The sequence below is a fragment of the Notolabrus celidotus genome, chromosome 13, assembly GCF_009762535.1.
Source record: "Notolabrus celidotus isolate fNotCel1 chromosome 13, fNotCel1.pri, whole genome shotgun sequence".
NCBI classification, from domain to species: domain Eukaryota; kingdom Metazoa; phylum Chordata; class Actinopteri; order Labriformes; family Labridae; genus Notolabrus; species Notolabrus celidotus.
This window is the reverse complement of record NC_048284.1, coordinates 11463817-11719126: the sequence shown is the minus strand read 5'-3', so window position 1 is coordinate 11719126 and position 255310 is coordinate 11463817. Positions and strand designations below refer to the sequence as shown.

The 255310-nt window shown below is 39.7% G+C and overlaps 6 protein-coding genes across 7 annotated transcripts; 3 read left to right on the top strand and 3 right to left on the bottom strand.

Annotated features, from left to right (window-relative positions):
* Window positions 1–5079: 5079 nt before the first annotated feature.
* On the bottom strand, window positions 5080–49808 carry afg1lb (AFG1 like ATPase b). Its single transcript, XM_034699315.1, is given in 14 exon segments — window positions 5080–6142; window positions 6144–6248; window positions 8872–8979; window positions 9751–9891; window positions 11138–11238; window positions 12785–12855; window positions 13645–13727; window positions 29045–29103; window positions 34545–34644; window positions 41775–41902; window positions 42148–42249; window positions 44487–44565; window positions 49148–49452; window positions 49680–49808. Coding segments are annotated over 14 exon segments (1602 nt in total). The 5' UTR covers window positions 49795–49808; the 3' UTR covers window positions 5080–6037.
* Window positions 49809–51479: 1671 nt separating this feature from the next.
* Window positions 51480–73351, top strand: snx3 (sorting nexin 3). The gene is made up of 4 exons (XM_034700055.1): window positions 51480–51694; window positions 68724–68819; window positions 69138–69262; window positions 72482–73351. The coding sequence occupies exons 1-4, from the start codon at window positions 51533–51535 to the stop codon at window positions 72585–72587; spliced, it is 489 nt and encodes a 162-aa protein (XP_034555946.1). The 5' UTR covers window positions 51480–51532; the 3' UTR covers window positions 72588–73351.
* Window positions 73352–74302: 951 nt separating this feature from the next.
* On the bottom strand, window positions 74303–81611 carry nr2e1 (nuclear receptor subfamily 2, group E, member 1). The gene is made up of 9 exons (XM_034700214.1): window positions 81377–81611; window positions 78597–78742; window positions 77762–77849; window positions 77145–77380; window positions 76517–76663; window positions 76103–76199; window positions 75816–75965; window positions 75593–75698; window positions 74303–75325 (listed from the first exon to the last, which is right to left on the bottom strand). The coding sequence occupies exons 1-9, from the start codon at window positions 81435–81437 to the stop codon at window positions 75163–75165; spliced, it is 1194 nt and encodes a 397-aa protein (XP_034556105.1). The 5' UTR covers window positions 81438–81611; the 3' UTR covers window positions 74303–75162.
* Window positions 81612–107530: 25919 nt separating this feature from the next.
* On the top strand, window positions 107531–115034 carry ostm1 (osteoclastogenesis associated transmembrane protein 1). The gene is made up of 6 exons (XM_034699815.1): window positions 107531–108016; window positions 108489–108603; window positions 109477–109574; window positions 109662–109772; window positions 111738–111903; window positions 113929–115034. Exons 1-6 carry the CDS (start codon window positions 107624–107626, stop codon window positions 113979–113981), a joined length of 936 nt encoding a protein of 311 aa, XP_034555706.1. The 5' UTR covers window positions 107531–107623; the 3' UTR covers window positions 113982–115034.
* A 9536-nt stretch (window positions 115035–124570) lies between these two features.
* On the top strand, window positions 124571–132379 carry LOC117824088 (dynein regulatory complex protein 1-like). Its single transcript, XM_034699477.1, has 12 exons — window positions 124571–124810; window positions 126334–126420; window positions 126529–126651; window positions 126815–126933; window positions 127071–127205; window positions 127690–128113; window positions 130364–130453; window positions 130541–130624; window positions 130704–130849; window positions 131001–131150; window positions 131319–131424; window positions 132276–132379. Exons 1-11 carry the CDS (start codon window positions 124688–124690, stop codon window positions 131416–131418), a joined length of 1581 nt encoding a protein of 526 aa, XP_034555368.1. The 5' UTR covers window positions 124571–124687; the 3' UTR covers window positions 131419–131424; window positions 132276–132379.
* A 3650-nt stretch (window positions 132380–136029) lies between these two features.
* On the bottom strand, window positions 136030–254873 carry otofa (otoferlin a). Of its 2 annotated transcripts, XM_034699474.1 has the most exons (48): window positions 254530–254847; window positions 242375–242433; window positions 219178–219266; window positions 204729–204828; window positions 200886–201085; window positions 184049–184078; window positions 181458–181531; window positions 179963–180089; window positions 179704–179758; window positions 177636–177767; window positions 173731–173793; window positions 173487–173571; window positions 173240–173399; window positions 172694–172880; window positions 170789–170975; window positions 169007–169230; window positions 166619–166727; window positions 166318–166501; window positions 165596–165716; window positions 165070–165170; window positions 164626–164716; window positions 162708–162824; window positions 162409–162561; window positions 161792–161984; window positions 159815–159939; window positions 159578–159712; window positions 158696–158857; window positions 158147–158218; window positions 157754–157873; window positions 154653–154814; window positions 154355–154517; window positions 152930–153096; window positions 152714–152743; window positions 152460–152597; window positions 152269–152344; window positions 149661–149806; window positions 149444–149578; window positions 149225–149362; window positions 148973–149100; window positions 147574–147744; window positions 147177–147337; window positions 146025–146167; window positions 144717–144805; window positions 144349–144447; window positions 140669–140910; window positions 140386–140564; window positions 138774–138874; window positions 136030–136215 (listed from the first exon to the last, which is right to left on the bottom strand). In XM_034699474.1, exons 1-48 carry the CDS (start codon window positions 254609–254611, stop codon window positions 136035–136037), a joined length of 6186 nt encoding a protein of 2061 aa, XP_034555365.1. In that variant the 5' UTR covers window positions 254612–254847; the 3' UTR covers window positions 136030–136034. The 2 variants fall into 2 exon arrangements, with proteins under 2 accessions (XP_034555365.1, XP_034555366.1); XM_034699475.1 differs by lacking the exon at window positions 184049–184078 and having other exon boundaries at window positions 254530–254873.
* Between the last annotated feature and the right edge of the window lie 437 nt (window positions 254874–255310).

Here is a 255310-nt window from a genome sequence, read left to right as displayed (position 1 = left end):
TTTCTGACCAATAGCCTAATATTTTGAATAGCCTATATTTTTAAAGGTATCACAGAAAACAGAGGGAATCAGCAAATTAGCACCATTAAAGAAGAAACATCAAATGTTGAGACTTTTCCTATTGAATGGCTTGAATTTGTATTTTATCGTGTCATATTTAATTACTTAGTTTGGGAGTTAGTGTCAGTTGTTTTCTTCAGATCTTAACTTCTTCTGTGATTAGCTTTTCACTGCTTATAAAAAAAGACTGCAATAAATATTGATCTCTTTATGACCCCAAAAAGCAAAAAAAAAACATTAACAAGAAGAATGGCTACTTCTATATTGTTATCTTTTGTCTGAAACCACTGGCAGGCCAAGTGATTAACTTCACACTGCTCAAACGGCCTTTTTACACATTCTGAATGGGTGATGTATTTGACTGTTAAACGAGAGCACAATGGGATTTTTTTTGTCAAGAAAAACTGATTACACATGTTTCCGGCAAATCGGCAAGGACTGCTTTGTCCACAGGGGGCGCCAAAATCAAAACAAACTGAAAGAGACACTCAGGAGCGTTGAAAGAGAATCATAACTTGTATCATCAGAGTTGCAAAAGCACAAAATAAAACTAGAGATGCTTATACTTTACCTCATTAGTGAGCAGGGGCAGCATGGCATGGTCTGGCTTACAACAGTGAAAGGATTTGTGGTTTGTTTATATAAATTCATCCATTGAAATAGAAAAATCTGTTTTGTTATAAATAGATCATGAACCTAAGAAAACAAACATTATAGTGGGAAAATTGAGCAATAACCACCCAGGGCTTCTTTAGAAATTAGCCTGCATGAAATACAAATAGGTTGAAGTTTTAAAATGAAATTTAGTATTTATTCTTAGCTCATAGAATTTTTTTGTGTGCATATAACAGAAGAAGCTTTTCCTCAAAGATTGAATTGACGCCTTATATAATAACCTACGTTGTAACATCATCAAATTGTATCTGATATTTATTAATTTTGATGTCTCATATTGTAAAGTAATTTAAACTTTTTAAATGTAATTTTTTTTTGACGCATGTATCTAGCATGGGGTGTTATGTGCAAAAAAGCAAAGGCAATTGGCATTGTTGTGTTACCTGTGTGAATTTCTTCAATCTAAAAGTATTTGAAATACATTAGGACGTTGGAATTTACTCAAAACATTCATATTTTATTCCCATTACTCTCCTGTTGCTCGGTGTTCATGTCTGGTTGTGCCTTTAATTAGACAATCAGGTTGTCAATCACCTATCTCACAGCGCTCAGGCCACGCCTCCTTGTCCTCGGAAGCCCGCTTTACCTCCTTCAGGATGACATCATCCCGTTTATTATTGCCAAGGCGATGAGGGGGGAGAAATCCTAGATGGTCCTCCATCCTGTAAGTGATGCTCTGGACCTCCCCCCCCCCCTACACCACCGCCATCACCACCATCACCACCTCCTCCTTCTCCACCTTGACTGGATCAAAGCAGCCTCCTTCACCATCTTCTTTGTTCCGAGGAGAGCTGCCTGCAAGGTGCGCGTCCAGCTGCACATGCTCGCGCTTTCTGTGCAGGAATGCGCGCTCATGGATGACCAAAACAAGATTTCACTTCAACGTTGAAACATGGAAATATAAATTTGAAGTCTTATTTGAAATCACACTAGTAATTCGTTACTCACATATATCATATATTATTTCTTGAAAACCATTTCTTGTATTGTGTTTGATGCTAATGACAGCTCCATGGTAACAGTAGATCTATCTGTCTCATGTATTTTAAAGGGGGGGTGTACATCACAGCATTGAAAGTAAGCAGGCTGACACTAATGCTCTATAAAAAGGTTGGACACCATTGTTTATCCATGCTCATTGACACACATTTAACCAGGCAGAGTGGTGCAGCACACACATGCTCGTTTCCAGCAGCAGTCTGGAGGGTGTACTGTTCAGGATCAGATAGTTGGCCTATACGTACACACATCGTGCTATGCTTTTTGTTCCCTGCACATCAAAGAGAAAAACTGATGCAGCAGTTCAGCTCCTGCAGAGAACTATGGAGTCAACTGCAGGCTGGATGTACAGAGGGAGGTCAGGGCGTCTGAGTGTTTCGGTGGGTGCAGAAACAAAACATGCAAACATCTGAATGTGAGTTTCTTTGTACTGTCACCATTCGAACCATGAGAATATTAGGATTGAGTAATTTTGTTTGATTTTTAACTGAACTATAAAAATTTTGCTCATAATTCATTGAACTTCACAGATGTCAACCCACTTCCCGCAAGAGCTCAGGTTTTTCAATACTAACCCATTTAGCTAGTTTATCTAGGTACAGATAGGCACATGAACATTTTGTTTGATCTAATTGTTTCTATACACAGTGTACGAGCAGGTTCTTTATCACATTTTTATCTATGCGATATGGTACAAAAAGGTGTCAGACAGTCCTTCAGTATCTGTTCTGCAATAGTTCTGGCATTTGGCCAATTTGTTCTGCACCACGATAAGCCAGCTTGACCTGAGTTGCCCCATGTGGGCCTTACCAGGGTTGAAGAAATTCACATTTATGCACAGTAATCACACACATGCATGTACAATATCGTTTGTATCCTTTTGATTTAATTTGATTTGCATAGGACATCTTTAAACTATGGAGCATATAAAAAGATGGACAGCACAATAGCTCCCAAAAAGGGAGGCCATTTAGAGCTCCCTTAAAGCCTAACCCTCTATGTTAACAGATGGGGCATCAGTCAAGACTACACGTCAAAAAATAAAAGTTCTCAAACAATGTTTCTGTCTTTACAGTGAGCTCTTATCAAGCAGGTTTATGTCTGAGATGAGTTCAGTTTTAAAAGGTTATCTAAGGCAAAAAAAGGGGATGATATTATTGACTGATATGTTGACAAATGCAACTTCTGCAACGTTTGTTACCAGATTAGCAGAATACATTAGGAACAAGGAAATAAAACATAACGAACACAAACACAGGAGTCATCGAACTTTCTATAATTGTGAGTATTTACTTCTGATTGACTTCAGAATCTGTTCTGGATCATTGCTGTTTTATTACTTCGTTAAGTGTGTGCTTTGGTTGGCCAAAGGAGCAGATGTGAATTCCACAGCTCCATCAGCCAGATCGCTTCTGTACACAGCTCCAAAATGATGTCACCTGTGCAGTATGTCAGGGCCTGTACCAGAGTTATTTTGGCTTCACTTTAGTACAATGGAAGGAGGCGCAGACACAACGCTCATCTCTATATCTAACCTCTTGTGGAAAGAAAGCCTGTTATAAGTCTCTGAGCTTCTTTCAAGTATTCAACCTAACAGCAACGATTCCTGTGCCGTCTTAAAACCTCAATCTATTTGTTTCCTCAAGTTACCCTGAGAGGCTTACAACCTAAAAAAATCTACACTTTTCAGTTCATCAAGAAATTCCCTAAATTAAAGTAAAGCCCATAATATGAAGAAAATATATTTTGTATCCATTTTGTTTTGTTTTCTGATCGCAAAAAAGACAAAGTATGATCCGTTCCCACTTCCCTACATCAGCAGGGGATATCAAGACTGGTCCAGAGTGGACGGAGACAAGGACCACCCCTCTAAGCCAGCGTGAATCATCCAATTAAGACAATCCCAAACCATCTTTGTTTATGCCTGTTGTTTTCTCCAACAACGTAAAGCTCTGATTGGATTAGGGGCCTCGGCGTAGGGTATGATTGATTTATCTTTAATTGAGAGTTATAGTAGGATTGACTTTACGCCTTTCTGAAGAGTGAGCATTTTACCAACACGTCATGCACACGGTCTGCGAACACACCCACAAACCTGCACACCAACAGACTAGCCGCTGAGTCACATCTTTGGGCTTGAATCTAATGAGATTACTAATTTAATCTGGTGTTTTTGCAGCAGTGCCAAGATACTTCCCGGACACTTGAACCATCACAGTCTCCCATATAAGGCTGGTGGGTTTGATTCTGCAGGTTTTGCTCTCTGTAAATGTCAGGGTAGGACGGTCCAGGTTGAAGTGGTGCACCAGGATGACCTCATCCTTACATGGACGCAATAACAAGCTTTGGTTTGATTGTTTGCCGTCTGCTGCCCCCTACTGGCACAATGGAAGAAGATCCCAAACACCACAGACAGTAAATATGTATATCTGTCCTTTACAGTTTTTCTCAGTCGCTTTGGTACATTTCTCAGATCAGAATTGATTTTCTCAAAACTACTTGTTCAATCTTCACATCATTGCGTCACTTGTGCACATCAAACAAGCCGTTTCTAATTTCTTTGAACAAATTTCAAATGATTATGTACCATTCTCTGCTGTTTCCTATATTATCAATTGCTTATGTCATGTTGATCAAAATGTATTGTAATGGGTCTCTGTTGAATAGTCTCACTCTCCATTTAGGCATTAGTTCATCGCATAAGTCTTCACATGCAAAATGATTGAACATGTTGTCAGAATATGTCAGTCATATTTCTGTACATTTCCATCAGACTTTTTTTCAAAATCTGTCCTGAATTGGTAAATTGCTCCCAGGTGAATCTTGACTTTCTCTAACAAAGGCACGACAGACAGGAACGTCAGGAGGTGTAGGAAGACTGCACTGCACTGTAATTCCTACAGCAATGCATGTACAGTTTCCCCTATGTTCACATTTCTACTTTTGTCATTTTATTTTTTTGTTTTTTCTTTGTGCTATGCAGTGCTGTCTTTTTCTTTCTGTATTGCAATGACATGGTCTGTCAACAAATTAAAGTACAAACAGTAAAAGCATAAATGTGAATCTTGTCCATTGTCTTATCCGTACAAAATGACACAAGGACTTGTCATTCTGATGGCACTGACATGTTCATTGACACAGATATTTACTTTTGAGAGATGTACTAAGGATTTTGAGCAAGATACTGGCTTTTGCAGGTAATCCATGGTGTTTTGCTATTTGTACGAATTGTTTTAAGAAATGCACTTACTGTTTTGCAAATGTCGAGGATGATTTGAGAAATGTACCAAAGCGACTGAGAAAAACTGTAATTGTAGGCATGAATAGACAAAAAAGAGGAGATTGTTCATAGTTTGGCTTACAAAATGAAATAATGCTTTAAATTTATTACACAGTTTTAGTATGAAGTTTCAGGTGTGACTTTTTCTTGGGCAATTTGGAGCTTATGAAAACACAATATTTCTATTATAATGGTCCATTTATTTAGTATTGTTTGGCCTTAATTAAATACAATTCTCCATATAAGAGGCTGTACTTACCTCTCTTCCTACAAAATGAAGTAATTCATTTCTAATGTTAATTAATTATCAGTACAACCACATGACATTACTTTGAATAGTCTGGATTCAAGACCCCCTTGTAATAAAGTTTGCATACAACAGTTGATTATGAAAAGCAAATCTGAGAGGAGCAATTTTCTGATTTTGACATAAGGACAATGTTAAAAACACAAACAATCCTGTTTCAGTCCTGGACTACATAACGACTTATTTCCAAGGTCTTACAGTTACAAAAAACAGGCCTTCCCATTTCCCATAACTTCACTAATTGAATACATGGATTAACAGCACTCAAATAATTCTAAACCTGAATTAGGTTTCATACCATGATAGTGTAATCAAAAACCACACAGAGATGGATGTTATTTCATAAAGACAGGGAGAGTCACGTTCACCCACTAGAGGGCGGTATCCGATCACTCTAAGGGAAGCTGCCCTCTATCTCTCCCTGAAGTAGGCACCTGTTTGTCTTGTGTTTCACTCTCGCTGAAGAGCTTTCCATGTTCTTCAAACTAAAGGGTCCACAAGGGGGAGAGAGCACACCTCATAGAGAAAGACTAAAGAGGAAAACTCTTTAACACATATATGCATTAGATGGAAGGAAGTTAGATACTAACCCAAAGCAGGTATTGTGTTTGATAGGCTTACATTTCTGTAGGTATCAAGTGTCTCTTAGATGTAATGGAGGAAACTGCTGCGGGTCTTTTCTGATTCTGTTCAATCTCAAACTCTGTTTTGCAGCGTCAGTCGTTAGTGAGGTACTGTGTTGTATGGAGGTGTATGTTTATGTCAGTCAGCAGAAGATGTTGAGTGTTCTTGTGTTTCTTGTTACGTCTGCCGTCTCCCTCCCATCCAGTACGGCTCTGTCTGCATCTCGGTCAGTCTGGAGACGGTCCTCTGGAAGGCAAAGATCTCCTCCTCAGATGTGAACAGAGTCAGATGCTCCGCTGCATCCTGAAGGAAGAAGGAGCCGACGACGTTAGCGTATCAGATGAAAACACAAAGCATCAGATACATTTGTTTTTACAGAGTGTGTTCTACTCTCAAAGTTTCAAACAAGGTGTTTTATTATTATTCAAATAATTTTTTAACTACTTTTCAAAATTAGAGTTGAAAGATTCTGAACCCAGGTAATCGATATTTTACAGGTTTTATTGAATGTTCATATCCCTCAACATCCGGATGTATGCATACTCGGAAATATGATGGACACTATACAGCCAAGAGCAATCCAACGCATTGTTGTTTTAGCTTTTTTGTCTGTGAAAAGGACAATACTTATGAACTGGAAAATGCACAAACGAGATTGCTACAACATACAGAACTGGTTTGCAGTCTTTTTGGACTTGCTATCGATGGAGAGTGCAGCTTCAACTCTCACTGAGCATACCAAACCAGAAGCCCCATGGACCATAATCAGAGAAAAGCTTGGATAATAGATCTCTGAATATGTAGGCATGGCATGTAAGATAATTGTTATCAAAATTCTAATCAAAAACTGTACTTTTCAAAAATGGCAACAATGTACAGAAACAATGTATAAACTCATAACCCATTCCCTCACCCACTTATACTATAACCTTTATTTAACCAGGAAATGCTCATTGAGATTAAAAATCTCTTTTCCAAGAGAGTCCTGGCCAAGATAGGCAGCAGCACAGTTACAGAGTTACAATATTACAATAGATATGAACAAAAATATCAGACGCATACAACAGCTACACAACAGGTACCTCCAGAAAAACAGCATGTCACATTTAAACAAAACATCTGCAGATACATGCTTCATCCTCCAAGTCATTTAAGCGCCGCTTAAAAGCATTCAAAGATATCATATCAGACAGTTTTAGATCCTTTTGTAAGGCATTCCAGGTCGAGGGAGCAGCAAACCTGAAGGCCTTTTTCCCAAGTTCAGTCCTGACCCTCTGAACAGATAGTATTAAAATATCCTGAGATCGAAGATTATGACTTCCTGAGTTCTTTTGTGCAATATATGCAAGGAGGTAAGAGGGAAGTTGTCCTAGGATGCATTTATAACTAAGAAGATGCAAATGTTTTTTGCCTGCGTGACGACAGGAAGGACCGTCCTATTCTCCAGTACAGCACACAGTGATGAGTCATCGTTTTAAAATTGGTAATAAACCTCAAATCTCCATGATATACAGTGTCAAGCATGTGCAAGCTTTGAGCAGAGTCCAGTCCAGTCACAAGCTGGACTTTCTTTCTACTTTAATTTAAGGTACATAGTAAATAATAAATGTACTTCTATTGCTCTTTTCTAGTCTTTCTGATCTTTCTTAACACTTTAACACCACTTGTCACATTCACCTATCACACCAGACCCATACAGTGATGGCCGGGGCTGACACCGCTGACCGTCTACCTTTTGGACACTTTGGCATGTGACTGCAGGAGCTGGGATCAAACCGCCAATCTTACGATTGGGAGATGACCCACTCTTCCACTGAGCCACAGCCACTCAATTTCAACCTACAATCCTGGAGTGAGAACCAGGTGGTGCCGGAAGTAAGATTATAACACTATAACACTGGACCCCCAACACCCCCTCCACTCATTCGTCACACTACTCCCATATGGGCGCAGATACAGATCCCCATACTATAGGCGAGCCCGGTTTGGCAGAAGCTTTGTCCTGTCGGCCATAGCACTGCTAAATAAAATGCCAATGTTACGTGTCCTGTGTGTTCATATGTGTACGGTGTGTTTATATGTGTCCGGTGTGCATATATGTGTCCTGTGTGTTCAGATGTGTCAGGTGTGTATATATCTGGGATGAAGTCCACCATTGTCCTGAGGCTGGGTGGATGTTTATTGTTTATTTGTGTTTTATACATGTATTCTTGTACAGACGGTGACACAACAAATCTCCTTATTAAGGACAAATAAAGATCCATCTATCTATCTATCTATCTATCTATCTATCTATCTATCTATCTATCTATCTATCTATCTATCTATCTATCTATCTATCTATCTATCTATCTATCTATCTATCTATCTATCTATCTACATACCTACCTATCTATCTATCTATCTATCTATCTATCTATCTATCTATCTATCTATCTATCTATCTATCTATCTATCTATCTATCTATCTATCCAAATATACTATATGTATATATATATTGTAATCTGTGATAGAAAACATCTTTTCCAGGTTTTCAGCAATAACAAATCATTTAGCTGTTTGTCATCAAGACAAAATATGCCACATACATATTGAAATACAGTATAATGTAAGACTTTATATTTAAGACATTAAGTTTATGTTAAAGCTTGTTTTATTCTCTGACTGGTGACCTGAAAGCTACTAATGCTACAAGTGAATAACTCTTAACTTCTTTAAACACTGTACACCTCTGCAGGCTCAATCCACTGATCAAGACTGAAGCTTCAAAGAGCCTGGGGTGATCTGAATCGAGGACTCACTGGTTTGATTTCTAAAACGTGCAGTTTTTCAGGAACACACACAGACACCATGCAGGATGGATATAAAATGATGATCGTTTGCTGTTTTCATTTGTAATATTCTGTTGAATCAGGTGAGTTTTACCCCGCTGAGGCCCAGGTCATCCAGCAGCTGTCGGTCTCTCTCGTCTTCCCCTCCGCTGTAAACAAACAGCCGCTCTACAGGAGCTGCTGCCAGCAGCACCACCCTCACCTGGAACAGATAGACGATGACACAAAGGAATGTCTGCTTTATTTATAGAGATCACTTTACATATTATAAGAAATGAAGTGCCTGTTTAGTGGGATCAATATTAGACCAGAGTGGTTTAACATGAATCAACTGCTCCTGAAATGATGACTGGAGCGTTAAGGGAATATTGATGTTGATAAAGAATCAGATTTTCTCTTTGACAGAATCAAGGATGGAAAGTTTTGGTTTATTCTGAGACTCCGCTGAGGTTGACCGTACTGAATGCAATGAAAATGTACTTCAGAAATATTACTCTGTGTGGTTTCAAAAGGTAGATTAACCAGCAGTAACTCCTACGATACATCAGCTAGCAAGCATTTTGTCCTTTATAATAAAATCTATAGCAAACAGCTAACAGGAAGTGACTGTATGGAAAGACAGGAAGTGATGTGCAATAAAGGCACCCAGTCTGAAGCAACATTTGAGCTCAGTTTTTAAAACTTTAATGACAAGAATATCCCATGAAACTTATTAAGAATCATGGAAATTTGGGTCATATCTTGAATTTGGACTTAAAATTACCCATCATCCCTTTAGTTAAAGCTGGGGTTGGTAGTCTAGGAAAACTAGCACGAATTTGAATGTAGCATTTCCTCAGGACTCCGTCTTATTGTATTAATACAATTTATATTTGTATTAATGCAGAAAAGGGGGTTGCTCAACTCTCCTGCATGCATGATGGGATGTTTATTTTTCCATCTATTGTCCACTTTGTCCAAAAGATGAGAGTACCTTGTTGTCGTAGAAGTTGTCTATGAGGGTGGTGAAGCGCCTGGCCTGGTCCTTCAGCTTCAGAGTCATCAGAGGAACATGACGGATGAACACGGTGTCAAAGAGCCGAGCCATTTCCAGGTAGTCACTGGCACCTAAAGCCTGGAGAACAAACCAGGAGTCAACTTCAGCTTCAGGATCTACATCTCTGAACACATGAACACTATGGATGCTGCAGGCGGTATGTTTGTCTCAGCCTGTCGCTTTAGTCCCTGTCCTTGGTTCTTTCCCATTCAGGATGATTGCTCTCAAAATTGAAGTGGACGTGCCGACATATGTCAGCTGGGAGGGAAAGCCTTGAAGCTGGGGCGCCTGCAAAAGCTCACCGCTGTCCATCAGGTTACAGAGTTTACAGCACGCCTTAGAATACTATACCACACTGCTTTATCTGAGGCACAACGGGCTCAACTATTCACAAAATCATCAATAGACTTGCTTTTTGACATTGAGCAGAAAATGGGAGCGAGACGGAGGGAAGGTGATTCAGTTTGAGAGCAAAGGCCGGGACAATAAGTACACAGAGGAGGGTAGCGACTGAACACAGAGGCAATAAAGAGGCAGGAGGAGTGCTTTGAATTTGAGCAGTTTTGATTAGTGGTGAGTGGATTTTGTGTGTGAGAGCGTACTGTATGCGTTTTTGTATTTGTGTGTACTTGTGAGTCAGAAACAGACTGGGGGCGTTCACGTGTTCATGCAGTCTAAGATAAATTCTGTGTTACTGGGATATCTGTGCTTTGAGTCCAATAAGAAGAAAACTGTCTCCTCCACTCCACCCCGTAAATATATTAAATAAAGGCAAGATGCTACCAAAACACATTATATATAGGTTATACAGTTAGCTCCTTTTCTTACTCGTACTCTGTATTTGAATGAAACAGCTAAGTAAGATTCAGTTTTCAGCTGTATTATTCATTCCAACTGAAGATACCATTAGCGGTGGTGAGCGGTAGAGTTTGTCGTCTCTCAATCGGAAGGTTGAGGGTTGATAGTTCGACTCCAGGTCACACTGTCCATGTGCCGAAGCCTCCTTGGGCAAGACATGAACCCCAAACTGCCCCCGTGGCTGTGTCAGCGGTGTGTGAATAGGATTAGTTAACACTGACGTCTCTTTATGTTACAGCTTCTGCCATCACTGTGTGAATGTGGTGTAAATGGGGGAATGTGACGTGATGTAAAAGGCACTTTGAGTTGTCAGAAGACTGGAGAGGCGCTTTATAAATACAGTCTATTCTAAATGCTTTGAAGAAAAAACTCTTTTTGAAGGTTTTAAGTTTTGACATTAAATTAAAGAAACATGTCAAGACAAAACTATTAGAAGAGGAAAACAAAGCGGGATAAGGAAACTTACTCTGTCACACAGCTCATGAAAAGTACAGTCAGCGATGGATCCACAGGTCTTTTCCAGAGTCACCTCTCTGCCCAGCACCGTGAGCACCTTTGGGCCCGGCACTATGGAAACACACCCCCCACAGTATATCATGTAATACAGTTTTAACATCACTTACTGTTGAATCGTTATTTTGAACACAAATGAAGAACTGAGAGTTTTTATTAGATAACAGAATCAAATTATCCTCCTTCAAAGGTGCAGTGTGTAGAATTTAGCAACATTTAGCCAAACAGACCTCATAGAAATGGAATATGATTTCCACAAGTATGTTTGAATTAGTGTACAATCATCTGAATATAAAGATCATTTTGTTTTAGTTCACTTAGAATGAGCCTTTTTGATTTACATAAGGAGCGGGTCCTCTTCCACGGATGCCACCATCTTGCACAGGTATGTTTCATTCATTTACCTGCAAAAGCCCCTGTTGTGACTCTTCATCAACATATATGAAATAGAAGTCTTTTGAACTTCACTAAAAAACTCAATGATACCTATAAAATTTGAATTAAATAAGGACAATTTGGTGACACTTAGACCAAAATAAATCTCATCTTACACTAACAACACAGTTAGCAACATGATTTCAAAGATTTAAATTACACGCTAACACAAATATCAGCTAGCTAAAAACAATGTTGGCAAGGACTAAAGTTAGTTAGTTAAATTCTACTTCTGTGCTGAACAACTATTATTGAAATACAGCCCTCTGTATTTGTTTCAACGTAAACAACACATTCGATAAACCGTTAGCCTCTGAAGGACCGCTAACGTAAGCATTTAACCACTTCCTGAATAACATTACAGTTTACAGAGTTATACTTTATGATTTCAAAGGTTTAATTTCCTCACTGATGGTTATAATAGTATAATAGTAATATCAGGGATTGTATTATGTGGTACTTTTTTTCTATAGCTAAGGAGTTAGCTAGGAGTTGTTTGAATGCTCGTTGAGTAATCAAATGTTGGTTTAACTTCAGATGTGATTAATTACTGAACTTGTTGGTTCTTTTTAGTGATCAATGTAGAAGTGATGAAATAATAATAATCTGTCAGTTTCTCTGAGTTACCTCCACTTGAAGCGTGGAACTCAGTATCAATCCCTAAATTTGACCTCTCTCAGTCCACTTGCCACTTTTAAAAACGCATTACACCCCATAACTCAACATCACTGCACTTGCTTTTAAGTTGTTTTTAAGTTTTTCACTCCTGTCATATTTTTGTGTTGTACTCTTCTGTTTCCAGGTTTCGCAGTATGTCCTCTCTGTTTTTTGTTTTGTTTTTATTTATTGTCATGCCACCTGTGTTGCCTTTTTACCCAGGTCATTATTGTAAATGAGAATTGGTTCTCAATTGACCTACCTGGTTAAATAAAGGTTAAATAAATAAATAAAGTAGTTTGACATTATAACAGACTTTAAGCGAACGTTAGGTCAAAGGAAACTCACCACTGTGCAAATGTAGTTAAAGTCTTCTCGCTTGTTGAGAGACTACTTATTTTTAAAAAGATTAATTTACTGAAAGAAACAAGGAGCTAGTTTTTCTTACTTTGATAGATAAAGATAGTCGAGAGTCTATGAAGTAGATATTTTTCTTTAACTTCCTTACCAATTTTTTGTTTTAAGGCGAGCTCCTCAAACAGCGCATCCAAGAGGGCCTCAGCACCAGGTTCCCCTGTGCTGAATAGGATACAAACACACACACCACAAACACACACAGGCAACCACACAGAAAGACAGAATAGGATATGAAATTAATAATGTTGAAGTGGTCACATCAAACGGTGGCAGTGAGGAGTGCTCGGGAGGGGGGATACTTAGCTTTTCACTTCATCAGTAAAAAAACAGGATGCCGGGCTCTAAACATGAGCATTAGCCTGTGAATACACGTAGAATGACATTGTGAAGTGTGTGTTTGTGTCTGTATGTGTGCTTGTGTTTTAACTCCGGGTAAAAGGCTGCAGTGTGTCTATTTACATACAGAGAAAAGACGAAAGCACTTGAAAGCTCCAATCCAGTGATGAGCAACAGCAGTGTCATTCATACCTTGTTTGTCTGCATGTGTGTGTTCATAACGGAGTATAAGTAATAAGCAAAATAGGAAACTAGCTTTTCAAGCTCTGCCATTTTCTCATATTCTATTGATTCCTCTTTCACGCTTTTCATGCATCTCTCAAGGTAATGTAGGTCTTTATAAATCTCCAAGTCTGCCTCTTTCCATTTATCAATCTGTTTGCCTTCTCTGTCCGTCCTTCACGATGTGCACAAACATTTCCTGCTTGTGTGTGTGCTGGATGCAGGTAAGTTTGAATTACTCCCTATCAGAGCTCTGCAAAGTCTCTATGACGAGTTGGGCTCACATGTGTCTATCTGTGTGTGTGTGTGTGTGTGTGTGTGTGTGTGTGTGTGTGTGTGTGTAGGTGTGTGTGTGTGTGTGTGTGTGTGTGTGTGTGTGTGTGTGTGTCTTACAGGTAGAAGAGTTTCCCTGCCTCAGCCTTATCCAGCCTCCTGTAGTCGATCCCAGAGTCCAGGCGGATGGTGTGACAGTACTCCTGAATAAAGAAAACCACAAATCATTGAATTTTCATTGAGTCTTCAGAAGGAAAGTGTCACACTCATTACTACAGAGGGGACTGAAGAAAATGCATCTTTAAAAACACAAAATATTTAAGTAATCTCATCCTAAATCTAAAGCGGCTTACTTGACTTTACCTAAAGATCCTGTAAGAAACTCTCTGATTGTGTCGACTTTTTGCGCCCCCTTTGGAAAAAGCAGTACCTTTTATTTCTTCTTATCATCTCCAGTACAAGTGAAGTTTGTGCTGTCTAACAAAAAAAACTCTTCTTCTTTCAACAGTTCAATATTGCACTCATCCTGAATATTTACTGGAGAGAGTCAAAAGAGGTTTTCCATCGACATGCTGTCAAACGTCTCATTCGACACCCACCCCCTCACAGTGTTTGCAGGTATTAAAAATCAGGTTGAATATAATGTAAACCTTTTGGCTCGTGGACTTATTTGCTTTTGTAGATCACAAGGTAGCCTCTTGTTAACTTCTCTCTGTTTCATTACCAGTTAAAAACTCACAGGAGCTTTAAGCACCATTAAATATTGCATTGATTTACTCTGTCAGTGTGTATTTACAGCAACAGGATGTTGAACGTGGAATTTTTGCACATAAGCAACAACCTGTAGGCAGTGGTGGACAAAGTACACAGCTTCATTACTTAAGTCAAAGTATAGATCTTCCAGGTCAAATATTACTCCAATACAAGTGAAAGTTGCTCTGTCAGATTATTACTTGAATTAAAGAACTGAAGTACTTGCTTTTAAAAATACTTAAGCATTCAAAGTACTTCTTAAAATATCTCAAAATGTTGTATTTTCACAAAGCATGAGTGCAGTCAAGAATACATAGGAGTACATTCTGTTACATTGTGTTTATTTTGAAACCATTACTTGAAATCTCTAAAAACTATCTGACTAAAACTGAATGTTCATCTGGAATGAAACAAACGTTACATAGCTCAACACGCTTTCTCAGGTTGGACAGTGAATGTTTGTATGTTTGGGCAGAATGGGATACAGGGAGAACATTTCAAACTATATGTATCATTCTTCATTTCAAAAACCTCTAACACGGGCTGAAGATATGGCCATGGGTGCTCAGGTGGAGAATTATAGCCATCATTGCCACCTCTAAATGAACTGCCTGATCTGATTGAAATTTGCTCTGTGTTTGCTCCACGTTCAACCGTGGAGACGCACAATATACAGGTACGACTAAACCACTGAGACAAACAGAACTACACAAACACATTTTACTGCCTTAGGGATCAGATTTCAGAAAAGAGTAGGAAATTCATGAGCTGACTTCAAAGCAAAAGTAGTGAGTAACTAGAGCACTGATATAAATGTAGTGGAGTAAAAAGTACAATAATTGTCTTCTGAATGTAGTGGAGTTAAAGAAATGAGTTCCCCCAAAAAATAATACTCAAGTAAAAACAGCAAAAACTGTACTTAAGTACTGTACTCAAGTAAATGTACTCTGCTACTGTCTACCATTGACTGTATGTTAATATTAATGAAGGAAGGTGTCACCAGGTAAATAAATATACCATCCTTTCATTATGGAGAAAATACCTGTTTGATTGGACTAGTTTATGTTGGACAAATATGTAGTTCATGTTATTTCAGACCAGTGTGGCATTATATTTGATATCAGATTTCCAAAACATTACCCCAAACTGCTGTGCTTGGAATCATTTTTCATTAGCATCAGAGCTGAGACTATAGGAAACGTCTCTGCAGCTTCTATAAGACTGCATTTCCAATTAAAATTATGAAACTGTAAAATTTCTGGCTATAGTCTGTCTGATTTTACTAATACTGTTAGATTTCAACAAAATTGTCTCTGTTGCCGAGAAGTTATCTTTGTCATGTCTATATTGTCAAAAAAATAAAAAAGACAATGAACTGTCTTAGCTTCCATCACAGTTCAAATAATAAAATGAGCAAATGACAAACAGGTGAATCAAATCAACGTGCAGAACAGAGGAGCAGACAGGTCTTTCTCTCTTCTGACAGCGCTGTGATTTTGTGTCACTTCTTCATGCTTTATTGAGCTGATCCATTGTTCCTGCAGTTATCAAGTGTGTTACAGCAGGGGTGAACTTGTGACGCAAAGTTCAAACTTTTCCTCACGGTGTAAAACGTCAACAGGATTCATGTCAGGGAGTGCAGCGCAAACTATAATCATCATCTCCACCATTCTATCAAAGAAAAGAAAGGAATTGCATATCATCCCATCGGAGCCATCGCCTGGCTGACTGAGTATTCGACGACAGCTCCGGAGAAAATTATGAAATCAGTGAATTTCTGCCACTGGCCCTCTTAAGCTGCAGGATAATTAGTAATCATCACAAAGCAAGGGGACGGAAATACTCTATTCTTCTCCGCTGTCAACTTTTTATCTCCGTGTCCGCTCACACAAACGGGGTTCCCACTCTGAGCCAATTGGCTGAATCAGGCTTAATAACAACCTGACAAACTCGCCCTCCCCCACGCACAAAAGGGAGGTGTCATTTCATCAACCTACTATGACCCCTCCAACGGGTAAATAGTCCCTCCAAAACTGGGAAAAAACACTTGTCACTACGGCGGCCACCTCATTAGAATCTCAGTTTGTCTTTCTCCCTCTCTTTATGTACTGTCTCTACCTGTGTTAAAAAAAAAAACAGGCTGCAGAGTTTCCTGAAGGAGGAGTGAGGTACAAATAAGAGAGAGAAAGAGAGAAGGAGGAATGGAAACACAATCAGAGATGATGATTCCATTGGTTATTTATAATCAGATGAGGCTGAGGCCTTGCGGGTCATTACTTGATTATCTATCTTGAGAGGATTGTCAAGTTCTCACTCCTCCAAGATTTTATCCGCCTACACATTGTGGTCCTCTCTCTCACATCCCCCACCCTTCCTCCCATCCCGCTCTTCTCACAGACTTTAATATCTCTCTACTTTCTAACTTACAGTCTTGTCTGCGTTTTTAGCTTCTTCTACATACCCCACTGAACACGCACATAAATATTACAACATATACATACTCTTAAGATCTATCACTTTCAGGTGTACTGCCGAAACAAGAGGATATTTGTTGGGTTCATTTTGCAGATACATGTGTTGCCACGATATATTTGAGGATTTTTCCTTTAATGTATGTTACATAATGTTTTATTATGTGTTCAGTTGTTGACATCTTCGAGTTTGTAGCATTTCTTTTTTTTTTTGTAATTGACATTTTTTGGCTTTTTCATCTTTATTGACAGGACAGCTGAAGAGAGACAGGAAATGTGGGGAGTAGAGGAGGGGGAAGACATACAGGAAATGTTCGACCGGCTGGGAATGGAACTGGCGACCCCTGCGACGAGGACTGTAGCCTTGATATACGTGGGGTGCTTTGACCGCTAGGCCACCAGTGCCCCTTGTAGCATTTCTTTCAAGGATTCAAAAACATCAGCTCAGGATATGAAATGTTTTGCATACAGACTTTTTAAGCTATTCAATAGATCAAATGAGCATGGGATGATGTATAGTGAGCAGGTTATACAAATTGAAAATCTTTACATCGTGAGCAAAACACCTGCATTAGCAGGGGAGGGCCACATCTGTAACAGTCATTATTTCCAAACTTTCATAATCAGGCTGAGACAGAGACTAATGTTTTTGCCACGGTGTCAACAGGCAGAGGTGAAACGTGGGGGACTCCTTCCCACAGACTGATTTGATATATCATATTCAGGAGTTAACAGTTAACCAGTTACACTTACAGTACAGTTACGCCACACAGTCATGTGACACCTAGCCAATCAGGTAGTATTGTGGGTGGGTCATTAGGTGAAACAGTGAAAACAGACCCAGAGGGAAAGACAGTGAAGCAAAAGTAGCACACTTTTTGAACAAAAAGATTTTATCACGCATCAATAAAGTAAAACACTGACATAGACAATCAGCCAAATGATTATAATCAGCTGAGGCCAATTATCTGTCAAGCCTTACTTTTACAGTTTTTCTCAGTCGCTTTTGTACATTTCTCGAATCATCCTCGACATTTGCAAAACAGTAAGTGCATTTCTCCAAACAATTCGTACAAATAGCAAATGAAAATGTCAATGCAAATGTTCATGAAAGTGAAGGCAATGTTTGGCTGTTAATTATAACAAGACTTACACATGTAAAGGGCAAGATCAGCACAGGGGGCGCCAAAATGAACACAAACATAAAGTTCCTCACAGGCGCTTTAAAAACATCTGTTTACTGAATTATTTTGTTATATATTTCTTTGTCCTTTTTTGCCTTTATTGTATAGGACAGCTGAAGAGAGACAGGAAATGTGGGGAGTAGAGAGCGTGGGGAGACATGCAGGAAATGGTCGACTGGCCAGTAATTGAACCGGCGACCCTTGCGACGAGGACTGTAGCCTCTGTATGTGGGGCGCTTAGACCGCTAGGCCACCAAGCCCCATGTTAACTGAATTTATGTGATATTAAACCACTTGCTGGACTTTATCAAGCAAAATCAAGGTCACTTTGGGCATTTGTCATTTTTAAGTCTTAACTCTTGACCAGTAGATCAACAGACAATTTAGATTGATGAGTAAAATACTCACAGGTTGTAGCCCTGTTTCATGATCCTAATGAGCCTCAATGTTTGCTGTTTTTGTGTTGTAAGATCTTGTACCATGTGCAACGGACTCAAAAAGTAACCTGGACAAAGCTCTCTACAAATTAAGAGTTTCATGTCTTCCCCAGATGCATTCAGGAACTCAGAGACCCATGAGGGGAGGAGGGAGGAGGCCGAGGAGAGCAATGACAGACATGAGAATCAGAGTCTCTTTAGAAGAAAGTCATCGTAACACATGTAGCTCCAATCATTTCATTGTCCAAGCTGTCCACTGCTCCCTCAGGACCGCCGTTTAGCATAAAAACAGAGTGGCTTTTTTTCTCCATCCGATGCCTGCCTCTGCTCCCCTCTGAGCAGGCTATATCTCTCTCTATCCTTTACTCCTCAAAAAGTTGCTTTTGAGTTTTTCAAAGAGCGCGGTGCCATTGAGCTGCAACAAAAGCCAAGGATAGCTGACTATTGGGCCCTGATGAGGTCCAGTCCCTCATTACCCGGCAGCAGAAAACATTTGATGCTTTTTTTTTTTTTGTCTGGGCCCAGAGAATTGACCAGGCCTCAAAGAAACGCAGGGTGGGAAGGCTGAAAAAGAGACGAAGGGGGGAGAGAAAGAGAGGGGGAGGACGGGGGAAAGGTTGTCGTTCATTCAAGCATGTGTGTCTTACAGCCTTGTGTGGAGGGAGAGAAGAAAAGAGGGGAGGGGGGGACGGAGGGGGTCGAGAGAGAGAGAGAGGGAGAGAGAGAGAGAGATGGGGGGGGGAAAGGGAGAAAGCTTAAAACACTGCCTTTATGCTGGCAAGTTCTGGACGACTCTTCTGACATCAAAGTGTTTTCACTAACTGGGGAGCTGCTGTGTGTGTGAGAGTGTGTGTGGGGGGTTGTATCTGGTGATTTTATTCATTCTTGGGCAGTCAGGGGGGGGGTACATGACAATGTGAACACCCTAATTACACCTAATGATCTATTCCCTTAAAGTGTGACCGCCTTGGGCCAGCCGTGGTTTGTTCCGTGAGGTCGTTCTCACAACCTCCCCCTGCCTCGGCTGCTCCTCTTGGGGAAACATCTTTTGAGTCGGAGGCCCCACCTTTCCTGATCCAGGACCCCACTGGACCCACCACCCTCAACCCCTTCTTGAGCTCCGTTGAGGACCCAAAACTTGAACCCCTCCATGACTCAGTGGAGTCTGTGCTACCTTCACCTGGCCAACAGATGATAGTGATGAAGAAATGCTCACCACCTCAGTCAAAGCTCTACAAGACTAGAAGAAAGCATATCTAAAAACACTCCCAATTCACAGACAGCTGAGGCAGAGGGCTATCCACCAATGAGTCTGGTCCTGCTAAGGATTCCTGCCTGAAAGCTGTTCCTGACACTATTGCTAAGTGCCTACTCAGTGGTTGATGGACTTAGATCTCTGTAAAGAACATGAATAAAAAGTATGGTCTAGACCAAGCGGCAACCTCCGATCTAAAAATATGAGTCCAATGCGGAAGTGCTAAAAACTGCAGTTCATGAGGATCCGCTTGAGGCTGGCTCCAGAAGTACCAGAAGTCACATACACATGAATGGGAAAAAGACGATCTTTACAGCAGAAATAAACATGTTTACATCCTGGTACAAAAGACAAGTGCAGTGGCTCATTTCTCGATCGGCACACACTGCATGGGGGGTGAATTTTTTTCCAACGCTGACATTTCAAAGATATTGAGATTAAGAGTCTTCCAATGAGAGGCACAGCTGACTTGATTGACATGCGGGAACGCTGTAGCTGCTGGCTAGGAGGCTCAAAGCCCGCCTCTTTACGTCACAATCGCTCGACAGCAGCAATATGGCTGCCGCCGACCATTGGCCTCAAAACAGCGCTTCAGAAACAGATGGATGACGTCACTGATACTGCGTCCATATTTTATACAGTCTATGGCCTAGACTTAATCTTGATGTAAAATGCTGTGAAATAACTACTGTTCTGATCTGGCATCAAATAAATCAAGTAATGTGTGATAGACTAATTTGTTGACATGAAAAATCAACACTTAAGATATCTCACCGAGCTGTTATTGTATAAACTCTGAGAATCAGAAAATAGTTGAGCTTTGCACTCCTCGGTCGAGGCAGATGTCTGTCTAACATGAGTCTGGTCCTGCTCAAGGTTCCTGCCTGTTAAAGGAAGTTTGTCCTTGCCACTGTAACTTGCTAAATGCTGCAAAGTGCTCTGCTCATGGTGGATTAAGATGAGATCAGACAGAGTCCTGTCTGTATGATGGGACTGGATCTTATCCTGTCTTGATGTTTGGTCTTTGTTAATAATATAACATAGATTACGGTCCAGACCTGCTCTGTTTGTAAAAGTTTCTTGAGATAACGTTTGTTATGATTTGGCGCTACATAATTAATGATTGATTGTTTGACACCTAGCATTGTCTGACTCAGTAGGGACAGTTTAAAAAGTCAAATGATTATAATCAATGAATGAAAAGGAGATTATTTTCTACATTTTTGTCAAACATTACTTTCCATGTCAAATCCTGGCACCTACATTACTCATACACCTATTCTACTGTTTTCGGCCGTAATTCCTTTAGTTTCGCTGCAGCTAACAACTAGAATAACTTACAAAACGCCCTCAAACTCTCAACTTTGACTCCACTCACAACCTTCAAGCTTAAACTTCAACAGATTGTAGTTGACTGTTACTCCTGCTGATCACTTCGGACTTTACTTACACGCATACTTATATACACACATACTTTTTTACACCTTGCGCACATTGCTTGTTACTTTTTCATTTTTGTTCTATTTTATGTTTATATGTCTATGTGTGTGTATGTGTTCCTGTTGGCGCCTCTTGGTCAGGTCATGTTTGTAAATGAGAACTGGTTCTCAAACATTTTTACCTGGTAAAATAAAAGGTCTAATAAAATTACCCAAAATGCAACTTGAATATTTACAGTTCAGTTTAAGTTTTAGGACTGTGAGATGAATAGCAGGTAGCCCCAAGCTGAGAGGAGTAGCAGCCTACAGTGAGCTTATTTCTTATTTCTTTGTAGCACCACAACTCTTTATAACTTCAAACTCAATTGTTCCTAGCACTTTTTATATTGCCAGTTCAAGACCCGTTATTTACGCCCCTGTTACATCTCCTTCAATAAAAACATCACAGTTGCGTAATAGTAGGACCAGGCTGTCCCTCTGCGATGCTGGCATCAGAGGTAGTATCAGAGGCGTTGCAGAAGCGAGACGGGATCAGGCATGGTGGCAGGATCAATATACAAGTATGAAGGCGTACTGCAATAGGAGTTTTGTTGCAGCACTGTTGAGGACTTGAAATATGTAAAGGGCTTCTGACTAGGTTTACATCACTTGAGGCATTTACCAGGCTCTGAGTGTCTGAAGTCTTTTAGCTGGTCTTTTTGGAGTGCCTAAATTAACTTAAATGTGTAAAATCTGTAGGTTTTGAGATGTTCATGAACCCTAATCCAAACAATAAACACAACCAGTAGTCAAGGTATTAGTCTCAATCAAGTCTTCCTATGAGTATTGATACCTGTATCATCAGGATCAATACAAAATGAAAGAAACATCCTTCATAACACCGTGTTCAGGGAGCATCTCAGTCTCTCTGCCACCAATACAAAAACAAATCTTCTCTTTTTTTCAGAGGGTTTCATACTGTGACCCCTCTGTTTTCCATCACTTCAACTCATGTTTCAGCATACTTTCAAATAAGTCATATACAGAGAATAGAAATATCAAATGCTTTATTATAATTTTTTTTATGTTTTATATTTTATTTAAATAAAAACACAAAAAAAACAAAGGAGACTTTAAAGTTCATTTGCTGTTTTTGAAAATAAAAGGTTGATTATCCTGACACTGGCACAAGCTTGGTATCAGACCTAACATAAGTTTAAATACATATCAGCTTTGACAGACTCCAGATTTACAGCATGAGTCTATTTTTTTATTTCCTTTGAGTGTTTATTTCAGGAACATTGCATTAGTGTCATCTTTCCACAGTTAGAGTAATTCATTGTCGTGTTTGTCTTGATGCATTTAGTAAAAGACATAAAGTTGTCTCATGTATTGTGCACGCCACACTTACATCAACACTGTAACACATTTCTTGGTCGGCTGAGTGATTAGCCCCTCATATCTTCATTCAGAAGACTATGAGAATTTATTCTAATTCCTAAGATCTAAAAAGCAGCTGTCTTTTCAGCTTTGTATGTTGTAAATGTGAAAACGGGCAAAGCATCAAGAGGCGAGGCCGAGAGCACAGCGAGCAGACAATGAGGTTTAAATGTGCGTGTTAGGGGAGTGGATTAAACGTTGCCTCTGGTTTGCAGGTGGTCTGCTTTACAAGTGAATACATACGGTGCAGTAAAAGGCACCTGTGCGCATGCATGCATGTTTGATCAAACGGTCTGACACGTGCACAGGCTCATAATAATAATGATAATAATTAATAGACTGGAAAACATCAGTTAGGCGGCGAGGAAAATACAAGCCAAGGTGAAAGGATCATTTAAAATCAGGTGATAAATAGAAAGGCAGAATTCTAAAGGAGAAAATCGATTTGTACTTAATTAGTTGTTCTGTTCTGTAGAAGTGAGACACTGATATGAAAGAGAGAAAAAAATATTCTGTTCTTCAATGCTCAAGAAGAACAATGACAATCATCAAACATCAACATCTATTTGATTTGAACTGGAAGGCTGTCCTTCTCACCAAGGCCTCCACTCTCAATTTTCTGTCTTTATCATCCCGTCTTTATTTATTTATTTCTATTTCTCTCATCACCAACTGCACAACGGACGGCAAATTATTAACAATGACACACACAAAAGATGAGGAGGAGAGCTGATCAAAAGAAGGGTTAACAGCTTGAAACCCACAGATACTCAAAGTTGCCTCAGGGTTGTTGTCATGTTTTTCCCCCTTCGGCAGCATTGTGCGCAACTGCAATCGAACAAGCGCAAGGAAAATAAAGTCACTATTCTGCTACCAAAATACAGAGACCTGACCTTGGGTGAGTAAAGCCAGCGAGCAGAACAGGATGGTAATAGAATAAAGAGTGCGGATGGAGAGGGAGAGAGAGGATGGGCGATGAAAAGTGGAGTGGAGAGGGAGGACGGTTTGTGAGGGAGAAAGAGAATCTTAGTTACAATACTGGCAGTGTCCATTAAAAAAAAGCCCTTAAACCCTGTATTTTACAGAACTCTGAGCTTTGCCATGGCTACAAAGAAAAAGGAACCTGGACAAATGAATAGAGTCCCTGATGGAGTCCACAGAGACGCTAAAGAGGACAAGAAATTACAAATGACTGTGTGAATGAAAACAGAAAACAAACTAAATATTCAAAAGCAGTCAGGGACTTTTAGGTCCTTTGAAGTTTTCCTGAAAAGAGCGTCTGCTTCAAATTAAAGGCAATTTTTTACCAAGTTCATCTGGATGCCCAAACAGTGCTAATATACATGTAGTGGATTATAGAATGTTGGAGTTAGCAGACTGTGCATTAGTGTTGTAGTATTCGAGACCGGTCTTGGTCTCGATACCGCTTATTTCAGGTCTCAGTCTCATCTCGGAATCGAAAGCATTTTCACTCGGCCTTGTCTCGGTCTCGGACTGGGCAGACTCCGTATTTTATATCAAGACCGGTCGAGACCACCACTGATGCACTCTGTGTCCCTGTCATTACTGTGATAAGAGAAAAACGAAACTTAAGGAGTCAAAAGAACTGTTACTGTCAATAGTAAATAGTTCAAAGCAAACTTAAATAAAATAAACAGAAGTCTTTTATTTTGTTTACTCTCATGACAATTTTTCATTGATATATATTCTTGGTCTTCTCTCAGTCTTGCCCTGCCTTGGTCTTGGTCTTGACTCAGTCTTGATCCCTAAATGTCTTGGTCTTGTCTTGTTCTCGGTGCACTCTGGTCTCGGACATGTCTTGGTCTCGGTTAATGTGGTCTTGACTTCAACACTACTTGTGCATTACTCCCTTTAACTGTATATAAGTATGGACGACATGCATCCAACTCCTCTCATAGTAAAAAAGTGAAACCAAAATACCATTGTGACGAGGGCTGACATATTGTGTTTGTGATGTATTTTGGAGCAAAGGCATGTGCAGAATTGATCTGTGTGGTGGAGCTGGAGCTTTGACATCATGCTACTTCCAAAAAAACTTTTAACTCAAACTGATAAAACAACAATAATCCTACAAGTCAGTTCAGCATTGAATCAATCTTGTCGCAGTTTGAAACAGACACGCTAAAGACAGTTCAATGACTCATGTGTTTATGTTTTCCTTCTCTATTCTGCCAGTCTGGTAAAGAACTCAACAGGAGCCACTATTTGTCAACAGAGCTGTCAATCATTGTTCTAACACCAACTAGCTGGGGCGCTGGTGGCCTAGCGGTCTAAGCGCCCCACATACAGAGGCTACAGTCCTCATTGCAGGGGTCGCCAGTTCGATTCCCGGCCGGTCAACCATTTCCTGCATGTATTCCCCCACTCTCTACTCCCCACATGTCCTGTCTTTCTTCAGCTGTCAGATAGGACAAGGGATAGGACAAGTCAGATAGGACAAAGGAACAAAAATGACACTTCCACTAACCCAATTGATCAACTTTAACTATATTATATTAAGTAGGAGGTATTTTACTACACCAAATGAAAAAAAGTAAGTACTCCCCCCTTGAAGGCTCTGATTGCTAGAGAGGGTGTGGAGAAACAAAAGCAAACCATACACATTTTTTTCACAGTTTTAGTGTCATACTGGAAAGAGGTGGAGAACGCATTTAGTGATATTTTATAATTAAAAGGGATATCTAAGTTTTGGAAAATTTCTTAGGCATCAACGTATAAGAAGCAATAAGTAAACCTGAAAGGCATCTTTTTAATTTATTACGTGTGACTGCTTTGAACAAGGATATGGAGACAACAAAGTCCACCTAAAAATTATTTACGGCTAAAAACAACTGAACGTGCATTAGAAGATGAAAGCATAATTCATACTATTAGAGATGTGGAAAAAATCCATAAAATGTACCCAAAAATCAGATGTGGCAGAATTTACAATTTCATAAACTTACAACAAGAATAGAAAAGCACTTGATCATGGAAGTGTATGTGAGATCTTGTGTCCGTGTGGTCTTATGAAATCATCTGAAGTGTGTGTTCAGAGGATGCATCTTTAAAAATCTGTTGCAATTGCCCTTTTGTGTGTGGTCTCCAGGGTTCTAAAGTCAATTAAGACCTTAAAACCATCGAGTGAGTGACCAGAAGAAAGTCAGCCATAACTGCTGGCCTATTTTAAACTTCATCTAGCCCAGATAGAAATTAAAAAAGGTTGAAAGTCTGAAAAAAAAGTCTTCAGATAAAGAGAAGAGATGACTTTAGGGGGATGGGATGCTGAGGAAAAAGGAGTCCTGACTAATCAGAAGTCAATAGTTAAATAAAGACGTCAACCCAGGCGGACAGAGGAGGATTAACCTCTTACGCTCGGCTCAGGTGATAGGGAGGAGAGGTCAGGGGCTATTTCTTACTTTTTAACGCCCTTATTCACACCATCCCTCTCTATGGAAACACACTCAGGCACGCACATGCAGGAGCAAGCTCCATCAGGGAGCGAGAACCCTGCACCGCTGCTCCCTGCCAGCATTAATTCAATCTATTAAGGGTCAGCTAGTTAGCGGCGTGACCCCGCTAAAACACGCTTTAACTTTACAGAGAAGGCTGCTATAGAGAGAGAGACAGAGCCATGCACCCCCAAAAACCCCCAACCCCGAAAACCAGATGGCCCCACAAAGGGGAACATGGGTCCCTGAAAGAGAGGAGGTAGTGCGGGGCAGAGAGGGACAACAGGCATTCAGGACCCTGATGAGGGTGGATTAGGGAAGGCAATGGTGCCGTGTGAAGAGTGGTGGAGAGCAGGGTGACTCCAAGGCCTCCCTGGTGTACTACGTTTACCTCTGTGTGTGTTTGCCTAAACATAAATAAATATATATTTATATCCGTGTGTGTGCGTGTGTGCGTGTGTGCGTGTGCGTGGAGCTGAAGATAAAGTGAAGCTGTGTTGACTCGGAGGCTTCAACTGGGATGGTCTTTCAATCATTTGTTGAAGTAACTTGTGAAGATATCCTCCTTTGTTTTTCTGATTTTGTATGCAACGGTACTTTAGTACAGTTTGTGATGTCACATGTTTCAGGTACATGTAATGGGATCACAAGAATGAACAGCAACAAACTCGTCATTATGTCTTAGAGCCTGACCAGCTTTAACTATATACAGTGCATAGCGAAAGTCTACACACCTCTGTTAAAATGCCAGGTTTTGTGATGTAAAAAAATGAGACCAAGATAAATCATTTCAGAACTTTTTCCACCTTTAATGTGACCTATAACGTGAACAATTCAATTGAAAAAAATTGAAATATTTTAGGTGGCAGAAAAAAAAATAAGAAATTAAAATAATGTGGTTGCATAAGTGTACACAGCCTTTAATAATAATTGTTTGAAGCACCTTTTGATTTTATTACAACACTCCATTTTTTTGTAGGACCCTATTAGCATGGCACATCTTGACGTGGCAATATTAACCCATCAGATAGTAAGAGCATCTCCTGTGCACAGCCCTCTTCAGATCACCTCACAGATATTAAACTGGATTCAGGTCTGAACTCTCCAAAACTTTACTTCTTCATGTGAAGCCATGCTTTTGTTGATTTTGATGTATGCTTTGGTTCGGTGAAATTCCTCTTCATCTTTCTGACAGAGGCCTGCAGGTTTTGTGTTAAACTGACTGCTATTTGTAACTGTTCATGCTTTCCTCCACCTTGACTAAGGCCCTGGTTCCAGATGAAGAAAAACAGCCCCAAAGCATGATGCTGCCCCCACCATGCTTCTCTGTGGGTATGGTGTTCTTTATATGGTGTGCAGAGTTGTTTTTATGCCAAACACACCTTTTGGAATTATGGCCAAAAAGTTTAACCTTGATTTCATCAGACCATAAAACATTTGCCACATGCTTTTGGGAGACTTCATGTATGTTTTTGAAAAAAATTGCCAGACTTGGATGTTTTTTTTCATAAGAAAAGGTTTCCGTCTTGCCACCCTATGACCACTTTTTCTATTCAACAATAAAACATTGAGGTTTATGATAAATATTTTCCTTCATCTAGCCTCAAACTTTAGGACTGATTTGAGTGGTAATTAGGTTTAAGTACTTGACTCGGTATGGGAGCATTGAGTTAGGTCAGGTTAGATATAACATAGAAATTTGTGCATTCTCAGTTATTCTAGTCTTTAGTGAAATTTCTTGTTAAAGCATCTTCTATCATTCCACTCATGATGCTTTGCTAGAAAATATTTGGACATCATTCTTGGAAGTTTTTCTGACTCAGAAAGTAAAGCTTTGGTTCACAGTGACCAACAATACCTGGTCTGAATTTATAGTTAGAAAGGATCATCATGTAACTATATACTGACATAACATGCAGTGTTTCGCCCTTTGGTTACTTTATTGTATTACTCAGCTGCGTTAAATACTTGGTTCTGATTGGTCATAGGCCCTCAACAAGCCAACTTGCCATACACATTGAATCAAATCTTCAGTAAGGAGACACATTTCACCTGTCGGGATTCTAATCCACACAGCCACCTGCCCACCAATTATCCCTCACTTATTACCTGGCTTTCCTCTGGTTATGAAAGATGCTTGATCCTTATCGGTCAAAACCCCTTTCCCTGACATGAGCAACAACAGAGGCAAACTGATCACACGTAATGTCAAATCAATCCGCGGAAAGGAGGTCCGGCAAATTTTTTATTCTGTTTGTTATCACCACAGATAGACCATAAGGTGAGGTAAAACTTTAGTTTCAGGGTTACTGAACTTTTTGCTTGATTATGTGTCACAATAATAATAATTGCTAGGACTTATGTGCCTTTTTGAATAGTCAATAACGCCTCATGTCTAGATAATGTTTATGTGTGACGTGTGGACAGAACATGAGGCTCTATTTGTGTTATTAAACCTGTTCCTCTTGGTTTTTGTTCACACTCACAGACTGTCATGTGAATAATTAAGAGAAACAATGAAGCTGGATTTGCTCGCCTTTACTATTTAGACAAAATACCAATAAAAGATGCAAGAATGCTGCCCTCTGTTGCAAAATGCATGACAACAAATAATGATGCAATTATTTATGATCATGATCACTCCAAACACATCAATGATGATCTGAGATGCAGGAAGGATAATGGTTCTACTGCTTAAATTGCAAAGTAGATTTTTTGTTGGAAATGCTAACCACCACATCGCTCCTCTCCTCTCCACCTTACCCCCCCCCCATTTACTTTTGAAATGCAAGCAGTCCGGGTCAGTCCCTCGGCTCATCTGCCCATCTCTCTCTCACATTACCTGTGCTCACTGATGCTCTTTCCATTTCACTCCATCTTTCTCTCGCTCTCTCTGTGTGTGAGTCTTTCTGCTATGATCAAAGCCAGCTTTGTGACACTGTGCAAGGCATCCAGGAAGCACAGAACATCAAACCGCTAAAGAGCAACTCGCAAAACAGACACACAGACAGGCAGAGGCGCACATGCAAATGTGTGTATGCGTGTTTATGTCTGTGATAAACAAATGAATAAATTAACAAGACAAGAGAGAGGGATGACTTTGTCTCTACCTTCAGCACGTCGATGAAAGGTAGAAAGGTGTCCCTCTGAAGTCCGTTTTTGTACAGATCTGAAAGAAGAGGGGAGGGCCTGTATTAGAGGTGCTGTTTAGCTCCTAATAATGTCATTCCCCCGCCGCAGATTGGCAGATAAAGTGGCTATTGATGAACTGAAGGATGGGTGGGGAGGCACGACAAAAGGACTGGGACCAGGGGATAAAAATGGATTTCTCTACCGGCAGCGGCAGCAACATAAAATTCATTACATTCCCAAACAATGGTGGCGAGAGAAAGGACTGTCGCCTTTTCAGCACGGACAATGTCCACAGCAGCTCGCTGAATAGAGGTTTCAATTAGCTCGGCTGGAACAAATTACATCTGAAGTAGCATCCATGATAGACAGATAAAACAGATAGGGACGACACACAAACAAAGACACACACACACACACACACACACACACACACATACACACACACAGGCTTAAGCTCTCTCCAGCTGCAAATGCAAACAAGTGGTTGTTGTTGATGTTTGGGCTCAAGCTAACGACAGCAGCACCTGACACACAAATAACACCCGCTTTATAACTCCTATACTGTGATGGACTGTACTGTGTATGCAACAGGACTGGAGCTGAGGTTAAAGGATAATTCAATATTTTGGGACTTTGTTTGAGTGAGTTTGTTTGAAGAGACTGTGTTTACTTTCTCTGTGTCACATAAAGTATGAAACAAAGGAGGTTAGCTTAGCTGAGCTTAGCACCCCGACTTGAAACTTAGCTAGCCGGGATTGGTCTAAAATGGAGCTGTCAAATGATTAATTTCTTTCATCATGTACAATCGCAGAGTTTCCATAGTTAATCGCGATTCAATCACATTTTCAATAGCATGTTTAAAATGTTAGTATTTTTCATTTCAAAACTGTTAAGTTGACAAAGTAAAGGAATTACTACCATTGCCATTTTGAAAAATGCATTTAATGAAATGTGCTTTATGATCTTTACTTTTAAAGTTATTATCCACATAAATGATGCACTACTACACTGCTATGTTAGAAGTGCATGTACAAAATGTATTTATTTATTTATTTTATTTAAAGGGACAGTGCATATTAATGAACATTTCAGCGTTGCAATAATGTAAATATGCCAGAGTTAGCCATAAGGCTAATTTTCATTCGTAGTCCCCGGCAGGTCAAAACAAAGTTCATGAAAACAGTACATCATGACAGCATGACAAAGAAAGCAACAACACATCACAAGAGCATAATAAGTTATACAAAAGAGCAAGTTAGTGCATTACAGTCCCATAGAGCATAGTCACGCAAAATGTCCGGAACTGAACCAGGTAAAATATGGACCAACATATCAGAATATTACACAAGTAGAAATGCATACCTTAAACCCGTAAAATAACACACACGCACACACACTCAGATGCACACACATGCACGTACACATACTGTACACACAAGCACACACCAGCACACATGCACACAGTGGAAGATAGACAGGGAGAGACAGCAATGGATACAGATTAGTTATTACAGTACTGTTGTGTCTTGAGCCATCGTTTCAGATGGGTTGTGAATGTGGGGTAAGTGGGGCATTCCCTTATTGCAACGGGTATTTTGTTCCAGACCTCCCCTCCCTTAACAGAAAGCATGGATTGACCAAATGTAGTACGTCTATATGGTATCACACAGTCTCCTCAAAAATATTTATTCCCAGATTTTGTTGATTAATCTCTGACGTCTGGTGATCTACGGTCACCGTGACACCATTTAAACTCTGGGGTTCAGTTTGGTTGCCTTCTCTTTCTCTGCAGGTCCTCTTTATGTGAAACTATTGTTCCCCGCTGTTGTAAGGTATGACTCGTCTACTCTTTAGATTCCAACCTGAGGATGTTCCTTAGATCGGAGATCTTAACCCCAACCCTGTGGCGATTCAATACTCCTCCCTCTGTCCTCTTACCTTTTCTCACACTGTATTGGGTTCTAATGCTAGCTTTCTGTAAAACTACATTGGGTTTGTTTTCCACATATGTTTTGAAAGAAAACGAAAAAAACATATGTGGAAAACAAACCCAAATGAAATTGTTATTAAATAAGTGGCAAAGGTATTTTTTTTTTTAGGTATATTTCCTCACTTTGAGCCAAGCTAGCAATTTTCCTCTTTCTGGTTTTAAAGTGGGTTAAGCTAACCAAGTGTAAATGTTAGCTTCCCATTTCCTCTTGTACAGATTAATAATGCTAGTTTCCTTTCTAACTGTAAACATAAAAGCAAAGGAGCATATTTAATTTGCTAAAATGTAACTCTTAAAGACAACAAGGGCCGTCATGTATTATTAATGTTTGTGCTAATCAGAACAAATTGCTAGCTGTTTCTTCAGTCTGTTTCCTACAGTATTGTTTATTCATAGACGTATGTTACTGATGCCACTGTCGAGGCAAGTAGAGCTGTTCATTTAGTAAATATTAGCTTCCGGCTCGTATCTATTAACATAAAGTGCAGAGGTTCCACTCTTAGCTGCCATTTATCCTCCTTCATTTCACTCTGTCGCTCTGAGTTTAAAAACAACAAAATACAGCATTAACCATTCTAACAATAAAAACCTCTCCTTAAACACATCTAGGGCTTTTTAATACCAGCATCTCCACATCAATAAGGATAGAAAATGTATGCCTTTCATGTCCAGTTGTCTCTTATGGCGTTCAGTGTTCCATTAACCGTGTAATTAATACCAAGTAGGCACTCTCTCAAGTTTGCATGGTTTGTAGCTTTGTTCTTAATAGCAGGTAAATATCAGAGGCATACGCTTTTGAGAGCCACCTTTCTGCCATCCACTTTACCCACTCCAGACTTTGAGACATCAACATCTCCCCCAAGTCTGAACAAAGGCGTTAGAAATCACATCATGCATTTATCTCCACCCCGATCACTGTCTTACTCGTCTGTCTCCAACCACACTTGGCTGTCAGTAAATGCATCATCAAAGTAACGGGTTGAATCCTGGCAGTAAGAGCTGGTTAATTGCTATTAAGATATTGTTTTGTAAAGCTCAATTGATTCTGGTTGGAGCGAAGCACTTTTGTATTAAAGTATTGAATAATGCAGATTTATGTAGAGAAACTGGTGGTTGAGGATGAGGGGAAGCAATCACCAGTTTTAGGAATATAAGATGTTATTTCAGATGTAGACTGATGTGTTCTGTTTGATGAATAGTTAGTTGGACTTTCAGGGATAAGACCTTGCTTGATAAAATTCTACTGTTAGCCTTTTAACTTCTAAGTCCTTTAGAGCGCAGCTTTCTAGAAAAGCTAGAATTCCTTACATTCTTAAAGGCTCATAATAAGAGGTAAGCGAGGGCAGCTCTTTGCAGTTAGTGGTTACTTGCTTTGCAAACCTCATCATCAACATACCGTACTGAATTCTCTGAACAATCATAGATGTGTTATGCTTTACACATCTTACAAGGATTTATAGAGACATGATTTAAGGCTAGATGAAAAAAAGGATGTGGAAAAGGTTACATTTGATTTCCAAGATTACATTCATGAACCATTTAAAGATTATTTTGACGTTACAAGATTCTATGCTTTTAGCAAGTCATCTATAATTTTGACTCCAGTGCAGGAGGTACATCTTTTTTAGTTTCTAGCTTTTTGGTCTCAGCTTTCAATTTGAGTTTTAGCTTTCAAGCACAGATCATTCTGAAGTAACAATAAAGATCTGTTACATTTTCTTTAAAACTGTTTATGGTACACTTACAATGCCTTAAGTAAATAGGACAGGACAACAGACAGAGCAGGACACTTGGAGGACATATTGGCTGTTTTCGAAACGGCCTGCTACATACTATGTGCTAATGTAGTAGGCAGTCGGTACTGCCTGCTACAAACTGCGTTTAAATTTAGCATGTAGTATGACTGTTCTGTTCGATCTGTATTGCAGTACGCTGGGCCAGATGTCACTGAATTTCCGGTTTCGTAAAGCCGAAGTGAACAACAGCCAATGACTGTGAAAGACTGATATCAAACCCTGGGAACCTGCCATAGGACTGCTGCCTCTATACATGGCAAATCGTTAACATAAATAAGCTCCCTTCAGTCAGGTTTTCAAAAGACACTTGGCAGTTTGTTTCATATTCAGGAAAGGTAAATCTAACTGTAATTAATCAGACATATTCCAGGTATGGACATTCCTAGCAAATAGGGAAGGGGATTGCAGGGCAACTCAAGATACCAAATGACTTGATATGATATAAGACGAGACGAGGCGATACCGTAGGATACGATAGGACACAGAAAATGGGATAAGATAAGATGCCTGCGATGCAATTGGATGCGATAAATTAAAATATGATATAAAACAATATGATACGGTAGGACACTATACTACAAGATACGATGCAATACAGACAATAGAATACACTATGTTACAGACAACAGGATGCGATGTGATGTGATGCGACAGGATCATAGACTCTATAAATAATGGACGTAGTATCTGTGACGTCACCCATTTTTCCTGAGCCCTGTTTTGATGCCAATTGTTGGCGGCAGCTATATTGGAAATGCGGAACTCAACCAGGCATAGTGTGACGTAAAGAGGCGGAGTTTGAGCCTCCTGGCCAACAGCTATGTGCTCCCATCCGGGAGGCAGGTCAGTCATGTCCTTATTTTGCAAAAACTCGTAATCTTAATATCTTCTGAACCGTCGTGTTAGAAAAAAATTCACCTCCATACAGTGTGTGCCGATAGAGAAATCAGCTTCATAGAGCCAAGCCATTTTTTGAACCAGGCTGTAAACATGCTTATTAATGCTGTAAAGATCGTCTTTTTTGAATTGGTGTCTATGTGGTTTCCGGTGTTTCTGCAGCCAGCCTCAAGTGGATTCTCGATTAATTGCAGTTTATAACACTTCCGCATGGGCTTCATAGTTTGGGACTGGAGGTTGCTGCTTGGACAGGATGCAATACAATAAAATATGGCATGATACAGACGATAAGATACATGGCCTACCATAATAATATTATGATGATACAGGGATTCCTTGATAAATTGCAGGACAACCATACAATGATGCATTTATGTCAAACAGGAAAAAATGTTTCTTTTAGGGGTCTTTGTGGATTTGGGTTATAATCTTTTGTGTATTTTCATTTTCCCTGATATTCAATGAAGCACTGACCAAGGAATGTTTTGTATTAAGGCAGATGGAAATGTTGAGCCTGTATGGTTGGATGCGTACTTGAGGGTGCTCTTTTACTTTCACTTACTTATACTAATGGAGAACTTGACGTGTTGCGCAAGATCAGAGCCTGTACTATAGATGGAGACTGAAATAGGCTTGTTTATGTTTACTGACCAAGTGCACAGTGTACATTCTGGACAGAAGTGATTACTTTTCACTAAACCCTTCCACCAGTTTACTGAACTGTGTAAGAACAATATCATAACAAAGTGTAAAATATAATCTATAACTTATTTGTGCAAACACTGGTTTTCGTACCATTGGGGGGTCGGTTGGAGGTGGCCACCACTACTACTCCAGTCTTGAACAGAGTTTCAAACAGCTGCTTCAGGATCATGGCATCAGCGATGTCGGTAACCTAACAAAACAGAACCACAGAAGAGGAAGAGATATATATTCATGACATGTACTATATAATTTGCCTTTTCTCACCCCCCAAATGCACATTCATATGTGAATGTGTGTGTGTGCATATGTGTGTGAGTGTGTGTGAGTGTGCGAGGTCAAACCATGCCATCAACACTCCATGTTGATTAGTGTCATTCAGGTGTGCTCATTCACTCCTTTGTATCTGGTCATGGCCATTCACACTCCATCCACACACGCACGCTGACACACTTACTAACACACACTTACAAACACACACCTAAAGCACTTGAACTGACTGCAAATGGTCACGAAGCAGCTTTCTGCTGAGGACATGCATCAGTTGCAAGGCAGCAGCACAGAGCTAATCAGCAGAGCCGACGTGAGGATGACAAAACAAGAGGAAGAAAAGAATATTAAAAACAGAGCAATGTGGCTCCAGGCTGGGGTCACTGCAGCCGCACAAAAGCGTCAATAGGTATGCAAACGTGTGTGGTTCCGACTAGATACAAGGCTACCAGGTTACAATGCATAAATCTAATTCAACTGCCTGCTGCCTTTTTTATCTACATCATATTCAGAGTGCTATAAACAAAGGTCGATGACAACACCTGAGCTAGGACGACAAATGAAGAGCTCTGACCTTTCTTTTGGTAATTCAGTGCTCTCGCTTTTGTTCTTGCTCTCTCATCTCTCCCTCTTTCACCTCTGTGTGTACTTTTGACGGGAGGAATCATGTAACCCTGTGATGCATGATAACAAATTAAAACCGCATGTTTCTAATGTATGTGAGGGCTGATTTAACACAGAGCCTGACTGGTAAGAGATGATAAATAAAGAAACTGAATCAATCTGCTAATGTTGACGAAACTAAATCACTGAGGTCGACTTCAGCGCATACTTTTGATTCCCAAATCAAGACTGTTGTAAGAACTGCTTTACATCATCAACGTGGACTTGAACACAGTTTCTTATATGCAAATAATCAAACTTTTGGCATTCCCCACACTTCAAGCCCAGAGACTCATTATTTGTAACTGGAAATCAGACAAACCCCCATCATTTATTAGCTGGATCAAAGAAATGTTGTATTTAGTTCCTCTTGAAAAACACAGATACAACAGAACCAAGTCCCGTTAGAAATTCATCACCATCTGGGCCCCATTTATAGATTTTACCCTCACTGTTCCCTTTTCACATTTACCATAATGTTGAGTCTCGTGAAGCTTTTTGCTCTTTACTGTGTGGGAATAAGAATTGAAAGCTCTCCATGTCATTACATTCCTATTTTTATTATTATTATTTTTTTTTTTGTTTTTTTACTATTATTACTATTATAAAACACACACACACACACACACACACATATATATATATATATATATATATATGTGTGTGTGTGTATTTTTTTTTTTTTATTACTTTTTTTTTTTACCTTTATTTGTCATTTTCCTGTCTATTTTACAACCTTTCTGGTGTCAGGTGGTCTGGGGGATGTTGGGGGTGTACATGTTTGTGTTTGTGTGTGTACATATCTGTTCAAAATTAAGAAAAAATTATAAATAAAGTTATAAAAAACAAAAAATAATGATCAAACTTTAAATATGAGATTAACTCTTTTAATTCAGCATTTAAACTCAGTTATAAAATGATAATTTGACCGCTCCACTTATCTTAGTTTCATTATCTGATGCAATATTGCATAACAGGAATGTATCCAAAATGTATCTTTGTTCACTTTAACACAGAGTTGGTATCTTCATAATTCCACCAGATATAAATAAAACAGGATGCCATATTTACCTCGATGCTGTACATCAGGAATTGTAGATGTGTTTTGACCAAATATATTTGTTTTCGAATCCAAAAATGTGCACACCGGCAACATAAGTTTATCATAGTGTATATTAATCTGTGTGTCTTCTTTAACGGTTAGTTTCTTTTTGTCTATTTTAAAGTGTTGTATCATGGGACTCATTTCAAGACTACAAACTAGCCTTGGTTAGCAGTCCTGCTGCATCAGCTGCTCTTTAATTGGTTGTAACGATGCCTACTTATCATTATATACGTATCATCCGTCTCAGATAAACTGATAAATAAATAATAAACTGTAACAGACTCCTCAGATGTGACAACCACAGCAACTAGAGAAATGTGATCTTAAAGAACAGGCGTGTCATACTTGTATTGAAGGTTTAAGAAGTAGGCAGTCTTCGTCCCGCCCGCTCCTCTTACCTACTCTCTGTAGATAACAGACCCTTCTGATGGCCGTACCCACAGCATATGCCCCCTTTCATACTCTGGAGTGTCTTCTGCTTTTGCATATTAGCCCCACTGCCCTTGCCAATACTTGATTAACATTTGTGTTAAAGCCTTGATTTGCTAAGGAGAGGTGGCTAAGGGCATCAAATTAGTGTGTGTCTGTGTGTGTGTGATATTGTGTGTGTGTGTGTGTGTGTGTAATGAGAATCAACAGAAAGCCAAGGCTCTGTGTCTCTCTGAAGGGGCCCCCATTTCCTCCGACGGCAGGATTTATTATTTTCATTTCAAAAGAATCATTTAAAAATGACCTTTTATACAACCTGGATTTGTTTATTCATGTGCCCTCAACATGGGCATAGTATGAGGGGCAATATTGATTGCTGAATGTGACGGGGGGGAGAGGAGAAAGAATGGGTACCCACAGAATGAGAAAGGCGGAGGGGGGACTGATGTAGCACTTGTGGAACATAAAAATAATGGTGCAATCTCCGTCCGCCAATGCAGATATTTAAATGAGCATCCAATTACTCAAGCGCCTGTCAGTTTGCTGCGAGGCCCACGGGTGCCAAATTAAACCCCTTTTGATGTTACACCTCTTTATATACACAACCTATGAGCAATTTCACAGAGGCCGCACATTCACCGAGGCCCTGAGACAATGATGCTCGAGCATTTTCTTCTCACTCTTCTTCGTCTCCTTCCCTTCCTGCTCTCTTCCTCATCTTTTCCATCTCGGACCTCTCAATGGCGAGGATTCATTAGGAGGGCTGTAAAAGGAAGGAGGGGGGGCTACAAATTACTGATAATGGCACGGCGCTAATGAAGAGAATGGAGAAATGTCATTAGCATTTAAGAGGATAAGATCCATCTGACCCGCCGCCGCAAGTCGCTTTCTAGCTCCACTCACTTAAGGAAGCAGGAGAGTGCGACTGATACCCAGAGCCTCATTTGCATGGCTGAGTGGAGGAGGATGCTGATTGGTATATACCCCCACCCCCCACCACCCCCTTACACACACATGCACCCCCCAACTCTCCTCTCCCAACCTTCACAACCTCTTGTTTATGCATCACAAACAACTCGCACATGTCTGCTTGTTTCCCCGGCCATTCACCGGTAGCAACAGTCGCAGGCGAAAACAGCAAAGCCGGCGACGGCAGACAAAACAAATCAATGAGAATGCAGAAACAGTGCCGCAGTTTCCACTGTGAAAGACGCAGCAGATGAAAAGAGGCAGCTCTTGATCCTCGCAGATGTATGAGAGTGATTAGAGGGAGCAAGAGCACCTTCTGTGACCTTTGACCTACTGGCATTAACAGTAATGATATCAGTAAGAGGAGCATCATTGTGCAGATAACAGATGTGTTTGGCCGTTGATACAGAAGCACATGTCTGTTTTTGATGTACTGAATGGCTAACTACCTTACAGATAACACACAGAGCTGCTGAAGTGGATCTCTCCTTTGACACCAGAAGGTAAAATAATGAGACGCTCTGCGGCACTAATGACTAAGGGTGCAGTTTAAATCCAGAGGCAAAATCAATGCATGACCTGGGAATGTGTGTGCACATAAACGAGCAACAGAAGCAGATCACTGCCTGAACTCTGGTTTCAAGGTACTGACAATAATAACTTACAACAAGTGAGAAAACAGGTGTTAAACTATGATACAGGACTCGTATATCACTACTTTACTATAAAGTGTAAGGGAGAGACTTCAAATACTACTGGAAGTTATTTTAAAAAATCTGCTGAGGTCACAAACGGCCACTAGGTGTCCCCAGTCCTGTTTTTGTGAGATTTAAATATCAGAATCATCCAGTTGTTCAGACAAGAAAGGCCCTGAGCTTGATGGAACATTAATAGTGAGCACAAAATGAACACTCAACACTGAGCTCAGAAAAGATAGAGAGGGGAAAAAAAGAACAACCATAGAGCAGTTACAGCTGAAGAAGAAAATAAGGACATAATGTCACTATGTTTTCTTTCCTCCTCTGAGTTTCTGAACACATCAAACTCTCAGGACCTGTGGCTTTGCACTAACTTTAACTTTAACTTCTAACCTTTATACTAATGCCCTTTACTTTGATGTTTGAATAAGACATCAGCAAAACAGATAAGGACATAACATAATGTAAATATTTACATTACCGTATTGACCCTAATAGAGGAGATGTTTTTTTTTCTCGATATATACATGTGACAAAAGTGGGATCATCTTATATTCTGGGTTTAATGATTGTAAATGTCAATATTCTTAAAAACAGCACCATTTATCTTCTAAAGTGAGTGTACTCTTCATGACTGAAGCCAGCCGTCACTCACTGCTACAGATGGAGACACGATGATCAAAGTTGCAAAAAAGTAGGACAAGTGGACAAGTGAACAAGTTATGATGCCTTTTCTTTTTAAAGAAAACAGTCAATAATGCAGCTGAGACTTTAAACAGCTTTAAACAGCCAAGAAAAACAGAGTCACAGGGTGTCATGTCCTAAGATGACGAGATTGAAAAAACTGTCTTATAATTTGTATGCAAGTTTTTTTATTGAATGAGACAGATCAAAGGATGTCCATTAGCAGACCTGTCATCCATCAAACACACTGCTGGTTATTTTAATTTTTTGCCATTGAAAAAATACTGATCTCATAAGTGCTTCATTTACATGTGATCATATTTTACACCGTCTTTGTTTGTCTTCCTGTATTCAGGTCAATAAGGTAATGAACGTAAATATATTCAGCACTACTAAAAAAGAAGCATGATCAAATACTGTCAAACTTCTTCCATCAGTGGACGGACTATTGTGTCAGTATGTTATTATTTCTAGATATTTTTGACACATGGATTTCATTAACCATGAACATGCAAAGTACCCTTGTTACTTGGAAAAATGTACCCTTTGCAAAATTGTTCCGATCTTTAAAAATGCTTTCAAGATAGAAAGTGGTTTTATTCATGTTACACACACAAAGACCTGTTCACTTGAAATCCTCTGCATATTTGAGGGACTTTATGGGTATTCATTTCATCTGTATGCTTAAGAATTGACATGATGGGATTGGTATCTTTAATTTTCTCTCACAAGTTCTGGGGGCTGAGATTAAACCTGATCCCATATTGATCATCTTTGGGGTGTCGGAGGGGCTCTGGAATCTCAAAGTCTCCAAACAATGTCTTTTATCTTATGGGCTGCTTACTGCTAAGAAACTGATCTTCCTATTTTGGAAGAAGAAAGAAGCACCTACTCTCAAATTATGGTTAACAGAGATGACAGAAACACTTCATTTAGAGAGAATTAGATTTGTTCTTAAAAACAGACTTGAGAAATTTAAAACATTTGGCACCCACTGATCTCCTTTATGCAGAGATCAACTTTGGTACATTGTCAGGTAGCACTTCTTGGGAGGGTTGAGGGAGGGGTGAGGATGGGATAAGTTATTGGTCTATTGTTAACTTAACTCTCTGATGAAGTTTTGTCTGATGATAAGGAATGAATAATCTGAATCAGTGATAATGTAGTTTGTGATATCAGGCCTTTGAATTGTACTGTTATAAGAAAATTGAATGTCTATTGTGGATGCTTTGTGGAGATCTTGTTTTCCTTAATAAAGTTACAATGTTACAATGTCATTTAGCAGACGCTTTTATCCAAAGCGACGTACATATGAGAGCAAGAACAACACAAGCAAAGATCTAGACAAGAGGAAACAAGATCAGTAAGAGTAACAAAGTGCTTCAAGTCCATTTGGATGCAGGTACTGCCAAGCGGTGTAAAGGCAATGCACAAAAGTAAATAAGGATTTTTTTTTTTTGTAAAATAAGGAACATCTACAATGAAGCAACCAAACAATTTGAATTTGTTTCAATAAACATATTGGAACAGAATTGACATGATGTTCTTATATCAATGTGGTCTTGCACAGTGGTTCTGAAGGTCGGGGTCAGGACAATGAGGGGGGTGGCTACGAGATACCTTCAAATTATCTTTTTTCCTCTATTATTCAAAGTTGTATATTTTATCTTTTATAGTAAAAACATAAACAAAAAATGTTGTCAAATTTGAAAGGAATAAGTGCAAATAAAAAAATAATTTGTCTGCTTGTCTTTGTTGCCACCTGACCCCTGAAGTAATTATGATAGACAAACGACAGCATTGGTAGCAGCAGCAGGAAACATAGGTAGTCTAATTTTCTGCAGATCAGCTAAGTCCCTAGTTCCAGGGTAGAGTTCCTCCTGTCAAAATGCCCCTTAAATGAAATATCTTAAAGTTGTTGTGAAACTCAGAAGCTCACACTCACCCGTGTGTCTGCTTATCAAATACTCCAACCACTGCTACAGCCTCAACATGAAGATTACTTTTCATCTGCTTGTAGCCCTTTTGTAAATTATTATAAAATCAACGTTTGGCTGTTGTATTCTTTGGGGCGATTGGTGCTCGTCTGTGATTGTGATCATTGTGTCACCACCTTTAGGGACAGTGAGTCTCCTTCATTGTTATTTTGGGAGTAATGGGCTGAAAAGTTTTGAGAGCCCTGGTCTCTCAGTATATTTATCACTATCACCGGTAACTGAACACAACAGTCAGCCTGGTCTACCGCTGGTTCAGGCATATTTATGCAGCTGATCTGAGGATGGAATATTCAAGCACAGTATTTATAAGTCTTATTGTTTGGTTAACTACTTGTAGCTAATGTTCAAGGAGGCTCTATGCACAGAAAAAAACCACACACACACACACACACACACACACACACACACACACACACACACACACACACACACACACACACACACACACACACACACACACACACACACACACACACACACACACACAGTTTGTAATGCACTCCCTCACCTGAAACTCGTCAAAACACAGGAGGCAGGTTTCACTGCTGATCTCCATGGCAACCGGCGATATGGGGTCATAGGTGAACATTTTCCCTAGCCTTCGTTTTGGCAGGCTTTGTTTCCTCCGATGGATCCCTTTAAGCGGCACACAAACGTCACACACATCTTAAAGCACACCTGCATCACAAACCCAAACCCCACCACAATACTGAATAAAGCTGTAATTTCTCCTGTTTGCATAATGGTAGACAATTAGCCAGAGGGCTACAGGAACAACACAGAGATAAATATAGGATCTCAGAAACAAGAGGAGTCAGAAAACTTCCGGAGAAGTCATACAAGCCAAGTCTGATGTAGTGAAGTAGGAGGAGGATACATACTTTTGTGGATGTCCAACATGAAGCCATTGAAGTGGACTCTCTTTTTACGAGGGTTTTCCACAAGGGAGTAAAACATGTCCATGAGCATGGTCTTCCCTGTGCCTGACGGAAGAACAGTGACAGGAAAACGATCATTTTAACTTTTGTCCTCATCTTAGACATCAAGTGGAGCAGCAGTTTTCAAAGCTTAGAATACTAAAAGGAAAACTTTAAATCTGAAAACCAACAATCACACAACTCTGATCAACAGGTGAAACATTACGGGCCTAAGTATTTTTCAGCATGTTTTTATTTAACAAACATCAAATCAAATCAACTTTATTTATCAACTTTATCTATATAGCACTTTACATACAACACAGTTGATCCAAAGTGCTTTAAAACAGAAAATGAGGAAAACAAAGAGAAAATGAAAAATAAAAAACATACAAACAGAGGGAGAGAGAGGGAAATAAGAGTGGTAAGAGAGCAATATAATTAAAAATGAAATTAACAGTAATAATAACAACAGTAATGACAAGAAATACAATTAGCAGTGCAGTGAGTGTAATATCATTTGCACTGCTATCTATTTTCATTGTCCGTTTTTAAACTGTCACTGCACTACCTGCACTGTGTACATAGGATGTTTTTACAGAACTGTATTTTATTATATTTTATTGTATTTTATATTTAAATTTTAGATATTTAAAAGCTGGAAGAGAGAAACAGCATCTTGTTTTTCCTGTATGTCTCGTATATACAGTGAAAATTGACAATAAAAACCTTTGAATCTTGAATCTTGTGAGTATCTGAGCCAGTGTGGTTAGGGGCAGTTAAAAGCTAATGAATAAAAGTGCGTTTTGAGACAACTTTTAAAAGTCTCGACAGAGGGGTAGAGATGGATGGTGGGGGGAAGAGAATTCCACAGTTTTTGGGCACAGATGGAGAAGGCCCTGTCCCCATATTTATTTGTCCTTGCTGTTCGGACAGACAGGAAGTTTTGGTGTGATGGTCTGAGTGCTCTGACAGAGTGATACGGAGACAGGAGTTCTGGGATCTAAGAGGAGGCCAAACCATGAAGTGCTTTATATACGAACAGAAGGATTTTAAAATGAATTCTGTAAATGACTGGAAGCCAGTGTAGGGAGGCAAGAATAGGGTTATGTGATCTCTCTTTTTTGACCTTGTCAGGATCCTGGCTGCTGCATTCTGAACTATTTGAAGGCGGGATAATGAGGATTGAGTGATGCCAAAGTACAAGGAGTTACAGTAATCGATGCGTGATGATATAAAGGCGTGGATGACTTTTTCCAGGTCTGAGGTGCTTAATATTGATTTGAGTTTGAGGTGGGGCGGAGCTGCATGAAACATATGTTTACTACCTGATTTATCTGTTTGTCAAATTTTAGTCCTGAATCGAGTATGACTCCAAGGTTTTTTGCGTGAGGTTTTATGGAGGGGGCCAGTGAGTCAAGATGGGGAGAAATGCTATTGATCAGATTTAGTGGTCCTAATAAAATTATTTCTGTTTAATTGTCATTGAGTTGTAAGAAATTAGCAGCCATCCATGTTTTAACTTTTAGAGGACAGTTTTTGAGGTTGGTTAGTTTGTTGAGGTTGTTGGGTTCTAGGGGGAGGTAGAGTTGTGTATCATCTGAATAACAATGAAAAGAAATGTTGTGTTTTTGAATAATGTGGCCTAGTGTAGCAAGTATGTTGAGAAGAGGACATGAAAATAAAACACGTAAAATGTGCTCAAGGCAGTAAGACGTTCATCCATATAACCAAATATTTTTCAAATAACAAGAAAAGAAACAAAAGTGGATTAAAAAAAATAGGAGATAGACTTTTGGTTTGTGCTGAATTTGGCGCCCCCTGGGGACAAGCAGTGCTCCTGTCTTCTTTTTGTTAAGTCTGTCCTCTACTTATTAAAGTGGTGTTATTTTATGACAAAAAAAATCGACCTGCTGTCTTTTAATAGCCACATACATCTCTCATGGATATCTATTCAAAGGAAAATGTAGAAAAACAGTTTGTTGTTAATCAATTCACTTGACACCCACCCTGCAACAGTTCCAGACATTAAAAACAACTCCACAGAAGTAGCCTCTCTTTATGCGAATGTTCTTCTTTGCTTTTGTAGGTCAAATTGAGGCTTCAGTATTAATTCCAGTCTGTTTCATAATCAGCTGAGAACTCCTCACAGGAGCTCTAAATGATTTCTCATTGCAGTAACTTGAAGGCCCACTCTGGGGCCACAACCCACACTTTTGGAAACACTGGTGTAGAGATTTGGAGACACAGAAAATCCTCAGTGACATATTTTTTCTATGATAATTTGTTTCTTTTTGTCTTACCAACATCTCCATGGATATAGAAGCCTTTGGGTGGAGGAGGAGGAGGAGGAGGAGGTGGAGGAGGTGGAGAAAGTTCCTCCTTTGTTGGGAAAGAGCAGAAATAAGGAAATGACTGTGTGCGTGTTTACTTCATGTCAAGTCTTTTCAAAGCTGCTTGTTATTGCAAACAATACTGCACAACAGTTACCCATGAACCAATAGTGTTCCTTAAATGTAATGCATAGATTAATTCCTTATTACAATAACAAAACGGTATAACTGGTGACCTATATAAACTCTGTTATATTCATTACCATATAAGACTGAATCATGGTTTGATAAACACAGTATGCTGAGGCATTAAGCCACCACTACAGTGTGAGGTTTCACATTCTCCAGACTGGCCCGCTGCAGGGGAGGAAGACAAAGGGGATCTAATCAACAAGACAAGCCGGGGTTCCCACGAAAGAAAAGCATCATCAGAGGAACAATGGGGGGATTTGTCAGACAAAACGGAGAGGACTGGATGAGGCTCCATACGAGATGGAGTGGACTTGTCTGTGCAGCCTGTTTAGCGCTGCTAATTGTGATACGGTACTGTTTCATTGAGGTGCTGCTGGAAGTCATTGTGCTGCCTGCCTCCTATCATCAAAAGGTCCTTGCTTCAAAAAAAGAACGTCTTCTGTGTGACCGGGCTGAGAAATATTGAGTAATGCCAAATATCTCTAAAGAGGGCCCACACCATGAAAACCCACATGTTGTCAGATTAATCTCAGTATGCAGATGATAACTTTACATATCTTTGTAAACAGGACTTTTGATTGGGGTTTCTATGTCGGGTTTAAGAGCGCTGTGGTTGAAGATGGTCCATCTGTGTAACCAGGGCAACGCCAAATGGCTTTGGAATGAACTCAGCACTAAACAGAAAATTTAATTTAGCAACTATTTAACGGAGACCGTACTCTGTGTCCCCTGCACTTGGTGTCCACCACAGAAGGAGCACTTGACTCTGCTAAATGCACACAATGGCCAATTGAAAACTAAATGAAAAAACAAACTTGTTACCCATCCTCTCTCCCTCTCTCTCTGCCCCCCTCTTCATCCCTCCATCCCCGCCCATCCTGTCCTCCTGAGCTGGAGTGAAACACTGGAAGAGCAACAAGCCTTTCCTGTCTGCTCTGGCAAAACAGTGTGTGACTTCTCCCTGACTTCCCAGGCTGCCCTCTGGCATGGCGGGGTAATTGTCAGTGGTGGCTGGAAGCCATTCTGCCACGGCAGAGTGGAGAAGCACAAGGCCGTCCCTCAGCCGCTCTGTCTCGCTGGGCTCCATGGCCTCGTCTCCCCCCCTCAGTTGGAGGATGTAGACTGGCACATGAGTGGAAAGTTCACATGCAGGACAGGGTCACTTTGGCTTTGGAACGACTGCTTTTGAACATGTTTATCTACAGCTAAAGGTGTCGTGTCTCGCACCAGCAGGGTTAATGGCATGATTGTGGCATCCTAAGTAAGGTTAAACTGGTCCCACTGTCCTAATCCAGACCCATAATGTACAGGAGGGCACCGATCAGGTCTGACTTGAAGAGTTTGGCTCCAGCCAAACAATGGCCCATTGTTAGCCGACCATCCGCAAAACCACGCCACATTGGGTCAATATTAAGTCAAGTGTACTCTCCTCACAGACTTGGTCAGTTAGCGAGGACAATGGCGGCACTTTCACAGAGAGAACAGACACCGAAAGGACAGTGGTATGACCTGATTCAAACCAGAATAATTGCATAAGTACTCCAGTCAGTGTGTATGTATGTGTGTGTGTGTGTGTGTGTGTGTGTGTGTGTGTGTGTGTGTGTGTGTGTGTGTGTGTGTGTGTGTGTGTGTGTGTGTGTGTGTGTGTGTGTGTGTGTGTGTGTGTGAGAGAGAGAGAGACAGCGCAAGAAATAAGGTGCAAAAAGGAGCAAGGAGGGGGGTTGGTGGTGTTGATAGCCTAACACCAAAGTGTTTGTCAGAGTCCCAAATCAAAAGCAAAAAGGACAAGAATGGGGCAGACAATGGGGATCCCCTCATTACTGCATGGGGACGGTGAGAGAGTGAGAGGGGTGCCGGGACGAGCCCAGCGGGAGGTCTGCCCTGCTGCCTTCCAAAATCTCTGCCTAACTCTGTGTGTCTGTGCCAGCCAACCAGCAAAAAAAAAAAAAAAAAAATCCCACCACCAAATAGTAGACAGTCAGCTCCCCTGACCTAAAAACAACAACAGCCCCCTACATTACGCCGGTCCAAAACTCACATGCACAATACGCTTCCCAGACCCCTACCCTCCCTTTGACCTGAGCCTCATGGCCACCATGGGTGCTACAACTGGAGTACAGTGCGGTGGACTCTGAAGTCCCTCCATATGTTGGACGTCAATGGAGGTCTGTGACAGAATGAGGGTCCAGATGCCGCGCTGTGAAAGGCTGTAAACAAAGCTATGCTGCCATGTCAGTGGTAAACAACCAGGCAGTTTTTTCTATATCATACATTCACAATTTCTACTTCTCAATGTTTTTTGTTTTTTTTGAGTGTCATTGCTCTCTGAAATGTGTGAACATTTCTAGACTCTGATGCTTCAAGTGTCTAAATTCCCTTCTGACTATTCCTGTTTTGTCTCCCACAAGATGTCAGCTTGACTAAGCCAACAGTGAATGGACTTTGCTCAGTTGCAACATAAATGTACTTATTTGCTGCTAAAATGTCATTTTAAGGACATAAACCTACTGATTGTTCGTGTCAATAAACGCATTGCCATTTAAACAGAGTAAACTCCACCCGCTGATAAAGAATCAGAGTACCGCTGGAACCTGGAACATGAAAGCTGAGTTTGAACACTTGATCAGAGCTACATTTTTTATCGCAAGAGCCTTGTTGTTCTTTTTGAGTAGTCTGCAAAGTGAATATGTAGCTATTGTGTGCAGGGAAAGTGGTAGGACCTTATCTATTTAAATTTATTTGAAGTGCCAAACCTCTTCATGCAAGAAAAACTCACCATCTAGCTGTAAAAGCCGGGTGCAAGATGATTAGAAAATTATTAACATCCTGTCCTTTTGGCATATTCAGAGCTAAACATCAAGAATTTAGTTGAGTTATGCCTCTGTGTGTAGAACTCCGTCATGGTCTCTTCTAAATGTTTGCAGCATGTTGACCGTTACAAATAATCAACAAGGAATCATGTAAATATAAAAGGTTTTCACAACAATGCTGCAAGACTTAATTTAGCTCAAATACTTTAGAACGGGGTTTCCAAACTTTTCAGCCCATGACCCCCAAAATATAGGTGCCAAAGACTTGCAACCCCACTGTCCCTCAAAGTGATTTAATGTGGCTTCATTTAGCTGGTCTGCAGAAAATTAGCCTACCTATATGAACATGTGGCTGTGTTTCCTGTGACGTTATGAATTGACCTACTGCTACTGAAGCTTTTGATAATTAACTGTTCACTCACCCTAAACTTAGGAGTCATCTGGCAAAAAGAAAGGCAGAAAACTCATTACATTTTCTATTTTCAAGGATTAATTGGAAATTCAGCACCTATTTTTGTTGATATTTTTTAAATATAATGGGTAAAATGTACTATATTTTGATAACTTTAAAAAAGAAACATTCTAGAAGACATCTCACGACCCCCATTTGTGTCTCACGACCCCCAAGGGGGTCCAGACCCACACTTTGGGAACCCCTGCTTTAGAATATTCACTTTACATAATTAATAATCATGCATGTGTCTCGTGAAGAAACTAAACAGACTGGGGAAGAAGGCCAGCTCTGTCCTGGGATGCCCTTCTTGACCCTGTGGAGGTGGTGGCTGACAGGAGACTGATAGGACAACTCTGAAGGACAACATGTCACACACCCTGCAGGAGACCCTATCAACACTGGGTAGCTTGTTTAGTTTCAGGCTTCTTCACCCACTGTGTCTCATGGAGAGATAGTAGACGTGCAATATCTACCCTGTCTATCTATTTATTAATGTGCAATTACATTAAACTCACTCCTAAACATGTACAACACGCTTTTTACCCAGCTTCTTATTGGTGTATGTTGTTTTTAACCTGTTACTAGTCTGTGCACATTTCTTATAAATACATATGTCTTATAATATATATAAATAATATAAATTGGATTGTATATACCTATTATTAATCCAATTTATATTATTTTATTCATGTTTATTGCTTCTTTCTATTAATATTTTGACTTTTTCATACTGTATATTAGAGCATTCTGTGACAACTGAATTTCCCCCCTGGATAAATGAAGTTTTTCTCATTCTGATTATTGTATGTCTGTTTTTGTAAATATTTTGTAAATTTACTTATTTAGTTCTACTTTTCTTAGCAATTTACTTTTTTAGATTGTCAATAATTTCTTAATAATTACTATTTTATATGCTCTTGTTACTTCATACTGTTTTGCACTATCCACTTTGCTGCTGTATCACAGAAAATGTTCCCGTTGTGGGGCGAAAAACAGATTATCTTGTCTTATCTTATCTTATGACAGTATTGAACAAAGCCATGTTTATTGTATTTTGTTGTACAGAAATTCTTCTCCATGACAGCATGGGCTAAATTATTAAGTGTTTTCAGGATTTGATCAACATTTGCATTGTGTTACTACAATAAATCATGTCAGTACAGTCACTTCTTTACCTTTTTGCAAGCCTCTCCACCTTTGCTTCCCTTCTGGAGTTGATTGCTTTCCTCTTTAGGCTTAAAACTCTGTGGAGCTGGGTTCAAGTAGATGGAGTTGCTGTAATTCTTCAGGGTGTGCTGAAGCTGAGCCAGCTGCTTAATCACATCTCTCTGCAGAACATCTTTCCTCAGAGAGTCACACTGAACAAGGTAATCGTAGTGTTTCAAAGTGTCACTGATGGCACATGCATCTGCAGCTGGAGAGTCAGAGGAGGAGGAGGAGGAGGATGAAGATGAACTGCAGGTTCTCCAACTGGTGTAACCTTGAAGCAATGCAGCAGAGAAGTCTGTGTTAACTGCTACGCAACACTTACAAATACACCCTGATGATAGTATTATTGAAAAGACAAGGTGCTGAAGAACAGCGTGAACTTGGGGGTCTGTAAAGATAAGTTACCAAACATGTTTCACCTCAGAGGGCAGCTCTACAACACTCTACATCTTACAGAAACTGCAAACAATTGACCACAAAATGCAAGAAAACACTCGCCTTGTCTCCTACAGCTGGCTGACAGTCGGAAGATTTTCTTCGAGATCAGAAGAGAGTCATTTAGGAAAAACTTAATTGAGCATCTGATAGCTGCAGGAGCCGTGTGCGCCGCCATGATGTTTCAAAATACGAAACTTTATTGAAATTCAAACTAAAACAGTTACACCCTACGCCGCATTATACGTATACAAGCGTCGAAGGGGTTAGTCTGGGACAAGTCTTGAGCAAATGTATTCATGTATGAAAAAGCGTCCTTGTATTATTACAGTATATCTGTACGGAAGAGGATTAGGGCAAAACATTTTTTTAAATGTTTATTATTCTGAGAAAAAAGTCAAGTCCGAATTCTGAGATTAAAGCAAGAATTCTGAGATTAAAGTTAGAATTCTGAGATTACAGTCAAAATTCTGAGATTAAAGTCAAAATTCTGAGATTAAAGTCAAAATTCTGAGATTAAAGTTAGAATTCTGAGATTAAAGTCAATATTATGAGAAAAAAGTAAAGATTCTGAGATTAAAGTCAAAATTCTGAGAAAAAGTCAGAATTCCGAGAAAAAAGTCAGAAATCTGAAATTAAAGTCCGAATTCCGAGATTAAAGTCAGAATTCTGACTTTTCTCTCAGAATAATAATAGAGCAGTACTTTTTTAAATATTTTTATAGTGGCCCTAATCATCTTCCGTATATGTTGGATACAATGGCAAATATTTAAAAGTAATATGGAATATTTGGCTCATGGGTTAATATGCTCCTGTTTAAGATTAGATTATATCAAGTTTAGTTATTTTGGTTTACTTATTGTTCATCGTGTCATGCACCGAAAAGGTGCCCAGCCCATATGGATTTACAAGACACTACAAAAAAACAGAAGACAATTGAAGCAACAACAAATGAAGAAAAAGAAAACGAAGAGAGCAGCTACAATACTGCTCAGGTCCAGCAATGACCTAAAGTAATTAAAGAGCACAGTGGTACACTTTAGACATTTGACAGTGACAACAGCTATATCATACATAGAGTGTGCTCCTACGCTGCTGAACAGCATTTCACACCAACTGAGCAAACTGAAACACTTTGTGTGTAAACAGGAATTGAAGTCTATCTTCTTCAGTTATGCAAAACAAATCAGGACAGTTTTCTGATATTTTGTTGAAAAGGAGGCACCTGAGACCATGATGTGATGGACAGTAGAATAAAAAGTGCATTTCATTTTCCACTTCAAAGTTTCAATTACAATAAGGTCAGTGTCAGTTATGGAAACCTTTTTTAAAAGGTATCTTCGGGTGGTCATTTCATTATCTGCACTTTCAGGACATTTTTAACCGGATCACCTGTGGTAGGTCTTGTTTTTAAGGATATCCTTTATCATTTTGATTTAAAATTACTTCGGCCTATATCACGGTTAATCCTGATTAGAATGCTGTGAATGCCAGTCAAACACCTGATCATGGTATTACACCCGGTGGCCGCTTGTAAACAAACGCAGCAGCAGGTGGCCGAGCAGCGTCAGCTGAACCTCAGCTGATCGGAAGTGTCGCGCGCTGACCCCTCAAGCTGGCGACCGTGACAGAAAGACCGTTAACGGAAATGGTTTACATCTGCCTTCAAAATAAAAGTTTCGCAAAGTTTTTTTTGGGCGTGTAATAATTATTTACAGAAAAAAGTGAGAAAAAAGGTACAGAAAAATGATTTAAACAGTAACTCCATCTGGAATAAGTCTTAGTAAGCGTACTTGTCTTGTACCGTGGGTATAACTTGGACCGACGGATTTATTTTGAAGGTTTGTAAAGGAACCTTACTGATTGTATCTCTGTATCTTAACACTATCACAGCTGCTAGAAGGACAGGGGGAGCAATGGCTGATACCATAGCTGACACAAGAAGGCTCTTCAGTAAGCCCCAGAATTTAAATGATGCTTATGGACCCCCGAGTAATTTTCTAGAGATTGATGTGAGCAACCCCGAGACCATTGGGGTCGGCAGGGGAAGATACACGACGTATGAAGTCAGACTGAAGGTGAGCTTGCAGTAACAGATGCTAATGACGTTAGCTTTCATTCTAAGAAACGGGTTTTAGAGCCGTCCTAGTAAAGTAATCACTCCTTGTCATCTCACTTGCAGCATTTAAAAACAAGTGTAATCAATGAACGAGTCGACGTGTACATGTGTTAATGTCTGTGAAACAGGACGAAGGCTTTATGGTCTGAACGCTAGCTAGCAGGCTATTAACGCTCGTCTAAACATGCTAACTCTGGTTAGCTAGCTTACAGTGAACTCACGAGTTCACACAAGTTCCAGATGTTGTGTCGATTCGAAACATTTTTCCTCTTTATTAGCTAATAATTCACGCACAGATTTTTACATAAGTATGAACAGCCTCAGTGGTTCTTCTAGTCCCCGTTTGCTTTAATGGTAACAGTCAACTGTTAGCTTTTAATTTGTTTACATCCGTTTCTCTGTTTTCTGTGTTTGATTTGAAGAACTGATTTACTATTTCTCTGTCATATGTCAACCACAAAGTCCGCATTATAAAACATCTGTGATAATCAAATACTCATTGCATATCTTCTCTATAAATTTCAGCCTTTGGACACTTTAAAGTTTGACTCCAGCCACACCCCGTTTCCTGACCACAGAGATTAGATACTAGCACTGGTCACTCAAGGTGAACACCCTAACGTAAACATATTAGAATATATCTTTATTCTGATTGTACATTGTATAACGAAATCGAGGCGGAACCCCTTTCAGTGCAAAAGATGCATAAAAGAACAGTAGTAAAATAAAAATAAAAAATCATAAAAACAGAGGACAAACATAAATAAATTAAAATAAATAAAATGACGAGACACATCCAGCATTCAACAGGCAGGCATTCAGTGAACAGGAAGATTAAACAGTCATATTTTATATTGCATTACTTAGTATTTAGTGCACTTATTGCTCTGGGATAAAAACTGATTTTCCACCTGTTTGACCTTTTCTTTAATGTCATGTATCTCCTACTTGAGGGTAGAAGTTCAAATAGGTTGTGACCAAGGTGTGTTTGGTCCCTGAGGATGTTTCTTGAGGCACCGTGCGCAAAGGAAAGTGGGCATTTATGACCAGATGCTCACCTCACAGCTTACATATACAGTTGTGCTCATAAGTTTACATACCCTGGTAAAATTTAGGATTTCTTGGGTAGTTTCTGTTGTCACTTTGATATGAAAAGAGTAAACAGTAAACACAGTTGTTTGACTATAAATGGCTTCACCCAACCACTAACCATGAGTGAAATAAAACTTTTTCTCTAATCATTCATATTCTCTGAAAAATGGCCAAAAAAAATCACAAATTCTGCCAGGGTATGTAAACTTAGGAGAACAACTCATCAAACTCATTGAGACAGATGTCTAAGTTTTAGACTGATGTGGTCATAACATACTCTGCCTTGACATATCACTAACCAGCAGTCATTCAGAGTGGTAACTCCAGTCTTCAGTATGAGGAGAAGTTAACTCAGCTTCTTTGGAGCTGAAGACAGGATGCAGCGAGCTCCCTGATCCACTCCAGAACCCCTCCCACCCCTGACCTATTTCCTTCCTCCTGCTCCACTGAGGAACTTGTAGAGGAAAACAAATGCTTTTCTTTGTAGTAACTTTTCTAACATCTGTTTTACATCAGTTGACTTATGATCTGATCTCATCAAAGGACTCATAAGATTGCTATTTAGATGTTTGTGAAATCTAACATTTGCCTGTTTGCCAACACTGTCCAGAAACTTGGCATATTGAGCAATCTTTGTAGAAAGTGACGGTTAGGCAGTCCTGAGTATTGCAAAATACACATCCTGTGCTGTGTGCAGTTTTCTCTGTCACAGGCGCACGTAACTAGAAAGTAATGCTGAACTAGTGTAAAATCATTCAGAGTGACATCAGTAGTAAGACTTTACTTTTATGTCGAACATACAGCAGATGATAATCTCACAAACTTCTTGAAAGAAAGAAAGATCCAAACATGTTGTGGAGCTTTCCATCATATCAGGCAGATGAGTTTCTCCTCTGTGGTCATGAAACTGTCATGCCTCATTTTCACTGCATGGATGGTCTCAACTTGATTCAACATCATTTAAAACATGATTATTGAATATTTAAGGAGTATTCATTGTGCAAATAATCATTGATTTTGATGATGATCATCTCTCTGGTCTCTTCATTTATACTTTCTTTAAATCTGAAAATAGATATTTACTTTTAAACAGTATAACAGTCACTACCCACGCGCCCTCACACATCTTTCACTACATCTTTCTTTTACATAATGCCTCTGCTCTACTTCTCTTCTGCTGCCATCTAACTGTCAGTTCCCATCAGATCTCTGTCCAGCTTCCCAGTATGATGTATATGTACTTCATATGTGTGTTTATAGTTTTTAACAAACTATTCTAATGTATCTTTTTTTTTTTTTTTCTTATATATTTGTTGGACTTATTGCCTTTATTAGATAGGACAGCTGAGGAGAGACAGGAAACGTGGGGAGTAGAGAGAGGGGGAAAACATGCAAGAAATGGTTGCGTCCGGGAGTCGAATCGGCAACCTCTGCGACGAGGACTATAGCCGCTGTATGTGGTGTGCTTAGACCGCTAGCCCACCAGCGCCCCTTATTGTTGTATTTTAAACTAAAAAGTTCCACAATTTTTCAGGTCTGGCTTGAACTTTGGCTACACAGGCCTGTGCGATATATCGTTTGGCCATTACAACTATGATGTGCACATGCATGATCACATGCATCCAGGCGGTAAAAAGTTTGTTTAAGATAAAAACACAACTTGTAGGCCTGTGGGTGAAACTTGTAACAATAACATATCTATTAGGGATGCACTGAAATGAAAATTCTTGGCAGAAACCGAAAACCGAAAATGAGGAACACAAGGCCGAAAACCGAAAACCAAAACACCCAAAGAAATGATTATGCCAACTATTAGTAGGGAGACCGGAGACAGTTGTAACATTTCACTCCTTGTATTTGAGATTAAGCCATGCAACTTCTGTTTGTGTTGCACGGGCATTTTCTTGGCCATTTATTAGCAGACACTTGAAGCTAGTTTGTGTAGCAGTTTGAACACGCTGGGTTAAAAGAGCTCAAAGTTATAGACAGAAATGTCAAAAATGTTACAACTGTCCCCGGTCTCCCCTACCATTGCATTTATGGTTCTGACTGTGTACTAACCTCACTAAAATCAAGGATCTCATTGATCATAGCAGACAACGAGGGGGCATGCCCCTCATCTGGTTCAGAGAGACGAGTCCTTTTTTCTGCGCTCTGTTCTCCTTCTCCTTCGCTGTGCGCTTCTCTGTCTCCAAGCGGGTTCTCCACATCCATCTCGGCCCGGATCATTTCTCGTGCGCGCTGCTTTATTCCCACATCCAAGTAATGATCTTTATAACGTGGATCAAGTATTGTCGTGATGAAGTGCAGAGGATCAGAATAGATCTCAGTGAAATGTGTGCTGACAGACTCTAAGAGTGTACTTTTCATTGTTTTCACTCCATGGTCCGACTCAACCTCTTTGCTTAGAAGACGCTTTAGTGCTGCAATTAAAGGAAGAACGGAAGCAGACATGTTGGCCCTTATCCAGACAAGCGCGCACTGGCTGCGTTTTTCGCTTGTGCCATCACAAAATTTTGTTTCGGCCGTGTTATTTTGGCGATAAAAGTCTTTCAGCCGAAAACCAAAAACGTACTTTTGGGCCATATTTTCGGTTGTTGAATTTTCAGTGAAACCCTAGTATCTATGCAAAAACTTGTAGTGGGTGGGACATGTGGCAATGACGTAATTGTTGGCAGAATGTGTAACAATTGGTAGGTGTAAGTGTACTGTCTGGTAGCCTGCAGACAGAGCCTCTGTCAGAGGGCGGGACTTAATGTAGTAAACTTAGTATACTTAAAGATCTAAATAATGAAAACCACACTGCATTTATCTGGTGTTGATTAGTTTATTTATTTTAAAGTATGTCACAGAAAGGAAAAGTATTTCTTGTTTCCAGTATTGTGCCTCTCTATTCCAGAGCTTAGGAACTATATGAGATAAGAGCCTCTATAAAAACAGATGACACAGACATTAAAGAAAGTCATTTTTCCTTCAACTCGAACAATCTCTGGATTTCAATATAATCATTTCAAAGACGTTTGCATCTCTTTGTCATTTGCATCTTAATCCCTTGTATTCTTATTTAATGTGCAGGTTGTCTTGGGAGTCTGAAATTACAAGGTCGTCTCTAGAATGATCTAATTGCCTCATCTCTTGTCTTTGGATTGTCACTTCAGTTGACTGACACCCCTGTAGTTAGTGGCTCAGAGCATTGGGATTGCTGAGCAGCCTTAAAGTATTTATAGTTTCCCTTTACCTTAAAGAAATGAACGAGGAAAGAAAAGCCGTCTCCAGGCGTTACTGCTGAATTTAAGGCTACTGTACTTGATTAGCGTGTAATAATTAGCATATGCGTGTAATCAGCATTATTGTGCACCTCATAGCCCCGTGTGACCCTGCTTTGCATAAGACCACTGAATAAGTGGCGCATCCCTCACTTCTCAACAAACGTGGTGTCAACTTTGCTTTGCTTCTCCTTTCTTCAGTTTTCTTTAGAGGCATTTTGCTCCGTCTCCAGCATGCTAAGAGCGTTAGCTACAATGCCCCGGCCAGGAATGCATAACCTATGCTTTTGCTCTTTTTCTTTCCGTCTTACTTTTAATATTTAGAGCTACTTTAATTTGATCTAATTATGCTGTATACAGTTTGTGTTTATAGCTCACTCCCGTGCTTCTGTTCTCATCGCTGTCCCGCCGCTTCCCCGTCTGAAATGGAGAGAGCCCTTGTGGCCACACTGAGAGAGTCTGCCTAATCCCTTCATTGAGAGACGAGAAGAATGAAACAGGCCAGGGTGTGGGGGGAAGCTGGAGCGCTTATTCCCTATCCTTTCCCCCCCACCCATGGGAGGGCAGAAAGCCACCCTCTCACCAGGCTTCACCCCCTGCTTATCCCATTTCACTCCCAGCTGTGTGCAGTCAGTCTCCTAGTTCACAGTGGGGTTAATGAAATACCTGCAATAACTACTCATAGTTCACTGTTAGGGTTGCAAAATTCTGGGAATTTTCAAAGTTGGAAACTTTCCATGGGAAGTAACGGGAAGTAATGGGATTTTATGGGAATTTATGGGAATAAACCAGGAATTTACTGAATTGAAAGTTGACTCTTAAAAGGGAACTTAAATATAGATGGGGAAAATTATTTTAGCATAATCCTGACTGAAACAACCAGATTTCATGCAAGTACAGTTGAATATGCTATTCCTCAATCATATGCACATCGCACCCTGCCTACTGCAGGGCTATTGAGATCATGCCCCCTACATGCACTTTTTATTTGCATGTTGAATATGACTTTTTTTGGAGGGAGAGGGGCTCTTTTCATTGATTTCATTCAATTGGTTGTTCAATAAAATATGTAACACTTTATAAAGTTCTACTTAAAAATAAATCTGTTTTAATTGTATTATTTTGGATGGGTGTCTGCTTATAACAAAACAAATATTTATGCTTGGATATGATACCTTTCTATTAAATTCCCTGTTAATTCCCATAATTTCCAATTTGGAATATTTCCAAAATTCCCCAGCTTACCTTCCCATGGAAATTTACCGGAAACTTTCCACCCTTTTGCAACCCTATTCACTGTGTAGCGGAAACACCACAGAAATGGCATGACGTTTTAAAACTAGCTTTCCTCAGTTCAAATGACTCGTGATGTGACTAATTGAAAAGCGTCTGAATGTTCATTAACTTAGTGGCCCAACAGTTAGCACAAAGATCCGTTTGTCATGTGAAGAAGGTTGTGGTCACTGGGAGGTAGGTTACGCAGTCACTTGTTGACAACCGGACCCGCATTTTGTGTTTAAAATCAATGGGATCAATCCGCTTCTTTCAGTCAGGTCTTAACAGGAGGAGGAAGCGACGTTCAAACTTTGAAAGGAGGCGGATATCTCACTTCGCCTGAGCAGACTCGTAATGTCCAGGGTCGTGATGAAACAATGCATTTTTGTTCACATGTAAACCCCTCTCGTTTTTTAGGTGTAGGTTCTGAAATGACTTATAGCAATAGTAATTTTATTTATAAAGCACATTTCATTACATGTAAGCTCGATGTGCTTTACATGGAGAATTAAAAAAAAAAAGAAACATTTTTCCAAATGGAATAAATAAAAACAGAAAAACAATAGATACACCCAACATACATCAGACACAACAATCAAAGAAACAGCAAGTGTTGCTGCACATGCATCCAGTCACAACACTCATTATATCATTCATACGCTTGAGAAAATAAATATGTTTTCAGTATTTTTTTAAAGGTGGAGACAGTTGTTATGGACCTGAGGTCAGCAGGCCGTTTGTTCCAAAAAGATGGACCACAGTAACTAAAGGCCCCTTCACCGGACTTTGATTTGACTCTGGGTACATTTAAAAGACTTCCACCTGCTGACCTAAGGATCCTGGTTTGGGTTATAGACCAAGGAAGTTAAATGTTTCCCTTTTTCGCCCCTGAACATGTTTTTTTCATGTTCCTAATGGACAGAGAGTCCTGTCATATCACCTCATTGTGTTTTTTCTTGGGTTGTTGCTGGTTTAAGAGGACCCCTCTCCAGCATCAGAGCATATTTGTTTGGACCCTCAGCAAACAGAGGGTTGGAGTTGTGGTGTGTGAGTGTGTTCATGTCAGAGAAAAAAAAAGGGGGGGGATATTATCAAAATGTCTTGTCTTTAGTTGGTTCCCATCTCATCCAGAGAGCACATTGAGGAGAGCGAACTTTGGGATCTCACTTTGTTTATGGATAGGAGTACATAAAAGGCCTCTTATAGCTCTGTCGCTCACTCTCACTCAGTCTTCTACCCCTCCTCTTCTCTACTCCCATAGCTTCTCCCTCTCTTTCTTTCTCTTTTTCCATTTGGGCATCGGGGCGGGGGCCTTTGGTCATTAATAAAATGGGGAGAGATGGGGAGTAGGGTTGTGTGTTAGTGTGTGTGTGTTTGAGGGGGGGGCGCTTGTCAGGCACAGTCAAGTGTAATCCAAAGTCTACAGCATCCTCTTCGACAACTATTTTAATGGAAATAGGGAACATATTGTATCAAGGCTACCATATCCTACTTGAAATGACAGTATCAAAAGTGGGAGTTGATACTATGGCAACAAAGCAGCTTTTTGCCAGCTAGGCGAGTCGGAGAGAGGGTAGGCTGTCAGGCCGCAGGGGCCGGCGAGCGAGAGGACCAGTGTGAGAGTACATGGAGAAGCGAGAGCAAAAGACCTATAGCCTCAGCGCTTTTGTTCCCAGTCTTTTTCTCCCCCTGCCCTGGAATATGATGCAATGAGATGGTATTATGTTGCTATTTTTTATGCTATTATTCTGAAAGGAGAGAGGCTGGGAGGGGGGGAGAAGGGGGCATGGGGGAGGTTTAGGATGCGCACTCTCAAACTTGACTTAATCCATCCTGCTAAAAGCTAATGCATGGTGGCCTTGAACTATTCTCTCAGCAGACGAGTGATCTTTGTCCACTCTCTCTCTTTTTTTCTCTTTCCGGCTGTTTTTAAGGGTTCTGCCTCTTTTCAACCCGTTTTCAATGAGCCTAAGGTATTGTGTCCCACACATTATGAGTCACATGCTCTTCCTATGGAGCACGGATTGCACCTTGCGCACTCATAATGGAAAGTGAAGCCAAGAGGTCTACTTTGAAGGAGGTGCATGTAGCTTTATGCTCCTTCTTTTACAAAATACTGCATTTTCTCATGTGGGGGAAAAAATACAGGTCTAATAGAATTCCCTGTGTGTGTGTTTCATTTAGCTTCCTCAAGGTTAATTATTCGCCTTTTTACTTTCTTTTACCTGTCCGTCTTTTCATCCCCCTTCTCTTCTCTGTCCAGAAAAAAATGGAGGCAAAGCGTGCCTTTTTTAAGAGCCTTAATGAAATGCTAAGAAGTTTCGGGTTGTGGGCCGGTCCCATGTTCCAATCAGCACAGAGGCCAGTAAGTTGAGACACCCGGCGCCCTAACCTCTAACCAGCCGTGAAAAGAGAACAGAGGCCAGAGAAACCTGATCTTTGACTTGTAGGACTCTCACGCACCGCCTCTTTTTCTGTGTGTGTGCATTGGATAGAGACACACAGAGAAGTTGTGAGTGAGACCTCTCATTTTTCAGTTCTGTCGTTTTCGTGCCTCCCCTTGTCCCGTCAGGCCGATCTCTTAATCACAGGGTTTGAGAGGACGAGAGGATTGAAAGGCCAGGTGACTTTCTTTCTTTGCACTCTCTCTGCTTACTTCATTGTGTAGACAATTCAACTGTGTGTGTGTGTGTGTGTGTGTGTACAAACAGGCTTGAATGCTTCAGGCTATTATATTTACATTGTTAACTGTGTGACTGGTCAAAGCTTTCTACTTAACACCTGTGCGAGGCTACTTCAGTGTACGTCAGTGTGTGCTTACACGTGGTTAAGTGTTTTCTGTGCGCACATGATGGGATTAGAGTCACGGCGGTGGCAGATTACCTGTAACTGTGATCTGTTGTGGAGGGGATTAACTTTGCGGAGCTCCATGCTGTGAGGTAACATGACGCAGCAGGGACAGACTGCGGCGAGGAGAAAGTGGAGTTAATGCCCAAGCACTGGGGTGATAAAGCTAAGATTATCCTGGGAAAGAGGGGGAGTGAGGGGTTTATTGACAACTTCACCTGGAGGGAATTTAAAACTAGGAGGACAGAGAAGTTTTTGAGGTCCTGTGTTTAACTGAAGAACAGGAGGGAGGAGGGAAGAGGAAGGGACGGTGAGTTCATGGACACCCGTTTGATTATAGCTACAGAAATAAATACTCCAACTACTGTTTGAGTGACTCATTTCCTAGTCATTTATACGGAAACTTAAATTGAATTACCAACTTGTCTAAAAGTAACAAAACACTTAACCCTCCTATTGTCCTTGGGGTCAATTAGACGCCATTCAATGTTTAACGTCTCTAAATTAATGACGAACATATTTTGGCTTCATATTTCCGCTCTCTCTTCATTTAGAAGTTTTTTAACTTTGTGCTTAATTTGAGAAACATTTCTGTAACACTCTGTGAAAGCCTGTTTCCATGCTATCTCGTCACTCAGATCTAAACCATCTCACAAAGCCATCACTCCCAACTTCACAGTGAGGTCATAAACCTTAGCAAAAAAACATGCTGTATATGTTATAATAACCTCAGACTTCTCTACGCTGTGGCTGGATGAAAAGTTAATTATTGGAGTTCCCTCATGCTGCTGCTTGCTAATACTAGCATCACACCACAGGTTTCATCAGGCGGTCTTATGAGGAGAAATTGGTCTTGCAGCAGATGTAAATAATCTCTTTACAAAGCGATCAGACTGGCAGACGCTCAAAGAGTTTTAATATTAAGTCCACATGACTTGATTTGTGAGGTGGAGACTAGATCGTTGTTGATTTCTCCCAAGAGCTAACTGGCACTACCTGACCAGCCACCTAAGTTTATATTACTTTCATTAAAAGCGAATGGTGGATGTCTGAGTCACAATATGATATGAAACAATACGCAATACTTGTCTCAGTGTAACGATAAAACCACAATACAGCGATAAAGGGGTAACCAATATAATTATCTCATGTTAGAGATGAATACATCATGACCATCTTATTAATTGAAGAATAAAATATGCCCTTAAAAAAGCCAAGTGTAGAATAATGTATTTTATTTTCACTGCAGTTTAGTTTGACTGAGAGGGAACAACATTTATGGTTTTAGTCTGTTCAGTGAATTTACTAAATTATAGAAAAAACTGTCAAATTTGTCTCAAAACTACACATTTGCCTTGAAAAGGCACATTTAGAATACATTCACAGGTGAGTGAAGCAGGTGAGTGTTCTCTGCAGACTCAAGTGCATCCTCTATCTTTGCTCTCGTCTCAACATGAAGAGCTGCAACAACTTTGCCTCCCTGTCTTTTTGGGGGGTTTAAAAGCTGCTTATGCATCTCTTAGCTTCTTTTCACCGCTATCTGACATCCTGCTTTCCTCTTCTGTTAATATGCAGCTGTCAGTTTCTTCGGTAGGTAAAGTGCCAACTGAGGGGAGTTGAAAAGTGGCGTCACAGTGAGTCAAATTGGCAGGAAAATCTATTAAGAGCGCCTTGTTTTTTGCATTTAAAACATTGAAGTTTAGCCAGGGACATTGACAATAGGATCACACAGATCAAGACGATGAATCACAACTTTTAAACCAGGCCGTTTGACATTTTTACCCATCTACTGTGCTGTAGACCGCTGCTCTGTAATCCTAAGAGCGGATCGGAGAATCTTTACACCCCTACTAATCGTGTCACTGCTGTGGATCAATCAATCACTCACTCAATCAATCTTGATTTGTATAGCGCCAAATCACAACAAACGTTATCTCAAGACACTTTTACAAACATAGGAGGTCTAGACCATACTCTATGTCAAATTATGAAGAGAGACCCAACTTCAAGACAGGGTAAGACTCAGTCTGACCCCACCTTAATCCATCATGAGCATTGCACATCGCAATATTTAGTTAGTTACAGTGGCGAGGAACAACTTCTTTTTAACAGGCAGAACCTCAGGAAGAACCAGACTCATGTTAGACAGCCACCTGCCTGGATCAGACTTTGAATGTGAGCAGAGATCACATACAGGGAAGTTAGGGATACGTAAGCAAGAGTTAGCAAGAGCTGTACATTTCAGATTTTTTCATTCATTGCCTTATCTTTTAGGTTGTCGCTGGTAGACTCTCAACTGGCACTACAATACTCTCCCTTTGGTGCTACAGTTAGCTGCAGCCACTGCTGCTTTGTATTCCTTTAATGGTCCCTCAGAGTGACTTTTCAGATTACTAAGATTCATTGTGTTAAAATTTGAGGACTTTGGGGCGCTGTTGGCCTAGTGGTCTAAGTGCGCTCTCCATGTGTGGAGGCTGGGGCCCTCCTCACAGAGGTTCTAGGCTCGATTCCAGCCTCGACCATTCGCTGCATGTCCTCCCCATAGACTGTATAAAATATGGATGTAGTATCCGTGACGTCACCCATCTGTTCCTGAGCGCTGTTTTGAAGCCAATCAATGGCGGTAGCCATATTGGAAATGTGGAACTCAACCAGGCATAGTGTGACGTAAAGGGGCGGAGTTTGAGCCTCTTAGCCAACAGCTATGTGTTCAGGTCAGGTTATGTCCTTATTTGGGCAAAAACTCGTAATCTTAATATCTTCTGAACCGTTGCGTTAGAAAAAAAGTCACCCCCTGTACAGTGTGTGCCGATAGAGAAATTAGCTACGTGGACCCAAGCCGTTTTTTGAACCAGGCTTTAAACATGTTTATTAATGCTGCAAAGATCGTATTTTTTGAATTGGTGTCTATGTGGTTTCCAGTGTTTCTGCAGCCAGCCTCAAGAGGATTCTCGATGAATTGCAGTTTATAACACTTCCCCATGGGCTTCATAGTTTGAGACCGGAGGTTGCCGCTTGGTCCATTTCCACTTTCTGCTCTCCACATTTCCTGTCTCTCTTTAGCTGTCCTGTCCATTATAGGCCAAAAAGCCCAAAAATATAACTTAAAAGAAAAACTTGAGGACTTTTCCCTCCTCTCATAATACTTGTGACATAAATTTGTAAATTACGTTTGTACGCTTCTTCTTCCGTGTGTAACAGTGGACCACATACCGCCACCTGCTGTGTTGGAATGTGTAGGCTTGTTCAAAGGTAAATGAAAGTAGCTTAACTAGTTAATAAATACTAATACTAGTAAATAATAGTTAAAAAGTATCATTGTCATATGTATCGTGCATTGATCATCTCCTCAGTGGTGGTATCTTGGCAAAAATGACCAAAACATTGTTTTGTAGACAAACTCAGTCTTATTTTTGACTTAGTAATTGAACTAAAAGCAAAATGAGTGTTGATCACTCATTTAGCACCGAATGGAACACACTGTTGAATATTCATGTTCCTCCCCCTTATAGCACAAGATCTATGAGCGAGCAGGCAGAAATAGGTCATGTGTTTGAATTCTTTCAGATTTATTCCACAGTCAAATGTAAAATCATATGTAAGCATGTCAGCTTTTAGTTATTATAAATCATATTTCAATCATCAAACAAGTTTGCTTTTTCCCACCAAGTCTGGGCAGGATTCATAATTTTGAGAAGAGAGGAGAGGGCAGAGCGGAGAGGGGAGAAAACGAATGCCTGCATTTTTCCCATTGAAACCCCACAAGAGGAGTCTCAAGGGCAGAAAATCTGACTTATTATCGCAGAGCAAGGGGAAATAAAGAGGAAAAAGACTGAAAGGGAGAGACCATGAGAGCAAAAAGGCCACTCCTGCTCTCCCTCCTCCTCAATTAGTCCTGCACGGAGCAGATGAAGCTCCCAACCTCTCCAGTTTCTCTGCTCTTCCTTTATGACCACGTCCACCCCCTCCCTCCTCCACCTCTTTTGTTCAGCCATTTACTCAGCCTTCTAGTTAACTCTGCATCCCCTCCGCCGCGCTCAGTCACAGACTGCTCATCGATCAGTCTGCCGCTCTCACTGTATTCACGCTGCGCCCGCTTGCTCAATTGCTTTGCTCTTGTGATTCCTCCTTCCATGAATTCTGACCTTCTGCGAATGTGGCCTGCCAATGAAATGCTCATTCGCTCCCTCCTTGTTTGTACATTGTCATCAGATGGCCATGTGCTGTCAGGACTGGTGAAGAGGTTTGGCATTGTGCTGTAATGTGCTGTTTGCTCAATGTTCTCCGTCAATGTCGAAACATCTCCTTTTTTTTAAAAAAATATGAAATTCACTTTCAAGTGCTTGTCAACAGCGGCTTAGAATAACGCACACATCCATGCATCGGTATAGGCTGCAGGAAACACAAAAAATGGCAAAACATTTGAGTGAGACAGACCTTGGTGAGAAAAACACAGATGAACTTTTTTTATTTTTTTTGCCTGAAGGCCAGTTTCCACGTTTCTATTCAGTTTGGTTCAAACTGAAGGAGTCTTTGTTTATTTTTTTCTGTCTCTTCCTTTTTCCCTTAAAAAAGTCAGAGTAGATAACACAAGGCTAAACTCAAAACCAATGCAATTAAACCTTTCGCTCTGCCTTTTTCTGCAGTTGGCACAGTTCTCTTTGCTGCCTTATAGTTATACCTCTTTTTTCAAATCTGTGCCATCCCCGCTGGAAGTAAACCCCTGATAGACCTGAAGTTGTGAGTAAGAGATCCATATAAGGGAACCTCACAAAGGGGATCGTGATCTTTGTCCTCAAGCTGTTAAATGTGACATTTGAAAATTGCTAAAACTAGACCTAAGTCATGTATGTCATTAAAGATGGTACAAACATTATGCTAATTATTTTTTCAAAATTAAAAATATTTGTTGTTTTTTATGTATGACAATATTAAAAGGCAGAGGCTTTGGGTTGCAAAATTCCGGGAATTTTCAAAGTTGGAAACTTTCCATGGGAATTAACAGGAGTTTATGGGAATAAACCATAGACTGTATAAAATATGGACGTAGTATCTGTGACGTCACCCATCTGTGCCTGAGCCCTGTTTTGAAGCCAATCGACGGCGGCAGCCATATTGGAAATGCCAAACTCAACCAGGCATGTGTGACGTAAAGGGGCGGAGTTTGAGCCTCCTAGCCAACAGCTATGTGTTCAGGTCAGGTCATGGTTTCCGGTGTTTCAGCAGCCAGCCTCAAGCGGATTCTCGATGAATTGCTGTTTATAACACTTCTGCATGGGCTTCATAGCTTGAGACCGGAGGTTGCCGCTTGGAATAAATGGGAATAAACCAGGAATTTACTAAATTGAAGGTTGGCTCTTAATAGGGAACTTGAATATAGTCGGGGAAAATATATTTTAGCATAATCCTGACTGAAACAATCAGATTTCATGCAAGTACAGTTGAATATCTATGCTATTCTTCAATCACATTCACATAGCACACAGTTTACTGCAGGACTATTGAGACTACGCCCCCTACATGCACTGTGCAATACTCCATCACATGCACAGATGATTTCTATTTTGGATGGATGTCTGCTCATGACAAAACAATTATTTATGCCAGGATATGATACCATTCCATTAAATTACCCTCAATTCCCAGTTAATACCCATAAATTCCCATGGAAAGTTTCCAATTTAGAATATTTCCAAAATCCCCCAGCTTAACTTCCCAAGGAAATTTACCAGAAACTTTCTGGAAATTTACCGGAAATGTTCCACCTCTTTGCACTTCTGAAAAGCAAAACCGATCCACACTCTTATTTTAAACCAGTAGCTGCTGCGAGTGAATGAAAAATGAACGAGAAAGAGAGAGCAGCGCTGGTCAATCGACAGAGATAAATAAAGAGAGAGAGAGAGAGCGTGGGTTAAGAAAACAAAGCCACAAAACTGATAACTCATAAACATGTCTATGTCTCCGCACAAAGGCGCAGGAAGTTGCCATAATTAGTTTGTATGCTGCTGAGGTTGCACTATTTCCTGCCTGCTGTGTGTCTTTCTGCTCCCTCCATCATAGCCACACCACCGCTTAATGTTAGGAAATACACACCTTACATTGATGTCTGTTGCAGAGAGACAGTTATGTCACCTGCATGTTTTCTATTGGTCCCCACCTGTAGACACTTGATGGGGAGCTTCACAACACAATGACTGACATCCACGAAATGACCACATTAGTGAGAAAATATGAGAAGATACCACCACACATCTTTGGATTATGAATGACAGTTCAGAGTAAATACTTTATTGGAGTCATGCCTTTATGTTTTAGCAATATTTATTTTGCCTTCCATTCTTTTAACAGTGTGTCAGTGTTAGTCTGTGTTAAGTGACTTTTTCTCTATAAGCGTGATGTGAAGGTTGGGAATAAAAAAAGAACTAAATTAACCATTTTGAGAGCCAAGGAGTTCAATTTTTGCATCAGTATTTTTTGATTACTAGTCTTGAATCAAAGCTCAAAATTCTGGTATGGTGTTGACCATAGCCTGTATATAAAATGTACAGCATCGCTCCGCCTTTTCCCATTGTACGGTTTTGAAGCCAAAATATCCCGTTGCAGAACGCAGACATCTTGTAAATTTTCTGCAGCCAAAGTCTGCGCAGTAGAGAATTTGTGTTTCCATGGTAACAAGCTCCGCCCTACAGCGCAGCTCCCCGAGGTCCTACAGAGTTTCTCTCTACGGCAGCTGTCAATCAAAGCAAGCTCTGTTGTAAAACCCAGTTTTTTATCCTCCAATAACTAACGAAAAAGCATGTTTTCAGAAAAAAGAGGCATTGAACACAAAACAGTCAAATAATAAATACATATCACCACAGCATACGGATGTGAGAAACATTCGTACAACGTGTATCTCTTTTTTAAAATTTGACCGCAGCCCCATTCAAATGAATGGGGGAGATTGAGTTTTTTTACCTATACTGCAGCCAGCCACTAGGGGGAGCAGTTTTTGTGGCAGCCTCACTTCGACCCGAGCAAGATGACGTCAATTTTATATACAGTCTATGGTTTTGACTGTATGAAAGAGTTAAATGACGTGACGTGATTACACATAAGGTGAAAAATGTTTTCAAACTACCTCAACTAACACCAGAATTTCTAACCGAGTCACCGGAAAGGTTTTCAATGGCACTGGTGGTTGTTTACCATTTGAGACAACAACTCCCATGATGCCAGGCTACACCATGAAATCTCAGGCTGTTTTCGAAACTGCCTACTATACTAGCAGTACATACTGATTTGGCCAAAATCTGCAGTATGCCAAAACTACCTGGATGTCTACTGATTCGGGAAAAATTCTCATTATGCATCGGACAAGTCTCCCTCGCGTACTGTTTCCCACAATGCACAGCGCTGACGCTTCGCTTCGCTTCTTTTTTCCGTATATGACGGGGACACTCAGTTTGTAGGTGCTGTGAAAATTATTAAATTCCATATTCCACTTCTTAATTTTCTAAATTATAAGTGGATACTAAAGAAGCAGTTTTGCTGTCAGCTTGGTTGTTGTATTCCTCCGCTTACCAAAACCGGAAATCCAGCTACGCCTGACCCGGCATACTGCAGAACAGAGCCAAAAGAACAGTCATACTACATACTACCTTCAAATGCAGAAGGTAGTATGCAGTTCATACTGCATACTCAAGGCTTAAAATTTACTCTTTACCTCATCTGCCATTGGCTAGTGACCTCAAAAAATTTACTGGCCAAATAAAAAAATTATGCCTTATTTGATTTAAAATAATTACCATACGTTTTTATTATGAAAAATCCAACTTAAGCATCACTTAAAGATTACGTACAGATAAAATTTTATTATTGCTATTTTATTAGGTTATACTTCATTTCAAGGTGACTGCTGCATCATCATATATTAGAAATATTCAAACGTGCAACCTTTTACATTGACTGCGTGAGCACACCGTTCCCGATGTACCAAATCATAACACAAGTACAGCGCACCGCAAGGGTCAAAATAGTCTGACGGTCAGCAGAAATGGGCAAAAGTATGAAAACAAAACCTCACATGCAACACAAAATTTTCCATCAGACACTGGCGGGTGTGTGTTTTGGTTAACACTTTTACACCCCAAACTAATTTTTTACCCACCATTGGCGCTTGGCGGGTGTTAATTTTACACCCTGTGCGTACTACAGTCATAGGTAGTATGTAGCAGGTGGTTTCAAAAACACCCAGTGTCTAACTGCATACATCATGCTTTTTTTTTACATTTCTAAATGCACCTGAATGATTAAAAAATGTTGTCAGCTAATCCTACTCTACAGAAGATGCATAACATGTGACTGAGATTCAACACAAGATATTTGTCAGTTTACTAAAATAAAAAGAATCTCATGAAAAATGACTCTTAGTCTTCCTTGAGTTTGAACTGTTCAGGTAAAATGCTCAATAAATCAACATTTAAAAGTAACATCTGTAACTTACTCCCAGTTTGTGTATTTCCACAGACCAACCTCCCCATCTTCAAGCTGAAGGAGTCCAGCGTACGGAGGCGGTACAGCGACTTTGAGTGGCTCAGAGCAGAGCTGGAGAGGGAGAGCAAGGTGAGCCACTGAGGTGAACTCCACACAAAAGGCTCAGGAGTGCTTTGCTTATCAAATCAGTGCACATTAAACACATCAGTAATTAGTTGTACGGGGGGGGCTGTTCAAAGATCTCTCTGCACTTTGTTGGAAGATGAGTTCTTTATCCTGCTTTTGATAAGAAACCTCGAGTTCTCCGTTTGCTAACCTTAAAAAACAACATTTTGTCGGATCATACTGAACATAATCATTAAAAATCTAACTTTTGTGAACTAACTTTCTATAAATGTTATCTTTGTGACAAGCACAAAAATCCTTATTAATACTATTTTCTCTCAGGTGGTTGTTCCACCTCTCCCAGGAAAAGCACTTATCCGGCAGCTTCCATTTCGAGGGGATGATGGGATATTTGACGACTCATTCATCGAGGAGCGGAGGCAGGGTCTGGAGCAGTTTCTCAATAAGTAAGCCCTCCACATCTCTTCTTCTTCTGCTCCTTCTCTATGAGGTTAAAACAATTTATTCTTCACAGTTTCTTCTTTGTACTCGCAGCTGTTTGCAGCCTCTGCCTTTGTGAGGTTTTCTATAAACTCAGGAACAATGCAACACTCTCTGCAACAAGTAGATTCAACTTTTTCACTTCTCTCGGTATTGTTAACAAACTGAACCCACTGTTCTTTTTCTTACTCTTCTTCTCAATTCTCTTTTGTAATTACCACGCAGAGGACAAGAGCATCCAAAGAGGACTCAAGTGCGCACCCCCACAACTTAATTTTTCCCACATTTGTTTTATTGTTGACGTGTAATTTATGATAATTGCGGCTCAAATTACAGCGCGTGGTTCCCCACGATGCTGTGTGCACCTCTGCTTATTTTTGATCCAGCGTGTCCCCGTTTTCAGCTGCCGAACAATAAAAGTTACAGTGTGATTGTAATTATTTGCTTTGATTGCGGACTCGGCCATTATCTTTGTTTCATGTGCAAATGCGTCAATGTTTCCTGTTGGAATATTAAGTGCACAAAGACAGCTGAGAAAATTAAAATCCATAAATGTTTTTTTTTTTTTAGAAGATGAGAATGTGTTCATAATTAAGATCCCCCTCCTTGTTTCCTGAGAATGAAATGCTGCAGTTGATCATGTCATTGTTTAGACTTGAGGCTGGCAGCATTGTTTCCTCTGTGATTGAGAGCATTGTCAAGAGGAACTGTCTCTGAACGATAAACATGATTGTTGCTGTGAAAAAGAAGTGTGAAGGAGCAGTTGGATTACCATCACTTTTTAGGTCATAAACTTACATCCCCTCTTCAAAAAGCATGTCCTTGAGATGTTCAACATGCTTCTGCTGCACCTCATCCTCAATGTGAATTAACCAAAACCTATTAAGTGCGGTCACCTGGGGGTCCCTGCTTCTGCCACCCACCTGTGCACTTTAATTTGTCCTGAATATTTCTTGTTACAGGTTAAGATGTCATGCACTGTCATCATGTTGATCCGGTCTAAAAGATGAACCTTTGAAGAATTAGATGTTTAAGGGTCTCAGGTGCACTGCCCTTTTCTCATTAAGCCTGTTTGCGTCATCTGAACAGAGAGTCAGGGAAGTCTGATGTCAAAAGGACTCGAACTTAAAAAACGCAGTCACATGCATGCAGTATTTTTGAGATGTTGTGCAAACACAGAGCTGAAATATAGTTATTTTTCAGGAACATACAAAGATATAAAGAAACCCATCCAGAAGCCCCCAAAATCCTGACTTAAAAGATCTCTGGTCCATGTGATTGAACTTTCCTACCCACTCTCTGTTAACTGTACATGGAGTTGCACTGTCAGAAAGTTAAAACTCCTGTGAGGATTTTTTGGCTGGTTATGAAACACACTGAATTGAATACTGATGCCTCTTTATGACTTACAAAAGCAAACACATCATCAGCATAAAGACTGACTATTCTTATAAAGTGATTCTTATAAAGTTGATGACTGAAGCCATTGACAGGAGGTAGGTGTCATCAGAGCCGGCCCTAACCGACTTGGTGGCCTAGGCAAGATTTTAACTGGTGCCCCTTGTATTGTAACCAACTCCAACAATCACATCACATATGCACTGAAAGACAACTGACATCCAGCTTTATGTTTTACAGGTTTCCTTTGTTTTAAAATAAAAACGACCTTTTAAAGGAACATTAACAAAATGGTAATAACACTGATATTTAGCAGGAAAATAATAATACAATTTCAAAATGCAAAATGTAACGGTAGTAGAATTTATTCAGTCTTTAAATAACACAATAATTTTCACAGTGCAGACACTTTCAACAAAGCAACAGTCATGTATTGAGTGATGACTGAAAAGGCAGTCCTATAAGAATTCAAAAACTGCTTTGAATACGATTATTTTTAAAGACAAAAGTGAATCACAAGGTTTTAAATGTTTACTGGCATCGTTCCGCAATTTAATCCAAAATTAAATTATATAAAACAATATTGTTTTTCCTATAATCTTCAATGTTTTTTCCCTCACTCATTTAGCGGCACCCCTATGGATGTCCAGCGCCCCTAGCATTTGCCTATACCTGCCTATGCCACGGGCCGGCCCTGGGTATCAGATAAAGTGACAGCACACTGCATAGAAAGCCTTTTATTCTCAAATTTTTCAGAGATTCTATATGCGTGATACTTTTAGCTTTTAAAGAAAGCATAATGACGTATTTTTTTCACACATGTAAAGAACAAAATCAGCACAGAGCTGAGGTAACTCTTTGTCCACAGGGAGCGCCAAAATCAACACAGCCCAAAAGTTCCTCACAGGAGCTTTAAACAGTACAGACCACATCTTACCGGTCATTGAAGCCCTTAAAAGAAGCTTTTTGCATAGATAATGAAAGTGAGGAGGCACACACATGGACCCCAACATTTCATGGTCCTGGCTTTAAAGCTACCAGGATACCCTTTATTTTGAGGGCACGCTGATTTTCCCGTAATGCTGGAGTGGAGGAAATAGATTGAGGATGATGTTGAACAGCACCAGGAAATCCTCAAATAATAAAGATAAGTATCATACATGTATGAATTAAAAGTCACAGGTTGATGATTCTCTGGAATGCACCACCACCATGTCACCTCTTATTGTTGAACACCTCAGTAAGTCTATTTGTAGTTTGGTTACTTCAAAAATAAAAGTGCTGACTAAACAATGTGTTGAAGTGTTATGTTTATATGAAACAGTGGACAAGAAGACATCTTCTGTTTTAGGGGTTCCTATGTTTTGTTTTTGCTTCATAAAACAGGATGGCACTGGGTGTGATTGAGCTACTGGACCAAATCAACGTTTGTGTTTAAAGTGTAATGTAGGATTAAAGATGTGGAAGAGAAGATGGGTCAAGTGTAGCTTCAGACCTTCAATAACTAGATATTTTGCTGTTTCAATGGATGATGTCCTTTTTGTTAATATTTCCACATGATTTCTATAACTGTTCGTTTTTTTAATCTCCAGCATTTTATATGTCTGACAGAGGTGCAAACAGTTGAATTAACACACTTTTCCCCCCGGATTACTAACCTTAAAATGAGACAAAGATTCCTCCCAGTTTTGTTCGATCTGTCAACTTTCTATACCTCTGTTTCTTCCATGTCATCGTACCTTCAAACTGTGACTCCAGTCTCATATTTTCCCTCTTGTGTGTTTCAGAGTGGCGGGTCATCCTCTAGCTCAGAACGAACGCTGCCTGCACATGTTTCTACAGGACGAGTCTGTGGACAAGAGCTACACCCCGTCCAAAATCAGACAAGCCTGAAAAAATACAAATCAAAAAAGATGGCTTCGCTTGGCCTGGCCTGGCTCAGCCTCAACAATCCAAAGCTCTCTTCACTGCTCCAGGTTTCTCTCAGACAAAAAAACAACAAAAAAAACATTTTAATGACATCTTCCCCCCTCCCTGCACCCCACCAAAATAATATCGTTCACTGCCTCTTTTAGTTGAATTAGTGATCCTGATCAGTGTTTGTTTTCACTTTCTAATTGGAGTCAAGAATGTTCGACACATAGGTGTGGTTGAAAGTAATTTATAGTAATTTCTCTATGTCTGGAAATGCCACTAACATGGATATATTATGTATTTATCATTTAGCTATATGTCTTGAATATATTCGTTTATATAGTAACATTGAACAAGTGTTCTATGTACGCAAGCTCTTGTAAAGACACCAAGCATTTCCCCTTGTTTATATATATACAGTATATAAATATATATGTCCTGATACTGGCATGTTGCTCACCATAACTAGCAACTTTTCACACACACACGCACACACGCACATGCACATGTATTTGATGGGCCTCAACTTTCAAATCACACTTAAAAAAAGGAAGCATGTGTGTGTGTATATCAGCCAGCACCTGCCCAGTTACCACGATGATTTTCTAGTAAGAAAGGCCGAATTCACACAGAGGGAACTGCAGTATTTCTACTGGCTATATGCATTTTGAGATTTGTATACTGCTGTGCCATTTTTGTTTATTTTGAAGATTTTCCAATAAAATAGGTGAAATGTCTCCACACATGCTTACATCTGTTGATTTGGACTGCTGACCTGATTCACACTCTGGTTCACACCTTGGATTGTCTCTTCGAGGAGCTTGGTAAACATTACAGTATGCTTGAAATCCATTGATACATGATCTATCATCGTCGTATTTAAAAAAAGAAGTGTAGGCCTAATCAGAGAGCTTATTAAAAGTGTCCTGAGTTTTTTATTGACATACAGTTACCACTTAAATGATGCTTGAGTAAGGGTACAAAACACACATAACTGTTGTATGACTGCATCAATCAATGCATGATGTCTCATGATGATCAAAGTCCATTTGGCTCGTAAACAAGTAACGGATCATAAATAAATGATTGTTAAATCACAGTCAGGTCATATATTGATATATGTAACAACCCCAGAGTAGCTTAAATACATAGAAATCATCAGGACTGTACCTGTGCAGTGCCCAATCATACTCACATTGTAGAGAATATACACAAACCAGTATCACAAAATGTCTTGACCCTGATCTGGGCACTGTGAGGTTAAACACTTTGTGCAGTCACATTATTTTTAATATCCCTACTGCTGTTGTGTACGCTTATTTTGTCCACTAAAGGTGCTTTATAAGCTCCAAAGCTTGCACATTTGACCAAATAAGGACTGCTGGGTCAGTCATTCATATTTGAATCTCTGCATCTGTGTAACCAATGTAAATCAAAATAACTTCTTGTCCATGTGGCAGTGATGTCTATTGCAGCCCAGCTTACAGAGATCCAAAACATTTGCAGTAACTTTTTATAATCTGCAGTTACTGGATAATGTGGTGGAAAGTTGAGATGAAATACTGATCCACAAATCTCAAACTCATATTCCCTTAATGCTTTGAAATATTAATGATTGCTTACCATGACTCAAGCACGTGTTTTATACCTTTGTTTTGAAAATCATGTCGGCAATGATGTGAAGTATAAACAAGTTTCCAAACAGTAGCTAGTTAATTTATATCCACATGATATGAAAACAGTTTCATTCAGTGTCTTTTATTCTCTTGGTTACAACTCTAAATAGTTATAACTCCAAATATTTACAACAGAATAAAAACATTACAAGCCACAAAAGAACATTTCCAAGTGCTGAATATCAATTTATATCCAGTGTTAGTGTCTAACTTCACAAAGTTGACCTACACGTTTCCAATGCTGCGCCTCAAACAAGACACACCAACACAAACAGGACAGTGACCACTTAAATACACACACTGTCTTCAGATGAACGTAGTTTTACAGTCAGGAGTTATTTGCAGCATCATTTTAAGTCTTTTCGTCTTTTTCCTCGATGCCATGTGCGTTTGGTTTCAGCACCGGATCGAGAGGACAGCGATTCACGTCCCCATTACGCATGCGTCATCTTTATTTGGTTTTCTCCACTGGGATTGAACACAGCTGTAAGAGACTGGATTGGTCGTCAAGCTCATTGGTGTCAGAGGCTCGGAAACTTCTGAATATATAACATTTCTTTTTCGAGACATACCTGAAACGTGCTCTCTAGAGTCTTCAGGCGATATTTAAACACTGCAGGCTGTCTGTGCCCACAGCAAAGATGGCAGTTTTTCAGCTTCAGTCATTCTATAATGAAAGTTACACGCTAATCCTCAACACTACTGACTGTTAACAGGCTACTCAGTGAAATCTGGCGATGAGGCAGTCTTTGTTTCATCGGAGCTTATAGGTCTAAATCGGCTGTCTTAAAACACCTGCTATGATTGACAGTCTGTGGACTTCTTCTTGGCTCTGTGGGCCCTTTGATCAAGTCTTTTCCACACATCTGGGTGCGATCTCATATATCGCTGGACTTGTACATGTCGGAGAGGAGCCTTGTGATTGGCACGTTCCCGATGGTCTTCTTGAAAAACACCTCCTCTATGGTGGACGGGCCGACTGAGCGGAGCGCCGGTAGGAGCAGGAGCAGCTTCCCGAAGCGGCAAGGCTGAGTGGGATACCTGTAAGACAACACAGAGGGTCACAAACAGCCCTCACTTCAGCTTTCATGTGCTGACTGTCTGGCATTTTTCCTGTAGCCAATTAACACACACCTGTGTCAAATAGCTGCTAATTAACGACGAGGTGCAACTGTTGCACGTGCGCACAGTTAGGCCACAGGAGTACAGAGGCTTATTACCTCATTAACTTAACAAAGAATCCGACTTAAGGGGAGGTTGAAGCATACACGCGCTCCTGACTGGCAGACTGGTGGCGTTTGGATTTACCTGGTGTGTATGTAGCTGTTGAGAGTGAGCTGTGCCTCGTCTTGTAGTGCAGCAATGGCGCTGGCGTTTCTGAAACTTCTTATCTCAGTGCTGCCGTGTGTGGGAACTGTAAGAGAGGGGCAGGGATTAAAATATACATTTGTTATCAGTAGGAATAAACCAGTTAAATACTGTAAACCCTTTTCGGATTGATGATGCTGTCGTAGATACAAAGAGCACTGACCTGCTTTAAATGTCACAATGCATTTCAAACAAGCGAACTCTGTGGCATCAAGGCGCATCTGTCTGAACCTGGTGACCACCTCTTGAAGTGCTTGAATCTCCGACATGATCTTATTCATCCGCTGAGACTCCGTGTTTTCAGTGTTCATTCCTGTGCATACATGTGGAGAAAACGTCATTATGTAGGATAACAATACATCCACATCGACTAACTGTATTACCACATTTACGTCTGCGGCTCGTGAGGCCTCTGAGAGGCCCATAAGCCCTCTCGTGCCTCATACATACCAGAAACAGCGAGAAGAGTGGTAGAGTCCACAGGAATGGCCCACTGCGCAATGCCCAGAACAAATAACTCTCTCCACGCGTCCTCCAGTAGAATCAGCTGGAAGAGAGTGTTTTTCAGAGTTAGACTGTGCATGTGATAAATCAATAACTGTATTTATAAGATTTTAACTGCCTTTATTTGACACAAATGAAAAGAAACTCGTGCGTAAAGCTGGATGATGAATTTATCCATAATGCGCACAGATAAACATCTTGCCAAGGAATGTGAGCTCCACCCTCTAACGCCAAATCTCTTAAATAAAATGTTTAAAACCATCAATTATGAACCAAATCAACTCATTTCAGTTTCCCTGACGTTTAGGAGTATATTTAGACCACTAAATTCCTCCCTCATCCCCTCAGTCCAAAGTGTACCTGGTCGGATAAAGGCAAGGTGGAGAATGCGGGAACACTCTTGGCCCACTTGATGCTCATGAAAAGAAGGCGCGCCGCAGACTCGCACACAGACTCTGTGGCCACCTCGTAGAGGTACATCGGGGTGCCGCTGACTTCATGTGGATACTGGAAGAGTTGAGATAGATCACATCAACAACATGAATCCGTTTTCTTTCTTTAAAGTGTAATGAAACACGGTGCAGAGAACCGTGGATAAAAAAGGTCAAATTCCAAGCTCCAGCACCTGGTTTTATAATTATTAGTGTTGCTTGTGGAGGATTTACAGTGGGAAATCTAATAGGCGGATTTGTAGCTGCTAAATCAGGACAAGAATTTCAACTTCTCACCCTTGCGAAAAAAAGCTGTAATCCTTTAATAACATTAGGGAAGGCAAAAATACAAATTTCCAAAGAATACCCTTAATACAAAATGAAATATATTCAGATAATTCCATATTCAAGAATGACATCAAATGATAGATATGGTTATTAAAAACTCTTAAAAAGTGCATTGTACAACTCCTTCTATTTATCAAAAACTTAATACCATTAGGATCAATTCGGGGATCTAAGAGATCACTTATGGAGAAAAACATGCCGCAACATACCTTCGGCGTGGGCTGTGCCAGACCCACGATGGCCTGTCTCTCCGGCGTGGTGGCCACTCCGCTCATCTCCAGGTTGTGAGGCTCTAGTTGCGTGACCGTGGTGAAGAAGGGAGGGCCGGGCAAAGAGGATCCCGGGAAATGGGTCGACGATCCGTTCACCTCTTTGTGGCCCCGGAAATATAGGGCGACCTGTTTGCGAATGGTGGACGTCCGGGGGCCCCTTTCGTGTTGGACGGCTGTGAAACAGGAGAGAAGTGGACACAGAGTGAAGAAATGTAAAAAAAATAACTTATTTAATTTGTTTAATGCATTTTATCTTAATAGACCATTGTTACTTTTATATTTAAATGATACATTGCCAAAATGTGAGGGACTCAAAGTGTAAATTTTGTTTGCTGAAAAGATCAAATAATTAGAGCTGCAACAATTAATGCCCCAACAAATTACAAATTATACATAATATGCAGCAAAAAGCATGAAAATATCAACCTGTGGCTTATTTAGAGTTTCATTAACACCGTTAACACACTTTCCCACCCGAGTCCCTCACCTCCAACCCAAACGCCAGCACATAGCGTGTGTATGGCTGAAGTGATAATTCAATTAAACCCATTTACCGTCTTTATTCATGTTCACTTCCAGACACTTCTTCAAACGGCACGCTCTGCACTGGTTTCTGTGAGTTTTGTCCACGGGACAGCCACCCTGCACACACACGCAAACATACACACACAAGTAGAGTGAGTTTCAGCCTGAATTTCTCCCAGCTTTGACAATAAAATGCCTCCTGTCATTATCTTCCTGGGAGGCCAATCTCCAGGTGAAAGCTCGCGCTATTATCGCGCAGTTATCGACCCGCTCCCCTGTCGCTCCCCTGCGGCCTCATCCCGGAGGATAAGCACTCCATCCCGCCCTCTGCTGCCTAAATCCTCGCCTCAGAGTCATCACTTAGATTGGATTACACCTGCTATATTACAGCAGCGCGGTGTTTAGACCATTGCTTAATGGTAGAGGCATGACACAATTAGGCTCATCAAGGGAGACTTAACATAACACCAGGAGGGAAGCGTCTGCAGACCCTGCGCGTAAAATGCGCATTCTGTGCGTAAAGCTGAAACTGTTTTTAAATAAGGATCAGGGACGCTGTATCACATAAACCAGGCTTCTGTTCACACTTAGTATACTGATCTTTGAACATGCACAATATGCCTTACAGTGGATTCTGATATGGAGTAAGATGACAGAAAACAGCGTAGATCATTGTTGATTGAGAAGACTTTTCTTTAATGTCTTTTTTATACCAACTTAGTTGGTTGTCAACAAAATGAAAACAAATGCTATATCAGAAAATGTACTAACTTTTATAGATTGCACCTGTTGCACAGTGTGTTCAGCCCTTTTGGAAAAAAATGATACAATTAAGAGCTATAAGACTTGAGGAGGAGGCCTCACCTGAGAGCCAGATTTGCAGACATAGGTTCTGTTCCTGCGGATGCTCCTCTTGAAGAATCCCGAGCAGCCGTCACAAGCGTAAACACCGTAGTGTTTCCCTGAGCTGCGGTCTCCGCACACTTTGCAGGGGATGTCGAGAATACGACCTGAGGAAATGACCACATTTTATTAGGGTGACGATTGTGGATATAATAATAATAATAATAATAATAATAATAATAATAATAATAATAATAATAATAATAAAAATATTATCTTGAATATTGGAGATCTAAATAAATGACACAAACAATTCTCAAAGTTGACACGAAACCGAAGAAAACCACGAATTTGAATCTTATTTTAGTTTAACATTTTATTTTTTTTCAATTCAGTTAAATTCAAATTAGTACTCTACAGTGAAGGCCAACAAATTGACTCGTTTAAGGCGTTTTACACCAACAAATCTACCAAAAAAGAAAAAGAAATCACACTTTTTTTGATATCAGACAAGCCACAGAACACACACTCTCACACACATACTGGACATCGCCCCATGCCTCGTCCCACCATGGGAATTTGCGGCGCACATTTCCAGAATAAAGTCCGGTGGGAAGCGTCATATCTGAGCTCTCTAAGACAATAGGCCGAGGGCACACAATGGAGACATTAGGGGAAAGTGTTAACTTAATGATTTTCCCCCATTGAACCTCGTCTGACTGCCTGGATCTCGACAAGCTGCCAACTCCCCTTCATAATGGGACTCGACAGCTGCTTTATCCCGCAGGTCTATAGGCCCCGGGATTAGGGAGTGACACTGCACCATGAGAATAATGCGCACCAACTCGTTTCACCAACTCAAATGAAGTGTATGTAAATCGACCCGGTGGAGATGAAAAAATTTGATTTTTTTTTCCTCTGAAGATTCTGTATTGAAATGTATAGAAGTATATTTGTATGCACATAAGGGAGTGCTCTCTATTCTGGAGGGAAACGCCGTCTATGTAATTACTCTGACGTTTTGCCACCTGCTCATTGATTCACCAGTGACCCGGCAAAAAGGGTAGCATGGGAATAACCAGCGAGCAGCAAAAACAATGACTCCAGGAGAGAGTTATGGAGCTTCAATTGGCAGATTATTAAGAATCAGAAGGCCGTGTGTGGACTATTTAACTGATGGTCACAGCCGTGTAATTGACATGAGATGGAGTGTACTCACTTCCTCTGCAGGATTTGTATCTGCTGAGAGTTTAAGCAACAGTTGGCCTTCAGAAGGGAGACTAGTTATCTCACGCGTAAATTCAAAAAAATCGATCAGCTGTGTGATAACATTTTTCTCCTATTTTTTGTCTTCGCCCTGAAGACTCGAAGATTCATATTTATTTATTTACTTATTTAAGCATCTTGTTAATTAACAGATACGAGTTAAAGCAAAGCTGGGAGGTCAAGTTCATTTGCGCACCATCAAAATAAAAGTTTCAAGCTTATTTTAAGAAATTACAACAAAATGCGCAAAATTTCAACAAGTTACACCCAGAATAAAAATATTATATTTTAGATATTTTCAAGTGTCAATTAAATAAAATGACCATTTTGTTGTGAAAGGGGGGAAACGTATTTAACTTCCCTCTGTGGGGGTCCAATTCGTCGCCATTGTGTGCAGTAATTGCTTGAAAATATATGGCATCTTCCATTAACGTAATCACCATCAGGACCAAAAGCTGCTAAAATAAGTGAAATGAAGTTTTACCAAGAGCAGGAAATGTTTCTGCTGACCACCCATAATGTGGTGACTGACAGTAGCTCTGATGTGAGGTGTTTTATTTAGAATTAAATTAATTGGTCATCAGCAGCAATCTGAAAACATTCGAGCACATGAGAGTAAAACATGAAAGCAGCAGAGGAACATGAATAATACCTGTTTGGAAGTGGTGAACTGCACTAACAGAGACACAAAGGCAATGCAAATTTAACAGAAAATTTCCCATCCTTTAAAACAGAACAACACCCCACATAAGGCCTGTAATATAATCTGCTTTAATTTAATTAATTACGAGGCCTGATTGCAAAGGTCAGGAAAAAAAGACACTTATTCCAATTTAATACAAAACCTTAAACCACATTATCAGCCTCTACTACAGAAAATCAATCCAATTATTCTGAGAGGAATCACTGAATTTATATATATATATATATATATATATATATATATATATATATATATATATATATATATATATATATATATATATATTTGTATGTCACATTTTAACAGCTGTGCAAACGCGCACATGCAGGCACTTACTAACGCGCATTTTGATACTGTGCGTAAAAAGCAAACTATAAGGACAGAGCAGAATCTGTTATTCACGCTTTAAAATCACTTTTTCAATCCCTGCACATCTCACCGTTTCATTTACTCTCGTGAATATTAAATCAGAGGCAACAAGTGGCATCGATTGAGAGGCAAGAGCACGGACACAGCGTTTTTTAATTGTATAACAACTAAGCAAATACATGAAATCCTAAGAAAAGTCAAGCCGATCAGTTATCGGCTCAATTTTACGCACTCCGGCGACAGCTATTCCCCACAGGCCACCGCTCATATTTTCATCACACCACGAGGAACGAACGAGCAAAGTTATAATGGTAAAGCTGTGTTGACATGAACAATATCGAGTCTTGCATATAGATGTGGTGAAGCTGTTCGTTTTGCACAACTTATGCCACAGAAAGGCCCGTTACTACTTCTCCAACACCGAGCTGCAGTGCGCGTGAGGACAGAGAGAAGCCACACTTACTTGATTTGACGTTCAGAATATCCAGACAGCCACTTGTTGAGCCGGCGGGTTTGCTCATCATGGAAACTCGACTTTATGATTAAGTTCAGGAAGAAAAAAAGTCCCTCTCTCACTGCTTCTTCTTTCGCTCACAAAAACATCAGTTTGCGAAAAATTAGCACTTTCCTCCACGTCTTTTCGAGCAGAAAAATATCGGCGAAACAAAGTCCTGAAGTGCCAAACTTGACAGATCTCCGGTCCACGAGCTCAGATTAAGACGCACAGTTGTACATTATACCAGACAGCCCTCACCTCCGACGTGTGGGTCCCTTTGCGAGGTTGGAGAACCAGTCTGTCGCCCCGGGGCAGCGACCTCTTAGCGGCCACAGCAGCCGTCCAGCTCGCGGCGCAGCAACCGGCACATAAAGTTGGATTTGGTGAAACGTTGCTTGAAGCGCTGAGAGAAAAATGAACTTTCGTGTGTTCTGACAGGTGAAAGCGCGTGAGAAGCAGGACACGATGTGACTTTGTGCTGCGAGTTGTTCAAATAAGCCTCGGTAATATTTATGAGAAGTGTCAGGGGGAGGCTGGAGGGTGGAGATCTCCACTTCCTTCATCCACTTGGCTTTCTACTCCAAACTCCAGCCTGACGTCACCGGCGTGTGAGTGAGAGAGAGAGGGTGTGTGTATGTGACTGATCGTGTGAATGTGTGTGTGTGTGTGTGTAATGTGAAGTGCCTTGCTCATGGATCAAGAGGCATTGGGGGGGGGGAAATGTTGCACGCGAATTTTTCTGCAACATGTCTTCGAGATTGAGCTCTTTAGGTTGAACTTTCCAAAGAAAGATTTCTGGATTCATATGAGGGACTTCATCGAAGAACACAAATATAAAATTCTTGTTGATAATCTAAACACACTGAAATTGTCTCCACGATCTCCTTAGTGCTGTATTTAAGATAATGATGTGTAGAACTCGCTGTTGTGTTCCATATCAACATAACAAAGAACGCTCAGGTGTTCAATACACAAAAACAACAAATGCAGCATAAACGCTCCCACGAGAAGTGTTATTGCATAAACGTGGAACTACTGCACTAGAACAACCGTATAATAGCTGTTCCTGCAAAAAAAGCACATGAGTATAATTGATATAATTGATATTTTTGATATCCACTGTTTTAAAACAGGAAATGCAAGAGCACATAATTAAAATGCGCGCATTTTTTGGCTCATTTAACACTTGTTAGCTGATAAAGTAAAGGAATTCTGAGAGACACTGATCATTGTGTCTTAACCTGTTGCAGATGTTACAAGGCTGTTGTGTGTGCCTTTTTAAAGTGTGGGTTATTTGAATATAATGTAGAGTTGTCTGTATGATAATGAACAGTACTTCCAAATATGCTTTAAGGCAATACAAGGCACATGCTTTATGAAAAGTTATTCTAAGAGGTCATGTGAACTAAACATTTTTCATCATCTCAGTGTTTTTTTTTATATTCAATAGATCATACAAACAATAAGACTATACCAGTCATTCAGATTTGCAATATTTTATTATTTTATTACCATTTTCGGTCGTGTTTTTAAGATTTTTGCTGAAGTTATTGATCGACTTTTGTGAGACTTTTTTTTTTTTTTGCTAACTCTATATTATTCCCCGTTTCATCTGTAGACTGAGACTGTTGTTCACCATACTCTCCATCGTGTTTTATTTTCTCACCCACCTGTGCACGAAACATATACTTTTTGATGCAGTTACATCCATAAAGTTCATTTTAATAAAAGATATCAGTAATACCAGCTCGACACTTTTTACTCTTTTACGCACCGATGACGTCAAATTAATCACTTGATTTATTCCTTCTCTTTAAACAGTTTCGAAGTTGCTCTCACGTTGCACACCTTCCATGTTTCAGAATTCGCGCCCTGGGGTGCATGCGCTCTGCAGTGCCCGGCTATCCAGAGGCTCGCGGGGCCCCCGCACACTGACACCCTGACCTTGACAGCTTGTTGCGCTTTCTCCTTGTAACTCCAGAAATCCATATTCTGTTTTTTTCCTTTAATTGTGTTCATTCCCACGGTACACTGCGAGCCATATGGACCCACAAAGTGTCGATTTAAGGACAGGGTGGAGGCGGGGGGCGGAGTTAATTGCAATCAGCCATTGTTGTGTCTTTCAACCTGCCCTTTAGCTGAACAGCCTAGACTAAAGACTAACAAGCCTGAGGAAAAAATCTCTATAATATTCCTTTGATTTTCCTGCAGAGACACAGAGAAAAGTCCACTTTGTGGTTTTTTATCGCATAGAAATGCCCTTCAAAATAAAAGCACTAATACACCATTATAACGCGCTCCATTCTTCCGACTTTTGATTACTTTATCTTTAACGACATCTTATGGGGATGGAATTAGAAGTAGACCTTTGTAGTACAGAATTTCATCAGATCAATTACATTTTTAGTTATTTCTAAGCGCGCGTAATGTGTGTGCATGTGCGTGTGTGTGGGTGGCTGCTGGGGTGGCTGAGTTGTGAATGTGTGACATAATCTCCTTAACTCGTCCTAATCCTCGTCATTCACTGATAGCCTTTACACAAATATAACCAACATCATGGTTGCCCGGGTTGCCTTCTTTCACTTTTTTGTATTAGTGACTCTCTTCTCCTCCAACAGTCAATGAAATGGCGCGAACAAAGGGACCACTGGATTGTGTATCTGTTTTTTAGGGAGCTCAGCATCAGTATGCGGATACTTGACATACTATAGGAGAAACTTAAACATCGAGAGAAGAGGGGGAGTCGAAAGAAGTCACTGGAAAACAATGTGGGGGAAGTCTTGGAAGTTTTGCACATTTTTTATTCGAGAAAAACATCAGGTGTAAATATGATGATCCTCTGTGTTTATCTTTGTAACACCTGTTGATTTTTTTCAGCTCAAACTAACTCAAAAACCATGTGACAATAACTGCATTTCTCATTCTAATTCATGTATATCTCTTTTCTTCACCACGTTTGCACCATCTCTTTACGCACTGCTATCACTGTGCAGGCCCCCAAATCGTCCAGGCGGAAACCAATTGGCTTTAGGGAGAAGTCACAAAGCTCCAGAGAGCAAATAATGAGGAGGATTCAAGCCGAGTAAAGAGCCAGGCAGCCGTGCATCCTTTAAAAAGTGACTGTGAGGGGAGAAGATCTCAGCCTGCTGCTGCATGGCGCTCAGATCAGGAGATGATTGTTGGTGTAACGGTGAAGAAGCTCTCTGCCAGCTCTTTTTAATGACACATAGGCTAACCGTGGTGAGCTGTGATTGGTCACGTGGTAGTCTGAAGGCTTCATTAAGCGACAAAAAGAGCAGATGAATGCTCTTCTCTATCATATTAATACGTTATTATATCTGTAATATGATACAAATAAAAGAGAAATATTCAGCCTCACTTCAGCACCACGGACAGCTCTACTGAACACATGCAGGTTACCTGTTGGCGTGCTTGTTCATCATTCAAACGGGCCTTGTTTCATTGTCTGTTTGTAATCACATTTTAATGAATGATAAACTTAAGTAGTGTTAAAGTGTCATTTCAGAGCAAGTGTTGGTCTTGACGGAGTTAACTTGTTGTGGGAAAAACATCAAATAGTCCAAAATATAAGACAAACCCTCCAAATTTGGACACTTTGCCTGAAAGGTAAATGTTTACATACTCGAATGTGGAACTTTCCTCTTTCGACTTCCATATAATTATACGTATTTAATATGGAACACATCTATTTATAATTTGTGCATGTATAATAGAAAGAAGTTGTGAAGTGATGTTTGTTGTAAATAGCTCCCCAACGTTTAAACGAGCAGCCCCAGCTGAAACGATCAGTTTACAATCAATTAGTCGATCATTAGGCTACCTATTAGTCGATCAATTAGTAGATTAATGACTGATCAAGGCAGTCAATTGGTCAATAGATTATTCAAAGATTTAGTAGCCTTTATCAAAAAGTAGATCAAGACTATTGTTTAGTTGGGTAATAAGGGATTCAATTAGCTAATCCTGCACGCCTTTAACTAGTCAATCAAGTAGATAAAATAGGCTACCAATTAGTCGATCAAATAGCAGATCAAGGCTGTTAATCTGTCGATCAGTACACGTTTTAATTAGTCACTCTATCAGTAGACCATGGCTATCAGTATTCGATCAATCAAGCTATCCCTTATTTGATCAAGGCTTTGTATTAGTTAACCAGTCTAAAAGCTGTTCTGAACAAGGGCAGCATTCTCTCCAGCTTTCAAGGAACAACCGGGGATCATTCAGGCCATCGATTAGTCAACAAGTCAGTTTGGAAAATTGTCACATAAATTATCTAAGTGTAATTAGAAAATAATCTGACTCTTAATAGACCAGGAGGAATTATGAAATGTATCCATAATGAAGAAAATGAGTCTTAGGATGAAGCTGAAAATAAACTCCACCTTGATTAAGTTACAAACAAAATCAAGCTTACAATAACTAATGACATTTATCTAATGATAAACTATCAAACTAGCACTTTGACTTTTAATAAAGCACATATCTGAATGATGCATAAGGTGCATTTTAAAGCAGTACTTTAACTTGAAATAAAAATGTATTTATTGTATTATTTTATTTATTTATTTTTACATTTAAGTGCTTTTACTTGGTGGAGCTGCTCCGCTTCTGGAGGCCAGTTGATGTTTCACTCAGGCAATGTTGCGATATTTTACTCAAAACCCAAAATGCAGATACAGTGAACCCTCCTGATTATAATGTGAGATCCACACCCCTCAGGTCTACCACACACTCCCTCCGTCTCCCCTTCACCTCTACATTTCCACACACGCCTCCGCCTCACCATGGAGAGAGCAAACCCGGAGGCAGAACCCCAAAACCAGAAACCCACAGGTCGGTGCGGTGCAGTTGGACGCTCTGACAAATCTATTTGGGGCAAATTGTCAGTGAGAAACTTCCGCTCGAACTGCCTTGGACAAAACTGGCTGTTGGGGAGAGGCAAATCCCGCTGCATGAGGGGTGGAGGGGGGGCAATGGGGGGGCCGAATGTGTTGATGTGCGGCCGGTGGCTGGGGAGGGACAATGGCCGGATTAGTCAGTCCTCTGGCTGACTGATTTGAGATGGCTCCTCTCAGCCTCTCACCGTGGGGAGTCCCATTGTCCCGCTTCTGATTCCCACTTCTCACAAACTCCAAACAAAAGTCAATCTCTTTCTCAAGGGAGGGGGGAGAGGGACATATCGAGCCGTGTTTCAGCTGGGGAAAGTGACTCAAAAAACTTATTTTCCAGAGATGGCTGACTCTCTAACTCCCCTTCTTTACTCTTTCTTCTCCACCTCCTTCATCCTCCGCATTTGGGCTCTTTATGGGGCTGCTGGATGCTTGGATGTTGAATGATCCCGGGTTTTCAGTCTCGAGTGGGGCTGGGGGGCACCTGTTGGAGGCTTATAGAGGCCGGGGGGGTCATTAATATTAAAATATACAGAGATGCCATCACGGGCCGGTCTGAAATCGGTCTGATGTCGCCCCTGGGTTCCCTCTCTGGATGGACCTCCGCTTTTCAGTCACTCGTGAAGAGCCTTCTTTTCTTTTTTTCTGTCTTCTCTCTTTCTTTTTTCGCTCCCTGAAAAGACTCGTTAACAAATTATGACAGCTGAGCAGAGGGGCTTATAGTCTGTTCACACCGCAAAGACAAACACGTGGGAGCCAAGGAGCGCGCGCGATGTGATCAGTGAATCTACAGTTCGCTTGTGTGTGTGCGTGCGTGGACACGCGTGTGTGTGAGAGAGAGAGTGTGTGTGTGAGAGAGATTTACCACAGTTGAGGAGACTGCTCTGAGTCATGCAGAGGTGACTGTAGACAGAATTGCTGGTGATATTTTGCACTGTGTCTCATCGTTAGGTCTTAAATCATAAATATGAAGTTGACAAAATTACTTTCAGGGTTAAACCTAACTGAGCATGAGGGGAGTTCAGTTACAAACTCTACTGAAGCTGTTTCACTGCTGTTTTTCTTTTTCTTTTTTTGGTTTAGTGTCATTTGCATGAGGTTGGATTCACAGTTGTTTGCTATACTATTCTGTCAGATGTCTTTTTCCTCAGTGGAATGAATGAGAAGGTCTAAAATACAGCTCTTATTGAATATTTAGCACTGAATATTGAATGCTGTTGAATATTGAACAATATTGTTGACTTGAATTATTTGTTGTGATTAGCTGTGGCTATATTATCTTTATAAAAAAAAACAAAAAAACAAAACCCAAAAAACTGGCACTTCTTCTGGCACTAGATGGCAGAACCTGTGGCCAGTGGCGTGTCCAGAGGGGTGGCCAAGGGTGGCACCCCTTGAAATCCAATTGGCCACCCCAGGGGCCACCCCAAAATCCTAGACTATGATTGGCTGGTTGCCTTGTCAGAGGTGGGGTTTCTGTTCAAATCTATAATTTGGGATGAGTTAAAAGGCTGACAGTAGATTTCTTTATTAGTGCCCTCAAATGTGACTTTAAAAAAACATCTTTTGTGAGTCCTTAAAGAATTAAGCTTAGAAGATTTATGCCACTTTGTCGTGTTCTTTTTTTTTAAGTCAAAAGGAATATAACAACTGTTTAATACTTGAAATGAAAATAGGTTGTGAAGCAAGAAAGTTGAATTGTATTTATTTGTAAATGTACTGGCTACCCCAGTGTATGTGAGAGCCTCAGTTGGGCCACCCTGGTCAAAAAGTTCTAGACACGCCCCTGCCTGTGGCCAATCAACTTGAAGCACTTTGTCGCACTTACTACGTTTTTTCCCTCCAGTCTAAATTATTGCTTGTGTTGTACGTCGCTTTGGACAAAAGCATCTGCTAAATGATATTGTAGAATTGTAGATATTTTCTTGATTAACCGGTTAGTTGTTTTGTGTATAAAATGTGTACCTTCTTTTATATACTTTCAGTGTTTTTTTTACAAAGATCCTACATTGATCCATCTTGAGTGAAGCACTTTAAAACATTCAGCAGGTAACAGCGGCAAGGAAAAAGTTCCTTTAACAGGCAGAAACCACGAGCAGGACCAGACTCATGTCAAACAGAACTGTGGCTGTGAAGGTTTGGAAAGGGGGATAGAAAGAGATATGCAGGGAGAAAGAGATAGAGGCAAACAGACAGAGGAGAATCAACATCAGCTCGTACCGACTTACGGTCACAGTGCCAACAATGAAGGTAAAAGTATGCTGATGTTTGTAAAGCGAAGGGCTTAAATTTGTAAGAACAATATGATCACATTTATTTGATAGCTTTAGTAAAACACACAGGTAAAGATAGTTTGTGTCTCGTGCACTGAAAAACTAATTTACCTCAACCCATGAAGTCCACTTGAATTCACTCTCATGGCAGTTCATTAAACAGTCACTAAATGTTAATCTGTTTGATTCACACATGGCCATGAATTCCTATTTTGTGTACAAATGTAAAATTTAATCAGTTCTATTTGTGACTGTAGCACAGACACCTTCAAATACTCAGTTAAAGTATTACAAAAGGCAGCAAAGTCAGTGTGTTAAGGTGATTTGGGTGTTCATTAGAAATACTGAAAAAAGGTCAAAGTTGAATTTCATATGTGATTTCACTTACCTTTAAAGCTCCCTTGAAGTACCCGATTTGAATAGAAATTATGATTTTTATTCAACTTAACTTATCACACAAAATGGTTAAACTCAAGCAACACAATTAACATGAAACGTTTAATGAACAAAATTTAGTTTGTTTAGGGCGAGACATCAAAGCAACAGTCGAGGTTAGGAAAAGATTGTTCTTTCTGCTACATTAACAAGTCAACAATTAATTTTGTTCCATCTTCATATATGCACTAAACTCCTGAAAATGACCCACCAATTTTCAGGCTGAGCTGCACGTGAGATCCCAAACAGCTACATTATTCCTGCCAGCTTACCAGTAAAATTTGTGAAAGAAGTTGGAGTGAGTGGATGTGAGAAGGCAGCAGGAAAAAGACAGGAAATTTAACTTTGAGTGGAGTGATCTTAGCTCATGAAATGACGCTGCTTTGTACTGTTTACAGTATGTTCTTCTCTACTGAGTCATGATACTTTGAATACATCCATTCACATATATCATTGATATGAAGGACAAAACTGTCATCACAGCATTTGACTCTTAGATATGATGTAAACATTGGTGACATCCGGAGGGTCTTTTTTATATCTTGTAATGCTTTAAATAGAGGCTGACCTGATTGACAGGCAGGCACACTGTAGCTGTTAACAAGGAGGCTAAAGGCCCGCCTCAACTCTATCTCTTTGCCTCAGGTTAGGTCGACTGAAGCTAGGTTGAGTCAGCATTCCAACATGGTGTCTGCCGTCGATAGGCTTCAAAAACCAACGGGCGACCTCATTGAAGCTACCTTTGTGTTCCATACCAGGGGTTCCCAAACTTTTCAGCCTGCGACCCCCAAAAATGGTGCCAAAGACTCGCGACCCCCACTGTCCCTCAAAGTAGTTTAATGTGGCTTCATTTAGCTGGTCTGCGGAAAATCAGCCTACCTATATGAGCATGTGGCTGTGTTTCCTGTGCTGTTATGAATGAACCTACTGCTACTGATGCTTTTGATAATTAACTGCTCACTAACCCTAAACTTAAGAGTCATCTGGCAAAAATAAAGGCAGAAAACTCATTACATTTTCTATTTTCAAGGTTGTATGTCAAATTTGGCTACTATTTTTGTAGATCATTTTTACTATAGTGGGTAAAATGTACTATTTTTAGATAATTAAAAAAAAAAAAAACATTCTGGAAGACATCTCACGACCCACCCTTTGTGTCTCGCGACCCCCCAGGGTGTCCCGACCCACACTTTGGGAACCCCTGTTCTATACAGTATATGGTCATGTCCTGCTCTTGAGACCCCTTTACTCTTGCCTTTCCCTCAAGGACAACACAGTCTTCTATGGGAAACAGTAAAAGCTTGGAGGGATGGCCTTAAGGCTGCTGGGTTGTGAATCGCGCCATGATCACTTGATGCTATCATGTTGACTGGCATGAAAAACTGAAAGTTTGTGTCCACATTCACACATAGCTTAAATTTCTAAGACACTTTTAGGGTCTGACTTGAGACAACAATGTCTGGTAGTTTAAAATTTTGCAGCACACGTTTAAGTTGAACGCTGGATCAAACTTTCAACCCTTCATTAGTCTGAAATAAAATACATCGCATAGACCAAGCGGCAACCTCCGGTCTCAAACTATGAAGCCCATGCGGAAGTGTTATAAACTGCAGTTCATCGAGACTGGCTGCAGAAACACCAGAAACCACATAGACCCCAATTCAAAAAGGACGCTCTTTGCAGCATTAATAAACATGTTTACAGCCTGGTTCAAAAAACGGCTTGGCTCTACGTAGCTCATTTCTCTATCAGCACACACTGTACGGGGGGTGAATTTTTTTCTAACGGGACGGTTCAGAAGATATTAAGATTACAAGTTTTTGCCCAAATGAGGACGTGACTGACTTGACTCCCGGCCGGGAACACATAGCTGTTGGCTAGGAGGCTCAAACTCCACCCCTTTACGTCACACTCTGCCTGGTTGAGTTCCTTACTTCCAATATGGCTGCTGCCGTTGATTGGCTTCAAAACAGCGCTCAGGAACAGATGGGTGACATCGCGGATACTACGTCCATTATTTATACAGTCTATGAGACAGACACTATAAGTAAGACTCAAATATGTGTGTATATCTACTGTCCATGCGTCAACAAACTCACACACATAGCTTCTTGCAGCAGTGTGAACAGTGTTTGTAGTCTTGGACACGTTAACTACTGACTCCCTCCTACCACAGCAGTGTTCACCTGCAATTACTCTGAGGGTCACTGTGACAGTCACTGTGCTGTTTATCTGCTCTGTTCTGCAGTCAGTCGTGCTCTCCTGATGTTCTCCTGCTGGCTGCACAGGTCAGGTTCAGGGGTCACGCTCCGGGGGTCACACTTTCCACTCGTCATTAACCCCTTGGGGACCCTGTAGCAGAGGAGCTGTCATCAGGAGCCTCACACTCACCTCACAGGTCTTAATACACACCCAGACGGCAGGCACACAGAGACCAGTGCTTCATTCAGAGAATTAGACCTTCTCTGCATTCAGATGGCGTGTAATGTGTGTGATGAGGCTCTGAGGAGAGCAGATCTGGGTCAGAGTATGAGTGTGTCAGGTGACATGGTGAGAATATTGATGAGCATGGTGTGTGTGTGTGTGTGACTTATATGCTGTGAGTGTATAGGAAAGGGGGCATGTGAGGGCGGTTAAATAAAACTTTGAACTCATCTTATTTCTATGGAATGGTGTCCGTGTGTTGCTGAGGCGGATTAGTGTGTAAAGTTTTTCTATGATTCAGTTTGATAGTGGAAGAAGCTCCGTCTGATCTCTGACAGGCAGGTGTGTATCCAGAGGAACAGCTGTTTCTTGTCCCAAATATTTTGAAACATGTATCACACACTATGGCACACTAAAAGTTGAAAAGACTATAGGCGTGTTTGGCTCTCATGATCGAATCATTCTGTATTTTTTGGGTGGTTTAGTAAAACTATTAAGACTGTGCTACCGATAGCCTATATAAAATATGGACGTAGTATCCGTGACGTCACCTATCTGTTCCTAGGCGCTGCTTTTTTATTTATTTATTTATTTTCAAATATTTTATTTGTAACTTTTTTAATATAACAACAAGACAAAACAAATACAATCAAACAGGGGCTCAGGCATGTGAATTGAAATAAAATACAATTGATAATATGAAAAATAAAATGAATAAAATAAACAGATAAACAAATTAATAGAAAACACGTGAAGAAAATGTTGGTTGAAAATTGATTTTAAATGAGAAAATAAACAAAGAGAAGTAATAAAATGAATAGAAATACATATGTATATATGTATATATATATACATATATACATATATACATACAAACACACATACACACATAAATAATGTAGAGAGAAAGCAGAGGAAAAAAAAAAAAAAAGACCAGACAAAGCTGCCAATCAAATTGTGTACTCTGGAGTGCTATGTGTCAAGTCTGCATATATAAAGAAATACTCAACTTCCATCACACGTCAGCCTCATCCAAGAAAGCAAGGATCGGCCTCAAGCTAGCTGAGAATGTCTTCACAGAGTTAGATTGCAGGAACCTGAGTCTCTCCATGACTGACATCATGTTAGAGATCCATTCCTGAAAAGAAGGAGGGGACAGGGACTTCCATTGCTTCAAAATAATTCTCTTGGCAACTATCATCCCCAATGTTAATGATTGTCGCACGTCCTGAGCGCTGTTTTGAAGCCAATCGACCGCGGCAGCCATATTGGAAATGCGGAACTCAACCAGGCAGAGTGTGACGTAAAGAGGCGGAGTTTGGGCCTCTTAGCCAACAGCTATGTGTTCTCGGACGGGAGTCAAGTCAGTCATGTCCTTATGTAGGCAAAAACTTTATAACTAATATGGGTAATCTTAATATCTTCTGAACCGTCGCGTTAGAAAAAAATTCACTCCCCTGTGCAGTGTGTACCGATAGAGAAATAAGCGACGTGGAGCCAAGCCTTTTTTGAACCAGGCTGTAAACAAGTTTATTTCTGCTGCAAAGATCGTCTTTTTTTAATTGGTGTGTATGTGGTTTCCGGTGTTTCTGCAGCCAGCCTCAAGCGGATTCTCGATGAACTGCAGTTTATAACACTTCCGCGTGGGCTTCATAGTTTGAGACCAGAGGTTCCCGCTTGGTGCTACCACACAAATAAAAGCTGCTCATGATAAATTCTACCACTATAGTGCATGTTTGCTCCATTTGGGTGCAATTCACATCATAAAATCAGCATGGCAGCAACATATTGTGTGTTATTTGAAGGCCTTTCATATGTTCTTGTGTTTTTGTAGAACTAAAAAAAGCTAAAGATGAGGAGTGATGAAAGCAGCCGGGAGACATGGGGTCCTTTAGAAACACCCAAACAATGTGGAGGCCAAAGAGGCACTTAGTTTTTCTCATATTCCAGACATTTTCTCCATCATCCACCACCTCCACCTCCACCACCCTGCAGCTCGGTAGCTTTTCCCATCCTCAAATTCCCTCAAAGTTTCAGATGCTCACAACTCCCACAATGCCCAGATGCTGTCCTTTGGCCCTTTACCCCCCTCAACCCCGAGCTATCATTCATAACCTTTCTGTGGAGTGAAAGAGGTGGGATAAGGGAGAGAAAGAGGAGGAGGGTGGGTTGGGGGGAGCGGAGAGCAACATGGCAGCTTATTTAGAAGACTTCCTTTATTGGAACATGTGCAAGCAGTTCACTCACAAAGGACTTAAATAGGATATTTTCTGTTCCCTATAGTTGCTTTCCCCTTTTAAGTGCCGAGGCAAAAAAAGTAAGTTTACAACTCCCTCCTCAATGGGGGCTCTTCACTCGCAGGTTGCGGGGACCTGAGTGACCTGGGAAAGTTAATTAGGAGGCGAACAAAGAGCGAGCCGGAGCAGAATGCCCAGCCTCTCCTCCAGCCAAAGATGTCATCCATTAATTAGGAAAATCTTTAAGGTGGCCTTATTGAATTTACAGAAAGCCCTGTGGTTGGCGGGCAACAGTTTTTTGATCAGGCCCTGACTCAAACAATGCCTTTCTGGGGGTTAAAGAAGAAGAAGAAGAAGAAGGGAGGAGATTGGTAGTAGAAGAAGAAGAGAGGGAACGAGGGGAGGGAGTAGGGGGGAGAAAAAGAAACGTATGGGGTTTGTGGCGCAGTACAGTTTAATGGTGGGGTGGTGGTGGTGGTGGGGGGGTGGTGATTGTGACAGCTCAGATTCACATGGGTATGGGGGGCATAGTTTGGGGATGATGTCATGCAAAGGCAACCTGGGGGCTTGGGAAGTAAGAAGGAGGGAGGGTGGGAGGAGGAGGAGGAGAGAGGAGGGGGTGCTGAGTTTGAGCCACAGGGGCCACTCAAAGTTAACATCGCTGCCTGCATCTGGGCCAAATCCTTTTCTCCTGGCTCAGGAGAGGCTTTCCTGAACACCGAGCCCTCCTCCTCCTATTCCACTCCTCTTGCTCCCGCTCCCTCGTTCAGATCAGGCTTTGCTTTAAAGCTAACTCTGAGCTAACTTACAAACTAACTGCCTTTTCTCTCCAGACTTATTCATCCCAGGTTTACTATGAATAGAAGAGCTAGATATCACAGAGCTGGATGTGTCTGATAAGCTCTTGTAAACTCTGTTTCTGTTTGTATCCATCCTTTTTTATCGACAGTATCGTACGTATATCAGGAAAACAAAGTGACTTCCATCCAGGCTTTCAAGGACACGTTTAAATCTCACCCTCAGATCAGTCTGACTTCTTCTACTAAGGGTTTTGTGTCTCAATAAATTCATCATTAACATAATAATTATCATGGAGCAAAACACAGCTTGCAAATTACTGTGTGCCTCCTGTGTGACTCTACACCTAAAGGTGCCACAATTGTGTGCCACTTTTACACTTTACTATTTGCCTAAAAGCCTTACAGATACAATTCTCTCATTGGGGCCTCAGTTTGGTCTTGTGGTTAAGTAGTGTGCTCTTTACACAGAAACTATAGTCCTCGGGTCTAGGTTCAATTCTAACCTGCTCACTCCCTACTCTATCTCCTGGTTCCCTGCTGTAACCACTGTCCTATCCATTCAGAATAAAAGATTATTATTAATTATCATTATTAATTATTAATTATTAATTTATTATTATTATTATTATTATTATTATTATTATTATTATTATTATTATTATTATTATTAATATTATTATTATTGTTGTTGTTATTATTAACAGTATTATTAATACTAATTAAAAACAAACTAGTATCCAAATAATATAAAATTATTATTGTTATTAATTACTACTGCTACTACTACTACTACTAATAATAATACTATAATAATAACATATTACATTATTTCTTCTTCTTCTTCTTCTTCTTCTTCTTCTTCTTCTTCTTCTTCTTCTTCTTCTTCTTCTTCTTCTTCTTCTTCTTCTTCTTCTTCTTCTTCTTCTTCTTCTTCTTCTTCTTCTTCTTATTGTTATTCTTCTTCTCATTATTATTATTGTTATTGTTATTGTTATTGTTATTGTTATTGTTATTATTATTATTATTATTACACATACACATATTTATATGCAGGTATACACATATACATACATATGTGCATATGCATTCATTAATTCATTAATTCAAGCAAAGTAGTTAATTTGAAGTAAGCCTACAATCTTGGGAGTGGGAAGGGTTACACTAACACGCCATTTAAAAGGTTGTATCAGATGGACAGTTGTAAGAAGTTATGTTTCCAGTCAATGAATGGTTAAAGATGTCTTTTTTCATTGAGAACACACATGATATTCTCCAACAACATATATTTTGACATCTCTGAAATCTGTTTTGATAAAGAGAGAATCTGATTTCCAGGTCAATGTCCACATATAATGCTGTATAAAGGACTCACTGGCAGGTATTGGGTTTGGGATCTAGAGGGTCAACCGTTTAAGTTCCAGCACAGAGGTACCAGTTTACTTCCTGCTCAAACTACTTGCTCAAAGGCACTGCCGAGGTACACTTCAGCAAGGCACAAACTTCATAACTAGTCAGAGTGCTCGTCTATGTGCAGCTCCCTCTCTCTGACAATCCTCCATCAGTGCATGTTCCATGGTCCTGTGTGTGAACATGTAGTGTATCTCTGCCTGTATGATTGATTCAAAGTGAACATACTGAATTTCCCTGCGGGGAATCAGAAAGCATGTAATATGAATAAATAAAAAATATGTTCTTGTTAGCACAGTTTGGATCATTACAGATATGCTATGTGATACACAGAAACAATCAGTGCTTTAATGTTAACTCTATGAAAAATAAACTGTTTTAAGAAAATTGTTTAAAAACATTCTTTCCAATCTAAACCTAAGGACGTATGTGCAGATCAAACAGAATTTCATCCCTGAATTGTTTGAAGCCAAAGATCCTTGCTTCCACAGTTAAGATCTGGTATTCTTCCTCTGACCATTGAGGTCAGTTGATTCAAAAACATTCCAGAGGAAAACAGTTGTCAGTTCTCTGATTTTAATGAATTCCCATTTCCTTTTGATGTGTACAAACTATACCTTTCAGATTCATTGTTTTATGCAGCTGCTCATCAAAAGTCTGAAATAATTTGTTGGCCAGATGAGCAAAAACTGGAATGGCTGTTTTAGTTTGATGTGTTTAAGTGTCATTATTTTTTCTCTAAGGAACACTCTGACCCAGACTGTAAAAACTCATGGTGTCATGCGAGCCCATGCAGGCTGGGTGTATAAATACATGTATGACACAATAATGAAATAAAACTTTAAAACTACACAGTTGCATGTATAAGGCTTTACAAGAATTAATGTGCAATAAAATATCAGCAAAGAAACAATAAAAGTGGATTAAAAGAAGAACACAATGAGCTCATTGTCAAGAGTCTTGTTGACAGCATAAGTTACTGCAGAGGTGCTTATACGCACAACTCAACTAAAACCTGACAGGATACACAGAAATCTTTAGAATAACTTTTAATGATAGAAATGAAAATAATTTATTATGAGCCTTGTTCTACAGACTAAATGTGTCGAATGGTATTTATGTTGTTTGGGATTTTGCAGGAAAGTAAAAAAAGTGTTTTCTTTCTGTGAAATCTAAATGAGTAGTTTTTAAAAAAGTGAAGGCATGTTTCTAATTTCACTCTGAAAGTCACCTTTAATGTAATTAACTAGAAAACTACCTGTTACTGAGGCCCAGTCATTACACTTTCCCCTATGTGACCTTTTCATCCCCAGCAACACTGCTGTAAATTTAAGAAATATTTGAATTTTAGGAAATAAATACAAGAAAATAAAACTTATACGTCATGCCATTAAACGTGAGGCTGGTATATCGATTCCCTTCAATGCAGAAAAACATATCCGTCTTTGTTTGCACAGGTGGCTGTTTCTTCATCATCACCACCAACTGTGTCTCTCATTAACCCACTTTTATTCAGCCCCCCAGCACCAGTGAGAAGCAGAGAAAAACACCAGTTAGATGCTGACAGTCACATGCATGCTCATGTTATATGCTGGCATGCCGTCCTGGACATGCGTCTCCTGGGACGTGAACCCCTCACCCCACCCCCTCCTGGGGGACTAATTTGAGGGGCGGGACCATGTGTTTTGTTGCTTGTCAGAAACAATCAATCCCAGCCCATTACATTTACAGCAGAACGGCCTCTCATTGCTGTACCACGTTTAACTCTGAGGGGGGAGGAGAGGAATACTCATTAGGGACAAAAAAGTTGTTAAAAATCTGAGAGAGAGATCAGAATGACTGTCAAAAGCAAACGTGGCAGATTCTTTCCTCTGGACTACAGAAATCAGCCTGAAACTAAAGTGTCTTTGGTGTTTCCCCCCCTGGATGTGAATTTAAAGTGAAAAACAACTTTATTTAGAGCGCCCTGTGCCGCCCCCCGCCCTCTCTTGTCCTGTGTCCCGGCCCACCCGTCCTCTCCCTGTTCTGTTTGGGCACTGGAGGTTGTCAGTCGGGGTTTATGTCCAGTTCAGTGGAGCTGAAAGAAGTCAGTTTCATGTCTTGTTATGGAACAAGACGTCTGTGCCTCTCAGGAGTGATGAGAAGTGGTCTGGGGGAGCCGGGTGTGCGGGGTGAGCAGGGAGCGGGACCGTCCCCTGGAGGCGACCAGCAGTGAGGAAGTCAAAGCGGCTTTTGTGTGGCTGCTGTCGGCTGCGTGTTTGGTAATTATCCCCCCTGCTCTCTATATGAGCGCAGAACGGGCTTTCCAGGAGAGATCCCAGCCCGAACAGACCCATGGAAGAGTGCACAACACACCGTCAACAAAGATTAACTTCTCACAGCGCCGCAGAGATCCCTGATTGAAGGAGACACAGCAAATACAGCAGAGCCTCTGGTGTGTAACGCGTCAGTGATGAGCAGGTCTGCAGTCAGACTGTTTCAACTGTTGCAGCGATGAGACAGTGACACCTGTGGAGATGCAAAACCTACAAAACAAACACAGTGAATCTCCTTATCTTCATCTTTGTATTCCCATTCAAGGGAGAAAATATTCCGTTTTAGTATAAAAAAGCCATCACCAACAGACAAACACAATTCTTCTTGGGTTAAAGCTCCTCTGAGGATTTTCTAAATCATTGTTAATCAGTCTGAAATCAACATTGATCCCACTTTATGATCTACATAAACAAACAGGACAATCACAAAGACAAATGATTGTTTCTATATAGCTACTTAAAGGCAGAAACATCTGCGGTGGGTCGGTCAGATAAGACGTTTAACAATAATAATGATAATAATAATATAATGAAGTTTATTTATAAAGCGCTTATCAAAACAGACATTACAAAGTGCTTTACATCATAAAAACCCACAATAAAGAGAACAAAGCATGGGGGTGGGGGGGCTGGCAAGATAATTTAAGAGGAACAGCTGAAAGAAGAGTAAAAGAGAAACTTCTAAAAGCAATTAAAACAATAAAACAATTAAAATCAGTAAAACAAATAAAACAATGAGTGAATAAAAGTAGTTTAAAAATAAATGTAACATTGTGGATAAAACAATATTACAGTAAGGCCTTTCGATAAAAATATATTTTTAGCTGTGATTTAAAAGAAGATACTGATGCAACAAGACACTGAAGAAACACACTTTCTCCACAGCAAGTATTCTGAATGAGTGGAACTTCAGATTTTTTTTAAACTATGATTTTTTTCTTTTTAAAAACAGAATTGACCTGTGTGTAGGACAAATTCAGCAAAGTAAGATAATGCACTGCTTGTCCACAGGGGGTGTCAAAATCTACACAAATAGTGGAGATAAAATATGACCTATACATGTGCAAAGGTGTGAATCACCTTCTCTGTAGAAATTGTACTATTGTGTGACATATTCTCATATTTGATTTTACCAGATGAATCAGTGTGTGTGTTTACAACTGTTCTTAAAGCTGTCTACTTGTGATCTGATTTCGAAGGGCCATTTAAAAACAAGGTGTTAACAGACACCATAGAATAAGTTTTACTTCACTGCAGCTCATGGAGGTAACACTGTTTTAACATCTCTTTCAACTTTATCTTGATTTTGAATTTTTAACTTCTGGAGAGTTTTTGCTTCAAAAGCTTCAACACAAACCATCTAAAATCATGTGATAGGTTTAGAGAGGAAATGTCACCTATGTAGGGCTCATAAGTAGCCTACTCACAGACATTCACAAAATCCATATTCACTTATGTATCTCTGAACAAGAGGTGACAATTAACTTCATCTGTCAAGTTAAAGCAAAAGGAGCAAAAAGAAAATTATTTCTCCATGAGATGTAAAATGATTATTTTTTGTATCTAGAACAATGTAAATACTCCAGAACAAAAACACAACTCTTGTTCTTTCCTTTATATGGAACTTGTATTGTACTTTTTACTTGAAATCCCTGTTCCGTTTCAAATCTGAGCAGGGTGACTGCACTCGATGTTTAATGTCTAAATACACAAAGCATTTAAGGCAAAATGCATTCCCTGTTTCCACTTTCCTGCCTATTTATTCTGCACCTTACCTGAATAAAGGCAGGCCTTTATCTTTACTTCTTATATTTTTTGATAACTGTGTTGCTCTATCATCCTTGTTTTAACTGTATATCTATCTCCTTATGGACACTGATTTTTTTCGACACTAAAGCTAAAAATCGAAATGTACCTGCATATACTCACAATAAAAGTGTATTCTGATGTCATCTTAACCATTATCCTCCTCATTTATCATCATCAGCTGCTGCATTTTTATCTTTTTCCTGATTTTTTTTGAAAATCTTTCTTGGCCACGTCCTTAGCATCCCCACTGTCATCACCATACATATCATTGTCATCAGCTTCTTCATCACAAGCATCTCTGCACTTGACATGTCTGTCATTTAATCATCAAAACCACATCATCATCTTCATCGCCTCCGCCATCATCCTATGGATCATACTTATCATCACTGTCAAATGAGCACCCTTGACATTACCATCAACAGGACCTTCATCATCTACTCTGACCTCACTTTTACCATCATCATCATCATCACTGTCATAAGCACCATCATCTTCAGCATGCATTCTGTAGGCAGTGGTGGACAAAGTAACAGCTTCATTACTTTAGTCAAAGTATAGATACTCCAGGTCAAATACAAGTGAACTTTGCTCTGTCAGCTTATTACTTGAGTTAAAGTACTGGAGTACTTTCTTTCAAAAATACTTAAGTATTCAAAGTACTTCTTAAAAAATCTCAAAATGTTGTATTTTTACAATGCATGAGTGCAGTCAAGAATTCATAGGAGTACATTCTGTTACATTCTGTTTATTTAGAAACCATTTCTTGAAATCTTAAAAACAATTTGTACTCATTTGTAATGTAAACTAAATCATTATAGTAAGTTTGAAACCTTGACATTAAAGCTACTGTAAGGAGTGTTTTGACTGAAATTAACAGCGATACCTCTCTATGACCTGACAATGCAAATTGGACCATGAGCAAAAAGATTGAGGTTGGGGTCACTTTCTGCTCTGCATATAGAGAGATTGCTAAAAAGCAAACATGAAAATTTGAATTATACAGGTATAGGACAAAATCAAAAAGATATGAGACATATCACTTTGACAACAGGGGGCGCCAAATTGGATACCAACAGAAAGTTCTTCACAGGATGTTACAATGCTACAATGTCATTTAGCAGACGCAAAAAAAAAAACTATACCATGGAATAAAAACAGAAACTAAGTTACTCCAAGCACAGACAACTTAGTTTGAAATGTTCATCTGGAATGAAACAAATGTTACGTAGCTCAACACACTTTCTCAGGTTGGACAGTGAATTTTTGTATGTTTGGGCAGAGTGGGAAACAGGGAGAACATTTCAAACAATACATATCATTCTTCATTTCAAAAACCTCTAACATGGCCTGAAGATATGGCCATGGGTGGAGAATTATAGCCATCATTACCACCTCTAAATGAACTGTGAGATCTGATCTGAGTGAAATTTGCTCAGTGCTTGCTCCACAAATTCATGAGCTGACTTCAAAGCTAAAGTAGTGAGTAACTAGAGCATTGATAAAAATGTGGAGTCAAAAGTTCGAAAAATAATACTCAAGTAAAGTACAGATACTCAAAAAATGTACTTAAGTACTGTACTCAAGAATAAAGAATAAATCATTTAATATTGTTCACTTTTTTCAACATTTTTATTGCAACAAAAACTTCTGCTCAAGAGCTGAAAATGCATGTGAAGCATCCTATTCCTCCTTTAAGACTCCTTCATTTTAACCCGGCTCGGGTCGGCCCCTTTCAAAGGCGCAGAATAGGCCTGCCTTGATCTGCGTCAATTGTCATCCCGGGGCTCAGGGGCACTTCGCCGGCCAGTATAGCGGGCGAAGTCAGGGCTAATCCCTGCAGAAGGAGAGAATCACGGGAGAGGAGAAAAGCAACAATAACCAAGTCAAGCGTATAAAATGAAAGCGAAATCTCTATTATCAGTGGCCGCGATTCCCAGCACAGTGGTGAAAATCAGGGTTAGTTTGTGATTCGAGTCAGACGCGGAGGGAAGAATATGGGGGTCCCCGCGGGCTGGGAGACTCACACGACGAAAAGGGCAATATTCTGCAGAAAAGACGAAGAAGAAAGCCCCTCTCCCATCCCGACATAACCATTAAATGCAGTCTGACTTTATGTTGTATAGAGAGGGGCGAACAAGAAAGGAGGCACAGTTCTCCGATGAAAGAATGAGGTTTTTGGCGGATTAGGGACGGCCCGAAGGATGAAGAATAACTTCTGCATAACTTTACAGCTATTTTCTCTCCCCACGCCAAGAGCCAAGTTTAAGGCTGAAGCGTCTGAGTTAACCCCTTTGTGAGGGTCCGGTCACAGACTTGGCTCAGGGAGGGACAGGACTCAGTGCACAGTGTCAAGGAGATTATTTTAGGTGACATTATAGGTGCAGGAATGAAACTGTGACTCTGTGATTCGGATTCAAAATATCATGTTAATATCTAATATTGTTATTTAATACACTAAAAAGAACATCTAAAAACCTTCAAATTTGAAGTTGACTTAATTTGAGATTAGTTGCGATCAATTGTAATCATTCAAAACAAATTTTAAAACACATTCAAGTCAAATTAACTTGTACTTGCAATCATTTGTTTTCTAACCTTGTCTTGAGGTGTTTAGTCAACACAGTCTTTCTCTTTCATTCAGGGCCAAATCAGGATACAAACCAAAGACCCTCTAGCTGTGAGGGGACAACAGTAACCTGCTCTGTAGCCACTTATGTAATATAACCATGTGTTTATATTTGAGACAACTTTATTATGGGTTCTGCTGACTCATTTGTAATGTAAACTGAATCATTATAGTAAGTTTGAACCCTTGACATTAAAGCTCCTGTAAGTAGTTTTTGACTGAAATTAACAGCAATACCTCTCTATGACCTGACAATGCAAATTGGACCATGAGCACAAAGATTGAGGTTGGGGTCACTTTCTGCTCTGCATACAGAGAGATTGCTAAAAAAGCAAACATGAAAATTTGAATTATACAGGTATAGGACAAAATCAAAAAGATATGAGACGTATCACTTTGACGACAGGGGGCGCCAAATTGGATACCAACAGAAAGTTCTTCACAGGATGTAACAATGTTACAATGTCATTTAGCAGACGCTTTTATCCAAAGCGACGTACATACGAGAACAAGAAAAACACAAGCAAAGATCTAGACAAGAGGAAACAAGATCAGTACGGGTAACAAAGAGATTCAAGTCCATTTGGGTGCAGGTACTGCCAAGCAGTGTAAAGGCAATGCACAGAAGTAAATAAGGATTTTTTTTTTTTTTTGTAAAATAAGGAACATCTACAATGAAGCAACCAAACCATTTAAGACTTTCCGTTATCATCATCAACAATTAACATCACCAAAATAATGACCAAAGTACCAAGTGCTGGGTCACTCAAGAGCTGAACACAGATTCCCAGAGTAGAGCAGGACAGTGCGAGTCAATTGTAGCTGGACGACATGGTCTGCCACTTGGGACAACAGTGGTTTAAGATTGCTTTAAGATTGAGTTACGTCAACATTTACACATACTTTTAGTTAGGCTGACAATCAATCTTAATTTACCATGAGTAGTTGTTTTTACAGTGTAGGATGAAATCTTTGCTTTGTGGTACTTTAATTCAAATTAAATAACCTATAACCTACAACTTTTATAGAGTATTTCTGTTTTAGGCATCATTTTACTTCTATTCTATTTAAAATACAATAATGTTCTTTTCGCTCCACTACATTGGATCATTTTTTTTCTCTACAAATAACAAGAAGCAGACACAATCGATAACTTATAGGTAACAATTTTACATGGTACACAGGATGTCCAGAGTATTGGCAGCAAAGACAGCCCTGTCTCTTTTTGCTGTTTTGACAGCGAAAGACAGACAGTTCGTCATAAAGGGACAGACAAAAGAGAAAATAATACACCAGGAAAAAATGTTATTTATGCAATATGTTATTGTTTTCCTCCTTCTATCTTGTAGTTTCAGGACCCTTCAGGTTTGGATTGTGTCCCTGTGGAAAGGGTCCGAGCCCTATGTTGGGGACCACTGGACTAAATAAAACACTGTTGTATTTCCAGGCCAGCTACAAGGAGAAATAAGACTATACAACTGGATCCTTATAACAAATGTTGCACCTATTAGGCTAGCTTATTCATAAATATCACCCTTAAGGACACCCTTTCCGGCTAAAGAAATACTTAATACTAGTTTTTGCTTCCGTAACAGCCTAAAAGGTATGTTTAAAGTTTAAGAGCCTAAAGCTCACATCTGTGGTCTTTCCACTTCAAATGTATCAATACTGTTTTTTTTTATCTTTACCTTTTACTGGCCAGTGTCTCCATTGCATGTTTTTGCAGTAAATCAAGAGGAGCTTCTTGGAGTGAGCCTGCCTTCACTACTGAAGGGCTCTCATCATCATCACTATCATCTAATTTATGGACATAATTAGTGATTTTGTCCTCTTCTCTATCTATGCTAATGAAGGCATTTTCTGTCACGTGACAATAACGATCACCCTCTGCAGAAAAAATGCTCCGATTTTACTTCTCTGCAGATGAGCAGACGTCCAAAACTCAGTGTCATCAGTGTGGACAGTAATTCACTTATATACACTACCAGTCAAAAGCTTGGAAACACCTTCTCATTCAAGGGTTTGTATTTATTGTAATTATTTGAAACACTGTAGATTAATACTAAAGACATCAAAACTATGAAAGAACATATATGGAATTATTTAATTAACAAAAAAGTGTTAAACAAACCAGAATATGTTTTATATTTTAGATTCTGTAAAGTAGCCCCCTTTTTCCTTCATGACAGCTTTGCACACTCTTGGTATTCTCTCAGTCTGCTTCATGAAGTGGTCTCCTGGAATGGTTTCTAATTAACATGAGCCTTGTTAAGAGTTCATTTGTAGAATGACTTGCCTTCTTAATGTGTTAGAGACCATCAGTTGTGTTGTTCAGAGGTAGGGTTAGTACACAATGGATAGCCCTATTTGACTACTGTTGTAATCCGTATTATGGAAAAAACTGATTATTTGATGTCTTCAGTATTAAAATATAATGTCTAAAATAATTAAAATAAATCAGAAACATTGCATGAGAAGGTGTGTCCAAACCTTTGACCAGTAGTGTATATCAAGCCTTAAAAGTGAGACACCATTCTCAGTTCTAATTATCAGACGAGATGTTCATTGATAACAACAGAGGTTGGGTTAGTACACAATGGATAGCCCTATTTGACTACTGTTGTAATCCGTATTATGGCAAAACCAGATTATTTCATAGTTTTGATGTCTTCAGTATTAATCTACAATGTTGAAAATACTTAAATAAATAAAAAACATTGAGTGAGAAGGTGTGCCCACACCTTTGACTGGTAGTGTACGTCTTATAATAATACAAAATATATAATAACAATATAATATTGATATATTTGACGTTCTTGTGAAACATTATAAAAGTTAAAGTGTGACCACGTGCATGCATAACATCACAAACAGATAAAAAAACAAAACACACACACACACACACACACACACACACACACACACACACACACAGGATCTTGCAGGGTTTCGGTAATCATGTCTTTTTGAGTGGCACACTAGAGAATCACAGAGGAATGGGGAACATCTGAACAATTAGATGAACTCTGGTCAGGAGAAGAAGAGTTAATGAGCTGCCGCTGCCACGTGCAGAGAGAGGAAACACCAGAGGCCAGAGTCCATATTTACCGCTGGAGTAGCGCGCGGGCATCAGAATAGGCCTCTAATGCCGCGCGCGCTCTCTCCCCTCTTATTTTCATTAGGCGCTGATGACTGCGGAATTGATACGGCCTGCGAGTTATCAAGAGCCACTAATTTCACATTAACGACCATTGACTGCGCTTGCTTGATTCGAGGGGGTTTTGGACAATTATCACAATCAGAACTGGAGCCCAAATCGTTTACCTTGACTCCGTAATTATTCGCTCCGAGCCGCGCGCACATTGCTAAATTGTATGGTGTCAAAAACCCGTAAATAATGAGGAGACCAAGAGGAGAGGCTATCCCTTCAAAACATGCACGGGCAGGCACATGCAAGCGCGCACAACTCCCCTACTTACACAAACTATGAGCAGATTGACTTACACTGTGATAGATAGATAGATAGATAGATAGATAGACAGACAGACAGACAGACAGACAGACAGACAGACAGATAGATATCAGTCCTTTTCTTATTATTATTACAGTTTTTCTCGATTGTTTACACACATTTTCTGAAAGCATGCCTCATACTCTCAGACCTACGCACACAAATCGAAGAACATACACACAATGGGCAAAAACACTCAATTCTCCTGCAAAATGAAACTTTACATTCAAAACAATGTTATTATTTCTCAAAATGGTATTTTGTTTTCAAATGACCCACACAAACCACCATAGACATTTATAAGAACCAGGTGAACACTGATGTGCTCAATGTAAAACACTATGATGAATGGAAAACACTTCTTCTCCATTCATCATAATGATTTAGGCCTTATTTTTGTTCAGTGGTACACCTATACTTTATATTCAAAACACACAAATACACAGTAACAAATATATTTCAATCCCCCCCCAAAAAACAGTGTACACAGTGTACATCCTAACCAACACAAAGTTGCACATACAGTGGTCTACATGCAAAACATCAGAAGAATTTACTGTGTACAGGTATAGTAAAAAAAACAAAACTATGCTGCATCCGCTCTTCTGTTTCAGTCTGGCCACAGCACCTCATCCACATCACAAGCGATGTTTTCCCGGGCCAAGCAGTGGGGGGAAATAAAGCTCTGATTGCTATGTGTAAATCTGTGTGACAGGTGTTTGCCCATGTGATGAGTCAGTGCGCATAGTAGCGCAATTAACTTTAGATTTTGAATGACAGTGTGTTCCTTGTGAACACTAGAGATTTTCTTCATGGAAATTGTGCCAAATGCAGAGAATTGTGTGTAGTGTTTTAAAAAAAAAGTGTGTTTGAGAGCTGCAATTTGAGTATAAAGCAGGAATTGTGCTTGTAGTTTAGCAGAATTGGTTCAGGGGGTTGGTGCATGGGTTACATGTTGTGGTCATTGTGTCTCAAGTACCAGTATTTGTGTGTAAACAAATGAGAAAAACTGTAATATAGTAGTGCTTGTGCAGTGGATTAGTAGTGGACTAGTAGTGTTTGCAAAAAGGGGAATAAACATTATAGTTAGCTTGTGGTTAATCACAATGAAGTCAAATAAATGTGACACAATAAAGATAATTATAAAGCTTCTAAATTAATTAGTCTTTTATAAATTTCATTTTATTCTATTTTTAAGTAGTAGAAGTAGGCTATAAACATGAAATATCATATTCTTCACAGACACCTTCAAATTCCACTTCTTCTTTCTTTTAAAACATGAATTATTCTTATTGAAGAAGGTATTGAATGAGAAGTGGCAGAGATGCTGCTCTGTCTCGTGAGTGAGGAGTTCTCGCGATATTTCAGGCTGCTGTCACATGATCAAGTTCGGAGCTAACCAGGAAGTCATGAGTTGTTTGGGCTGAAAGAAGAGTACTTGATGCATTAATTCTCCTTTCGAGGATGTCTCCTTTTAAAAATAGCTCGTTTTGGGTTTTGTTTGCGTTAAATATTTATTCTCTTGTGTCTAGCGATGAAGTAAACGGCAGCATTTCAGTTTCAGCGGATGAACTAAAGGAAAGCTCTATTTTGAATCCTGCCTCTGGAGCTGTTGCGGCTAACTCTCCTATCTTTAAGCCTGCTGACGGCTCCGGGTTCACCATCAACCTGCTGTCTTCTTTCCCTGAAGACCTGGAGATCAGTGACTACTGCAGCGACATGCTCCACATATTCGGAGAGAGATACGTCTCCTATGTGAACTGCCTGGTACCTGCAGCCCGGCCGGTGAAGGTTTGCGAGAACTGCTACTCCAGCTATCGCAGACTCAATGAAATTTACTTCAACATCTCAGAGCAGGTACCTGCATGAATATCAGAATGTGTCTGTGTTTGAGTGTGGACTGTGGGCAGGCTGCTTCAGTAAAGAGGACAGGCCGCAGCTGTCTCATGATCACGAGTCTTGTGCTTATGACCATTTTTAGGAAGTGTAACTCATCATGACTCTGTCTGTACCAAGCTGCCCTGTTAGAGATGACCGTCTACCACTGACTTTGTGCAATATAGTCAAGTGCAATACACAAGTGCAATAATAACATAAACTGTGCAATAATAAGACTGGGGAAAAAAATCACTCTCAAGTGTGAACTTTGCTGCTCTGTGATTTGTTTGTATGTTGTTGTTGTTTTTTTGGCACCTAATGAGGACTGCACCTTTACATTTCGTTGTACTTGTTGCAATGACAATAAAGGCAGTCTATTCTATTCTATTCTATTTTATTTTACCACATGTGCAGAGGAATAACATGCTGAATTGTACCTGTGTGTCCTCAGATAGGTCCTGGTAATGAGAGCTGCAGGGACAGCCTGCTGCGCAGTGATCGTCTGATGCTGGTCTATGTGCTTTACAGCAACCTGGAGGATCTGTGGGGAAAATCAAACTGTAAAAGTAAGTTATAAGCAGCAGGGAGATAAGACTCTTAAGAGTTTTCCATTTATGACCACAGAACAATCAGAATAGATGCTGAGTGTATTTGTGTAAACTGGAATTTATAGGTACAGGTAAGGTGTCAGCCGTCAGGGTCAGATGGAGGCAGCATTCAGAGTTATCTCTATAGAATGCTTTAACTAACATGCCAGGACTTACATTTTCCTCATCAATGTGTATAACAAACATAAGTCATAGCAGCTTCTACCTGTTTTTAAATTTTAATTCCATCAATTAGGCAGCTCTGTACACAGTTTTCTGCCTGTATGAGAACATGTGTTTCATGTCTATGAAGTTTGACACAACTAATTATCTCCAAAAACAACATATTTCTTATATATATTGTCTGAAACTGTTAGAACATAGTGGAAAATGCTTGAAAAATTCCCTGAGCCTGAAATAATTTTACCAGAAAGTATGTTTTATAAAAACCCCAACATCAAATACAACATATCTGGTTTCATTTCAGATAAGAAAAGTACATATAACAAATCCTCACATCCAAAAAAGGTGGAAACATGGCACCTTTAACAAATAATTTAACATCCCAGTCGTGCAGTTTGATTTCCTGTAAATCAACTAATTCTGTAATCTTATTATGTTATTGCGTTAGCTCCAGTATGATTTCCATCCACCTTTTCACTGAAATGTGATGCTTATGAGCTCATGAAACATTTCTGCTTTTTAAAACAGGTGGTTCAGTTCTTGTATGAGTTAAAGACAGGTGATTCAAAAAGTTATCATATAATACTGACATGCCTGGTTCCATTTGATGACTGTATCATGGAATGAAAAGACTAGAGCTCATGGTTGTTTTTATTTCCCTTCCTGCAGATTGCATCACTGAAGAATTGGACAGTCTGACCAATGACACGCTTTACTTCATGAACGTCCTCAACCAGACGCTCTCCTGCTTTGAGAAGTATTCACCGGTACGCCCGAAATGAATCTGAGATGTTTCTACATCCATTTGAAGTCTACATTGAGAGGCTCAATTTGACGTCTGTTTTCTCTCACAGGGGAACCACACAGAGCTGTGCACTATCTGTAAGATCCCGTACAGCCATCTGAATGAGCTGTACACCGGGATGGACAAGAATCAGACCTTGTGTATCGACATAGAGGATGCGGTATGTTTTTTAGGAGCAGAGAATTATAAAAAATCCTCTTAAAGCTAGGGTTGGTAGTCACGGAAAACTAGCATGAATTTGAATGTAGCATTTCCTCAGGACTTTGTCTAACCCCTCCCCCCTCCCTCGGAGCTCCTCCAAAATGACGCTCCCACTCACATGCACGAGCGCCACTGATTCGTGACAATATGATTGTGACTGATTCAAAACCGGTCCTCAGCACATCGTTTGTTTTGCACAACGTCAACTCATGTCTCACTCAGCGGTAAGAAAACACCAAAACATTATCATATTGAAAGGTAAAAACACAAACAAACATGGATTGTACCCTCAGCAGGCGGCAGGACGATATGATTGGTTTCATAATTTGGCTCCTGATGGCAGGGATTGGTTGGTGTTTTCCCAGGTTTACTCCTGCTGTAGATAGCAGCTTTTTTTCACTCTTTTTTTTAAGAACACATTATGTATTGATTGCCATTGGGATATAAAGATCATTTTAACCAGTATAACAAAAAATTTATCTAAATCTGACTACCAACCCCAGCTTTACAGAAGGGAAGAAGTCCTTCCCAGAATCTGTGCCAAGAGTCAAAATTCATGAAGATTAGTGGTTCTAAAAACAAAACAAAACACAGAAGGTGCTCCGTTTTTTAAGTAATAGATCTAGCAGAACTGTAGTGCCTTGTGTTATATGCATAAATATATTAAATAGACAAACACTATTTATGTTCCCCCACAGAAAAATCACTCTTAGTATGGTGCTCTATAGATGAAGACTGTACGGTGTTGGAAAAATCTTATATAACTCATAGTTTTCTTTTACAAACACATTTATTATATTTCATTAATTATCAAACATAGAAAAAACATTGAATGAAAATCTGGCCGCTCTTACTGATTTGTTACGTGTTATTTTTTTTATTACTTTTTTGTTTTTTCATGTATTGTTTTGTTTTTTGAGAGGCATTCAGACCACTTTATACGATGGAATAATGGTGTAAATTGTGATTATCTACATGAAAGGATTATTGATCAGACCACTATTTATTTTAAATACAGCAGATGATAAGTCCATTAAAATTTGTAACCTTTATTGTAAAGGGCTTAAATTCTCCAATCAAGAGGAAAAGAGTTTATACAAAAAAACTAAAAACAGACATTATTTACTTACAGTAATCTCGCTATACAGCGAACATAAAAAATTGAAAAGAGAATGGATAGGCCAAGTTTATGCATCATCTTTTAGTTCCAAAGCGAGAGGAACAGCTATTTTGATAAATGAAAATGTCCCATTTCTGGCAACAAAAACTGTATTTGACCCATCAGGTAGGTTTGTTTTGGTAAAGGGGAAAATGTACTCAGAAAACTGGACCTTGATGAATATTTATGCATCTAATTTTGATGATCCCCTGCTTATCCAAGATGTATTCTTTAGGATAACTCAAGCATCTGGATGGCTTCTGGAGGGAGGGGATTTTAATTTTTGTTTGGAAACAGTTCTTGATAGATCATCTGACAAACCTTCCCCTCTTACCAGAGCAGCCAAATCCACTATTTCATTCATGAAGGAATTTAATTTGACTGATACCTGGAGACAGAGGCACCCACAGGACAGGGACTATTCATTTTACTGATTTGATTATTGGTCTGACAGGAAGTTTCTTTTAAGTAAATATTTTAGCCTATAAATTATATATCTCTGAAAAGAGAGCTTTGAGAAAACAAACTAGATATACTATGAAGCTAATAATGAGATGTGAGCTTGGATCAGTGTGATCAGAAATGCAGGTTAAAGTGTGTTTTTGGATTATTCTCCTGAACTCTCTCCCTGTCAGTAAGAACTCGAAGATGCAACAAATATCTCTGAATGAACTCAGTATTTGGGAAAGAGTTGAATTAATGGAAACCCTGTCTTATAATTGGGGTCAGCAGAAGTTTATGTTGCGTTCGTCTCTTTGCCTGCAGATGAACATGACCCGCAGACTGTGGAGTAAGAACTTCAATTGTTCGTTCCCCCGGTTGGAGACGGGGCCTGTCATCGCCGTGTCCAGCTTCATGCTCTTTCTGCCTATCATCTTCTACTTGAGCAGCTTCCTTCACTCTGAACAAAAGAAACGCAAGCTCATACACCGTGAGTAACCAGCTTAATTCGCCTATTGTCACTCACGCAGATTTTTTGACGGGGTTTGTGGGTCTTTGTGAAGGGGGACAGGGGGCTTGACTGACTGTGATATGTGGAATGGAGGAAAGGGGGCTCAGGGTTGTTCTAAAGCGTGGTGGGGTTGCCTTCTGAAAACCTCTGGATCATTGAGAATGTGGAGGATTTGTTTTTTTGTGTGTGTCAGGGTGTGATGGTCGGCTTTGGTTTGGCTGCTGGGTGAATTGGGGGTGGGGCAATTGGCTTCTGATGGTCAAGGACAAATTGAGCCTTGTGCAGGAACAACTCATACCAGGAACTACTCATTCCAACAGATTTGTGGTACCAGATTAAAGTTCCAGGTATTGGGATTTATAGAATACAGCTTAGTTGACTTGAGGATTTAAAATGCAGAATCTGAAGTGTTAATATGAGTTTGCAGTTTCGATATGTCACAGAAGGAAGTAAAGAAAGAGTCATACTTGAAAAGAAAAAATGTGAGGATTTCCATACTAATGATCCTACTTCACACAGCCGTCATTATTCTCTGTTCATTTTGTGCGAATTAAAAAACTATTAAACATAAACACGTGCCTGACTAAGTAACCTTTTTAAATGTCCCCACTGAGCTCTGCTCACTCTAACACAAATTAAAAGTTACACGGACACTTTACTGGGAAAGTTTAGCTAAGAGTAAAAGAGTTCAAAACACTTCTAAGAGCATCAAATCCCAGACCTGCAGCAGGGCTGAGCTGCTGCTTCCCGAGCTCAGGACTTCTGATAACTTGTACGTCAGCCTTGGGATGGTGTTCTTCTGTGAACAAAAACAATGCACAACCTCACTCCGGACTACTTCCTACAGGTTATGGTTCTTTACAACAATAATTTACTTTCCTTCGTTGTTATCATCGAACATCTCGTCTGATAAAAAGAACTGAGAATGGTGTCTCACTTTTAAGGCTTGATATACACTACTGGTCAAAAGTTTGGACACACCTTCTCATGCAATGTTTTTGATTTGTTTTAATTATTTTAGCAATGTATTTTAATACTGAAGACATCAAAACTATGAAATAATCTGTTTTTTCCATAATACGGATTACAACAGTAGTCAAATAGGGCTATCCATTGTGTACTAACCCTACCTCTGAACAACACAACTGATGGTCTCAAACACATTAAGAAGGCAAGTCATTCTACAAATGAACTCTTAACATGGTTCATGTTAATTAGAGACCATTCCAGGAGACCACTTCATGAAGCAGACTGAGAGAATACCAAGAGTGTGCAAGGCTGTCATGAAGGAAAAAGGGGGCTACTTTACAGAATCCAAAATATAAAACATATTCTGGTTTGTTGAACACTTTTTTGGTCATTACATAATTCCACATATGTTCTTTCATAGTTTGATTGTCTTCAGTATTAATCTACAGTGTTTCAAATAATTACAATAAATACAAACCCTTGAATGAGAAGGTGTTTCCAAAATTTTGACTGGTCTTGTAAGTCTGTCTTTTTTTGTTATGGCTGAAAGAGAAGTCCAGAGACGGCCTGAAACTACAGAGCAGTGTAACATAAGTAAACAAAAACCCCTTGGTTGGACCTGACCTTGCAGCATCCCCCTCTTTTTTGTCATCCAACTTAATCTCAGACCAGTTGCATTTTATTTTACAATACCCTCTCCGTTAATGATAGGTTGTAGACCGCTGTGTAATGTTAATTTTAGTATTTTTGTTGTTTGGTTATCCCTTCCATGGCTTTAAATTTATAAATAAATATTTTTTATACACTTTTTTGTACAGCCACTTAAAGATCTCCAGTGTTAAACTTTTCTTTTCTGAATTAGTGAATCAAACATAGCAGAACTGAAAATGACACAGAACAGCACGCCTTGTTCTGCGTCTAGCGGGAGTTATTCGTGCCAATAGTCAAGTCTCGTAACACCTAGCTGTGATCAGCTGTTGTAGTTGGACTTCAGTGTGCATCATGAAAAATAATGTTATGTCTGTGTCTTTGCAGCCAAACGGGCCAAGTCGTACACCAACATAAACATCCAGGACAAACAGAACTGACGTGGAGACAGCTGATGACTGGGAAAGAGGGTGTCCATCTTGGAGAAGAAATGACTCCTGAGCGTTTGGTGCCTGAGGTTCAACTGACTTTGATAAACATGAAGGAATGAACTGCAGCTTTTCCTGTTAGTTTTTTCAGGATGCTGTGATACCAGTCAGTATTAAGAGGACTACACGGATCTATATGAATGAAAGTGAAATTAGAATGCTCCAGGCATGAACTATTTCACACTCATATCCCGAAAACCTTCCTCTACTAGTGCAATAAATAAATGTTTGAACACAGATTTTCTGAGATTTTTAACACAAACAAAAATAGAAAAATACAGAAATGATTCCTAGACTGTTTGAGTCTGCTTCTTATTTACATTATTTAATAACAGCTTTATTTTCTGACATTGGATCTCAACAAGCCAGGACTAAAATGATCTTATTTTTTAAATTACTGATCAGATATTTGTTCATGTTTCTTCTTGGTTCGCTCACACAGTCCCCACACAGATCCTGGTCTCTCCTGCCTTTCTTCATAAACAATCTTCATCCTGCAGTGTGAGTGACACAGTGGTCAAGAGAATGAGTGGGTGTGTGTGTTTGTGTGTGTGTGTGTTCGTGTTCTATCTATGGGTTGAGAAATGTTTTTTTCCTGTCTCTAATGTACGAATGTCCCGAAAAAAGCTGCAAAAAGGAACCACTTGATGTCCATTAGTGGTGACATGCATCTGCTGTAAGAAGAAGGGGGGGATGGGAGTGGGGGTGGAGTTAATAAAAACATAACACACACACTGTAAGAGCACTCCAAAGTAGCTCACTGTGATGTTACCTGTTATTCAATATATCCTGTGGTTGCATTAAGCTTTGAATGTGCTTTGTTGTGGTCTTCCTCTGATGTTTAACTTAATTTGTTAAGGGTTTCTGACCGCTCATCTTGCTGATGTCTCCTCTTTTATGGGTAATGAAGTGATGAATAAGCCTAACAGAAATGCATTTGCTGTAAAGACATTTTAAAACCAACTGATTTCATAAATAAAGATGTATGTGTCGTTATTGAACCAACTTTTGCTGATTGTCATTTCCTCTTCTATTGACTGGAAGACTCCTTTGTTCACAGTTCCCATTCATTCATTTATATGTCACTCATTTAAATGTACACATCATTCAGTTATGATTGAAGTATCCATTTTGATTGATGAATGAGGGCTTCATTGTCACAATGTTGTCATACACACTGTTGTGTTAAACCTGTTTCTTCACACAGGAATGGCCCTTGTTCTCAGGTTACGTGGCCTTGTGTTGATCTTGCAACAAGGTTTTTCCCTCCGTCATTAGCAGCTAATCTAAAAGTGGGATAAAGATACTTGGCCGAATAATCGCAGCAACACATCCGTTAAACTCCTTTGGCTTTTTGGTCTTGTGGAGCGCAGCCACTGCTGGCCATCAGCGGCTTTAAGAGCATTACGGAAATGCCGAGTCATATGATCCGGTTGCGGCCAGCAGCAGAGCCGCTAAAAACACGGCCTTTTGTCATCCGCGCCCCCGCGCACTGAAGGGTGTTGAGCGGCTCGTGCGCTCAAGAATGACAGCTTTGATTCCCGTTAAGCCTCGTTGCTTTTCTGAGGCGCACACCGGGTCTTTAAGCGGGGCTGAAAGTCAGAGGAAAAGCTCCAAGAGAAGTGGACCCGAGGCCGCCACGTGAACCAGAGGACCTATGGAAAAGCTTCAGCTCCTCCTGATCCTCTGAGTTAAAGGCAGAGCTGAAGGAATATGCAGATACTACACTTATTGTGTCAGTAATGCCCAAACAAAGACACAATATATAGAGAAGTCATACTGCTCTGAGACTTTTGCTGGAGTGCAAGGCCACTGGTTGCAGGCTTCACATTGTGGAGGATGCCCCTATTCGTTAGACCTATACAATAAAACAATTATTTTCTATTATCAGATTATGATCAGAGATGCATCAACATGCAGTGGTGGACAAAGTATACATCTTCATTACTTAAGTCAAAGTATAGATACTCCAGGTCAAACATTACTCCAAAACAAGTGAAAGTTGCTCTGTCAAAGTATTACTTGAGTTAAAGTACTGAAGTACTTGCTTTTAAAAATACTAAAGTATTCAAAGTTCTTCTTAAAATATCTCAAAATCTTGTATTTTCACAAACATGAGTGAAGTCAAGAAAACATAGGAGTACATTCTGTTACCTTATGTTTATTTAGAAATCATTACTTGAAATCTCTAAAAACTATACCATGGAATAAAAACAGAAGCTAAGTTACTCCAAACACAAACAATTTAGTTTGAAATGTTCATCTGGAATGAAACAAATGTAACTTAGCTCAACACGCTTTCTCAGGTTGGACTGTGATGTTTGAATGTTTGGGCAGAGTGGGAAACAGGGAGAACATTTCAAATGATACGTTTCATTCTTCATTTCAAAAACCTCTAACACGGGCTGAAGATATGGACATGGGTGCTCAGGTGGAGAATTATAGCCATCATTACCACCTCTAAATGAACTGCCTGATCTGAGTGAAATTTGCTCTGTGTTTGCTCCACGTTCAACCGTGGAGACGCACGATATACAGGTATGACTAAACCACTGAGACAGACAGAACTACACAAACACATTTTACTGTCTTAGGGATCAGATTTCAGAAAAAGAGAAGGAAATTCATGAGCTGACTTCAAAGCAAAAGTAGTGAGTAACTAGAGCACTGATAGAAATGTAGTGGAGTAAAGAATACAATAACTGCCTTCTGAATGTAGTGGAGTGAAAGTAATAAGTTCCCCCAAAAAATAATTAACAAGTAAAGTACAGATACTCAAAAACTGTACTTAAGTACAGTACTCCAGTAAATTTACTCTGTTACTGTTACTGTCCACCACTGTCAACATCTAAATGGGATTGAACTGACACATGATAGGAGGAGCTCATTTTGAATGTTACTTGTGTGGTTGAGTTTCACTGTGTAAAACATAACAGAATTTATATTTAAAGATAAGTAGGCCATCATAATTTCCATACATGGTGCAGAGAGACTGATGAAGAATAGTGCTCTTTATGCTCTGCACTTACAGATGTGATTTTGTGAAGCTACGTCCAGTTTATGAGGCAGAAGTGTGATGTGGAAAAAGCAAAGTAAGAGATAACACAAATAATGGAATGGAATAATATCCTGCATACCACAAAACAGAACTCAGCATACAGCTCAGTATAGAACAGAGAACATACCATATTCATTTTGCACATTCTTCCTTGTTGAGTCTCAGAGACACTTGTCTTAGTTGCCTGTATGGATAAGGAGGGAAAGGCTCCAGTTTTTAACAACTCAAATAACCATGATAATTCTCTGACGTTAATCTCATCAGACACAAATATGTGTTAAAAGCAGATTAAGTATATCTGAAAACATGCCGGCACTGCAAAAATCTCAGTCGTACCAAGTGTTCTTTTCTCATTTCTGGTCCAAACATCTCATTACAATTAATACAAGATACTGACCTGACAAGTCCAGATATGAATCTTATTTAAAGTCACAACAAGGCAAAAATAAAGACCTAAAACACTGCTCAAATGAATCCGTATTGACTTCTTTCTTGGATAAGTTTCCTGACTTGTTTCAATAAACATAATAAATTTTGCTGCAATTTTCACTGATCACAATCAATCAGGTCATTATTTCTGTCTTTTAATGTCTTGAAAAAAGATTTATATCTGGACTTGTCAGGTCTGTGTGATTTATATTAAGCAGAATGAGATATTTTGACAGGTAATGATACAAATACACTCCTGCAGACAGGAACATCTTCAGATGCTTCACTTTACTGCTGTCCCGAGGTGGGCAGGCATTCAACTAATTTAATTAGAACAAAAGTGTAACCCTCAGCGTACAAATATTTCATTACAAGCACAAAATGCCTGCATTCAAATTGTTTCTGAAGTAACAGGATAAAGCTACTGGTGGAAATATTGGAGTATAGAGTAACATCGTGAGCTCAAGTACATATTGATTGTTGCTTATTTCCCATCAGAGACTGTTCACTTACCTTATAGTGTGTTTCACCACATGATAAAACAATCAATAGACTCAGTCATTAAATATCTAAAATCTTCTTAGGTGGTGATACAGCTGTCACACATGATAACGATGCATTTTCTTCTTTTGAACCAGTCTACACATTTGAATCAATGCAAAGCTTCAGATAACCACATCAACACATACTCATGTTGGCTTAATGTGATTCTCCAGTTGAGCTGCATGAGGCTGACATGTGACAGGTGAGAGCCAGAGCATGTCATACAAGAGGTTTTATTCTATGATATTAAGCTTTTGACTCAATGTTTGATTTAAGAAAACAGGATCTTAGTTTCCTCATCTGTGGTCCCTCATACTTCAGCTTGACAGACGGATACTGAAGGTCTGATTCTTTATTGGCAATCGTTTTAAGGAAAAACAGAGTGATGGCTGGACTTCTTAGATTGCCTCAAAACAACCTTCTCCTATTAACTAAAGTTTAAGGTGTGCACCTCTATAGCCTAAAAGCTCATTTGTTGTTTCAAACAGGCTACTGTATGTGTGTTTGTTTTGGTCAGTTTAAAAGAATAATGGGGGCACTTTACATTCTTCCTCACTGACCCGACTGCAGTCACAGCAGTAAAAAAAAAAAAAAAGCCCACAATCCAGCAGTAATCAGGGCCTAATGCCATGTATAATTATTGTACACCTAATCCACTCACAATGAGCTTTGACAGTATAAAATGACTTGGGCCATAATTCTGCTGTGACCATGTCAGTTTATGTGGTAGAAATTAATGTGATTTTGTAAAGCGACTCCTGTCCCGTCCTGAGCTGGACTGCCTGCTCCACTTCTCTGCTGGATTAAGGGGGAAAAAATGTGCTGAGGTTTGTGTTAAAAACAAAGGAAATCTCAGTCATTGTGAGCAGACTTTGCACCAAAAACAGAAATGACAAAAGACATAATGACATTAGCCTTCAACCTTATTTAGCCTTTCCCCTCAGGGCTGTTATTAATCAGGCTATGAGTGTTTGTACACATTTCTGTAAAGGGCTGTTTTTTTCTCAGTATCCAGGTATGAGGCTTTTGCATCAATTATGTTTTGCTATTTAAATTTTTAAAACTATTCTAATACTGAGTTTTGAATATTTTATGAGTACTTTTGGTCACCTTTAGGCAGTAAAAATGATGCACATTAAGATGTTATTGTATTTGTAGCACTTTGAAGCATACTTTGTAATATTGGGTGATGACGAACTTGGACTGTTTTATCATATTGACCTTAATTGACAATTAATTCACACTTAATGGACCTTTTTTAGTCAATATAGACCAAAATATTCCTTGAACCCTCCTGTTGTGTTGCGGGTCAAATCGACCCTTTTTAAAGTTAAAAAAAAAAATGTTAAAAGTATTTTTTTGCTGTAAAACTTCTTCTGCTTGGCTTAATTAGCGTAAACAACATATAAAATGAAAATGACTCATTACACACATGTTTATATTACATAGGCACTGGTTGTGGGTGAATTTGACCCTGCAGTCAAAGTGGAGACTAACAGAGTCAGAAGTGTCAAATACTAAATGTTTCTTTGCAACTATGTTCATAAAAAACGAGTGAGTTATCCTCATTGAACCATGATCTGTGCGAATTAAAGAACACCATTGCACAATATATTTATTTAAATGGTTAGTAATGGAGTTTAGTTTAGTTTAGTTTATTCCCACACATCATCACAAATGTACATCTATATATATTCAGTAAACATTTCACAATGGTTGGATGTGTGGAAATGGGTGACCCCAAGGAAGATATTTAAAGCTTTTAATGGGGGGCCCAATTTTCAACAAATAAAGTAGCAACAGACAAGATGCTACAACATACTAACAGACATGTAACAAACACACAACAGACAATCCCCAAATTGTAGTTACATAAATAAATTAGTGGGTGCATTGATATGATCAGTACATTAATCATAAATTGCCAGAAGTTGTAATTTTAGCTTTTTCTTGAATATGGAGATGGAATGTGACATTTTTAACCCATTGTCCAGCTCATTCCATATCTGTGGCCCTCTGCATACAATGCTAAAGCTGGTACATTTTAACCTTCGTTTCGTCGAGTTAATAATAAGATTAGATTTTTTGGGGGTTCCGACACTTTTGGATCATTAAATATGCCCGGGTCAAGTTGACACAGGAACATTATTGCTGTCCCTGAGTAACAAGCATAACAGGAGGGTTAATTTTGTTTCCTGGAGCAGGTTAGCATCTTGCATATAGCTGAACCGTAATGCTTTATATCTCAAGTTATTACCCATATCAGCAAAGTTCAGAATTAAAGCTCCTGTGAGGAGTTTTTAGGGTGTTGGGAAACAGAATTAAATAAATACGGTATTTTTTATTTAACCTTTATTTAACCAGATGAGACTCATTGAGATCAAGACCTCATTTACAAGGGTGACCTGGCCAAGAGGTCAGCAGCACCCGTCAAAATAAATAGCACAACTCAACAGCATGGAGCATATATACAGACAGTCTGTAGAAACAATCAATCATTTAAAAGTGCAACTAATTTGCAAATAAAGTGCAATTTGTGATGACAAACACAGCATTTAAAAACACAGGCACTGTTCTGGAGTCTGTCTTTCATTTAAAATGGAAACTTCTATATGAATAACAAAAGCAAACAAGACCATCAGGGACAAGATTGATTGTGTATATTTATTTTATATACCTGTGAGATGTTCCCCAGGTTAGGTGTCCCAGCAGAAACAGCCTTTTTTGAAAAATTCCCCAAACCAAATATTCATTATTAACATATACATGACAAGATCAGTAGAGAGTTAAGAGATACCGCTTTGTTCACAGGGGGAACAAAAATTGCCAAGACCCAAACGTCCCTTACAGGAGCTTTAATTTAGCTGCATTTATTTTGATGTTGTAGTTGAATTTCATCTCAAATAGTTGTAAAGTTTAAATTCAGAATCTAAACTCCATCCCTTTTAATGAATGCAACTCATGTTTTAATTTAAAAGCTTAAAAGTTTCGGATGAAATGAGACAAAATTGGTAAGAACACTTTGACCTAAATGAAGAAATACCTCTGCACCTTTATAAACATCAAACTGCAGACATTTATCTGTCATTATAAAGTGCAATGTTCCAGTGTTCCCTTCCACCTGAGCTCTGATCGGCTGTAATGTGTAAAGAGTTAGTTGACTTCTTTAAAGCTGAGCGGGACATAGAGCAGGAATGTGAGAGAACAACACAGACATTCGAGAGGCTGAATGTTCACCGAGACGTTTCCTCTGATGAGGAATAAAGACCGTCAGAGAGGCCTCCACCGCACGGACCTTGAGATCAATCTATTTTCTGCAACAATTATCCAAACAACATATGAACGATTTTTATATTTCTCTCCTGTAAAAGCCTCTTTGTCTCCGTGCATGTGTGCTTTTTTCGTGTCCCTCACTCCCTCTGAATAATATTTAAAGGTTTAGAGGTAACATGCTGATCCTGTTTGCAGTGGTTGCTCCTGCAGATGACAAAAACATACTTTTTTCAGAGTTACCTTGAGACAAGGCTGAAATGTTTCATACTTGATGGGAGAGTAAGGGGATGCTCTTCATGTTGTTTCTGAACCTGGCCTTCGGTTTTTCATGTATTAAATTTAATTCTTCTTAAATGACTGCTTTGTTCTTTGACAAGGTCTCGACCTCCTCTAGATGAAATGCCACTGAATTTTCTGCTGTTCTCTCAAATCAACCCCCCTCCCCCTTTTTTTATTTTACAGTGCATCTCCTGAATGTCTCTTTAGTTATTAAGAAACTGTTAGTTAAGAATTAGGTTGTTATGCAACCCCACTCACCACCAACAACACTCTAATCTGTCAGTTAGTTAGGCTTAGATTATGCACCTCTCAACCCTGCAGCGATGAATATGATGCTTTGTTGAACAGGGAGTAAACATATGCCCCTCTGCACACTCTCTCTCTCTCTCTCTCTCACACACACACACACACACACACACACACACACACACACTCCAGCAGAGCATATGCAGAGTGAATGGGGCTTATTATACACCTGCGAGAGGGGTCAAAGTCTGTCAATCCCTGGCTTATGGTATTATGATAGATTATAGAATCACTCTCTAATGGCAGTCATTCAGTTTGTAATCTCAGCAAGCTTGATGCAAAAGCACTCAGCGTTCCAGCTAAGGGTCTGTCGAAAAAAAAAAAGGCCTCCTCCGTTATTCATTGCTTTACTTCCCCCCCTCCTTCTCACAAAAGGTCTTATGACAAGTCAGCTGTTGGTGACATCACAGATGCTGGATCAGATGTCAGAAACCTTTGCTGGCTGACTTACATCCATTGTGGATCAGCAGCGAGCGGGGCCACTTGAGGCCAAAAGAGCTGCAAGGTGCCCACAAGGAGGTGAGGGGTGAGGGTGAGCTCTGCCAACAAGCAGGAACAGGAAAGGTTGCAGGGGGGCACTTCTGAGGGCAGAAACATCTGACCCATGTCTGTGTTTGTCTGTGTGGACAACTGAGGGAGCCCATCTTGCCATCAGCTTGAGAAGACGTTAATCATTTGTGAGGAGTGTGTGTGTGTGTGTGGATGTGTGTGTGTGTGTGTGTGTGTGTGTGTGTGTGAGTGTCAAAGGGGTTGTGTTTTAGAAAGCACAAACAAGAGAAGCATGCATGTCTCATAAATCTGTCTAATGAATGCCTCTTGTCAAAAATAAAATAATTCAGGGGATTAGTTTGAGAAACCTGAGTCGGATTTTGATCACAACAGTGCCACCTTAAGTCAGCTCCGGAACACAACATTAAAGGGACACACGCATTTCACTTTGCATCTTGTAGTCAGACATAATTGATACCTAATTGATAACCTAAACCTTAATGATTTTATCATTAACCTGTTTTTTAAAACTTTCAACAAACACTTCTCTCTATGTCAGTGATGATTAGTTTTGCAGAGATTAAACTTTTATTACAAAATCTGAATTAATTTCTGTTTTGACAAACTTTAAATCCGGTTAGGCTTGCTGTTAACATTCAGTATCTCGTTCCACATATTGGCGCCAGAGTTTCACAACCTGACTATCAGCTTTAGTGTGATTAGCTGCAGTTTTAGACTATGGTAGTGTAACCTCCTCCTACAGCTCCACAGTTATTATATCTTTCATATACTTTCTTTCTGTCAGTGTATCTCAGTAAACAGGTAACAGGTCTATATACTTTCATTGCATGTATTACAGGGAAATGCTATCAACATATTCACACATTTTCAACTCGCTATAAGTTCCTCTGCTGCTTCATCACTCTGTCTGGTGTCTCCTTTGTCCACGCTGTCACTTCTGTGTAATGTTTATGCAGCCTAGAAAAAAGTAGCATTCTTCTTGAACTTTCCAACCTCTTTTATTCCAGTAAAATAACATAAAAAGTCTGTAGTAGGCCTAATGTGCAGCTGTTCACTGCTGTTAAGTTTAATGTCTCACTTGATTTATTTTTTCTACCTCCAGACTAACTTTATTGAATTTTCAGGTTGTCATTTGGACACATAGCCTACCTCTGTGCTTAGCCAATATGTCAATGTATCTCTTTGTTCCACCTCAGTGCTGCTCAAGAGCATTGCACTATTGATAAGGAGCCACAGATTATCATAGATGTATTTTTAGAGGAAGAGGACAGACAGTCCCAAACCCAGTCTGGGTGTTTTTAAAAGTAAATTTAAGACTTACCTTTTTAATCTAGCTTTTAATTTGGAGTAATTTATTTGTAGTCCTGGACTGCGTTATTATTTTTCATTATTTTAATTATTATTTTAATCATTATTATTTTAATCATTGCTTTAACATTTATTTATCTTATTTAATCATGTATTTATCTATTTATTTATTTTATTCATCTGATCTTGTTAACGCTACATCATTTTTATCTTTACTCTCCACTATTACTTATTTTATTAATTTAACTGAGTTGATTTTATTTTAATTTATTTGTAAGTATTTTATTTATAATCCTTCCTTTTATAATTTTACCATTGCAGTTGTTTTCTGTCTGTGTTATTCTGTGAAGCACTTTGGGCAGCATGTTTTTATGTATGAAAGGTGCTTTATAAATAAAGTTGAGTTGAAGGTGAAATGATAGTAATCGTTCAGACGTTTGGAGACAGGATGCAGCCACAAGATGGCAGCACAAGGCCATGTTCCACATCGACCACAGACTCAGAGTTGCACTCTCAGTGCTGCTCCTGCTAAACACGTATTTTTGTGTTTAGCACTTTCCTACGTATGAATATAGCTATTCAAATAGATAGAAGTGTGTTACCCTGAAAGCCAAGATGCAAAGTTCAAGAAAAGAAAACGCACCAAACATGTGCCTAAAATGTGTAAAAAGTTTTAAAACAAGAACTTTTCAGGCGTGGGAAACTGACAGTCAAACATAAGCATACTTAACTATTCTAGATATATTTTTGCCTTCAATTTTGTTAACTAAACCCCTTTAACGGATTCAACCTTGGAAATCCGAGCTTATGAGGGGCCCTTGAAAGCAGCATTGGTCGCCCTGTAGTCATAGCAACGTCCATCAAACAGACCCGTTGTTGTTGCAGTCTTCCTGAAAGTGTTCAGATATTTAAAATACTTCAGTCTGAGGGGTTTAAACAACACACTGTGAGTATGGAAGAGGTCGAGAATGACCTGAAGAAGAATACAGGTGAGCTGGGCCTGATGATGGAGAGGGTGGAGGACCAGATCAAAACCCTGAAACAGGCTTACAGGGAGGAGCTAGCCAGCTTTGAGGTACTAACCTGATTGGGGACAAGAGGGAGCTTTAAAGAAAGTTAAACTCTCATAACCTTTTTAAAACATTATAAGCAGGTTATGATTGTAAGAACATTCTGGATACCAGTCTTGCTTTGTGGATTTCAAAGTCAGGATATCAAGTGGTTGGTAGAGATGAGTGTATGATACTGAAGCTCTGAAGTGTTACAGAAGTGAACTCCATGACCGCAATGCCAAGTCACAGAGCTTGTTTTGAAGATGAAATGTAGCGTGAGTGGTGATGTGCAGAGCTTCAAACATGCTTCAAAAAACACTAAATTCAGCGTGACAGTTTAGAAAGGCGACAAATTCACTCTTAAACAAAGCCATGCACACTACAAAAACATAATTAGTCAGTAATAATGTACCACATAATTAAATTTTTATATCATGTCCAGAATGTGGATGACTCCCAAGTCTACCTGCCGCTAAAGAGAAATGATAAGAGCTCCCTGATACCCCTTCTAGAGTGCCTGAAGGACATCAAGGCATGGATGGCTTTTAACTTTTTAAACTTAAATGAAGATAAAACTGAGGTCATGGTGTTTGGACCCAGTCGAGCCAGTGGTGTCTCTCCTATAGACATGGGTTCCCTGCAGACTTATGCAGCGATTTTAAACTTGATAAACAAATAAACTCAGCAGTTAAAACCAGTTTTTTATCATCTTAGCTTTTATCCAAAATTAAATCTGTTGTATCTTTTAATGATTTTGAACGCTTGATTCATTCTTTTATCTCAACCCGTTTGGACTACTGTAATGCACTTTACACTGGCATTAACCGGGCCTCCCTCGCTCGCTTACAGTTAGTCCAAAACGTGGCTGCTCGCCTTTTAACAGGAACCCGCAAACATGAGCATATCAGCCCTGTTCTCGCCTCCCTCCACTGGCTCCCTGTTCATTTTAGAATTAGTTTTAAGATTTTAATGTTTGTTTTTAAGTCACTAAATGGTCTGGCACCTCAGTACATCTCTGACCTCATACACATCTACGACGAGGGGTGACCGAGCTTTTTCAGTGGTAGCTAGGTAGTTTAGTGGTAGCCTAAACTGTGGAATGAGCTACCCACCCAAGTGGTAAAAATGACCCCCCCACCCTGGATACTTTTAAATCACATCTTAACATAATTTCACTCCTTGGCTTTTAATACAGCATGAGAGTTTGTGTTGGTCTCTGTCTGTCTTTTAATTTACTGTATTTAAAATTTTACTATTATTTATTTCTACTGTTTGTATTTGTTGTGCAGCACTTTGGTAACCTTGTTGTTTTTGAAATGTGCTATATAAATAAAATGGATTGGATTGGATTGAAAATGAGTCAATGAATCAACGACCGATATCTGAATGTGACTGAACCAAGAGGGTGGACTTCAACCAGCATTAATCTTTGATATTGTATGTTAGCATAGCTTATACCTGATCTGAAGTTCAACGACACAGTCAGAGCGTTTGTTTTGTTGTTGTCATTGTTCACTGATGGTTTCACTCATGGTGTTGTCGGCAGAGAATTTACCAGCAGGAGAGCGACATCTTACTCACAACAGACAAGACTGAATGGGAACATCGCTTGAATGAACTCTGGGACAAAGAGGTCAGGACTACTGAAACTAAAAACTAACACACAATAATAACCCTCAGTCTTAAGTCATCTTATCCAGCTCTGTGTGAAATGATGCGTTTTTCTACCCTCTGTTTGCAGCTGGCGAGGCTCACGCTGAGGCAGAGAGAAGTGGAGGACTCTGAAGAGAAAGTTCGAGATCTCTTGTTTCAGACTCTTAACCACTTCAACAAATACCAGTTAGAAAATAACGAACAGTCTATGGTCAGTCAACAATGATCAGTTTGTGCCTCCCACATTTTTATCACACATCTTTTGTTCTCCCTTTGAACACAGACGTTAGATTATGACTCCAAGAATGAAACCTTACAGAATATTTCATGATTGGATTCAAAAGTTTTAAGAGGTCTTATGGTTTCCTCTGCAGGTTCTGAAAAGAGACAGTCAATCATTCAAAGCCAGCAGCAGGGTCACAAAAATGAAGGAGGGGAAAAAAAAGTTAATGGAAACCGTCAACCTGGCACCGATGAAGAATCGGCTTCTGAGGTAGGACAGATTTCCTCACAATAATTCATACCTGGTCTTAGCATGCCTCCTGAGTGATCTGGTCACCAGTGGACAGCCGTGACATTCAGGTGTATGCTTGACTTACTGTGATACTCATGGATGGTTTTGTGTTTCAGTCTGAAGACAGAGCTCAAAAACCTCAAGGTTCAGTGTAGCAGCCAGGTGAAACAATTCACAGAGAGGAGCCGTCAACTGTCCGATCGCTTCAAACACAACATCAAGGAGTATGAACACACACAGAGGAAGATACAGTGAGTCATAATCCTTTTAAATGAAACTTGATTAAGTGATAATGTGTGGTTTCTACGGAAGAAGATTAGGGCCACTGAAAGAAAAAAAAAATTAAGGTTACATTTTTTTTTAATTATTATTATTTTGAGAAATAAAAAGTCATAATTCTGAGATTAAAGTCAGGATTCGGAGAAAATAGTCAGAATTCAGAGTTTTGAGTCAGAATTCAGAGATTAAAGTCAGAATTCAGAGATTAAAGTCAGAATTCAGAGAAAAACATCAGAATTCAGAGATTAAAGTTAGAATTCAGAGATTAAAGTCAGAATTCAGAGATTAAAGTCAGAATTCAGAGAAAAACGCCAGAATTTGGAGATTAAAGTGAGAATTCAGAGATTTAAGTCAGAAAAAAAAAATGTGACCTTTATTTTTGTTTTTTCCAGAGTCCCTAATCCTCTTACCTAGGTTTCCTTATATGTGTAACACAAATCATTTCCTCCTCTGCAGGCATTTTGCAGTGGCTGATGGGAAACAGTTTGAGCAGATGTGGCTGATGGTTGAAGACGAGGTTAAGCAGTTAGTGAAGGAGGTTATGCTTTTAGACTCGCTGATCTGCAAACAGCACCTCGGCTTAGCTTGGGAGCGACCTCATATGGCGTTAATGGAGCAGACTGGTCCCATCCAGCCTCAAAAAGAGGCCCCGAGTCCTGCTCAGCCGGCTGTCTCCACGTCTTTTCACACCATGCAGGCTTCACAGGGGCGTCAGAGGATGATGGATGCCTCAGTTGGGCCAACCCTGGAGACTTACACCAACACAGGAGTGCACAAGGAGGACGCAGCAGGGCAGAGTGAGGGTGGGGTAGCAGTGGAGGAGGGGAAGCTGTCCAATGAGACAGTGAAGAAAGTGATGAAGCTGCTGTGTGATGAGGCGGTGAGACAACCAGTCCAACATTCATGGTTATCGAGGAATAAGTTTGCATGCCTTTAAGACAACTACACTGAAGTCAGTGCTCCAGGCCAAGACATAGACCTACACAAGACCTCATGATGGATTCATGGTTAAAGCTGTATTTAGATCAAACAAGTTGAAGGGAGTCAGTCAAGCCCCTTTCACACATGCACTGCAATCCTGAAAAATTCATGAAATTATCAAGATGGGCTGCATATGTGAACAGCTGGTTTAATCATACTGCCTTTTTCCTGCCAGCCTCCCGTAAGATATTGTCAAAAAGTCAGTAAAAACACCTCTCAGTGTTCAATTAAGGCAAACAAGTCCAGCCCTAAATCAGAGTTTAAGGCTATTTTCAAAAATTGCACAAAATCTCCTCTTGTTTTTTCTCTGGATGACGTCAGTGTTTACTTGCTAAGGTGCAGAAGAGGGTAGGAAACAAAAGATACAACTTTGGACTACAATAGCTGTTACTGTTGGAGCTAACTGCATGTTTTAACTGCTGAGATTGCTAAGGACCCATGTTAGATTTAGATACATTTTGGAATATAATATTGATCATCTGTGGATCACCCACTCCTAAAGCACCTCAACAAGGGCGTGTGGTTGAAGAGGGGATGATTCCAGAAAGCAAAGTGGACACTTTACTTGCATTACTTAAATGTAATGCAATTTCCTCTTATTCACTGTGTACAGACAAGACAGTAGCTATATGCTAGCTCAAGTTTTACCCAAATCTTCTTCAATGTGAAGACATTTCTTTTATTGGGATAAATCCCTCGAGATGTGCCATCTCGTTTTAGAGGGGGTCACAGACAAACAATAACAAATAGAAAAAAAGTACAATACAAAATGTACAAAAAACATGAGTCCTTCAGAATAGAAACAAACAGACAAACAAAACAACAAACAAACAAACAAACAAACAGACAAACAAAAAACAGACAAACAAACAAACAGAAAAACAAACAGACAAACAAACAGAAAAACACACAAAGAAACACACAAACACACAAAGAAACAGACAACGAAACAGACAAACAGACAAACAAACAGACAAACAGACAAACAAACAGACAGACAAACAGAAAACAAACAGAAAGCAAACAGACAAACTAACAGACAGACAAAGAGAAAAACATACAAACAAACAGACAAACAAACAGACAAACAAACAGACAAACACACAAACAAACAGACAAACAGACAAACAAACAAACAAACAAACAAACAGACAAACGGACAGACAGACAGACAAGCAGACGAACAAACAGACAAACAGAAAACAAACAGAAAACAGACAAACAAACAGACAAACAGGCAAACAAACAAACAAACAAACAAACAAACAGACAAACAAACAGACAAACAGAAAACAAACAGAAAACAGACAAACAAACAGACAAACAGGCAAACAGACAAACAAACAAACAAACAGACAAACAAACAAACAAACAAACAAACAAACAAACAAACAGACAACACAGAAACAAACAAACAGACAAACAAACAGACAAACAAACAGACAAACAAGCAAACAGGCATACAAACAAACAGACAAACAAACATACAGACATACAAACAAACAGACAAACAAACAGACAAACAAACAGACAACACAGAAACAAACAAACAGACAAACAAACAGACGAACAAACAGACAGACATACAAACAAACAAAAAACAAAAAAACTACGAACACTCTGACAATAAACCAACTCAACGCCAAAAACAACATCATCAGCAACAACAACAACAACAAAACAGGGGTTGTTACAACCTTAAACAAGGTATAATCGACAAGGTAAGAATAGAATAGAATTCAATAAACTAAAGGAGCATTGGTGAAACACAAAGAAAAATGTATCACAATAATCGTCATAAATAAATGAATAAATAAGTAAAGGAAGTAGAGGAACAATGAGGGCTTTACTGAAAACATAATCACTTTGTTTTGAAACAGGAAAACAGATTTTTAAATAAGGAAAAAGAAGATATAGAACAAATATTTAAATGCGCTCAAACATGGAGCTGTAAAGCTTTCATAAAAGCTGTAGGCCTATGGTAAAGCACTTTCCGCAGGATGGAGGTTTCAGGGGATGAGATAACTCAGCATAAATGCTATTACATCCTAATGCAGTTACTGAGTAGTTGTCACATCCTCAAAACAAACACTAACATTTAAATCTGTGTGACTAAATCCAACCCAAAGTTACCCTTGCTTGTTTGCAGGGCTTCCTGCTGGAGGGAAAACTGCTCAGTCTGCTGGGTCCTCTGGAGGAAGAGGAACAAACAGTAGTGAAGCTGGGCCCCCTCCTCTTTGTGAGTCAATATTTGTGATGCTTCAGTGGGCTTTCAGACTGTAATGAGCAATCCCTGAACTACCATCCATGTTGTTTTCTCTTTCAGGTTTTAGGCATCGAGAAGGAAGATGTTCCCAGATTGGCTCATTTCTTATTAAAGTATAAAAACCAGCAGAGAGAGCAGACTGAGGTGAGGAGGGACACAGATGAGGAATGCAGACAGCAATTATTATTTCTGCATCTTTCATCAGTGTTGTGTTTTCCTGCAGGATGTTTGTGTAGAGTCAGGTGAATACGGTGACAAGGAAGAGGAAGTGGGGACCTGCTCTTCCAGTCATGTGACCTCTGAACTCATTGATCCTAACCATATCTTGCCGGCACTTAATAGCTTCCTGAAGCAGCATGTGAGGTCCAGGTAAGACCACGTTCTCATGTCAGAAAAGGCAGAAGTGTGTTAATTACAAAAGACTGGATGTTATTTTAAACATGAGATGTTCTACAAAAGTTTAGGTGATTTAAAGCTTTGGAAATGTGATACTTAAATGTGTCTCTGCTTCTTTTTAAAGGGAGGTCTCAGCGCATCATCTCAGTTTTCAGTATGAAGCAGTGCGGGACACTTCAGAGGACGAAGCCTACTGGGAGAGCATGGGCAACATCATCTCTGAGGATAAAGTGAAGGTGTGGGAAGCTGCAGAGAACAAAATAAAGCAGTACCAGTGAGTAACAATTACACACACACACACACACACACACACACACACACACATACACACACACACACACACACACACACACACACACACACACACACACACACACACACACGCGCACACAAAGCTAACATCTCTCTGGGCTGGATTAAAGTTCTTCTCTTGTGTTCTCAGTGCAAAGCTGACAGAGGTCTCAGAGCTCGTCACAGAGACTCAGGGTTTGGAGCAGCAGAATACAGAGCTGAGGAGGCTGCTGCAGCAGCATCATCTATAGTCTACAGTAAGTATGAGTGAGTCAATGTTTGTTACACTTTCTCACATTGTTCTCCAGATAATTTTGAGTGAAGAATGGGAAACATCCCTGAGATTAGTATGGGACATATATACAACTTTAAAGTACCTTAAGGTCATATAAGTTAAGATAAGATAAGATACTCCTTTATTCCGCAACGGGGAAATCCACAGAGTTACAGCAGCAAACAAGAAGGTGTACAGTACAAGAATTTCAACAAGAATATATCTAGAAAAAAATAAATGTGGCCATAATTCTCCTTGTTCAGTCTTGCTCTCCTGTATCCTGTCCGCCCACAGCAGGTGAAATCCTTCCAATGTGGCGTTCGTGTCCGGTGTTAGCTCTGTTAGCATGATGCTACTCTGCCAGTATTCCCTCTGGTGCTGGGTTAGCTCGTCCACCTTATCGAAGATAGATCATACATTCCCCATAACGGTGGGTGAAAGGACAGGTCGATGTCGTCTTTTTTTAGCTTGCACCTCAATACCAGCACGTCATCCATATGCATGAAGTTGTATTTTTTTAAATGTAAAAGTTGTTTGGTAAGACTTTTATTGTCTCCTAATCAGACATATGACTGAAAATGTACAACTTTAAAACATAATTATGATGATCATTTGATATTTGGAAGTGTTTTATTCAAAATGAAACATATTTTCAGGCTCTAGCATCTTCTATGTGCAGAATTTCCCCTATTTGTCACAACTGAATTATACATTAAACACCCATGGGGTTGTTGAGCTGTGAATCTTTTTTATTTTTATTTGATAGATTGTGATGCATATTTGAAACCTCATAAAATGTTGTTGCATCATTTGACTTATTTTATTCTTTCACAGCTCAACACAGAGCTGGAGACACCATAGCCTATGGTTAACATGGAATCAGCAAAGCTCGGACACTGCTGAAAGTCAAACAAAAAATAAAGCCTCTTTTGCATCACGGTGTGGTTGCAGTTTTTATTTTACAGCCCCAGATAAAATAAATTGGTAGAACAAAGAGTATCAACACACACCAACTGCTGTGGACTACAGTGTTTAACAATAAAACAGACATACAGCTGTTTCATCCTGCGGTGTTGAAGAGCTTGTGGCTGAGCTCTGAGGGCAAAGAGAAGAAGAGTAGAGCCAGGAAGAGTCCACCCAGCACAGCAGCCAGCAGCAGCACACATTGGAGCCTGTAGTTCCTCCAGACCAGGACACACAGCATCCTCACTGGGCTCAGCAGCCATGACATGCTGGCACTGGGACGGCTGCACAGAGAGAGTCAGAGTTTGATAGCTGTCAATTGTTGTTTTATTGCAAATAATAGAATCGTGACAATTCTACTTCCACTTTCTTACACTGCGAAGTGGTTGTGAACTTAACTCGTGACTATACTTTTTGCCTCTTGGGGGCAGCAAAAAAAGGTGTGACTACAACACTGACATATCACGTGAAGGACTTGAATTAACTGGGTGTTGGCCTCAATAATTATGAGCACTTGAATCTCTGTTTTGGTCTCCACCAATTTCCACAGTTTTCAAACATTAAAAGGTTCATTACTGCCTCTTGAAGCCATCACAGGAAACACCAACAGAGTGTGTTTTTTAACTAACCGCAAAGTCTGTATTTAAGCCGGCCGCTGACAGTTTATCCCTTACAGTTTTTCCTTCCTTTCACTGGTAGTCATAAGCAGAGTGACCGCGGGGGCAGAGGGTGTGGCCGCCCCAGGGCCCACGTTCAGCAGGGGCCCCCTACTAAGCTACTTTTTTGACAGCCGATGTCTGTCCCTGTCCACAGTCGGTGTTGTAATTAAAAAAACATTCACACACACACATCTATTTTCAATATAAAGCAAGGGGGTTAGGGTCAGGGTCAGGGTTAGGGTTAGGGGGTTAGGGTTAGGGTTAGGGTCAGGGTCAGGGTTAGGGTTAGGGTTAGGGTTAGGGTTAGGGGTTAGGGTTAGGGTTAGGGTTAGGGGTTTAGGGTTAGGGTTAGGGGGTTAGGGCCAGGGTTAGGGTTAGGGTTAGGGTTAGGGTTAGGGTTATGATTAGGGTTAGGGTTAGGGGGTTAGGGGTTAGGGTTAGGGGTTAGGGTTAGGGGTTAGGGTTAGGGGGTTAGGGTTAGGGGTTAGGGTTAGGGGGTTAGGGTTAGGGTTAGGGTCAGGGTTAGGGTTAGGGTTAGGGGGTTAGGGTTAGGGTTAGGGTCAGGGTCAGGGTTAGGGTTAGGGTTAGGGGTTAGGGGTTAGGGTTAGGGTTAGGGTTAGGGTTAGGGTTTAGGGTTAGGGTTAGGGTTAGGGTTAGGGTTTGGATTAGAGTTAGGGTTAGGGTTTGGATTAGGGTTAGGGTTTGGATTAGGGTTAGGGTTTGAATTAGGATTTGGATTAGGGTTAGGGTTAGGGGGTTAGGGTTAGGGTTTGGATTAGGGTTATGGTTAGGGGGTTAGGGGGTCAGGGTTAGGATTAGTGTCAGGGTTAGGGTTTGGATTAGGGTAAGGTTTAGGGTTAGGGTTTGGATTAGGGTTAGGAGTTGGGGTTAGGGACCTCGGGGTTAGGGTTATGGTAAAGGTTAGGGTTAGGGTAAGGTTTAGGGTTTGGATTAGGGTTAGGGTTTGGATTAGGATTAGGGATTGGATTAGGGTTAGGGTTTGGATTAGGGTAAGGGTTAGGGTTAGGGTTTGGATTAGGGTTATGGTTTGGATTAGGGTTTGGATTAGGGTTAGGGTTTGGATTAGGGTTCTTGGATTAGCCATCTTGTGTATATACGAGGGGACCCAAAATAATAAAGCTGAACACCCAAGGAACCACATCCTGAGCGTTAACAAAAAATGATTATAGCTGCTTGAATGAGCTGAAACATGTTTTCCATGGATTTAAGTTTATTTCAAATTGCCAGAAACAGACAGAAAATAAATATCACACACATTGAAACAGATATATAAACACAAATTCATTGTAAAAACAGGCAAGTTTAGTGCAAACATTAACTCTGTAAATTGGTGAAATACAGAATCACAAACAAGGACTGCAACACAAATGAGGTCAAGCAGGCTAATAAGAAAGGGAATTACAGACACTGCAATCAACGCCGACTGATATGGATATGGAGTCAAAGTTTTGGGAATTAAACGTACCCTCTTTACCACTCCACTCAAGTGCACTTATTCTACATTAACTGTAATGTTAAGGACGACGAGGTTGGTGGTTTTGTTTTTTTCATGCCAACACACATGACCTCTGCGGTCAGATATCACAATGATGCATGCATATTGACATTTTGGTAGATAACAGTAATAACCGTGACGTATTTGTTGCTTTTAAGGATTAATCCGTCAGACTCCGTCAAACAGAATGTGCAAATACTTTTCTTTTATTCCCAAGTGAAGGTTTTTCCGGTGGACATAATCACAGTGAGCTGAGGAGCATTTACCTATGAAGACATTTGCTAATTGATGGAGTGAGGGTCACTCTGACGCTGAGCTGTGCTGTGCTCGTCTGGTACCAAAGGAAGTATAAAAAATGGGACAATATTCAGTCATGTTATTATGTTTTTATCAGTTTGCAAATTCTTTGACCTAAGTCTTGTTTTGTTTCTGTTTGAGTTTGACATTTAGCATTTCAGCTCAACTTAACCCTGTAAGATATTTGAAGGATTTGGTCGTTATCTTGTTCTATGTCTCATTAAATTTAATTAAGAAAATAGATTTCAATTTTTTCTTCATTATTATTCTCCTACTGTGCAAATACCGCAAGATCTAAATAGTATAAAAACTGCAACACTTTGCTATAACCCCCTACTTGGCATCCATACTCATATAAACACTGAATAAATGTAATTGTAAGCTGATATAAACGTGGAGGCTCGTAGTGGAGGCTGGTGCACCGATAATGAATGAGGATATTTTTTAAAGACAGGTGTAATCATGTAAAATGTGTATTCACAGAAGTTTGAAATGAGAAAAGCTGTACATTAATAAACACTTCATTATGCCCTAATATCTACTTACAACTACATTATGTTGTGTTATTCAGATAACAGCTTATTACTTGTTTATATAGTGTTAATAGATGCCAAACAAAGGCTGTTAAAATAAAGTGTTCCCTCATTGTTCCCTTTTATCTGGATATTATAGCTTTAATGGGAGTTCACACAGCATCACTTGAAATGAACATCCATGCAATCATCTGACCACGAACACAACACCTGGATTGAGCTTAATAAGCAGTTTAAACAGAAAAACAAACATTCATAGTCATGTCACATTGTTGAAAAGAAGAAGAAAAAGTGACAAATGATTGCTTTTGAGTTCAGTTCAAGGATGGAGTCCAGATGTTAGATTGATTAGACTTGTTGCAGATTAGATGGAAGAGTAGACATTAGTGGGAATATATCGTTTAAGGACGTGTCTGCGTCTCTCTTCAGAGGTGGAAGGTGGCGAGCTGTGTTTGATGATCAGAATGGATTCAATCAGACCTCGGAGTGACTTCTCCACCCTTTGTCTCCCCCTCCTGTGGGACTCTACTCCACCATCTGTGTCTCCCTCTTCCATCCTTCCATCTTTCCAACCAGCCACCCCCCCTCTCTCCCCCTCTCCCCCTCTTCCCCCCCTGCCTGCCTCTCAGGCCCCCAGTAGCTTCTTGACGAGGTAGCCCGGCATGCTGTAGAGGAAGAGGCCCAGCATGATGAGCAGCAGCAGGACCAGCACAATCTTGATGATCAGCCACTTGTAGCGGTTGCACACCAGGTAGCGGATGGCTTTCAGTGGACTCAGGAACCACAGGAAGGTGGTGTCTGGCCGACTGGAGGGAGGAAAGGATGGAGGAGGAAAGTGAAGGATTTGGTGGAGAAGGTGTGTGAGAGAGTGAGTTAATAAAAGGTGGGTGATGTTGGTGTACAAAGAAAGAGGAGAGAAAAATGTGATGAAGCATGGGAGGAGTAGAAGAGGGACATAGAGCTGGCATTAGTGGTTAGTAAGGCATTTATTATTTAAGCATTATGTTTTACTACAGCATGCTCACCACTCACAGATCTACCAGTCTATTATTGCAAAGTATCACATCACAGAGTGAAAGCTGAATATGCACAATGAATACACTGATCACATGGATTGATGAATGAAGACCAACAGACTCTGACTCTCCAAACTTTGACCTTTATGTTGTCTATAAACAAACATCCACTGGCGTCTCTAAAAGGCCTGATCTTTAGATTTTTAAATAATGTTATAGAAATGTAATTTTGGATTAATTTCTGTCACCAGCAACACACATTATGCTTACAAGTACCTTTAAATGACCACTCATTTTATTTCAACTGCATTTAAAGGTGCAGTATGTGATGTTACTGATTATAAGACAAGCGGCAACCTCCGGTCTAAAAATGTGAGTCCAATGTGGAAGTGCTAAAAACTGCAGTTCATTGAGGATCCGCTTGAGGCTGGCTCCAGAAGTACAGGAAACCACATACACACCAATTCAAAAAAGCCGATCTTGACAGCAGAAATTTATATGTTTACAGCCTGGTACAAAAGACGAGTGTAGTCTGGATAGCTCATTTCTCGGTCGGCTCACACTGTACAGGGGTGAATTTTTTTCTGACTCGGCAATTTCAAAGATATTGAGATTATGAGTCTTCCAATGAGAGGCACAGCTGACTTGATTGACAGGCGGGAACACTGTAGCTGTTGGCTAGGAGGCTCAAAGCCCAACTCTTTACGTCATAATCGCTCAACAGCAGCAATATCAATATAGCCGCCGCCACTGATTGACCTCAAAACATCGCTTCAGATGGGTGACGTCACGGATACTATGTCCATATTTTATGCAGTCTATGGTGGGAACTAGCGTTGAAGACACACTAGGGCCCCCTCCCTTTCCAGTGGTTGGGGGTGTAATTACAGGTTTAAATATATCAAGATTTTATCGTACATTTGTTATATTTATATTGAGAAAAACAATATCACAATATTTATCGTTATCGTTTTATCGCCCAGCCCTAGTGGTAAGGACAGCAACTCCATTTATTGTATTGTACTCATGCACTGCAACGACAACAAAGGTCTATATATGCTGCCGTTATCAGATTGACTCTAGATGTCATATCAAAGTTTACAAGTATGAGAGTATGACTTGAAAAGTGATCATTTGAACATCCAACTTGCTGCTGCTACACAGAACCCCAAACTTCACACAACGTTATAATTGGAAGGTTCTGATAGAGTGAGAGGATTAAAAAATAACGCAGTCTTTTGTCACTCAGTATTTTCAAGCCTAAACATTTTGTTCCATCAGTAGTGCTGCTCAGTATTTTAATCCTCATAAGATGAACTCTGCAATTTTAAAAACTGTCTTGAAGTTACCCAACAAAAGTGAACACTACCAAGTTGACAAGAATGCTTCCTTCTTTATCATTCTTCCCATGTGATGGAAATGGAATTCTGTGAATTCTTGAGCCCTGTAATCCTATGAACGGCTCTCAGTGTTTCCATACATAACGGTTGGTCACTTGAAAGATGTGGAATGACATTTGGTGGTAGATGACACAGTCACTAATCTATAAAGAGGGCCACAGGGCAGAGAGAGGTGCAGGTAGAGAGAGGAAACAAAGACACTGAGGAGGAGCTACAGCAACGACAGAAGAATCCAGGAAGCAAAGAGGGGGGTTCATAAGAGAAGCAGAGACACTGAGGACGGGGCGGAGGCTACCAGCACGTCAGGCCCCCAGTATCTTCTTGACCAGGTAGCCGGGGATTGAGTAGAGGAAGAGGCCCAGCATGAGCAGCAGAAGGACCAGGCCCAGGATCTTGAGGATCAGCCAGCGATAGTTGTGCCAGATGAAGTAACGAATGGACTTCAGAGGACTCAGAAACCACATTAGACTGGTGTCCGGACGACTTTGTGGGGAGTAGGAAGAGGGGGAAGAAAGGAAAGGATGCAGATGGAGGCAAAAAACAGGGGGAGGAGAGAAGAAAGGGGGAGTCACACACAAAAAGACAGAAGGGACGAGGGGAGGGGAGAGACAGAGGGAGACAGTTGAAGAGATGGTAGGAGGAGAAACGAGTGCGAAAGTGTAACAGTGGCCTTATGACAGTGCAAAAAACAGGGCTGACTTCAAAAAGACCAAATCAGTTATCTTTGGCTTATCAACTCTCCATCAGTGGTGGTTTGTAACGCAGCGTTTGATCCTCTGATTTTTGCACTGTGGGAATGAAATTCTTGAAGGAGATTAAAGGGACAGTGATACTGTGCCTTTACTTTGCTCCACACAACCATCCACTATTGTTAATTGTGTTAACAAGTCTGTGTGTTTCTAAGAGTTCTATATACAGCAAAGAAAAAATGAAGAGAATATATCTTACTTTGGTTTCTCCAGAGGATCAGGCTCATTTCGCCCCAGACCTACAGGACTCTTCTCTGCCTCCTCTGCTGTCACCAGATGAAGCTCCGCCTCTACCTTACCCTGCAATGAAAACACACAGTATAATTAATGACAAATTGAACCTAGTACAGACCAATCACTAGATGACTTTGCGGTGGCCCTGAACATTTCACGACCACATTTCACTGAACGCCAAAAACATTCACCAAATGCAAAAATGTTTCATCAAATGCATTTGAGTCAGGTCAACTCTCATCAAAGAGAATTATTATGCCAAAGCCTAAGGCAGGGAGAGCACACCTCCCTTCCCTTTCATGTGCATACATGAAAAGCCATGGCAGGGAGACCAGCACCAAAGACTCCCAGGATACAGAACAAAGCAGTCATCAGTAACGATACATTTGACACTGGTAAAATCAGCCACAGCAAAAGGAGGAGCTGGGGTGGAGGGGGAATGCAAAGCAAGAAGCCCCGGCAGGCTAAAGCAGTTTTAATAGAATGGCCATTTTGACATTTCAATTGGGTTTGTAGAAGGTAACCAGGTGAGTTATCGGCTGATAGGGGATGGTGTTAGGATCAGATGACGTATTGTGGGCTGAGCTTGACTTTTTGGCCTGCTTGAACCATAGACTGTAAATAAAATGGACAGTGTCGCTCCGCCTTTTCCTATTGAACGGTTTTGAAGCCAAAAAACCCATCCCTGAACGTTGCCATGTTGTCAATTTTTATGCAGCCAGACTCTGCGCGGCAGAGAATTTCTCTGTTGCCGGTCACAAGCTCCGGCTTACAGCGTAGCGTCACGAGATCCTATGGAGTTTCCCCAATACAGCAGCTGTCAATGAAAGCAAACCTCTAATAATTAACGAAAAAGAGACTTTAAAAAAAAAGATGCCTTGAACAAAAAACAGTCAAATAATAACTACATATCACCACAGCATACGGATGTGAGATATATTTGTATGACGTGTATTTATTTTTTAAAGTTTCATTGCAGCCCCATTCAAATGAATGGGGGATACAGAGTTTTTGACCTATACTGCAGCCAGCCACTAGGGGGAGCAGTTTTTGTGGAAGCTTCACTTCAAGCCGAGCGAGCTGCACCCCTGGCTTGAACGAGCACTATGTGCAATAAATATTCCGTGAAACACAAACACAATTCATAAAAGAGAAAAACATTTAATAAGAAAACAAAAACATTTTCTAAATTAAAAAAAAATCATAAAACCCCAAAACATTTCACAGAACAATTCAAAGCTTGATCCATAAGGCAATTGGACTTGGCAGAAATTCTTGAAGACCTTTCACCTTTCAAGAATTTCTACCAAGTTCCAGTTGCCTTATGGATCAAGCTTTGAATTACCGTGACCTGGATGACTGAGACCAATCACAGACATTTCATATAACACTGATTTTTTGGTAATGATTATTTTTATATTTAGTGTAATGTTTGAGTAGTTGACCTTCAGTTTTATTGTATTGATGTATTTAGTTATTAACTATATCAATCATGTTATTGATTGACTGTCCGTTTGAAGTGCAGGTGTTACTTTGTTCATGCTTCTATATCCTCTGTTAATTTCTAACTGACTTACCGTGAGCTCCATCTCATCATTCTCATCTCGGGCTACAAACGGCCACCACCCCTTCACCCTCTTCTGTTTGAAGATGGAGATGGTCGGCAGCTCTTGTTCATTTCGGATCATGTTGAGGGAGCACTGCTTGGCTGTCTTGGCACCACGGGGGAACCGGTTTAGATCCAGCTCAATCGCACCTGTGAGTGTTGGAAAGGAATAAGTCAGACAAAAAGGCCAGTGATACTTATTAATAGCAAGATGCATCAACATGAACAAGCAGTTTTTTCCCATCAGTCCTCACCCAGGAAGTCATCTGCAGAGAAGTGATCAGCATCCCAGACCTGCATCGTGAGGCGAGGAGGGATCTTATATTCCGTCTCATCCCAAGAGAACATGGACTCTTTCTTTGAGATGACGATCTTCTCCTCAGCCATGAGGTAATCGAAGGGGTACACAAAGCGCCAGTTAAAGTTCCCCTCGCCAGTCAGAGAGTGATAGTGCACATCTGTGTCCTGCTTGTCCTCCTGCTGCCCTTTTAGCCATCTGTGAAGGTCCACCGAGAGCAGAGTTAGCCCCATCTTTAGGCTCCCAGTTAGGGGGGGATTAGTGGATAAATTTTGCTTTTTTACATGCACGTCTGAGGTCTAAGTCATAGAAACTGCAAATGATTGTTAGTTCATTTAGATTAATTTGGCTGATTTAAACAAGAGCATGGAACATGTAAAATGTACCAGGCTGCTAACAAGAGAGATGATGCTAATAGGTCAAAATCAAAACACATGTTGCACCCCAAAAACAAATCAGATTGATAGAAGTGTGTCCGAAACAGAAAGAGTTGCTTAAAACTAGAGAACAATCTGATTTGATGTTGGAGCTTCACTGTATTTTTTTTTTATAAAAAAGCCATGCATACAAAAAAAAGTTGCAATGCCATTTCTGATCAATGCTGATCAATGCGAAAATCATCTGGAACTTTCCCTGAAGGAAACTTTCATATTCAACGCCTGGATGCAGACAGCAGAGGATCAAAGCCCATGAGGTCATTCTGTGCCGGCTGTAGCTCTTTCAGTAACAGCTGAGTGAGTCTGGCTTCATTAGCGAGGAGGAGCAGGAGGGAAGCTGCACTCTCAGGTCTCAAAATGCAAAACTAAAAACATGAAATGAGAGCATACAGCAAGGGACCTTCAGTCTGTTACATCTCAGTAAGAACTAAAAATGTGAGGGATTTGGTCATTTAAGATGCACTGGGTGTAAGGCTGGGATTAAAGGGAGGAACTGTCGGTAAGTTTTAGCTTGGCTGCAAGCGGCAGTGTCACTAAGTCATGCCTTAAATCATGTAACTCAAAACTCAATCTGAAGCACTGTATCACAACAGTTGATCCATCTGAAACAACCCCATTCTCTTTTGTGTATTCCTTTTGTCTGAATGTATTCTTTAATTTCTCTCATAGTGTATCCTCCTCTGAGCATGTAGGGTTGTTTGAGCATGGCACCCTGTTTGTTACACTCAGTCTACAGTCAACACATCCTTGTGTGATGTCAGGTCAGCTGAGGGAAAAGTGAGTCTGGTTAAGAGATGCAGGAGGGTGGAGGCTCTGCAAAACACTAGAATAAAAGAGCGTAATGGGCCTTTATCATTGTAGACAGCTCAAAATTGGTGCAGAGAAAAGCACAGACGCTGTTGAAAAAATGATTATTGGCTGCATTGCTGTATTTTGAAGTCACCTTTAAAAAGCAGGTGAGAATATTTCCTCTGCCTGACTTTCTCTTTTATTAAAACTCATTAAACATGGTATATTTCATTACTGCACATTATTACACACTGACCTATGCAACTCCATAATGTCAAATGAGAGTATTTTAATAGTCAGGTAAAAGACCTATGAGATTCTGCAGGGACGGCCAGTCAGTCTAACATTGAGAGGAGCAAATATTCAATGTAAAGTGTAATTAAGTAACTGACGGTGACAATTAGAAAGAGGTTTAATTTTCAGCATTTTGGCAAATATGTAGTAAAAAAACTACATCTCTGGTTGCTCATTTGTTAAAAGTAACAGAGCCAACAAGCACACAACACTCTGCATGATGCAAGACCTTAGGCACTACCGTCCTGTGACATCCCATGCTTTTAGAGAGGCCGCAGTTTTTGGGACCAGTCTGCAGGATGACAATGTTTTAAAAAACATTGCAGTTTTGTTGTACCACCATGCATCTTCCTTTTTGTTTTGCTTCTGTACATGCAAAAAGCTCCAAACAACTTTCAAAATAATTAAATATATCATGAAAATCATCATAAAAAATAACTGTCAAATTTGTAATACAGGATCAAACCACAGAACAGAAAGAAAACATTCTCCTTTTTGTTTGAAAGCTGGGTACAGGCCCAGAAGTTCACTCCTCACAATGGAAACAACAGTTTGAATAAGGAAAGTTCTTGTTTTAATGGACAGAGGAATGGGAGTTGATCAAAATAAAACATAATTAGTTTGAATCAAAAAATGAAAGATAATTGCAGCAGCAAAAAAAAAAAAAAGAATAGTACAAGAAATTTAAGAAGACTCATAAGCTGATTGTATTATAACAGGAAGTGTTAGCTCTGGGACGGCTAGTTTGTGGACCTTATTTGGTCAATACTAAAGAGAGCTGCTTCAATAAATAAATACATTGTAATAATAATAATTATTATAAAATGAAACAGAAGATATTCATAAGATATATTTATAAGATGCTGGACTCCAGTGGCAACAGCTTCTACTACTCGACTCATCACTATCACCTATCTCTCTTATTCTCCTCTATCCCTCTTTCAAGACCCAACTCGGTTGAGGCATGATGGCTGTCTAACATGAGTCTGGTTCTGCTTGAGGTTTCTGCCTGTTAAAAGGAAGTTTTTCCTCGCCGCTGTAACTAGCTAAATATTGCAATGTGCAATGCTCATGGTGGATTAAGGTGGGGTAAGACTGAGTCTTATCCTGTCTTGAAGTTGGGTCTCTGTTCATAATTTAACATAAAGGTCTATGTCCTAGTCTATGTCTAGGTCCTATGTTTGTAAAAGCGTCTTGAGATAACATTTGTTGTGATTTGGCGCTATACAAATAAAGATTGATTGATTGATTGATTGATTGACTGATAAAAGTTAAAGAAAAAGTTGCCAAGAGGACCACTTTTTTCAAATTTCAATTTGAAGTTGTCCAAATAATCTCATCACTGGGTCTACTGAGGAGCTGCTCAGGGGCCGTGATGAAATAATTCGATCATCATTTTGATTTAGGTGAGGTTAAAGCAAATTATAGTCAATATAGAAAAATAAAATAAATAAATAAATAGCCAAAAGTATCCTCCTAAGCTCTTGAGGGAAATAATTTCTAAGTCAGCTTTGAGGTTTTTGCTGTTTCCAAGGGTTTGAATGAACATGAGATCTCAGCATATTTGTGAAGTTTAGTGTTTATCAATGTTTTGTTATTTTCGTGGTTTGACCCTCACTGAACATTTTTTTAATTGGGAACATTTTTCAGCGTGCTTGCTGGAAAGTAAGACAAGCCAGGTTGCGTGCTGGATGGAGGATTGAGACAGGAAGTGGGGTGTGTGGGGGGGTGGTGATGACATCAGGGCTTTTGGGAAAAAAAGGAGGGGAGGTGGTTGAACGAGCCATGCGATGGAATCGTGTGTTTACCCCCTGACATAGATGTCAGACATCTTCTCTCCTGTCATGAAAGCATCGTCCTCTAGAATTACGTCATCAGTGTTCCAAATAACAACACGAAGCTCAAAGCTAGAGAGCAGCAGAGCATTGACCAGAGGAGAGAGAGAGGACGACAGACAGGAGACACACCACAAACACAAAGACGAACAACACAAATACGCACACAAAAAAATGGAAACAAAAACGAAAAAAATGGTTAACTGCAAAAAAAAAAGAAAATCCACACACAGCTCACACCCACGGGACGAGGCTTGGTCACAGCGTCCCTCTGTACCTACCCCCTGACAAATATGTCACTGGACTTTTCCCCAGTGAAGTAATCATCGTCCTCCAGAATTACTTCGTCTGTATTCCAAATAATCACCCTGAGCTCATATCTGGTAAGGGGGGGAGGAAGGAACATACACACACAGTTGGACTTAAATTTGAAAGTAAAGAGTGAGCTAACTATTTTAAAAAACTCACCACGACTTAACCCCGGGATAAAACTACTTATTCTGTTGAAAGACTGAACAACTTTAGTCGCTTAGAATGCAATAATACATTTCCCATTACATCTGCAGTAGATTAACATAACCAGAAAACATTACTGATAATGGTATTTAGGATTGAAAGTAATATTTCATAAGCTCCAGCACCAGCCTACCTCTTTGGTTTCCGTGGTGAAATTTCAATTGCAGGTCCAGGAGCAGGCATGTCCATCGGAAACATGTCTACCCACATCTCAATGCGGCCCTTTAAACACACAGAGTAAAACAATGTCACCAAAATGTACAGCATATCTGTTCCATGACTACAGCCAAGTATTCCTCTTTTCCAGTGGTGTAAAGGTACAAAGTAAAAGTACCTCGTTACAGTACTTAAGTAGGTTTTGGGAGTATCTATACTTTACTTGAGTTTCTATATTTTTTGCAACTTTCACTTTTACTTCACTACATTAAAAAGGAAAAAATGATACTTTTACTCCGCTACATTTATATTGTCACCGTTGTTACACGTTACACTATAAAATGTGAATATAATTGTCTCATGATGTATGGATTATCGGGACTGTGCGTGTTCATCTCAGCGAGACCACACAGGCTGTGAATATTTGTCAGTCTCAACAGCATGATGGAAGCAGCTTCATCCACTGGCGATAGTGGAGATACCGCCACACCACCACCTGCTAGTTGTGCCTCAGGAGAAGATGGACACCCGTGGCCATATCTAAAAAAAACTTTTCGCTGTTGTCCGGATGAAAGACTCATCCTACAGGATGAGGTGCCTCCTGTGTTTGCCTAAAAACACCCAAATAATGGCGTTCCGAAATTCACTGTCAAACCTAAAAAAAACCTTGCGGTAAGTGAATGAACTCACTGCAGTAATAAGTATGGATACCACATTGTCAATACTGAAATCGTTCCCTACTGTCTGGAAGTTGTCTGTGAAGCTGAACACACCTCCACCTGCCTCTGCAGCCTGTCAACGAATATTTAGCATCGCGGGACTTGTCTTCAGACCACGAAGAGCACGACTGAACTCTCGCAATTTTGAAAACCAGCTTCTGCTGAAGATGAACCGAAAATTTGTGGACTTTATTTAGGGAAGGGAGAGAGCAGGGGGAGAAAAGGAGGGAGGGGGCAAGAGGAGAGGGAGAGAGGGAGGTAGGTAGGTAGGGAGGGAGGGAGGGAGGGAGGGAGGGAGCAAGCAAGAGGTGAAGGGAGTTGAGGGAGGGAGGGAGGGAGAATTAAACTAAATAAAGCTTGTGAGAGAAACATCTATTTCTAGATGTTTTGTTTCTTTGTACTTTTACTACTTCAGTACATTTAATTTGAGCTACTTTAAGATTTTTACTCAATTGTTTTTTTAATGGGTGACTTTCACTTTTACCTGAGTAGATTTCAAGTAAGATATCTTTACTTTTACTCAAGTATGGCTTTCAAGTACTTTATACACCACTGCTCTTTTCTACCTGTTCAATGCCGGGCTTGTCTGCGTTCAGCAGGGGTCTGGTCTCCACGTGTTCAGGGACGAGCTTGCAGCCCACCCGCGGGATCTCCTCCCAGTGATTCAGCACTGTCAGCGCCAAATGCTCCTCAGTCTGCTTCTTTAGACCTGAGATATGTGCAGATAATGACAGCAAAAAGAAAGGAAACCGTGTGTTTGTATGAGATCAATCAACTTAGCATTTATGTTACAGCAGCACTTTCTTCTGCGTCCCTGACACGATGGGTCTTTTTATGTGGAGATATGTGAGCCTGCTATTGACAATACGAAAGTACGTTTTTTCTACTCATCTTTTCAGTTCTGTTCTTTACATTGTTTTATACTATGCTACAAGTCTGTGCACATTTTTCACTGCGTCACTGGTTTTGGAAATATTTGTAAATTTACTTATTTAGTTTTGTATATACATCCTAAGATGTGTTTATTTCTACTTCTTTAACTTTAATTGCTAATAACTTTTTAATAATTGCTATTTTATATGCTCTTGTTTGCTTTATACTGTTTTGCACTGTCTACTTTGCTACTGTAACACTTAATTTCCCCGTTGTGGGACGAATAAAGGATTATCTCTTATCTTAGATATTGACACAAATGAAGGAGATAAAACTAAATAAAGCTTTATTCCTAGTACACTATTTAATCAACTTTAGTACAGTCAAGACCGCTCTCGTGAAAATAGTTAATTATTTGCATGTAAAAAGTTATAATTGGTGTTATGGCTTTGCTCTGGGAGCTCCCTGCCCTTCCGTGTGCCTACTTGGAAGGGCAACTCCTGAGGTGGGGAGAGCACACCTCCCCTCCCTTTGTGCATACATGAAAAGCAAAGGCAGGCAGAGCAGCAGTAAAGACCCCCGGTTATAGAATAGAGAATGGATTAGTTACAATACATATGACACTGGTAAAATCAGCCACAGCAGAAAAGGAGGAGGCTGAGCTTGACTTCGTGGTCTGCCTGAACTAACACTATGCTCACTATTATACAGTATATGCAAGGTAAAATACTACCATCCTCTGTAGGAGACCAAATGTAGCTGAAAAGTCTGTCGGCTGTACTTTTCCTTCCTCATTGGTGGGTTTATGTAAGTGTTAATTATGTTTATTATTAATGCAGCCATACCATTTTCATCCTCGATCTCAGTGGGTCCCATGAAGATTCGACTGGCCACCTTGACTTTTCCTCCCGGACCGTAGTGAGGCCCATCGATCTTGCCGTCCTTGCAGAGCTTTGCCAGGATCTGACTGGGCTTCAGGGGGTCTCGCCAAACATTGTACCCATGGCTGACATTGATAAATGACAGAGATGTTTCTGAACCGGCTGAGCAATTCCAAAAGTTATAATGTCTGAGCTTTTGAGTTTCCTACACAATGTTACACATGAGTAACTGAAACATCTATGTTATAATTGTTATTAATAAAACCACTGTCCAGATCAGATGAAAAGTGTTGGGTTTTATTTCATGGCAGAGTAATGGTTAAAAATATAAACAAATGTGAAAGATGAAATAGATACTTACACGGAGTAGTTGGATGAAATCCCGCAGGTTGCCCTGTATTTACTGTAGAAACGATTCTCCAAATCAATCTTCGTCTCTCCAATCAGATCGTCAGTTCCAACCAAATCCCAGTCGTACACTGACACCGTCAACATGGACTCCATGGGGAACGTAGCCTCGATGTCGAATGATCTGAGCACAGACAGAAGCAAAGGATATACAAGTACTTCCAAGGTAATTAGTGGGATATTTTAAATAAAAGTTAAAAAAGACCCTGGTGTTTTTCTCCTGGGCCTTCCCTCCAAGGAACTACACCTCCTTGCATTACACTTCAAACTTCTCGAGCAGCTCCTTTTAATTGCTCGTAAATGCATCCTGCACAATTGGATTAAAGACTCTCCGTCAAGTGTTACCCTCTGGTACAGGGAGTTTTTTTAACGCCCTCATGTCACCGTTCATAGACTACCTTTAGACCTAAAGAAACTAGTTCTGAGGGGAGGACACTTTTCTGAGTGGAAGACCCCTCTGACAACCTCAATAGTGGGACACACAACATGACATGGCTTCTGATGACTGGTTACCCTAAACTCACTTGTGGACTGGAAACAACATTTTTTTTACATTATCCGTGAACATATCTGTTCAATGTCTATTTAGATTTGTTTTTTGTTGTTTGCTTTTTTTTTTCTATTTTCGTATTTATTTTAACATTTTATTTTTATCTACATATTTACTTTATTTAATTTGTGTTAGTATTGTCATTGTAATTGTTATTTCTATTATGTTATGTAGTCAATATTCTATGTTTGTATTGGATGTACTGTATAGTGGTTTTGGGTGGGGGGTATTGTGCACAGTTTTGTGTATTGTAATTTTCTTTGTTTAAACTCAATAAAAAGTTGTAAAAAAAAAAAAATTACATTATTCTAAATCAATTACAAAGGACATCTGAGAATAATGTTCTTCCGTACATGGTTCTATGTGCAGTATTAAAAAGTGTGTTTACTTTTCTTATGTAAATGTACTTTCTTTGTTTTGATTGGTAAAGTCAATGTGTACATAATGTATGGCATGGCATGGCATTCAATACACAACAATTAATTAAAACATCTCCCTGAGAGAGTATCATGCTCTGACAGTTCTATTAATCATCTCTCCTCCCTGGTATTTACTGGAGGAACTCAGATTGACGGCGGGTGTTGGTTCAGTCTTTGTTTAAACTCAACAAAAAGTTGTTAAAAAAAAAAAAAAAGCAGCAAAAGATAAACAACACAAGTCCAAAGTAAGGATAAGAGAGTTAAAATTTTAACTCATATTTTAAAAATAGCACAGTAAAGGTAAAACGTGTGATCCAAGTTAAAAACAGCATATGACAGCAAACTAATTGAGCTAATTGAAGCTTAGCTGTTCCCCCACTTACTTTCCAAACACTGGATTGAGCTGTTTGGAGATGTAGTTCTCTTTATCTTTGACCTCTGACTTGCCCAGCTTGATGACAACGTATGGATCAGCCTTCCCGTTGATGTCAGCAGGATGAAGATCTGTAGCCTGACGCAGAAGAAAGCAAAACAAAGGTTAATCAGAAATAATATATTTCTGCTCAGTTTATAATAATGTGTTTTAAAGGTGCTTTAACAGCAGTGTTTGATTGAAGGGTAAGACAGTCACTCACCCGGACCACATACACACGCACAAGAACGTTGATCGGATCGTTGTGGGGAATGTTCTGAAACATTCCCATGGTCTGATCAAATCCTGCCTCCCTCGTGATCTCCTCAGACAGAGGTAGTTTGTACATACACAAGGATCCCTACATCACAGACGAAACAATGCATTAAAAGTAAGAATGTTTACGTTAAATCTTGGTTGTTTGTATTTCATGTTTTCACACCTTGAATCTGCCGACGATCCTGTCATCATCCAGAGCGTGTTCGTCATCGTCCCCGGCTTTCCCTCTGTACAGGTTGAAAGTGTGGAGCCAGTCTTCAAAGTTTCCATACTCAGTCTCCAGCTCCTTGTTGTACACCTGCATGTGAACAAAGAAAGCCCCGGTGAGTGTTTTTTACACGCAGGTGTCTTACTATGTGCTAGTCAGATTACTCGCTCACCATCAGCTCATCCACTTTTGCTTTGACAGGTTTTTTCTCTGCGCCTTCTGCAGCCTGGCCCTTCTTCTTGTCCTTGAAGCCTTTCTTCTCTTTGCTCTTTTCTTTTGTCTTGGAGCCTTTCAGAAGAAGGTCATCAGGTTTGAAATCTGATTGGAGGGATGAGTGGAAGTGGACGTGGACAAAGTAGGGTTGGAGTCATGAAGATGGATGGAAGGTTCATACACACACACACACCCCATATAGCAGATAGGTCTGGGCCAGATCTGGCATCAAGCCGGCACTGCTGGCTGACTGCTGGCATGGCAAGTGGTATGTCAACCGGATGTGGGCCAGGTCTGGCAATGATGGCATTGTATATATGATGGTATGCCACATCTGGCCTGATTGTGGCTTGGTTTATGTGGCCCAGATCTGTCCATGCCGCATCTGGGCCGATTAAGGTTGAGCTTGTGATTAAGCTGGCCCATGTGTGGGCCGTCTCTGGCAAACTATATCTGGGCCACTTAAGGGCCGTCATTCTTTGCGATATGTTGGAAGAGTCTAAGTGTATTGTGGGCCAGAACCGGGCCAGACCAATTTTTCTATGTGGGACACAGCAGCACTGCACGTGTCATTTAGCATCAAAGCTGTCAGGGGGTTGTTGGGGGAGAACGTTTCCCAGAAATCTTGTTTGAAATGTAGTTTAACGATCTTGATTACAACAAAGAAACTACAAAAACGTTAAAGTCACCAAGAAGTGTTTTAAGAGAAGCCACCTTAAAATCTTGAAATAAGCAGCTAAATATACTACCGTGTTGAGTTACCTTCCTCAGGCAGGAAAATGAAAGTGTTGCCAAGTATTAAAGAAGTTTTCCTGACTTAAAAAAATAACCTCAGTGAGAGACTGAGGGGCGAATCATCAAAAGTGTTGCTTCTGTGATTGCTAATCCTGTGCAAACAAAAATCATCAACAGAAAAAAAGGTTCACTTTCATTCTATGATTATAGCTTTCTTTAGCATCTGTCTGTTCCGTTAAGATCTGTGTGCATTGGAATCAGAGATAATGCAAACATCAGTAGCAAAACCTTTTCTACTTATAAGTGCCTTATTGCAAAATGTATGTAGCCATTCACTCACAAACGGAAGCACTGATAGTAATGTGAATATAATGTGAAATCATTAGCAAACCAGATAGCTCGGGGGCAGAATTGATGAAGTGATGTCACGCTCAGAGTCTACGGTAAGAACAACCTGCTCTTGTGGGTGGAAGCTGCCTCACAGAGAGTGAAAGTCTAAAAGTCGAGTCTGGGTTTTTGAATAAACTGTAAAAAAGCCGCCCCCTCCTCTCCCCTCTCTGCTCTCTGTCTATATGTGGATGGAATTAAACTCAGTCAGCATGATGGTGCGGCATTGCAGCAGAGAGGGAAGGCGCCGACAGCTTGTCTCTAATGTTGAATGCAAAAAGAGCGAGTGATGAGCGAGTCACCATGCTACCAGAAGTGTCACATATTCTGTTTCATCACTGGAAGTGTCTTCCTGATTGTTGACTTAGTTGTTAGTGCAGACGGTAGTTAGTTCAGTCAGTATTGGCCAACTTTCATGCGCAGTGCAGAGCTGGGAGGTCATGGTGATGCAGGGGATTGATGGCATGAATATGATGATAGTCAAAGCTGGAGGGATGAATCAATGGGAGGAAGGTGACAGACCACAGGATGCACATACAATGCTTCTGCAAGCATTATGCTACAGTTCACATCTTAGATAAGAATCAATGAGTTAAAGTCTTAAAATCCCCCTCTCACGTTTTTTTCCTGTCATGTTCAACTGTTAACAGTTTACTCTTTTTAGTATTCATTCCTGGCTACTGTGTTTTAAATATATATATATATATATATATATATATATATATATATATATATATATATATATATATATATATATATATATATATATATTAGTCTTTTTTAACATTCTTTTAGTCTTTATGACAGGTCCCATCTTGCACTGATGTTGTCACTGACATGTTGACTGTTGAGTGTTGTTTGTCTGTTTGTTAGTGTTTGTGTTGTTTATCGACAAGCTGTTACACTGCAAACCAAATTGCACTCTGGTATTAATAAAGTTCTCTGAATCTGAATCTAAATCTGAATCTCTACAGTGAACAGAAAATTGTGATTTGGAACTTTTTTATATCCTGATCATTTTGAATCATCTTCAAACTCTGCGACAAAGACTGTTAACAAGAAAGCAGTGACAACTAAACCTAATAGAGATTCTTAGCTAGTTGTAAATAAGTATGTGTTGATGCTACATGAGTAACAAAAGAAAGTGTACTCAAAGCAGGCAGCATTCTAATTAAATTGCTAAAAAATGATCAACAACTTAAAGAAACAATTAATGCCAGAACAGCACATCCCTTTGTTCCTGTGAGGATGAAATAACAGAACTTTTCTACATCCTCTAAATACATAAACACAAGCAACTGCCCGTTTTTCCTTCTCTAAAAACTAAGGGGAGCAGAGAAGGATTTGGAAACTCTTGCAGAATATAATTTAAAATCCAGTGTTTGTATGTATCCCTAGAGAAGCAGACATTTGGGCTGGCCAGCTTATCTGGTGCAGTTCAATACCTGCTGCCTCTGCAGCTATCTCTAGGTCCTCTCTCTCCTCCGCCTCAGCCTGAGCCGCCTCCTGTGCCCGGAGTGTCTTCAAAACAAAAGGAGACAATGGTGTCAATGGTAAAAGAGTCTTTAAATGAAGGCCACCTCATGAGGCCGGCAAACACATGCAGACTGAAATGTAACCACACAAACAAACAAACCTCCTTTAGTGTCTCTATTGATGCAAAATATTTGGACCACCAGTCCAACATTCTCTCATCCGTCTCCTCCTCTTCTTCTGCACCTCCCTTCTTTTTCTTCTTCTTCTTCTTCTTGTCCTTGTCACTGTCCTCCTCAGTCTGTCAAACAGTTCAGACACTTTAAGATTCTCATTGGCTTGATATCTATTACTAACAAGGCATCCGACATAAGCACACACTTTCATAGTCAAGTGTCTAAAACAAGCATCACTTACCATGTCAACTTTTACAACAGCGTCAGATGTCTATGATAGGGGGCGCCACATAAAACAACACAAGGATTAATACACACAACGGATGATGCAGGTAAGAGAGACACATGTACAGAGGCAGGTAAAAAGGACCGGACATAAAGCAGTACTACTGTTTACTACATATTTAAGCACACAAATGATACAACAGAACAGTGTAGAGCTCTGAGGAAAGCTTACGGCGTCCAACTTGACAACTGTGTCCATCTTTCGGATCGAGGGATCAGAGCCCATGTTGACGATGAGGTCACCTGCGGGGCGAGAGAAGGTGCGGGAGGAAAGGCTGGGTGAGGAGCGAGGCTGGGAGCCGCCATTTGTGAGGACCATGTAGCCATTCATTAGCTTAGCTGGAGCGAGGCCGAGAGATAAAGACAGCGGGTGGCAGGAGAGGATGGAACAGGACGGCCGAGGGTGAGCAAGGGAGGAAAAAGAAAAGAGAGGTAGAGAAGAAACAGGCAGCAAAAAAGTGGTCAGAGCAGAGAGCAAGCAGGCAGAGAAATTAGCGCAGTTAAACAAGAAAGTAAACAACAGAGAGGCCAGATCAGAAGTGATTTAATGTATTTGTTTAAGTTTGTTTTAACTTTCTTTGAGGTACAGTTTCATGTTGCTGTCTAAATCTCTCAGGAGTCTCTCCTAGCTGGCATTTGGAAAAGGTTAAAACAAAGTCTAAGAATGTTTTGTTCAGTACGGAACTAAAGGTCTCCACAAACTGACTTGGTATTAAATAAAGGAAAATCTACATGTTTAAAAAGATAAAGCTGAAAATTTCAATACTGTCCAAGCATAAATGATCATTAAACTATAAGGTTTTCTTGCTTGAAGGATATTCATTTCAAACTAGTGCTATAATTAAAAAATTAAATATTTAACAACATTCTGAAATAGATGAGTACCAAAACCATCAGGGAAAAGAAAGTACTCCAGAGGTGAAAGAAAAAAGAAGAGTCTCTTCAACATGTTCCTTTTTGCTGATGTGTTTAAGCTCAGAGTCTCCAAAGAGCAAACTGCATTTCTTTATTTAAAGGACTGATTGCTACGGAAGAGGATTAAGGCCACTGGAAAAAAAAAAAAATTATAATTAAGGTCAATTTAAAAAATATATATTATTATTCTGAGAAAAAAGTCAGAATTCTGAGATTATTAATTAATTAATCTCAGAATTCTGACTTTTTTCTCATAATAATAATAATGATAAAAAAATGTGACCATAATTTTTTTTCTGAGAAAAAAGTCTGAATTCTGAGAATATTAATGAATTAATGAATTAATCTCAGAATTCTGACTTTAATCTCAGAATTCAGATTTTTTTCTCAGAATAATAATAAAAAAATATTTGAGCTTAATTCTTTTTTTTCTGAGAAAAAATCTGAATTCTGAGATTAATTAATCTCAGAATTCATCCTTTTTTTTCCCATAATAATAATAATAATACAAAAATGTGACCTTCATTTTTTTTTTTTTTTTCTGGTGGCCCTAATCCTCTTCCATAGATTACACAACTAATCATTGGACTTATTTGCACCAGTAACTCAGTCATTCCAAACACACAAGCAGAACCACAGATAATAGGCATACTGTCACAATAGTATAAATGTAATCCTGCACCTGCAGTGGCCCAGTTGTTGGAGGTCTTGTCCGGGGTGCTGTAGATGAAGCGTCTCAGGCTGCTGACAGCATGAGACCCCACCAAGATGTAACGGCCGAATGCCCTGCAGTCCACCACCCGGATGTTGAGAGGAGGGTGGAGCAGCTCATTCTCTGGAAGGTCCTGAGGACAAAGTTAAGACATGGAGTCAGAGAAGTGAGGAAACAGGTGGCTTACTTTGTGTCTACATGTTACTCTTGTAATATCTGAGATCAAACTATGTTAAGATTTAAGTATTGATTAAACGGCTGCACTCACCACCTCGAACCATTTCACCAGGGTGCTGAAGTTTGGGTTTTTCTTGTAGTTCTGGATGAGAGCAGACTGCACACCTTTTCCCGCACACTCTATGTCCACACGCGGCCGATCTACCTGAGCCAGGTTGATCCTCTTCAGGTCTCGTAGGCCCCAGAACAAAACCTGAAGCAGAAGATAAACAGCGTGAGGGGGAGGGAAGTCAAGAGCAACTCAAGCGCTTTCAAACTAGTTTCATACACCTATTCCAAAAAATGTCAAGACTTCAAGCCTTTATCATCGCATCAGAGAAGTTACTACAACAGCAATGTGAATATAAAGTTTAAAAAACGTCTTCATACCCTGAGCAATAACTACACTATTTCATTTAGGAGCTGTTCAACTTTGATCTGTGGCTCCTCTCCAACTCCACTGGCACCAGAATAGATAGATAGATAGATAGATAGATAGATAGATAGATAGATAGATAGATAGATAGATAGATAGATAGATAGATAGATAGATAGATAGATAGATAGATAGATACTTTATTGGTCCCCCATTTGGGGAAATTCTTTTGTTACAGCAGCTTACAACACAGGACAGGGGATAAAACGATGTACTAACATAGTTAAAAAATATAATAACAATAATAATAATAATGATAAAATAGAAAAGAATACAATAAAATAAAATAGAATAGAATATGGCAACTATTACAGATGTATACACACTATGTACACTTCTATCTGATAAATAGATAGTAAGGTAAGTGATTGCACGGATAAAATTGCACCAGGTTATTTAAAAAATTTTTTAATAAATAATAAGAAAAATCTTAAAAAAAGAGGAGACACAGAGACTTTTTGTCCCCTAACTTTTAGTCAAGATATTCTTTAACTTGGCTAATGCTTAAAAAACAGATGAATTAATGAATTTTGTTGAATGAACATGTTCAGATTTTTTTTTTTTATATTACTGCACATTGTTCGAGTCTGTTTTGAAACAAAACTGATGAGAGAGTGGATTAAGTTTGTTGATTTCATAAGAAACAAAGGGTGGAAGATTAAAATTTTCAAAGTTGCCTGAGCCTCCAAATGATTTACTTAATGAAAAAAAACAAAACTGTAATCTAAGCTGAGATAGAAAAGGAATTAAGTTGCTCCATATCAAACCAGGGTGGTAGATGTGCACCGGAGCCCTGCCTACATGCGATGCACATTATAACCAGTTGGGCTGTGCAGACAGAGCACAGTGATCATCATTGTATTTTACATTTTCTCTATCTGCCACGAGCAATTCAAGCAATAAAACCCACTGTCACTGTGTCACTGCTGTGTACCCCCATCCCTAATTAACTACATTACCTACAGCAATCTCACAGCAACAGAAATCAGTGTGAGTCTCACTTTGTGCAATTACGCATGAAGCACATATTGTAGTCATCTTCCTGATTAATCTGGAGCTTCATTAGTCTAAAAATATGTATTCAAGAAGCTAAAAGTTAAACTGTGTGTCCTCTGGAGAGTTTCCCTCTGTGCTGTGAAGTGTATATCTACAGTTTAGTTTTGCTGCTGCTAAACTGTGTCATGATATCTGCTGCTGTGGCACTACTGTGTGCATGGCAACATTTAAAGAAGCAAAAATATGATTGCTTTTGCATCTGAGATCATAAAAGTACATCTTTGAAGAAAAACATCATATACAGGGGCTTAAGTTGAACCTGATTGTTTCATGCTGTTGAAGTCCGACTTCTTTAAAATGCTTATTTGGATGAATGATTTTAGTATGAGGGAATACAAGAAGGATGTTGAAAATTAGATTATTGATATTTTATTACATTATACTTCATTTCTAAGTGACTGCTGCATCATCATGTATTAGAAATAGGGATGCAACGATTAAATATTTTGGTGGTACGATTATTTTGAGAGAAATAATCACGGTTTCACAATTATCCCGATTTTTATACGTTTCATTTATCAACAGGTTTTGAGGGTCCTTCCTCAGAGCATTTAGAGAAACAAACACGTTATTTGTGTTCTGGAGTATTCTTATGTACCAGTTTGTCATAAAACTTTCTAAAGTGGGAATTATTTATTTTAAAAGGATAAATGTCTGCTACTTCCTTAATGAATGTAAAATTTCATATTCTAGAAGATCTAAAGTGTCATCATTCACATGTTAGTCTGATGCTCATAAAGACAAAGGGAATTTTGAAGTTCAGCTAAAACCTCACATGCACTACAAAATTTTTCATCGGCCATTGGCTGGTGTGTGTTTTTGTTTTGCACGCCAAACTAATTTTTCACCCACCATTGGCGCTTGGTGGGTGTTCATTTCACGCCCTGTGTTGACCTCTGACGCTGTGAGTTTTGACTTTACATGAGCTATGCTAGCACGAGGATTAATACTCTCTGTAATCTTAATTGATATGCATTAATTAAATGTGTTGCAAGCCGTACATGGCTGTTACTGCAGGCCTCCATTGTTGATTTTGAGTGGTTACTGTGAATGCTCTGGTTCATAAAAGTACATCAATATCAATGTTTGTGGTGACAGGTTAGTTATGAACATAATGGAGGCACAGAAGAAGTCGTAGAAGAAGGAGAGGAGGATGTGAGCAGGAAAGAGTTAGATTAGATCTCAATCTGATCTCAATGTGGACCCTGGAAATGCATATTAACACCAGGTGTAAATGTACATGGTGAAGCTCTCTCTGATCACAATCCTATCACAGAAAACACATTTCAATATCAGGTATAAAGGGGGTCAGCTGGACGTCCCCACACTCGTTCTAGCACCATTGCTTCTCTCTAAAGCTTTTTAGTACCCATTCATGAGATAGTGAGCCAATTGTCGTTTAAATAAAAGCCTGGCATGTTGTTAAAGTAATACCATAATCCACCTGTTCTCCAGTCACCATCTGTCTGTGATGTGAGATGCCAGGAAACAATCGTAGAACACATAAAATGACAGAAACATTACATTTCAGGTGCTCAAAAGATTTGGTAAACACGAGTCATTGTGGAGATGTGACAGCAGATTACGTTGAAACTATAAAAATGTAAAGAAGACGTCTCATATTTAAGCATGCTCTAAACTTTGAGAAGAACAAAATTCACCTCTATGCGGTAGCGACTCAGAACAGGCCGGATTCCCAACGGCACGGGCAGGATGGGTCCATGCTCCGAGTCCGTCGGCCCTTCAAGGGGAGGAAGATCGGCCTTTCCTCCTTGACCAATCTTGATACGCAGGAGAGAGGTAACATGTTTAACAATTCTTGGATTTGTGTATGACTCTGAACACTGTACCAAACGTCTTTTAAAAGCCCTGACATTTGCACCAAGTCGTTCTTTGTTTACTGTGACAACGTTGAAAGAGTGCAAAGAAAGTACAGATAGATGTTATGTTGGTATACACAGATAAAAAAAAGTAATTGCAACATTGAAAGACTACAACAGACTAACAGAGGAGAAGGACAAAGGGATGTGAAGCGAGAGAAAAGGAAAGAGCACCTTTATTTGAGGCACAGCAAAGTTATGGACGGCGATCAGAGCTCGCCTAATCGATTCTTCATCAAAAGGTATCTGAAGGCCACGAGAGGAGGAAAGAGGAGGAAAGAGAATGGATATTTCAGAAGAGAAAAGAAGAACAATGAATATGTTTTGCAGATGAAAGAGGAGGTTTGTGAAATGGCAGGAATTCAAAGAAGGCAGCAAACACAGATACAGATATTACATTGAAGAAAGAGTGAAAATAAATGTACAGTGATAAGGGCAGGAGAACAGAGTGTGTGATAAAGCAGGTTGGACAATAAAAAACAGGGAGACTGGAAAATAAAAAGAGATGCATTTTAAATGGATGTGCACACAGGAAAAGAAAAACCCTGACTTTTGCATGACCTTTCGTGCAGGTTTTTGTCATTCCTCTTGTTTCCTTTACTATAAAAACCTTAAACTTTCAGCAGGGACATGCAGTCTCCAGACGAGTCCCTATGCAGTTGCATGACTGTGCCCATGCATATTCATTCCCTTTGTGTGTTAAATATGTGTGTCATCTGTTACCTGCAGCAGCTCGAACGCTGCCAGCAGCTCCCCGGCAGTGCAGTTTCCTCGGTACACCTGGTAGTACTCCAGCTGTGGAGGGAACCTCGGGGGGCCGTAGTACTCCTCGCACATCTTGATGGTGGGCTTTGCAAACGTCCGACCTATGAACTCTGCCTTGCCCTGAACACAACATTGTCACAGCGGGCAGTGGAGACAGTCAGGGGGGAACAAGGGAAGGGAGTTAGGTTTGGGTGTGGGAAGTGCAGTTTCAACGGCAGCCACTTGGTGTCAGTGGTGGTAGAAGTGGTTAAAAGTGATAAGTGGATGAAGTTGAAGAAGAAAGGCCCCTTAATCTTGCCTCTTGCCTGTAAAACAAACAACCAGACTAAAAATGTCACCCCTCCCAAAAAAAAAACATTACAGAAATTAATCAATTATTCTACTTCTACTTCTACTTTGTTACTTGTCTGAATATTGAAGACACACCATTCATACATCTTTAATCATTACTGCTCCTTTAATTCAAGAGAAAGGAGGAGAATGGAGGTGATGCATGCAAATATTTGCAAAACTTTTCCAGAGCTCAACAGCAGCTCAATTGACCAAATAATCCATGCTCTATCAGCTTCAAGCAATTTGTAGCTATCAAAACTTGCAGCTCAACCCAGTGCAGCACTAATAATCTCACACTCTATTTAGCAGACGCAGCATGAGCAGGTCAGAGAGATGTGAAGGAAAGGTTGGAGTGAAACAGGAGTGGAAAGAGAGACAGACATAAAGGAAGGAGAAGCAAAGCACTTTTATTAGTGCAGACTTAATCCTGTTCAACAAGCGTTGATGATTTGTGAATCAGTCCCTCTGTGTTGAATCCATTCATTCACACAGAGGCAGAAATCATACCACAGTGTCCTGGTCATAGATTTCCACTACGATGATCGGTGGGTCGTCTCTCAGCTCACTGGCCTCCCCGAAAAGCTCCACGTCGTCGAACACCAGCAGCTGATCCCATGTTGGACAAAGTGTCTCGCTTAGGACCTGCAGCACACACACACAAACACAAACACACAGTCTCAGTGAACACATAATCGGTGCATACGCACACCACTTAAAGAGATACACTATGATTTATGGTCCTACCTCAGTGACCTGACTGTGTGTGGAGAAGAAGACCCGAGCGAAGGGATCTGAAAGGCCACTGCTGTCAGCTGCAAACAGACTGCGGGCCTGGTACATGTGCGCTCGCAGCTGGAACACCTGCTTGGCTGTTGAGGTGCAAACACGTTACACAAATCTCATTAACTCACAATCAATAGTCCTGGTTGGAAAACTCATATTGAAGTTAGAAAAGTGAACCAAGAGTGAAAGCAATCAATAGAAGTCAAACGCCTGATTCTGAGTGAATCTGTCTTTGTTTAGCCTCTGATGGATTTAAGAGTTTGAACATTAAGAGAAGACCTAATGGTGGATAGAGGGTAAAAGGATAAAAACACTGAAGCTGATAAAAAGTTAACAAACTTTAAATGAGTAATTAATGTTGACTCCAACATTCAGGCACCGTCAGTGGTGATCTGTATACGAGCTCAGGGACCTTGAATAATTCCTCCTCTGTACAGTAACCTTTCTAAATGTTAATGTTTCAGTCACAGTTACTTGGAGTGAGCACTGGCATATTGTTCAGCCCCTCACACACACTCAGGCTGAACTATATTATAAAAAAAAACTTGGTGCAATATTTTTCCTTTCTGCAACATATTGTGATGTGAAAATACGAACATCAATATGAACATCGATATAAAAATGTAATCATGCTTTTCATTATTTGGGTCTTAAACTCTATTTCTCTCTGAGTCCAGTCCTCAGCTTTGACAGCCCTTCCCTCTACATCCCAACACTTCTCTAGGTGCACCCAGGTCGTTATTGCAAATGAGAATTGGTTCTCAATTAACTCACCTCGTTAAATAAAGGTTAAATAAGGTGTGGACCCTAAAACTAGACATCCATGGCTGTGGCTTCAGTTCTAAACAGCTCTGTGGTGCTGTTGATAGTTGGGAATACATTCACTTTAAATCTGGCTTTTGTAATGAAGCATCTGCCTCAAGCTTCATGTCGGTGTTTCTTAAAACAACACTGTGGCATGCATGTTAACATTTTACAGTCATGTAGACTCTACAGGCACAGCCTCTGCATTTTCCCTGAGTTATGAATCTTATTGGGCTACACTTGTATCAACTGTTGTTAATGCTTTCTTCTTCTTCCTTCATTTAATGTGTTAGTTTTTATACTTTCATTATTTAATGCTGCTGTCTTCCTCTTTCATTTTAACCCTTAAAGGCTACTTGTTCTCACATGTTTGATAACTTTTGAACCGCTAATCCTATCAACAAGCTTTAAAAACTCAGTTACAGCGGACATTCTCAGCTTTCCATTGATACCACATTTGTCTCATTCAGTATATTCAAAATAAATTCAAGAGAGTCTAGCGCACCCAAAAATGGCCTAGGTCTTTAAGGGTTAAAGGTACAGTGTGCAGTATTTAGCAGAACAGACCTAGAACCATTAATATACATGATTTTCTATTGAGTGAATGGCTGCTTAAAATGCACCGGTAAGAAGAATAAGAAAAGAAGAATAGAGTGGTTGTTGTGCGATGATCATACTTCTAATGCATCACAAGAACTACTTGTCCATGGCGCCTCACCGGTGGGAGGGGTGAGCAAGAAAGTGTTTCAGTAAAGAATCTGACTTCTAGATGCTGCACACTGTACCTTTGATAAGAGTAGCAAACAGCGCTACAGTCATCGACTAGCAGCAGTGCCTCATTACAGACAGGCAGCAGTAAAAGAAGAAGAAGAAGAAGAAGAAGAAGAAGAAGAAGAAGAAGAAGAAGAAGAAGAAGAAGAAGAAGAAGAAGAAGAAGAAGAAGAAGAAGAAGAAGAAGAAGAAGAAGAAGAAGAAGAAGAAGAAGAAGAAGAAGAAGAAGAAGAAGAAGAAGAAGAAGAAGAAGAAGATACACATCATTTCTATTTCTGTTAAAAACTAAACATCAAGAGCAGCAGGGTGCTGATTAAATGATAGTAAAATTAAGTTGAAGTGTAAAGTTGAGTGTTAACGTACTGCCGTAGATGAGGCAAACAGGAGGGACAGCTTGAAGACAAGGGCCGGTTTTAACAGCTTTGACCTCTTCGAAACCATTGGGCAGACCGTTGAGGAAGTCTTTCCTCTGCTTGTTGAGGCCGAGCCACAGATACAACTCCAGCTTAGCCTGAACCGTCCAGCCAGCAGGACCAAATCCCTTCTTACCCGGCAGCTGTGGAAAATAATAATGAAAAGTTCTACTTCAAAATTAAATGTGCTGTTGAAATTAAAAAGAGGGTTGTGTTTGTGTGAGATTCCTTCTTTGGTGTTCTTCATCCAGAAAATCAATCATTGAACATTATGCAGACAATGCTGCGACATGGCCCAGTCCATAAATATTAAGAGGCTGGCTCATTGATTCTCCTCTCGAGGCAGCTTTTATAGCTCTGAAAGCCTATTCACCGTAATACTTGTCAATACTGTATCTTCTCTATTCACTCCTGCAGATCACCTATCAGTGCAGGCAGCAGGTAAATATAACTTTATTTCACATGCTTTAAAAGATGGAGAATAATGAGATGTCTTTGTGTTAAGGAAAATCGCTGCAGGGTGTTTTAATGTGAAATGTGGTCAACTAAATAGGAGAGGTTTCCCACCTTGAGGAAGACAGCTTTGACTTTGCAGCAGTCTTTTCCCGTCTCCTCGTCCACTATGGAGTACAGAATGTCTTTGGAGGGAATCCGGGCGTAGGCGATGCGCTTGTTGTTGGTCATCATCCAGACGAAGACATCTGGGATGCTGTGCTGAGGCTGGACAATATGAGTAGAAATGATCAACACTCCTTTTTCCAGCTTGTTCCCCTTTTACACTTGATGTACTTTAACACACTGAGATACATCAATATATAAATTCTGCACTAAAAGCTCTTTGCACTGTGTCAAAGTTAAACATTTACCTCGTCGGCCAGGAATCGGAGCCTCTGCAGGAAGTTTTGCACCAGCTTGAGTTTGTCTTTGACTGTGTTTTTCTTCACCTGAGTCCGGATCTGCTTGGTCTGCTGGGCCATGCTGTCCTGCAGGACGGAAGATAGTGAGAGATGGAGAAACGTGATGACATGAGAGGGGGAAACCACACATTTTCTGGAAAGACATACAAACACTGGAAAAAATGCCCCTCCAAAAACAAGATTTCTTAAAATAAGATGTAATATTTAAAAACTGTGATTTTAAAATTAGCAGGATATAACTTATTTTAAGCAATATTTTACCAATATTTGAAAGCTTAGTATCTCAGTATAAGCCAGGAATGCTAACAATTAGTATTTTTTTCACTCAAAAAAAGAACTTTTGCACTGATAAATTTCATGTCAACTTCTTCATTTGAGATATATTCACCTTAATTTGAGTTGTATTATAGCGGCACTTCTCTATGTTTAAGACCATCTTGTACTTGATATAAGATTACAAAGTTTAATTTGAGCATTTTGAGATATAATGTCTTCTCATAGTTAGCTGGATATACTAATATTCAGTCATGTTTTTTAGGATAAGCCAGCTATGCTCTAAAGTAGGAGTTTCATTGTGTGCATGTAGTTTGAGGATGCATATTTTTATCTGATTTAGAAGAAAAAGTGACTGAAAACTGTAACCCACCCTTAAAAAACAACCTTTCTTTCTTTCTTTCTTTCTTTCTTTCTTTCTTTCTTTCTTTCTTTCTTTCTTTCTTTTATCAATGGAGCTGTTTTTTGATAGATTCTCCAATAAAATGCATTTACTTAAATCAAGTAAAGTGTTCGTCTTAAATCAAGATTATCCGTCTTCTACAAATAAGATCTCAGCTTGAATAATGTATGAAATGTAAAATAAACCTTGTTTCTTCTAAATTACAACTCAAAACAAGATCATTTCAAGATTGTTTGACTTAAAATATTTAAGATACATTGTCTTAAAACAAGTCCCTCTATCTTCCTCAATTGTTACTTGTTAAGTAAATTTATCTTAAATTAAGTGGGATAAGGCATTCTGACTAGAAATGAAACAATTTCACTTCACTGCAGTGCATCCTAGTTTGGGGTAGGGATCATGTCAAACCAACCTTAGTGACACTTTCATATGTTTCTAGATCTAGATTGCTTTATAATGACATCTCTATACATCTACTTATCACAACAGTTATTTGATACAGTTATTACGTTTTTTAGATCGCTTTTTTAAACAAGTTTCTGTTCTTTGCAGTTATTTTACCTTAACTTGCTGCACACACATTCTTGCACAAATCATGTGTATTAAGTATGCTATGCATGCATCATGTAGAAATACTTCTTTAGCAACAATCATTAAGGATTCACAGTTCTGCACAATGACGTAAACGTGTAGCCCCTTCATTATATTAAAAGAAACATACATACAAGATTTAAGAAAAGAAACAACAAGAAAATGATACTTTTTGCATTCTTGTGAGAAAGTAACCAAAGCAAAAAGTATTGTTCATCATGTATGTACCTGTTCAAACACTGAATCTTATTCATCTCATGAGTATCTCTTTGTCACACCCTGCAGCAAACATGCCGACATTGTTTTTGCTCCTCTGCAAAGCACTTTGCACACAAACATGAATCAGAACACGGTGCAGAGAACGAGACAGAGCTACAAATGCACGCTATTGTTTTGCAAGTTAATTATTCAAGGGAGCGAAGGGTTTGAAAAATTAATTTTCCTCATGTAATCTTTACAAGGACTCTTCTATCAGCTCAGTGAGGCACTTTGATTAGTGACTCAGCCACAGCACAATGATGCCGTTAATCATTCCATCATTGTCCCCACTGTCACTCATATCACTTCTCTACTTCTCTGTTTGAGAGTCCTCAATCATACCATCTCTCTCATGCAGGACTTGAGCCGCTCCCGATCCAGTTTGGTTCTTCCTGCCTGGTTGACATCTTTGTTAGCCAGAATCACAAAACGGCTGGAGACAACCAGAACAAAGAGGACAAACATGTCAGTGAGTTGATTATTTTATATGGCAACAGAATAAATTGCATTAAACTGTGTAAGAATGTAGTGAAAAAACAACAAAGACACTGGTTTCATTTTCTAACAACCGTAGGGCCCGTGTTTTAGAGACGGCTCAGTCTTCAGTAGGTTCTGGGGAGTTGATGCAGATGACAGCTATAAACTGTGGTACACTCACAACTCCTGCACCAGTTTCACAGTTTTTAGAGCATTTAGAGACACTGTTTGTGTCGTCACTGATCACTGTGTAAGAATTCCAGTTTTTATTGCAGGACCATGACAAATGAACACTATTTTGTAGCTTGCCTGCAGCCGACACTGAGCTCCTCCAGCACTCCCCTGAGTCTGCGCTCTGGAAAAGCCTTCTCTGTCTTAATGATCTCCTGAACATCATTCAAACCCTCCTCCTGTTGGGACAAAAATAAAACTGCAGCTCAGGACAAAAGTGGTTGTAAATACTCATATGTTTATGTCTACAACATACAGTTATTTACTATAATAGAATATTATCTACAGGCATATTTATAGAGACATGTATCTTCCTCAAAGAAATAGAAATGGGTCTCTGGCTTTTCCATTTAGCACCATCATCAGGTAAAATCATAATAGATATTGACACCACCCTCAGTGTTGTGTTGTGTTTACCTCCTATCAGCAAATATGAGCATGCAGACATTTGCATTTAGCTCAAGGCACTGCCTGAGTACAGCCCAAAAGAACTCCTGTAGACTCTTTAATATGATATATAGAAATTGTAGTAGAAAATGTGAGCTAAGAGGATCCAGTAACTAGGGCAGCACTTTGCACTTCAGCAAGAAATGTGTATACTGACCAGCTTATCAGCGATCTTGTCCATCATGTTTGAGTTGTAGAGTCGTCTTCTCTGGTCCTGCCACCAGCTCTTGATGTAGACACAGGGCTTCTTTTCAAAGTAAGGAAGATGGAAGTAATTCCTAGAATGAAACAAAAATCACCTCAAAAGGTTAGAACTCTACATTGAACTCAACACACATCAAACTTAAAGGGATATTTCAGTTTTTTTGAAGTGGGGATGTATGAGTAACATTATACTTGTGCCCCTGCTCATTTTTGCAGTTTGTAGTTTTTGATAGTAAAAGTGCAGGCAGATCCAAACAGCTGATCGGCGTGTATCCCTGCTCATGCAGCGGAAGAACACTGGTCTGCCAGGTGCGTCCGAAAATAGTGCCAAAACAAAGGGGGTTTCTGACGGCAAACTGAATAGCTCCAATTTGTTCTACTGGTGCATGCATTTGCACCGTGATGGGTGCCTGGACCATATTTTCTTAACTTTAGCAAAATTACACGAAATAGGCGGCCCCGTCCGCAGAGAAAATAGCCTAGCTTGCCTGCCGGTCCTCTGGGAATTTTCTCATTAAAGGGGAAGAGCTCACTTGCACTCATTGTGGCTAACAGGAGCACCAGTGTAATGTAACTCATACAACCCCACTTCTCCAACTACTATCTGACTTCTCCAACTACTATTTGACTTCCTCACAGTCCTTGGCCCCTGACCCTTGACCTCTGACCTCTGACCTGTCTGTGATGACGGGCCTCATAAGAGGCGTGGTGGAGACGGAGACCAGGTCCCCGTCCTCATCCGCCTCATCCTCACTGGAGTTCTGGATGAGCTCGTTCTCTTCTTCTTCATCTCCATCCTTCTTCTTCTTCTTCCCCGAAGAAGGCTTGCTTACACCATCTATCTGGTTGCCATAGTTACCTGTTAGCGGGCATAACAGAGCAGACCTGGTTGCAAGCAGCTATTGATTTGTGTTACATTTCTGAGTTATGTTGCAAATTTGTGAGAAAGCAGGTCAGTGAAGAAGTTTGTACTCACCAATTGTGATTTCAAAACTGATGGGCTTGTCACCGATCTTCCTGTCGACCATTGTGGCCTCCAGGAAGGAACCGAAGAGGAAGAACTCATCCATTTTACCAGTGGCGCTCTGATGTAGGGAGGAAGAGGGTAATAAAAAGAAAGAGGATGATCACTCTATTGGACAAAATAATGTTTATTTTATTGTTCTTTTTATCGCTCAGGTTGTGGAGGAACAACTGTGGGAGCCCCTTCTAAATATTTACTACACATAAAATCCACCTGCCTCCGCTCTGAACAACTGAGACACTTAGTACAGCCTCTCCCACATCACTCACGTACCTGCATTTCATTCAAGCAAGTGCTGTTTTCACTATATTTCCTGAGTTGTGATGCTGTTTACTCATTCATGTGGCTGTTATTGAAATATGAAATATTAATAGAATACACTGATCTTTAAAAAGTGGGTTATTTGCAGCAGTTCATGAAATCGCCTCCCAGGTGGGTGATAAAGCTCTTAGATTGTGGCACAAACACACACTTGGGTCAATAAACGGGCACAAAAGTGGCACAGATGCTTCATGAGTAGCATGAAAACAATGAAAAATTTAATTCAAATTAACAAAAACCCAAAACAGCAATTGCTACCAGAGTAGCAGGAAATCACTGAACACCGCCAAATATTCTGCAGCTCCAGCATTCATAGTTTCTGTGACGGAAACAACCACATGCGCTTGAACTGACTCAGTCTAGGGATGTGCAATGACTATGATTTACTATTTAATATAAAGAGTGCGCATTAAGCCGCATTTAAGAGCAGCCCATATGTTAACATTCACCACTAATGGGGGCAACAGATTTAGATTAATCTGACATCATCTCCTAAAGACAGCATATGTTTTCAGTCTATCCAAAGAAACATTAAAAACCATACAAACATATAAAACATAACAACAAAGACATGTTGGGTGTTCAGGTTTTCAAGAGCAGGTAATTAAAATCTCTCCATTATGTTTTTTTTTTCTTCCCTCGCAATCTGCTTGTGTTTAGCAGCTGCTTGAGTGGATAAGAGTGAATCACAGACAAAGGAGGTGAAAGGGATTTTAATATAATCCATAAAGGTCGCCTTTCAGTCTGAACACATTACATGATGAGTCAGAGTGGTAATTTTCTCAAGATACAAAACTGTGTGAGGAGGTAGAAACTCAGTCAATGGCTTTAGGCACGGCATAACACATTAGAATCCACTTGATCTTAGGAGATTAAGGGGGATTTCAACCCAAAACAAGAAGTACTCAGTCCAGCTTGATTTGTTAGACAACAATTATATCAGTTTACTGAAATCCAAAACTTTAGGGGAAGGAAAGATGGTACCTCATATCATTAAAATCAATAAGAGGATCACTTTTAGTCTAGTCTGAAGAGTGACAATGATGCTTGACCTCTAAATATTATTAACCATTATTATTTGAATCATTGCTTAAACGTATATTTATCTTATTTAATTCTTTATTTGTCTATTTATTTCTTGTATTCATCTGATCTTGTTAACGCTAACTTATTTTTAACTTTTCTTTCCACTATTACTTATTTTTATTAATTTTACTGCATTGATTTTATCTTATTTTTAAGTATTTTATCTATAATCATGCCTTTTATAATTTTTCCATTGCTGTTGTTTTCTGTCTCTCTGTTATTCTGTGAAGCACTTTGGGCTGCATGTTTTTATGTATGAAAGGTGCCATATAAATAAAGTTGAGTTGAGTTAAATATATATGCGTAAAAGTAGCATTGTCACTGTCAGTGCGTAAGTTAGTGATTCATAATCAGGATTAGTCATAACAAAATCTTCTTCCATCTTTTGTGGTTGTTGTAAAAATGAGCATATTTTACATTTTTTATGTTCAATAAAAGATGTGTAAAACCTGAAGTTCAACGCTCAAAGAGGAGATTTTATATCCTTTGTTTGATTGGTATTGATTGGTATTTTCCTCATGCATTCACAGACTCATGCTGGCAGAGATACTGAGGCTCCCAGGAGACACATTTCCATCTAAACAGCCAAGTGGCCCAACAGCTGCCAGCTCTGCCCTGAAGCAAAGCATCTGATGCTTCTGATTTCCCTGATGTGCAGTTTACTACATGTATGCCAATGCAGTGGTGGATATCAGCATTAAGCTGTTTGTTGTGGGGTCAGGAGGGGTCAAAGAGCAAGTTGTTTTAATGGATTACAGTTTAGGATTACAGCTTTTCTTTGACTGCTTTGTTAGATAATTTGGTGTTCAGTGATAAATGTGGATGGACACTATATGTGAAGGAATTTATGAGAAATGAGTGCAACCTTCACAAGATAATATCCTCAAGCAGATATGCATAAAACATAATACTTAGGTGTCTCTGTGGTCTCACCTCTGAGATGTTGGAGACTGTCTCCACCTGCACCTCAGTGGAGCTTATGATCTCAGGTGATGTTGTGTCTAGGATCTCTACAGCGATGGAAAGCAAAAGACGGGCTCTGAAGGACACACCTTCCCCGAGACCCTCGTTCAGGTCTTGGTGTTCATCCATCAGAGTGTACTGACGAGTGGAGCCGTACATGTTGGCCCAAGCTGGACCAAAAGTGGGCAGAAAACCTGCAAAAGGAAGATCAAGAAAAAAAGTAATTTCAATGTAAAATTTCTGATAATTGTTAGATTTTAAATACAATTTTTCTGAAATTTAGATTTTTCCTTATTTCAAAGAAAGATTGTGGAAACTGACAGATTTTTTTCTGTCATTTTTCAATGTGGATTTTTAAACATTTTGTAAACCTGATTTTGCAGGTGTACATCGTCCAATACATTCTGTCAGTGCAATTCATGCAGCCATGTCATTGTAATGATGACAATGCACAAGTGAACAAAATGACAATATAAGCCTACAAATGATCAGTTTTTATAATCCCCCCCACCTCCCACATGGGTCTTGGATCAGAAATATACCTGTAAAACAGATGTTTACAGTAAGTCAGGAAAATAATTAGGCAACTTAATAAATAAGTTGCCTATATATTTTCAGGAATTTTTTGTGAACTTTTTAGAATTTTTCCTTTTGAATTTTCAGGAACTTTTCAATGGAATATTTTTTAAATTTGAGGGCATTCTTTTGGAAATGTTGGGATTATTCAATGTAAATCATTTGAAAAAAATGTCAAGAATACAACATATTTTTTCTTCCAAATCTACATGGATCTATTGTTAACTTTATGGATTTTTTTGTAATAACATTAGTAGGAAATACCTTTTCTTTTTTTATATTTGACTGCTGTTCTCATTCTTGTGACAATTCTTTTTTGGCTCCTCTAGGTGCCTTCATCAAATGTATTCAACACGGCATCTGCCTATCCTTTATGTTTGTATATCTGCTTGTGGAAGGTTAAAAAACACATTCAAACAAAAGTCTGGCAAAGTTTACACGAAAAACACATTTATCCACTGCAATTATAATCTTTGCAGCTCGGTCCATATCCTTATCGAGACAAAGTGAAATGGAACCTGGTTATAATTAAAGTTTACAGCAGACCACTTTTATAAAAGAAAATCTTCTCAAAAAAGTGTGCTAAAGTAATTTTGTCCTGTCACTGTTTGAAATGTAATTCTTCACAATTAGACTTTATATGAAACATTACATCTTAATAATAACTATTTACAATGTCACAATTGTTTTGCTCTACTGCAGTTCATTTTAATGAACTGAAATGAAAAAATTCCTTGACTGAGTTTTCATTGTATCATTTAGTAGAGTTAATTATCTTCTAGTTTCTTAAAGTTCTTCTTATAAATGTTTAATTAGTCATGTTTGAAATGACTAGTTATGAAAACAAATATTCCCTGTACATAAAAGGTAGCTCCATAGACAGCCAGAAATGAAGCACTGTAGCTCTTGTGTTGTGAGATGATCATTCCATCTAACACTATAACTGTGGTTGATATCAAAGGATCTTTTCATTGAGTTTAATATATGCTAATACATGTATTGATTTAAAGTCAATTTGAACATCATCCATTCAAATTATACAGCCATTTACACAAGGTCAGGGGGTCATTTGCTAGCTAATTACAGCATACAGTTAAATATTAACTAGCTAAGATGGACTAATTAACTTACCTGACAGATAATCAATGCTAATCAGACTATGAATTTTTGTCCTACCTTTGTCACCATCGTTTGATATCTTGCGTAGGTCAACAAAGTGAGTCCCGATGGCAACGTCGTTGACCTTATCTGAGTCTCGTATCTGGACCTTCATGCGCTTGCATAGTGGAGGGAAGAGCTCCGTGAAGACGACCTGCTCGTTCCAGATAGGCTCATAACTGCTCTTCTGGACTGAAGTCTTACCCTGGAGGCACATAAGGAAGAAACTGAAGGTCAAGGTAGACAATACCGGGATATTTGCAGCGGGCAGTTTCGCTGCGCTAGTCATCACGCTATACTGCTGAAACTATTCTTTGAATTATATCATATTTTAGAAAGTTTACTCTAACCAGTCTAACCAGTGACAAACTGGAAAAACGTTTGGCTTGGAGTAAAGGTTATTAGCTCAAAGTTGAGTTGCACATGCTTTTAAGTCAGTTCCATATCAGTACCGACATGCCTGTAAAATGATTCTTGCTTAACCCTCCTGTTATGTTTGTTTCTCTGGAACAGCAATAATGTTCCTGGGTCAATTTGACCCGAGGCGTATTCAATTATCCAAAAGTGTCAGAACCCCAAAAAATCCCAATACACATTTTTTTAAATCTAATTTTTAACTCCATTACAAACCATTTAAATCAAGATTTGGTCCATCGGTGTTCTTTAATTCTCACAGATCATGGTTCAATGAGGATAACTCATTCGTTTTTTATTACAATTAATGTTATAACTTGTTTTAATTTACATTGGAAAGCCCTAAATATAAATACAATAGTTTTACATGACATAGACTTTTGTTTATTTTATTTTATATTTTGATTTTTTTTTTTTAATGAAGTGATTTTGTTAAATTAACATGACTCCTCTTCCGTCACATGCTGCCCAGATTTTTAAGCTGCATTTAGCTGGTTTGGAGGGCATATATTGTCTAAAATAGACTTTAAAAAAGGGTCAATTTGACCTGCAACATAACAGGAGGGTTAACACTTTCTTGTGCTTGTATTTGCTGCAAAGAGACATCTGCATGATTTAATTTTGTTTTGAAAGGGCAAACAAGGAGCAAACTCACACTAAAAAACTTGACTATAGATCTGGTAAAGAAGTCATTACACTAAATGTCCTTTCACAACTTTTAATCATGGCAAAGTAGCGTACAAACCTAGACAACAGTTGTGAAAGGACATGAATTCTAATGACTTCATATAATTTCAATGTTGTTTTAAGCCTACCACATGTTACTGTGATGTGACAGCTGTCTGTCTTTAAGAAACAAAGTGGATGACCCTCTTCATTCTTCCTCTCTGCCTTTTGTTGTCATTGCAGGGATTTAAAGCTGGAGGTTTAAATTGGAATCACATCGGAACGGTCTCTTTATGGTCATTTGGGCGGGAGGAGCAGCAATCTTTCAGTGTCTTTCTGACCCTATCCTTTAAGATGCAGGCGGTATTTTTAAAACCTCCCTAAATTTATGTGGCACAGTTATTGATCCCTAAGAAAGAAATCCCAGGGTGCCCAGAGGTCTTAAGGATCACAGCTAACACAGGAAAGAGTTGTGGCGTTGTCTTCACTCTTTGGAGTCCTCTAATCAGAACGCTGAATTACGATCCTATAAAGCTTTCTGTGGGATGGAACGGCTGATCTTTGGCTTAAACACTTTAGTATCTTACTTGAGGCTAAACCTGAAAGTTTGATTAGATTCAGCTCTCACAGATTTGTGAAATCTTAACTGTTTTTAGTCAAATTTATGATGCATGCTACACCTGTATCAATGGTAGTAGTAACTATATACAGTTTAATGTTGAAAACCCACACTGCAAATATCTGCACCTGTACGCAGTATGACACTCACTCTGCACTCTAGGGGAACAACAGCAGCTATAAATTAGCAATGAGTAAGAAACTGCAGGAGTAGTAGAGAGTTACTTTTTGCCCAGCAAACTGCACTTGAACGTAAGGGTCCACCAGGTCTCGGTTCTCTCCTATGAAGGCCTTCTTCACATTAGCCATGATGCTGGTGTTCATTTTAGGAAGACCTTCTGCGCGGTAAATCTTAACATAAAATCTTGCCCACTGCCTCTCTGCTGGGATGCCCTCAGGTAGAAGTAGGTTTCTGAGGACAAAGAGCAGCACAGAAAGTCATTCAGAGGTTGGATTGTGGAGGATTAGCTGCATATGAAACAGTAATGCCTGTGAGATAAAATGTCTAATGACACCATATTGGAATATGAGCATTTACGAGCATTGTTTGAGAATGCTGTATCAAAAAAGCCATCAAATAGCTCAGTACTCTTGAACTAAGAATTTTGAAAACACTACAATAGATAGAATAAAAAGAACACATTAAAAAGGCAGGACATAATGCAGAAAATAATATTTAAAAGTAGACTTTGTTGAGCACTAGGGATGTAACGGTATTGTAAAATCACGGCTTCTCGGTTTAAAAATTCTCAAAATCTATCAGCTAGTTACCCCTCTATGTCGTCTTCATCCGTCTCATTGGCCTTGTGCGGGGTCTTAATGTTGTCACCTTTGCTCACCACAGCGATGTCACACTTTACATATCCTTTACACCCCGCTGTTATGTCATCAGGATCAGACATGATGGCCCACTTGTGGTAAAACTGATGTTCTTGGGGGGTAAAAAGTCAATGGATTAGTCTTTTCACTTCACAACAAGCACGAGATACAAGAAAGGAAAAGACGATCTGTAGTCTACCGGGCTGAGAGTAAACAGTCCCAACGTCCATCTTGAAGGTTCCAACCAAGGTCCCGCTCCGAAGAAGATTTTTAGAGTGAATGACCTACACAGGGAACAACCATAACTCCTAATTTCATTGTATGCAAGTCACGCAATGACAATAAAGGCATTCTAGTCATCCATTTACAACCCATGTATTAAATAATGACAAAATGTCAGTGATGGTGCTGCAGTGTGCATGTTTTAACGTCATGTGACTTACTGATAGCTTGATAATCTTGTCAAACATGACATGAGGTGGGACGTGGAAGTCAAAGACGAAATACTGTAAAGAACAGAGAAAAAGTTAGCCCATTAAAATTCATTCACTCTCTCCACTGGATCACACATTCTTCTCTCAGATTTGCTCTGGGAGTAAAAAAAAGTGCTGCAGCAATTGTTACCAGATAACTTTGAAGTTCACCAGAAATCAATTCATGCTCACAGGATTTCAGATGATACCGTGGTCACATCGCAACTCTGATCCCTCAGGCCTAAAGCTCTTCAGGGGCAGAGAAGTGTGGCTTGAGAAGAAATAGCTGATTTATAGCACTGCCTCAAAGTTATACAGTGGCATATGAGCAAGTCCACTAATTGCAAGGGCCATGCAGTGTTCAAAGACCTAACAGAGTCCTCTGATTTGTCACAGGGGATTGCTTTGTGCTTCTTTCTGTCCTTTTTTATTGTACGGTTAGTGTAAACAACACTTGCTCTACAACAGCTAGGAGAAGACTTACAAACTGAAGACCAATGACTTCTCTGCAGGAACAAACTGGTAAAGGCCATGGAATAAACTCTCTAATGCAGCAGGGTATCTGTGTTAATTTTGGCAGCTATTTTAGATTTAGTCTTATTCTTAGTCTTTAGACAAAAATGCCTGTCAGTTTTAGTCACATTTTAGTCTTCTCAGCCCTTTTTAGTCTTAGTCTAGTTTTAGTCGACGAAAACTCAAAACATTTTAGTCTTTGATTTTTGCCGAAACATTTTCACTCTTTAAATAATTAATGTAGTCGATCAGATATTGGTAACAGGGTTATACCAAGTGTTAAAATCGTCAACACTCCTTTAACACCTTTGCTTGTGTAATATCTTAAGTTAAATAATTCAGCCTGTCCCTGCTAAAATGTCAAAACAAAACATTCTTGATGTGACCACTGTGACTGTATTTTGATTCTCTTGACTCACAGAAAAATGCCATGAAAGGGCTGTATTGCACATTTACGACGGTCCTTGAATGTACCTGCAGTAACAGGCGCACTGGACAGATGCATCTGCATCTTTCAACTAGGAGTTGATCCAAACTTACTAAATGTGTCTGATGTATCGCCAAACTGGATTAAATCAAGCTCCAGACGCAGAGCTTTTTACGGTTATAGCTGCAAAAACGGCATCAAATAGTAAACACACGTCCCCTGGTTGTGTCTTTGTCACCAACACGCACCAGGGGTAAAAATCCTCAATGAAGATGAGACAGATGCATGGAGCTGGTTCATAAAGCACACCTGCTGCAGGTAGAGACCAAGCTAACACTGAGCCCCTCAGATAATAACTCAGCCTGTCACAGGAAGGCATCACTTTTATTTCTAAAGATTAGACGCACAGCGGGGAAACATGGATTTTGAATGTCCGACGGTCCGCCAGTAATGTTTTCGTCTCGTCATCGTCTCATTAACAAAATCAAGACATATGTTCGTCAGAGTTTTTATTATCAGTGATGCACTTTAGCTCATCATAGTTTCGTTTTCGTCATGAAAAAATTAGTTGTTGACGAACATTTATCGTCATAATTTCGTTAACGAAATTAACACTGCAGGGTATCTCCATTCTTTTCGACCCTCAGTCTGAGCCGGATACGGTCGCTCTGAAACCTTTCAACTGTATGATCTCAACACAAAAGTATAACATAGTGTTTTATCTGTAGTATGACTGTGATAGAATATTTATACTTCATGAGAAAGCTAAAAGAGCTGAAAGGAGTAAAAGTGATCGAATGACGATGATTCATATGCAGTTTTCTTGACAATCAAACTTCAGAAAAGTACACCTCATTACCTTGATAATAGAGTTAAACAGGACACTATATTTTTCAGGATTACCACTGATCTCAAATAGTGGCCAATTTCACAAGATTATCCCAAAGAAAGTCTATCCCTTCTATCAGGGACTCTCTAGAAACCAGAGGGCCTGCATACAAAGAGAGAAAGCTTGAGGGCCGATTGTTTGGATCACTGTGGTTTCCAGTTTGTCACTCCACGGGGGATTTTCAGACAAACACGGAAGAATCGATAGCAGACAAACTGTCACTTCGACTCCCTGCAGGACTCAACCCACAGGCTGAGCTCTGTGTGACCCCCGCCACTACAGACATCCCCAACCGAGAGAGACTCTCTCTAAGCCTGCAAGAACTCTGTCGTACAAAGGTTTTGAAGTTCAGTACTTTAAAGTCAATGAATCAGCTAAGCATGAGATCAAAGAGAATACTGACAGCTTCTTCAGTGCATTTCACTTTACATATGTAAGGCTTGCTGTTTCACTGAACCTGTTGGGCTGCAGGAGGAATTATTTTCCAGCTTATAAATGCTCTGCCAATTAGCGTTTGATTACTGTGTGTGTGACTTCAGCAATTCTAAAAGTGAAAATTAGCCATCATAATCTGCATTTCCAACAAAGGTCTTAGTATTGTACTCATGGAACCCTGTAACTATGAACCTAAGGCTGAGATATGTTCTTCTACATCACCACAGGCAGCACTCTTCAATGGCGAAGGTGGAGTTATCAAATGAAAAAGTAAAGACAATCACTTCAGTAGCTTGGCATCATATCTAATGCAACATAGTACATACACAGTGGTGAACAAAGTACACAGCTTCATTACTTAAGTCAAAGTATAGATACTCCATGTCAAATATTACTCCAATACAAGTGAAAGTTGTTCAGTCAAATTAATACTTGAGTTAAAGTACTGAAGTACTTCCTTTTAAAAATTCTGAAGTATTCAAAGTACTTCTTAAAATATCTCAAAACATTGTATTTTCACAAAGCATGAGTGCAGGAAAGAATACATAGGAGTATATTCTGTTACATCATGTTTATCTAGAAACCATTACTTGAAATCTCTAAAAACTATACCATGAAATAAAAACAGAAACTAAGTTACTCCAAGCACAGACAACTTAGTTTGAAATGTTCATCTGGAATGAAACAAACGTTACATAGCTCAACACACTTTCTCAGGTTGGACAGTGAATGTTTGTATGTTTGGGCAGAGTGGGAAACAAGGAGAACATTTCAAACGATACATATCATTCTGCATTTCAAAAACCTCTAACACGGGCTGAAGATATGACCATGGGTGCTCAGGTGGAGAATTATAGCCATCATTACCACCTCTAAATGAACTGCCTGATCTGAGTGAAATGTGCTCTGTGTTTGCTCCACGTTCAACTGTGGAGACGCACGATATACAGGTACGACTAAAGCACTGAGACAAACAGAACTACACAAACACATTTTACTGTCTTAGGGATCAGATTTCAGAAAAGAGACAATAATTTTCTTCTGAATGTAGTGGAGTAAAAGTAATAAGTTCCCCACAAAATAATACTCAAGTAAAGTACAGGTACTCAAAAACTGTACTGAAGTACAGTACTCAAGTACATTTACTTTGTTACTGGATATAAATTAACACTTAATTTAAAGACAAAGCTACTTAATACATAAACATAAACTTTCTAATTTTCTAATTTTGAAGACCATATATATGATTTACCTGAAACACTTGATGTACAACATGAAATATTTTACAATCTGTACATTTGAGCCTTATCCTGTCTTTTTGTTGTTCTTGATATAATCTCTAGCATACTATAATCAGTAGTATGGTCAAATATCAGTGAGACCTCAGTGTTGACCATGCTGTAATTTAAAGCAGTGTTGATTTGTAGTGAGACTATGATGGATGGTTAGTAAAATTAGATCAGCCTTAATAAAATGGGATAAGTTATTTTTATATGAGAAAGAGTTATATGAGATGAACAGAGAGAAAAGGGTTATGCTGACAGTTACCCTAAGGGAAAGTATTTGACATGCCTTCTTGCAGGGTGAATATAAAAGTGAATAAGATCTAACCTCATTGTAATACGGGCAGTTAGTTGACTCCTTCATAGACGTGTACTTCTTATCATCTCCGATCTCCACACACACCACAGGGTCCATGTTGAGGCCTATCAGCTGCCGGGCCTCGATCACTGTGATGCTGATCTGATAAGAAACAGAAATCAGAGACTCAGAGAGCGACAACAATCTGACTTTCCTCCGGCAGATATTCAATCAGCAGCCACATAATACATCATGAAACTGAGCAGTGATCACCCTGAGGATAGTTCAAAGGAAGAAAAAACACTAATCAATAATTCACAGACTAATGATTCTGATATGAGGCAGGAGGGATTTTGTCTGATACTTTTAATACCTATGATCAGCTCTGACTCTTCCCTACACTGAAGTGTTGTAGCTCATTTAATGCAGGAACTGGATCCAAAATAGAGTTTTTTACATTCAGGAAACATCCATCTGCTAATAATGAGGAGGAACAAAGAGAAGAAAAGTCACAGAGGGTGAGTCGACAGCAAATGATTACACCAAGATTTCATAACCTCGTTTGAAGTGTATTCATGTTTTGAAGTAAAATGGGTCAAAGAAAGAGGCCATGGGCGAGCTCTGGAGCAAAGTTACACCATGTCCTCAAATTATGAGTGACTCCTTTTCATGGTGCTGTGATGAGATATTCTGAAAAGTCAAGCACCCATGATACTCTAAGGATGCGTACCTAAGAGGATGTTTATTTTGACATCACAAGTTTGGATTGCTTGGTTTTGTATTAAGTCTAGAAGCAGAGAGAAAAAGCTAACCTGGTTATGAATGCTGTTTGAAAATCCTCCTACCAGCACATCGTAAACTTGTTTCCTGATATTTTATATCTTCTTACTTTTATCACAAAGATATTCAAAAGCAAAAAAAGTAGATTTAAAGAGACAAATCTGTGTCTCTACATTCCTGTTTATTTTTGGATGAAACAACATGATATTATTTGTTACTGAGTTAACTTTAAAGGTGATAGCTGATGTACTTTTGGACAGGACAGACTTGCTTGCTGTTATACTAAAGGTACATTTCGACCAAGAGTACCGGGATCTTTTAGCCCCCAGAACTACTTTACCCTGAACTAAAGGGTTCCTGTGCCCCCATTGTTGTCTGTGTTTCCACCGTGGGCTGAAGTCCCGGCTAGATTGTGCAAAGTAGGCCAGTGACGTATGGAGAAAAAAAATTATATTAAATAATATTTTGAAATCTTAATAAAAAACGAAACTAGTATGCATTCCCGGGAACTCCCACTGTGTTTTAACAACTGTGTAAACTCCACAAACATCGTTACGTTCAGCCGAAAGTCCCAGGACCTTTGAAAAGTACTACCCCCCCAAGCAGGGGCTTTTCAGGGGGGAGATTATCTACCCCTGAACTAAACTTAGACTCTGGTTCCTCTGATCGAATCAATGTAGCTCAGGGGTAAAGTCCCTAGTTCAGGGGTAAAGTTCCTGCAGTGGAAAACGCCTTGAGCTAAGCTAAGCATCTCCTGGCTCCAGTTGCATACATTTTTAAGAAAGCATAAGGCAGCTACTTTCCCTTCAGTAATATTACACATTCATAATAATAATAATAAAATCAATGACAATACCAATTATTATTATTATTATTACTACTATTATAAGTCAAACCATAATATTGATAACAAAAAAAAATCATAATACTAACATATTCAGAATATTAACACTAATATAACAAAAAAGAACTATAATAATAATAGTTATAATAATAATAATATTAATAATCGTTAAATTAATAATAATAATAATAATAATAATAATAATAGTTAAATTAATAATAATAATAATAATAATAATAATAATAATAATAATTATAATAGTTATAATAGTAATAGTTAGTATTATTATTAATATGAAACAATCCATTAAAATCCCACAATTGTTTCATAAATGGATCACTTGACAAACAAACACATTTACAGATACTAACTGCTCAAAACCAATCACTTTTTTACAAATGTGTATTAGTAGATATTTGGGTACTGATTAATACAGATGCTTCAGAAAACAGCTACAATCTCAGGTACACATACCTGATAATCAACTGGTCGTCCAGAACTTGGCTCCATCTTGATGTCTGGCTTCGACCTGAAGAAATGTAACTGGATCAGTGTTTTTTCTGCTCTGCATCAGCACAGTCATGACTTCACAGCATCAAGGGTTGGAGTTGTGCAAAACTGACCACAGGCACAAAGGCTGTGTGCTTAAATATGTTACGTAATTGATTGCGTTCCTAATAGCAGTATGTGTGTTAACATATTTGTAAGTTTATTAACATGTACTGTACTCGACCTCTTGTTGGAGACGTTGGTGGTGACAGCAGTGACAGAGGCCAGAGAGATGGTGTCAGGGTCCAGGGTTCCTGCCAGGCGCATTGCCTTCTTATCCAGGTCCTCCATGTCCAGGACCGCTGGCTCGTCTGCACCATTAAAATCAATCAACAAGAAAACACTTCACATGTGTTCCGGCAGTTTTTTCACATTTTTCCAAAAGTGCGTATGAATTCTACTACCAGTAAAATTCCAGGAGTTTCCAACAAGAATTATATTTCTAGCACTGGGTTTTTTGGAAACAGGAGAAAGATCTCCACATTAGAATGATACAGAGCACATGTTTAAAAAATGTTGAGGTTGTTGGATTTTGAGATTTCAATTTGGTGTCCTAATCTCCTTGGGAAAGGTGGCTCTGGCTTGTAACCTTAGAACTAAGGAATACTGAAAACAGCCCATGGTTGGTAGGCATTTTCAGGCTTTTGACTTTTTGCATTAAAGATGCTGTTGGTAGTCACAGAGTAAACATCTGTTCAGAGAGAGGGACTTCGAATGTCAACACTATTCCTCCCAACCAGATTTCCTCTTAGCCTCCCAACACAGATCGGCGTGTGCAATCATGATAGTGTCGGACTCATGACCAATCGGAGGACGTAGTAGGGGCCGCCCCTTAACCAATCAGGACAGAGGATTGGAGATTAGCTATGATTGGTCCGTCATAACCATAGACTGTAAAAAATATGGACGTAGTATCCGTGACGTCACCCATCTGTTCCTGAGAGCTGTTTTGAAGCAAATCGACGGCGGCAGCCATATTGGTAATGCGGAACTCAACTAGGCAGAGTGTGACGTAGTGTGAGTCTCTTAGCCAATGGCTGTGTGTTCCCGACCGGGAGTCACGTCAGTCATGTCCTTATTTGGGCAAAACTCATAATCTTAATATCTTCTTAACCGTCACGTTAGAAAAAAATTCACCCCCCGTACAGTGTATGCCGTTAGAGAGATTAGCGTTGTAGGGCCAAGCCGTTTTTTTGAACCAGGCTGTAAACATGTTTATTAATGCTGCAAAGATCGTCTTTTTCCCATTCATATCTATGTGGTTTCCGGTGTTTCTGCAGCCAGCCTCAAGCGGATTTTCGATGTATTGCAGTTTATATCACTTCCGCATGGGCTTCATCGTTTGAGACCGGAGTTTGCCGCTTGGTCATAACAGGAACAAGGGGAATAATAACATTGCTTGATACAAAGGCATTGGAAAACGCAGAGATTTCGCAATAGTCTCAAATTACTTCACTTACTGAAGAGTACCGATGACCTTTTCTCCAAACCCAGCAGAAAAAAAGTAAATTTTTTACACCATTCCTACCAACAGCAGCTTTAAGTGATGAATAAAACCTTGAAACATTGGCCTCAAGATGATTTTTTGTTCGAACCAGGTAACTCTCAGATGGACTGTGAATTGCATTTCTTAAAACAGTCATGAGTAATTTTCTTCTGTTTGTGTTTTTTATTTTTACCTGCTCTCCTGTGATCGTCTTTAGAGCTCTTGATCTTGCCGAGCTTCATGGCTGAGAAAACTCCTTTCCCTGCTCTGGTGGAGGAGAGGGAGTCAACAGAAGAGAGAGAAGAAAAGAGAGGGAACTTTAATGTTTTCATGAACCTTTGGGACCTTTTGTTAGATAAACTGCTAATCCATTTCCAAAGTTGCCCTAGTTTCATGTTTAATGAAGTTTATTATTTATTTGTAGACATGGACCCAGGTGAAAAATGGATCAATACATAGTGCAGAAATCGTCTTGAGCCGAAACGCTGCCGACCAGAGGACATGATGAAACTGTTACCCAACACCGTCATGTCCTTATATCTCCGACATCTTTGTTACTCGGCTAGACATTTCATTCCAGTGGATTAAATCCCCCCCCAATCCCCATCATCAGCCACAATTCTCCAGACCCTCAATCACAAAACAAGAGTATCCAGTGTCTCCACATTGATATTAACTGGATCACATATCACAGCAACAACAAAGAGCTTGTGATGCCATCAGCGGGGCGACAAATGAGGGGCCTTAATAATTAAAAATGAGCGAGACCGTCCAATTTGCTGAGGATATGGATACATGTCAGGAAATTAATGAATAGGAAGGTTTATCTTTTGTTTCCTCAAGCATTCAGAGTCAAGCGTATCAGAGTTCAGTTTCCGCTTTGATCTTTTCCTCCATGTCATTCTAGAGGCAACCTTCAACCTCAGTTCACGGAACATGGAACACTTGAAAAGTAATGTCTCATTTGACGGCTGAAAGACCTATCTACAGGTAAATCCCCATTGGCTGCTGGTTTAGCTCCGAGGCTACAGTCCCGGTTGCACTGGTTGCAGGTTTGGCTCCCGATCTTGCTGCTATTACGTACATTTCACCTCTTCCCTCCTCTCCACTCTCTCTCTTTCTACATTTTCTTTCTCTCTTCAAGCTGTCATATCAAATGATGGCAAACCCCCCAGACATAGCTCTGTGAAGGGGTATGATGTCAAAAAAACAACTACAGGATCACTCATCAAATTGAAGAGCTTTTTCCAGTCAGCTTAAATCAAGGCCTTTCAAAGCCAAGGATACACACCTCTAATTCACAGCCTGTACCATGCCTATAAAGCATAGCTTGTTCTGTATGTTACAGCTAATGGGCAAGTATATTGAACTATTGGTGCATGCATGAAAAATCTGAAGAGCTCATTAGAAAACACCTTAGACTGTAATTCAGTAATTGGAAGTGAAACAGTTAATCAAGGACGTAGCTCATCCCAAAGAAATTGGCAAGCTATTAAACAGGCACCTTGGACATCATATGTTTGAACACATCACTGATTAGACAGCCGAGGCCCAAAGCAATCCATTGATCAATAATCTTGTCTCATTCAATCTATGTTTCAACATAAGCTGAAAAAGAAGATAGACACACAAACACTCCAAGTATGAAAAAGGGTTCATACATACCACATTAAAAGAACGAGTGATCCTTCAGATCACTTTAAATCCTCCCCAGAAAAAATCCCTCTATTTTCAACTATGTTTCCATTTTCTTCACCTGTTAGATGCAGATAGTCCAGAGCAGCGAGGCAGATAACAGATGGACAGGTAAGTGGATGATGCAGGAAAGAGCAGGAGAGGGAGGGGGGGAAGGGAGGTGGAGGTACATAGAGGAGGAGGAAGAAGAAAAGGGTGGAGTTTTTGGGCTCTTAAGCATAAAGGTTGTGGTGGCAACGCATCCTGACAGCTTCCAGAGTTTGCAACATACTGGAAACGACTTCATGTAATGTTGTAATTGAACACAGGGAAGAGGAGACACTAGAGGTGTTTGGTCGACTAATTAAAAAAACAAAATCTTAGTGGCACCAAGTGAGTGTTTGGGAAGATGAAAGGTAGAGTGTGAAGGGTATTTCCTCAGCGTCAGAGTCACAGTAAAACTAAAAGAGCCTTTTAAGTCAGAGTTTTACAAAGAAAGACCAAAATATGAATCCTTTCATATCAAAAGTTAACGTCCCATCCTGCTACATCCACGAACAAACAAACATTTGATTTTTATTTTACTTATGTGGACATTTTGCCTTTCTTCTCTTGAAATAAAAGCTTCATGTGGAGCTTTAATTTTGTGTTGATTTTGGTGCCTCCTGTGGACAAAGTGGTGCACATCTCTGTGCAGATCTTTTATGTCCATGCATAGGTAGTGCTTTAACCCCCTAGGGGGTCCCGACCCACACTTTGGGAACCCCTTGTCTAACATATACCTCACTGTGAATTTTTGCAGTTGGAAATGTCAACAAAAGGCGTCACCATGAAAAATTGAGTTAGAGAAATAACCAATTGAGTCGCTGATGGTCTTGTTTGCCTTTGTAGGTCAAACAGAAGCATCTATATTAATTTCAGTCTGTTTCATAACCACCAAAAAATTCCTTGCAGGAGCTTTACACTTTACATTACATGAAGTTGTAGCAGGAGTAGTCACAGATCAGAATAAATCTTCTTCTTCAGAAGAGAGATTTTCAACCAAGAAAGAGAGGAGTGAACTCACATTCTATAAAATATTCTATTATAGACACCTCATATTTTACTTACCCGTTTCTGACTTTCTTTTCTTTTCCTTTGCTGTGCCAAGGTAAGAACAAACACAAGGACAAACATCAGAGACAGATGCTTCCGGCAGGACCAGGAGGCCATGTCTGAATTTAAATGAGTTGAACCTTTAAAGTTCTTTCAAACAAGTCATCACCCTGTGCTGATTTACTGGCTAAATGTGACCTTCAAAGATGTCAATAAGGATAACAAGGAAAGTTCAGAAATGAGGTTTCCAATTAAAGTTATGGAAAAATGCAAATTCGCACTCTGCTTTAGAAATTGACAGTTCGGCTCACAAAATGTCACATTAAGAAAGAAGAGAAAACTGAAAGAAGGCAGCTTGTTGAGAAAGTTGATGTTTAAACCTATTATTTCTCTGTCCTTCCTTTCCTCTGATACAAAACAGACTATGAATGCAACACTGACGTAAAGGAATGTCTAATCAGTCAGCATCAACAAAACAAAACACAAAAACAAACTGTGATGAGTCATTGAAGCTTGTTCAAGCTATACAGTATTTACAAACCTTCTGCAAAAGCAGCTAAAGAATATCTAAAAAACAGAACTCCGGCAGCATTTGCACACGTGTGTAAGGCTAAAAAGTGATCTGTAGGTCCACTGTATGTCTGGGGGGTTATTTTAGATGAATTAATAATACATGCACGTATGAATAAATTGCCTCATTACACGTGTAAATTGCAGCAAAGATGAATGATCTCACAGGAAAAGAATAATCCCCAAGGTTTCTGCAACTATTTGGCAGCTTCATTTCCATTTCCCCATAAAAAAGGCGATTCTAACTGTATTAAACAGTTTCCTCTCAGTAATGTATTCATCTTTAATGTGCATGTCAAGCAGCAGTGTAAGATATAAAGACAGGGTGTGTAAATTGTTGCTAACTCCAGAGATTTAGCTTTAAACTTGCCTGCAGATGGCCAAACATGAACGTGAACGACCGTGCACTTTGATAAGAAGCTAACGTTTTGTAAGGATCAGTTGGTTTAAGTTTGTGCTGGAGGAAACGCCTCCTTTCAGCTGGCATGAGCTCTTTTTAAAGAGAGATACTGTTATGCTGCCGTAAGGAAGACTCGTCATAATGCTGGCTTTGCTTTTTATGAGTTAACACAACGACTCCGAGTTCATGCTGCCCCAGAGTGTAATATTAAACAGCATTCTGTGAAAACCGAGCCATGTTACACAACAGCATCAGTTCGATGTATAACATACAGTATCTCACAAAAGTCAGTACACCCCTCACATTTCTGCAAATATTTAATTATATCTTTTTATGGGACAACACTGAAGAAATGACACTTTGATATAATGTAAAGTAGTCAGTGTACAGCTTTTATAACAGTGTAAATTTACTGTCCCCTCAAAATAACTTGACACAGCCATTAATGTCTATACCACCGACAACAAAAGTGAATACACCCCTAAGTGAAAATGTCCAAATTGAGCCCAAAGTGTCAATATTTTGTGTGGCCACCATTATTTTCCAGCACTGCCTTAATCCTCTTAGGCATGGAGTTCACCAGAGCTTCACAAGTTGCCACTGGAATCCTCTTCCACTCCTCCATGACGACATCATGGAGGTGGTGGATGTTAGAGACCTTGCGCTCTTCCACCTTCCATTTGAGGATGCCCAACAGATGCTCTATAGGGTTTAGGTCTGGAGACATGCTTGGCCACTCCATCACCTTTACCCTCAGCTTCTTTAGCTAGGCAGTGGACGTCTTGGAGGTGTGTTTGGGGTCGTTATCATGTTGAAATATTGCCCTGTGGCCCAGTTTTTGAAGGGAGGGGATCATGCTCTGCTTCAGTATGTCACAGTACATGTTGGCATTCATGGTTCCCTCAATGAACTGTAGCTCCCCAGTGCCGGCAGCACTCATGCAGCCCCAGACCATGGCACTTCCACCACCATGCATGACTGTAGGCAAGACACACTTGGCTTTGCACTGTTCACCTGGTTGCCACCACACACGCTTAACATCTTCTGAACCAAATAAGTTTATCTTGGTCTCATCAGACCACAAGACATGGTTCCAGTACTCCATGTCCTTAGTCTGCTGTCTTTAGCAAACTATTTGCGGGCTTTCTTGTGCATCATCTTTAGAAGAAATGTGAGGGGTGTACTCACTTTTGTGAGATACTGTACATGACATGTGCTCGCCATAAAAGAATAATGGCGAGTGAACCGAGCCTTGAATTAACTACTAACCCTTTCTGCAAATTCTTTGAGTTAGCTGCACGACACAGGTGCACATTACACGTTAATTCAGCTGTTACTGTCTGCACTTTCAGCTCAATAGTGGAACATGAATGCACCCTAATTTTGCTGTTCCCTGTCTTTTGATATGGAGAGTTAGTGGCCTCAGTCCTGCCTTGAAATGGATACGTAAAATGGTTTAATTTGCCATTAGGAGAGTGTTGATGTCTGATATTTGTTAATCTACAACTGCTGTTTAGGGTTTTGTAAACGTAAAACCATTTCTTAAACCTATTTTGAAACTCCTGTAAAATGTACACCACAACAAACTGGATTAAAGCTTTTTTTGAAAGATATTTGGGCGGGGGTGAAGTTGGGTTTCATGCTCTTATTGACAGGACAGGAGAATGGATAGATTGAGAAAATGGGAATGATGGGGTTGGACCAAGCGGCAACCTCCAATCTAAAAATATGAGTCCAATGCAGAAGTGCTAAAAACTGCAGTTCGTCGAGGATCCGCTTGAGGCTGGCTCCAACAGTACTGGAAACCACATACACACTAATTCAAAAAAGACAATCTTTACAGCAGAAATAAACATGTTTACAGCCTGGTACAAAAGACGAGTGTAGTCTGGACAGCTCATTTCTCGATCGGCACACACTGTACGGGGGGTGAATTTTTTTCTACCGCGGCAATTTCGAAGATATTGAGATTACGAGTCTTCCAATGAGAGGCACAGCTGACTTGATTGACAGGCGGGAACACTGTAGCTGTTGGCTAGGAGGCTCAAAGCCCGCCTCTTTACATCACAATTGCATAACAGCAGCAATATGGTTGCCGCCGATGATTGGCTTCAAAACATCACTTCAGAAACAGATGGGTGACGTCATGGATAATACGTCCACATTTTATACAGTCTATGGGTTGGACATGTGGCAACCTAGGCAGAGACTGTAACCACTGGGCTAATCTGGGGTCCCTATTGGAACACTACATTTTCAGCATTACCTCAACATTCCAAAATGATGACCCCACTGCTAACCTAGATCAGGGGTTCTCAAGCTTTTTGCAGCCAGGGACCCCTTAGAAAATTGTCCAAGGACGAGTTTGGTTCTGGTTCTGGTTCTGTTTGCTTCAGTTGGTTCTGGATCTGTTTGCTTGAGTTTGGTTCTGGTTCTGTTTGCTTGAATTTGGTTCTAGTTCTGGTTATGTTTGCTTTAGTTTGGTTCTTGTTCTGGTCTGTTTTGGTTCTGATCTGGTTCTGGTCTGGTTCTGGTCTGTTCTGGTTCAGTTCTGGTTCTGGTCCGGTTCTGGTCTGGTTCGGTTCTGGTCTGGTTCGGTTCTGGACTGATTCGGTTCGGTTCTGGCCTGCTTCACGTCTGGTTCTGTTCGGGTTTGGATCTGGTCTTGTTCGGTTGTGTTTGCTTGAGTTTGTTTCTCATTCTGTTTGTTTGAGTTTGGTTCTGGTTCTGTTTGCACTAGTTTGGTTATGGTTCTGTTTGCTTAAATTTAGTTCTGGCTCTAACACTAACCCTAACCCTAACCCTAACCCTAATCCTAACCCTAACCCTACCCCTAATCATAACCCAAACCCTAACCCTAACCCTAAGATTAACCCTAACCCTAACCCTAATCATAACCCTAACCCTAATCATAACCCTAACCCTAATCATAATCTTAACCCTAACCCTAATCATAACCCTAATCATAACCCTAACCCTAATCATAACCCTAACCCTAACCCTAATCCTAATCATAACCCTAACCCTGATAATAATCCTAACCCTAACCCTAATCACAACGCTAACCCTAATCATAACCCTAATCCTTGAGTTTGATTCTGGTTCTATTTGCTTGATTTTGGTTCTGGTTCTGTTCGCTTGAGTTGGTTCTGGTTCTGTTTGCTTTAGTTTGGTTCTGGTTCTGGTTCGTTTCTGGTTTGGTTCTGTTTGCTCTACTTGGTTCTGGTTCTGTTTGCTTTAGTTTGGTTCTGGTTCTGGTTCGGTTCTGGTTCGGTTCTGGTTCAGTCTCGGTTTGGTTCTGGTCTGGTTCGGTTCTGGTCTGGTTCGGTTCTGGTCTGCTTCACGTCTGGTTCACATCTGGTTCATATCTGGTTCACATCTGGTTCTGGTCTCTTCTGGTCTTTTATGTTCTGGTTCTGTTCTGGTTCTGTTCTGGTTCTGTTCTGGTTCTGTTCTGGTTCTGTTCTGGTTCTGGTCTGGTCTGGTTCGGTTCTGGTCTGGTTTGGTTCCGTTCTGTTCAGTTCTGTTCTGGTTCTGGTCTGGTTCTGGTCTGGTGTGGTTCGGTCTAGTTCTGGTTCTTTTTGCTTGAGTTTTGTTCTGGTTCTGTTTGCTTAATTTTAGTTCTGGTTCTAACCCTAACCCTAACCCTAACCCTAACCCTACTCATTACTCTAACCCTAACCCTAATCCTAACCCTAACTCTTTGTTTCAAGATAAAACTGTAAAGGTGTGCTCCTGTTTACAATCTTCACTTAAGTGTGTTAAGCTCCTTGCATTAATTATTTGCTAAATGCTTTAGAACTGTTCGTTGTATTTTATTTCTGATACTCTATATTGTTGAAGTGATGAGTATTTTATTCACTCGCTTCTGTTGTGTCTATCTGCACTTGTTTTCATAAGTGTACTGAGCTTCATAAACTACTGTAGTGACTCACTTGCAGAGGAAAATAAATGTCTGAACAGAAGATATAAAAAAAACCTGCCAGCAATCAATTATTCATTGACGTACAGTATATGGTACGTTCTGCTCTGGGTACACTACTGTATGGAGTTCAATGAGACACCCTACACACACCGGATTTCTACTCTCTGACATACATAGACTAGATAAGGATGTTCCAGAGCTCTGAGGATCCACTGGAGCGGGGCCAGACACAGATCAGCTGTACCTGATAACACAGGTGGGGAATGAAACTCTCACTAAAGCAGAACTATCACTCCTGAGGCTTTATCGAACACTCTGCAGTCCTCTCTCTCTCTCTTCCCCTGGATACTCTTTTTCTTTTGGAAGATTTCTCTCCCTGCTGCTCAGGGCGTCAAGTAACATTTTTCAAAACCTTCCGCTTTGACTGCATTGGACTTCTACTTATATGCGACCACAAAGCACCAGACGGAGCATTAACATCATTTATCTCTGTGATATTGACATCTCTGTTCGTGTGCTTTTGTGCAGCTGCTTCATTTGAACTTCTCTTGCCTCCAGGAAAGTGAATTGATATTCTTTGCCTGTGATCCTACAACTGTTTGCTCATAATTTTACCCTCATCAGTGTCACATAGTTAGAAGCTCATGCAACTTTAATGGCCTCACCAAAACACAAAGAGTATTTCTAGCCTCCATGGCCTACATACGACTAAATGTTGTGTGTTTGGAGTTTTCATGTGTGGGCACATAAGAGGAAATTCAGCAATATTCTAATGTTAGTGTGAATGTTTTGTTATCTACATAAAGAGGGACGCAAAATGAGGACAGTGAGGAGAATGAAGACGAAGAAAGGAGTAAGAGAAAGTATGTTACACAAGAGCTGCTTTTCTTACGCCTATTTCTTTTGAATTTTTTATACTCTCTCCAAATAGAACTCTTGCATTTTTTACTCTGTTATTGCATCAACTAGGCTGGAATAAAATCCCTGGACATTATATGTTTATTAAGAATGCTCCAAGGTTATGTAGGATGGATTGTTGCTTTTTCATAACGTCTTCTGTGATGTCTCAGGGGATTTGTTTAGTTTGCTGTTAAGGGACAAGAACAAAGGAACATTCACTGTTGTAGGAGCAGAAGTGTGCACACGTGCAACTGAGGCTAATTTCCAACACCAGACCAAAGACTTTTCCTCTTCTGTAATTTCATAAATATTCACAGCTTCTGTTAAACCTAGCATCCTAGTGTACAACTTCCATCTGGGACAAACACTGTGGTGATGCAGAAACTGGGATTTACCCCAAGAGGCACGTCTTCATGTCGTCATCGTCTGCTGCCTCGTCAGGGCTTGTAACAGAAAGAACAACAGAAAGGTGCTCGAACAGTCTGTGATCACACCAACACACCACGCTATCACACAAGCTGAGAAACAGAACCACACTGCAAACCACAGCAACACACGAAAGCAAAGCTGACAAACACGGAGCAGTCCCTGGAGGGAACACAGCTGCACAAGGAGAAACATGAGGGATGTCAAAAATTGAAAAATAAACTGCTTCTATCAGCGTCTGTCACAGCTGTGGAAGTAAAGTGCGATAGGATGAAGGATTGATTAGGAAAAATTACAGCTTTCATTCGTATTTTCCTTCGTAGGCAACTTCTCACTTCATCTCAAACACAAGGGGAGCATGTGAGGGCTTATCAGTGAATGCTGTGTGTCAGCAAAGTCTCGTATCAGTGATCTCAACATTCATCATTTGCTGACAAGTGCTTATGGACCGACACGCAGCAGATTACAGCCTGCAACAAAAACACTTCATGTGTGAGGAGACTGACTCCAGTTTATATCTGACATGAATAATCCTGTCAACTGAACCCAGGTGTTACTTACCTGGGTTTAGCAGTTAGGAATAAAACTGTTCTTCATGTACAAAATGACTCTTGACCAAAGGCTTTGGATTTATTGACCGATCTTACTGCTGTGCATCTTGACAGCTCAGAAAGAAGTGTCATTTTTTTAACTGGTTCAGGTTACACTTCCTGTTTATGCTCTCTAAATAAAACTAGCATGTCCAGCTCACAAACCTCAGCAATGGCGCTTTACTTCAAAGACTGCTAACTACATCAAAATACCCATTTGACATCCACCGTGTGCTTGTACCCCGCAGTGTGGAGGCTGCTCCGTGATGCTATCAGACTTTAATTAAAGTTAGCAGTGCTGCCCTGCTTTTTTTTTATTAAACTGGGGGAGGTTTACACCCAGACAACCTCAGCCTGTGTTACCCAAGACAGCATTAAAGTTGGGTCAGGCATCTATGGTGAAAACAGCAAGGCAAAGCTAGATTTAGAAACCATCAAACCAGACAAATATCAGCCCTTCACTTTGGTGTTTCTCCAAAGCCATTCTACGAAACACTTTGAAGCACTCTGCTCTGGGATTGTTTCCCTGTCTTTATTCAAGAGAGTGGTCTTTCTATTTGGAGGGCACGACTTATTGATTTTCTGTAATGCTTCCTTCAAAGACCTGCCTTCACACTCACATGCTTGGATTTGTTATACTTGTGCTGAAGCTGAGACTGTTAAGGTATGTTATGCACAGATTTTTTTTTGCATCCCAGTTTCAGTCTTGCACTTCAGCTTCTCAAAGCAGGATAAGTGGTAAGTGCTCTTACATTTTTGGTTGAACAACTCTCTTTAAAATCTGCAACCAATAAGATGCCAGGGTTGGAGTTAACAAATTAATTTATTCGTGCCTCACTACAGAAGCACCAGTTTTACTTTTTAGAGTAGTCTGTATAATAAATTGACTACCCGAGTTTTCTTAGCTCAAAGACATCGAGTAGTCCTTCTCCTTAAAGGCTGTCTTGAAATACTGAAGTGTAAAATTCTGTTTGACAATAACACAAACACAACCTTAAATCTTATCTGGACTGTGCTTTAGCTCCACACTTGGAGACATAAGGAACACTTTCTTTATTCCAGTGTCTTTTTGTCTTAACTTGTGTAGGTGTTTATATTTTTCTCACAGAAAAAAAATCTTCTCTCTCAGCATAATGTATTTTTATTCGGCCATCAAGTGCATACTCATGGTTCCACTACAAGAAAGAAAAATCAGCTCTTTAGGGATAGTGTACAGTGAGCAGGTAGTTAGATAGTGGGTTCTAATCCCTATTTGAAGCAGAGGAGTCTTGTCTCGCCCTGAAGAAGTTCCAATCCACTATGACTACCCCCTTACAAAACACTTTCCTGCTTATTGAGGGACTACCAACATAAAAATAAACAATTTGACAGCAAATCTTGAATTTATGATAATTTTGTTGAATTAATGTTGATTTATTAATCATTCAGCTTCTTGTGTCTTAAATCTCTCTTCTGCTTTTGCGCTTTCCTCCTCTCTTCTTTTTTTCTTTGCAGGTGACTGGTCTTCTATTTAACCCCAGTCTAAAGTTTAGTGCTCTTTAAATGTTGAAAAATCATCAATGTTGTTTGGATCAATCTAATCTATTTAGACTGCAAAATGGGGACTGAAGTTTTTGCCACAGTGTCAACAGGCAGAGGTGTTATATGTGCCCAACTTCTTGATTTGATTTGGTGTCTGGAACCAGGTCGTCTCTGACAACACTGCTGTTATGAGGTTTTGACCAAGCGGCAACCTCCGGTCTCAAACTATGAAGCCCATGCGGAAGTGTTAAACTGCAGTTCATCGAGAATCCGCTTGAGGCTGGCTGCAGAAACACTGGAAACCACATACACACCAATTCAAAAAAGACAATCTTTGCAGCATTAATAAACATGTTTACAGCCTGGTTCAAAAAACAGCTTGGCCCTACATAGCTAATCTCTCTATCAGCACACACTGTATGGGGGGTGAATTTTATTTCTAACGCGACGGTTCAGAAGATATTAAGATTAGAAGTTTTTGCCCAAATAAGGACATGACTGACTTGACTCACGGACGGGAACACGTAGCTGTTGGCTAGGAGGCTCAAACTCCACCTCTCTACATCACACTCTGCCTGGTTGAGTTACGCATTTCCAATATGGCTGCCGCCGACAATTGGCTTCAAAACAGCGCACGGGAACAGATTGGTGATGTCACGGATACTATGTCTATTATTTATACAGTCTAATGCTTTGACCAATCCCTGTCATGAGAGGCTTCATTTGTGTCATGATTTTCCTTGTTTGTGTTTCTTAGTCATTTCCTGTTTTTGATCATGCCTTGTGTTGTCTTGTTTATTGCTACTTTGGTTTAGTTTAGTATTTTTCCATGTTGTGTATTTTAGTTACCACACCCCATGTTTCATGTCTTGTATTCTTGTATTCCTTGTGTATGTATTTTCACGTGTGTTTCTCAGTTCAGTCTCCAGTGCTTCCTGTTTTGGATTACTTTTTCCTTGAGTGTCTGGTTTAGTATTACTTCCCGCCCTAGTGTGCTTCCCTCCTGTTTAATTACTCTAATTAGTTTCACCTGGGTCTTTTGTCACACCTGTGTTGATTACCTTGAGTGTATTTAGTTTCTGTTTCCCCTCTCCTTTTGTCAGTTGATTGAATCTTACTCCTGAGTTTTGTTTACGTCTTCACTCGGTCTTCCCTCCATGTTTTCTAGTGTGTCTCGTTTGGATTATGCTTGGGGATTTTGTTGGACTATTTTATAAGTACGTTTTTGTTTGCTTTTGGTTATCGAATCCTAAAAATGAAGTAACAGTGGCACTGTTTGTGTGATATCTGAGCATATCACCAGCAACAAAATATACACGACAAAGACATCAATTGAGCTACTCTGTACAAGCCAACATAGTCCTGGCACCAATCCTGAAAAAAAAGCTGAGTGGGCAGAATTTTGGACAACCAATCATAATAAAGGTAAAGGCACAAAATCAATACTTAATATAAATATTTGGCATAGGACTGATTTGTTTCAAGATAACTGGCTGTCATAAGTGTTTCCACAGGGAGTCAGCAGAGCAGAGAGCAAACCCACTGAGATCAAGTAGATTGAGATAAAAGACTACAGACAACCTGCAACAGAGCGCTGTTTGATGATACATCATCATCATCATGTGACGCCAGATAAATCTTTGAAGATGCAGCAATTTATTCTGATAGACAAATGAATCAAACACACTGCAGAAAAAAAAACACAACATAATAAATAAATCAGCACTTGTTTCAGTAAATTATCTTTTCAACAGAAGCTTTGCTCAGCCTGAACTGTCTCCTGTGAGTGCCGATTTGATGTTATGTAAATGAATCATGCATATTTTAATAGTTTGAATAAACACAATGACTATTTACAGCAATATGTTTCAGTGGGGTAATGCTTATTAATTGAGGATGTATTTTTTTGTATAATAAAAAATCCTGTCTTATTAGAACTTTAAGCCAGTGTAGGGATCATACTCTGCATTTGATACCCTATTAAAAGTCATTATTCTTTTTCTTTTATCAGGTATTTAATGTCCACAGATCAGATGACAGTTGGAAGCCTTAAATCCACCCTCTTCATGCCTGGCTTCTTTGCATGCACTATTCAGCAGATCTGCTTCACTGGCAGTAAAACCATGCAGAGGGTGTTTTATTTATTAGGAACAACATAAAAACCGCTGCAAAGCTGGCTCATTGTGGTGTGGCAGATAACACAAAATGCCTCATGGTTGTTGCAATAAATCATCCTGAAGGCTCCGGAGATGATGGGAAGGGAGGCCGAGGCTGCAGAAAGGAGAGGTGGTAGCAGTGGGACTGGCACCTGGGATCCAATTTGACCGAATTTTGGAGGAACCAGTTTGCCTTTAACAGTCACCTACACTCAGGCGCGGTCATACTATGCAGTAATAATGCAATTCGATCCCCAATGAAAACCAGGATGAGCACAAAGCCTCCTGGTAGCAGCATACATGACCTTAAAGCTGCAGGTGATATAACAGCAATAGACAGGGTTGGGTGGAGTGCTGTGTGACACAGTTCTTCTGTTTGTTCTCCCACTCTACATTCAGAGCCAACAACTCAGAGCAGAGATGATATTGCATTGCAATGATGCTTTATTGCAGACTTTGTGTTTGCAATTCTCTAAAGTGTTTTAGAAATACAACAGGGCTCACAAGTTTGAAGTCTGGGGATGACTTCTAACAGTGAATGAGAATCCTTTGAAAGCACTGTGATTATCATAATGCCTGTGAGGGACACATAGCTCTCCATGAGGCAGTCGAATGTGTCTGAAAGCAAAGGATTATTAACGAGGATATCTCTGAACCGTCTGCTATCGTATGACATTATACTGATGAAGCCAGGAACAACTTCTAGCCAAGTCTTCCTTTTCCATGCTCTGGGTTATTTATAGTCCAACCAGCAACTTGTGAAGCGACTTAATGTTTAGATTTAATAGGGAAGTAAATTCATACCTCCAGGTATATCAGTAAAATTTCTAAGTTTCTCATATTCCACTGAGAGTCTCAGTTTCGCTGTAATTCTTCACTCTGGCTGTCTTCAGAGGTTTGAATCCAATCTAATTTCTTGTAATTTACTTGCAATAACAGGCTCTTAAGTTTGCTGAAATAACATCATGATGCAGATTTTCTAAAAGTAAAGATGCAAACTTTCTCAGATCTGTCCTCAAGAGGAGAAGAAAACAACTTTTTCATGTTTTTGTTTTATCAACAGGAAGTTGAATCAAACATTTTTGATGCATCCCAGGGAGTTGGGTATCTAACTGTTGCTTTGCTGTTGCAACACAGCATTACGCAAATGTGTCACCGAAATGTTTGATCTAGAACAAATCATTAGCTGCACTTGTAAGCAGATACAAAAATAAACTGTGGGAGGTGAAATGTCATTATGGCAAATCATGTTCTGCCTACTGTTTCTCTTAATATGATCTCTTTGTTTGTTTATGTATTTGGATCCCCAATTGCTTCAGCTTAGAAGCTAGTCTCTTTTCACTGCATACACCAACACCTTGTGATACATAATTGATCAACACTACTCAGACTGCAGACATACAACAAACGCAAACCAGAGCACTTCCTGCACCCAGTGGTGCCGTATAGGGAGGGAAAAGTTAGGATGATTCTAAGGGCCCATGACTGACAGGGGGCCCGAAAACAATATTAATAATTAAAAAAAAATCATAATTCATATTTTATTCAGATTTCAATTTAAAAATGGTCCAGTTGTCTTCATGAAATGTATATCAGAGATCTCTACTTTATTTGGGCAAATTCATATTAACCCCCCCTGTATCAGCATGAAATGGTACAGCCTGAGTCGTGCTCATAGACTGTAAATAAAAATGGACAGCGTTGCTCCGCCTCTTCCCATTGTACGGTTCTGAAGCCAAAAAATCCCGCTCCTGGGAGCCGCCATTGTGCAACCAGAGCCTGTGAAGCCACTGTAATAAGCTCCGCCCTACAGCGTAACGTAACAAGACGCTGTGTGTCCTTTGAAATTTCACTCCACGGCGGCTGTGAATCAAAGGAAACCCAGAAGTAAAACCCTGTTTTTTAAACTCTAATAACTAATGAAAAAGAAACTTTTCAGTAAAAAGAGGCCTTGAACACAAAACAGTCAAATACTAACTACATATCACCACAGCATACGGATGTGAGAAACATTCGTATGACGTGTATTTATTTTTTAAGGTTTGACTGCTTTTTTGGCCTATACTGCAGCCAGCCACCAGGGGGCAGACACACTGCTAAAAGCCTCACCACCAGGGTTGCATCCAGCTCGCTTCGTCATGCTACTCAGACAGAAGTTGCACAGTGCACAGAGTGTGCTAAAGGCAAATAAAATTTCTGGAGAGACAAAGTCTGGGTTCCAGAAAAGGAGGGAAAGAAAGGAGAGAGAGGAGAGACTACAGTAAATATTGGACTCCAAGAGGCAAGACAGCTGAAAGGGTAGAGTTATCTAAAGCTTTGACTGGGACGATTGGATCCTGGAGATGTGGTTACAGCAGTTGCACAGGGTTCTTGTGGCCTTTGGTGATGGGGCCCAAAGTGATAGTTTTTCATGGAGCCCAAAATCCCTGGCGGCGCCCCTGCTTGTACCATAATTCAGACCCCTCCAAGCATAGATTGAACATTTTTATGTAGAATCTGAAGGGATTATTATCAAGATGACATCACAGTGGAGTGCAACATCAGAATAAAAAGAGGAGGTAAAACTTGCACACAAAACCACAAGCCAAAAGGTAGGAAAGTAGGCAGACAGGCAGGATGTTGTAAGAATACCTTGAGGCTAAACTATTTATGACATCCTGCTCCTCTTTTCCCTCCTCCGTCTCTTCCCTGGAGCTTAGGAGAGACAGACAACCCCAGTTATCCTCTCCTGCAAATAAATGCTTCATTAAGAGAAAAAGAACATTGAATATTGGTCGTAGAGAATCGAAATTCAGGACACAATGAAACATCTTTGGAAGGATTAAGCTCACAACCCACTCAACCAGATAAAGCAAGCAGCTGGTAATACAGGATGTAAAAGGTTCTAGATGAGGAGTGGCAAGGCTATTAAAATCTTTTCACACTCTCATCGGCTGGCCAGCACCAGTGTGAGACAGATTAGAGGTGGATTCATTGAAGGTGAAGTTATAGATTTTTTTTTCAGGAACTTGTTCACTTTTTCTCAGACAAAAGCCCCGCAGCAGATCAGTCTGACTGACAGCTCTGTGTCACAACGGCTACAGGATGACAGGTGCAGATAGGACAGCAGCTTGTTCACCTGAAAAAAGGTGAGGGTATGAATATATTTGAGCCGGAGATACAGCTCAGCATTTCAGCGTGAGGTCTGCTGAATACAAGTTTCAACTTCAGGAGTTTGGTGACTATACCCTCATGCAACTTTCCTTGAACGCTTTTACAGTATTTCTCCACAGCAGTACTGTTTTCTTCGTCGACCAAATCCAAATACTTCATCTGTTATATAACACCCGTGGGATGCTCGAAAACTTAGTCAACTTTCCTGGTTCTCCTCAGGCTGTATCAAGTCTCACATCGGCGTACCTTGAATACTTTTTTAATTTTATGCAGTTTAACGGTTCAACTTGGAAATTCAATGTCAACAAACAAAAGTCTGTACACAATGGAATTAATATCCTCACACACACACACTTGTTTAACATACATCAAAATGATGGACTTCGGGGCATGGCTGTGCAGTCAGTCTCACTGGAAATCAATTTCCACCCACAGACTGTTTTACATACTATTCAGCAAAAACACAGCGAGTAAACTACGGAGGAAGTCCAAATCAATAGAACCTTGTCCAGTCTGGGATTACTTGTCTCTTATTACATACTTACGAATACAATGAATATTAAACTGAACAGTTTTACAGCATGAAGTGGATTGTGTTAATCAATACATTCACAACACTGTTTTTGATTTCAAATTGGTACTTACATATCTTAATGGTAATTTATGTTATCTCCCCCACCCGAAAAACCACAAACACACACACTGCCTCACTACTGCTGGAGAATGAGCCCACAAGACAGGCACTGGGAAGCTCTTCCCTTCCTTGTCATCACTAACTGTATCCAGTAGGGATATATCAGCACTCTCAACTCATGATACAATATGATTGAAGATGCTTGTTTCACGATCCAATTTTGCCAACATTATTTTAAGGGTCTAATGGCCCTTTTCCACTACACAGTTCCAGACCTACTCGACTCTACTCGGTTTGGGTATCTTTTCCACCAGCCTGAGTACCGACTCACGGTGGGCGGCATCATCATAACACAGCTGCGCAAAAACTGCGTTCACATCATTTTGAACGCGTCACAAACACAACAATCACAAACAATGGAGGACATGTTCCCGTTGGATCATTTCGTAGGCCACTTGACCCAAAAAAGTCTGGACCTCATCAACGGACCAAGGAGAAACTTTGCGTGCAGACATTGTACAGTACTGATGTCGTTTTTTAAAAATGGCAGGTTTGATTCCTGTGTTGGGCGTCGCGCTCATGACTCTGGGGTGACGACATTCTCTGACCAATCAGTGGCCGGCAGTCCGACGATGTCACCTTTTAGTAAAGGCTCAGCACGCTTGGAACCAGAGCAGAGCAGGTACGAAAAACTGGTATCTGACATGAGGTACCGCGTCCGTAGAAACGCAACACAAACCGAGTGGAGTCGGGCAAAGACGGGCCGGTGGAAAAGGGCCATAAGTAGCCTAGTTTGTGATTAAGGTTTAGATGAGAAATGCACTGAACAAACAAAAAAGCATATTTTCTCTTCATGATGAAGAGCAAATCAGCCCGAAACCTCACTAACCTGGTGAAATAAACTGACTAGAACAGTGAAGCCCTGCAGTGTGCGAGCCGTCTTTTTCTTTGTTTCGTTTAGTGACACTCCTACTCCACTCAGCACCGGCCAGGTTTGGATGTTTGTTTCTTCGACTTGTGTGCAGTTAGATGAGAGATGCCTCACAAAACGTACATGTGATGCTATACTTCTGCCTTTTCTACCACCCTACATCAAGGTTACTTTATTTCCTCCTTTGATGACAAAAATGCTTTTATTTTGAAAGGACACAAAAGGTGCTTCCAGTAAATCATAAAGATACAGGAGTCTTTCAAACAGCCATAAAACGATCATCAGTAAAAACTGTTAGATTCACTAGCACCCCGTAGAGTCTCTAGCTTTTCAGTGCTTGTAAAGTTTTCTATTACATCTCTCTCTCTCTCTCTCTCTCTCTCTCTCTCTCTATCTCTGCCGTCGTGTCAGATACACCTCTATTCAGCCACACATAGAATAGATGTAGTGATGTCAAACAAGCAAGGTGAATGGCAGCTGGCGCCCTCTGCTCTTGCAATTCAATTGTCATCTAAACTCACTCCTATGTGTACTGCTTTTCAATGGTCTTTCAAAGTACAGGTACATCCCTAGCATCCAGCTACCTATGTAAATCTTGTGGGACTGGCATGCTTACTTTAGCTAGAAGAAGTCTCTGCTTATGGGCAATATACTGATTAAGAATACTCAGCACGTGCTTTTAAAAGCCACGGATATGATTTCTTTCTATCAGAGCTCTTGATAAGTCGTGTGTTATCAGGTTGTAATTTCTTTTATTTTAATGAAAAAAATGCGTCCAAGATGAATTGCTTACACTGGGTATAAACAAACTCCATCAATTTAGTATCCTACTCCTTAGACATTAAATATATGTCTCATAAAAAAGTTGTAAAGCATACAGAAAAATCTGAAATGTGGTCTCTTTTATCCCACGCATTAAACCTTCATTATTTGCAGCTTTACTTGTCCTCTGACAGTTGCATTTGAGATTCATAAGAGTTTTGCGAGGAGCAGTTAATGCAGCCTCGAGCGTCTCGCCTGAAGCACCTTTAAAGAAATGAAATATGTGTAAGTATTGGATTTCATCTTCTAAAGTTTGGATACATCTACTAAATCAGAATCTGTCTTATGAGAAAATTATGAGAACAAGCACTCAAAGTAACTTTTCAGCAGTATAAATATTTCAAAAACTGTTGGATCAAAGCCTATTTTCTACACAACCGAAAACTCCCTCCCCAATATCTTAAAAAAAACTTTGATTATATTAAATATAGCCACATCTTTGTCACGCATTAACATGTTGGCAGATTAGACTGCCATAGCTGGCTTTTAGCTGTTTTAACAGAAATCTAAATTAAACTGTGTTTTTTGGGCTCCATATTTGTCCCTCCAACAACTACAGATACAACAACTCAAAATATGAAACCTCATGAATGAGTGCTGGATCAATTTGTCTATTCATCAAGTTGTTTTCTCATCCACGTGTGCCTCAGGAGAGCTGTTACTGTAAACATCTTGTCAATGAACTCCATCAAAAAAACACACCTTGTTTGCTACCGCGCAGGGCCATCAAGATGATATTCAGAAACAAATCGATAGCACTTCATCATTAAGTATGCAGCAGAGGTATTTCAGTGGTGCGGAGACAGTTTGTGTGCTTGACTCACTTCCTAAAGGTGGGTATGGATCCCTGTAGAGATCTCCCAGGAGAGGCTCCTGATCCGTGACTTTGTCCTGACAGCAGGCTGTCTGTTTCAAAAGCAAACATCCCATCACGGTCATCCGGAACATCCAGGAACTCCCCGTCACTCCACACTCCCACTGTGCCGTCCATGGGCTGGTATCTGATCTCTATCGTGACGCTAGTCTGAAAACAGAACATGGAAAGGAGATTATATAATCTGCAGAAAATAAATAATCATCTACTTTAATAGCAGTGTTGCCAAAGACGACCTGGTCCCACACGCCAAGTCAAATCAATTAGTACAAAGAAGTTTGGCACATGTAACAACTCTGCCTGTTGACACTGTGGCAAAAGCTTAATTTCCCTTTAGAAGTCTAAATTGATTTGATTGATTGGAACAACATGGAGGATTTTTAACATTTAAAGAGCACAAAACTTAGATTGGGGGTTAATAGATGACCAGTCACCTACAAAGAAAAAAAGAAAAGAGGAGGAAAGCACTGAAACAGAGGCACTGCTTTTATACCTCCTCAAAGCATATATGAGGGGATAAGTTTATCTGAATGAAGCAAAATCATTTTCAGTATGAAAAGTTCCTTTTGTGTTTGAAATCTAGAAATCCTCAAATTTACGCGCTTGACACGCTTTGTTTCTTTGTCAGGATAATGAAGTGCTTTAATGCCTGCAGTTTGGAAACTCCTTCTGCTGTAGGTATTTTATTACATAGCTTAAATCCAGAACACCACAGGCTCGGCAATCATATAGCAGAGGTTGCTTCCAGTTATTCTTAGCAATCTGTGTAATCACACTTTTTCTAATTTGTCCTTTAAACAGTTAGGTTTTTTTTATCCTGGAAGTCTTTTAATCTGCAGTGACTCAGTCATCAAGTTGATCCACTCCTTTGGAAAACTTCAGATTTCATTGTGAAAAATTAAGTGATCCACAAACACAACTTAGCACAATCACAAGGTACAACTTTGCTAAATTGAATACTTTGTTTATGGAGAAAAGCCTGCAAAATCAACATTTCTGACAGACCCATGCTAACACTATAAAACTTAACTGTTAACATGGTTAACATTGTAAACTTAAGCTGCTCAAAGCTCCTCAGGCCCATAGAGTTTTATCATGGCTGTATACTTTTGAGTCTTGTGAAGCTATAACTGTTGCATCTATGTATTCTGGCTCTTATTATGAGTGTAAAGCAAAATTATGAATGATGAATAATGCAGTTATAAAAGGAAACAATGAGCAGTTTTTAAAGGTTTGGTCACCATTCATAGACTACCTTTAGACCTAAAGAAACTACTTCTGAGGGGAGGACACTTTTCTGAGTGGAAGACCCCTCTGACAACCTCAATAGTGGGACACAACGTGACATGACTTCTGATGGCTGGTTACCCTAAACTCACTTGTGGACTGGAAACAATTTTTTTTTATATTATCCGTGAACATATCTGTTCAATGTCTATTTAGATTCAATTACATGTTTGTGTGTTTGTTTGTTTGTTTTTTCGTTTTTATTTGCATTTTTATTTTAACATTTTATTTTCATTTACGTATTTACTTTATTTAATTTGTGTTAGTATTGTAATTGTAATTGTTGTTATTATTATGTTATGTAGTCAATTTTCTATGTTTGTATTGGATGTACTGCATAGCGCTTTTGGGTGGGGGGTATTGTGCACAGTTTTGTGTATTCTAATTTTCTTTGTTTAAACTCAATAAAAAGTTGTAAAAAAAATTAAAAAAAACATTATTCTAAATCAATTACTAAGGACATCTGAGAATAATGTTCTTCCGTACATGATTCTATATGAGGTATCAAAAAAGTGTGTTTACTTTTCTTATGTAAATGTTGAACTTTCTTTGTTTTGATTGGTAAAGTCAATGTGTACATAATGTATGGCATGGCATTCAATACACAACAATTAATTAAAACATCTCCCTGAGAGAGTATCATGCTCTGACAGTTCTATTAATCATCTATCCTCCCTGGTATTTACTGGAGGAACTCAGATTGACAGTGGGTGTTGGTTCAGTCCGGGCCGGAAACATCAGTGACACTGCAGTTTGTCTTGGGTGTAATCTGGGGACTTGTGTGTGGACAAATATTATCCTCCTGACGATGATCTCATCTATATTACCGGGTAGCCAATTTATTCCTTTGACAAAGACAGATGAGGAGAAAATACACACAGGGCTCTTATTCTCCTTCCTTCCCTCATCCCTCTGTCACTGACTCTTCTTCAAATTCCTGCAGGCAGATCAGGGTATTCCACGAGGATTTGGATTTGTCACTATGGCAACCACAACAGTGAGGTTGTAAGTAAAAGAGTTGCTCTCAGGTGATGTTGGATTGAGTTTCAGCAGTGTCTTCCTGCAGGGTTGTGCTGTGCTGAAATTCTCGTCATTCTATATATATGTGTGTGCCTTGATTCTTTTTTACAAGAAGCCACCGGCACATAACAAGTGTGTGTGTGTGTGTGTGTGTGTGTGTGTGTGTGTGTGTGTGTGTGTGTGTGTGTGTGTGTGTGTGTGTGTGTAAGCCTTAAAGCAGCCCAAAGCTTTGTGTTATCATCTCAGAAACGTCAAATCAGAACTCACAGCTCCTCTGACATGACTCCGTACCCTGTGGAGCGTTGAAACCTCATATTCAGCCTCATGCTTTCTATCCTGCTGCTGTCAGTCTCACACACATTCACTCTTTAATCATATTCACCATAAATAAAAAATATCCACACACTCATCTGTACCGCTGAGCTACTCCACACCTGACTGTTCATCCAATCAATACAGAGTACCTGGATTACTGTTAATGGGAATGGTCCTAATGTGCTAATGTGCTGATGTTGACTAAGACACTGCTGTATTTTTATCTCATCCTTGTTAGAGTGCAGGTTTTAAACAGCAGTGCTTTTATAGTCCAGATGATACTGTAGCTGTTACTCCTCTTATTGCCACAGCCAGAGGTGCCTCGGGAGATTGATTTCTCCCTTTAATGTTTTTCTATTAACTCACAAATACATTTTTCTGTTGAATTTTATCACTTCCAAGATTATTTTATGATTATAAACATAACAACTTTTTCAAAAAGCTTTTGCTTCTTCTTTAATCTTTTATCAGGGAGCATTAAGGTTGAAAAAACCCATTTCAATCCCTGTCCAACATTAAGTCTCCATCAGCTTGTTCAATCTCAGTTAATTTAGGTAAGCTAAGGATAGCACTGGTTAATATTAAATCTTAAAAACACGTTATAGTTAGTAATCAGTTAGGTAAGCTAAGGATCGTACTGGTTAATATTAAAATATTAAATCTTAAAAACATGTCATTGTTAGTAATCAGTTAGGTAAGCTAAGGATAGCACTGGTTAATATTAAATCTTAAAAGCATGTTAGAAATGTTGGAAAGTAATCTAAACAAACTTTTAAGAGCAGTAAGGTAACATGCTAATAAAAACAGCTGCTTCTGAAGCTCAACAGTCACCGAAGAGAGACTCTTCAGGACTGAACTCATGGCCTTTTTAAACACTTTAGGGTTCAATGTTTTAGCACTTTCAAGTTATCTTTTTAAGTAAGATGTACTGAAAATAAGTTAAAGGTTAAAAAAGAAAGTTTGGAAGGCATAGATATATTTTTATTGTAATGTTGGAGTATTGATGTCCTGGAGTTCTGATGACATCTCAGACACAGTTTGAAGTTTCAGCTTGTTTTAAAAAATGAAAGCGGGTACATTAGTTGGAGCACAGAGCACCTCCTCTTTCTTTAATGTTTGAAAGTGGTGTCAACTCCTGTCAATCCAGTGTGAGAGTAGTGTATAACTTTACCTTTATTGACGTGTTGTTATCGTCGATGAGTGTGTCAGTGATCTCTAGGTGTCCCTCTTCAGCCACCTTCTGAAGAACCATACAAAAGGTTCCCACCAGTCTGAAGGGATAAAAAAAAACACACCAACAAAGAGCCATTTAATGTTCAGTCAGATCAATACATGGCATTACATCGATAAGTGGCGGTTTGTTTCTCCTCTGCTGCCCATGTGTGTGTAAGTCTATTGTCTTCTTTGTCATTGTCACATCACTGGTTTATCTACTTTTTCTGTAGCACTAACACGTACCGACAAGCTCTACTTTTTTCATTCACTATGAGCATCTGTTCTCCTCTGCACTGTCTCACAGTAGGCATTGAGTGAGTGTCAGTGAAGGAGTCATGAACAGACTGCTGTGTGAGGGCTGCTGATGTGCTGTGACAGATATTGAGAAAGTGTCTTATTGTTCTTTGTTGGCAGGGTGCTTCAGTACGTCAGTCTTCAGAGCAATTTAAAGGGAGCAGAAAGCAGCTCATACATAAACACACACACACATACACTCTGTTTAACCTCACACCGACTCTTTATTGTTCTTAAGAGTTAACATTTAAGGTCAATAACAACTGATGGGCTACTGTAAGGCAACAACAATGTGGAACTTTACTTTGGACTTTATCTCAAACAGGTATTCATTGTTGTATCATTCCAATAAAAAAAAACATAATAAGCTGCTTGTTCAGTTTCTATGCATCCATTTACAATGTCATCTCTTTGTGTCACTACTTTAAAAGACAAGTGGTTAAATTGTGTTGAGATCAAGAGGATGAATTACTAACGCTAACTTACAGTAAACAGCTAATGCTCAACTTTTTTTTCTTTATTTATCTAACCAGGTGAAAGACTCATTGAGATTTAAGACTTGGCCAAGACGGCAGCGCAAAATAGGTTACAACACACAAGCACACAAAACAACACAAACAGTTTCACATGGTTACATGATTACACAGTGCAATCACAAAATCCAATTGAGCTTGTTCCTCTGTCTTTTATGATTGACTTGAATTCCCCCAGAGTTACAAGATGTGTCAGTTTCAAGTCCTTCTGCACATCACTCCAAGTAAATGGGGCTGAACAATTAAAAGCCTTTTTGCCCAGTTCAGTTCTGACTCTCTGGACCTGCTACTGTATGATGTCCTGAGAGCGCTGGCCATATCGACTGAGGTTTCTACACATGTGTACACACACAAGTATAAAGGGAGAAGTCCAAGAATAGATTTATAAATAAAAATCAGCCAGTGAGAGATTCTACAACCGTACAAAGAGTGACAGCGTGCAACAGCGTATAAGGAACAGTGATGTACATGATAGCTGCAACTGGTAAGTAACTATTGTTAACTAGATTGAGACCTGAAGTATGATATCTACTGCTAAACTGTAACTTAATATAGACATAAAAAAAGCATCCTGTTGTGTTTTCACTGAAAGTAAAGGAACAGAGCAGTGTTTATATAGGTATGTCATTGTTTTTTTTGTATCAAGCTAGTGCTGTCCTGATCTGGGCATCTTTTAACTGATCTGAGCTGATCACCATCATTTCCATCGGGTGTTTTGAACTGCGCACAATTTGCGGCACAGTGCAGACACTTAAGTAACTTAGCGTTAGCAACCCTTTTGGCTAAAATGTCATTAGCATGAAAATATTTCTGAAAACAGTCCAACAGCCACTGACAGTATATGCAATACAATCATTTTGCAAGGCGGTAGCTGTAGAGCTTCGTTCAAAACTACTGTCACAAACTGTCCCTGTTTGGAGAGTTACCATAGGCTGACATATAAGGGTTGTTGTTGTGGTAATCTGGCTGGCTCTGCACGTGTGTGTTTGCACAATAACATTTTAGCCGTGGTTGGAGTTTCACATCAATGTCCTGTCTATAACTTTATCATTGAGTGCATACAGTTTGGCGGACCCAGAACATTCTGTTTCACAACAAATTTGATACAACATCTAAAAACTAAACATGCAAAGGAATACAGTACACTCATTACAGCATTTAAGGGAAGGCTACAAACTGTGGACTTTAAAAGGAAGTAAAGGACTACCTGTAGTATGGGAGTGGCTGATACAAAGACTGAGCTAGTACTGCTGATTTCACAGAGAACTAGCTCCCTGCTCTGTCGCTCTGTCTGCTTCCTGTCACTGGTTTGGTGTTTTGGTTGTACTAGAGCTGCACAGAATGACCCCAATTTACAAAACCATGATCTCTCCACAATAGGCTCTGTACTGAGATCAAGACTTTTGAGAGATTTTAGAGTTATTCTCCAAAGCGTTTCACACATCTGAGCAGCAGCAACCAAATATCAGCCACTTCTTCTTAGGTCTTAATGCTTCCAAGGACAGGTAACAAATGGATGAAAACTTGAGCACTATTCATTAACCACAAACACAAAAGGTTATTCTAAGAATTCAATTTCCAAAGTCTGCTTTTATTCAAGTTTGCAAGGATATAGAATTTGTTTTCGTTTAAAAGTCAAGCTGACGACTGAATCCACTATGTGCTTAGACTTCGGCATGCACGGCAAACTTTTCTTCTTTGGACTTTGCTTTTTTATAAAAGGACTTTTTATAGATCAATAGGTGGATTTCGACCAAGAGTTCCGGGGTCTTTTAGCCCCCAGAACTACTTTCCCCAGAACTAAAAGGTTCCTGTGCCCCCATTGTTGTCTGCGTTTCGACTGCAGGCTGAAGTCCTAGGTAGATTGTGCAAATCAGGCCAGTGACGTATGGAGAAAAAAAATGATATTAAATAATATTTTGAAATCTTAATAAAAAACTTAACTAGTATGCATTCCCAGGAACTCCCTCTGTGTTTCAACAACTATGTTAACTCCACAAACACTGTTGCGTTCAACCAAAAGTCCCAGGACATTTGAGAAGTACTACAGTTGGGCAAAAAAGTATTTAGTCAGCCACTAATTTTGCAAGTTCTCCAACTTAGAAAGATGAGAGAGGTCTGTCATTTTCATCAGAGGTACACATCAACTATGAGAGACAAAATGAGAAAGAAAATCCAGGTAATCACATTGTAGGATTTTTAAAGAATTTATTTGTAAATTATGGTGACAGCAGTGTCAAAGTTGAAGTGTACCTCTGATGAAAATTGCAGACCTTGGATTACTGTGGGAGAACTTGCAAAATCAGTGGCTGACTAAATACTTTTTTGCCCCACTGTATCCCCCCCCCCAAGCAGGGGCTTTTCGGGGGGGAAATTATCTATCCCTGAACTAAATTTAGACCCTGGTTCCTCTGGTCGAAACGTACGTAGTTCAGGGGTAAAGTCCCGAGTTCCGGCGTAAAGTTCCTGCGGTCGAAAAACACCTAATATCTCAACAAAATCTAAGTATTTAAATGACATAAAAAAATTGTCACATGTCCACCAATCACCATCCAAAGGCTCTTTTCTTTAGTGTTGTTAAACCCAATTTTCTTTTGATACAGAGCTTCAGAATCATGCACAGTTATCTTAACCCCCACATGACTCAGTAATGGTACACATTTTGTGAGATGTTGAATGACTTTTAGCTGGCTGTCAAAAAATGTGTTGCTTCGTTGTTTGGTGTCCCTGATGAGTCTTCTTTTTGCACCGCTGGGTGTTGATTTGGTTTGGGCACAAACATGACACGGTCTGGTTTGGGAAAAAAAAATTGAATTGAGTTGAAATAAATGTTTTCTTGAAGTTAAGAGACCTCAAATTAACGTGGATGAAAAAAACACAACAAAACAGGGGGTTTTAAATTCCAATTATGTATAAAATAATGGACATATGCAGCCGAGGATTCTCCTTGGGACATAACAGTGGGAAGAAACCCAGTACAGTCCCCATTGAGCTGGCCTATTAGAGCTGGTGAATAATTTAAAGAGTTTCCCCCAAAACAGTGTGTTGTTAGCAGGGCAATCAGTCTCACACACAAAGACCTTCTAGCGCAGCCCACACTGAGCCAAAGCCATGTCATTCCTACTGTAATGGTCACTACACCCCAGCAGCATGCTGACAACATTTACAGCAGTCTTTATGATTCCACACATGCATGACATAAAGGATGCAAAAAAACTGCTTACAGTAACAAGACAGTCATTAAGAAGAACGGACAAGCAATCATTTCACCGGGTATAAGTCAGGTGGGAGCGATAGCAACATAAAACAAGGATAATAAATCAATAAGTTACCACTTTGCACACACACACACACACACACACACACACACACACACACACACACACACACACACACACACACACACACACACACACACACACACTCTTACACACGAGCGTACATGGAGAAGAGATCCACAAGGATTCCTGCTAATGATGCAAGCTTCTCAACAAGGCTTTAAAAAAAACAGTCAGATGAGAATGAATCAGAACAATACAGAAAGCACACATATGGTACAGAAGCACACCTGCACCATGACACACAGAAACAACAATACGATTTGAATATATGTAAATACACAGGAGAGCAACAAAGGCTCATTTAGCAGTGAGCAAATAGACACTGTTCTGTTTATCTCCTGCTGTTATTCTTTCCCTCTGCTTAGGTTCATTACACGGAGAGGATTTCTCCTGCTCAGCTACTCTTACTGTAACTGAGGGTGTGAAAATCTTTCCAAACGGTGCACCTCTGGGAGCAGTGATGTGATCATTAAAGCTGGGTAGATGAACTGGACTTTCATCTTTTACTCGTCATGATGTTTGCCCTTAGTTTGTTGTCAATGCACTGTTCTCATTTCCACGTCTTTTTGTTTGGAGGGAGGGAGCTTTTCTCCTTTATTAGATAGGACAGCTGAAGAGAGACAGGAAATGTGGGGAGTAGAGAGTGGGGGAGATCATAGACTGTATAAGATATTTACGTAGGATCCCTGACATCACCCATCTGTTTGTGAAGCGCTGTTTTGAGGCCAATCGTCGGCGGGAGCCATATTACTGCTGTCGAGTGATTGTGACGTAAAGAGGCGGGCTTTGAGTCTCCTAGCCAACAGCTACAGTGTTCCCGCCTGTCAATCAAGTCAGCTGTGCCTCTAATTGGAAGACTCATAATCTCAATATCTTCGAAATCGCCGCGTTAGAAAAAAATTCACTCCCCTGCACAGTGTGTGATGATTGAGAAATGAGCTATCCAGACTACACTCGTCTTTTGTACCAGGCTGTAAACATGTTTATTTCTGCTATAAAGATCAGCTTTTTTGAATTGGTGTGTATGTGGTTTCCAGTACTTCCGGAGCCAGCCTCAAGCAGATCCTCGATGAACTGCAGTTTTTAGCACTCCCGCATTGGACTCATAGTTTTAGACCGGAGGTTGCCGCTTGGGGAAGACATGCAGCAAATGTTCATGGCCTGGAGTCTAATCATCGATTGCTGCAATAAGTACCATAGCCTCTGTACATGGGGCGCACGCTTAAGGCTGATTTATACTTCTGCGTCGCCCCCTTTCTACAGCGATTTAGAGCATGTTATGTTAATCTACAGCTGATATATGATGCTGTGTATCATACAGCCTTTAAGCCAATGGTGCCCCATTTCCACCTCTTTTTGGACATGCACAACTCATCCACTCTGAAATACATCTTAGAAGAACTGAGCTCCCTTCTGACAAGCCCCAAAAAGGGCTTCATACCTTAAATGATTTCTTTCTGCTTGTATTCACAGTGAAAGATGAAGTAATATAAGCAGGAAAGTCTTTCTTTTTCCTAATGTCACACTTGTGCAACAGATATCGACAAGAAGAAAAAGGACACTATGATAGGAGTTTTCTGTTTGTCTCCAACACTCAGTCCATTTGTTTCTGCCTTGATCTACTTTTTTTAAGGCTATTCACTTTGTCATTTTGTTTTCTGTTTAAAGGTGGCAGTTACACAAATGGCTTTCCTCTCTGTACAGCATCTACCTTTTTAACAATAATTCTAAGTCCCACAGTGGTGATGGTTATATAAACTGGAGATATTCTGTCATGTCCTATGTCTATTTTAAGTGCAATGTTTTTAATTCAACATGCTTTATCCCCAATTAAGGCAGATGTCCTTGTTTGAATCTGTGCACTTAAAACAACAGAGCACCTGCAGCTGGCCTGCTCTCACACAGTCTTGAAAAAAAAGAGACTTTTCTTATCCATCTCTCTTTCTCTCCATCTCTGTCTTCATCAATACTTTTTGGTCCTGCAGAGTTGCTGGTGATGAATTTAAGTTGCGGGAGAAAGTGAAGCTACATTTGTCAGTGGTGCTCCGAAACTAAATAATGAAGTAGATTTAGACTCAGAGATGACTTCACTCTGAATCTCTAAAAGACTAAGCTCCCCTCAGGCACTGGCAGATGCTCTCTCTATGTAGGTGCATATGTGTAAGGCTCCTCAGGGGATAGTTCCGTGCTCAGCTTGATGTGTCTCAAGAAGTCATGTCTGTATGGGTATCAGTGGCTTTATGGTGCGAACTCATGCACCTTAGAGCAACATCTGTGAATTTACTGCCCTGACACAGTACATAATCTCCTTTTCCCTTCCGCAGACACTGGTGATCAATGGTGTCACTACTTAGAGAAGAAAATGGTCTGTCATTTCCCTTAGCTATTGTAACGTGTGTGCAAGAGCTAAATAATTGAGCTGACCAGGGCCTATCATGTTCAGGCTTACTTTTAGCACTTCAAAGGGGGACATTCATTATTGATTGCCATTCTGCAAACAATTTACTTTCTATCTGCTCTATTATTCAGACCTTCTTTACCTCTCAATTTGTATTTTTTTTCTTCCTGAGCCTCATATTTCTCTTGTAAATCGAGGCATGACCCAGACCAAATCTCTGGCTCAGGTGAATTTGAGAAGAAGAGAGCATCACTTTGAAATGTAAAATATTCAAACTGAGCTGTTCTCAAGGTTGCACTAATCCACCATCGCTGCTGGATACTCAGCTAGAGGGGAAATGTGAAATGAAAATATTACCTCTGACAGGTGTGTGTGTGTGTGTGATTTGGCCTTTGATCAGTGGAGGAGAGACCTCTGCCGAGTGCTGCCCCACATCAGTGGACACACACTGTTAACACAGTTTGGAAGAGTCAGGCACTGTACATCTATCACAGGTGTTCTATCACAGGTGGGAAATATAGAGGTACGGTAACCTTACTTACCAGTAACTCTTTTTAAACACACATGTCAGACACTCACTTTAAGCCTCTCAATACTGTTTTTAATTCTCTGTGTCGCTTTGTTTTACAGTGTCCATACTGAACACACCATTGCCTCATGTTTGAAGCACTTAATTGGCTTCAGCCTAAAACAAGAAGACAATTTCACTGGCTTCAGTTTATTTTTAAATGTATTCATATTAAAAGTCCGCCCTATCTAAAAGAGTTCCTGGTTCAATATTCATCTTCATGTTCCCTCAGACATACGCAACATCCCTTCTTCATTCTCCCCAGAATCCATAAAGAAATTGGTTGCAGGTCACTCAAATTCAAAGCCTTCTCTTAAATCCATCACCTCCATCCACTGCTTTAAATCAAATTTGTATTATCATTTAAAAACAAGCTGTTCCTGTTTCTGACATGTGTTAATGTGCCTTATTTATACCTTTTTCTTTTTGATGCTGTCCTTTGTCAAGGTTTTGTTTAATGCTGGGTGCTGGGTGGGTCCAGGAGTGAGTAAGGGTGAGGGAGAGCTGTCTGTGTTTTTGTATGTGTGTTTGTTGTGATTTACTGATTTGTGTGTATTCATTTGCTTTGTGTTTTTTTTTAGGACCCCTTGAAAACGAGATGCTGCATCTCAAGGGGCTATCCTATAATATATAAATTACAAATGACATGCATGCACATAGGCACGTTGATGCATACAACTATATTTCAACTATAAACAATAAAAAATCCATCAAGGTATGTAGTTAGAAGCCAGAACGAAGCAGAGCCTTGTTGCAGCCTCAAGAAACCATACTGTAGAAAAAATGAATGTTTCAAAATTCTACATAAACACATGTGGGATCTTTTGTTTCAGACAGGAAACACTCTCTCCGTGGATTTAAAAATTTATAGCCAAACGGAAATACAATAATGCCTGGCACTGATGGCTCTGCTCTTGAGATGCTCCCTTGGTTAGCCAAGCAGCATGCTAAAGCTTTACAAGGAGTGCAATGCAATCCCCCTCTGGGTATACAAGAGAAGAATAAAACCTTCAGACTGGAGAGGTTGAGGTCGGGCTGGTGGAGGTAAAGCTTTTCCAGCAACAGCAGAGAGGAGAAGGAAATAGCATTTAAGAATGGGCTGTGCTTGGTGTGGTGCTGATTACAAACAATGATTCATCCTCTGGTCACCATGAACATGAAAAAATCATGGTAACTCATTCAACAATTGTCAGGATAATTCAGTTTGGATGAGAGCAGTGGACAGATGTACCGACCAAATGTTCCCTCACACAAGGGAAGCCGGGCTTCTTGCATGGCTAGAGACCATCATAAGGCTGCAGCATAGCTTAGTGTTTTTATGAACTATTGAGTCTAAATAATCATAAAATGTGTTTCTGCCTCAGTGACACAGACTATTACGGTATAAATCCACATAATTCAGCACTTTTTCCGGGCATAAGAAAGCCTTGATGTGACTCAGCAGAGCTGCAGGTGTGTCTTTGTTGGTTTCATTTTCAGACTACACAATACATTTCTAAGTCTCTTGGTGTATCCACAGAGGGTGCACGTACTTTTGAAGCCAGAAAAGCAATTATGCCGTGCTATGTTTGATGGCTGAATGAAAACTGTTTAAGTAAACAAAAAGTAGTGAAAGGAATCACATAAAAAGCAATGAGTTGATTTTGTTTTGTGCTGAAATCAGCAGAAGAGAAAAGACGGTGAGAGATTACATTTTAGTAGAGGCGTGGATTGTAAACAGTCTTATCTCACCTCAGAAGAAAAGCGTCGCCATTAAACCAAAGCCAATTTTACAGACAAAACAGGAAAGGCGTTAAAAAGTCTGATGTAATGTAACACTCGCTCTAGAAAAAAGCAGTTCAGAAGTGATGCTGAGTTATACTTCTCAAACGAGAACAGAGGTTGTGTTTGAACAGCATTTTAAGGTGCATATTTTTTTGTTCCTAATTGATGTATTGTTGATTCTGCCGGCAAAGCAGGATTAGAACAGACAAACTTTTAAAGAAAAAGTCAAAGAAAAGAAAAAACTTTTCACATTCCACACCATAGTTTCAAATATCAGCCAGCTACTGAATTAACCTCAGGCATAGGCTCTACTCATTTCATTTAATACATTCACATTTGCCAGCTCCCCACTTGCCAACTCTACCTCCCTTCTAAATATGATTACATCTTCCTCAAAAGAATCAAGATGGCAATTGGCCACAACTCTGAACTCAAGGCTTGAAATAATACTCTGCAAAGGAATGGGTGATAAAAAAAATGGCTCCACTATTCATATAAAGTCTATGGTATAGAGAAGACTGTGCTTTAACAGTCAGACAGGAGGGTTTCTTTGCTGTTTTACAACAATGCTAATTTATTTGAACATGATTTCAATTTTGATTGTTGAAGCCAATTTCATTAAAAAACATTCTTTTTTTTTTTTTTTGCCTTTTTTGCATAGGACAGCTGAAGAGAGACAAGAAATGTTGGGAGTAGAGAGTGGGGGAAGACATGCAGGAAATGGCCGACCAGCTGGGAATCGAACCGGCAACCTCTGCGACGAGGACTGTAGCCTCTGTATGTGGGGCACTTAGAACGCTAGGCCACCAGCGCCCCACAAAAAAGAAAAATTCTTAAATCAAAGTGATTCTTGATTCAATAACCCTTTTTTGTTGGTTTGAAGAAATGAGAATGTTCCTGTGCCAGAGAGACTAGATCCCATGAGAGCATCTAAAGCCAACACTGCTGTCCAATAAGGCTCAGCGTAGTCTCACAGAGATGAAGACCAAATGTGCTGGTATGTCATAACCACCTTGGAGATAACTTCTGATGCATGTGATGAAAAAAATATGGATCAGTTGGGAAACAATGAGATTGCTTATCATGCACAATGCTCTGTTTTACGAATATCATCAAAAATGTCCAACCTAATCCAAAAGAACTTTGATGTTCCTCCAAGGACCCCTGGAAGTCCCTGACCTCAAGTTGATTCATACATTCATATCGCCTCCTTCTTTGCTCCAGTGCTCAGTAACTCGCAGAAGGATGCTCTCCACAGTGTCCAGCATATAAAAGCATAACTCTGACCACAGGACAGCACAGATAATAAAACAAGGTCTATGTGCCTCTATGGCACAGAGGCCATCATGCATCATTGCTTTCTCTCTGTGTTGTGGTAATGTAATCTTGCTTTGTGGTCTGAGGGTGTGACACACTGGCCTTGCAGTGTGTTGGTGCATGAAGTGATGAGGCAGATCAGTTACCCTGGTAATGATGCTGGATGTGGACATATGGAGCAGGTGTGAGAACAACACCAGCAATGACTCACCTTGAATTATTCATCCACTTAAACGTGCGCTGCTTTGTGTTTATGTGCTTTGTGTTCATGTGCTTTGTGTTTATGTGTGTAGGTGGTGTGTTTGCATGCAAGAGAACATGTTTGTGTATATTTGAGGTAGAGCTGTGTGAGAGGGTGTTCATGTTTCCCAATTAATTGCATTTGGTTTAAAAATAGCGATGGCTGTTTTCTTCATTATTTTCTCACTAGATTCCTGTTGGAAACAAGAATACATTATATCTGCTCTTGAAACTATAAATACTTCATATATGTTTTAAGTCCCCGCTTCCAAAGTCCCTATTCATTAACCCTCCTGTTATGTTTGTTTCTCAGGACCAGAAATAATGGTCCTGGTTCAGTTTGACCCAGGGCATGTTTAATTATCCAAAAGTGTCAGAAACCAAAAATTCCCCAAAACATTGTTCATATTTAATTATTGCCTCCATTATTAACCATGTCACTCAATAATTAGTGCAATTGTCTTCTTTACCTCTCACAGATCATGATGCAATGAGGATAATTCACTCGTTTTCATAAAAACGAATGATTAAACTTTTTTAATGTACATTGGAGAGACCTAAATATAAATACAATAGTTTTACTTTTTTTTTCTTTTTATGAAGTGAAGCCCAGATAGTTATGCCATATTTCGCTAGTTTAGAAGGCATATATTGCCTAAATGGGCAGCGACCTCTGAATACCGCTAGTCTTTCATCCACTTTAACATTAGGGCCTGGGTTATAGAGTAGTAGAAATTGCTCTACCCACAGTCCCAAAGAAACAACTAGTATTTGACACTTCTGACCCCTTTTAGCCTCCACTTGACTGCCAGGGGAAATTGACCTGAACAGTATACATTTAATATAAATATTCAGGGGGTTTGCAAATAAGTGTAATGAACAATTGTATAAGTTGATAACATTCATTTAGCCAAGCAGAAGAAGTTTAATAACAAAAAACTTTTTTTTTTTAGGTTTTAACTTTAAAACGGGCTAATTTGACCTGCAACATAACAGGAGGGTTAAGTAAAATATATCTAGTGATGCTTTTTTTTTTTTTTTTACTTTTTTTTTTAAATTTTCTCATAGACAGATAAAAAACAAACATAAGTGCATACACAAAAAAAGGGACAATTTAGAGGTTGGAATCAATCAGCAACAATGTGAAATATGCAATTTACATTAAGATAAAATACCCCTGAAAAAGAAAAAAATATTGGATATAGAAGAGGAAAGAAAGTGATGTGCTTTTCAACAGCTGTTTTAAAAATTAGGGCTAAGTAAGATCCAGAATGGGCTGTCATCTCTCTTAGTCTTAGTAAGCATGGCGACATTTTCTAATTATCATTAAACTGAAAATGCATCTGAGGGAGTTAGGAGTATCATTAGCTTTATAGATACAGTATTTTGTTATGAACAAAAGAATGGGACAAGTTTTGTCCTACTGAAAAGTGACAAAATTGAAAGTCATCCAAAGTTGTTGAAGTTCATCCTCATGAGTGTCTGTAGGAATATTCATTAAAGTCCAACCAACAGTTGTTGAGGTATTAAAAAGAACATCAGTCTGAATCTAGTGGTGGCTCAAAATTAAAAGTCAGGGGATCACTAAACCCAGAATTATTCCTCCAGTGGATACCATGAATGTCTGTACAAAAAGGCCAATTGAAAAATGAAGAGTGCATTTGCAAAAACAGATAACTCTGTTTTAATAAACACATTTCTTTTTGATATACATTCCTAATAAAGTTACATTTTCAAGATACCTCTGATTAGTAAAGTCAATTTGACTTAGTCAAAGCCACCCACCTCAGTTGATTGATAATACCAAAAGCTAGTAATAGAAAAACTATGTTTTTTCAAAAAACATTTTTTTTATTTTTTAAAAGTGAGTTAACCGTTTTGCAAATGAACTCTTCAAATGGATTATGGAGATAAATCACTGAATAGTTATCAAAAAAATTGGCCAAGAAAGTAAGGCAATTGCCAGAGGTGAAATGTTAAGTAACATTAAAAGTTGTTATAGTTCATCCTCAGGAGGAAATTAATGTATGTTACAAAATTCATTGTAGTCCAACCAATAGTTGTTGAGATATTTCATAAAAAACTGCCAGTGTGAGTTCATGGTGGCTTGAAATGACAAGTCAGGGTATCACAAAATCAAGTAGGATTCATCCTCTAGGTACCATGAATGTTTTTATGATTTTATTTATTCCATTGTAATCACAAGTTGTATAGATAAATCATGGAGTAAATAATTGTTTCAGCTGTAAGTGAGCAAGATTGAAGTGAAAAAAGTGAAGGATACTGGTCTAGCGGCCTAGCAGTCTAAGTGCCCCGCATACAGAGGCTACAGTCCTCGTTGCAGGGGTCGCCGATTCGATTCCCGGCCGGTTGACCATTTCCTGAGTATCTCCCCAACTCTCTACTCCCCACATTTCCTGTCTCTTTAGCTGTCCTATCAAATAAAAGCAAAAAGGCTAAAAATATAACTTAAAACAAAAAAGTGAAGAATAATGCCAAAGGTGAAATTTTGAGGTACATCCAAAGTGGCTACAGTTCATCCTCAGGAGGACATGAAAGTCAATAACAAAATCCAAAGTAATCTAACCTAGGTTTCGGAACACAGTAATTCACCAAAAACAAATTCAGAGAACTTCCAAAATGTACATGGTGCCATCCTCTGGAGAGCATGAGTATCAGTGCTTGATAGTTGAGACATCTCGATGTAATCCAAACATTGCCACAATGAAAGCCCTCCTGTCTGTTCAAGCACTTCATTCTGTCTATTAGGGTTAGCTGTGCTGCAACGTTCTGTCCCTCTGTGATTTGACAAATGTGTCTCTGAAACTCTCGCCCTATTTTCTCTTCCTGCTTATGGCACCAGAAAATCATGAAGACAGGGGGGCCTGCCTTGATGTAGAACTGATACAGCGTGTCTGCACACCTGTCGCTACCTTTTACCTCTGAAGCGAGTGTGTCATCATCTACAATACACACATGCACAAACAAAACTATTCACGTGTAGGAGAAAGGTCAAACACATAAATTAAAACAAGCATGTGCATAGAATCTATTACCACCCACGTACACAAAGACACAAGCATACAGACCTTAATGACCGTGTGGGTGACATAATGTGTCCTCAATCTGGACAAATCAAACGGGTGCACATATAAAATCAGCAGCTGTAATGATGGGATTGGATTTGTTTCAGACACCAGAGACAAAAAAGATTTCCTCAGACACCAACCACACTAGGTTTTTTCAGATCATGACACATCAGCCAGGAGGGGTGCAGGGCAGAATTCACCTCGAGGGAGAAGAAGTAAATCAAGAAAGAGAAAAAGATAACAAGCAGGAAGAGGAAAGGGAAATTACTTGATGAACCAGCTCCTGCATGGCGTTATCACAGTAATTTCTTTCAAGTACTTAGAATGCTGAACAGGGCGCTTGAGGAAGGTTTAAGTATCAGTGCATGCCCAAGAGCACATCAGTCTTTACTGTAAGAGCTACTGTAAGAGTTGAAGGATCTACTTCAGCAAAATCACAGACCCTTGTCAAGCATCTATTATAAAAACACTGTGATAATGACCGCACATTTGACATGTTATCTCATATATACCCTGTTTGTATTCAGGATCTGACAGTATGGAGAGTGTAAGCTGACAAATGTGTCCATTACTGAGGATCTAATGCGGTTTCATTACCTCCAGCTTTGTGGTTTGCAGCCTGTTACACACACAATTGAGTCAATTTAGAACAAGCTCTCAGGGAGTACAAGCTTACTCTCCTTAATCTGAAGAACATGCACAGTGTGACAGCATCAATTGGTCACGGGCTGTGACAGGAAAGCAGATGACTGTGAAACCACAAACAGTTTACTCTGAAGCCATGTTGGGGAAAGTAGAGTAAATGGGAAAGTACAGTAAATGTGGTGTACTGTACAGCAGGGGGGCCGTATCACAACTTACCTGTTGGAAAAGACTTTGCTGTAGTTGAACACTTGAATCTCCAGCATCTCGTTTCCATCCAGCTTGCTGGCGATGGGCCATCGAAATATCTGGGAGAAAGGAAAATCAGAACATAATGTGTTTTAGTGATAGATTATCAGTAGTCAAGGAGGCTGATAACCGATATTTGGAGCCGATATTCATTTGCAGTAAAAGGGGAAATATTGGCGTCAAAATTTTGAATAATACAAACTCCAACACTTAACTTTGTTTAAATGCCTTTAAGCATATGTTTATTATTCAGCTTTTCAGATTTGAAACATGTTCAAATTTGGGTTTTTTTTATCTTAAGGCGGGTACATGACTGGACAAGCCAGAACCTCCTTCAGTTAAACAAAGAAAAAACTGAAATGATTGTTTTTAGAGCCAAGGAAGAAAGGTTAAAGGTTACTGCTCAGCTCCAATCGGCATAAGACAATTACAAAGTCAGCCTACTATCACCTTAAGAATATATCAGGGATTGGACTTAGGACTTAGGACTTATGCCGTCGTCTTATGTCTAGTGCACACCACAGACTATAAGATCAGAAGAGAGAGATCTTGTGCGATCTGTCTTTTGTTGTCATCAAGTGTGTGGTCTCTAAATGTGTGAAGGTTTGAAGAATCCTGTAATGTGTGCCAGCCTTTAGACAATAGACATCTTTGTTTTAAAATTCTAACAAAAAGTGCAGGGAGCTCCCAGGCTCAGCAGCATGTCTTGTAAAGTTCAATGAAAACTTAAAGGGGACATATCATGCTTTTTTCATCAATATATATTGGTCTAAGAGGTCCCAAAAACATGTATTTAAAGTTTATGCTCAAAAAAACACTTTGAAATCAGATTTTGGCATGCCTGAAAAGTCCTTTTCTTCATTCCTCATCAGAACACTCTGTTTTCCCTCTGACCACGCCCCCTCCGGAAGTGGATGTGCCTCGGCTCTCCAGCACGTTGATCTAATGTTTACATGTTGGCTGAATATACACGGCTGCTCAGAGATCGCGTTACTTCAACCCTCTGAATCTGATCCTGACGGAGAGGCGCCTGTAGCAGGACCTTTCTGAAGGATTGGTCATAGATTTAGTGTTTCTTGTTGTTTTATTTATCAGTATGTAGACGTGTGTCTTGGTACACAGCTACGAGCATGTAGCTATGTGGCTATGCTAACTAGCGCTAGCACTTATCCATGATAAATCATCCACTAGATCTTCAAATCTGCAGACGTGGGGAGTAAACCCGACCTCTGCCAGAAAGGCAGCGGGACCTTTTATGAAGGATTGGTCACAGATTTAGTGTTTCTTGTTGTTTTATTTGTCAGTATGTCGACGTGTGTCTTGGTACACAGCTACAGCTACAGCTATGAACATATAGCTATGTGGCTATGCTAATTAGCGCTAGCACTTATCCATGACAAATAAAAATCATCCACTATATCTTCAAATCTGCAGACGTGGGGAGTAAAACCGACCTTTGCGTTTATTAAGAAAGCCTACAACTAGCATGCCTCCCTCCTAAGCTCCTTGTTAGCACACATTTGTGCAGGTAATGAAAAACGGGGGAGGGATTCAGTATTATTTTATACAGTCTATGGGCTGAACAAGCTCCGAGCTCTGACTCCGTGACAGACCGGATATTGTTGTTACGTAACAAAAACACGGAAGTCTGAAACGGCTCGTTTCACACACATTTACAGAAAGGTGTAGAAATCAAAACAGGGGCAGAATGGATTTTTTTCATTCTTGGGGGGTTTGTAGACATGCCAGGGACACATATTTCAGGTAAAGAACCATTAAAAAGTCAATTTTGCATGATATGTCACCTTTAAACAAATAGACAGCTCCCTAAAGTTTTCTTCAGTTAATAAGCTGCAGACCTGAACAGCTGATCAATGCGCTGCAGGCGGTAAAGCATGTCTGTGTTGTGTCTGTAAATAGTGCAAAAAACGAACAGGCATTCTGGCGGCACATTAAAGTGCTGTAAAAAATCCAAGTGGAGTGAACACCTAAACAGAAGTGAGTGCTCGGGTCGGAATCTTTCAAAATTAGCTAAATCATGTGGAAGAAATGACACCTGTCTGCAGAAACCGTAGCCTAGGTTGTGTTCCATTTCTCCCTGCAGTTTATCATTGGCTGATTGGCTGTTACTCCTGCTGTGGGTGGGACAATCCTGGAGACAGAGTAGTGACAGCAGGCCGGCTGCATTAGAGCCAAAATAACCCAGTTTTAAAGTGATCTCTTATTGGCCGTCGGATATAAAAAAGGCCGATGACGATATACGTCGAAATTCTGAATATCGGCCCGACCGATCATCCTTAATTTCTTTACAACAACGTAGCCTGATTTTTATTTAGCACTTGATTTATCTGCTGTCTTATTGGATTGTCAAAAGAGCGTAAAAGGGAACTGAAGGTCACATTTCCCAGAATACGAAAGAACGTCTTCATGTCGCATCTTTTATCCTACAAAAGAAATCTACCAGAGGAAAAATCGCCAATAACAACTTCCACAGATTTTCTGGATTTCACTTCTTAACAAATAATCTACAGATTAATTTTCAGTAGTTAAAAGAAAGTTACTTGATTTGACTGCTGCTCGAAGTGCCATCGCTACATCTCTATAAAGCAACCCTTTTTTGTTTTTGTTGACTTCTCAGAGATCACATGTGACTAAAGCATGACTGGTGTGACGACCCCCCCCCCCCCCCCCTTTGCCTGCATGTCTTTTTGTGTTCCAGTCTCCATGTGTTTCCTCGGGCTTGCAGGTATCTGGAGATGGCATGTGGATGGAGCTGGGAGGGGTAGTTTGAGTTACCTGCCCTGCTGGGTGGGGCCTGCAGAAGATATAAAAGGCCTTGCCTTTCTCTCAGCTGGGGCTGCTACTCCTTCCTCATCCTGTCTGTCTTGGTTTGGAGCATGCATCACCACCATCACACAACATCTTTATTCATCCACACATAACAGACATCACTGATTACTCAGATACCGATATATCACATGATTATTTGAAGAGAGACCTATAGGTTTAAGAAATATTACTTTTGAAAGTTTTATCTGTATGTGGCCTCCCTTCTTGTTACCAGCCTTGAGCCAGGTGGTAACACTGGTCACAGCTGTCGACTTCTTGGATCAAGTATGATCTGCATGTCTGTGGCGGACCCCTCTCTCCAAAAGAGTGCTCTGCCGGCTTTTGAGATGAGGTTGCCTGCTTTTATCAGTCTGTTATCTGCACCTGTTTGCTGAGCCGGTAGGTGGGAGCTCATACTCCGAGTTCTTTGGGGTTTTTTTAGTTCCTTTTCACACTTTTGACTGGTCAATTGAGCTGTGTGGGAGTTTTGTATGAACGCCTTTCAAAAGTGCAATAGTGTCATAACTTCCCATCACCATGGCAGCAAGAAGACACCAGAATAGCCTGACTATGGGGTGCAAATAGCGAGCGGTAAAAAAAAATGAACCCCTTAATTTCACTTTCACTGCACTTGAAGTTTCAAGTACTGTCATTTATCGATGAGTTATATACTGCCGTACAGCAAATCAATGCCTGCTCTTTAGCCTGTTACATATCAAATCCCAGTCTCAAAACAAATAACTTTGACAAGTTCTAACAGTAAAAGCAGCATAAATAAGATCACTCAAATATCTTGATTTTTTTATTCTGGGCAGCCGATGGGACCCACCTTCAAAATCAGAGGCTGCACAATGGAATATGTTGGATTGAAATGTTCTTCCTGTCTGTGGAATATCTGTAGAGAATTAAGTTTTGATTGATGTGTTAAAAGAATCAGAGGTACACCTTCCAGCATGTCTCTTGTGAAGTATTAAATTACAGATTAATCTAGTTTGATAGAAAGCTGGATTTTGACTAGAAGCAGCCTTCAGGGTGAAAACTGAAGTCAAAGTCTAAGTGCCAAAAAACTGCATTTCCCACTTTGCCCCTCAATGCTGGTTCCAAAAGTGAGTCAATTACAATAAGGGCTATATTAAAAGTGCCCAGTTGTCAACACATTTTCAGCCTGATATGAATGACAGTTTGGAACTGAGGGCACATTTACACATCAATGACAACAAGAAGGGGGCTGAATTATTATGTAACTCTTCTGTCCGAGTTATTCTGGGCTTTAAAGTGGTGCAAATAAGTAGTGTGGAGTAGACTGAGTGACAGATGGGGGCTGATAGCTGTGATTTTATCGCTTCGCTTGACCTCTTAGCTGCTTGTGGTGTTGGTGCCTTTTCCAAAAATGTTCTCTCTAATCATGGACATATGGACTGCTGCTATGGGGTAAATTCAATAGCAGACAATTCTATAAGTCTGTGCTCCTGCTTTTCTGGTGAGTGAAATACCAAAATGAAAATGTAAGCGCTGATATTGATCTTTTTTTCTATTCTAACTTTAAGGAGCATATTAGCTTGTGCAGTGGGATTACTGTTTCCATGCGAAGAAGTCAGCAAGCCATAGTAGTTAGAGGACATCCTCTTTTTGGTCCAATGGGTAAAAATAAAATCTTCTTATCTTCAAACACAAAAAGAAATCTGATTCTGTATAACACTGGAAAATACTATACCAGCTTTGTGATAACCTAATCTATTCCAACCTAATGCTCCTCTTAAACTTCACCCTCACCCAGTTTACAAACTAATGGGTTAAACCAATGGCTATGTCCACATTTTAAAATCTACAATATGGCCATTACAGAGCTCTCCTGTGCCAGGAAGCACTGTGACTGTGGAGTTAATGTTGGTTGTATGATACCTGGCTCTTCTAGTCAGCATGTTGAAGCAAACACCAAACCCTAAATGGCTGCCACAGGCTCACCTGTCAGTGTCTGTGAGTGTGTGTGAATGTGGATCATATTAGGTCATGAGGAGCAGGCACCTTACATACTGTCAGTTTCTAGTGAGGTGCATTTACCATTTGATTGATTTTAACGACTCTTTAATGAAATCACAAAGTTTACAAACATGATGAATCCATGGTTTGACTCACATTCAGCAAATCACCTCTGAGCCCTTTTCCCAGCACAACAGCATCTTGGGAAAGAGGCCGTGTCAGGGTGGGGGGTTTCAAAGGTGATTTAAAACTCATTGCCCCCCTGCTGATGTTGGCCTCTCCATGAGGGAAACACTGCAGGCTGTGAGGCAAGCTATCCATCAGGATGGTCTCATTACAAAATCCCGGGGTTCCCACCTGCTCTCAAGACCTGCCTTCACCGATCTGCTGACATGTGTGTGTGCATTGCATTAAAGCATCACTCTGAGCTCTCTGCCCCGAGGCCCTGCAGTCTGTGGTTTCTCTTTCCCCAGACTTCAGTCAAGCAGGACCAGCAGCGCTTGCCTCTTTCTTGTCAGATTCAGCCGTGTGATGGCTGCTGGCTGGAGTGATGGCTAATACAGCCATAACACATCTCTATCAACTTAATATTCCTTCAGTGTGTTTGAATGACCCATAAGAAAGATGAGAAAGAAGCCCCAGCATGGTGTTAATGGTTCGTGGATGACACAGCACACAGCTAATAGAGGGAATGGCAGCTAATATACACATACCAGAGCAAAGCAGGAGCTGCAGCTTAAATGATACATGCACAGCACTGCAAACATGATTGTTTTCTTTATCTAGCTCTGTAAAGCCACATTAAGTTTCCCAGAGTGAAAAAATAGCCTAATGCATCCTAAATTGCTATGTATGTTTTTCTTTTTTCTCTCTCATTACACACAAACACAAATTGTAATATTCTGCTTGCATTCATCTTAACCGCTTGTCACCATTCTCTGCTACACTGTACAAGACTCCTTATCTGTACAGTGACACACTCACAGGGATCCACAACATGAAGGAGTAAGCTGTTTATGATGCTTACGCCTTCACAGCCAGCATAACAGACAAAAGTGCTTACAGTGGTTTAAATACCCACACAGTGCACGCAAATCGGAGGTAGAGAATCCAGTAAAATGGGGAGGTGGAGAGGTTTAGTGTGCTTCAGATGTGGACCACTTTTTAAAAAACAAATAGATTTCTGTTACAGGATGTCAGTCACACAGTACCTTCATAATTGGCTGCTGCATGTTTGACTTCCAGCCGAGATGTAGACCTAGAGTTTCACTGAGCTCTGCCCGGCGTCCAACGTTCTCAACGCTGCCATAGCCAGACTCCAGACAAACCACCAGAGTGCCCTCTTCCTGATCTCCAGGGACTTCAACCACTTATTTTCTACATAGCTTATTCTGTCTTCTGTACATACTTTTATTATAATTATTTTCATTGTATTTGTATTTATATCTTATTAATTACTTCTTCTTTTAATATTATTTGATATTCTTAATTATTGTGTATAGGAGCACCTTTAATGACTGAATTTCCCCCAAGGATAAATAAAGTATTTCTGATTCTGATTCTGATTATTTATCTAAAGGCAAGGCAAGGCAAGACAAGGCAGCTTTATTTGTATAGCACATTTCATACACGAGGGCAACTCAATGTGCTTTACATTAAAACATTAAAAGCATTGGAGACATTCAGACAGGCAAGAACACAATTACAATGACAAATATGATAAAACAGAAAAACCAGGGGTTTCCAAACTTTTCAGTCCGTGACCCCCAAAATAAAGGTGCCAAAGTCTCGTGACCCCCACTGTCCCTCAAAGTGATTTAATGTGGCTTCATTTAGCTAATCTGCAGAAAATGACCCTACCTATATGAGCATGTGGCTGTGTTTCCTATGCCGTTATGATGAATCTACTGCAACTGATGTTTTTGATAATTAACTGTTCACTAGCCCTAAATTTAGCAGTCATCTGGCAAAAAGAAAGGCAGAAAACTCATTACATTTTCAATTTTCAAAGTTTTGTTTCAAGTTTAGGAACTGTTTTTGTCTATAATTTTTACTGTAATGGGTAAAATCTACTATTTTTAGATAACTTAGAAAAAAAAAACATTCTGAAAGACATCTCAGGACCCCCCATTTGTGCCTTGCAACCCCCCAGGGTGTCCCGACCCACACTTTGGGAACCCCTGATCTAAACAGTACAACAGACATTACTACCAGATATGATGATTTGAGGCTATTTTTTTGTCCAGATTTCATATTTTAATCTGCTGTATCCACACAGCATAAAGACAAACACATTAAGAAACACAATGCTATGCTACATTAACCCACTGCATGGCTGCAGGCACTTGTATGAAACACACAGGCGGGAAGTTATGGACAAAATGGCAAAGCACATCAAGGCCTTATGTTTGAGTCAGTGTTGCCTTGGTTACTTCAACAAAAATCTTTATGGGGTTAACGTATTGCAAGTCATACGATAATCTTAAAAGGCGATAGATAAAGTTTGATGGATTAACTCATTATAATACCAGGCTGTGGTATTGTTTGGAGAGTGTGGTGTGGCCTTTAGGCTACAGATAGATTGGCCAAAGTCAATATTTAATGCAGGAGAGCGATAAAGCACGAAGTCTTGGATACTTCTTCATGTGGTTTTTAGATCACTTGTCTTCTATAATTGAAATGTTAAAAAATAAAAGGTTTAATGAATAATGGAAACCCTGAAAAACAAGTCTAAAGAGGCAAGAAAAAGTAATTCATAATTGATTAATGCGCTTCTGATTTCTGTAGTGACGGAATGTTTCATCAGTATGTGAAAGACGATATTAACTCCTTTTTCACTTTTTGCTACTGCAGCAAAATAAAAAGTATAAAAAGGGCAAAGTCATAGTCTTCACACCACTTTAAGGGTCATCTCAACAATTGAGCACCACTCTTTTGTTAATGTGGGAGACTTTGCCAGAAACAATTGTGGAAAAAACGGGAACAATTGATGCAGCAGAGGTTAAGTTTTTCAGACTGCAGCTTCCTCTGATGGGCGATGATCCAAAAAACTTGGTTACTGCACTTCCTACAGTGAAGCTCAATACTGTCTCCCATTCTTCCTGCCAAGAAAATGCCCATGTTTTTTAAACTCCTCAGTTCTTCTTCTTAAAAAAACAACAACCCACAAAACAATAAAGCTGCACTATTGATAACATCCAACCAAAAGCCAAAATATTAATGCTATTTCACTTGATTACAATGCCCCACTTTAGTCCACTGGAATCATATGATGGTTGATGAAAGTTTGATCCTCCCAAACACACACACACGCACGCACGCACGCACGCACCCACCCACTCACACACTCACCCACACACACACACACACACACACACACACATACATACATACATACACACACACACACACGATTTCATTTCTGATGGGAACTCTTTTCAGGTCTGTGTGGGCATGTGCACACTTCAGTTAGCTTTGATGTACCTCTAATGACGCAGCCTAAAATTTGCTTTCAATTAGTTTCTATGTGGAACAAGGCGAGTTCAGCTAGTTCAGAGAGAGAGCGAGAGAGAGAAGGGGGTAGGGATGACCTCATTCAGAATTATAGTGTTTGTTTGTTACCTGGTTCAAGAAATTCATGGTGCAATATTAAAAGTAATAGAGATTGAATGATGGTGTTTGGATCATAGACCGTGTAAAATATGAATGTAGTATCCGTGACGTCACCCATCTGTTTCTGAAGCGCTGTTTTGAGGCCAATCGGCAGCGGCAGCCATATTGCTGCTGTTGAGCGATTGTGACGTAAAGAGGCGGGCTTTGAGCCTCCTAGCCAACAGCTACAGTGTTCCCGCAGTTAGCTGCGCCTCTCATTGAAAGAATCGTAATCTAAATATCTTCGAAATTGCCACGTTATGAAAAAAATTCACCCCCTGTACAGTGTGTGCCGATCGAGAAATGAGCTATCCAGACTACACTCGTCTTTTGTACCAGGCTGTAAACATGTTTATTTCTGCTGTAAAGATCGTCTTTTTTGAATTGGTGTGTATGTGGTTTCCGGTGCTTCCGGAGCCAGCCTCAAGCGGATCCTCGATGAACTGCAGTTTTTAGCACTTCCGCGTTGGACTCATATTTTTAGACCGGAGGTTGCCGCTTGGTGTCAATACAGCACATTGAGGGACATTCACAAAGGTTAATGATGGTGAAGTACTAGATAAAGCTCTTCATACTACAGTATGCTGTCATGTTGTGGACTACTTTTGTTTGTCTGCTAGCCTAGCTCGCTAAGTGTTCACAACCTTGTGCAAACCATACATGAATGTTTCTGCAGATGATAGCTCAAGCTTAGAAAAGTGAAAATAGCTCCACCCAACAGCAGAGGTTACATCAGTTACAATTAGAAGAGGTGGGAGAAAGTCATTTTTTTGCAAGTCTCAAGTAAGTCTCAAGTCTCTAATCCCAAGTCTCGAGTCAAGTCCCAAGTAAAGATGTGCAAGTCCAAGTCAAGTCTCAAGACGAGTCGAGTCAAGTCTGAAGTCATCGGCTTTAAATTTTCGAGTCCTCACAAGTCATAAGCAGTGTTTACCAAATAAAATGTAATTTTAACAATGTAACAATCTATTAAATTTGACAAATACAATGAATGCATTTTGAATTGTTTTATTTTTTAAATAAAATAAAACCAGTATGACAAGACTTAGTCACAGAAAAAGAGAAAATGGTCTTCATTTGGTGTTTACATTGACTTTTTGAAAGAGGTAGAAAACTCAAATAAGACCAGTACGAGCGACATAACTTAATCGCACAGAAGAAGAGTGCTGACAGCATTCAGGATATAATCAGTGCTAAGCGGTGCAACAACAAATGAACTTCTGGAGACGTACAGTCATTTGAACTCATCTAATGTTGAAAATCTCAAGTATTTTCAAGTCATCACACTAAAGTCCAAGTCAAGTCCTGAGTCATTGATGCCAAAGTCCAAGTCGAGTTGGAAGTCTTTGATGATATTGTAAAGTCGAGTCCAAAGTCATCAAAATTGTGACTCAAGTCTGACTTGAGTTCAAGTCCTGTGACTCTGACAATTAGTGATATTAGTGATAATGACATCATCCACAAGGTTGTGATGAACATTTAAAAAAAACAATATGTGAGTATGAAGTTTCATAGTGCTCTTATTTTCTACACTTTGAATCTGTGCACAGTCGAGACTTAGAGCTGTCAAGCAGACACTCAAGTAGGAGTTTCAAACACTGACTGACGTAAAAGTGCTGCAATGCGCCTTCTCTTCTGACTCGCTGGATCAAAATGTATCCTTGCTTGTGAAGATAAAGGAATATGTGATCGTAATCTCCACTGCATTACTACAGAGAGAGAGAGAAAAAAAAAGACCTGGTCTTATTTTAGATCCTCCTCTCTGTATATCCCAATCCTGTTAAGCACACACATTACCACTCCCCCCCCACCCCACCTCCTGCACTGTATGATGCACTAATTGGCGAAGTGAGACCGCTTGTTATGAATTGACAGGTATGATCTCTCTCTAACAGGAAGCCCTTAGGCCACATCGGCCAATCAGAGGGGCTAAATGCTCCGCTGAAGAGCAGCTATTATGTGGTGTGATCCTACGCGGAAGCATTGTGGCGAGCAGATGGATGACCAGGGCGTCCTCAGTTTCCCCTGCTCACCATCCTTTGATATCTCATGACTGTTGCCATGGACACAGAGCATGAAAACACCTCTGTGATTAACTATGAACAATATGCTCCATGTTTTGATGCTCACTCACTGGAAGGGTTTGAGGAAACATGATATATTTACAATGAGAGCATTCTTTATGCACTGTGTATTCTTCTGTGTGGAGTTTAAAGGCTTGTTGTAATCTTGTGATGACGCAGGCTTTGGATGGATTCTGCTGGCTTAGATGTTTTCTTTAAAGGAAGAAAGAGATAAGGGTCGACTGCAGAGAGAGGCAGAATAAGCTTCTTCTCATTACAGTCGGCTCCTTACACTATATAATATTTAGGATTGTCTGAAAAGAGTTTCTATTCTCAGAAAGTCCACATCTTCAACCTTCAATTATTTAACACTGGAACTTCACTCACCCACATGAAATACTCTTTCATAATTCTGCTTCTTTGTCTCATCTTTCTTTCTCTTTTCGTCAGATGAAGTTTGGTTTTAATGACAGAACAGGTTTTTCTTTTTGAATCTTCTTTAAAGTTCTTACTTTGGTGATATTCATCTTCTGAAGAAGAAAAAAAAAACAGGCTTCAGCACATTTGATGGCCCTGAGTTAAATTATTTAAATTCACACCTCCAGATAAGTCAAGTGAAAAACTGCTGATGCTAGCCTCTCTTTTTGTGGGTGCACTGATATTGAGCATAAACAGAGAAGAGATACTGCATCTATATGTTGTGTCATGCTTTAGTGTAAATAACACAGCTAGAAGATTGGTTTAGATTAAGATCACACAGTATTATAACTTTAGACATTACAAATCACCTACAGTTAATTATGCATTTTGTACAGAATTTACTTCTTCTACGATTTAAAACTGAGGTTTTTTTCAGCACAGTTTAGTTCTTTATTTTCACTGGATTGCATCATGTTGTAGCTAGTTTGCATTGTGTCCAACAATACTGCCCAGACAGTAGTTAAACCTTAATTGTATTCCCTTTAAAGCGCCTGTGAGGAACTTTATGTTTGTTTTGATTTTTGGCGCCCCCTGTGTTAATTTATCTAAAAAAACAAACAAACGCTTTCTTTTAACAAGCAAATGTATCACTTACTATGAATATTTATTGTTGATATTTTTTAAAAGTCTGTTTCTTTATTTTTGTTGTTATAACTATTGTTTTTTTTACCTTTTGCAATTATTAATTTTCTTAAATATTAACCGATTTACACTGAATGCAACACTTGTTTTCGCTCCCATTTTTCATGAGCTAAACTCAAAGATCTGAGACTTTTTCAATGTCACAAAAGGCCTATTTCTATCAAATATTGTTCACAAATGTATCTAAATCTGTTAGTGAAAACCTAAAAATCAGGTTGTTGATTGTGGCCTGTGGAATATTTGTCCACTCCTGTGCAAAGTTGCTGGTTATTGGCAGGAACTGGAATACGCTGTCACATACGTCGATCCAGAGCGTCCCAAACATGCTCAATGGGTGACATGTCCAGTGAGTATGCTGGCCATGCAAGAACTGGGATGTTTTCAGCTTCCAGGAATCTTGTACAGACCCTTATACTTATCATGCTGCAACATGAGGTGATGGTCGTGGATGAATGGCACAACAACAGGCCTCACGATCTTGTCACGGTATCTCTGTGCATTCAAAATGCCATCCATTAAATGCACATGTGTTCGTTGTCCATGAAATATGCTTGACCATACCAAAACCCCACCGCCACCATGGGCCACTCGATTCACAACACTGACATCAGTAAACCGCTCACCTACACGTCACCATACACGCTGTCTGCCACCTGCCCTGTACAGTGAAAACCGGGATTCATCCGTGAAGAGAATACCTCCCAAAGGTGCCACAGTTACCTTGATCTTCTGTATATAATGTGTAAAAATTCAAATAAACAGATCTTTAAAAAAAATAAATAATAAAAAGTCTGTTTCTTCAGCGCTTTTGACACCTACCCCCTTACAATGGTTACATGTGTTAAGAGTCACAATATAGAAATAAACATTCTAGTTGTTAGTGGTCTCGTTTGCTTTTAAAGGTTGTAATAACCCATGACTGTTAATTTCAGTCTTTTTCATGCTTTAATTACTCAAAAAAATTAAGAAAGAGAACTCTTTGTGGTTAATTTTTGTGGCTTTTAGGTTTGTCTGACTTTGATCTCTCTTTAAAGTCAATTTGCATATCATTGCGTTTTATCATTTGTTTTTTCTCTTCCTTCTTTTATCACTAATTTGTTCATTGAGGCTGTTTTTGTTATTTTTTGTGTCTTTGAAGTCTATGTTGGCTATTGTTGCTGTTTTATGCAAGCCTCATTTCTTTGTCTTTTCACAGTTGTTTCATCTCGCCATTCTGTAGTCTCTTTGTAGTCAACAAGGGTCACTGGGTCTTATAGCCTGGTACAATGATTCTCAACTTTAGGGTCCAGACCTCAATGGGGTTGCCAGATGGTTGTGGATAAAAAATGAAATCATAAACGAGATAATCTATTTTTAATGGGTAAGTAGTTTTTAAATTACATTACATTGCCTGTACCATTGACATATTTTGTTTTAGTGCTATTTTAGACTGACAGTGTGTTCCCTGTGTAAAGGCTGCAGATGATATCTCTGACCATCACACAGGCTGTGCCTAACCCTAACCTGTTTAGCTGTGGTTCATATTTGCTAGTCATACCTTTGTATTTGTACCTCTGTTATTAAAATGCAGCACTGTTAGTCAAATTGAGGTGTTTCTATATTGTGCTGTTGGCTCTTGTATAGACAGTCTGAATCCTGTTACATAAACTATGTGGATATGCATGTCTGGTGATCTTAATGAGACAGCATTGCTGATAAGCTGGTTTTGCAGAGAAACTCAATCTGTTCAAATTCACAGGCAATGCATCATGCCCACTCTATCACCCTCTGCAAAACCACCACCATCACAACCCAACACAGTCCCAATTTACTTTTCCTTAATGGGTTGTCCATCCCTGTTTTTGCTCTCAGCCCTGCGGTTTGTGAGATGTCACTTTATCTGTAAATTTGAATGTTTCTGAATTCTCAGTCTACTTATCTGCTTTTATAAATGCCTTTGCTCTAAATCAAATCCAGTCAAAAGCTAATGATAGTTTTCATATTTTCAGTTTCAACTAAAGTGTGGCTAGGAAAGAAGAATCATCAATAATTATAGTAACTTTTTTAAAAGGTTATTACTAATCAATAAAGTTGAATCAACAAACAAGTTGATGGATATTTCACTTGGAACTCTTCCTCCTCTTTTGAAACTGAGAGGCAGTGTAGACAGTTGGAAGACTTTTTAACCAGTTTACTCGCTGCAATCTAATTGTGTTACAAGCTGGACTCTAATAAACTGCAACAAGTGACTCCTCTATTTTCAGCTGTTCAAGTCCAGATGGTGCAGAAATAATGAACAATGCATCTGTCAAGTCTGCTGCTCCACAGCTCCTTAAAAACAGAAAGTTTTGTGGTGGGTAGCGTTAACACCTCAGTTTAAAACTTTTCTGCTGAGATTGTTTTTCTCGCTTTAAACAGTTCCTTCTGTTCTTCGGGTGCCTACTCATCCAAACATGTTGCTCCACAAATGGTAAGACAAAGTTGTGGGTGAGTGAAAAGTAATATTTTATTAAAAATCAAGAGCTTGTGGAGAAGGAAGTCTGCATTTAAGGATGATAAGAGTTATTGCTAGAGCAGAGCTTCTCAGCACAAAGCCTCTTAAACACAATACTGCACGACTGTATTAAAGCTGGGGTTGGTAATCAGATTTAGGTACACTTTTTGTTATACTGGTTAAAAATGATCTTTATGTCTCGATGGCAATAAATACATAATGTGTTCTTAAAAAAGAGCGGAAAAAAAAGCCGCTATCTGCAGCCGGAGTAAACCTGTGAAAACACCAACCAATCACAGTCATTAGGGTCCAATTTATGAAACCAATCAAATCCCGCCCTGCCGTTCTGCCCGCCTCTTGCACGTACATTTCCCTGGTGTTCACTCCCCGTCCCCTGCCACTGCTTCCCCTGACTCTATTTACTGCCCTCTCGCCCGACCTCAGGCCTGTCCCCTCTGACCCGATGAGGTGCTTTGCTCAGGACTGTAGTCCGGATCAGAGTCTAAAAAGCTCTCACCACGGGGGCTCTGACAAGCAAAAGAATTAATGACATTCAGTAAGTCCTACAGAAAATGTAGATGTATTGTAGCGTCCGTCCGGACGCTGTAGGGATGACGAGCCGATTCGTGGACACGTTGAGCTTTACTAACCGGTCACTGTCGGCCGTGATCACGCCAACCAACAAAACAACAATCAATGTTTGAATGAATGAAAAACTCCTCCTCTTGTCTCTCCTCTCTCCCGCTCGCTGTGAGTTGTGAGTACTAATAATAGCCATGTTTGTTTGTGTTTTTAACTTTCACGAGGACCGGTTTTGAATAATTCACGATCATATGGTCGTGAATCAGCTGCACTCGTGCATGTGAGCGGGGGCGTCGTTTTGGAGGAGCTCTGAGGGGAGGGGGGGAGGGGTTAGACGGAGTCCTGAGGATGTTTACCCTGCCTATAAAATTAATCTTTATGACTTGATTCAATCTCTTCCTCCAGCATCATGTAGAAAGAAATCAGTATCATTCTTTAGTTTCAAAACGAAATGCTAATTATCAGATGCTAGTATGATGACATGCTTAACTATTTTTTTTTCGTCTAACCTTTATTTAACCAGGCAGTCCCATTGAGGTTGAAATCTCTTACTCAAGAGAGGCCTGGCCAAGGAAGCAGCCTCAGAGAGTTACAAACATAAAAAGAACTACAAAAACAACACAAAGAGGACAAATCACAGCAGTCAATATATGATGATGAACATGGCAAATTATGTTTGTCATTCCTTTAAATGGTTTTGCTCCTTCATGAGCTACAAGGTCACCTATAACTGGGTTATTTCAAAACTAGGATTAAGGATCATCTGACCAGTGCGTGCACATGTTTTACTGCTGAACGCTTCTAATTTATTTATTGATGTATTGGATACTTGTAATTGTCTGGTGTTTGTCTTGTTCTGTGTGTGACAGCTAAAATAGTTACAAATAAATGCTAATATACAAATAGAATTTATTTAGATATTATGTTAGTATTGTTAGTTTGAGTAGCCATGTTAGCACCCAACTGAAAGAAGTGCTGCCGAAAACAACTTTGCTAAGCTCCTTAAATGCTGTAGAGTTTCGGTATTGCTGCTCAATGGTTTGTGCACCAGATGTAAAAAAAAACACAAAAAAACATTGACTTAACAGAAATCTATGTTAAGTCACATTTATATTACTTGTATCCTCATTCTCTTTGTGCATTTGATGTTCCAACCAAATAATATCTAATGAAAAAGAGCATTGGCTGCTTTTCATTCTTTTCCTGCTGCAGTGTTTAGCTTTGTGTCACTCTTGAGAGGGACTCCTTAAAGGAGAACAGATACAAGCTGATGCACATGGGTACCCACAGAAACGACAAGCCAGATATGAGAGCTTTTATATGTTTTTTTTCCTCTGAAGACTTAAACAACAAAGTACAGATTCCCTACGGAAATTGTGCTATTGTTTTGCATAATAAACCCACTGCATGTGTCTCAGTATATTCTTCTGCTCTGTCATTCTAAAACTCGTATTCAAGCATTAAAACAAAATGATGTAATGGTAATTTCTATACATTAAAAGCACCAACCCTGTGTTCAACCGGCCTTATTACGGCTGCTAGAATTTCTTTTTTCAGCGTTCCTCCAACTCAAAGGAGCAAAGAAAATAGTCTGCACAGATCATCATTTATTCAGTGTACTCAGAGATGGGAAAGTACCTCCCTTGAGCAGTCCTGAATCTAAAAATGGAGAAGTTTCTATACTTTTTTTTAATCCAGCAATATATCTGCTTATGTCTACCCAAGAAGCAACTCCTACTGCTCTTTTTTTTACTGGTCATTAAATTATCAGCTGAAATATGATCTTCAGAGGTGATCACCCTACTGCATATACACATCTGTAAGAGTATTTTATTCTCAGGCGGCTCACTTGATATCAATCCTTTACTACTGGCTAAGATGAATATTAGTTTAAAAACCTCACCCTGATAGTGATATGCTCTCATATAACAGATATACCTTACTCAAACCCAATAACTTCCTAAACATGATTATGAGGGGAAGTTTTGTGAAGAAATGACCTCACTGTAGTTTCTTCTTCCTCTCTTAGGTCACCATTCAGACAGACAGAGTCCTGATCAGGCTGATAAGCTGGCTCTAGTGAGGCACTGAAGAACATCAGTTGTAATACAATTATACACCTATTTCAACAACAAATTATTTTCCTATTCTATTAGTCTCTATTGCCGGATATGTTTTGTCAGATAATTATGTTAATCAGCTGGTTGTTAAAGTATTTCACTGTTTGTGTACTGAAGTCATCCAGAGCTGGTTTAAGGAGCAGAAGACTTGGATGATAATAATAATAATAATAATAATAATAATAATAATAATAATAATAATAATAATAATAATAATAATAATAATAATAATAATAATGATAACAATAATAATAATAATAAACTTTATAAATAAAGTTTATTATTATTATTACTTTTACATTTTTTTAATGTATTTAAAGGCACTCAATGCTTTAAATACATAAAACAAATGTAAAAGTAAAATTTTTTGTTTTATACGTTAGCAGCAAGATTAATTGCAGCATTTTTAAACATGGCAGATGCCTTCATTAAAGAAGGAACCCTGATGATCTTACAGTTTGTTTACAAGTGTTGAAGATTGCTATAAAAAAAGATGTGCAGAGCAAAAGCTCGGTGTAGCCTGATAAAATGCCTCAGTGTTGATGAGCAATGAGTCAGAAGTCTCAGGGTTACAGAGTTAGAAATATGTGAACCGACTAACCTACAGCAGCCCGCTTATTATCTCTGCTGAGGTTAGCAGCCTGAGACGACAGTAGCTTCTACTATCATAACACATCCCAATATGTGCTGAGCTGACTGAGTTTGTTGCCAGTTTTTAATAAGGAAGTAGAATGCAAGCTATAAAAGCTCCACTATCTCAGGTTTAGTTGCATGACAATGTTGCAAACCAGTAATTCTAAATTGGTGCAGTATCCTTTAAAGATATTTACTCATTATGGTAATCATCCTGTAACCTTAAGCTGCAGTAACAACAACCTAAAAAAGTCATGGTATTTCAAATTAAGACTCTCATTAAAAAGTCAGACCGGGCACTTAGCACACCTTAGGGCTGCAGCAGCTGGGAGCAAGTGGAGAAGGAATATTCTTGCATTCATTATGTTTGCATAATAATCCCAACGCCTTGTCTGCATAGTTCAGATTTCCTGGCATGTTGTCTGAAAACTAAACAAACAAATTATTAATGAATTCGTGCATGTGCCTTGTTGTTGCGCTCACTGACATGGATGCTTTATTTAGAACCATACTCAGTTACCCCTGTAGCCACATACAGTAGCTGCAGCGCTCTGCTCTGTGCTCCAGTTATGTCTTACTAGTGTGGGGGAAGCCCTGGTGTACTGCAGCTAAAAGCCAAGTCCCACCATTGGATGAATAATGAATACAGATCCCCCAACCAGTCTATCTGCACACCAGTTCAAAGGCGTCCTACTAGTCCATGCATAAAGCAACAAGACACACAGCTCTATGCTAATGGCCCTCAACTCCAGGGGCTGGACAGAGTTTACTGAGCCATGCAAATGTTCCAGTGCCAAGGATGAAGACGCCATGATGAGGACGTGATGAGGAGCTGTTTAAGTGTTTGTGGCAGGGTGGGGGTGGCCAGCAAAGCAGTACATGTATTTCAGGGGCACCAGCAGCGTCCAGTGCACACAACCGCATAAAGACGCACACACACATACACAAACTCAGGGACTACTGGAAGCACAAGTCGTCCCAAGGGATGGCTGAACATTTTATTGATGCTGAGTGATGCTAACGACCTCGCTGGCACTACAGGACTGGGACATGAACACTGGGTGAGGCTGTCACACGAGATCACATATCATTGCCAGCCTTCCAGTCATGTATCCTTTGCTGCAGAGGGGCCTTAATGGTAATAACATGCATCATTATCAATGATGTTTGTAGGTGCACATCCTGCATGTGTGGCTTACTGTAATACCAAAGGAGGCCATCAACTCACATTCAGGGCCCTACATTTATATCCTAGCATAAATAACAGATATTTGTTGCACACATAAAAATAAACAAGAAAGAGACCCCAGCTGAGAAATAAAAACCCACAAGTTTTCACCTGTTTATTATATATAGTTATATTTTTTATATATATATATAACCAACAAACATAAACAAGACCACTTGGGAAAAAAATGTCAATTTCATTATTGAAATTTTCAATTCCTGTAACCCCTGTGAGGGGGTAGGTGTCAGATGAGATGATTTACAGCATGGCAAAGAAAAACACAATTTTGACTTTCTCCACAACAAATGTTTACAGTGAGAGAAACATGCAACTGTTAAAAAAGCAAGAGGAGCTCTATGTCAGAAAACACGGCTTGCACTCAGACCTGACAATACATGCAGAAATCGAGGGTATCACTTTGTCCACAGGGGGCGCAAAATCAATACAAACGAAAAACTTCCTCACAGGAGCTTTAACTGTTTTATCTCAAAATAAAAACAATCACTTTTTCCTCAAGTAGCAAAGTAGAATCACATTTGTTTGTAAATTATCTGTATTTTTTTCTGTATACCAAAGTGTATGCCATGCAAGGTCAAAACAAAATGAACTTTCAGACACTGATTAACAATGTCAACCAAGTGGCGACCTCCGGTCTCAAACTATGAAGCCCATGCGGAATTAACTGCAATTCATCGAGAATCCGCTTGAGGCTGGCTGCAGAAACACCGGAAACCACATAGACACCAATTCAAAAAAGACGATCTTTGCAGCATTAATAAACATGTTTACAGCCTGGTTCAAAAAATGACTTGGCTCCACGTAGCAAATTTCTCTATCCGCACACACTGTACGGGGGTGAATTTCTTTCTAATAAGACGGTTCGGAAGATATTAAGATTACAAGTTTTTGCCCACATGACTAACTTACCTGACAGGCGGGAACACATAGCTGTTGGCTAAGAGGCTCAAACTCTGCCTCTTTACGTCACACTATGCCTGGTTGAGTTCCGCATTTCCAATATGGCTGCCACCACCAATTGGCTTCAAAACAGCTCTCATGAACAGATGGGTGATGTCACGGTTACTACGTCCATTATTTATACAGTCTATGATGTTAACTCATAATTAAATAACATTATAGAAAGTGATCAATTTTAAATGTTTATTTAGAGCAGCACAAATTTTCAGTCCATAACTTGTAAAAGATGTAAATATGGATTGCCCAGTACAGTTTAAGTATTTATTCTGAAGACTGCTGTGTAATACTGTCAAGGCTCCTGTGAGGAACTTTCTGCTTCTCTCCATTTTGGCGCCCCCTGTGGTCAAAGCGGTTCATCTTACATCTTTGCTCATTGTCTCCGTAACATGAGCAAGTAGAGTTTTCTGCTGAAAAATCTCCTCCTACTTTCTTCTAACAGTCATATGTATCACTCACTTTGAATATTGGTTGTTGAGAAAGTAAAACAAGCATTCTTTTGATCGTTGTGTCTGGCACCTTCCCCTCCTCACAGTGGTTGCAGCTATTAAAGTTTACAATGTTCAAGGCCATCAACGTCAAATCTTGTTGTTGATGGCCTTGTTTGCTTTTGTTGGTCGTAAAGAGGCATCACTGTAATAACTCAATCTGTTTCACTGCCAGTTAAAAACTCCTTACAGCGGCTTTAACAAATTGAAATTGATTGTAAAGTCACTCTAACATATAACTGTGTGCCGGTGATGGTTAAAAAAATGTAAAAATCTGTGCTTCGTTTCAACAACAGGCACATTTTCCCTGTAAGTCTGTGAACACAACATTCTTTCTGCATGGACTGTGCATGTGAGTAGGTGTATGTGCATGACTATGCAAGAGGCCGAATGTGTCCAGTCGTTTAGCCATTTTCCTGATTAGACTGAAAACAAAAGCCTGGTTATCAGCAAAGGAAGCAGCACTCTGTTACAAAGCCCATCAAAGAGAAAATGTTTTCTTTCACAAAACGCAGGCAGCTCAGAGAACAAAAAGAAACTTCAGTTAACTCTCCCCTGGGAAGATATTCTATGTGTTGGAGTCTGTCTTTCTTTTGTTTTTCTTATGTCATTCTCTGACTTTATTCCCAGCCTCTGTTCTGTCTCTTTGCTTGCACTCTGTGTGGATTCCCTCCAGCGCTTTTCTCTTGATCCCTCCACCCTCATCTTCTTCTTATTCCCTCCACCTCTGCTCCCTTATATGCCTCTTTGCATTTGAATCTTGTCATAATGCTGGCTTCTCAGTGTGACGGGAGCCTGTAGGAATCCCACTGGGAACATTTCCATGAATCCCACAGCACCCACAGTGAAAAGAGATGACCGAACAGCTATGAAGGAGCTTCAGTGAACTCCTGAAAGGAGATCTAAGGACTGTGCTGTTGCTCACGGTAATGTAATTTCTAGAACTTCAAATGAAACCAAGAGTTCATATTCATAAAACTTTCTTTTTAAAGGTCAAAAACTTCGAGTTCTGGCAGAAGAGCTATTTAAGGGACCTGCTCTTCCTCACTGCAGGAGAAGAGTGTCTAGTTTAATTACAACTGAACAAGTGCTCAATGTCATGCATGGGTGGAGGCCACTACCTCTGCTTCATCTCTCAGACCCTGAAAGGCCATCAGTGAACAGGAGAGGGCCATCAGGAGACACTTGGCAGGACATGTTCAATTTGCAAGGGAGAATAAGTAAGATTTCAGGTAGCAACATTGATTAGGTGATAAAATGTGATTGCTGGCTAGCTCAGTGGTTAACACTCCCTGCTCACAGGCTTAGCGTGTGGACATTAATGTGTGCAGTCCAGCATCTCAGACCCGAGGATCATTATGCACCTCACAATTTACATGCATTGCCAAGGTTAAGAGCCAAAACCGGGCCATAATGTGCCCTACATGGTAAAAGCTAGAGACCGAGAACACACTCAAAGGGGATCTTTAGACTGCTCTAGGCTGAAACAAATATATCAGTCTGGCTAGAAGCTTGTCAGGGGTACACTTTTTCATGAACACATTACCCCAGTACTCTGCACACTTCACTGGCTTCCCATCACTGCAAGAATTAACTACAAAGTCGCTCTCATCACCCATCAATGCATCTATGGAAACGCCCCACCATAAGAACTCCTCACCCAGCAAACCACAACCCGGAACTCACGCTCTGCACATCAGAACCTCCTCCACCCTCACAGAACCAAGCTCCGGACCATGGGAGATCTGGCATTTTGTGCTGCTGCACCACGTCTGTGGAACTCCCTGAGAAACATTTAAAGACCTTCCTCTTTGAAGATGCTTTTAACTTATTTTAAGTACTATTTCTAAGAAATGTTCAAGTTTGTTTTTACTGGGTGCCTGTAGCACTTTGAGATTTCTTGTAATGAAAAGTGCCTTATAAATAAAAAACATTATTATTATTATTAAAGAATAGTCGCTTTAAATGTTAAAAGCAGCAAAGCAACAATATTTATCATAATATGTTAACACTAAAGCCATGATGAAAATAGAGATATCTTATTATGGAAAACTCAACAGCAGAGTCATTTTACATCAAGTTAGAAAACAAACCACTATATACAACTGAGTTTGAATTACAGCAGCAATTACCGTTTTTCATTCTCAGGAGCAGCTAGATCTTAAAATTTGATTTGGAATTTACAATCCTTAACTAATGTTCTTTATTCTTATTTACTTTCCTGAAAAGTGCTCCCCAAGAAGCTTTTTCCAACCATTAAATACTGAACAGCTACTGGAAACCTGTGAATGCACATCCACTTTATGCTGATTTATATTAAAGGGACGTAAATAAGAAGCAGTGCTCAGTTTAGTCTAATACTAATCAATCAATCTGTATTTAAAAAGCACCAATTCACAACACAGTGAGTCATTTTAATCCACCATGAGCAGAGCACTTTGCAGCATTTAACCCTTAAAGACCAAGACCATCTTTGGGGGCGCCAGACTGTCCTGAATGTACTTTGAAAATGCTGAATGAGACAAATGTGATCTCACTGGAAAGCCGAGAATGTCAGCCGTAACTGAGTTTTTAAAGCTTGTTGATAGCAAAAGTTATAAAACATTTAAGAACAAGTTGCCGCCGCCAGCTGTCTAGGTCTTTGAGTTACAGTGGAAAAAAGGTTCTTATAACCGGTAGAAACCACGAGCAGAACCAGACTCATGTTGAATACTGAATACCAATGAATATTTCTTCAATACTGGGCTACACGCTGTTAAAATATAATTATGTTACAATCATTACGTAGCTCTGATAACATGCATTTAAAAGGAATTGGAAAACTGTCTCTATTAACTCTGTTATGTTCATAAATTATTGTCTCACAGCTTGTTCATTAACAAAACCTGCAGTGAGGAATCAGAGCTGTGCTATCAGCAGTGCAGACTGAAGTGTTGTGTTTTCTATTAAGATAGGAGGTGATTACTGATTGGTCATTATCAAGGTGGATAAGTGAACAACAGCAAAAGTAAAATGAAGACACTGACCTCGTTAAAATTGGCCACCTCCTCACTGTTCTCTGCCACTCGGCTGAAGAAGGGCAGACCTGGAAGATCAGGAGGAAAACGGAGGTTAATCACAGATAAATGTTCAATATGGCATAGTCATGATTGTCAGTTCAATTTAAAAGGATACACAGGGTAAGGATTTTTTTTAGCGAACACAAGGGTTTGTATTGTTGACTGTTACAAGCTTGATCATCATTCATGATTTTTCTATATGATAAACAAACTTTTACATTTTTTGACCTTGTTTATTGATTAAGGGCCAGTGTCCACTGACAGTTTTTTTTGCATTAGCAGGGTCTATTTTCTAAACAAAACAATCCAGTTCAGTGTTTAAAGCGTTCAATTTCCTATACTTTTTGTGCTGTTATAGTCAGTGCTCTCACAGAGCTCTCAGGCGAAAATAGCTCAATTTTTGTAACCCTGTTGCACTCCTTAATGTCACTTTTTCTTCACCAACCAATCAAAATCGAGATGGGACAAACTTCTGATATCAACTTTGTGAACAACAATGGTGAAGTTCTGTTGGGAGGAGAAACTCACCACACTCTATTTTCAGGTCTTTCTGCTGACTGATGCTTTAACACAATTTCCATTTCTATTTTTCTTATATTTCATTCATAAAACGTATTGAACAAAAGCAAATATGAAGTATACAGAGGAATTTAAACATACTCCATGGCAACCACTAGGAGTGCCAAAAGACAATTTTAGTAAGCCTCAGTGAGAGGCGCTCTGAAATTGAGGTTAAAGGTGCTGTCAGGGCAACAATGATGTAAATGGACACAGGCCTTGGCTGTATCACAATGCCTACGATTCAATCCAGTGTTTCCCCAACAGCGGCACCTGCCCCTCCTTGAAAGTTCAGTTAATTCTATTTTCTATAGAGCGCCAGATCACAGCATAAGTAATTCAAGGCTACCTCTCTTATAGATCACGTCTATACCTTGTTCTTTTATTAAACAGTTTAAATATCCTTATGTTATTTATCTTACGATGCGCCCACAGACACATAAAACACGTGCACGCACACACACATACACAGATGAGTACACTCCGTACAGCGGACTGAGGAGGGAAAAAAAAGTCGCAACCACCACGGGAGAAGCAGAAAAAAATCTCTGCCTTTTTTAAGCGCTCTCAGGGCCATCTCTGTGAGGATGGCAACACTCACTCTCCTGCAAGCAGCAGCCGGAGTACATCTCCTGCTCCGGGTGCAAGTACAGAAAAGAGCCCGAGTGCTCCACACTCTGCCCCTGACCAGCCGCAAAAGTCCAGTCATCATCGTATTTCAGGTTTTGACCTAGCTTGGGTGACAGATAGATAGATAGAAGAAACATCCAACACCATGACACCCCACCAAAGGCTGTAAACCTAGGAGAAACACTGCATTCTGTAACTCTTTAAAAGTGATTTAGGTTGGAAACCAGTAGATCAGGTGTGAAAAGTTAAAATTAGTTTCAACTCAATGAACTAACACTGAAAAGTTCCACATCTGTGTCACGTCTGTTTTGTCATGTATCAGGTATTTTTTTCTGGGATGTTGTATAGAAACATATTGGAGGTTATACATATGTAATGTTCTTCAGTTATACTTCTTTCTTTGTTTACATTCTGCACATATCTACAGTATACAGATTTTCTTTACTTACTTCATGGGAAATATTTTGAACAGGAATAAAAGTTTTTTAAAAAGGTCATTTTCAACCCCGAGTTATCTCTATTAAAATGCATATAGGACAATTACGTGTCGGCACTTTTACTTAAGGGATGCAGGGAGTACTTCTCACACCGCTGCCAGCAAGTAGTTGAATATATGACTGCATCCATATGGATTTATACATTAACTAACATAAAGACTCTCCCACTGCTATCTCAAATTTGGTTATATATGTCACATTAAAGGCCAGTGCAGAGACTAATGACTGCCTTGGGTATCCATGAAGCACACAAATCAGATGAGCTTATTTGGAAAAGAAGATGACAGCGGACAATTGCAGATACTTTCACTGATAAAATTCAGCTTAGTATGCGCCAGAGGTAAGATGGAGAGACAACAGGGAGAGAAAGTCTTCAGTGGAATCATAATGACATTGAAAAGGAGGTTAAAGAAAACAGAATGAACAAACTTTTCACATGGCCTCCTCAAGTGGTCGTTAAAAACAATGATCTGTCGGTGCAGTGTGTATTCAAGGTTATACACAAAGCAGAGAGCAATTCATCAAGCAGTGATCAGACATGTGCTGCAGCATGTGTTCACCTGGTTGCTTTGTGATACTGATGAATGGAGTTGACTGCTGTCTGGAGACTGCTTTGTTGCATTTGTTTGATTTGTGTATCTGAGATGCATTTGTGTGGGTGTTGATGTTTGTTTTGGTGCATGTGGATAGCTGATGTGTACTGACACACATTCGTATATTTAGATATACTCACACTGCACAGGGACTTATAAAGACACAGCCCTTGACAGTTTGGCTAAGTTTGAATAGGAATATATAGATTTGGCTTCTACTCCCCATCTCCTGAAGTCCACAACCTGGGTGTCATTCTTGACTCCACCCTCTCCTTCCGGTCACACATCAAATCAGTCACCAAGTCTGCATTCTACCACCTGAAGAACATCTCCTGTCTGCGTCCATCTCTCTCCGATTCAGTTGCCAAGACCCTCATCCACGCTTTCATTACCTCCCGGCTGGATTACTGCAATGGAGTCCTGTTCGGGGTACCCAGCAATGTCCTGGACAGGCTCAAATACATACAGAACTCAGCTGCCAGGGTTCTCACGCACACCAATCCCTGGCAGCACATCACCCCCACTCTCATTCACCTCCACTGGCTCCCTGTAAAGTACAGCATCTCCTATATACTCCTCCTTTTCACCTACAAATCCCTGCATATCCTTGCCCCCAAATACCTGGCTGACCTCCTCCACCAACACACTCCATCCTGGAACCTACGGTCTTCGAAGCTGGGTCTCCTCTCCATCCCCCGGACTGCGAAGCTGCAGACTTTTGGGGACAGAGCCTTCAGTGTGGCAGCCCCCACTCTGTGGAACTCTCTCCCTACTGACACTGGCAGCGCCCCAACCCTGGACACTTTTAAGAAAGCAGTCAAAACGCACCTTTTCCTCAAGGACTTTCCCTGTTACATATCCCCACCTAACCCCCAGACCCCCTACCTGACCCTGTGAAGCGATCTTGGGTTTCTTGAAAGGCGCTATATACTGTAAATACCAGTTATTATTATTATTACTGCAATTTTTTACTGTCAATATTTCTGTTCACAAACTAAGTAACTACAACATTTAAAGAGAGGAAAGACAGGTGGATGTGATTCATAAAACTTCATCAGTAGATGAACTAACACATTTTGTCTATTTGCTCTCTTTTCACTCCCCACTCAGTACAGCCTATTAAAAACCTGCAACCTTAAAAACCCATTTTTAGAAAACAAAAACTGCTTTAATGTCAGAAAGAGAGCGAGACAATACTCCTCCTACATTATTGAATACAGAGGCCATGAAAACATCTAACTGAGACGTGGGTTTGCAGAAGTAGCCTGTGTCAAACTTATGTAAGGTGCTCCACCACACCACACTAAAACAACATTCTGCTAATCATTTTGCCTTCTGGCCTTGGTGCAAAGAGCGAGAAATAAAGCGGTTGAGGGCCGGGGAGAGAGCGGCATTGAAAAAAAATCTAATTGCACTGAAAGGAAGAAAAAGGAATGCAGAGAACACTTTTATCTGAGAAGAAAGACCGAGATAAAAAGAGTAAACGGATGGAAATACTGGAGCTGACACTAATGATGGGAACACATAGGGTGTCTGTTATGGTGGGACCTATAGGGTGCAACAGACAGAAACTGTGGGGTGTACAACAGAGATATTTTCTTTATGCCCCTTAATGTGTAAGATGTCATCAGTGTCTCCCTGTTCGTCTGAGCATCTCATCTTTGCTGTTCCATGCTGGGACTTAATTTGGCCTTATTTCCTGGCTAATCCACAATCAACACAAGAGATGGTGTGCATCCTAAATAAGTACCTACATTTTTCCTCACAGTAAGTGTCCACTGCAGCAGAGAATGTAAACAAAAGAGGTTAAGCATGCTTGGGAAGGAAGGAAAGGGATTTAAATTATTTAGAGCGGACACACAAACCCATGTTTGATTGAGAGGAGAGAATATTGAAGATTTGGAGTTGACAAAGATGACTGCAGAAGCAGAAGCATTGATGTGAATAGGAATGCACATTATTATCTGCATAATGTCTGTATTAGCCAATTAAAGCTTCAAAAGTTAACTATCAGTATCGGCACATATGAAAACTTCTGCTGATATTTACTGCAAATAGTGTCACATATTAGATATTCCCATGCGATGACAGCTTACATACACCAACAAGTTTCAAAATGTCAACTGTGTGGAGGTATTTTTGATGTGTTGCAAACAGACAGCAATAGCTACCAACAATGCTTGTAAAGCACATGTGATGCAAAGAGGAGCAAAGCAACATTCCTTTAACACTACCACTTTGCTTGTGTATCTTAAGAACCATCATCCTGAAAAGCTTCAGGTTTCTGAAAAGTGACAACGAAAAAGCATCAGCCAAAAACTGCCGCCTTTAAAAAAACTCATTCCACAAAAAGCTTAGAAATAAAGTAACGATGATATCTCTGAATGTCTATATTTGGAAAAGAATACATTTATTATTTATTGTTCAATCAAATGTTGTTTGTCTTGTTTTATGTCTCTCTCTGACACAGACTGTCAAAATGATAATGACAGGTAAACTCTAGTACAGGAGAGCATTGGTGTTCAGTCTAATAAAAAAGGTGTGTATTTATTGGCCTCAGTATCTGTATCAAAAATAATTTAAAATACTGACATACGCCAATATCCTGCTTCCCCTAATGTGAAGTGTCGAGAGAGGTTTGTAGATGCCAGATAAAAGAAGGCAGATTGACTCAAATAAGATATTTCTAATGTTTTAGTGTACTTTTTAATTTAATTCAGCTTTAATTAAATTCCTTTTAATTTATATTTCTACAGTCAATGGTGTGACTACAACGAGCACTGGAGTGCTGCACTTTAGTAAAGCCGGCAGCTACAGATTAAAGCAAGCACTCATCAAAGACTTGTCACATATTCAATTAAATTTTGATGCTTTGCCTTTGAAGGCAACTTTAATTATTGTCTATGGCAACATAAAAGAACCAGTTTAAAACTAACTTGACAGAAGTCTTGAATCTACTTTTTTTAATTCCATGTCTTTTAAAAAGAACAGTTTGTTGATTAATTTCTTAAAACAAAAGGAGTGTTTGATCCAAGATAATGTGACATGTTTCATATTATATTTGGTTGTCTCACTGTCAGTTATAAACAAGCAGCAACTTCCGGTCTAAAAATATGAGTCCAATGCAGAAGTGCTTAAAAACTGCAGTTCAGCGAGGATCCGCTTAAGGCTGGCTCCGGAAGAACCGGAAACCACATACACACCAATTCAAAAAAGCCGATCTTTACAGCTGAAATAAACATGTTTACAGCCTGGTACAAAAGACGAGTGTAGTCTGGATAGCTCATTTCTCGATCGGCACACACTGTACGGTGGATGAATTTTTGTTTTAACCCGGCAATTTCGAAGATATTGAGATTACGAGTCTTCCAATGAGAGGCACAGATTACTTGATTGACAGGCGGGAACACTGTAGCTGTTGGCTAGGAGGCTCAAAGCCCCCTTCTTTATGTCACAATCGCTCGACAGCAGCAATATGGCTCCCGCCTCTAATTGGCCTCAAAACAGAGCTTCATGAACAGATGGGTGACGTCAGCGCTGTTTTGAAGCCAATCGGCGGCAGCAGCCATATTGGAAATGCGGAACTTACCCAGGCAGAGTGTGACGTATAGGGGTGGAGTTTGAGCCTCCTAGCCAACAGCTATGTGTTCCCGTCTGGGAGTCAAGTCAGTCATGTCCTTATTTGGGCAAAAACTCTTAATCTTAATATCTTCTGAACTGTCGCGTTAGAAAAAAATTCACCCCCCGTACAGTGTGTGCCGATAGAGAAATTAGCTACGTAGAGCCAAGCCGTTTTTTGAACCAGGCTGTAAACATGTTTATTAATGCTGCAAAAATCTTCTTTTTTGAATTGGTGTCTATGTGGTTTCTGGTGTTTCTGCAGCCAGCCTCAAGCGGATTCTCGATGAATTGCAGTTTATAAAACTTCTGCATGGGCTTCATAGTTTGAGACTGGAGGTTGCCACTTGGTTATAACAAGCAGTCAGAATTACTTGCATAACAGCTCTACCAGCCTCTCTTGGGGTCAAGTGTGGTTCAGGATACTCAGGGAGGGCTGACACTTCCTGGCAGACTACTTCCTCTCCAGACAGGAAGTTGCTTAAGCTGAGAGCACTCAGGAAACTCTACTGATGGTCTGCAGGGAAAAAGCAAGACTCAAAAAACCCCAAAGCAATTATAGAGAGTGGCGATGCAAGACTGACACAAATACTCTAAGCAAGAGACAAATCAACATACTACATGTATGAATTTTTCAATGAGGTAGTCGTTTAAATACAGATTGTAATGTTGCCAGTAAATTATTTTGAATTGAGATGAGGAAAATGATGAAGAGATAGAGGGATGGAAGGAGAGGATAGGATGAATTCACCATCTGCAGCAAAGTCACAACACTTGAATGGTGATCTAACCTTTTAACTTTTATCATTTACCCAATACATTGCAAACTTCTAAACATTTGCTCAACTAAAACATTTTTTTTTTTTTAAATCAAAGTAATAAAGTGGTGGGCACGATGATGACTCAGTCTACAGTAGGTTTGATCTCAGCTTGTATCTGAACTGCTCTCCCTCGCCCACCTTTCCAGTGATCCTCTGCTTTCGCTTATCTAATGACCCATAAACTTCAAAATCTATAACACGCACCTAATACCTGAGCACCAAGAGAAGGTGATTTATTTCATTCCATTGACTTAAATGTAAGGTGTTAAATTGAAACAACAGAGTCATGCTGAATAAAGCCATATCATAATGCCCTGTAAAGGTAATATGAGAAGCTACTGATGTCTACTTTGCAGACATAGGAGGAAAATATTAATTGACCATAAAAAGGTCAGTGCCTGAAGACATACATATGGAAGAAAATCAGAGAGCCTGAGCGTTTGGAGCGTAAAGGAGAGGACACTATGGACACAGGACAGAGGAGTAAATATGAGGAATTAAATATAAGTGACTGTATGGCAGAGGGATAACACTTATTATGTATGACTCTATCATGCCAGGTATGAGTATGTGCATAAAAACAGACACACATGCATTTAAAAGCAATGACAGAAGTGTAACAGAGGGACACAAATGTTTGACAGCCATGGTCTGGTGACTATTGCTTTAAATTAAATAGGTAGATTCAGATATCAGCATGTAAAAGAAAATATAACAGCCACAGCTACAGCTAGTTATCACCTCTCAATCTCCTCAGCTTTACAGAGCTTCTATAGCAAGTTAAAACTCACTTTAATATCTAGTTTGAGATTACTTGCAGTCCTAAAATATATTAGCAACTCTTATCATTGTTCAGGGAGTTATTTTGAGCCATATAAACTTCTCTAATCATCTTGGTACAATTAATATTCCGCCCACTGATGAAACAATTAAAACAACCAAATGTTCTAAATGGTGGAATTGTCCAACTCCATTCGATCTGCAGAGTCCCTCTCTACTTTCAAAAGACAGCTAAAGACCCAGCTCTTTAGGAAACACTATGCACTTAGCTAGACTATTCTCCACTGTTGTCCCCAGTGGCAGATCGTGTCTTCCAGCTACAGTTGACTCGCACTGTCCTGCTCTACTCTGGGAATCTGTGTTCAGCTCTGGAGTGTTAGATTAGTTTTTAGGATATTTTTTGTATGTTTTACACATCAAGTAGATTGTTCTGTCTGAAGTCTATCTTGTAATTTTGTATCGACCTAACATCTCACTGGCTGCAAAACAAGTTTACCTAAGGGTACAAATAAAGTAACCTGAACCTGAACCTGAACCTGAACCCAGCACTTGGTACTTTGGTAGTTATTGTGGTGATGACAAACAGTGGCGGTTCTAGACCAATTTTAATGGGGGGGGGGGCAGGCTGGGGGGGGCAGGCTGGGGCCAAGGGTGTTGTCAGAAGGGCACATTCAATCCTAACAAAAGAGACTGAGAAGGGCGAGGACCGGCTGAGAACAAACTGGCAAAACATCAGTGCATCCCTATATACTAGACATATATACTACTGTGTACTATATCAAAATGCAGACTGACAGCAGCTGTTTGGCTGTTTACACTCAACATAAGTCCTTTGGCGCTCTAAGGGACTGGAACCAAGTGCCACACGCATGTGTTCCGCCTGTAACATTGGCGCGATACCAAAGCTTTTTTTATCGTATAATACTATTTTGGTGTGGAGGGGGGGCCACAGGGGGGTCCAGGTTCAGTTTTACAGGGGCACTGGCCCCTGTTGGCCCCTCCCCAGAACCGCCACTGATGACAAGTGAATGTTGATGATGATAATGGAAGGTCTTAAATTGTCTGGTTGCTTCATTGAAGATGTTCCTTATTTTAATGTAAAAATAAAAAAAAAAAATCCTTATTTACTTTTGTGCATTGCCTTTACACTGCTTGGCAGTACCTGCATCCAAATGGACATGAAGCACTTTGTGACTCGTACTGATCTTGTTTCCTCTTGTCTAGATCTTTGCTTGTGTTGTTCTTGTTCTCGTATGTACGTCGCTTTGGATAAAAGCGTCTGCTAAATGACATTGTGACATTGTAACTTTGTAACATGTTCCAATTTGCGACTGTTAACGACCAAAACAAAGATGGCAGCGGCGGTCCTACGACTAACGTCACTGGAGAAAGAAACACACACACACAACCTCGTAAGCTGTTTAAAATATCTCGTCGTTCGTCGGACTGTTTAAGATTAATGCAGACAGTTTGGGAAGTCCTTGAAGATCCCAGGGACGGCCCGCTGAAGAGCCAGATACTTCTGGTGAGAGTTGACTGTGAGAGCTGAGATAAAGGTAAATATTTGACTTACATTCCAACTTGGTGAGAGACAAGGGTCCATTTTAGTGTGTTCATTCATACCAAGTAATTCCTCCATAACAGCTGAAGGTGTAAATGCGCACCTGCTGGCTAACAAGATCTTTAAAATCAAGTAACCAAACGTAAGTCAGCGCTTAACCCCTTCCACTGCCCCCAGGCGGTCCGCATACTTACTTGCACCTTTTTTGAAACCTTACTAGGAATTTTAACTATCTGTATACTGTTACACATTCAATACATAGACTGTACACTGTGTTCCAAATTATTATGCAAGTTGCATTTTTGTGGATATTTTAAAAACTGTGTTAATTGTCGTTTTCAAATTTGTTAGGAAGTCAGATAGTGAATATATTTCTTCAACTATGTGGTTAAAATGATGCTTTTCGGCTGTCTTTTTTTGAATAAATACAGAATCTACAGAAATGAGTGTGCCAAATTATTATGCAAGTTGGTGATAAGAGCATATAACTTGTGAAAATTGAAAACTAGCCACCATTTTAAACATTCTTTTGATTTGAAATAATAATATTTACTACAACTGTATTCAAACTTCAACAAAAACAACAGTTTTCTTTAGATTTGTATACAAAATAAAGCTGTTAAAGTCTTTGAAACATTTCAAATCTAAAGTGTTTCTCTGTTTAATTTCCACTGCTTCATTTTAACTTGGTGTTACTTTGCTTGTTGTTTTTATTTATTTTATCCTGTTATTTTACTTATTGTGTTTCAATCCCTCTGTAAAGTAGCCTTGAGTGTTAAGAAAGGCGCTTTTAAATACAATGTATTAAAATGTCCAATTTAACCTCCTTTTCTTTCAGTGAGAGTCAGAGGTCACTGGTAAACTGATTTAGTGAGGTTTCTGCTGACTTCTCTGCTGACACTGTGAGCTGTACCTTATATGTCTTTCTAAAGATGCTCTTTTGAGCTGAATTTCTTGACATTACTGTAAATTATCTCCTCTATCATTGACCACAAGTTCTCAGTCGGGTTGAGATGAGGTGAGCAGGCAGGCCAGTTCATGAGGCGATCCTCTTTAAAGCCCTGAGATGCCATCCTGTCCTGGGAATAATGTGAGGCATGTGACGGTGCATTGTGCTCATGCATGAACACTAGCATCTTTTTCACTTTAACTGAATGTCTTTTCCTCCATGGAGGAAAATAGAAAAGAGGATCGCCTCATGAACTGGCCTGCCTGCTCACCCTATCTCAACCAGTGAGTCAATAATAAAGAAGAGTATTTTCACGAGTTGACACAATTTAGAAGTTGTGATTTCAGTGTGCAGGTCAGATTTTGTGGCACTGAAGGATGGACAATAGAAACGTGTCAAACAACAAAGGCTTAAAGACCATGAAAGTAAGTTTTTATTTATTACAGTGTGATTCTGTCCATAGCATCTGAATATATAACCTAGGACCACATTTTTCATATTAATAGTTGTCAAAATTAGTGCTTGGGTCTAAATAGGCTACTATTGGGGCACTATTCCTGTCAGTACTTAATATATATATGATAAGATAAAGCATTTATCTTATTTTTACAGTTTACGGTGAAATTTAGCTGACAGCAGACATTCTATCCACAATGTAATACACATGCAGTGTATAAAAAACCTATATTTTAACAACTCTATAAAAAATACTTCAACCATCTTAATTTTTTTTTATCTTATCAGTCCTCCAACACTTATTAAAAGCCTTATAAAGTATCGTATGAGAATATAACACAAGGGAAAATTATTGACAGCTACTTGTGTCTTGAACTGGGCTTATTTTGAAATGGCAGAGAATGGATCTGAGACAGAAGGGCACGAGAGGGTGTAAACCAACACACAACCACACACACATACCATTGCTTCAGCTCTTTGAAATTGCAAACACAGCTGTTAAACTGCATGAGGGGAAGAGCAGACGATCTAATCCCTGACATGGATGTCACGGTTCATGTAATATCAAGACCCTGGTGACATTACTGCGGCACAACACTGAAACCCATCCTCTCTCTGGTGCTCTAACAGTCACTCACAAAGCCGGCAGAGAGAGAAGGAAGGGTGGTGGTCCTGGAACACCCTACACAACCCTGATGCTGCTGACAGCAGGATGCTAATCAGAGATCAGCTGGGACTGAACACCTAACATCTGAGTGAACTGATCCCTGTCCAAGGTGCTGAAACACACTCTTCCTCTCCCTTTGTATCTCTCACTCTCTCTCCCCCTCTCTCACAAAGAAACCTATGAATGGATTCACTGAAGTCATTCCAAGTATCCCGATTACGGACAGCAGGAGACACAGGGCAGGTCAGGTGTTGGATGGTGATCCTTTGGGAGCTTTAAAAGCGCCAGAGAACAGGAGGATTAGCTGTTGCCCTGAAGGTATGATAAAGAGGTCTCCACCTCCAACAGCCTCCCACCTCATTGTGAAATCAATACCATCAGCATAGTCAATGATAACCCACTAGCTTCATGCCTTTACTGCTTTAGGAGTAAATGACCAATGAAACATATAAAGATCATTGTAATGTCACTTTATTTGAAGAAATATAAACAGAGCTACAGATTGCTTTCTCTCTTACTGAGTATTTAAATATTTCATCGTCCAATAATTCCTGTTGAAGCCAAACTGTATGCTGTAATTTAACCATCATCATCATGAGCACGGTTATTCTGCTGTTTTATACACAGTTTCTGTAGTGTTTGGAAATACAAGCGATTATTGTATTTATAATAATATTAATACATGACAACTAGAAATATATTTTAAAAAGACAGAGAAAGTCTCACAAGGGGGTGCATTTTTTACAGAATCCATTCAAACACAGGGTAAGGATCTGACGGGTGTAAGTCGAGTTCTCCTGATAAAAAAAGGTGCATTGATCGCGTCACAGCGCAGCGCGTGTCCAGTAACCATTGATCCACGAGGGGGTTCCCCAACTTTTTACGCATCTAGCAAAACCGCTGATTATCTCTAAATCAAATGAGGACACACCACACAGAGGGGGGGTCAGATTTCAATCATGTAGGCTCCACTGCAGCCGAAGTTGTCCTACCTCTGAATGTAACTTTAGCGATCCTGTCACCTTTCCCCCGCAGGTGAGCGACCGTCTTCAGGTGAACCATTAGCGACATCATTAGTCCACGCTGGTCAGGGGGAGTATTTCTACTCCACACAGGTACAACTTGAACCGGTTTGGTGCAATCTGTGTTGGATGTTCTTCTAGGTGAGCCTCTCCTTGCTTCTGCACACCAGTATCGTTTTCCCCTCAGACAGCATGAAGAATAGTTTTTTTTTTTTTAAAAGAGAGATGAACAAAAAGAGAGAATTAATCATAAGCTCCAATAAACATTGCGTCTCCGTGCTCCGTGGCTGCTCGGTCTGTCGCGCATCCTCTGGCTGGCACTTGGTTTTACTCTGCTCGTTGTGCAGGAAGGGCGGGGGTGGTAGTGGTGGAGGGGGGTGGTAGTGGTGGTGGTGGTGGAGGTGGTGGAGGGGGGTTGAACGTGGGGATGGTGGATGGTCTAATTGTTAGACAACACTGCAGCTTTACTCTTCTTTTACAGTGGATCCAGAAAGTCTGCTGTTAAATGTCTGATTCCATTCAGACATGGCTTTAAATGACAGACAGGTTACTAAACACAGAGCTATATAGTGATTAGCTTTAGTGCTTGTCATTGTTCGTCTTCTGTAATTCTAAAAAAAAGCACAATAATCATTTTAATAATGATAATAATTTCATTTTTTTAATAACTATTATTTTTACATGTTCATTATTATAATGTTTGCACTATCCACTTTGGTACTTAAAAAATACAGTCATGGGGCGAATAAAG

Coding starts and splice junctions, on each gene's coding strand:
- otofa (XM_034699474.1), bottom strand. CDS start 254,611: ATGATGTCGCTAATGGTTCACCTGAAGACGGTCGCTCACCTGCGGGGG. Junction 158,858..159,577: donor TCTATGACCAGGACACTGTG/GTATGATTTCTG, acceptor TGTTGTGTTCAG/GGCAAGGCAGAGTTCATAGG. Junction 140,565..140,668: donor CTCTGCAGATGACTTCCTGG/GTGAGGACTGAT, acceptor CAACACTCACAG/GTGCGATTGAGCTGGATCTA.
- nr2e1 (XM_034700214.1), bottom strand. CDS start 81,437: ATGATGAGCAAACCCGCCGGCTCAACAAGTGGCTGTCTGGATATTCTG. Junction 75,966..76,102: donor CACTCTTCTCGCTGTTTCTG/GTATGTATGAGG, acceptor ATGTATGCACAG/GAATGAACACTGAAAACACG. Junction 75,699..75,815: donor CATTGTGACATTTAAAGCAG/GTCAGTGCTCTT, acceptor CCTCTCTTACAG/TTCCCACACACGGCAGCACT.
- LOC117824088 (XM_034699477.1), top strand. CDS start 124,688: ATGGAAGAGGTCGAGAATGACCTGAAGAAGAATACAGGTGAGCTGGGC. Junction 127,206..127,689: donor CACACACAGAGGAAGATACA/GTGAGTCATAAT, acceptor CCTCCTCTGCAG/GCATTTTGCAGTGGCTGATG. Junction 131,151..131,318: donor AACAAAATAAAGCAGTACCA/GTGAGTAACAAT, acceptor TTGTGTTCTCAG/TGCAAAGCTGACAGAGGTCT.
- ostm1 (XM_034699815.1), top strand. CDS start 107,624: ATGTCTCCTTTTAAAAATAGCTCGTTTTGGGTTTTGTTTGCGTTAAAT. Junction 108,604..109,476: donor GGGAAAATCAAACTGTAAAA/GTAAGTTATAAG, acceptor CCCTTCCTGCAG/ATTGCATCACTGAAGAATTG. Junction 111,904..113,928: donor GAAACGCAAGCTCATACACC/GTGAGTAACCAG, acceptor GTGTCTTTGCAG/CCAAACGGGCCAAGTCGTAC.
- snx3 (XM_034700055.1), top strand. CDS start 51,533: ATGGCTGATACCATAGCTGACACAAGAAGGCTCTTCAGTAAGCCCCAG. Junction 68,820..69,137: donor AGCTGGAGAGGGAGAGCAAG/GTGAGCCACTGA, acceptor ATTTTCTCTCAG/GTGGTTGTTCCACCTCTCCC. Junction 69,263..72,481: donor CTGGAGCAGTTTCTCAATAA/GTAAGCCCTCCA, acceptor TGTGTGTTTCAG/AGTGGCGGGTCATCCTCTAG.